The 288,358-nt window shown below is 48.1% G+C and overlaps 2 protein-coding genes and 1 pseudogene across 4 annotated transcripts; 1 reads left to right on the top strand and 2 right to left on the bottom strand.

Annotated features, from left to right (window-relative positions):
• The first annotated feature begins 27,334 nt into the window (after nt 1-27,334).
• On the top strand, nt 27,335-27,938 carry LOC118889932 (annotated as a pseudogene).
• A 74,202-nt stretch (nt 27,939-102,140) lies between these two features.
• ESRRB (estrogen related receptor beta) lies at nt 102,141-278,204 on the bottom strand. 3 transcript variants are annotated; one of them, XM_036845171.1, is made up of 7 exons: nt 278,086-278,204; nt 156,725-157,134; nt 138,358-138,474; nt 121,265-121,375; nt 120,263-120,424; nt 111,846-112,047; nt 102,141-105,877 (listed from the first exon to the last, which is right to left on the bottom strand). In XM_036845171.1, coding segments are annotated over exons 1-7 (1,506 nt in total). In that variant the 5' UTR covers nt 278,088-278,204; the 3' UTR covers nt 102,141-105,375. The 3 variants fall into 3 exon arrangements, with proteins under 3 accessions (XP_036701066.1, XP_036701065.1, XP_036701067.1); XM_036845170.1 differs by lacking the exon at nt 278,086-278,204 and adding an exon at nt 211,922-211,978; XM_036845172.1 differs by lacking the exon at nt 278,086-278,204 and adding an exon at nt 211,922-211,978 and having other exon boundaries at nt 105,542-105,877; nt 111,778-112,047.
• Nucleotides 278,205-285,615: 7,411 nt separating this feature from the next.
• Nucleotides 285,616-286,530, bottom strand: LOC118891259 (ferritin heavy chain). Its single transcript, XM_036845004.1, has one exon. The coding sequence runs from the start codon at nt 286,333-286,335 to the stop codon at nt 285,784-285,786; it is 552 nt and encodes a 183-aa protein (XP_036700899.1). The 5' UTR covers nt 286,336-286,530; the 3' UTR covers nt 285,616-285,783.
• Nucleotides 286,531-288,358: the final 1,828 nt, after the last annotated feature.

Raw genomic sequence — 288,358 nt, 5'->3', positions numbered from 1 at the left:
GGCTTTTGAGAACTTCATATTTACAGTAACCAGGGTGTACATATTCCTTGTGAATTAATAGCTGTATGTGGCTAGAGACTTCCATACAGGACAGTGTGGAATTCTAGCCCTTCTCTCTTCTACAGCTGTGCTGTCCAATACAGTAGCCACTTGGTACATGTTGCTATTTAAATTTAAATCTAAATTAATTAAAATTAAAGTTAAAAATTCAGTTTTTCATTTACACTAGCCACATTAGAAATGCTCAATAGCCACATGTGGTTAGTGGCTGCCATACTGGACAACACAGATAGGAATATTTTCATCACCACTGAAAACTCTGTTGGGTAATGTTGTCCTAGAGGGAATTACTCCTCTCTCATTCACAATCCACACGCTTTGGTGGAATTGGTTCTTTCCACAGCTCCACGGATGAGCGTGTGACCTACAACTCGCCAATCGTGGTATTACATGTGACTCAAGTCATAATCAGAACAAGGGTTGGGACTTTTGCTTAAATGACCATCAAAAGACATTCATTCTTCTACCGATATAAAGCTGGGTGTGGAGCAGTTTAGGCTGGAACTGTTGGCAGCCATTTTGTTCTCATGTAGAACCAGAGAATGAAGGCAGCAGAGAGGGAAGCAGAGCTAAAAAAAAAACGGGGGCTTCCGTGGTGGCACAGTGGTTGAGAGTCTGCCTGCCAATGCAGGGGACACGGGTTCGAGCCCTGGTCTGGGAAGATCCCACATGCTGCGGAGCAGCTGGGCCCGTGCACCACAATTACTGAGCCTGCGCATCTGGAGCTTGTTCTCCGCAACAAGAGAGGCCGCGATAGTGAGAGGGCCGCGCACCGCGATGAAGAGTGGCCCCGCTTGCCGCAACTAGAGAAAGCCCTCGCACAGAAACGAAGACCCAACACAGCCAAAAATAAATAAATAATTTAAAAAAAAAAAAACGGGTCTTATGATACTTTTTGAATCTTTAGACAGAAGTTGCACTTGAAGAGAGAGTTTTCATTTTAGCGAGCCAAAAAATTCCCTTTTTTTTCCTACTTGCAGCAAAAGGACAGTGATTAAATACACAGAATGACCATTGTAAGTCACTTCCTCTCTACCCCTCAGTTTCCCCATCTGTAAAATAAAGAGGTTGAAATAATTAGTTCAGTTTAATTCTTCAGACATATATTGCACATGTATTGCCAGGTGTTTGTGCTTAGTACAGAATGATAATTTAGACCCAGCCCTTCCGGCGAGGGTATTAACCTAACTGTAATACACTCTGAGGATGGCTTATTATTGATATAGACAAAGTGCTCTGGGGCCACGAAGGATGTGCTTGACTTGGCCTTGGAGAAGACTTCATTGTGGAGGTAACGTGAAGCTTGAAAAATGAGGAGGGTTTTTCCTTGCAGAAAATGTGGAAGAGGACATTTTAGTTAAAAAACGAATATGAGCAAAATTCCAAATTAAGAAAGCTCATATTGTGTTTGGAAAAGAGTAGTTCATTCTGCCTAGAGCTTAAAATATAAGAGGGGAACGGATGGGCTACAGACTAGGAGAGGTTGGTGGGACCGATTACCATAGCTTTGAAAGCCATTCTGGGTTTTTGAGGCTTTCTCCTGCAGGAGAACCGGAAGCAGGAGGCTATGGTGATCAGCCTTGCGTTTGGTGAGATCACACTTGTGAGCAAGAAGGACAGATTGCTGATGGGGAGAGACGGGAGGTGGAGGGACCACTCGGGAAGTTATCGCAGTTGTGGAGGTGAAAAATGAGGAGACTTAACCATGCATTCAGGACTAATTTGCAAAGTGTTATGTGCTGGATATATTGAACTGGCATAGGGTAGGTGCTCAAAAAATGTTTGTGGAATGACCATTGCTGAGTGATGAGAAGCGTGTTGTGGGAGAGGATGGATTGATCATCTGAGGGTTATGAGTTGGGTGATGGGTGAAAGAGGGTAAAGAAGGGAGTTGGTGGAGGTGTCAAAGCCTAAAGAGCAGCCAAATTAAGACACCAGTGACTTTTACAAGAGCGATTGTAGTAGAGTGGCCGGATTGGAAACTGAATTGCAGTGCATTGAGTAGTGAAGACAGCAAACGTAATGTCTTCTTAAAGGAGATTAGGGGGCTGAGAAAAAAGAGAGAGAAAGCAGTAGCTGGGAGTGAGAAAAATGGAACAATGGACCTGTCGGTTGTCTTCCAAGCTTCTGTTCCCCCACTTCTTGCTTCCTGAGAGAACCCCAACTTTGTTAAGGCTTCCATCCTACCCCCATGCAACCTTTTTGACTCAGAGTCCCTGGGATGGATACTGATTAATCTAAGCCAATCACGGTAATCTCATTCCTTTCTGCCATTGATAGGCTCAAGAACATAAGCTTAAGTCCATCAGTGCAGGCATTCCCTTGGCCACTGTTATTTATTGTCCAGGGATGGGCACTTGACTTTGTGGTCCAATCAAACTGATCAAGGAATGGCCATGCCTGCTACCAGCAACCATATAACCACCTTGAGAGAAGCCAGTCTGAGGACAGAGAGCTGAACTTTGATCTTAATGATACCTGGAGACTGTCCTACATGCAGACTTCTCATTAATGTGAGATAATACATTTTATGATTGTTTCAACCATTTTAGTTGAGTTTTCTATAATGGTGCTGAAAGCATCAATGATGGATATCACTGGACTTTATTTTATTTTAGGGTTGGCAGAAACTCAGCATAAAGGGAGAAATTTCAGAGAAAAGAAAGAAATTAAAGACCCAAAACAGAGAAAGGAGAATTAATGGGTCAAATTCCCAGGAGAAGTGGGAATGGTTGTGCTCAGGACTATTGGTGGAAGAGGTGGCTTGGAAAGAAATAAGCAAACTTCTGCCTTATGTTACAGAAGGGAAAGAGGTATGAGACTATGAGCAAATTGGGAGGTACAGGCGAGTTGACAGAAGGATCTATAAGGACCCTTAGAACTTTACTGTCTGCAACTGCTTCCCCTCTAGTCAAGGAGGTGAGTGGCATCATTTGATAAAATCAAGCACACCTGGTGGTATGTGCAGAGAAGAGAGGAATCACCTCCCCTTGGAGTAATCAGAGAGGCATCTCCATAGGGCAGGAGGACTCTGAGTCAATGCGTGTGGAGTTGGTGTAGAGGCCAGAGGGGTAGAGTGTTGGTTCTGTACTTTCATTTCTATTATCTCAGTTAAATGCCACATCCCTGAGAAATGTACTGAAGGGACAAGGAGAGACCAGTTTGGCTGCAGCAGGGAGTTCAAGATGGAGAAAGTCAGGTTGGGATCAGATCCTAGAGGACCTTGTGTGCCAGGCTGGGATTATTAACTTTAGTGGGCTTTGATCAGTGTTTTTCACACTTGAGTGAATAAAAAACTTCTTGCTACTACCTAGTTTTGACTTAAAACTTATTATTAATATAATAGTACCTAAATATATACAGACATAAAACTAGGTGTACACGCCTTATGCGTATGTCTTTTATATGAATCATGAAAGTAAACCCAATTTACAAATTAACTACAAAAGGGCATAAAACCAATAAAATTCCACATTAAGTTAGTGGACTAGATAATGATGTTTGCTGAAACTAAATTGCTGCTCACAAGGCAAATATGAAATTGACTGTTACTGAGAGTGATGTGCTGATAAATTGGCTTCCACAAGAAAAGAAAGCCTGTTTCATGGTGTTTGCTGATTTCCATGGTGTAAATATTCTTACTTTGGCTGCCATCATAATCATTGTGTTTAACAACCGGCTCGCAAAATACCTGAAAATTTAACAATTGGCTCTTGTGAGCCACAACAGGCTGGTTCCAGCACACCATTGCTCTCTAGGTTCTTTTGAACTCACATGCCTATTTTTCTTTTTGTGCTGTAATAACTCAGTTGCTCCATCCCTTTCCTATTCTAATTCCTACAAACAACATGTTTGTTCAGGCCCAGTGAAGTAACACAATTTGATCTTTACTTAGATGAATGTATCATTTACATATTAAATTAGTCATTATTCTTTTTTCTTCAACCCAAGACAAAATGCAAGTATTCCTCACAATCCAAATCTATTCAGTTTCAAAATCCATAGAGTGAGATTTTATATAGTAAGTGATGCTGAATTATCCAAAGCTATTTGGTTTCTGAGTTTTGGATTACAAATACCAAGAGTTCAGATAGCAGAGGATATTAACCCCATTCTTAAAATTTTGGACTTTATTCAATTCCTGAGTTCAAGTGGCAAGTATTTGTATAGCAAAGGATACCTGTACTTTTTGGCACCAAAAAATTGTTGATTAATATAAACATGAGTACTAAACTATCATGACGGTATTTACTTATATAAGGTGGGCTTCTGGATGATCCAGGATATGCTTACATTAATTTTTAGATAATCATGGAAGTTAAAGCACAAATTTAAGAATTTGTGTTTGGTGGGAATGCTTGTAGCTGCAGGTAATCAAAAACCAAAAGTGGCTTAAACCTTGGATATTTATTGCTTACTTATTAAGAAGTCCTAATGTAGACAGACTTCAGATTGGTCTGCAATCTCCAAATGACACCAGACATCTGGGTTCTTCTGCCTTTACCATCCAAGACTGTTGGCTTTTTAGCCTGATGTGTATTGCATCAAGGTCATAAAATAGATGCTGTGGTCATTCACATCAAAGATAAGCAGGAAGAGGCAGCTCCAGACCCATCTACCTCTGATGAAGAAAGTTAGTTTCTCTAAGATCCCTCTAGCAGTTCACCCACCTCAACAGCCAAAACTTCATCACATGGCCACCTCTAGCTACCAGAGAAATTGGGAAATACAGTGCCTGGCTTTCCAGACTCTATAGTGGAAGGCAGCAAGGGGATCATAGGGGAGGTATGGGAATGATTGTTGCATGCCAGTGAAGACAATCTCAGTGAAATTTGTAGGACCTTTATTTGTATGTCTGTGGAATACTCAGCACCCGGGGACCCAAGCTTGGGAATTTGTACCAGGCAACTACTCACAGTTCCAGTCACTGGTGTTTTGGGGGCATTTGTACAGGACATAGAGAAGATGCTCTGGGGGAGGGGATGACCAGGGAAGGGGACACACACACACACACACACACACACACACACACACACACACACAGCCTCTGCCTTTGAAGGACTTAGCTGGGGCGTTACTAACACATCACTGTGTGGGGCTAAAGGTTTTAGGGGTGTCTGGATTCTTTATGGAAAACTTCCTTGTCTTGTGTGTAGTTTTCTGTCTTTGAATCATGAGGATCGACCACTGAAGATAGCACAGAAGAGGTTCCAGGGGCTCAGTTTCACTGGAATAAGAAATTCCGATGATGAGCCCAAATCATCTGTCAGATGTCAGATGTCCCACGTTGGAGAGCCAGCTGGAGGCCACAGAGCCGCAGACCTGTGGTAGACTCTCTTGAGGCATGGGGATGGCCGGGAGATAAAGGAGCTTTGGGGGCGCTGTGGGTACCCTGGTCCCTTGCACTTAGGGGCAATGGAAGTTCCATTGGCCTGAGAGTTAGGAGACCCTGGTTCTAGAAGAAGTCCCAGATGAGTCCTTTCCCCTTATTGGATCTGAGTGACCTTGCACAGGGGCTGACGCGCAATTGGTGCTCAGTAATGCTGGCACAAGCTCACTGATCTGTAAACTCACACCTGTAATGCTCATCTCCTAGATTTTTGGTAGAATGCTATATATGGAAATAAGTTTAGAATTTAAAAGCACTATAGAATCTCAAGGTATTTTCACAGTTATAACAGGGGAAGAAGGAAGGAAAGAACTTGTCCTGGGCGGGCGGGGTCTTCTGTGGGCCTGGCACCATGCCAGACATTGTCACATAGCCTCTCTCTGAATTCTTACGGCAGTAATCCCAGCTCAGGAATATTATTCCTATCCTTGTAGCTGGGTTCGCTGGGCCTCAGACAGGTAAAGTAACTCTCCCCAAGTCTCATACCCTATGAGAGGCAGAGCTGGGGTTTTGGAAATTCTGACTAAGAGCCTGGCCTCAGGAGAGGATAGAGGATAGAGGAGGATAGAGGATAGAGGATAGAGATTTCAGGGAGAGTTAACATCAAGAAGGGATACCAAGAACTCAGAAGCTGGGGGAGGCTAAGCAGGAGCTGGATAGGCCCCAGAAAAGTGTGGGGACTGGTTATAATAAACTGAGATGGGTGCAAACACTGAACATGTTCCCCCAGAGCAATTTCTCCAAGCCTCCGCCCCTGTCCTCCGCCTTCCCCTCCCCGCAGCCCGAGGCTGGACTGGACTGGACAGAGCCAGCCGTCATCTCACTGCCCGCCTCACCTCTGGACTCCCCACTCCCCCCCGGCCCTCTGATGGCTCCTCTTGCTTTTACTTCTCCTGCCAAGTTCTGTCATTTAAACCCCCCTAATTTAATAGGTTTGTCTCATTACTTTGATTAATCATATTAACTCATGTTAATTAAGAGAGAGATTTAAGCAATGACAGTGGTTAATGGAATCAGCCCGTGTTCTTCTCTGCCTTTTGTTGGGGCCACTGACAGGCATGGGGGGAAGAAGAGGGAAAAATGGGAAACGGCACATCAGCAGGACCAAGCCCGGGATGAGCCAGTGAGTCTGCAAAGTGGGAGGGGAGAGAAAGGTATCGAGGAGACGATCAGTTACCAATTGGAGTTTCCTGTTAATTGAATGTCTGATTTTATTAATGATTTTATTAATGTCTGAATTTATAAAAGTCCTTAAGAAAAGAAAAGAATTTAGTCAGTTCAGCAGTTAACTGTGAAAATTAATGCCGAGGATATAAGTTAACATGGCCATTTTATTTGTCTCCCTTTTTTCCCTAGTTGTGGAGATGAAATTGGGCGCATCACCTCAGAGGTCTTTTCCATCTCTGGGTTCTTTATTTGATGCTGAAGAAGCAGGCGGCTGGGCCCACAGCCTCAACCTGACTCTATTAGGAACAATAAACACACGTACTGTGTTCCAGGCTCTGTGCTGAACAGCTTAAATGCAGCTTTTCATTGAATTCTGTAACAATATGCCGAGGTCCCCTTTTCCAGTGGAGGAAGCTGAGTCAGAGATGCTGTGTCACTCGTCCAAGGTTTCAGAGTTTGTGAGCCTCGGATCTGGGTGAAAGCTTTGGGGTCAGGGGCCGCTTCTGTCTCATCACGATGACTTCAGGTCTTGGGAGGAGCTGTGACATCCTGGCACAGGCCCTGTTGGAAAGGACCTTATCTGGAGAACTTGGAAGGGGGTCGAGGCAGGTGCAGGTGCAGGGCTTCGCCTCAGCTGACAAGTACTTTTCTCCCTGTCTTCCAAGTTGTCCCGGGGCCAAGAAGGGTTGGTGTTATGGATTGAAGTGTGCCCCCCAGGAAGATATGTTGAAATCCCAAACCCCCAGAACCTGTAAATGAGACTTCATTTCTTCATATTCTGTTGGTCACATCTATTGTGGATAGACTATGGTAAGCAGAAGGTAATGTGACAAGAATAAAAGATAATTAAACTGTTTGTATTTGCAATCTTTCCTATTTTCTTTATTTCCCAAGAAGGAATTATTCTTTCTGTAAACAATCAGTTATCTTTTAAATAAATAAAACTAGATAAAACAGAGTTCTATGTTTACCTAAATATTTACCACCTCCAGCAATCTTCTTTTTTTCCACGTAGTTCTGAGTTTTCATCTGATATCTGATATCATTTTCCTTTGGTCTGTACAAATTCATTTGACTTTTCTTGCAGTATAGATCAGTGTTTATTTGGGTGAAAAAGTATTTTTTTCTTCATTTTTGAAGGATATTTTCACTGAATATAGAATTTAAATTACAGATTGACAATTTTTTTTTCAACATTTTAAATATGTCATACCATTGCCTTCTGACTTTTAGTGTTTCTGACAAGAAGTCTATAGTCAGTCTTGTCTCTATACCCCTGTGTGTAATAGATCTTTTTTGTCTGACTACTTTTAAGATTTTCTCTTTATAGCTGATTTTCAGAAATTTGCTTACAGGTGTCCTAGTGTGCTATTTATTGTGTTTCTCCTGCTTGGGGCTTACTGAGTGTTATAGGCTGAATGCCTTTGTCTCCCCTGAATTCATATGTTGAAGCCCTAACCCCCAATATGATAGTATTAGGGAGTGGGGTCTTTGGGAAAGAATTAAGTTTAGATGAGGTCATGAGGCTGGAGCCCCAGTGATGGAATTAGCACCCTTGTAAGAGGAGGAAAAGACACCAGATCTTCTCTTTCCATACACACACAACAAGGAAAGGCTATATGAACACACAGCAAGAAGGCAGCTGTCTTCAAACCAGGAAGAGGGCCCTCACCAAGAATTGAGGCTGCCAGCATCTTGATTTTGGACTTTTCAGCCTCCAGAACTGTGAGAAATAAAGTTCATTGTTTAAGCCACCCAGTCTATGATATTCTGTTGTAGTGGCCTAAGCTGACTAAGACATTGAGCTTCTTGGATTAGTGGATGTATAATTTCCATCAAATTTGGAGAAATTTTGACCCCTGTTTCTTCAAATACATTTTCTCCCTCTTCCCACTTTTGGGATTTCAATTGCATACATTTTGACTGCAAATGATATTTTCCCACAGGTCACTAAGGCTCTGTGTGTGTGTATATATATAACTTTATTCTTTCTGTGCTTCAGTGAATATAGTTTCTACTCCTATATCTTTAAATCTTTAATTCTTTAATTGCTATATTTTATACTCTTTTTTTCTTCTGAAGTATCTAATCTGCTATACAGGCCACCCAATGGATTTTTAATTTCAAATATATGTTTAGTTCTAGAGGTTCCATTTAGTTCATTTTTATATCTTCCATTTCTCTCTCCATTATTCATGTTTTCTTTTTAAATATTTGAGGATATTTATAATAGCTATTTTAAAGTCTTTTAAAACCCATCATCTCTTCATTTCTGTGTCTGTTTCTATTGGCTTTTTTCTTTTTCTTGGTTATGGGTCACATTCTTGCTTCTTTGAATGCCTAGTAATTTCTGAATGGCTACTGGACGTTTTGGATGTTACATGGTTTAGTGTCTGGATTTTATTGTCTTCCTTTAAAGAGAAGAGAAGTTTGTATTGGTAGATTTTTAAGTTACTTGTGGATCAACTTGTTTTTTCTAGACTTGTTTTTAAGCTTTGTTAGGACGGGTCTAAAGTAGCCGTTATTCTATTAGCTATATTTTTAAGCTATTACCCTTCTGGGGTCTTTATCGAATGTCCCTGATATTAATAGGACACCTCCCTGCCCTTTGTGATCAACAGTCTCAAGGAAGACCCTAAGATATCTGGAGCTCTTTCTCTGTATAGCTCCTTTATCTTTGGTACTCTGCCCTTCAAATTCCAACCACTTCAACCTTCTTCAACTCCAACCTCAGTTTTCTCATTTCAACAAGATTGTTGTTCTCTGCTTGGGTTTTCCCTCTTTGAACTGTGGTCTGGAAAATACCTCCAGGCAGAAAAGTAGAGTGGTTGTTTCCTTCCTTGGTCCTGTGATACCTGTTATCTGAAGTCTGAAATCAGCCATTTCATATATTTTTTAAGTTTTTTTAGCAGTTTTTAGCAGGAGGACAACTTCATCGTGGTCATTAAGGTCACTGAGCCTGCCTCTTCCACATCTGTAAAATGGGAATAGTGATCTCAGACAGTTGTTGTGAAGCTTAGAAAACCTCTCTACAAAAATTCACCATATGAATCCTCCTTATTTAACCTCCTGACTTCCTAAAGCTATCCAAGGTCAGCCTACATCTTCTCCAGCCTCCACCTCTTGAGGGACTGGAAGTGAGAGACTGGCAATGTGGCAGAAATCACTGTAGTTTTCACAAGGACCTGTGAAGGCCCCTAGCTTGAGGATATAATGCAGAAATGTCTCTCCAACTTCTTCAGGGCCCACACTACTTTATTTGACAAGAGACTATATGCCCCATTTGTCTACTTTATCATATTTTCAGTGACGGCTAAAGGAGCTTAGAAAGAGAGATGGGAAGAAAGGCACTGAGTCCCATGAAGTGCCATGTTATCAGCCATTTCAGAAACAGAAGTGTAGGTACTCTCATTTCATAGTCCTTGCTACTTCAGAGGATTAGTCTATCTGGAAGGCCCTTCTGGATCACTGGCAGCCCCCAAGACAGTATTTGAGAATGACTGCTCTATAGGATATATTCAGGGGCACAGATCCAGAGTATTCCTTCCATCATAGAGCCTGACCCCAAGAAAGCTTAGAAAATGCACATTGAATTATTTTCTACATCTCTCCCAAAGGTCCCACCCTTGTGGTGTAATTCTTGCCTACTTTATCTTAAAGATGACAGTGTTCTAAAACTTTTCCCTCAAATTATAGCCTTTTATAGATAGTATGGAAACTTCTCCGCATCTGGGGGAGGCAGGGGGAACCAGCATCAACACATGGTGAAGAGCATATGAACAGATGGGACAGAGAAAAGGAGCTGATAGAGTTTCCAGTGACTTCAGTAGCGTCCACCAAGTTACAATATGTGACTAGGTGTCACAGTCTGGTTTAATAGGTAGAAATATGAACCCAGAGGAGAGCTGAAGACCTTTCAGCCCCAAGTGGTCATGTTGTCCTGCTCATGATGTTCTCCACTTTTCCTTCACAGTACTTCTCAGTTGTAATTGTAGCAGGATGGTGGTCTCTGCCTCTTTTACCCTCTTCATCCCTGCCCATCCTCATCTGTCAGGATTAGTAAGAGAAAGGCTTTTCTGTCTTACAGCTGCTTCACACTGAAGACTCTAAAAGGTGAATTCATCTCCTTCTGTAAGGATGCACTTTAGCCCCTGGGGAAGGAGCCAGGGATTCTGACGGCAGGGGGCAGGGGGGGGCGGGGGCGGGGGAGGCGGGGGAGGGCGGGGAGTGTTGAGGTGGGGTGGGTAAGAGAAGAGAACAAAGACACAAGCTAGGAATAAGAGACTCCAAGGTATCCGTCTAGGGCAGAGTTTGCATGGGAGGAAAGGCAAGCTAATGCAGAAAGTGAAGACATGTTTTGCAGCATCCTCTGGGTCCCCTGTATGTTTGGGTTTGGCTAAATCAGTAGTTCTCTGCCCTAACTACACATTAAATTCACCTGGATGGCTTTTATGAAATACTGATGCCCCTGTCCCCAGCTCCAGATATTCTGATCTATTGGTCTAAGGTGGACCTTTGGCATCAATAATTTATAAATCACCCCGGGTGATTCTAAGAGTAGCCACTGCTAAAAACCACTGCACTAAATAGTAATATGGTTTTCTTTTTGTCACTGTGGGTTCTGAAAATCAGCCACAACTGAACCAAGTGGCAAAATAGGGGTTCATGAGTGGAGCAGAGTGACTTGCAAATCAAGAATGAGCAAAAAGAAGCCATCTTTATGGTTGGTCCTCCCTGAAGAACCCAATACTCTTGGGTTTGCATTCTTGCCCAAGAGCTTATCATGAGGGGTCCAGGGCTGAAGTCTCAGCGTTTTTATTTGTCAGCTGTGTAGGCCAGTCAAGTCACTTAATCTCTCTAAACTGTACTTTTAGCATCACACAGAGGATCATTGCAATTTTCTAGCCCAGTAGGTAAGAGTGTGTGTGTGGATCCTGGAGTCAGGTTGTTTTACCACCTACAAACTATGTAACTGATCACATCCCTTAAGCCGTCTGAGACTAGGTCTTCTCATCTATAAAATGGGGATAATAAAACTCAAAGCGTGGTCATGAGGGTTAAGTAGATTCCTACATGTAAATCACTTAGAATAATAACTGGTACATTGCAAGAGTTAGCCAGCCAGTCCTAATTCCCCTGATTCCTGCTAGAATTGCCTGGGTACTTCTCCCTTCCTCCATGCTCCAGGATGCTCGGATAAAGAGCATTTCCTTTCTCTGGGCTACAATCTTTTATTTGCCCAATTGTTCAAATAGGCACTAAATATATATTTATAAACAAAAATTTATGGATATGGAAATATTTGCTCAGTTGGTCTTGGAAGGTCACATATGCTCAGAATATCTTTGCCTCGATAGTGAAGGTGGTAAATTAATAGCCTGCAAGCTGAGGCATGACGCTGCCGATCCTGTAGGTGTTTTGTAAGTGTTCACCCCCCAATAAATGTACCTTTCACTTCCTTTTCTCATGTATGTGAAGCTGGAGAGGGTTCCAGTAGGGAACAAAAGCAGGAGTTACTTAAAAGATACAAAGGAGGTGCTCTAGGAGCTCTGATGAATCCTGCATTATAAAGGATGAGGACAGAGGGGTAGAGAAGGGCGTTGTCATGGGGTCAGCTGCACTTGCCTTCCCTGCAACTTCCTCCATTCTTCTCTAACAACTCCCTGATTTTCCTCTGGGAAACCACCCCACCCCACCCCAGCTCCAGTGGAAGGAGATGTGAATGAATTACCACTGGTCATCAGCCGACCTACCAACCACAGATGGGCATGTGACTCAGTTTCTTCCAAGAGACTCATTTTTGTTTGTTTGATTTGGTTTGTAGCAACCTCTAAAAAAACGAACCTCTTTTGGCTTGTGTTCTGAATGTTATCTCCACTAACCCTCACAGCGATTTCGTCATGCATGATTATTCGCATTATACAGATTGTTAGTGTGAAGTTTTTATGCCTTTGAGCGCGGCTTTTGTATAAAGGAAATAGTTATTTAGGGTTTTACACATTAATGTGCAATAAACTAAAATTATACGTTAAAAGCCCCAATTCTTCCATACGTGTTTTCCCATTGCTTTTATTGTGATTTAAAAAAATACATAACATGAAATTTACCCTCTTAACCATTTTAAAGAGTACAGTTTATTAGTATTAAGTATATTCACATTGTTGTAAAACAGACCTCCAGACTTTTTTCATCTTGCAAATCTGAAACTTTGTACTCATTAAACGACTCCCCTTTCCCACCTCCTCCCAGCCCCCCCCACCCCGGTAACCACCCATCTATTTTCTGCTTCTGTAAATTTGACTGCTATAGGTACCTCATATAAGAGGAATCACACAATTTTTGTCTTTTTGTGACTGGCCTACTTCACTTACCATCATGTCCTCAAGGTTCATCCATGTTGTAACGTGTGACAAGATTTTTTCCGCAGGCTTTTAAGATCAGCTTACACATTTTATTATTCTATTTGTAAGTCATTTTACAAATCTTGTTATTCTTATTTTAGCAACCATTTTAAGGGGCTCTTGAATTCTATTTTACCCCATTTCAAAACCTAGTTTGTTAAATACTTCTGAGTACTTAAAAGTGCATTTGTAAATGTAATACGTTTTATTTCCTTCTTAAGTACTTCCATTCCTCACTTAACAAACAAAACCTTCCCAAGTACTCAAAAAATCCAAAAATCTATGAAATTAAACTAATAAAATGAATATAGTTCCTCTTAAATATTCCAACACTTAAAAATGTAAAATATTATATTTTTCACAATGTAAAATCCCAAGTCTTAAATCAATTATGTAATCACACATTTTAAATTGGAGTAGAAAGTTGTCACTCTAAAGGCAAAAATCCCTTAAATTTTGCAAATAGATAGGATATTAAATTTTTGAAGATTCCCTAATGCAAATATATTAAAATATAATTTTCATTTCCTTAAACGTTTCCCTACTTAACTACAAATTTTCCTGGAGTTGAACAAGGTGTGTCCCTTGGAAAGCAGTGACATCCCGTTAGCTGAGGTTATTGATGATTGAGATTTCGCCAGGATTCTACCTGGATTCCGATCCATGCCCCTTTTGGGATGCACTAAATCTTATTTAGGGTTGATATAATGTCAATGCCACCACAACTCTAAGGGGGTAGTGGTGAAGTCCACTACCCATATATCCACATTACACGCATTCCAGAAAGCCAGCAACTCCCAATTAGGTGGTAGAGAGTGCATCTTCCTTTTTTTCCCCCCTTTGTCTCTCAATTTTGTATATGTTTTCTTTTCTAAGTAAGAACTTAATGAAATTCTGCATAATTTTTATATCCTTCCTATCTCTTTCATGTATACAGCTCATGTGTATTAATATAATATCCTATTGAATGTTGAGTATTTTGGATATCTCATTTGGTTTCCTCTGCTTTGCAGTTACATTATGTGATGCTGTTTTACTGGCACAGATAAGGAAACTGAGGCCCAGAAAGCTTAGCTGGCCTCCTCTAGGTTTCACTATGAATCAGGCATATGGCCAAGATTTGGTCTGTGTTTTAACATGCCAGTGGTCTCTCTACTCCTCATTGCAAATGACATAAGTTAGGCACTTACAGGTCAGGATAGAGAGTTTATATAACTCCTTTTAAAATAACTACTCCATCAGTCAATCAACAAATATTTATTGAGCTTGTGCTCTGAGACAGGCTCCTACCACCGTGGAGCTCATAGCCTGGAGGAAACCCACCTCGGCTGTTGGCAAAGAACAGGGAAAGGCACTCTGGGGAGTCGTAGTGAGGAGACATAACTCACTCAAAGGGGCCAAGAGGCTTCCCAGAGTGGACCTGAAGAAGGATAAAAATTCACTAAGCTGAGGTGTGTGGTCAAAAGCATGGCTGGAATGGGGCTGGGGGGAGGTCTGTGGAAGCTTTGTTCTCAACGACACTTTTCAAGTTTTTAGGAAATATATTGATATGACAGTTAAGATCATGAAAAAGAAAGGTCAGAAGAAAGAGTGTGAAAACCTGTGTCTTACAGAGAGAAGCTAGTCAAATGGTGAGTGCTTTTTAACGTGCTCATTCACCTGCTAAGACGGCAGGGTCCTGTTCCTGTCAACTCCACCTTCAGGTTGACCTTCCCAGATGTTAAAATGCTCAGTGCCGTCTCCTGCCTCAGGTTGGCAGGTGGAGAGAGACTTCCCTACAAAGGAAGAGCACCATGGACATCTCTCCCTCCCTTCCTTTCTTTCTCCTTCTCCTCTCTTCGGCATCACTTTTCTTGAGCTTCTACTAAGTGCCAGGCACTGTGCTAGGGGCTGGGTTACAACGATGAGCAAAAACACAAGTGGTCCTTATCCACCAAGAGCCCATGGCCAGGCCTCGATGAGATGGTTATTAAAATCCCTCTACAAAAGATCTCGGTGCAAGGGTTTTTTTGTTGGTTTTGTTGCTTTCTTGTGTACTCTTCTCGTGAACTTAAATACACATAAAACTCAAACTCACCTCCTCCATCAAATATAATTCTTTGACCTAAATATTCCTTTAAGAAGTTTCTTCTTACAAAGTTTCCATGTATTCTACCTTCAGATTTTAAGGCCTCATTCGTCAGATAGATAAACACACACACGAGAGCATGCATGTGTATTAAAGAGGCCACTGCATGGAAAATAGATGAGGAAGAAACGTCAAGAGAGCCTTATCAATCGGAGTATCTTATTATCTTTAGAGAGAATCCCAACCCCTGACTGCAAGCAGATAAGGGAGAGGAGAAGCAATGATAAAAGAGGAATCGTAATATTTTACTCTGTATAAGGCCAGGTGGTGAGTTGTATATCTACAATAGTTTCTGGGGTGGAATTCCTATATTCCATTTAGATGTCCTGACACGTGTGGACACGTGTGTACCCAGCGGTGTGTGCGGCTGTCCCTGGTCCCCGGTGAGTGTGTTGCCTGTCCTATCGGCACACAGCCCTGCTGTGCATGTGGATAGCATCCACTATCTTCTGAGCCCATCCATATGCATGTGTGTCTATATCCCAGCAGTGGTCGGCATCATTCATTTCCAAAACCAGCATGCATTCATTTTCATAACTTTTTGTTCCATTACAATATTAATGGGACTATCAATGGGAAAGGACAAGAGAAGCATTTTTAATGTTTATCTGACAGTTGCAAATTTCACTTGAGGTTGTTTACTGGGATCTGATTGTTGGCAGAGAGGAGCAGGAGAGGCGGCAAGATTAATGGGATCACAGGAAGAGGAGATGTATTTATGGGCCTTCTGAACGCCATCTAAGAGTAATAAAAAGTCCTGCCGCACCCTTCCCAAGTGAGACTTAAGAAGTTTTAAGCGCTGAGAAATGAGGGATTGTTTAATTAACTTCCATCTAATCCAGGTGGCCTGTTCAAAGTGAATCATGTTGCATTTATGTCTCCGTCTATTAAAAACTAGATGGCCCTCTCCCATCCCCCACCTCTCATCCCTCTCTTTCTGCCTCCACCCCCGGCCCCCCTCTGGCCTTGGATTGCTGTCACTCTGGCTTGCCATATTTTTTCCCTCTTTCTTAAACTCCTATGCAATCTCAAAGGGAGAGAGGGTCTGGCAGGGCCTTTGGCCAGAAGGACAGGAGAAAAGGAGAGGAGGATTCCAGAGGTTTCTAGGGAAGGGAGGTGATGCTCGGCCTTGGGCTGGAGAGAGGGGCTTCATGCTTACCCCCATAGCTTTTCTCTCTGCTTCTGGCTGCTTGAGTCTGAAGCAACATGGCAATGGCCCCCGAGATACCCCAAGAACCTTGTGAAAGGTTTGTCCTTTGTGGGACAAAAGGATTGAGATGCATGGGATGTCCCATTCCCGAGCCTTCCAGGAAGAGATCTGGCTGTGGGAAGAGACCTTCCAGGAACAGACCCCAGGGACACTGGTTTCTCCCAGGCCTGGCTGAGCTCTCCTTCCTCCAGGGTCCTCTGTGGGATTGCCAGCTGAAATACAGAAATCCAGTTAAATGTGGATTTCAGGTAAACAACGAATAGTTTTTTAATATAAGTATATCCCAAATATCTCATGGTCTATACTTACACTTTAAAAAAAGTGTTTGTTGTTTATCTGAAATTCAAATTTAACAGGTATCCTACATTTATTTATTTATTTATTTATTTATTTATTTATGGCTGTGTTGGGTCTTCGTTTCTGTGCGAGGGCTTCCTCTAGTTGTGGCAAGCGGGGGCCACTCTTCATCGCGGTGCGCGGGCCTCTCATTATCGCGGCCTCTCTTGTTGCGGAGCACAGGCTCCAGACGCACAGGCTCAGTAATTGTGGCTCACGGGCCTAGTTGCTCCGCGGCATGTGGGATCTTCCAGACCAGGGCTCGAACCCGTGTCCCCTGCATTGGCAGGCAGATTCTCAACCACTGCACCACCAGGGAAGCCCCCTACATTTTTATTTGTTAAACTTTGGTGACTGTACCAGGGAGAGAAGCCCCACCCCTTGTAGGTGTTATGATCCCAGATTCTGGCACTGCGTTGCCTACATTCAGAAATGAATATGCTAGTTATTTTGTCTCTCTCTGACCTGTTTTTCATCTATTAAAGGGGGACAACCACCACCTATTTCTAGGCATATGATAAGGATTAAATTAAATTAGTGTGCCAAATTCTTAGAACAGGGGTGAGATATTTTGTTTCTGGGAAGGGCCAGATAGTACATATTTTAGGCTTTGCAGCCCAGATGATCTCTAGCGCAGCTACTCAACTCTGCCAATGTAGTGGAAGAGCAGCTGTGACTCTACGTAAATACACAAGTGTGACCTGTGTTTCGCTAAAGGTTACAGAAACAGATGGTGGGCCCCATTTGCCCAGGTCTGAGTTTGCTGAACCATGACCTTGAACAGTGCCAGCATAGTGGAAGTGCTTCTAAGTGCTAACCATTGTTATTACGCATAGTTACCCGTCTCCAGGCCAGGGCTGCTAAGCAGTGTGAATTGACTGTCACCAAAAAGCTCTCCTTGCCTCTTACTTGCCTGCTTATGGATGCCTGAAATCCTGGTGAGACATTCCATCTTTTGGTCTAAATAGCTCTGGAAGAAGTCACTCTTTAGGTTTCACCCTTTAGTTCAAGGGCTCATGCCAGCACTAACCAGCATTTAGAGAACACAGACTCTGCCAGCCCTGGGTGCCATTCTCTGTCATTCACCCTCACACTCTTCCATAGAGGAAAGCGCTATTATTGCAGGCACACCTCTTTTTATTGCTCTTCACTTTACTGCACTTTGCAGATACTGTGTTTTTTCCAAGTTGAAGATTTGTGCCAGCCCTTCATCCAGCAAGTCTATCGGCACCATTTTTCCAACAGCATTTGCTCACTTCTGTCTCTGTGTCACATTTTGGTAATTCTCCACAATATTTCAAATGGTTTCATTATTATTATATTTGTTATGGTGATCTGGGATCAGTGATCTTTGGTGCTACTCCCATGATCCTCTGAAGGCTCAGATGATGGTCATTTTTTAGCAATAAAGTGTTTCCTTTTTTTTTTTTAACATCTTTATTGGAGTATAATTGCTTTACAATGTTGTGTTAGTTTCTGCTTTATAACAAAGTGAATCAGCTATACGTATACATATATCCCCATATCCCCTCCTTCTTGCGTCTCCCTCGCACCCTCCCTATCCCACCCCTCTAGGTGGTCACAAAGCACGGAGCTGATCTCCCTGTGCTATGCAGCTGTTTCCCACTAGCTATCTATTTTACATTTGGTAGTGTATATATGTCAGTGCTACTCTCCCAATTAAAGTGTTTTCTAATGAAGGTACGTACATTGTTTTTTAGACACAATGCTATTGCACACTTAAGAGACTACAGTATAGTGTAAACATAACTTTTATGTACATGTACAGGGAAACCAAAAAATTCATGTGACTCCCTTTATTGCAGTATTCATTTTATTGTGGTGGTCAGAAACCGAACCCACAGCATCTCTGAGGAGTGCTGTATGTGCATCTTATAAAAAGCAAGCTGGAGTTTGGGGCTGTGAGTAACTCATCCTGGCCACACAGCCAGTCAGGACCAAAGTGGGCATTGGATCAAGGCCTCTGGCTCCTGCCCACTGTTCCTGGGCTGGGACAGAGCATGTCAGGGCCTGGCAGGGCTCGAAGCCCCTCAGTTTACCAATGTGGAGATTAACGATCATCACGTCCCAGTCAGGATGAAATGGTTCGGGAAGACAAACCTGAGGTCGGCAGGAAGGGATGAGAGAGATGGAGCCAGAGGAGGAGAATGGGCTTAGAAAAATTGGAAGAAAGTGTTCAAAGAAGTCAGTTTTTCCCAGAGCAGTGCTACTACCCAGCCTCTGTTCCCCAGTCAGGTGCACCCAGGGCAATTTTTTTTTTTAAATAAATTTATTTTATTTATTTATTTTTGGTTGTGTTGGGTCTTCGTTGATGTGCGCGGGCTTTCTCTAGTTGCGGCGAGGAGGGGCTACTCTTCGTTGTGCTGCACAGGCTTCTCATTGTGGTGGCTTCTCTTGTTGTGGAGCACCGGCTCTAGGCACATGGGTTTCAGTAGTTATGGCACGTGAGCTCAGTAGTTGTGGCTCGCGGGCTCTAGAGTGCAGGCTCAGTAGCTGTGGCACACGGACTTAGTTGCTCCGTGGCATGTGGGATCTTCCCGGACCAGGGCTTGAACCCATGTCCCCTGCATTGGCAGGCGGATTCTTAACCACTGAGTCACCAGGGAAGCCCTCAAAGTTAGCCCACGCACTGCAACAGAGTAGCCCCCGCTTGCCACAACTAGAGAAAGCCCACACGCAGCAACGAAGACCCAACACAGCCAAAAATTTTTTAAAAAAGGTAATTAGAATATCTTCTCAGGAGATCCCAACAAGAACAGAGGGGTTGAGGGACCACAGGTTCTGAAATCAGACCAAAAGTTCACAACCGGCTCCACCTGTAACCACACTGTGTGCTTCAATAGCCTCCGCTGTGAAATGGTCATAAGAATAGCACTGAACTCTCAGGCCGTTGCCAGGGTGATGTGTGCAAGGGGCTCAGCCCAGTGTCAAAGAGTAAACTCTCAGTATACGTTAGCCATTATCAGGATTTCACTCCTTCAATATCTATTTGTTGAGCACAGACCACCTGCCAGGCTTCGGGCCGTGTGTATGGGGTGCACATACACAGGTTCTATCCTGGAGGGGTCCTCTTTGTGTGGCTCTCAAGTCGGCCCCCTTCCCCCATCCCCGCCACGCCAGCTGCCCCTGCTGGCCCCTGTTGCAACTTCCATGATTCCATCCTTCCCTATTCAGCTCTATCCTGTCCACGACAGAAGGAATCATCTTCCTCAAGACTCAGCCCCCTCTCTCGAAATACTCCTTTGGTGACTAGTGGATCAACACTCCTGGAATCAAAGGCCTGTTCAGGAAAGTGAGAGACCCCCCCCCCCACCGTCAGGGAGGTTCCTGTTTACTAAACACTGTACCATCCCTGCCTTGGCAAACCTTCTTCATACCCTAATGGCAGCAAGGAGACTCACACCCCACTTTCCCTACAGATTTCCTACATCTGTGGTACTTCACAGACCTCTCTTGAGAATTTCATCCCTCCATATCCCCTCAAACTCTGCCACCATCAATTATCTCTTCTTTGCCCAGATGCTGGCGTCAAGGTCAGGGTTCTAGTCTTGGTCAATATCCATCTCTGATGAAAACATGGGGGCATGTTGACTTTCTCCTTACATTTCTGTGCATTCAAAGTCATGCAAATAGGTATGCAATTAGGTTGAGAATCGAACTCCTAGCCTAGGTGTAAACAAATGATTTGCTAAATATGTATTGGGGTATTTAGCCCCAAATATGTAGGATCAAAATGTCTAAAGTAGGAAGGGACATTAATGGTAGCCCTTGTCCACTGTGTTCACTTGACACATGAGGAAACTGAGGCCCAGAGAAGTACGAATATTGTCTATAGTGCCTGTAGTCATCATCCGGGGACTTTTTCCAACTTCCAGACCATCAGCGCAGGTACACATCTCCACCTCCACCCCCACCCCCGCTCCCACACATAAGCAGAGCGCGATGTTTGTCACTCCTTGGTGTTTACTTTAATGGCTATTTTGACTGGGCACTTGATCTGCCTCATGATTAGATGATAATATGCACTGGGGTGGGGTTTGGCCATCAACTCTCCCTGGGCACCTAGTCCAGGGGTTTTCAGAAGGTGGCTGCTTGTTGACTGACTGATGCAGAGAGGGTCTCAAAAGGCCTGCAGATCATGGGCCATTTCCAACCCCCAGAGCCCTGTCTCTCAGCTGGAAATTGGCCACAGTGTCCACTCAGTGTTTGATATGGGTCCATTAAGCTATTTCAATAAGCTAAGGGGTGGATGTTTCCTATGGGAAAAAATGGTCACACTGGGCCACTTTCTTAGATAAACTTTGGGACAAGGAATAACGTTTATATAGTTGCAGATGTGGGGCACCACGGAGAACCAACAGTTCTTCTCCATTTTATATAAGGGACTTGAGCGTTCTAGGGTTTGGTATCCACAGGGGTCCTGGAACCAATCACCTGTGGATACCGAGGGGCAACTGTAATATGAGGTTTTGCATGTGATTTTCCTTTTGTTTTCATTACAAATTTTTTAAATGAAATATATCTTATATATAAAGTAATAATAATAAAATGAACACCCATCTACCCACCTTAAGAAATAGAATAACTGTTATCTTTGAAACCCCCATGTGTGTATGAAATTCCCAACGCCATCTGAGCACTCCCACCCTTAGTCCATTCCGGCTGCTATAACAAAATACCACACACTGGGTGACTTATAAATAACAGAAATTTGTTTCTCACCATTCTGAAGGCTGGGAAGTCCAAGATCAAGGTGCTGGCAGATTCGGTGTCTGATGAGGACCTGTTTCCTGGTTTGTAGACAGCCATCTTTTCACTGTGTCCTCACACGGTGGAAGGAGCAAGGCATTTCTCTGGGCTCCCTTTTATAAGGACACTAATCCCATTCACAAGGGCTCTGCCCTCATGCCCTAATCATCTTCTGAAAGCCCCCATCACTTTTCAGGTTAGAATTTCAACATAGGGATTTTGAGGGGAAACCAACATTCAGTCCATAGCATGCATCTCGTGGAAGTTTGTGTTAATCATTCCTTGCCTTTATTTACAATTTTACCACATTTGTAAGCATCCCTGAACAATGTATTATTTAGTTGGCATGTTTTTGAGCTTTATACCAATAGAACTATATTCTATGTATTCTGCAATTTGCAGTTTTCAGTCAACATTATGCTTTTGAATTTCAACCATGTTGATGTATGGCTATTTTTAGTTTCACAGTTGTGTGGTTTTCCATTTTATGATTATGCCAACATTTATTTACCCATGTTGCTGTCAATGAACATTTGGATTGTTTCCAATTTTTACTATTATGGTCAATGTTGTTGTGAAGATTCTCATTATGTGCATCTCTGGGGCGCATGTGCAAGTTTATTTACCAGATGTACTGAGAGTTGAATGCTGGATGGTAGAGTTCAGCCTTAGTAAATATCACTGAATGGCTTTTCCAAAGTGGTTGTACCAATTTACACACCCAGTACCATCAACATCCTCATAACACTTGTTGTCAGACTTAAGTTTTGGCCAATTTAATGAGTGTAAAATGGTATCTTGTTATGGTTGTAATTTGCATTTTGTGGATTATGAATGATTTTTTTCTCTTATGCTTATAGAACATTTCTTCTTTCCTTTAATGTGTGTTTCCTTTTCATATCCTTTGCCAGATTATTTCTTGGGTTGTTGTTTCCTATTGAGTCCTATGCCTTCTTTATGTATCCTAGATATTAATCCTCTATTAGTGACCTGTGTCACAAATATCTTCTAGTTTGTGGCTTGTCTTTTCATTCTCATTATGGCATATTTTGGTGAACAAAAGATCTTGATTTTAATGTAGGCAAATCTAACAATCATTTCCTTTATGATTTTTACTCCTGTGTCTTAAGAAATCATTCCCTCCATCGGGGGCATACAGATATTCTCTTATTTCCTCTATTTGCTTCTTGCAGGAAGATGCCCCGAGGCTCCCACCAGCGGGTTCTCTCCCATCTCATGCTGAACGCACCTCCTTCACAGCTCTTTCCCTTCTCTGTTGCAGTGAGCAGTTTATTTACATTCATCCCACTGGGCCAGGAGCAGGGACCTTCTTTCACCAAGTTCCAGTTTTGCAGCTCTTCCAATGCCTGGCACACAGCTGTCTCTCTTCTCTATGGCTTCTTCATTTCTTGCCTTCTTAGCTCCTGTTTTGTCTTTGCCTCTGCAGCACTGGGTTCTCGGCCATACCTGCACACCTTGCCAAGCCCCTACTCCAGGCTTTCTGATTTAATCATTCTGGGTGGGGCCCTGGCATTCATGTTTTTAAAAAGCTCTCCAGGTGATTTTATGTGCTGTCAGGGCCAAGAATCACTGCTCTGCAGTTTGTGAAGAAGGCAGCCTCCAGCATCTGCCCTCTGTGAAGCAGACCCACTTCTCACCCTTCTCTGGCTTCTGACCTCAGCCCCAATCCCAAATAACAAGCCAGGAAGGAATGCTGGAATACTGCACTGCAGGCCCTGGAAGTCCCCAGAAGGTGGTCTGCCAAGAGCCCACCCTGTCTCCAGCCCCTCAAGGCCACCATATTAGTGGTTTCAGTTGCTGCTGATGGGAAAAGAATGAATGGGGGGGTGTGAGGAGGTTTGGAAGGGGCGAGAGGATATACGTACCATCTGCGAGAAAGGCAGAGGGAAAGAGGGAGAAGCAAAAGAAACACATTTTGGAAAGCGCCAAAGTTTTGACAGGAATCTGCCTCCTTCCCCCCACCCTTTCCCATCTGTTTTGGAGAAATGTAAATGTGCCTGTGTTCCCAGGTGACTGGCCTGCGGGTTGCCTCTTTGGAATTCTATGAACTGGCCATCTGTCGTCCTGTAATAAATGATAGCTATAAAAGAAAGTGATTATGGTGCCGATAGGGGGAGAGGCATTTGTTTATATTCTTATAATATGTATCAGATTGAATAGAAATTATCACTTAAAATTGACAAATGGAGAGCAGGGTTCCTTGGAGAGGGAGTCAGGGACACAGCAGCAGTGACGGGACCATGGGCAAACTTTATTTGACCAAGTGTCAGGGACCAGCTCAGCCCCAGAGGCTCCCAGAATCACCAGGTCCCTGAGGGTTGGGACCCAGAGTTCAAATTTTTCTGGACGTCTTGGGTGTGCATTTGGCGGATGTGACTTGGCCGGTGCACATGAGGGTCATCCGTCCCCACCTGCTAGGGAAGGAGGAGGGGTGTGTCTTTGAAACCAGCACAAAGCTAGAGTTGCTTCCCCTGTGTCTGTGGGGGCTACTTGACCTTGTGACTCCTATGTATGCCCCCCAATGACTACCCCCTATTTGATTTTCTCCTTCCAGCCAAGATTTTCCAGTCTCAGGAGTGAAGCCTGCCAGCTGGGTCTCTAATCTTCTGACTTAGGCTTTCTCTTCCACCCATCCTTGTCCCCCAGCGTGCCTTGTTTTCTGTCCTTCCAGAGCAGCATGCTTCCTCAAAGGTCCCTGGGGGGCTTACTTCCCTAGTGTGTGGCTCCGCATTTCTGGTGCAGCCCAGAGCCGCCTAAGGAGTGGCCAGGGCTCGCGTCTTCCAGACAGAAGCAAAAGGCTTGAGCAGCTCAGCTGCATCCTCATCTCCTCCCGCTCACACACTTTGGCTAAAACCTCCAGTATCTTCGGCTCTTAAAAGCACTATTTTTTTCCAGGTCCTAAGTTAATAAAATTTGATGTTTATAGAATGTCAACCACTTTTTCATACCCTACAGGTTAGGCAAGGAAGGTTTTATTTCCCTCCATCTTCCAGTTGGGATAACTGAGCATCAAAGAAGAAGTTACAGCACCAAGGTGACATATTAGGGAGGGCAGAATGACCCACTATTCTTTCCTTGCAATGGCTTTTTACTCCCGATTAAGACCTTTAAGGTAATCAGATATCTTATTATGGTTTTCAAATGCTCTTCACATTCTTCCCTCTTTTTTGATAATTTGACTATATTTATATACATTTATATAAACATAAAATTACATTTGTATATTAAGCATATGTTTCTATATATTAAATATATTTACATTTTTAATGCTCATCTCCAGCCTTAGTCAATATTACTCCAATCATTTTTATTGTCTTAGTTCATTTTTAGTAAAGTCCTTAGGAGGGGTTCATGGGGATTTCTTGGATGTTCAAAAGTTTGTCTGCAGTCTTTATACTTGACTATCAGTTTGTCTGGATAGAACATCCTTCACTCACTTTTACTTTCCTGGCATAGCTTTAATATATTGATCTATTAAAAAAAATTTTTTGGCACAAAGTATTGTTGTTGGAAATTCTGATGACAATTTGATTTTCTTTCCCTTATAAGTGACTTGGCCTTTTGGGGGGCATTGGACTGCAGTCCTTTTCCTTTGCTCTTGTCTAAGGGAGCTGTGCATTCCTGAACTGTTAAGAAGGGGATATGGGAAAGACAGCTTTTCTAGCTTTCTGCTCAAGACCTTGCTCTTTGGTTGTTTTCTTGAAATGAAAAAAAGATGACCTCTTTCTTTCTGAGACCTCTGCTTCCCTCCCTGACTTTTATCTCCAGTGCTGTCCAGTAGAACTCTCTATGATGATGGAAATGTTCTATGTCTGCACTGTCCTATACAGTAACCATAAAATGGAAGGCACCAGCCACAGGTGGCTGTAAGAATTAGGAACGTGATGGAACCCTTGTACATGGTTGGTGGGAATGGAAATTGGTGCAGTCACTGTGGAAAACAGTGTGGAGGTTTCTCAAAAAAATAAAAATGGAAGTACCACACAACCCTTTAATTCCACTCCTGGGTATATATCCAAACCAAAACCAAAACCAAAAACGTGAATTCAAAAAGATACATGCACCCCAACGTTCGTAGCAGCATTATTTACAGTTGCCAAGATATGGAAACAACCTGTGTCCATCAACAGATGAATGGATAAAAAAGATGTGGTTGATCTATATATGCACAATGGAATACTACTCAGCCATAAAAAAGAACAAAATTATGCCATTTGCAGGAATGTGGATGGACTTGAGGGCATTATGCTAAGTGAAATAAGTCAGACAGGAAAAAGACAAATACTGTATGGTATCACTTATATGTGGAATCTAAAAATACAACAAACTAGTGAATACAACAAAGAAGAAGCAGACTCACAGATATAGAGAAAAAACTAGTGGTGGGGGAGGGGCAATATAGGGTGGAGGAGGGGTTGGTACAAACTATTGGGTGTAAAATAGCCTCAAGAATGTAGGGTACAACACGGAGAACATAGCCAACATTTTATAATAACTATAAATAGGAAGTAACCTTTAAAAATTGTATAAAAATTTTAAAAAATTAATTAAAAATAAATAAAAAATAAACAAAAGAATTTGAAACATGACAAATGCAACAAAAGAACTAAATATTTAATTTTAGTTAGCTTAAATGTCAAAAGTCATATATATGGATAGTGGCTTCCATCTTGAGCCACGCAGAATTCTAGACTTTATCTCTCTTTTGCCCCTGCTGTCCCAGTCCTCCTCAGTTTGAAGACTCCAAGTCCCTCCTCTGTGTGCAGTTCCGTCCTGAAAAGGAACCCTCATTTGTGAGTTTCAACAGTTGTCAGGTCTAGACTGCTCCAGGGCACCCACCCCTGCTATTCAGGGCCTGCTGAGACCCCTCCCAGCATCACTGCTCGTTTCACGTTGGCCTGTCACGCTTTCAGGCCAGCACCTGCTGGTGGTTCGAAGGGTCTCTAGCTGCTGCAGCCATCGGAAGCCACTTGTCTTGTCTCGGCTCCCGCTGGCACAGTTGCTGATACTACACAGGCCTATTGCTACCGGGTGCTCGTCCTTGCCCACTCATATTTGGGTGTTCATGGGATTTCTCCTTACCAATTTTGTTGTAGAGGTTGCCTATGGATTTTTTGGTTTTCCATCCTGGTTCCTCCATCTATTTCCCCAGGAGAGCTCATGAAAATTCAAACCTAGCCTGACCTTGGTGCCATGGTTCTGTTTTTATTTTGAAGACCTTGCCCGTGTGTGTATCTCAGAAATACAGCCGTTCTTGTGGATTTTCTGGTGCTTAAGTCCCAGCAAGAAAAGCTGCATGTACAGGCATACCTCGCTTTATTGCGCTTTGTATGCAGACACTGTGTTTTTTGTTTTTTAAACAAATTGAAGGTTTGTGGCAACCCTGTGTTGAGCAACTCCATAGGCACCATCATTTTTTTCCAACAGTATTTGCTCACTTCACGTCTTTGTGTCACATTTTGGTGATTCTCACAATATTTCAAACTGTTTCATCATTATTATATTATATCTGGGATCAGTGATCACTGACGTTACTACTGCAAAAAAAAATTACGACTTGCTGAAGGCTCGGAGGATAGCTAGCATATTTTAGCAATAAAGTCTTTTTAAATTAAGGTATGTACCTTAGTGCGGCCGGGCACCGGTAGGGGGGTGGTGGGCGGAGCTGCAGACGGCAAGGTTCACTGCGGGGGTCGGAGGGAGCGGGGAGGAGAGCAGGGCCATCGGGGCCTCGCTAGGGCCGCAGCGGCAGCGGTTGGGCGCCCCCCGCCCCGGCCGGCGGCCGGAGAGCGCAGAAAGGGGGCCGGAAGGGACCCGCCCCCGGCCGGCAGCAGCCTTGAACCTGCCCCGCCCACATCATCCGCCTGGTGTACAAGGAGGCACGACACTGACAGCTGACCCACCTGATGGCATCAAGGTCTCTCCCAACGAGGAGGGCCTCACTGACCCGCAGGTCACCATCGAGGGCCCTGAGGGGACCCCATACGCCGGAGACCTATTCCTCATGAAACTCCTGCTGGGGAAGGACTTCCCTGCCTCCCCACCCAAGGGCTACTTCCTGACCAAGATCTTCCACCCAAACGTGGGCGCCAGCGGTGAGATCTGCGTCAACGTGCTCAGGAGGGGCTGGACAGCTGAGCTGGGCACCTGGCACGTGCTGCTGACCATCACGTGCCTGCTGACCACCCCTAACCCCGCGTCTGCCCTCAAGGAGGAGGCGGGCGGCGCACGTGCCTGCTCACAGAGATCCCCGGGGCGCAGGCGGGCCCAGCAGCGGGAGGGCCCGGGCCGGCCGGTCCCTGGCCAGCGGGGCTGCGGCCTCCACTGCCGACCCCATGGCCCCTGGGCGCCCGGGAGGGGCCGACGGGCCCATGGCCAAGAAGCATGGGTGAGCATGATAAGAAGCTGGCAGACAAGAAAAAGACGGACCAGAAGCGGGCGCTGCAGCGGCTGTAGTGGGCTCTCCTCCCTCCCTCCCCCACCCACTCCCCACCTGACCCCAACTCTGTCTCTAAGTTATTTAAATTATGGCTGGGGTGGGAGAGGGCACGGGGGCACTGGGACCTGGATTTGTTTTTCTAAATAAAGTTGGAAAAGCAGCAAAAAAAAAAAAAAAATTTAAGGTATGTACATTGCTTTTTAGACATAATGCTATTGCACGCTTACTAGAACTATAGTATAGTGGAAACATAACTTTTATATGCACCGGGAAACCGAAAAAGCCATCTGACTCACTTTATTGCTATGTTTGCTTTATCGCGGTGGTCCGGAACTGAACCCGCAGTGTCTCCGAGGTATGCCTGGTGAAGTGCTTGGTATTCAGGAAGCACTTAAAAAGTAGGTGTTAGATGAATGAAGGCTCTCAACAACTTTGGGTCAACTTCAGACCCTTGAGGAGATCCTAATAGTGTAGCAGAAATTCTGGGACCCTGAGCCAAAGTGGCAGAAATGGACCTCTTGTTTAATGATACTTTAGTAGCCAGGACTGGGTGGCATCCATGACTTTGAAGCAAGGCAAAGGGGCTGACTCTAGCTAGCTCTGTGCTGCCCTTGCGCCTCCGGGATGCAGATCAACAAGCAGCAGAGCAAGCTGGATCAGAGACCCCCAGCAAAAGAAGGGAGGCAGTGAATTTAGAATTGAGCACCAGAGGAATCGAGAGATATGACTTAGAGTGAACTATTTATTATGTGCACGGCCCCGCAAAGGAATTGTGGACAGAAAAAGTGAATGGCTAAACGAATGAATGAGAGACCCGGGAAGCCTTTCTTGGTGAGGAGACAAACCTTGAATGGGCTGGATGTGGCTCTAGCCACCCTGGTACTGCAGTTCTCAGAATGCTCTCCTGTGTGAAAGTAGCTTCAGGGGACTCTTCCAGGCATTGACTCCTCCATCCCCGAAATCCCATACCTCCGAGGAAGTTTGGCCTATAGCTTCATCCTGAGCCTACTTGGTTTTGATCTCTACTTGGCGTTCTCTGCGGAGGTGGACCATCTCTGTTTTGCCCTAGTATGGGAGGTTCCCAGTTCCGTGGGGGTGGGGTTCCCCCTCCTCCCTTAGCCCTGGGGCTCCACCCCGCTTCTAAGCCAAGATTCCACGAGAGAATCAGATACTTTTCCCACATTTGCAAACACGCTTGACTCAGTGTCAACTAAGAAATTCACTGATGAGAAAGCACGCTCATGTATAGAGACCTGCAGAACGCACGTGGAAGCCAGGGACCCACAATGTCTTGGCGTACACTCACAGGGAGCCCGGAGCACCGGCTTCCAGAGGTCATCACTGCTGCCCTCCACCCAGCGCTGGCCTCTCCTTGCCCCTTGGCCTCAGGCCCCAGTGGGGAACCTCAGTGCTACCGTCTTTCTAATCTGGTGTCCTTCTTTCAAACAAACACATCAACGCACACAGCTTCTCCTCAGCACACCCTCGCAGGTGTCTGAGCGGGGGACACCCTTTTGGGGCCTCTCCTGGCCCCTTGGCCTTCTCTTCTCATTCATTTCAAAGAGCTGAGATTGGGGAAGTGGTGCAGGAAGCAGCCCACCCCTACCCCCCTGGGAAGATAGAGCCCTTCCTTATTTCCTGCAAGAACTGGCCACCATCCAACCCAAGGACCAGGACATGAGGAGCCAAGAACCCCCGATCTCACGTGGGGCTGCACCAGCAATGTGGTACACACTGTATCCCAAGGATCGTGAGACATTCCAGGCATGGAACACCCGCTGGACACGGACTCATAGGAGAACTGCAGAGGTTTAGGGATGAGAATTCTCCTAGGGCCCTCCTTCAACCCCATCCCAGCACAACAGTGGCCTTTTGAGACTTTATGAGGGTTAGAGTGTGTGTCATCCTCAGAAGCATGAAGTGAGCCGTGCAGATGGGTAACATCAGTGGCTGCCCGTATGACCTCAGGTTGCTAAACAGTCCTGTTTCTGGTGGTCTTCTGGGGGCTTCCCTCCCTTCCTGACAATGGGATGTTGATGTCTAGGAGCTTGTGCTCTGCACTGGTTTCTAGAAAGCCTTTTTTCTCATTGCTTTGGTGAAGACAATAATAAGACAATCACTCCCTGACTTGGACTCACAGACACTCTAGTCCAAGGGACAGGTCGTGGGAACTCTGAGGTTATTTGAAATCCCCCAGACATGTCCCCAGCCACACCCACCTTCCACAAATCACCAATTTTGGATTTATCAGTTTAAATTTCTCTAACTCTTCTAGAATCTATTTAACTTTTCAATGTGTATCAGCTTGGATTTGTTGGGTAGCAATTAACAGAAACCTGAAGCTACAGTAGTTTAAACAAGTTAAGGGTTTGTTTTTCTCTCAGGCAAAGGGCTTATGGAGACAGGAGGTCCAGCCCCTCGATGTGGTCAGTGTCTCTGGCCCCTTTAACTTTATCTCAAGGGGACCTCAGGGCTGCAGAATGGCTGCTGCAGCTCAGGTCATCATACCCACCTTCCTGGCATGAAGAAGGGGGGAAAGGATGAGCTTGCCAGAAGAGTCAGTCCCTTTTAAAGAGATTTCCTGGAAGACCTGCACAATGACCTCCTCTAACATCTCATGGGGTATCCTAACTGTGAGGGAAGCTGGGAAATGTAGCTTTTTAGCTGGGCACGTTGCCATCCTCAACAACATAAGGATTTTGTTAGTAACGAAGTATCTAACGACAGCCAAACTTGTTGAGCACTTATTTGATGCTGGTTCTGAGCACACTACATACATCACTGAACACCCATAACAAACCTATTAGATGGAAACTATTATTACCCTTGATTTCCATAAGAGGAAACTGAGGCATAAGGATTTAAGTAATTTTCTCAAACGGCAGAGCCAGGATTTGGATCCAAGCCATCTGGCTCTAGAGTCACAGCCCTTAACCTCCAGGCAATGCCATACCTCAAGGACGCAGGGGAGGCAGCCCAGTTCCACCAGGGACGGCAGCTGTCACCACAGATCATAGAGAACGCGCCGAGGGCATTTGATCAGGGTGATCCCGAGGGCCACTGTGGGGCCACCAAGCTCCTCCCCGACTCAGGTGATTTACACCTGGGCCCTTTCGTCCCCAGAGCCTCCCTCTCCACCTCCACGTCCACAGCCTGTGGCCTGGTGAAAAGCTTGGCCTTTGGGGTCAGAGAGGCCAAATGCAAAGCCATTCTTTGAGACCCGAGGAAGTTTCCCCACCTCTGAGGAGCTGCCCCCCACCCCTCGCCCGTATCTGGTGCCCAGCCTCATTAATTCCTGGTCCCCTCTCCTGTCCCCTCCTGTCCTTCCTTGTCTTTCTGTCTATTGTTCTGTCTTCACCTCTTTTTCAGTTCCCCCTCTCTGTTTTTCTCAAGCAACATCCCTTAATTCTTTCTTTAAAATAAAAGAAACGATCTTTCAACCAGGGCTTAGTGTTTTATAACACGCTGTGCTGCTCCCCGCCTTCCCCACCTGGCTCCTCCCTCCTTCCCTCCCCGCATTCCCCACCCAACCCCATGGGTGCTGCTTCCCCCAGCCCCCCACCTGGCACACAGCCACCCCCTGAGCTCACCCGGGAGCCCGCCCACCAAGCCAGGGCCATAAACATAATGGAGCTGGCCTGGCCCCCTCCCCCGGGCTTGCCCTGCTGTTAGTCACTGTCGCCAACAGGCCCGGGGTCCCCAGCTCCCTTCACGGTGCTTGGGAGGAGAGAGCCTGGAGTGAAGGGGACTTTTTGATTTTCCTCCGAGGGCCTTTGCCTTCCTGTTCCTGCTGAAATCTCTCCTGCCCTGCTCTGGGTCCCCTGGCAGCTTGAAAGAGGTTTTGGCCCGATGGGTCTCTCTCCTTCACTCAGCAAACACTAATTAATTAACAAGAATAATCGATAGTACCAATAAAGAACTTGCAAGGGGTGGAGACAGCATTTTGGGAATGGAGGGCTGCACATTCTGTGATGGGTGGGCTGGGGCCCCAGGGCTGGGTCTCCTGTCTTCCCCCTGCATCTCCTGTGGCCCCCCGAGGCTGTGATTTCTGGGTAAAAGTAACTTGCTCTGCTACCTAACAAATCTACACAGCTTATCTCATTCATCCTCAGAGCAACTCCGCTTCACTGATGAAGAAGTGACCGAGTTTAAACAGCAGTGAGAGCCACACTCCTACCACAAGGCTCCCCTGATTTGTGCAGACAATCTGCTTGTTAAGACAGGATCATGAAGAAGAGTAGTGGCCACGAGCCCCCTGCAGGACCCTGCCCAGTCCCAGGTCTGTCATGCAAAGCTGTGTGTGGACTTGTGTGGCAGACATCACAGCACGGCTACCCAAAGCCATTTCAAAGCCCCCTCTGTTTCACCTGCCTCTCTCCATACAGGATACAAAGTCACATACTTTCCCAGTGTCTTTTGCTGCTAGAAATGGCCATGTAATTCGGGTCCCATCAGTACATGCAAAAAGGAGTTTGTGGAAAGCTCCAGGAAAGGTTTGTTGCCTTGGATGAAAGGGGAAGGCCTTTCTGCCTATTCTCTTCCTTCCTGCTTGGCATAGTGGTATGAGGATATAATGTTGGGGGCTGAGGCAGCTGTTTTGTGAGCATGAGGTGGCGAGCTTAAGAACCAAAGCCAACATATGGAAGGCTATAAAGAGCCTGAGTCATAGAGCAGTGCCCCCAAGCCTCAACTTCCACTTCCAGACATATTATTATGGGAGGAAAATAAAGCTCTATTTATTTACATTTTGACTATAGGCAGAATAAATTCTTCCACCCCCAAAGATGTTCATGTCTTCTTCCCCAGAACCTGTGAAAATAGTAGGTTATATGGCAACAAGGAGTAAAGGTAGCAGATAGAGTTAAGGTTGCTAATTAGCTGACTTTAAAATAGAGAGGTTACGGTCCAGTGGTTAAGACGCCGAGCTTCCACAGCGGGGGGCGCAGATTCGATCCTTGGTTAGGGAATTAAGATCCCACATGCTGCACCATGAGACGTGGCCAAAATTAAAAAAAAAATTAATAAAATAGGGAGATTATCCTGGATTATCCGGGTGGACCCAGCATAATCGTATCAGTCAGGATTCTTCAGAGAAACAGAACTATATAGGAAATATATATATGGAATTGGCTCACAGGGTGGTGAGGGCAGGCAAGTTTGAAATGTATAGAGCAGGCCAGCAGGCTGGAGATTCAGGGAAGAGGGGGTGTTGCAGTCTTGAGTCAGACATCTGCAGGATGGAAACCCAGGCAGGGTTCCATGTTGCAGACTTGAGGCAGAATTGCTTCTTTTGGGGAGATATCTCCGTCTTTGCCTTTAAGGTCTTCAACTGATTGGATGAGGCCCACCCACATTATGGAGAGTAATTTGCTCCACTCAAAGTCTGCTGATTTAAATGTTAATCACATCTAAAAAATATTTTCACAGCAGTGTCGGCACTGGCGTTTGACCAAAGAAATGGGCTGGCCAAGCTGACACAGAAAATTAACCATCACAGTGATCACATAGTTCCTTAAATTATGGAAGAGAGAAGCAGAAGAGTGAGTGTCAGAGTGATTCCATGTGATAAAGACTTGACTGGTTATTGCTGGCTTTGAAGATGGGAGGGGGCCATGAGCTCTTCTAAGGAATGTGCCGAGGAATGTCGGCAGCCTCTAGAAGCTGGAAAGGTCAAGAAAATGTATTCTCCTCTAGAACATGGCCTTGCTGACATCTTGATTTTAGCCTGATAAGGCCCCTTTGGGTCTTCTGACCTCCAGAACTGTGAGATGACCAACATGTGTTGTTTTAAGCCACTAAGCTTGTGGTAGTTTGTTGTAGCAATAACAGGAAATGAGCACAGTCACTATCAGGTTTCTTCCAGGTCCTTGCTGGTCTCTGCAGCAGGGCAGAGCATGGGGATCCCACACTCTCTTCCTTCCATCGTAACCTATTGGGGCTACTTTTCATCCCTTGAGATGGACTTCCGTTTTCCCACCTCTGGGCCTTGCTGGCTGTCCCTTCCTCACCCGCCATGGGAGGCAGCCCTCTCCTCCCCTCTCCCATTTCTGCTTTTGGAAATCCCATCCATCCTTCAAAGCCCAAGTCCCCTCCCGTCCTGACCATACGTAGAGGCTTCCTGGACAATCCGACCCATCTTCCTTTGAACAACTCAGGCTGCTGTATCCACAGGTGATGATCTAAATGTTTGAGAACCAGGGCACTGGAGGGTCGGGATGTGCCCCAGCTGTAAGTGATCATAAGGCTCAGTGGGGCTCCCCAGCTGAAGAGCAACCCTTGGAGGCCACTCAACTGGCACTTGGCATTGGCTGCCTGGAATGGCAGGTATTTTTAAATTTTTTATCTTTCTGCTGTTCATGGTGACTAAATTGTAAGCTTGTTTGAATTTCTCACAGCACCTAGCCTAGTGCCTTTATCATGTGTATCTATTAGGAACACTTTTAGATGCAAATAACAGAAAAAACGATTATCAGTGTTTTCAACAAACAGAGGGTTATTTTTTTCTCCCAGAACAAAGAGTCTGAGAGTAGATGATTCTGGGGATGGTTCACGGGCTCAACAGCATCAGGACCAGCATCTCTGCATGTCTCTTGGCTTTCCCCTCATGTTCAAAAAGCAGAAGACAAGGAACAGTGACACCAGGCATAACCGTCCTTTCAATCTTGCTCCCCCCTTAAATCTTATTGGCCACGTGGTGTCACATGACCATCCTCAGCTGCAAAGGAGGCTCTGAATCTAAGTATTCCCTTTTTTAGCCTGAGATGGAGGCAGGCTAGGAGAGAGGGGCTTGGGATGGACGTTGTATTAGACAGTGAACCACCAGTGTCCACCGCACGGTACCTCAATGAATGAATGAATAAATGAATGAATGAATCTAAGAGAGGGTTTTCACCTGGACAAGTCTGTGCTGGAAAGGAATGCAGGGATCTGGTTTTCAGAGCCCCGTGTGGTCACTACCTCATCAGAGGTCAGGCCTGATGAGACTCTGCTCCCAACTTTCCCTCAGGCTCACCTTCCCTCCCTCCTCCACTAGGGCCCCTTGCAGGCTCCCCTCAATCGTGGAACCACAGTACAGCTCTTCACAGCCAGAAGAGGCCGGCAGGGGTCCATCCCGTCTGCCGGTCCCTGCCCCCATCCTGTCCATACAAGATTGATAATGAAACCAATACCTTTCACCAGCGTAATTTTCATATTTAATGAGCGTGACTCAAAAACTATTACATTAATTAGTCAAATCCCACAAACTGTTAATGGTGCACGCGGTAATTAATATCGTATTCAATTAAAAAATGACCTGTTTCAGGGGCCTCTCCCAGGTTAGAGGTGTGGGGACCTAGGAGTGTCTGCAGACGGGTTGGCAGAAGCCCTGTGGTTGCTGCTGCTCTTTCTTTCCCTTTTTCTTTTCCCCGCGCTTCGTGGAGAGAGAGAAGGTGCCCGGAGAGCGCGGTCCTTCCAGCGCGGCTGCCCTGGCAGCCTCTGGCTTCCGCTCTGCTCGGCTGCTCTCCCCCTCGCCCCTTCCGCCTCTGCCAAGCCGACAGCCTACTTGCTGTGATTTATGGGAGGGCCTGACACAGGGCTCACAGACTGGAAAATTTCCAGTTTACACAAGAATTCCCTGAAAAATGAGCTTGGTTAATTTATTTCTTTCATTAACGAGTTTGAACTGTGAGATAATCTTTCTGAGCAGCACCCCCATGCCCACCCTGCATTGTTCACACACCCTGACGAGCTGCGCCCTCGTCTGCCTCTCCTCCCGTCTAGGCAGGGCCCGGGAGGGCTGAGGGGGGGTCTCTGCCCGTTGGCCCATCTGCTGGGACTGGCGGCCTGTGGCCAGTTGGGGATCCCCTTGTCTCCCACCCTGTTAGTAACCAGGATTGAAACTGGGGCTAAATCAACAAGACCCCTTGGCTTCATGTTTGCCCAATGCACTTACAGAGGGTACAGCACCCTGCTTAGGCCCCGGGTGGTTGAGAGGAGTTTAAGTCAAAGTGCTTCTCAACCAGGAACTTAAGACCAAAGCGTGGAGATGGGAGCTATATGCAGCACACAACCGGAGGGCAAGGCCTGAGAGCCGGCCCGCCCCTCACCTGTGTGGGCTGGAACGAGAGCGTACAGGGCTCTCCCACTTCTCCTCCCCAAGGACACCCCAGCCGGCACCCCAAGCTTTGACCCTGTGCCACACAGCTGCCTCTTGACCATCCATCAGGCATGGGGTGAGCACGTTGGAAGCTTGACCCACCTCCTAAGGGTGGACCCAGGAGAGAGGCCCACATAGATGCTGGAAGCCATTTAGGGCCAAGTGGACGGGGAATATGCAGAATATGGTCTACAAAGGGGCACAAGCTTGGCTCCAGACTCCTTGTCCCATGGGAGGAGCACAGCTGGAGAAGAGTGACTGTAGGAGGACAGGGACCCCATTGCCTGGGTGTAAGGGCAGATCTCGTGAGATTATGGTGGAAACAGAATTTAAAACCAGAGGAGGACAGGTTGAAGCCAGGAAGAGACAGCATAGTTTGTGGGTGGAGAAGCTGGGCTTTGAAGCAGGACTGCCTGGTTGGAATACTGACTCTACCACTTTCTGGCTGTGCAACTACTGGCACGTTATTTAACCTCTCTGGTCTAAGTGTCTTGGTTTTAGGATGGGGATGAAAATTGTTTCCTCATAGGACTTTTGAGAGTCAGATAACCTATGAATGCACAGAGCCCACTCTCTGACACGTAGTAAGGATTCAATTAGTGGAAGTGATTATTATTATATTAATGGAAGCACTGTTAGGAGACTTAATGACAGTGCTTTGGAAACATCCAGCCTTATGGTTGATATTGCAGACTCTGGAGGCAGCTGCCTCCTCCGCTTACTTGCTATAGGATTGTGGGAAAACCACATGACCTTCCTGTGCTTGCTTTCCTCTTTTGCAAAACAGAGATTATAAAAACCGCCTCATAGGACATCATGTGCATTAAGTGGAACAAAGTATGTTAAGACTTTAGCATATGGTAAGCACTTTGACAAGCTTAGCTGTTATCTGCTAAGAGTCTGTTACCCGTCTAAATATTTGGGATTCATCATTACCATCGCCCTCCTAACAGTGCTATGGGATGGGTGTGGAAATGTGCACGAATCCCCAGGGATCTTGTTAGGTGACTTTCTGACTCAGCAGATCTGAGGTGAAGTCTGAGATTCTTCATCTCTGTCCAACTCCCAGGTGATACTGATGCTGCTGGTCCACGGACCACACTTTGAGTAGCAGGGTGTTATGTTACCTACACAACTGATGCGGAAATGGAATTTCAAAAAGGTCATACTTCATGTGCATGACTAAGACTAAATGACAGAACTAGGGTTTAAACAAAGGCCCTTGGACTCTAGAGGATCCCAAAAAACCTGTTTGAGATCTGAAAATTATCAATAAATAAGAACTTGATGGCGTTCTAAGTACTAACCATGCTTGGCCTGTCTCAGCTGTTTGTGGCACAGTGGAGGTCCCAGACCTCAGAGAGCTCCCCGAACCCAGCTCCCTGGATACATGTCTGTCTGAGTCCTGGGAACAGTAGGCTAACATATAATTAGTGCTACACACTTTTAGGTGCATTATCTCCTGTATCCTGTCTGCTTATTCTCTCTTTGCCGCAGTTGCCACCTCTGTAAAATGGGCATAATAACAGTTCTTTTGTCCTAGGATTGTGGGAGGAGACATGAGTTCTTTCAAGCAAAGCACTGAGAACAGGGCTCCCCATGAGGGACATTGTGGCACAGAGGTTAAGCACATGGCCTCTGGAACTGGAGGGTCTGGGTCCAAATGCTGGCTATGCCATTAGCTAGCTGTGTGACTTCTGGCAACTGAAGTTCATTACTGTGTGTCTTAGTTCCCCCATCTGTAAAAGGGGAATGATGATAGTTGGTGTGAGGATTCAATCTCTTAGAATAGTTTTTGTTTCATATGAAATGCTCGTTAAGTCATTATTATCATGCATCTTCATACAAAACCTATGACATAGTTACTATTGTCTTGCCTGTGTTTCTGATGTGGAAACTGAGGCTCAGAAACTTAATTTCTTGCCCGAGGTCATGCAGTAGACAGCAGATGTGGATGTGAAAGCAAGCCTTCTGACTCTAAGTCTGCCCTCACCTCCCCCCGCCAAAACAGTTTTTACTCCAAATCTCCTTGGGCAATTGGGTGCACACGCCAGCACTGTTGGGGGGTGGGGGGATGCTAAGAGGAATTCTTCCCCCTCCATGCAGCAGAGAGGGCCCCGGCACGCGGGAGTCCCCAGGGCACAGTGTGTCAGCCGTGCCCACGACAGGAGGGGGCCTGTGGTGTAGGATGTGGCGGCAGTAGCTGTGGTGGGAGCTCCTGGTGTTGGAAGGGTGCCGGGTTCTTTGGGAGGCCTGGACGATGCCCACCGCCTACGCCAGCCTCTGTAAGGGTAGGTTCGGGCAAAGGCAGCAATATTGGTGTCTGTGCCCACGTAGCCCCCTTGCAGAAGCCACAGAGGCAATGGTGGTGAGGGTGAGTGCTCTCAGGGGTGCCTGGGCGGCACCCAGCTGTGGAAGCAGAAGGGTTTTGCCACCTGCTGGCCAGAGGGCTTGGTAATGAGACCACAGGACACGTCTGTTAGGAACTCCCAGAAAACACCTGGATGGCCTTTGGCTGATAAGGGGTGTGGAGGAGAGCCGGAGACGTACTCTCATTGCTGTTGATGCTACTGCATTTTCATCTCCAGATCCTGGCGATGGGAGGGAGTGGGTCTTTGAACACCCCAGTGAGCTGTGAATTCCTAGAGAACAGGAACCATACTTAATCATTTCTGTGTTCCCTGTAGGAAGTTATACCACCCTGTCTTACAATGAATGTGACTCCCCTGTTTGTTGAATAAATTAATCTAAACCAGTGTAGGAAAGTGCTATGGACTGAATGTTTGTGTTCCCCCATCCCCATTCGTATGTTGAAGCCCTCATCCCCAGTGCAATGGTATTAAAAGGTGGGGCCTTTGGAAGGTAATTAGGTTTAGAAGAGGTCATGAGGCTGGAGTTCCCATGATGGGATTAGTACCCATATAAGAAGAGGAAGGGACCAGAGCTGTCTCTCTGACATGTGAGGACACAGCAAAAAGGCAGTCTACAAGCCAGGAAGGGGGCCCTCATCAGAACCCGGACTGGCATCCTCATCTTGGACTTCCACCCTTCAGAACCATGAGAGATAAGTAACTGTCGTTTAAGCCACCCAGTCTATGGTATTTGTTCTAGCAGCCTGAGCTGACTAAGGCAGAGAGGGAGAAGCAAAGGGCTAAAATTCTCTTGCACAAAAATGGCTAATACCCAAGCAGGCATATTGATGAGGTACCCAGCAGTGCAAGGGGACAGGGATGGTTAGGGAGCTGTGGATGGCATTAACCTTATCAATTCTTCAACCCCATCCCTCTCTTCTGCCAAATGTTCAGTGCCTCTTTTACCACTGTAAATGCAATCCACAAATAATATAACCTATATAAATGCATATTTTAAGAATAATAAGTTCTAAGTGTAGAACAAGGAAGAAATCCAATAAAAGTAGTTTATTTAAGAAAACAATGTGACTTTAAGCATAATATATAGGAAAAAATATAAATAATTTATAACAAAACCATTTGTATTTTAATCTATTAATGATCAGGCACAATGACACTAGATGACACAAAGGAAGAGTCAGTTGGAGAAATCTGAGTAAGGTGTATAGTCTAGTTAATTGTATCGTGCCAATCAATTTCCTGAATTTGCTGCTGAACTATAGTTAGGTAAAATGTTTCCATTGGGGAAAGCTGGGTGATCAGTATCCGGCACCTCTCTGTACTATCTTTGGAGCTTCTTGTGAGTCTGTAATGGTTTCAAAATATGAGCTAAGAGTTTTACAGAGGAGTTGGAACCTTGCACCTATTTGTAGATTCACTGTGAATTCGGAAGTATAGACCAATACGTGCTACCAAATGAGTGAAATACTATGAGTGGTGTCCCCACTTTGTGATTTCATTTTCTGAAATAGTGAACAATTCATGGCAAGTCCTGAACAAAACAGAGTCCAATTTCACCTTGATTTACAAGAGTTGAATTGCTGGAAAGTTTGGTAATGTTAAAACTTTGCAAAAGATTGCTTTGTGTTTACATGTTAAAAAAAGTGTCAGGTCCAGACTCAGGTCATTCAAATCAGGTTTTTCAATTACATGAATGTCCAGTAGAGTTTTTAAAATTCACATGAGGTAGGAGACGATCTTTGCTGTGCAGGATTATCCTGTGTGCTTTTGGATGCCAGTCTCCCTGGACACACCCACTAAATGTCAGTTGGGAAGCCCAATTATTGGAATAGCCAACCCCTCCCCCTCGCACACTAAGAGCCATTCTCATGAACTGGGTTCCTAACCTCTAGGCAGGGGTTATTGTCTTGAATTTGGGCCTGTAATGCCAAGCTTCCCTTATTCCTTCCACTCCAAGGAAATGGCTCAAATCCCCACTCCCCGCATATCTTTCCTCAACTCTGTATTCCTTTAACTGGTCCATGTCAACATCACCCTTATGAACGAGCCTTCTGAAGCCAGGGCCAGGAGCCGAATTCCTGGATACAGCTGATCCTCCTGAGAAAGGAGTCATCCTCCCGGCTTGGTGCAGAGGGAGAGATGAGACCTAGCCACAACCCCAAAGACCTTCCCTGTCGTGCAGCCCAGCCCCACGCTTGAGACCAGGGTCTGCACCACATCCTGCTCTTCAGGTAGCTCTCTGGAATTTGGAATTTGAGTAGGAGTTCCTACCATCATAATATACCCTCAAAGAATGAACTGCTCAATCAGCCTTCATATTTTCTTACTAATAAGAGGAAAATATGGAAATGGGAGACAGATGTGACCCTTGGCAAAACTGATCTCAGGGACTTCCCTGGCAGTCCAGGGGTTAAGACTCAGTGCTTCCACCGCAGGGGGCTGGGTTCGATCCCTGGTCTGGGAACTAAGATCCCACATGCCATGCACTGCGACCAAAAAGGAAAAGAAAACAAAAAACAGCAACAAAAAACTGATCTCAGACAGAATAAAAAATGCCTCAAACAGATAAAAAGTCTGAGCAAGTCACTTAACTTTTCTGAGTCTTCATGTCCTCAACTTATGTAAGGATCATGTGAAACTGTTTATATGAGAGAGATCTGTAAACTGTAAAAAGTTATATTAATATGATAAATTGCTATCACTGTTGTTATTTGAGCCAGTCCAACGATCCATTTAAATATGCCAATGAATAAAAGAAGAATGGGTGGGAATCCTGAGTTATAGGGGCACAGAATATACATATTCTTCAAATCCATCGTCTAGACCAGGGGTTGAGAAATTGTGGCCCGTAGGAAAATCCAACCCCCAGCCTGCTTTTGTAAATAAAGTTTTATTGGAACAGAGCCACATTCATTTGGTTACATACTGTTTCAGGCTGTTTTTGCACTACAACAGCAGAGCTGAGTTGCTGTGACAGAGAGCAGATGGCCTGCAAAGCCTAAAATATTTACTATCTGGTCCTCTACAGAAAAAGTTTGCTGACCCCAGGTCTATACAGTCGACAGAAAGGTCTGTCTAAAGGGTACAACCATGTCCCTACCCACCCTTTCAGTGGTTCCTGACGGTGATGGAGTAAACATTTTAACCTGGAAGGCAAGACACTCCAGAGCCTGTCTTCAGCCCACAGCCAGCCTCACTCTTCTGTTCCAAACTGCATGCTTTAAAAAATAAGCTTCTTTCTTGCATTTCCCTTGCTCAGGGCTGTTTCTCCCCCCCTTGCCTTTGCCAAGGGCGCAGGCTGGCTCGGGATGGTTCTGGCAGGCTGAGGCCTGAATGCCTTTCCCAGCTAACACTCAGACCCCTGGAGGCCTACGCCCCCCTGTCCTTGACACACGTGTTCAGCGTGTTCCTCTCAGCCTGGGAAGGGCCTGAAGGAGTAGCATCACTCAGGAACTTGGCTCTGGGGTGTGTAAAGCCTCAGCTCCATGCCTGTCACCCAGGAAGTAGCAATGGAGAGCCACTCTTATCTTATATCACTGCCTTTGGGCCAAGGCTCAGAATGCTCCAACTTTCATGGGGCCATGAGAATTCAAGGGGAGAAGACTCCCTCCCCCACTGTCTACCTGCTGCTGCATCCTCTCTGCCCTCTCTGGAAGATGGCAGGGACTTTTCTAAGGCAGGTAACACTGTAATTTCAAGTGCTGTGTAATGGCTCTTCAGTTACACAGACAGTTAATAGATTTTCTGAGAAAGAGGTTGAGTCCACGGTCATTCTAGACCTCCTACAGACTGGAGTGTAATTGCTGCTAATAGACAAAGAGGTAATTACTGTGTAACCTGCCTTCTGGTTTCAAAGCAAACAATCAACAGGTGATGTGCTCTTGGAGGGATCTGAAGAGCATTACTGTTGTGCCCGATTGTGCCCGAGTCTCTGCCCTGCTTGAAAAGACCCAGTGATCCAATCAGTTATAGGACCACTGACTCTCTGGCTGGGAAGGGACACGGAGGTCCTATGGTAAGCAGAATAGTGGCCCCCAAAAGTGTCCACATCCTAATCCCATGAACCTGGGAATACAGTACATTACATGGCAAAAGGGAAGTAAGGCCACTGATGGAATGAAGTAAGGCTGACTTAACACAAGTCAGCCAACTTTAAAATAGAAGGGTTATCCTGGATTATCTGGATGGGCCCAATATAATCACTAGGGTCCTTAACTGTGGAAGAGGGAGGCAGAAGGGGAGGTCAGAGTGATGTGATGGGAGAAGGACTCAACCCACTGTTGCTGGCTTCGAAGATGGAGGAAGGGGCCCACAAGTCAAGGAATGCAGGTGGCCCCTAGAAGTTGGAAGAGGCAAGGCAACAGATTCTCTCCGGAGCCTCCAGAAAGGAACACAGCCCTGCTGACATTTGGATTTTAGTCTACTGAGATTCATGTTAGATTTCTAACCTATAGAACTGTAAAATAATACATCTGTGTTGTTTTAAGCCACTAAGTTTGTGGCAATTTGTTATAGCAGCCGTGGAGAACTAATGCGAGACCCTCATTTATTCCAGCTTTTTACTTGATATAGAAACCCCTCTGTAGCAAACCTGATTTATGGTCATCAGCCTCGGCTCAAGGACTTCCTGTAAGCAGGAGCTCACTCCTTAAGTCATAGCCCATCAGATACTGGTCAGCTCTCATTGTTGGAAAGGGCTTCCTCTTGGGCTCAAAATCTGTCTCTCTGCAAACACCCTCCCTTGTTCTCCACTTGTCTCGGCTGACAGAGTGTTCCATTCCTACCCTCACCTCTGTCCATAGTGATTGATTTAGGATGGAACATGACTTAAGCCAGAAAAACTGGAACCAATGAGACCCAATTCTTGGACTTTGGTGGGAGGACACCATTAAGAAAGAGGCACTCTTCTCATGGGAGACCCAGGAATCCAAAATTTACACAAGCACCCCAGCTTGCATGTATTGTATTGCATGTTCCACTGGTCACACTTGGAGAAACACGGCATGGGTGTTTTCTGTCTGGACTCTCATATCTGACCCCACAAGTGTGGACTCAACACCAATCCCGAAGGGGGCTTTTATGCAGGATCTTATGAAGGCAATAGAAGGAGTGTTTCAGAAGACTAGAATCTACATGAGAATAAACTGTGGGTAGTTTTGTTAAACATAAAAATAAATGGTTTAGGGCTTCCCTGGTGGCGCAGTGGTTGAGAATCTGCCTGCCAATGCAGGGGACATGGGTTCGAGCCCTGGTCTGGGAAGATCCCACATGCTGCGGAGCAACTAGGCCCGTGAGCCACAACTACTGAGCCTGCGCGTCTGGAGTCTGTGCTCCGCAACAAGAGAGGCCACGATAGTGAGAGGCCTGCGCATCGCGATGAAGAGTGGCCCCCGCTTGCCGCAACTAGAGAAAGCCCTAGCACAGAAACGAAGACCCAACATAGCAATCAATCAATCAATCAATCTTTAAAGAAAAACAAAAACAAAAAAAGACACATGCCTTTCCATCACTGTACCTCTATGTTATGGGTCAAATCCTGTCCCCTAAAAAGATACGTTGGAGTCCTAAACCCTGCACCTGGGAATGTGACTTTTTTTTTTGCAGATGTAATCAAGTTGAGATGAGGTCATTAGGGTGGGACCTAACTCCAATATGACTGGTGCTCCTAGAGGGAAATTTGGACACAGATACAGAGAGACGGCCATGTGAAGAGGGTGGCAGAAATTAGAATTAGGTTGCCACAAGCCAAGGACCGTCTGGGGCTTCCGGAAACTGGGAGAGGCAAGGAAGTATCCTCCCCTGGGCCCTTCAGAGGGAGCCTGGCCCTGCCAACATCTTGCTTGCAGACTTCTGGCCTCCAGAACGATGAGAGAAGACATTTCCATTGTTTTAAGCCACCTAGTTTGTGATACTTTGTTACAGCAGCTCTGGTACACTGGCACACTCTTCCACGCTACACATCCCTAAAGAGAGAGAGGACAGACATAATTGGAAAAGCTCTCCACATATGTGAGGATTTTTAATTGCTTCACAGAATTGTTGAGGATCAGGAAGTTTACCAGTGAAAGAAAGAGGTTTGGAAAGTGTTAAGCACCAATCCCATAGATTATTATGAGATAATTATTACATTATTGTAAAAGCAGAACCAATTCTGATTGTCTGGTCCTTCTTCTCCCTTCCACGCTCATCTGATAATTTCTTAACCACTTACATTCCTCTTTCTGTCAGTTCCCATCTCCCTTCTTCCACTACACCCTGCAAACATGAAGAAGCGACATCCCTGACAACCCAGTTAGGGACACGGGGTGGGTTAACCCAGCTCTGAGGAGGCGCGCTGCACACAGTTAACTTACCACCGGGGCTTGGGAACCCCTGTCTCCCTCCTGGTGTGTGTGTGCACTCATGTGTGCCCCCGGAGCATAGGGAGAGAATCCAGTGATATTTCACACAAATGAGAAATGTTATTCTGCAGATTAAAGCCTCGCGAGCCTGGTTTTGTCTTATTTATGCTTTTCCATTTCCCTCTGCGCTGACATGGGTGCCCACGCCAGGGAGCACCGAAGGACGTAATTGGCGTGGTGAAGGATTGTTGAGCGGCCCGGACGCTCCCTCACAGGGCTACCCCCCTTCCCTCCCCCATCTGTCACCATCTAATGTGACAAAGTTTTTATCGGGCATTGAGGCACAGGAGATTAAAAGTAAATACTGCAATCAGGAGGCAGCTGGGGAGAAAATGCAGCGCATTTCACAGTAAGCTGCACGGCTCGTCAGGGTAGCCTTGTGGCTCCCTGAGGCAAGGGTGATGGGGGAGGGAGAACTCCAGGTGGGGGGCTGGGGAGAAACATGGGCCCAGGCAGCTACACTTCCACACTTGGTCAGTAATAATAAAATGATAGCAGTCACCATGTATCAAGTGCCTACTATGTGCCAGGCTTTTGGACCAGGTTCATTTGGGTACATTTTCTGATTTAATCTTCACAATGATCATGGAAATTTGGAAGAGGCTCCTCCTTTAAAAGAATCAAAAGGCCAGAGAAGTTAAGGAACACACCCAAGGTCACTCTGCTGGTGAGTGGCCCAGGATTCCCTCTCTCCTCCCACCCCTTCTTTCATGAATAAATAGTGGAGGCTGGGTTTGCAAGATAAATTATCACAGGGGAGATTTTGTTTTGTTGCATCTTCATTACTATTTTGCACTAAACCACAAGTTTCCACCACTAATTAACTGATTCAATCATGTATTTGTTCATTTAGAATCTAAGCTCTATGTTCTGTCTTTTGTTTTTTTTTTTTTTATACTTGGTATCTCCAGCACTTAGAACATTGCCTGGCATATAGTAAGTGTTCAATAAATATTTGCTGGATGCTTGAATGAACGAGTGAATGAATGAATATTGGTCCAGTACCTCCTATGCCCTAGTTACTAAAGTGTGGTTCCTAGACAACCAGCAGCATCTGCATTCCCTGGGAGCTTGTCAGGAATGCAGAATCTCAGGCACCACCCTGATCTGCTGAATTAGAATCTGCATTTTAACAATCTCCTCAGGTGGTTCGTGGGTTTTCTGAAGTTTGAGAGACATTGGCATATACTAAGATCCTTGTCTTGATGACCTAGGCTTTCCGGCTTCATCATCTTTTGTGAAAGGGATTGAACTTCACGCTTACTTCTGTGACAGTGCTTTATTCCATGCATCATTAAATCTCACTGTTAAATCACTACCATTAGATGGTCTTTCAGGGTGGTTCCAAATCAGCCATGGTTGGACATCTGCAAATCCCTTCTCCCTTTGTCTCCCTGGCCCTTGCCTTTTTCTCCTTCTGCCCTCCCTACAAGTCCCAGCCTTGTAATCCTGGACAATAGTGGATCCCTGAAATCTTCTTAACGGGCACCACCCTTAGCCATAGTGCTCTCTCCTGAAGAGTTGATCCCCTCTCATGGGGAGAAACAGAGGGGGCGAAGAAGAAAGAGAATTCCATCCTGCCGAACTTTGAGCCAAATAAACCTTGACTGGTAGTGGTCCATTGGAAGATGTGGTTCATTTCCATTTTACAGTTAGAGAAATTGAGGCCCAGGAGGGAGGAAAAGCTCCAGGAAGACTGATGACACCAAAGACTGAGTCGTATAGGGTCCTTGATAGGAAGATACAGCACTGGGCCAGATAATGCCTACCTGCTACAGAAGCAGTTTCCCTCGAGGAGCCTCTGTGTTGTCCTTCCCTTCCTGCTTCAGATCCGTGGGCTCCACTGCCTTGGGGGCAAACATGCTCGGCTGTGACAGTCTTATGCTCCATCCTCTAACATTGCCAGTCTCTAGCTGCCAGCCTTCAGATACTCTAGGATTTAGAGTCACAAAGCCTGAAGTCAGTTACTCAGTAGCATCCATTATCACATTACCACAAATAATTTTATCAGGTACTATAAATTTAAATGTGTTTTTCACATTTTTTTATATTTCCAAAATCAGAGTGTAACTTACAGTAGATAAGTACATTTGATAGATTGCTTTATTTAAAAAAACTTTTATTGAATTGATGGTGTGTGTTACAATTGATGGCATTTTAGAATTGAGGGAATATGGTATTAAAGCTCTAGTAGAATGGGACACAGCGCAGGTACATTTAATGATAAGGAGCTTAGGAAATGTGGAAATGAGGATAAATTAATAATCACTGAATAACTATAATTAATACTACTTACTGTTTTATGCCAATTATACATTTTCTTCTCTAATTCTTAAATAAGCCCACAGGAAGATAATGCGAGTTTAATCATTTTAAACATATGTATATTGTGGTCTCCACCCTGTGGTCTTTTCCTTTAATAACAGTTTTACTGAGATATAATTCACATGCTATAAAATTCACCCTTTTAAAGAGTACAGTTCAGTGGATATTAGTATATTCCCAGAGTTGTGCCTATAGTCTTTTTATCTGAATTTCTTGAGGATCTGATTTTAGCTGTTCTGTCTGCTAACTTTCAGTCATGGTGGATTATTTCCCCAGGTGCTTTGTAATTTTGGATTGAGAGCTCATTTTCAGGTAGGCTTTATGTGCGGAAATACTCTGTTGATTGGTTAGAGGATGTATCCCTCTAGAGGGGGACCTGACCCATGGGGTCCAGCGAGAAAATTGGTGGCTTCCCCGCCTGGGCCTCAGCGTCCTACCCAAGAGGTGGGGCAGCCTGCCACACATGGTTATTGAAGGAGACCCGAAGACCATGAAGCCTTGTTCAGATGTCTGTGTGTTCGCATTGTCATCAGCAGGACTAATGCTGCTCCCAAACTAGAGTAGAAGCTCCCTGAGGGCAGGTGTTTATCTTGTTCACCACTGCTCCTCCTGCATCTAGATCAGTGCCAGCTATGGTGAGTGCTCAACAACTAGCTGTTAGAGGAATTGGTCATTCCCTGGGGATTAGGATATGGACATCTTTGGGGTGCCATTGTTCACTCTCCCACAGAAAAGCTCTTATAAATAATCTTTTCAACTTTCTTAACATAAAAAAGAAACAGAGGTCCAAAGAGGCCTCCTGGCATGCAGCCTCATGCTCTTTCCATTCTACCTATCACCTCCACCTGCTTACATGCTCGAGGTAGACTAGAAAATGGGTAACTAGAGTTCATTTGTGGAGCTATCCTGAAAGAGGAGAGATGTGAGTGGAGCCTGAAATGAAAGGAAGGACAAGGCTTGCTGGGTGCAGAGCTCTAGCAAGAGGAGCAGTTGGGAAATGTCAATAAACTCAGGAGTTTCTAATAGTCCTGAATCTGGGTACCTAAGCCAACGATGGAAGGAGTGATGGTTCTGTTCAATTTATAAGCATTTATTGAGTTCCGATGGTGTACTGGGTGTTGTGCCGAGCTCAGCCACAAGAGGAATAAGACCTACCACTCATCTAGAGAAGAGACACCTGGAAGGGGGTATTATATGATGGAAAATAGGCACAAGCTTTGGAATAGGACTGGCCTGAGTTTGAATCCAGTTCTACTTACAGGAATTTTAGGAATTAATTGACATGAATTCCCTACATTACATGGTGAGCATTAAAAACTATGCTTTAATTTTTCCCTAGTCCTGGAACCAGCACCTAATTGTGTGACTTTGAAACTGACAGGCTTCCTGAGTCTCAGTTGCTTATCTTTGTAATAAGGATAATATTGCCTATTTTGGAGACTAAAGGAATGCTTGCTAAGCACTTTTATGCTCAGCTCTGTCCATGTTTGCAAGGGCCCAGCAGGAGGCTGTAGGCAGCCAGAGGCAAGTGGGGACTGGGGTGCTCCCCAGCCCTACCTGGATGCCTCAAGGGTGAAGAGGAGGATCTGCTGTGTGTAACATGTTTATAGCCCTGGACCCGAGTTGGGAAGTTCTGCCTTAGAAGGTTGTCAGGAGGGCTAATGATATGATCCATGGCAGTGCTTCTCAACCACTGCACTACTGATATTTTAAGCTAGATCATTCTTTGTTGTGGGTATCGTTCTGTACTTTGTAACATGTTCATCAGTGTCTAAGGCCTCTACCCAGTAGATGGCAACTCCCAGTTGTGAAACCAGAAATGTTTCCAGACATTGCCAAATGTCCTCTGAGGGATAAAATAGTCCTTGGTTGAGATCTATGGGAAAGAATTCTGTAAGCCTAAATGTGTAAGATATCATTCCTTTTTTTTCCAGTGAAAGTCATTTTTTTAGGACACACTTTATTATTTTTTTGAAGTATCGTTAATTTACAATGTTTTGTTAGTCTTAAGTGTACAGCAAAGTGATTCAGTGATACATATATACATATATATTCTTTTTCAGATTCTTTTCCATTGTAGGTTATTATAAGATATTGAGTATAGTTCCCTGTGCTATACAGTAGGACCTTGTTGTTTACCTATTTTATATATAGTGATGTGTATATGTTAATCCCAAACTCCTAATTTATCTACCGACCCCAGGCCCCACCCCATTATCCCCTTTGGTAATCATAAGTTTGCTTTCTACGTCTGTGAGTCTATTCCTGTTTTGTAAATAAGTTCATTTGTATCATTTTTTTAGATTCCACATATAAGTGATGTATGATATTTGTCATTGTCTGACTTACTTCACTTAATATGATAATCTCTAGGTCCATGCACGTTGCTGCAAATGACATGATTTCGTTCTTTCTTATGGCTGAGTAATATTCCATTGGATATATTGTATACCACATAAGATATCATTCTTGTAATGGTTTATTATCATTTTACTGCCACACGCTGAGTATATGCTACCTTGGAGGCAGCGTATGTTCCTTTTAACTAGGGCCCTATGGAGAGAATCTGAGATCAAGGTTAAATGGAATTTGGAGAAAGCCTCAGCAAGCAAGTGAGGAAAGTGCTATTTATCAGCTGGACAGCACTTTGTGGGCGGTAAGCAGTGCCTGCCTCGCTGCCTCAGCCGCTGCAGACTGGCTGGAAGAGGCAAGAGACCCAGCTCCAGTCTCAGCTCCTCCACCACCTGCTGGGTGACCCAGGCAGGTCCCTTTCCTCTTTAGGTCTCTGTTTCCACACTAGATGGACTCTGAGGTCCCTCAACATGTCCGTCAGTTCTGACCATCAAAATGGCCATGGATGGGGGAGGGAGAGCCTCCAGCAGGAACTGGGAAGGCGGCCCACATCTGTAGCAGTTGGGAACCGGGCAGGATTTTGAGCCAAGGCAGTGGGTCCACCTGGATAAAGAGTCACCAAAGCTAATTAAAGGTCAACTGTGGCCCCATACACCATGGGCAGAAGACACGGCCTTTCCAGGCTTGGTGATGAAAAATGCTACTTAAAACCAAAAGAGAGCACTGTTTCTGCTTCCCAAGGAGGAAAGAATAACTCAAATGAGTACAGAAATAAATCTCTCTACTGCTTTCTTCCTCTAGCTGACACGTGTAGAGAAAGAGAAGAGAAAGACAGAAAGGTCCAAAGACCTGCCATGTTTCCTGTTGCTGAAGACAAGTCCTGCAGTAAATTGTCTTTGCAGAGCAGGGCAGTGAGCTTTGGAGGGTCAGGTGAACCCAGGGGAGAGGAAAACACGGGGACTAGATTGTTCTGCATAATGAAGTGAGGAAGTTGACTTTCTAGGAGAAGGTGGAGGAAAGACATTGGGGAAAAGAGCATCTCAGTGTCTTAAGGTCACAGGTCACTGATGTGACCAAATAAAAACTCCTCCAAACTTTCAATAATGTTTGCTACACACACAAATGTCTTGTGTCCATGATGGATTTCATCTGTTTCTTGCAAGGGTGGGTATTAAAGAATGGAGTTGTATGGAACAAGGTCAGCCCAAGTGTATTAGATTCCTAAGGCTGCTGTGGGAAAACATCACAAACTGGGTGGCTTAGAACAACAGAAATGTATTCTCTCACGGTTCTGGAGGCTAGAAGTCTGAAATCAAGGTGTCAGCGGGGTCGTGTTCTTTCCAAAGGCACTAGGGAAGAATCTTCCCGTGCTGCTTCTTCATTTCTGTTGGCTGCCGGCAACCCTGGGTGTCCCTTGGTTGGTAGATGCATCACTCCAATCTGCTTCCATCATTGTATGGCTTTTCTTCTCTGTGTGTCTGTGTGTCTGTGTGTCCTCTCCTCTTCTTATAAGGATACCAGTCATACTGGATCTAGGGTACCCCTAATCTAGTATGACTTCATTTTAATTAATTACATATGGAGAGACCCTATTTCCAAATAAGATCACGTTCTGAGGTTCCAGGTGGATATGCATTTTGGGAGACATTGCTCAACCCAGTACACCAAGTGAGAGGCACTATGATCCGTAAACGGGATCCTGGAGAAAGCAGAAGGGCCCAAATCTCTGCTTCCCCCACCCCCACCCTTACACCTGCATCACATACCTGCAGGGTGTGGCCTTTACCTGTGCAGTGGACTCTGGATCAAGCGAGGCAGACCCAGAGCTCTGTTCAAGTGGCTGCTGCACATAGTTAGTGGCTCATGGTGACTGACCTCCACGACCTTCCATCCAAGGGTCCTACTGGCCCTCGGCAAAACATCCTCTTATTCTGGGTGTGTATTAATAGTGAGGATTTGTTGTTTGTGGCCTCTGCCCTTGGCTTCCATTCCCCTTCTTTTAGTAAACAGCACTCAGATTCACTTTTGGGGACCCATCTCCCTTACTCTCAGGCTATACAGGGCCCTGTCCAAGACTTCAGAGCCCGGTCAATCAGCATATTAAATACCCCTGGTCCCAAAGGTTGGTTCAGGATGGGCACATTTTCCAAATCAATGCAATTAGAGTGATTCCCAGAACTTGTACAGGAAGGGAGAATTCTTTCTTCTAGTTTTGAACCCACAAGGCTATGGACTGGACCTCTGGCAGCCATTTTGCCATTGTGAGGTCAGGACTTCTCCAAGAATGGAACTAATATAGAAAAAGTGGAGTCAAGAGACGAGCAGAGAGAAATTGGGTTCTGATGGTATCAATAGCCCCCAGATCAAGCTGTGCCTGAAGCTCTACTACTGGCCTTTTTAGTTATCTGAGCCATTAGATCCACCACCACCTCTCCCCTTTGCTTAAGTCATGAGTTTGGGTCATATTTTCTATCGCTAGTAAAGGAAGGATATTAATTGCAATTCATCTAGAATGGGTCTATCAGGGACTTCCCTGGCGGTCCAGTGGTTGAGACTTCGCCTTCCAATGCAGGGGGTGCAGGTTCAATTCCTGGTCAGGGAGCTAAGGTCCCACATGCCTCGGGGCCAAAAAACCAAAACATAAAAACAACAGAAGCAGTATTGTAACAAATTCACTAAAGACTTAAAAAAAAAAAAATGGTCCACATCAAAAAAAAAAAAAAAAATAGAATGGATCTATCAGACTCCTTGTCTGGGTTTTATAATTTATCTAGTTTTGGAAAATGTTTCTTTTTATTTGTCTTTGGAACCATGCAGATTCAGAAGTGGATGGCACACTCCCAGAGTGTCATTGCAGCACCCTGGCAGAGTAGACAGTCTCAAGAGCCTTCGTAGAAGTGCAAGCCCATCTGCATCATGCCTCCATCAGCAGAGATTTTTCTGAGTGCCCATCTTGTGTTCACCTGGGGAGTGGCTTAGATTAAGGTGGTGGCAGTGGAGATAGAACAGGTGGCATCGGGAGGGAAAAATCCATAGAACTTGGTGTTGATTGGCCATCAGTGATGGGGGAAAGGAGGTGTCCAGACTGGATCCTAGGCTTCTAGCTTGAGAAATGGAATGACTGCCACACTCTGAATGGGGAACACTAAAGGTGACCAGTGTCTGAGGAGGAGGGGCGATGATGAATTGGTTTCATCCTTGTTTAGTGTACCGTGCCCTCACAACTTCCACGTGGAGATGGCAGATAGGGAGCTGGACACACAGCACTGAGACTTGGAGGAGAGGCCAGACTAGAGTTATCTGAGTGGGGGTCGCTTGCCTACTGGGGCAGCTGAAGCTATGGGTGCAGGGGATTGGCTGAAGGAGATGATATAGGGTAAGAAATAGAGGCCACTGGATGGAGCCTTGAGGAGTACCAGCAGGGGGAGGCGCTCACAACCAGAGCACCCTCTACCTCCTCCACTGGGCGCCAGAGCTCACCTCGAAGCCGCTGAGTCCTGACCCCTGAACTTGACTTCCTGGTCTTGTTCATTAGAAATAAGCTCCTTAAAGAAAGGGACTGGGTCTGCCTTGCGCACCACTGAGAAAAAAGACTACTGGTGTGGCCCACATTTCCTCTGCACTCACCTCCCCTCTGCACTAATAATCTCCCCTCTGTACTCACCCCTCCTTTCTGCACTCAGCTGTCCCCTCTGCACTCACCCCTCTCCCCTGCACCCCCTCTGCACTCGCCCTGTATGTACTCACCCTGGAGGTACTCACTGCAAGTACCTGTGACTCTGAGGATTTGCTTGGCAGGGAAGCTTGCTTGGTCTACTCAAGGGTTAGACTGGGAGTACCAGGGAGCTAAGGTCCCTGGGGGCACCCCTCAGCCCTCGCTTTTGATCACTGGGAGCTGAGGGTAAACATGGGGCTCCTGGAACAGCTGTGCACACTCTCTCCAATTCCAGTCACCCAGTGGTGACTTGCTCATTGCTGCTCTCAAATCCCTTCCCTTCCCTTCCTAGTTTCACTCCCCACTCCCCGACGGGGCTTCCTGGGATCGTATCCCCAAAACCCCTCTTGCTCACATCTTATCTCAGGCTCTGCTTGGAGGGTGGGGAGGGGGCTGGATCCAACCTAGGACAACCACTGAGTGCCCAGGACGGTGCCTGGCTCACAGCCAAATAGGGACTTTTTGAAGGAATCCATGAATTCACGCATCTGCGCTCCCTGCCACGAAGAGGCCGCCAATGAACTTTGGTTGGAGTGAGAACCATTGATCCCGTCGCTCATCCACCCCAACCGCTACCACGTGCCCGTGCACACACACTCAGAGTCTCTGCCGTGGTCACCGCCGGCCCCTCCCCCTGGTCAGAGGAAGCCAGCTAGGAGCCCAGGTCCCCGTGGCCCACTGGGGAGCCTTGGCACCGGACACAGCAGCAGGGGCGGTGCCGTGGAGCAGGGCCCTTGTGTTCTTGGCAGTGGCCTTGGGTCCACCCACAGTGTCCCCTGGTCATAGGGGCTTCATCCTCATCCAGAGGCTCCTAAAATATGGGCAGCCCAGTGGTCTCTGTGCTAATGAACTGGGGCTAATCGGCTGTGTGTGTGTGTGTGTGTCTGTGTGTGTGTGTGTGTGTGTGTTTAGCTTCCATGAGTGTACGTGTACCTATGTTTTTTTGCTTCCATGTGTATTTGTGTGTGCACGGCGGCTTCTGTCGTTATGCCCCTAATGGAAATACTGCCACGGATCGCAACTCTCAATTAGCTCCCGGGGAGATCGCTGTGACAGCCAGTTACAGAACAGCAAGGCCTAAAGGAATGAATTAATTTGTAGTACACGGCAGTTAGAATCACCGTGTTAGCCACAGACTCAACAGCCAGAGACCCTGAATAGAGGAGCTGAGACCACTGGTCACCAGCGGGGACCCTGGAGGCGCCTCCCCTGTGGGCGTGACCTGGGAAGGAGACCAGAGGAACGTCGGGGACCTTTGCTGAGCTCAGGGCTATGCAGCCTATCAACCACTCTAGGGCTGTACCACCCACCCGCGGGGGCAGAGGGCTCTGGCTGGCACACAGCCAGACCAGAGGCGCAGGGTGCCAGGAGCTGCTAGAGGGGGGTGAAGCCTGTTCTCTTTCCCTGCAAACAGGACCTTCTATTGTCTCGTTTTGGCTAGAGTGGAGTCAGGACTCTTCAAGGATGGAGTCTTTGGTCAGCGGGGGGAAGCCCTAGGGCACATGGAAAGGACAGAAACCTCCCTCTCCCCTCCCCAAGTATCACTTAGGATTCTTTCTTTCTTTTTTTATTTTTAATTGAGGTGACATTCATATAACATACAATTGACCATTTTAAAATGTACACTCCAGCGGCATGTAGTGCATTCACAATGTTGTGCAACTACTACCTCATTCCAGCTACGAAACGTTCATCACCCCAGAAGGACATCTTATCCTTTAAGTAATCACTCCCCATTCTCCCCTTCCCCCAGCCCCTGGCAGCCACAAATTTACTTTCTGATTCCATAGATTTGCTTATTCTGGATATTTCATATAAAAGGAATCATATAATACATGACCTTTTATATCTGTCAGTGTGTCAGAGCTATGGGAGAAGACACACACACACACACACACACACGCCCCTGAAACACTTATCTTTATTATGTGTGATGCACTCTGCCATCCTCTATTTTATTCCTTTTCATTAAAAAAAAAAAAAAGTGTGGATCAACCACCCCTGAATTGATTTTATGGTCCACACATGGATTGTGACCCACAGTTTGGAAAGCACTAGTGAATCCAAAGCAGAGCTTCAGGGACCCCAAGGGCTTGTCCTAGCTAAGCAGGGCACATTCCCTCTTCTAGGCCCTGAAGGCCTCCAAAGTTTCTTTAAAGCCACCTCACTATGCATTTATCTATAAGCTAAGTTGTCTGTCCAGCCTGTCTGAACTTAAGGAACCAAGCTCAATATGATCTTCCCTGCTTGTGTGCACAGATGCTCATGGCCATGTGGTCTGAAGCAAATAACTTCAGGCTCCACGGGAAGCCTTGGGGTTTGGTATTTGTGATGTTTTTTCTGATGTGTCAACTTCGCTAGGCTATAGTCCCAAGTTAATCCATAGAACACTAATCTAGGCTTTGCTGTGACGATATTGTGTAGACGTGATTAAACTCCATAATCAGTTGACTTTAAAAGAGATTAGCCTTGGGAATTCCCTGGTGGTCCACTGGTTAAGACTCCACGCTTCCACTGCAGGGGGCATGGGTTAGATCCCTGGTTGGGAAACTAAGATTCCACATGCCATGTGGTGTGGCAAGAAAAAAAAAAAAGGAGAGAGAGAGAGGGAGAGAGAGAGATTAGCCTTGAAAATCTGGATGGGTCTGGTTTTTGTTTTTTGTTTTTTAAGTTCTCTCAGACTATTTATGTTCTTATTTATTATCCACGTTATTTTCATTTTCAACTTGTTGTATTTACTTTTTTTTTTTAATTAAAGATTCAACAACATACACAGGCACATTTATATGAAAAGTAAACTACAGACCATCATACGGGAAGCATAGACACTAAAGGATTAGCAAAAGTTTTGTCCAGAGAACCAGGTGAAGAGGCAGTCTAGACCAGGAGTCAGCAAGCTACAGCTTTATCCTGCTCTTTGTAAATAAAGTTTTATTGGAACACAGCCACACCATCGGTTTACCTATCATCTATGGCTGTTTTGCCCTACTCCAAAGAGTGGGGTAGTCGCAACAGAGACTCCGTGGCTCACACAGCCTAAGATATTTAATATCTGGATTTTTACAGAGAAGTTTGCCAATGCACAGTTTAGATGAACAAATGCTGAGAACCCAAACCAATGAACTTACTGAAATAGACGAGAAACTCGATGCCTGCTAATTCAGGCTCCCACACAAGACTACTTAGAATGGCCTTGCTTCTTCCATGGGGGTTAGCTTGTGAAGTCAACATGTAAAGGAAAAATCACATACAGTCAAACTTATCCTGGAAGGTCCCCTGAAAGTTATGTCAGAGATTGATCTATTTCTCACTAAGTCCAGCGCAGTCAGTTTACCAGCATCTACAAACCCGTGATGAGCATTTCAACATTCATACATGTAAGGTGCAAGGAACTGCTATAGGCAGCATCACCAGCCCTGAGACCTGTGGGCTCAAACCTGCAGTGTAGTCAGCTGCAATTCTGAAACCAAATCACATATGTGCTGGCAATGTTTACAGGAAATAAATGATTAAAAACCCTAGACTAGCATTCCCCAGAAGCTCTCTCATTTGGAAAATTGCAAAAGGAAGTTGAAGAGAAGTGGGAAATGTTTTGCCAACATGAAAACTAGAAAAAAAACCCTCTTAAACATGTGTTGAAAGAGACTATATTTTGTATCTATATCCATGTCAATTACCTCAATTATTAGTGAGTGCAATAAACACCATCTAACTATGAGTGATTAAAAAACTGAATTGAAAAAACATTCCAAATATCTTTGAAATGCTATGATGTGGTTAATGCAAAAATGAGATACTATTTCATACCCATTGGATTGGCGAAACATAAATTGGATTACACTAAGTGATGACCAAGGTATGGGGAGCTGAGAATGCTTACACATTGCTGGTGGGAGTAAAGTTAATAAACCCACCTCGAAGAGCGATGTGGGAGTGACAAGTAAAGGTGAGATGTGTACACCTAACCACCTAGCAATTCAGCGTCTGGTTAGATACCCTAAAGCAGCAATTCTCAAAGTATAACCCCAGACCTCTAGGGATCTTTGAGCTGCTGCCAGGGGATCTGCAAGGTCAAAACTTTTTTCAGAATAATATTAAGATGTTATTTGTCTCTTTTGCTGTGTTAACATTTGCACTGATGATATAAAAGCCATGGTGGATGAGACTGCAGATACCTTAGCATGAATCAATGCAGTGGCCCCAAACTACACCAGCTATCATTGCATTCTGCACTGCCACGCACTTGGTAGGGGGAAAACAGTTTCACTAAAGAATGTTCTGCTTAGAGCAGTGAAAATTTTAATTTTAAAAAATCTTGACCCCAGAGTCCTTGTCTTTTTAAAATTCTGTGTGATGAAATGGGAATTGCACATAAAAGCCCTTCTGCTGAATACTTGAGTACAGTTGTCTGGAGGAAAAACACACCTGAAACTATCTTGAGTCAAAAGATGAGCTAGCCAGTTTTTTCATGGAATGCTATTTTTCCTTTAAAGAACAACTCACAAACTACAGTTATTTGGGGAATCCCCTGGCGGTCCAGTGGTTTAGGACTCAGTGCTTTCACTGCTCAGGGCCTGGGTTCAATCCCTTGTTGGGGAACTAAGACCCTGCAAGCTGCGTGGCGTGGCCCAAAAAAACAAAAACAAAAACAAAAACAAACAAACTATGTTTATTCAGGCTTGGCTATTTGGCAGATATTTTCTCAGAAATAAAGTGAGCTTCTCACATTAAGGATAAATTTTTGAACTTTTAAATTTATTGCCAATGACAAAATTTGAACTTTTAAATTTTAGGAAACTTATGTCTGTCACCATGAGCCTGACAGCTTCCCACACATAAAGACTTTTGTGATAAGATCAGAGGTGATATTAATGGATTCTTGCTATTGTATGATGAAGTGTGTCAACATCTGGAAGATCTACAGGACTTGGTGAACCAATATTTTCCAAATGATCAACGTATTATGCTACAAAAATCATGAGTAAAAGATCTACTCAGAGTACAAGATAGATCATTGCCTTTTAATGTACAAAAAGTTAACTGATAATGGTTTCAGATTTCACATTGCAACTGATCTTAAGAAATGAGGCTTGTTGAGTTTCGGTGTATTTTCAAACAATATCCACAATTATCTGAAAAGGCTACTAAATTACTCCTCCTTTTTCTATAACTATGTATCTACGTGAGGCCAAATTTCCTTTATAGACTTCAACCAAAACCATATGGTACAACAGATATTAGATTTGTAAAAAATGAAAAACAGTGCTACTCATCTTACTATATTTATTTTGAAAAACATTATTTCCCATAAAAATATGTTATCTATATTAACATGCAATGGTTTACTATTATTTTAAATTAATTAATGAGTACCTATTTTTTTAATTCTCAGTTTTAATTTCTAAACTGGTAGCTCTGATACTTATTAATAGATATAGCACTCTTACACAAAAGCTCTTAGGGTCCTCAATAATTGTTAAGACTATAAAGGACTCCTGAGATCGGGAAGTTTGAGAAGTGCTCCCTTAGAAATGAAACTCCCACAAATACAAAAGGAAATCTGTATAAGGAAGTTCATGTGTTGCTGTCAGAAATAGCAGAAAAATTGGAAAGAAACTGAATGTCCTTCAGTTGGAAAATAGATAAATTGTAGTTTAGTGATTTAATGTCATATTAGTTAGCAGTTGAAATCAATGAATTAATGAAATCAATGAATCCATATATATATAAAAATATGAAAAAAATCCATGTATTTATAAACATGAAAAAATCACAAGGTTTAAAAAGCAAGTTGCAAGAGACTATCGAAACAATATGATACTATTTGTAATTTTTAATTGTAAGACAAAATTGTTTATGGAGGCATATGTATAGTAAAGATAGTAAAAACATGCTTAGGGGGCTTCCCTGGTGGCGCAGTGGTTGAGAGTCTGCCTGCCGGTGCAAGGGACACGGGTTCGAGCCCTGGTCTGGGAGGATCCCACATGCCACGGAGCAACTAGGCCCGTGAGCCACAATAACTGAGCCTGCGCCTCTGGAGCTTGTGCTCCGCAACAGGAGAGGCCGCGATAGTGAGAGGCCTGCGCACCGTGATGAAGAGTGGCCCCCACTTGCTGCAGCTAGAGAAAGCCCTCGCACAGAAACGAAGACCCAGCACAGCCATAAATAAATAAATTAAAAAAAAAAAAAAAAAAAAAAAAAAACGCTTAGGGATGATTTACATCACCTTCAATATACTGATTTTTTTGAGTACAAGTAGGAGAGAAAAGGTAAGAGAGCAAGGTTTATACTCTATCTATAACATTACAACATTTCTTAAAAACTAAAAGTTCTAAAGCAAATAAGTTAACATTAGGTACATAAGAATTTGTATTGTTTTCTATAATATTCTGTATGTTTCAAATATATCATAATTGAAAACAAAATATTTTTCTTCATTTCAATAAATGATTTATTTCCAAATAGAAATATAGAAATTTTTTTGTTGTTCAGTAAGTGTGCTTCTCCTCACTCCCACTAAATCTCTGTTGAATGTGTGCTTGAAGATTATCAGCATAACCTGTGTTAATTCTAACTCCGCCTGGGGAGCCCTCACGCTTTTGTCTGGCCTTGTGCATGGGTATAGGGAGAATTTTCACTTTCTCTGTATTGTTTTAACTTTTTACTACAGTAATGTTTTATCAGGAAAAAATTAAATACATTTCCATTGTGAAATAGCACAAAATTATGTCCTTCTGTTTTCACATTTTAAATAATATTGAGACCATGCTCTTTACCTCACTTTGAAGTGATTTACAGTGATCAGTGTAAACTGATTTTTCTCATTTAACCTTTAATCATTTTCTATGTATTTTCATTGCTGCCTAATATTCCATCTTACAAAGTGCCATAGATTTTGAAAAAAATCACTCTGATTTTTAGTCACTTTGGCTGCTTCCAGCTTTTTGCCATTATAAACTATGTTGTGATGCATCCCCTTATACGTAATCTCTTTTTACTTTTGATTAGGAAGGAGCTCAGAACATGCCATTCCAAAATATGCCTCTCTGGCATATTGACTATTTTGAGTTAAAGGCACTTGAAAAACAGGGAATATAAGAAAAATCTTGACCTTCCTTCTTTTTCTTAAAAGCAGGAGATGAAACTCCCATATGAAAGATGTTCTCCCTCTACCAAGGAAAGTAACATTCTTATCACCGAGGACAAAAAGTTGAGACCAAGAAAATTCTATACAAACAGACCCTGTTAAAATAATTCTTCTCTTCGTTCAACCTAATATAAAAAAGCAAGGAGGTTTTGCCATTTCTTTGGGTCTTCCTTCCTTATGAAGGCTCCCGAGTCACATAAAATGTTTATTAAGTAACATTGTATTCTTTTCTCTGTTGATCTGTCTTATGTCAATTTAATTCTCATGCTCAGGCAAAAGAACCCTAGAGAGTAAGGTAAAAGTTTGCCTCTCCAATGATTTTCTGAAATCTTAGCTGTGTCACTTCTCTTTGGCAGAGAATTTAGCCTTTCTGAGCCCCAGGCAGAACTGGAATGATTCCTAACCAGGGAAGATTTTGTCCCTTGGGGGACATTTGGCAATGTCTGGAGACATTTTGGGGTTGTCATATCTGGAGGAGGGAGAGGTTGCTACAGGCACCTAGCGGGAAGAGGTCAGGGATGCTGCTGAACATCCTACCCTACACAAGACAACCCCCGGAACAGAGGATTATCCGACCCCAAACGTCAATAGCACCGCGACTGAGAAACCCTGGAATAGAATGATCACTAGTGTCCCTTCCGGCCCTGAAAATCACTGGGGGCTTCTGGAGAGCCTCACTGGCTAGGGCTGGAGAAAGTGTTGTCTCACTTTGAAGCCCTCGAGGGGGATGCGTCAGTCAGAGCACAGGAGGTGTTTACAAGCTGCGGAGAGTCCTCCAATCCCTGGAGGCGATTGTTTAACGTTTACGCCCCGCCCTAGAGATTTCAGGGTGTGGCCCAAGGATCTGTGCCTTTAACAAGTGCCCCACGTGAGTCTAGTTACGGGTGGGTGGTTCCCACCCGCCAGACTATCAGAATCTCCCAGGGGCTTTCTAAGCAAGGTTGGGGTGGAGTCCAGGAATCTGGGTGGTTTGTTGTTTGTTTGAAACTCCAAAAAGGATTCTAAGGAAATCATCTTGGAAGTTTACATCTTCAGCTTTGCGGAATATCTGTGGGAGTTACCTGTGCACACATTCTTTCATCATTTATTCATATTCAAGGATTAAAGAGATGCTTAGACACAGGGTCTGCCTTGACTCAGGATTAGTAGGGAAGGACCCATTAGCAACTCATTAGCAATTCAACTGCCTGCGACCAAGGCAGGAACAAAATTCTTGGAGAGCTCAGAGGAGTGAGGGACCCACTGTGCCTGAGGGCTTCATGGAGGAGGCAGACTTTTGCAGTGGGTCTTCTTAGAGGATGAGAAGGAAACTATAGGGAGGAAACCGCACCCTCGACCATAGGAACAGTTAGTTGAAGGAGGCCCCTTGGCACAAGAGGCAACAGGAACAAAATGAGAATGAGAGGGAATGTGCCCCCTCTGGACTTAGCATTCGACACAGCTGCATTTTTTTTTTTTTTAAAGGAACATTTATTTATTTATTTTTGGCTGCGTTGGGTCTTTGTTGCTGTGCGCCGGCTTTCTCTAGTTCTGGAGAGCGGGGGCTAGTCTTCGTTGTGGTACGCGGGCTTCTCATTGCGGTGGCTTCTCTTGTTGCGGAGCACGGGCTCTAGGCTCGCGGGCTTCAGTAGTTGTGGCACGTGGGCTCAGTAGTTGTGGCGCGTGGGCTCTAGAGTGCAGGCTCAGTAGTTGTGGCGCACGGGCTTAGTTGCTCCGCGGCACTTAGGATTTTCCTGGACCAGGGCTCGAACCCTTGTCCCCTGCGTTGGCAGGCGTATTCTTAACCACTGCGCCACCAGGGAAGTCCCACAGCTGCATTTTTAAGCAAATCGGAAACTGGGCAATACGAACAATATGAGTTAAGTTTCGCTTGTCCAAAATTTGAAATAATGCAGCTTTTAACTTTATGTCTATAGGAAAATTAGTCTTGAATTCTGTGAGTTTGAAATTAGGAGAGGTTTTCCAGGAATGCATCTCTCCTTAAAAACTGGCCTGCCTGGAATTGAGCACCTGCTGCGTGCCAGGACCTGTGCTCGGAGCTCCAGAGAGGCGGAGGCCCAGCCCCCACCTTGAGGAGCTCACGGCCAGGTGCCCATGCCCTCCCCACCCCGTGACAACCTTTGATCTGAGTCAGGCCAGTGGAGGGCCACAAGGAAGGGAAGGGCCAGGAGCCCAGCCAAGGGGTAGGCTGGGCTCAGGCGGGAAGGGCGGCGGATTGTCTGGGGAACCACAGCGGCATTTCAAGGAGGATCCCCAGGGCAGAGAACAGGCACTGGGCAGAAGAGTTGGAGTGACCGTGGGCTGGAAGCCTCCCCTTCCCACCACACAGACACCACTGCTCTTCTCTGAGCTTGACTCTTGGTCGCTTAATTCATCAGTAAATATTTTCTGAGCACCTACTCTCTGTCAGGCGCTGTTCTATGCACCAGGGACATATCAGTGAACAAAACAGGCCAAAGTTCCTGTCCTCGTGGAGTTTACATTCTTGTAAGAGGAGACAGATTGTTACAAGTCCAAGCTCGCTCTGCTCGCCCCACGCCAGGCCAATAAATCAATAAATCGGAGACGAGGTGCTGAGGCAAGGAATACGACTTCATTCGGAAAGCCTGCAGACCGAGAAGATGGCAGACTAAAGTCTTAAAATAACCATCTTATCGGGGCTTGGATGCCAGTTTCTTTTATAGCACAGAGAGGGGAAGGAGATGAGGAAGTAAAGTAAACAGGCCATAAGTTTTGCAAATATCCTCTGGAATGGCCAGCCTTGGGGAGGGGATGTGTTAATTTCTTCTTTCTTATAGCCATCCACAGGTGGACCGGGTGGGGATGTTTGCCTGAACAAAGGCACTTTGGTTTAACATTCAGGCAGAGGGGCAGGGTTCCCCCGAGGCAGGCCATTGTGTATAGACAGTATCCTTTTAGAGAACAAAAGGAGCGGAAAGCAAAGGTTAAAGTAAAAGAAACAGATCCAACATGTAGTCAGATTTGTCTTCTTGCTACAAGATCATAAGCAAAATAAACACAATTTACAAAGCGTGGCGGAAGGTTGTTAGCGCACTGGAGGAGAGTGCAGACGGGCACGATGAATGCTGGATAGGGGTGTCTGTGGGCACACTTAGGCACACATTTTAAAAGACTGTCAGGGAAGGCCTCACTGAGGATACGACGTTTGAGCGTTTCCTTTGAATCTCACGTAACGGTCTCAAGTCTCATGTACACGTGTACGTTGGCAGGAGGGAGCATCTTGCCAGCAAGGTTATGCACCCCTCTAAGGGGCAGAAACCCCCTCGCTTGTCTCTAACCTTGTCCACGGGGCCAAGCGTAGAGCTGGCCCCTCGTGGGTATTCAAAACTACTTTTTGGATAAACGAATGAAAAAGAAATGAATAAATAAATAAAAAATAGGATGAAAGGGAAAAGAGTTCCGCCATCCTGCCAGCTAGTCCAGATGTTACAGAATCTTCGCTGCCCTGGCCCAGCCGGAGACCCCCCCACCTCATCTGGGGGGAGAAAAGGCTGAGGCTTGGGAAGGGGAAAGCCCAGGGTGGGGTGGGGAAGGGTCGGCAGGGTGGGGAGGGTGAGGAGGGATGGGGTGGAGTGAGGTGGAGGGGGCGGAGGGGAGACAGAAGAGCCAGAAGAACAGGAGTCGAGAAAACACAAGATCAATAAGAGCAGCAGGAGGTGACAGCAGCCGGCCAGGGAGTGCTCCTCCCTTGATTAGAATTCATGAACTCTCCTCTTACATTAAGTCTTTATATGACACCTGGCCTTTAATGCAAAGCTGGCTGCGAGCATTAAAAATTAAAAGCTGAAGGTAGGCTACATCCATCTCTGATAGCGCAGCTCCCCTCCTATCTGAGGTCTGCACAAAGCTATTACACATTGATAAATTATTTGGGGTAATAGCCAAGATATTACATTGTTTCTGAGTGAAGGTAAAATCTCTCCCTGACACGGGCATTTATCAGGAGCGCCTTTCATCCTATTTATTATGGGCCAGGTGAGCAGGAGCTACAGCTGGCTGGGGTGTGGGCTGGGTTCCCTTCCCTTCCCCCCGCCTCCCCTCCCTCTCTCTCTGCCACTCCCTTGATGGGGCATTGATGAGCTTGTGCCAAGTTAATTATTAACTTAAAGATCTGCAGTTCACCTTAAAAGAGGCAGGGGCTCCTGGGGAAGAGGGAAGTTTGGTTACTGAACAATCACAGCATGGGTCCGTGACCCCACCTTGGTCCCGCCTGGCAAACCTGAGCCCATCTCAACCTGCTCACCGTCACCTGGGAGGAAATCCACAGAGCTAGTGCCCGGCTCCATCTTGCCCACCCCCACCCCTCCCCCACCCCATTCCGCCAGCTGGCAGCCAATCAGAGTTGCTGAATGATTGTTCTGCCAAGGGATGAGGGCTCGGAGGTCTTCACCCCGAAGCCCCCTCCCCAAAACACACACACCGAAGGTTCATCCTGAGTCTAGGCTGGAAGCCCCACCTCCTGCTGTGGAGTTCCCAAACTGGTAATAACTGCTCCTCCTGCCCTTCCCTCTCCTTTTCCAACCTCCACACCCTCACCCCAAACTCCTCAATAGTGTCCTCTGTGTTGACAGTTGAGAAGACAGCCTTTGGAAGCTGGGTTTGACGGTGGGCAAGTCATTTAAACGCTCTGAGTCTCGATTTCCTCGACTGGAGTAGGAACAAAATCATCACCATCATCATCACCATCATCCAACCTCTCGGGGTCGCTGTTACAAAGGGTCACATCAGGACTGGCTTGGCATCTATGTGCGGGTGTGAATTGACACGCGACCCTGGAGAGGAACAGCTGCAAATGTGGGCCATCTGGTTTGGGGCACTTGGGGACCGTCTATCCACAAACCCTTTTGGAAGAAGCATCCCCTCCAGAGTGTCTTCTCGTTTCCAGGCACTGTGCTAATCGCTGACTCGACAATAATGAACAGAACGGCCCCTTTGCTGCTTGCTCTCCAGTAGCTCACAGCTAATGGAATTGGCTAACTGTCCCCGGAGGGGAGAAGCAAGTGCTCTGGACGGTTTTTGTCTCCAAGGGTAGGTTAGCTCACTGGCTTTCCAACCCTGGATCTGAGTCAGCTCCAACTCCTATCAAGTGCTTGGCACATAATCAGCACTCAGTAACCATCTGTGGAATGGATGAATGGAGGACTGAAGTGAATTTTGAGTCCCAGGTGGACAAGTGTGAACTTGCTGAGTCTCACTGGGCCCGAGGGGTGCAATCAGCTCTGCTTTCTAGTAATCAAAGGCAGCCAGCTCAGCTCAGGGGAACCGCCCATTTTCAAGCCCCAGCCAGGTGAGATGACCTCCAGCAAAAAGGAAAGTGACCTTTGTTGCTGGATAGAAACTGGGTACTCAAGTCCCCACTGCTGCTGAAGGAGCCAGATGACTGGCTTCTTTCTGGAATTTCTGCCTAATGACCAGACATGCAGGGACCCCACCAACCAGCTGGAGGAGAAGGGGGAGGTCACCACAGGGCACGTACTCCCTCTGAGCCCAGCTTTCCACTGAGTCCGGGGGGTGGCCCGGTGTGCGGCACTGGTGGGGGCTGGAGGAGGCCTGGGATGAGGTATGTTGTCGCAGTCATGCTCTACAAGCCCAGCCAGCAACTCTCCGGGCTCCATCTCTCTAGCCAGCCCTCTTGGACTCAGGTGGGACCATCTAACTGCTTCTCAGGTTTGGCGTCAGCCCTGCTTGCTGTCTTTCCAGTTTCCTGATTCCATTCTCTGCCAGCCAGGACCTACCCCACCCTGCCCTGCACCCAACCTTGCTTCCCAAAGCCCAGGAAGGACCCCTTGGCCTGGATGATGGATGAACTTGGGCATCTCCCAGAGTGTCGGACCTGTCTGGCTACGCTGAGGATTCAGTCGTCAGGCTGAACCAGCTCCTTTCTGATGGATGTTTTCTTATAGGGGAAGCAAGAGTGATTCTCAGCCGCTATTGGGGGCTGTTTCCTCCTCCCTCTGTGCGATTCTGATATCCCTGCTGGCTGAATTGAGAGTCGCCGCTGTCTGAGAGTGGGTCTTATTCAACAAGTGTGATGAAGCAGAATAAAGACAGAGGTGCTGCTCTAAAAAGTTGACTGTGTAAACCAAAATGAAAGGGAAAGCCTTCCAAGATTAGCTCAATGACAGCGTGATAGTAAGTCATCATCATTATTATCATCATCATATTAGCAGCTAACACTGAGAGTTCACTGAGTGCCAGGTGCTGTGATCAGTACTTTGTATTCAGTCTCTCATTTAATCCTCATAAAACCCCAGGAAGTCGGTTTTACAGAGGCTCAGAGAGATCAACATTGAGGGGCAGAAATGGGGTTTGACCCTGAGCCTGACTCTAGACCACATGCTCTTAACCATTACACTGGAAAGGACCTTCATGACTAGCTGTTCCATCTCTTTATTTCTACATGAGGAAACTTCATTTCTTTATTCCCCAAAGAGGGAAATCCATTGCCTAGAATCAGTGGCAGAGCTGGGACTGTATGCTAAGTGTCCTAATTCCAAATCCAAAGCTTTCCTCTACTGTGCCACACTGGTCTCCTCTGCTATCCCATGTCCCTCCAAGGCCGAGGGAAATCATCAAGGCAGGGAGGGAACCCAGAGCCAGGAGAGCTGGAGTCTGGATATGAGCAAACATTGCCAAACAAACCAACAGGCATAGACTTGAGCTCCAGGGAGCTCCAGGAAGCTGGATTTAAAGATGGAAGCCAGAGTCAGGAGCCAAAAGGCAACTGGAGGTAGGGAGTGTGCAGGTACCTGAGGGCCCAGGTGGTGCAGAAGTCAAGAAATCAGAGAAGACAGTGGCTGTGAGGCCCCGGTGCTGACGGCACTTTGGAACAGAAGCCGGCAGAACCAGGGGTCTGCTGAGAAAGGAAAGATCCCGACAGACTTGAGATAGAACCACCAAAGGAAGGCCAGAAAGGTGCCAGCAGCAGGTAAAGGCAGAGACCGAGGGGACAGTGAGGCCCAGTGTGAGAAGGAGGAGGGTGTCTAGTTACTAACAGGAGAGAAAATAGAGGCAGCCACGTCTGAGGGCTGGGTGGCAGTGACAAGAAGCGCAGAGCTGGGCCACTGCCTTGCATAGCCTGCTTGGGCGTGGCAGCAACCTGACCTGGGGCCACATGCGGGGGCTTCGAGAACTTCTTGGTTAGAGTTGATAGTTGCGGAAGGAAAACGATGTCAAGAGCACTTTAGAAATTTTTTCCGAGCATCAGATAAATATTTTCCCTTTGTTATTTTCACAAGCAACTGCTATAAATATTTAACTGGTATGAATCACTTTTTTGTCAGACTGGCTTTTTTCTCCAGTGGAAATTTGTGTTGAGGCTGGACCACATGGGAGGCTAAATCTTTAAGGCTTGTATATTTATTCAAGAAAAAAAAAAGTTTAAAAAATAAAAACATGTTACTGGTATACCTATACCTGTTCCTAGAACTGCTTCTTTTCTGCACAATATCAATTTTAAACTGATTTTTAAAAAATAAATGTATTTATTTTAATTTATTTTTATTTTTAGCCGCGTTGGGTCTTCGTTGCTGTGCGCGGGCTTTCTCTGGTTGCGGTGAGCAGGGGCTACTCTTTGTTGTGGTGCATGGGCTTCTCATTGCAGTGGCTTCTCTTATTGCGGAGCAGAGGCTCTAGGCACATGGGCTTCAGTAGTTGTGGCACGCAGGTTCAGTAATTGTGGCATGCGGGCTTAGTTGCTCTGTGGCATGTGGGATCTTCCCGGACCAGGGCTCGAACCCGTGTCCCCTGCATTGGCAGGCGGATTCTTAACCACTGTGCCACCAGGGAAGCCCCTAAACTGATTTTTTAAAATCCTGGCGAGGAAGGGTACATGGTATAGGACATTGTTTGTCTTGATTTATCTCTCATGAGGCTTGCCAGGATCCTCAAAAGACTTTCCATCTCCAAAAGGAGTGCTCCAGCCAGGTGGGAAGTGTGCTCGGGACTTCACACTTTTAAGGACAGTAGACGGGCCAGGAGAGAGACTTCCCACATCAGATAGCAGAGGAATCGCCATCATTCAAGATGCACAAGCAGGCCAGCCTTGCATCTGAGGTCTTTGCTAATTCTGCACATTCCTAATCTCTGTAATATTTCAAGCGGCTGGGTTTTAGACTTGACTATTTAGAGTTAATATTGCTATGGGGGTGGGGTGGGGGTAAGGAGGAGGGGTGACGGGTTTCTACAAACCCAGTGCCTCTGCACCCAGAACCTGGTAAGGGGGCAGTGGTCAGAGGGAAACAGAGGGAGAGAAAGATATCAAGTGTAGTAATCAGAATGAAAAATGGAGCCACGGTTACTTTAAACAAGAGCTAATTCATCACAAGAACGAGTGGATAAGTAGCTGAGTTTCAGGCGTTCAGTAAGTTCCCCGTTCTGCTCCAAAAATTATTCCACCCCTGTCTGCATGCTCCCATAAATCATCCCTTCTTCACATCAGCTCCGATTACCAATTACTCCTGCCTGTAACATGCTTTCCTTGCCCAACACCATCTGATGGGGCCTTGCCATTTAATTTTACAAATGCCTTTTTTCCCCCACTTTTCCTTTCTTCTTTCTCCTCCAGTCTCTCCCCTCCCCACCCCCATTCTCTTGCTCTCTTCCTCTCTCTCTGTCATCTCTTACTTGCACAAAGCCCCTCCCCAAACCCCAAACCCCTGCCAACCTGGCCCTCTGCAGTGGTCCCTTGGGAAGGCGAGGGAAAAGCCGCCTCAGGTAGCACTGGCACTGGGAAAGCCTGCGGAAGGTGTGAGAAGGATGCAGGTCTCAGCCCTCTGGAAACTGCCCCATAGGAGACCATCCTTAGCCTGCTTCCTGGTCTTCAGACCTGGGTGGAGCTTGAGTCTAGGGTTCTGACCACCTGTTGGAAAGGGTTATGGATTGTCCCTAAGAGGAGAGCTTTACACTCCCCTGGCACCTGGCATGATGACAATGGTCGCTGTAAATATTTATCATGCTGTTTATGGGCTGCTGGCGGTGTTTGATGCACAGAGGTAGAGTCTCTCTGCAGGGCGCTAAAAATCCCTTTAGAAGCAGTCCTGCCTCCCAACTTCACTTCTGCACCTGACATAGAATCACCCAAAGCTGCGTTTCCCAAACTGTAATCATTGTTGTATCACTTTCACAATTTTTGTCGTATTGCAGTACCACATGTGCCATAGTTTCTTAAAATCCACTTTAAATTGACTTCAAAACTTAACTTTACCCTAAGCAAAAATTCACGAACTTATGTGCTTGAAGTGACAGTTATATTTTTCCCAATACTGTGAAAATGAATGCTTAGCTACTACAACCAACGAACTTAACTTTATACCAAGCAGCACCATGGCACACACACATACTACACGTTGGTTGAAGCATCACTCCCTCCTGGACACTCAGATTATGTGGTGTGATGGCTGACATGGGCCCAAAACACAGAAGTCAGAGAAGTTAGTACCTCCACAAGCTTCTCTACCCATTCCAACCCCACCTCCAGAGACTGAATTGGGAGGTCTAGGGTATCACCCAGGCCCAGAAATCTGGACTTGGACAAGTACCCCTGGTAGCCTCTGACTCTGCTTTGAGAAATACTGGTCTAGCCAGTGCTTCAAACCTAATCTGCTTTGAGACCTTAGGAGAATCACTCATTTCCCCACCTCCTAATTGCTTAAACTGGGAGAACCCTAACTGTTCTTCCTACCTCACGGAGGTCAGAGAGGTCCAAACTCGATGAGCTAAGTAGGGGATGGATTGTGAAAGGTGCCCAGCTCTGTTCGGGTGGGTCTGGGAGTCACGGCATGTGTCCTCCAGCAGCTGCACAGGGACAGGGATCCAGCCCCACCGCCCAAGGGCTTTTGCATACTGACCTAGCATCAGCTCTTCACCATCTGTTTTGATTAGATTTGAAAACTACAGATTCCAGCAGTTTTGAGAACCCCAAAGGGGATTCCAAGCCAGTTTCATGTTGGTCATTTAAATTAAATTGTGCATGGTGTACGGAGATACAAAAAGTCATGCAGAAGCCCCAGGTGGAGACTAAGGTGCTGCAAGCAAAGCATCTAGGGAGCAACATTTAAGGAGGCGCTGACTCTCAGGGGCTGACCATGCACTTGCACAACCCTGAGAGTCGGGGCCTCCTTAAATGCTGTGGTGTCTTGCCTCCCCACCCCGGCACCCCCCCACCCACCCCCCCATCCCCGCAAGGCCTGGGTCTGTAGAAGCTGCAGGGTGGCTGGATCTAAATCTTTACAAGACAGGGTAGAGTCAAGAGTACTTGAACAGCCAAGGGGAAAGGCTCTATGCCAGGTGTACCCACACGTGTCATATCCTCTTGTCTCACAGGAGCCCACAATGGAGACATCATTAATTTCACTTTACACCTGAGGAACTCAAGGCTTAGTGAGGTTGAAGACCCCGCCCAGTAAAAAGAAAGAAAGGAGGGAACTGGTAGATCTGGAATTTGAACTCAGGATTCCCTATGTTCTATTCTCTTCACTATTGACTTTCCTGTTCTTGCCCGATGTTAGTTAGAATTGATTCCATCTCACAGATGAGTCCAGTGAGACCCAGACTCCTTGTATTTTCTATGCATTTAATAATTTATTGCTTTTAAATCACTCATTGCTCCGCAGAACTTTAGATCATTCATATTCATTTAGATGTCACATCCATCCACCATCAAACATGACTGAGTGGCCATCCAGTGAGACACAGCAGAGAATTGCAAGACTTCTTTTGGGGGATCTGAGAAGCCAGTGGGGAGACAAAATTAGCTAGTGGTAAGGAATGAGACCAAGGTAAGTAAAGAAGGGTGACAGACTTATACCAGAAAACTTTGTCTAAAGACGATTGTCAAAACGTCACAGAATTGGGTCCTGAGTTTCCTTGGTAAACATAGCAGCTGTTGTTAACCAATAGAAGTGCCCCGGCTAATCGGATGAGAGAAAGGTTCCCTACACTAAACTGTAAGCATAATTCGTTGCTGAGAATCTTTACCTAAGGGGCACTGACAGCGGCAAAGCCAAGAATAATCATATAGGAGTTATAGCAGTAATAATGAGAGCTACCATTTATTGAATAGGCACTTTCAAATGTTACTTAATCTAAGCCTTACAACTCTACCGGAAGCAAGTATCATTATAGCCCTGTTTTCAGAGTGGGAAACTGAGCCGTTAGCAGCTTGGCCACAATCCCACAGTCAGAAGTGGCAGATCTGATTGAGAGCAGGTCTTTCCAAAGTGGCCTGTCTCCCTCGGCTGTGACCAAAGCTGCTGGTCACAGGATGAAAATCACCTCTTACTATTGAAGGGATATATTAAATAAGTGACACAGACATTCAAGTTAATTAACTCTTCTGCCCTCTGCCCTTTCATTTCATAATCAATCCTATTTATCTGAGGCCGAATTTCCTCATGTCTCCTATTTTATTAAAGTCCTCTCTTCCTGCATGTACAGGATCTGTATGGAGCTCCGGGGGGAGGGCACTCATGAGGGAGGGGTGACACAGAAGGGAGATGCACAGTGTTTTGGGCACCCAGGAGTATCTGCATGATTGGGTGAGACTTGAGTGAGGCCAACTAGAGCATCGGTTCTCAAAGTGTGGTCCAGCAGGGGCAGCGCCTGGGAACTCATTAGATATGTAATCTTTGGGCCCCATTCCAGAACTACTGAAAATCTGGGATGGACCCAGAAATTTGAGGTTTAACAAGTCCTCCAGGTGATTCTGATTTACTCCAGAGCTTGAGAGCACTAGTGTGAGAGAGTTTTTCAGCTGTTGGCATTGCCTGGAAAGCTTTCAGAAATAACAAGACCTGGGTCCCAACCCAGAGATTCTGATTGACTGGGTCTGGGATATGGTCTGAGCATCAGGATTCTTTTAAATTCCCCAGGTGAGGGGCTTCCCTGGTGGTGCAGTGGTTGAGAATCTGCCGCTAATACAGGGGATACGGGTTCGAGCGCTGGTCTGGGAAGATCCCACATGCCGCGGAGCAGCTAGGCCCGGGAGCCACAACTACTGAGCCAGCGCGTCTGGAGTCTGTGCTCCGCAACAAGAGAGGCCGCGATAGTGAAGAGGCCCGCGCACCACGATGAAGAGTGGCCCCCGCTTGCCGCAACTAGAGGAAGCCCTCGCACAGAAACGAAGACCCAACACAGCCAAAAATAAAAAATATAAATTCCCCAGCTGATTCTAGAGTGCAGCCAAGGTTGAGAAGCCCTGGTTTAGAGGGTCAGTGGACTCAAGACTGCACCCCAGCTTGGTGCCCCTGAAGGATAGGGTGGATGGGCTCCCATGGGCTCAAGAGTTCAAAGTTGTCTCTTTGTCCTGGAATTCTCCTCAGCTAGAAGGCTTAGAACTAAGGCTTCGGGAGCTGGGAGGTAGGTAGCGTGCTATCAAGAAAAGAACCTGGAATTGGAAACAAGGTCATAGTATTCAGCTCTGTAACCACCCCCTCTTCAACCTGGCTGAATGCTAGAAACAGAAGTTGCTTAGAAAAGAATGAATTAGATGAGACTATCTGGATGGAAAAGAGCCTCTCCCAAAAAGCATAGTTAGTGTTTACTAAGTACTTACTATGTGCCAGGACCTAGCCTACTTGCACTGTCTCACTGAGTCCCACCATGAGGTTTTAGAGTAGGTTCCACTGTCCTCCTTTGATTGATGAGGAAACTAGACACAAGGAATTCAAGTTACATCCTGTAACCTAGAAGTGGTGGAGGCAGAATTTGAACCAGACCCCGTGCCTGTACCCAGGCGTCTACCTGCCACTCAGGTACAAACTCCAGACCTGTCCGGTCAGGGACAAAGAAATATTAGCAAGAAAGGTGATCCTTTCCTGAATGACTGGGAGGTGAGTGAAATTAATCAGGGCCCTTAAGTGACTGAGAAATGAACCACCTATTAAAATCTGTCTTTAATAAGAAAAATAAAGTTAGGAAATGGGTGCAATTAGTAAGTCACAATAAAAAACAGGTAAAGGGTCACTTAGAAAAATTAAATCTAGGAAGATGCATAAATCAGAGCACACAAACTAAAAGGTCTGGCCAGAATTAGCTAATGAACTTAAGGAACTCTTGACATCTACTTTCAAAAAGAGAGTGAACCATGGGAGATGGTGTAGAGAGGAAGAACATGGAACTGGGCTTGAAAAACAGGAAGAAAACCGATTCCAGCAATTCCCCGCCCCCCAGGGAAGCCATAAGTTCCGTTTGTAGGCAAGCCATAGAACAAATTTTATGATTAAAAATTTACGATAAATTTTATGAGTAGAAAATCCAGTAAGCAGCTGGAGGGCAACAGAGGCCTGAGCCATAAACTGTGCTGGCAGGTTTACGCAGAAGTCATGCCGGGAAACCATAACACTTTTTTTATTCTAACTAATTTGTAATATTAGTGGGAAGAGGGTCCACTGAAGATTTAGTGCTTTTTGATTTTTAGAAAAGCTTTTGATTCAGTGTCTCATGAAATCTGACTGGCAAAATTAATTTAAATTGGCACGGACAGGGAACATCTCTGGGATGGGGCTAGGCTGAAAGGCTGCAAACAAAGGTGTGATGAATGGGAGCCACAAACAGGAGGGGCGAGGGGCCAGGACCACGCTGCTGCTGGCGGAGGTGAGCTGAGCAGAAGTAGGTGCCTGATTACATTGATGGTCTCAATGAAGGAGAAGTTAATGGCTGACCAATTAAAGCTGCGTGTATAATTCAGCCAGAGTGACACAAACAGGGGAAGGTGGGAAACCCAAGTGACATGAAAAGGACAGAATTATCCCCAGGAAACAGTGTGTGCTGTGCAGCAGATGCCCAAGACCTGAAGAACCAAGGTCCACCTACCAGGAGAAATCTGAGTCCAGATGAATGTCTAGCAAGATCCCCAAGGGATGGGGACACACACAGGTGGTTGAAGCTGGAAGGGATGCAAGTAATAGAAAAACCTGCCTTGAACAACAAAGAAACTTATCTCACATGTAGGAAGTAGTGAGGTAGGGTTAGCTTCAGGCACAGAGTGATCAGGGCTCTGGCTTGGTTTCTTTGCCATTTGTTGGCTCTGCCCTCTCCCACATGTTAGTGTTGTCCTCAGGCTGGCTGTCCTCAAGATTGGAAAATGGCTGGGATGGGGTGAATGGTGGCCCCCCAAAAGATATGTCCATGCCCCAGAACCTGTGAATATGACCTTATTTGGAAAAGGGTCTTTTCAGATGTAATTAAATTAAGGATCTTGGGATGAGATTATCCTGGATTGGCCTACTGAGTCCTAAATCCAATGACAAGTATCCTTATAACAGACAGAAGAGGACTTAGGCACAGAGGAGAAGGCCACGTGAAGACAGAGGCACAGACTGAATTATACAGCCACAAGCCAAGGAACGCCTGGAGCCACCAGAAGCTGGAAGAGGCAAGGAGGATTCTCCCCTAGAGCCTTCCAATCCTGCCAGTGCCTTGATTTTGGACTTCTGGCCCCTGAACTGTAAGAGAATACATTTCTTTTTTTTTTTTTAAGCCACCGGTTTGTGGTCATTTGTTACAGAAGTCTCAGGAAATGAACGCAAATGCAATGCCCGCTAGGGAGCTGCGTGGCTTTGTTCTCGAACAGGCTAGCTTTGTGTGGCTGTCTGGTGAGACTGAAGAAGTTCTTTTCCCGTGATCCCCAAGCAAGCCTCTCCCCACATCTCACTGGCTGACATTAGCCCAGCCTTGTCCCTGAATCAGTCACGGGCAAGGGGCTGAGACCATGTTGCATGGCTTCCACTCACCAGCTGGGTGGAATGGACGACACCCAGTGACTTCCTTCAAGATGATGGAGCCTCGCAGCCAGCGTCTCCTGTGAGGGTGACGTGGAGCAGAGACTATCATTCACCGTGATGAACATGCGATGTGCGTGAGAAAGAACCCTTTCCTATGAACCCACATGTCACCGAGATCTGGGGGCTATTTGTTACTGAGGCCAACCTGACTAACACAGAGGGGAAGATCATTGATGTTACCTGGAAGAACTGGCAGAATTTTGACAGGAAGATATGAGAGACAGTCCAGGCAGGCAGAACTGCACGAGCAAGAGATGAGGGGCCAGTGTATTCAGGGAAAGATGGATGAGGAAACAAGTGCTAGAAAGGAAGAATAGGGCCCAGTCAGGGAGGGACAAAGGCTCCCAGTACAGAATTTGTATGTGAAAAGGAGGGAATACTGGGGTGACAAGATAAATTTAGGAAGCTGTTGCCAAAATCCAAAGGTGCTAAGGACCTGACCCAAAGAGGGGTGGTGAAAATAACAATAGTAGTAGCAATATTGTAGTAACAGCAGTAATAGTTACCACTTATTAAAGCCTCGTTATGTTCGGGGCATGGTGCTAAGTGCTTTATCTTCATACCCTAATGGAAAGGAGGGTTAGGGTTGAGGTGGAGGTAGCCAATGCAGATCCGACACAGGTTAGCCCGAAACTAGCCAGGCCCAGTGCCCTGGGCTGCAGCACCTCCACTTTGGCTCCGTAGAGCTCCCACCGCAAGGCCTGCAGACAAGGAGAGTTGCCCTGTTCTCTAGGCTGGGGACACACTGGGGAGGAGACAGACAGGTCCAGGGGGGCAGCAAGCCCAGGGCCACAGGATCCCAATCCAGGGAGGTGAGCCCTCTCTTGTCTTGATCAGAGAGATGCACTGTCGAGAGGTGACGAGGAAGAGTTTGCTTCTCTCTCCAGGGGGCTGCTAAGCTGTCGCGGTTTCTGTGCACTCGGCCACCTTGGAAGCAGCAGACCCAGTGAGACAGCACAAGAAACTCCCGGTGTCCTTTGAAGAGCATCACCTCCGCTGGGGTCATGAGAGGCACAACGCTGTAAGCAAACTAAGGGTTTTATCAGCTCATGTCATGGAAAGGTCCACGGGTAGGTGTGCTTTCTTGCGGAGCTGGGACCTGGGTGCTTTCATCCCTCCCACCTTCTCTCAGCCTTCTTGGCCTTGGTCTTTCTCTACTTGGTGATGAGGCTGACTCTGGTAGCCGCAGGTCTTCCTGGTCTTTGTGGCCAGTGACCCCAGTGAAAAAGGCTGTCCCCTTTTCCATACACTATCAGCAAGAGTCACAGGGATGACCCTAGCCCCTGCCTTGAGTCGGCTCCACCTGAAATGCATGAACGAAGGATGGTGAAAAAGTGGAGTCTTTGGCTGGGTTCCCCCAAAGACCCTGAGACAAGGGTCTGAGTGCAAGTGTTTTAATTGGGAGGTGGTCCCAGAAAGCATCATTAGGGGCATGGAAAAGGGAGACAGGGAAGGGAAGAAACAATAGAAGTGCATTAACAGGCAGGTTACATTATGGGCAACTGGGACTCAGCTCCACCGAGGCCCTTGGGAGACTGTGTGGAAGCAGATTTGAAGTTGTCACACCCGAGGGCTGAGGAAGTGGGGCATTTACCCACCACTGCACAATTTATCTTTGGTTGAGGATTGCTCCTGGGGACATTAACGCCCCAGCACGTCTTACCTGCTCCATGCGCGTGGGCTGAGCATGCTTCTGTGGACAGAGAGCCCTCTGGCAAGCGCTCACGGTGAGAAGTCACCAGTGTGTTTGGGAAAATTGGTACTCTGTTGCAATTGGTCCCCAAGGGGAAGTAAGAAGCTATTACCAAAAACAGAGGATGGGGATGCAGGGCAGGCATAAAGAGCAGATATCCACTGTAGCCAAGCTCCTGACAGAATGTACTCTGACAAGGCAGGGAAGCTGATTTATGACACTCTACCCCACCCCCCAAATTTGTGCATGTTTCTGGACAGAACATCTATAGATTTCATCAGACTCTCAAAGAAGGTCTGGTCTTAATTCCAGAAATATTAGGAACCATTTCTCTAAGGGATAACCTGATAAAACTGAAAGTATCACCACTCCCAAAGGATTCATACTAATAAAGAATGATGATAGATCCAAACAAGTACATCACTAATGGTAGAATTTCAGACTCCGCAAAGTTGTTTACAGTGGAGAGATTCTAGGTGAGGTCCTTAGCATTGATACCCCACAGGAGGTCATCCTCTATGGCTAATTAGATATAAGGTGATAGGACCACAGCTAATAACAATCATCACTAACCTTGTTTAGCTCTTTTAATAATCTCTGAGGCAGAAGGAATAAGTATTATCCCACACAGAAAATTGAGGCTCAAAGAGGTCACACAGCAGAGCAAGACTCTAACCTGGCTCATCTAACTCCAGCTGATTCCCCCCTTGCTGTCCCACAGGTGACAAAGGTCACTGGCAGGAAAGTGTTTGCTCATGGGGCGTTCTGCTCCAACTCAGAGCACATTCCTTTAAGACTCTTCCCTGTGGTCCTAAGCCTTCCCCCAAATCCAGACTCCACATGGGGGCTGAGTCAGAATGGGACGAAAGCATGGGGCCCCCTGGAGCCAAGTGTAGAAGAAAACTCAAAAGAACACCATATAATAATAATGGCAACCCACATTAGACTAGGAAGACAGGAGAACAAAGGTCTCAGAGTCTCTAAAAGCATCCAATTATTGATTTTGCAGTCACTTGATTGATCATTTTTGCCCTGTCTGCGCCCTCTTATATATGCACAAAGCAAAGTTCCCACGTGTTCCAGAAAGCAGTATCTTTCTTGGTAACTGCTGCACCCTCTGGGCACTCGTGCCAGCAAATTGTGCCCCACCCTAAACCATACCATTCAAAGAGCTCAAATCAACTCTCCAATGTTGGTATTCACAGTACAGACACACCTCAGCTAGAGAAAAATAACTTACAACACTCGTGTACGCCCAGGAGGGTTGGCTGGTGTCCGGTGCGCCTTTGTGTGTTATAGCAGAGGTCCAGAACGCTTGGCTCTGAAGCAAGACTATCTGAGTATGGATCCTCGCTCTGGTGCGTCTAAGATTTGTGATCTTGGGCAAGATTCTCAACTTCTCTTGGGCTTTTGTTTCCTTATTTGTAAAAGGCGGATAATAACAACACATACCTCTTAGATTGTTTGGAGGATTAATTGAAAAAATATATATATAGTGCTTATATTTTTAAATTTTTATTTTAGAGATTTTTAAAAAATTAATTTTATTTTATTTTTTGGTTGTGTTGAGTCTTCTTGCTGTGCACGGGCTTTCTCTAGTTGTGGTGAGTAGGGGCTACTCTTCATTGCGGTGCACGGGCTTCTCATTGCAGTGGCTTCTCTTATTGCGGAGCATGGGCTCTAGGCGCACGGGCTTCAGTAGTTGTGGCACAAGGGCTTAGTTGCTCCGTGACATGTGGGATCTTCCCAGACCAGGGCTCGAACCCGTGTCCCCTGCATTGGCAGGCGGATTCTTAACCTCTGCACCACCAGGGAAGTCCTTATATAGTGCTTATATAGTGTGTATGTGTGTGTGTGTGTATATATATATATATAGTGCTTAAAACTGGCACATGGAAGTAGTCAACAAATGTTAGCTATTTGGATTATTGATAAGTGAGTGAGGATGTGAGAGGTATCTAGCTCTGGAATAGAGCTGCTATTTGCAGGAGGGGTGTTCTGTGAGGGTCCCTTACAACTTCTAAGGTGTTCTTATTCTTGCACCATCAACATTAGGTGAGCTGCCTGTAAGAAACATCACCTCTGTTTTCCTGCCCAGCTGTGGCTAAGAGGCACCAGGCTGTGGAGTGGATGTCTTGCATAGAGAAGCTTTAGATTTGCTTGAATTTCACTACTAAAAGGAAAGAGGGCAGGCAGCCTCCCTTAGTTCAGCTGGGGATATTAGACAAAAGACAATGGCCAGCTACTCCCCCACCTCCGAGAACTTGTAGAGAGGAAACTGCCCTGACATGAGGATAGACGTAGGTTAGCTATTGGATCAGGCATATTTCGAGGTCTCCTTCCTGAAAGTCTTGAAGGTGAGCATTGGCTGCCTGTCTGCAATGGGGACAGCCAGTTTTATTGCCAGGATCACTGCCCTTCCTAACTCTACTCACCCCCCTGAATTTTTTTTTTTTTTTTGGCTGTCCCTCGAGGCTTATGGGATCTTAGTTCCCTGACCAGGGATTGAACTCAGGCCCTCGGCAGTGAGAGCACGGAGTCCTAACCACTGGACCTCCAGGGAATTCCCACCCCCCCTGAAACTTGCTTGGCCGATTTTTTTCCAGGGCAGAAGAATCTCACTATTTTATTTGATCTTCACAATAGTCCTCATGAGATAGGTATAATTTTATCTCTATTCTAGAGTTAAAGAAACAGAAACACAGAGAGGTTAAGTAACTTGCCCAAGGTCACACAGCTATGAAGTAGAAAAGTCAGGTTTCAAACCCAGGTCTCTGAATCCCATTCCAGAACTCATGCTCTGAACTACTGCCTGCAGTTGCCAAGGAGAAGAATGTCTGTAACTCCTTTCAGTGCAGCCATCAGTGATCTGCCCTAAGCAATTAGGACATGAGCTGCCTCATTTAGATCCCTAACTCTTGGCTGCTCTGGTTCTGCCCTTGTGTGTTGCAAAGATGTATAACACCCTCAGAAGAAAGGGGGCTCCAAGGTTCCTGCATTTTGTTAATGGGAGAAGAGATCAAAGAGTTTCTCCCCAAAGTTCCCAGTTGGATGACCCAGAGATGGTGGCAATGCCATGGAGGGGAGAATCAAATTCAGAGAGGGGAAGCCAGAGGCAAAAAAAGCAAACTTCCCACAAATTCTCAGTTCGCCAAAGACTGGCTCTGCCTGGCACTTTCCTTCCCAGGCACCCCTTCTGGCCTCCCCAGCCCCCAGCCCCTGATCAGGATGCAGCATCACAGTGGGCTGTTTTTAATCCTTGCTAGATCTCTTTTATTTTTTTCCCCCTTTGCCAGGCTTCCTGGGCTGTAATTTTTCCCTCTGTGTCATCCATCACAGACACAACGTCGCTTGTGCAAATTAAAATGCACCTCAGAATAATAAAAAAGGGGCCTTCTTTCCCCCCTCCTTTTCTTTCCCAGCAGCAACTCCTCAACACAAAACATTTGTCTCTGGGCGAGAGCCCGAGCATTAACCCTGCACGTGCCATCACCAGGCCCATATAGTCCCAGCAGCCTTGTGTAACCAGTGATCAGGGCCAGGGGACGGCTGGAGAACCGAAGAGCCTGGTTCCCACCACTTCACTGTGTGCTGACTGTGTGCCAGGCACTGTTCACACATTGCCTCTTTAGTCCTTACTATAACCCGATAGGGCAGGAACTAAGCTGTCTTCATTTTACAAATGCAGAAACTGAGGGGGGTGTTTAGCGACTTGCCTAGTTAGTTGGAGCCAGAGCTGGTATTTGAACTCTGTCTGACTCCAAAGTCCATATTGTACTCTTGTTACTCAAAGCGTGGTCCATGGACTGGTAACACCACAGACATCACTTGAGAGCTTGTTAGAAATGCAGAATCTTGGGTCCTATTCCAGACCTACTGAATAAGAATCTGCATTTTAATAAGATGCCCTGATGATTCACACGCACATTAAAATTTAAGAAGTGCTGCTCCAAACTATTTTGCTATCCTTGCTCTCACCTGCTCCCCACTCCCACAGCTTTGATGTCCCCGCCTTGCCCTGCCAAGAAAAGGCCATTTCTAGGGATGCGCCAGGAGCTCCAGTGGACTCAGCTCAAGCATCTCCTCCTCCATGAAGCCAGGCCCCAGGAGAATTTGACCTGATCTCTTTACCTGGGCCTATTTCCATCACAGCAAGTGTAACAGGTATTGTACTTACTTACCTGTGTGCTCGCTTCAACTCTCCAGGCTGAGCTCCTAGAGGCTGGAGTTGTGCCTTAGTTTGTTCTGTCCCTGTAGTGCCAGCACAGTGCCTGGCAGCTAACCAAAAGGTTGACAATGAGCCTTGATGTGCTTCTATCTTTTTTTTTTTTTTAATTAAAAAAAATTTTTTTTTTGGCCGCGCCAAGTGGCAGGCAGAATCTTAGTTCACCAAGCAGGGAGCGAACCCCTGGCCCCTTCAGTGGAAGCGTGAGGTCTTAACCACTGGACACCAGGGAGGTCCAATGTGCCTGTATCCTAATGCTCCCAAACACACTGACACAGGCACACACACACCCATATACACTCACTGTTTTTTCTAATTTTAAAAGTCATGCAGTAGGACTTCTGCTTCTAGGAAGCTGGAATAGACATACTTTCCCCTATTACTTCCACTAAGTAAAACTAGAAACCCTGGACATTACATATAAAACAACCAGTAAAAGGCTCTGAAAGGTGAAGAGAAGATGGTAGACCAGGTAGGGATGTTGAGGCCCAAGGAACAACATGCTGGTGCATTCTCTGTGTTTTCTTTTTGCCTCATAACCCCCCAAATTGAAGCTGAAGAAGCTCGCAACATGAAACACCAATAAGCACAGATTTTTAAAAGCCCGAACAAAAGCCTGCTCTCCCCATCCAAAGGATCATGAAAGGCAAGACAGAAAACTTTTAGACGATAACTACTCTAGCCAAATACCACAGAAAAAACTGAGGCCACATCCCCTCCCAGCAGCAAAGGCCAAGTGCGAAGCCTAGGTTTCCACCCTTGCCAGGTTATGATGAGGTAACCTACCCCTCAGGGTAGTGTCGGAGAAGGCCATGTAGGGAGCTGGGAATTTTACCCCCATCAGTTGGTAATGAGGCCACTCCCTCACTCTGTGGTGTCAGTGGAGGCCACATGGAGAGCAGTAACGAGGCACTCCTCCTCCTCCCAGCCAGGGAGGTGTCAGTGGATGCCTGGTGAGGAGCCAGAGCTCCCACCCCCGACCCAGGAGTAATAAGAAGCACTGTCTTCTACCCTCACCTAGCAGTACAAGGCTGCACCCCCTCACCCCCTGCTGTAGTGTAGTCAAAAAAAAAGTAGCTAAAAGAGAAGGCTTAAATAAGATCCAGAGTTTCATAATATAATACCAAATTTTAATGAAAAATTATCATACCAAGGTTCAGGAAGATCTCAAACTGAAAAGAAAAAGACAATCAATAGATGTCAATGTCAAGATGACAGAGATGTTAGAATTAGATGACAAAGATTTTAAAGCAGCTATCATTAAAAGGTTTCAATAAGTAACAAACATGCTTGGAATAAATGAAAGAAAAAAGTCTCAGAAAAGTAATAGAAAATATAAATTTAAAAAAAGTGGAAATTTTAGAACTGAAAAGTACAATAAGCAAAATTAAAAAAAAAAAAGACAAAACTCAATGGATGGGCTCAGTAGCAGAGTGGAGAGGGCAGAGGAAAGAATCAGTAAACTTGAAAATAGAACAACAATAGACTTTAAAAATGAACAGTCACAGGAATCTTTGGAATATAATAAAAGATCTAACATTTGTGTCATCAGAGTTCTAGAAGGAGAGAAGGAAGGTGTGGTTGAAAAGTACTCAATGAAATAATGCTGGACACTCCCCAAATTTGACAAGAGACATAAACCTACAGGTTCAAAAGTTAAGCAAATCACAAACAGGATGAACCTAAAGAAATCCACACCAACACACATGATAGTCAAACTTTTGAAAACTAACTACAAAGAAAAAATCTTGAAAGCAACAAGAGAAATGACACCTTACTTATAGGTGAAAAATAATTTAAATAGCAGCAGGTTTCTCATTAGAAACCATGGGGCCAGAAGGAGGTGGCACAACAGTTTTCAAGTGCTCAAAGAAAAGCACCATCAACCAAGAATCCTATAACCAGAAAAAATATCTTTCAGGAATAAAGGAGGAAATCAAGACATTCCCAGAAGAAGGAAAACTGAGATAAGTCATTGCCATTAGAGCTAACCTTGAAAGAATAAGGGAATTTATTTAAACAGAAAGAATAAAAGAAGGAACTTTGAAACACAAGGAAGAAACAGAGAATACAGTAAGCAGAAATTCGGGTAAATACAACAGACTTTCCTTCTCCTCTTAGTTTTTCTAAATTACATTTGACAGTTGAAGCAAAAATTATAACACAGTCTGATGTGACTCTAAATGTGTGTAGAAGAAATATTTAAGAAAATTATATGATAGAGGAGGGTAAAGGAATATAAAGGGGAGTAAAATTTCTACGATTCATTTGAACTGATAAAATGATGATACCAGTAGATTGTGATTTGTACATATAATGTAATCTCTAGAGCAACCATTAACAAAGCAATACAAAGAGATATACTCAAAAAATAGATGAATAAATTGAAATTCTAAAAAATGTTCAAGGAACCCAGAGGAAGTCAGGAAAAAGAAAATAGAGAAACAAAACACAGAGAGAACACAAAGAAAAAAACCTCTAGCATATCTATAATTACATTAAATATAAATGACTGAAAGATACTACTTAAAAGAGAGTGGGGACTTCCCTGTCGTCCAGTGGTTAAGAATCTGCCTGCTAATGCAGGGGACACGGGTTCAGTCCCTGGTCTGGGAAGATCCCACATGCTGCGGAGCAACTAAGCCTGTGTGCCACAACTACTGAGCCCACCCTATAGAGCCCGCGAGCCACAATTACTTAGCCCGTGCACCTCAACTACTGAGCCTGTGCACCACAACTACTGAAGTCTGTGCACTCTAGAGCACACGTACCGCAACCACTGAAGCCCACGCGCTCTAGGGCCTGCAGGCCACAACTACTGAGCCTGAGTGCTGCAACTACTGATGCCCATGTGCCTAGAGCCTGCGCTCTGCAACAAGAGAATCCACCACAATGAGAAGCCCGTGCACCGCAATGAAGAGTAGCCCCTGCTCACCGCAACTATAGAAAGCCCACGCATAGTAACGAAGACCCAGCTCAGCCAAAAATAAATAAATAAATAAATAAAATTTTTAAAAAATAAAAAAGTAAAAGAGAGTGGATAAAATAACATGACCCAACTGTCTTAGCTCAAGCTACTATAACAAAATATCATAAACTTGGTGACCTAAACAACAGAAGTTTATTTCTCACAGTTTTGGAGGCTGGCCGTCCAAGATCAGGGTGCCAGCATGGTTGGGTTGCCTCTTCTGGGTTGCAGACATCTGACTTCTTTTATCCTCAAAAGGCAGAGAGAGCTAGCTAGCTCTCTGGCCTCTTCTTACATAGGCCCTAATCTTATTCATGACCTCATTACCTCACAAAAGCCCCACCTCCAGATATCATCACATTGGAATAGGGTTTTGACATATAAATTTGGAGGGGGGGACCCAAACATTCAGTCCATGACACCAACTATATGCCATCTACAAGAAATTCACTTTATATGTAACAATATAGGTAGGTTGAAAGTAAAAGGATGGAAAAGATATGTCTTGCAGATACAAATCTGGAGAAAAGAGAAATGTCTATATCGATATCGGACAAAATAAATTTCAGAGCAAAGAAAACTATTGGCGACAAAGAAGTACTTTACATAATGATAAAAGTGTCAATTCACCAAGAACACCTAGCAATCCTAAAGGTGTATGCAACAAACAACAGAGCTGCAAAATATTGATAAAAATGCAAAAGTTGATAAAACTGGAAGGAGAAATAGGGAAATCCATAATTAATGTTGGAGACTTCAATACCCCTCTCCTAATAATTGATAGAACTAAACAGAAAACCAGCAAGAGTATAGAAAAATTTGACAACACCATAAACCAATAGAATCTAATCCACTCCACTCCACAAAGCAGAATACACATTCTTTTCAAGTGCCCATGGAACATATATCAAGACAGATCATATTTTGGGCCATAAACTAAATCTCAACAAATTGAAAAGAGTTGGAATCATTCAGGGTGGTTTATCTGACCAAAATGGAATCAAACTAGAAATCAATAACAGAAATATAATAGAAAAATCTCCAACTATTTGGAAAAAAAACATTACAATTCCATGCAATTCCATGTAATCCATAGGTCAAAGAGGAAAGTCTAAAGGGAAATTTAAAAAAAATCAAACTGAATGAAAATGAAAGTGGTTAAAACTTGCGGTTTTGTAGCTAAAGCCATGTTGAGAAGGAAATTTATAGCATTAAATGCTTATACCAGAAAAGAGGAAGAGTCTTAAATCAATAATCTAAGCTCCCACCTCAAGATCTTAGAAAAATAAGATCAAAATAAATGCAAAGCAAGCAGAAGGAAGGAAATAAGAAAGATGAGACCCAAAATCAGTGAAATTAAAAACAGGAAAAAAATTTAAATCAATGGAAAAAAGAGCTGGTTCTTCGAAAATATCAGTAAAATTGACAAACCTCTAGCAAGACTGACAAAGAAAAAAAAGAGAAAATGCAAATTACCAATATCAGAAATGAAACAAGGGATATCACTATAGACGCTGCAAATATTTTTTTTTAAGTAAAAGGATACTACAAACAATTCTACACATTAATTTGACAACTTAGATGAAATGAACTCATTCCTCAAAAAACACCAACTACCACAGCTCACCCAATATGAAATAGGTAATTTGAATAATCCTATACTTTTGAAGAAATTGCATTTGTAATTTAAAAACTCCCAAATTAGAAACTCCTGGCCCAGATAGCGTCACTGGAGTATTCTACCAAATGTTTAAAGAAGAACTAACACCAGTTCTACAGTAATCAAAACTGTGTGGAATTTGGCAGATGGATAGACACATGGATCAATAGAACATAATTTATACAAAACAGAAACAGACCTCCCATCAACATGCCTACCCTTAATTCTCCTTTGTTATATAACCTAACCCCCCAGGAATTAGGACATGGACATCTTTGGGATGCCGTTATTCTGCCTACCACAAATATATCTAAAGAAATAAGTTTGAAGTAAGAGCAAGGAGTATGAGAATATAAAGAACAACTTAAATAGTTGGAAATAAAACAAAAGGAACTTGTAGAAGTGGGAACATAATAATTAAACTTAGAATCTCAATGAAAGGATCAAACAAAAAATTAGACACAACTGAAGAGAAAAATACTAATAATATGAAAGATAGATTTAAACATTTTCCAGAATTTAGTTCAAAGAGACAAAGACATGTAAAATATGAAAGAGATGTTAAAGAGGCATGGAGGGTGGAGTGAGAAGATCTAAGATACGCCTGTTTTGAGTCCCAAAAGGAGAGAAGCAGAATGAAGAGCCAATGCTTGATGAGATAATGCCTGAGGATTTCCCAGAGTTGTTGAAAGACATCCTCACATCCTGGATGTCCAATAAACTCTAAGTATAATAAATTAAAAGACATTAATTCCAAATACATAAGAGTAAAATTGCAAAACATCAAAGAAAAAGAGATTTAAAAAATAGCCAGAGAGGGCTTCCCTGGTGGCGCAGTGGTTAAGAATCCACCTGCCAATGCAGGGGACATGGGTTCGAGCCCTGGTCCGGGAAGATCCCACATGCCGCGGAGCAACTAAGCCCGTGTGCCACAACTACTGAGCCTGCGTGCCACAACTGCTGAAGCCCGAGTGCCTAGAGCCCGTGCTGCTCAACAAGAGAAGCCATCACAATGAGAAGCCCACGCACTGCAACGAAGAGTAGCCCCCACTCGCCACAACTAGAGAAAGCCTGTGCACAGCAACAAAGACCCAACGCAGCCAAAAAAAAAAAAAAATAGCCAGAGAGAAAAGACAGATCACTTAAAAAGGAACCACAACTGGGTGATGGCTCACTTATCAATAGCACTAATGGAAACTAGAAGACAGTGATGATATTATCTTCAAAATGTCAACCTAAGATCTATACCCAATGAAACTATCTTTTAAAAACTAAACTTAAGTAATACATTTCGTATGAATAAAGACTCAGTTTACCTCCAATTAATATTTTATTAAGTACCTACTATGTGCTAGGCACTCTGTGTGAGCCATCTGTCTGATGAGGTAAGCATGATAATTCCCATTTTAAGTATAGAAAAACTGAGGCTCAGAGAGGCTAAGAGACTTTCCCAGGTCCTTCTGATTCCAGAGTCCATGTTCTTTACCCCACACCAAGGAAGTGCATCTTAGATTGACAGTGGACTTTCCAGGATCATTCTGTTTCCAGGCTGGATACAGGATGGACATTTTGAAGACAGGAAGCCACCTATTTGAGGAAGTGGAGCTTCAGACTCCCAGATCTCAAAGAGTTTACCACTTTCATCCAGCAAATCTGGGTAAGTCTGTGCAAACAAGTGATCAGGGCTTGGGTGGAAGAACTTTCTACACGTGGTGGTTGTGTGTGTGTGTGTGTGTGTGTGTGTGTGTGTGTGATGCTGCGGGAGGAGGGCTCTGGGAAGAGCAGTTCAGCTCCATTCTCCTCCCTTTTCTCTCCTCTGCTTTGTCCTCCCATACCCATCTTGCAGGTCCAATGTTCCCCAGGTTGGACAGTCCTCATGATAGTTATAATATCATTTACCCTTGGTTGCCATGAAAACTAAGTGAGCAAATGTCCAGGAGAGCAACTCCCAATGTGTACACCCCATCAACGTTACTCTCCTCCTCTCTGTCCTGTCCCCATCCCCATCAGCAACATTTGATGCCATGTTCTGTAACTGGCACTGAGAATCCAGTGACAAAAATGCCAGAATGGGATGAGCATCATCATTACCCAGCCAACATCTTCCCAGTCTCCAGGGGAAAGAATAAAGTCAAGCAAAAATTCATAAAGAAGCAAATATGTAGCTTTTCTGTGGGAGGAGAGGAAAAGGAGATGGGGGAAGAAAGGGGAAGGGAAGTGGAAATCACCATTATTCTTAATCATTACCTGGGGCATTAGAATAATATGATTATGCATTGGCATTCTAATTAGGCTTAACGGGTATGAGAGAAGGCCTGGAACATACATGGTTTTATATGGTGTACATACCCCCCTGCCAGGGAAGCACAGGACCTCACATCAGGACCCCAGGACTCAGACGCTAGAACAAGATGGTGCCCAACCATAACTCCCTACATGTGTGGTTGATGGCATTGGTGTCTGGGGAACCATGATACCAATGTGTTCAAGAACAGACAGCCCAGGATTTCCCTGGTGGTCCAGTGGGTAAGACTCCACGCTCCCAATGCAAGGGGCCCAGGTTCCATCCCTGGTCGGGGAACTAGATCCCGAATGCCGCAACTAAGAAGTCCACACGCTACAACTAAAAGATAACGCACGCTGCAGTGAAGATCCCACATGCTGCAACTAAGACCTGGCACAGCCAAAATAAATAAATATTAAAAAAAAAGAACAGGGTGGGGACTAGCAGAGGGACATTTTGTGAGCTGTGAGTGGTATGGACACTGGCTGGTAGGTGGCATGGGTGTGATATTGTGTGAGTTGTGACCTCCTCCCCCCTCAGGGTGTGTATACCTACCTATAAAGGGTGTCTCAGGGTACATATGAGTTAGGAGTGGGACGAGGGTCAGATTTAGAGGGTAAACACACTGTGAGTTTTAAGGATCCCCAAATAACTGGCTATATAGAGGACAGGGAGGAAAACTACCCAGCTCCCCCTTTGCTGTCTGAGGGTGGGCTGGTCTGTCTTCATGGCGGTGAACTCACTATGGACTTCACAGTTCTTGAGGCCATGTCTCCCAAGTGGCCATTCAGCTGGGTTCCTGGTTAATGGTATGATGGCTTTCCTTCCTTCCTCCTTTCCTTCCTTTCTCCCTCCCTTCCCTCCCCCCTTCCTTCCTTCCTTCTTGTTTCTGGATGAGAGGGGGCTGGTTAGGCAAAGGTCAGCATGAGCAGTGAACTAGACCAGAATGAAGATAGAAGGATAGAATATACTTCAGATTAAGTCCTTTGGGCCCCAGGGTCTACATGGGTGTGTTAGTTGTGATAGGTAGTGCTGGTTAAACAAAAAAAATCAGAAACTTACTGTAACAAAGGCTTATTCTCATTTATCCCACATATTAATCACAGGTCAGCAGGGGGCTCTACTTGGCGTTGTAGGCACTCTAGGATTCCGACTGAGGGAGAAGCCACCATCTGGATCATTGCAGGTTTTCAGAGCAGATGGAGGGAGAGCTCTGGCATTAAATGCTTCAGCCTAAAAGTGACTCTTGGAATTCTGCTTATAACTCATTAACCAGAATAATCACATGGTCCCCACCATGTGGGGGGCTACAGGGGGGCCAGGGAGTGCAATCCTACTGTGTGCTGAGCAGGTGGGAAGTTAGAACTACTTGGTGGATAGCGCTAATGAGTTTAAGAGGCTCCATGGTTCCAAGCCCCTTTGTCATGAGCTTTCCCAGGACTGTGGCCATCAGCTACTCAGTTGTCAAATATTTGCTGAGGGCCTATTCTCAGTCCATCATTGGGCTGGGTTCTGGAGATATAAAAGTGAATAAGCTGGGCTTCCCTGGTGGCACAGTGGTTAAGAATCCACCTGTCAATGCAGGGGACACGGGTTTGAGCCCTGGTCTGGGAAGATCCCACATGCTGCGGAGCAACTAAGCCCGTGCGCTACAACTACTGAGCCTGCGCTCTAGAGCCTGTGAGCCACAACTACTGAGACCGTGTGCCACAACTACTGAACCCCACGTGCCTACAGTCCGTGCTCCGCAACAAGAGAAGCCACTGCAGTGAGAAACCTGCGCACTGCAACGAAGAGTAGCCCCTGCTCGCCGCAACTAGAGAAAGCCGGCACACAGCAACAAAGACCTAACGCAGCCAAAAATAAATAAATTAAATAAATAAGTTTTTTTAAAAAGGTGAATAAGCCATGGATCCTGCCTTCAAAGACTTTGGGATTTATGAGGCATGTGGACAAACGAACAACTGGGACTCATTATTGTAAGTACTAGGATAAGTAAGGGCAGGTGCTGTGGGAACATGAAACCCAAATTGAAAAGTCTGGGCTGGCTTCTTGAAGGAGGTGAAGTTTCAGTGGATCCTGAGGATTGAGGAGGAGTGAGGCAGAAGAAGAAAGGGAAGGGCATTTCAAGCAGAGGGAGTGGTATGTGCAAAGGCCCAGACGCATGGTGCTTTCAGGGAAAACTACAATATGGCTGGTGAGTGGGGTAGGGAATGCAATTGGTAAGAGATAATGTTGGAGAGGTAGACAGAGGCCAGGTCACGAAAGGCCTTGTCTACCATTCTAAAGACTGTGAGTTCAACCTCTGAGCAGCAGGAAGCCATCAGGGGGTAGAGCTGCATTTTGGAAACAATCCATTGGCTGTTGGGTGAAAAAAATGGCTTAGATGTGGTAAGACTGGAGACAGGGACAGTAGTCAGGAGATAGCAACAAACAATATTTCAGGTGAGAAATATTGGTGGCCTGACCCGGGCAGTAGCAATGGGGATGGATGGCAGTAGACAGAATGGGTGGTTTTAAGCTACTTAGCGAGTGGTTGGGATTGGTTGACCAGTTGGACAGGATAAGCGTGTTGTGAAAAAGGGCTAGAATTTGTGTCATGCTTTGTTTCTGTGCAAGTCTACTCTGTGTTGTCTGCTTTAATTGTCTTCTAGAGCAGGGCAGGGCATAAAACTATTATTCAATCTGTCAGTACTTCCTATTTGCTGGCTGTGCGCTAGACACAGAGGAGTCAATGTGAACGAAGCCTAGCCCGTGCCTAGAGGAGCTCACAGACTCAAGATAGGTTCCTCACCCAGCCACGCAGAGGCGGAGGCGTTGGCTGGAGGTGGTGAGGGGGCGGGGCAGGAAGTGGGGGGAGGCTCAGAGCTTCTCTTACACAAGTGCTGCCCAACTTCAGTTACTCCAGCTCCACCTTCGCAAAGGTCACCAAATTCATATCCCACTTATACTGTTACATACTTAATATTTTTATTCAAACGAACTCACTTTTTAGCCTTACGTACCTACTTTAGCTTCTTCCTAAGCAAAATATCTGTAGAACATATTTGGATAGGTTAGTAATATTTTCTCTAATACACATTAAAATAAAATAAAGCAAAACAAAATTTAAAAATAAAAAAAAATTTTTTTTTTTGGCCGCACCATGCGGCATGTAGGATCTTTGTTCCCTGACCAGGGATTGAACCCGTGTTCCCTGCATTGGAAGTGCAGAGTCTTAACCACTGGACAGCCAGGGAAGTCCCAATAAAAATTTTTTAAATGTCCAAACACCATGAGAAAATGTTTCATAATCACACTTTGAGAAACACTGTCCTATAGGGAAGAACTAGAAAGTCCAAACTAGAGTTCCTTTTCAGGTCTGCTCCCAAGGTGGCCAGGTGACCTCCCTTCATCATTCTTATACTCAAATTCATTTAGCAAAGATGAAGTCCCTGACCTCCACTCTTGCTCAAGATCTTTTCTTTCCAGCTACCTAAGGTTTCAGACATTCAACAGCACACTTGTTAAGGGCATCTTGTAAGACCAGCTCTATAAGCCCATGGAGGGCACTCAGTGCCTCCTTCCTTGTTGACTTGTTAAATGCTATTGGGCAGTGTTGGGTCAGGAGCAGTTGCTGAGGTTATGTGAACTGCTGACTTACCTGGCCTGACCTGTTGGAAGCATCATTTAGGTCACAGGTGCACCCATGTCTGGGCTCAGGCATAGAGGAATACCCTTGGTGGGAAGTGCCAAAAGACACTGGCATATATGGCATTCTCTCAGGGAGCCTCAGAGTTTTCTCAGAATTCTCCAAGGGATCCCCAGTTGCTGAACCGGCACCCTTTTCTCTCAGGAGCAGACAGTAAAGCTTAGCAAGATTACTCCCTGTTTCTCTATTAAAAGTCTCCCCAGCCGAGAGGCAGCTTTATTGACAATTCAATCTGTGCCATCTCCAGTCACTTTCTGATCCTGGATTCAGGATTCTAACAATTTATCATCAAGGTCACTGATTATAAGCACCAGACATTGACCCTGGAGAAAAAGGGATTTTATTGGAGCAACACTGGAGAGTTTGAAAAACTGAGGAGATGGACAATCTGACCTCTGGCAGGGCAGGAACCTGGGCAGCTGGGTAGCTGGACCCACAGTAGGTCCCTTGGGGGGCTGCCGACACGTGACCCTGTCCCAGAGTCTGATTGGCTGAGCTTGGATCCTGGCCCCACCCCTTGTTGGGGAGGGTAGTATGGTTGACAGCCTGGCCAGGACTATGTGGAAAGGGAATGGTGAAGTGGGGTGCTGTTATCATAAAGACAGAAATGGGTTGAGAAAACCACAGATGCCCATTGCTGAGTTGCACAAGGAATAACAGAATAAGAAAATAAGAAGGTAACTTGAGGTTCATTTACTCAACCCAACAAGTTAGGGATTAGGAAATCAAGACTCAGAGAGGTTAAATAACTTTTCCATGGCAAAGCCAGACCCCGAATCCAGGCAGGTTTCCTGACTGTCAGAGCACGGCTTCTTCCACTTCACACCCTACTGTGGACAAAGGAAGAAAACAGTTAAGTCTCTGGGGTCTTCTCATCACCCCCAGCAGGTGTGTTTCAGTTTGCTTATTCTGGGAGCATCTTTACTTTAATATTTTATTGCTCCATAAAAGAGGGTGGGACAAATGCCCTGCAACACGCATGGAAGCCAACCCCATCTGGTTGACCCCAGGCAAGGAAAGGACCAGTAGGGTCACATGAGACCACTACTGCCCAGGAAGGGGACATTGAAGAGGACAGCTGGCTCAGGTTGACTTCCTTCCCTCTCACCAACCCCAGGATACACATCTCCCTGCAGTTTCAGAAGACACCCCAAGGAAGATGAATTGGGTTGTTGACTGTGAGCAGAAGGGGACTGAGAGTCTGTGCCTCTTCCAAAAGCAAGGCTCTGCCAGGTGCCCGCATCTTGGAATGTGTTGGCTTCATTGCTCTGACAGCATGAAAGATGTTTGGTTTTGTTCCCAGCACTGTTATCATTTATCATCCTCTTATGAAAGCTGGCACCCTCTGCCTGTTCCCCCTTCCTTCCCTCTCTCTCCCCACCCCCATCTCCAATCCAACCTCCTCATTCTGCCACTGAGGGGAGCCCTCTCACATTTACCCCAGAGGAAATTCTCTCACATTTGTTCCCAGAAGTGTCCCAAGAGACACCCCAATTGAATTCAACTCATAAATATGTACTGAGTGGTTCCTCTGGGCAAAGTAATGTGCTTGGGGCTTTGGGTGGTAAAACATAAGACAAGTCCCTGACTTCAAGGACCTTGCATTCAGGCAAGGAAATAACATGATGTCCCAGGCAGCAGAACACAGACCTGTGCAGAGGGTGAAGGGGAAGAACCACATGTTTAGAAAGTCTGGGAAAGGCAGTACTGACTGTCTTTCAAAGAGCAGAGGCTATTGGGTGGAAGATGGCAGAAGACAGAAGACATGCATGAAGAGTGAATCAGGAGGGAAACAATGAAGACATCAATAGCTTCAGAACAGAACAGCTAAGAACACAAAAAAAGAGATGAAAGTCACAGCTGGAAGAGGAGCTATCAAGTTTGAGCTAGTTTGAAGGTGAAAGAGGAAGAGCCAGTGGAATGGGCAAGGTTGAAAGTACAAGACAGAGGAAATAATTGATGAAGCAAAGGCCCCAAAGGGGCTGGGGGGAGGGCTGGCTGTGGAGGGAAGTCAGAACAGATTTCAAGAACAAAGGAAAGGAAGAAATTGGTGTGTGACCATGGGAGGAAACTTGGTGATAAAAGGAAGTGTGTTGCCTCCATCTTCTTAGTGAATCAGGAGGTGAGGTCACCTGCTAAAGGATGAGATTGGCTTGGGATCTTAAGAATACTGGAAGTCAGAATATCCACTGAAAATAAAAATAAAAATATAAATATAAAATAAAAATTCTGGGCAATGAAAGAGTTGGCTAACATTAAGCCCCCCTGCTGAGATTCAGTCTCACCCCAGGGCCTTTGCACATGCTGTTTTCACTATTTAGAATATACTTCCACTCACTCTGCACAGTTAACATTGTCTCATCTTTCAGAGCTTGGCTTTAATGTCATCTCTTCAGAGTGACCCTCCCCAATAATCCCACCTAAAGTAGCTTTCCTCCCCATCCCATAATTCTCCATCTCAGATTCCTTATTCCTTTCTATCCGTCACACTTATAATTACTTTATTAGCTGCTGCTTCTTCTTTTTAAAAAATCTGTCTAACCCAAGTAGCATGGAAGCCCCAGCGAAGCAGAGACCACAATTGTCTTTTTTACTGCTGGATCCTAAGTGTCTACCCATGTGTCAGACACATAGCATGAACTCAACAAACAGTTGTTGAGTAGAGGAATGAATATTGAAGACAGTGTGTTTGGAGTGGAGTTCACAGCAAAGCTGAGCGGTTTTCCCCAGGGTTGAGGACCACGGGCAGAGGCTAAGACAGGGTTGGGAATGCAGGACATTTATGGGTGGGGGTAAGTGGGGGGAACCTGTGAAAGATAAAGGGAAGGAAGTAAAGTTGTTGCATGTGGCCTGGAAGGCAGAACCGGGATGGGCTGGGATGCGTAGAAATGACAAGAAGGCAGAGGTGGGCTCAACCCATGACTTAGTGATTAGATATGTGCAGAAATGGAATGGATCGTCCAGGCTGTAGGGTTGCCAGATTTAACAAGTAAAAATACAGGGCACCCAGTTAAATTTGAATTTCAGGTAAACGACAAAAATCTCATGCGATATTTTGGGCATGCTTATACTAGAAAATTATTCCTTATTTGTCTGAAATTCAAATTTAACTGAGCATCTAGGATTTTACCTGGTAATCCTACCAGGCTAAGTTTTTGTCACTGAAGTTATACAAGCCGAGTCTGGAACACCACAGTGAAGACCAGGTATGGTGATTGGCTGAGATATCAGATGATGGGCTTGAGTTTAAGAGCCCCACCCCACCCCTAACCAGGTCTTCAATTTCCCCAGTTTTCCCGGGGCAGAGTGTTCAGACAAGGGGCATCCTCCCCGCTCACCCATAAGGTTTTAGTTCACTGTCCCTGAGCCTGTCAGCTCCTTGTTTAGAGCTCTGTCCTTCTATCACCTGCAGCAGCATCCCACGACCGCATCCCCATCCAAGAGCAGCTAGCCTGGGGCGGGGGTTGGGTGGTGTGCGCAGGTGGCGAAGCTCATCCCTACTGCTGGGGATCCACCGACACCCCAACCCCATGCCCAGGGCTGGGCTCCCTCCCCCCACCCTCTTGTCCAGCCCCTCTCCTGGGTGGCGAGCTGTCACCCACCCCTGTGCTGCTCCCGCGGCCTGCCGTCACCACACGCACTCGATCAGGGGATCCGAGTGACTTACAGGGGCTCCTCTTCCCCAGGGTCTGTATTTGCATAGGGTGATGGATGCTAAGATGTCATCTCAACACATCTGCACTTTGCATTTTAAACAAAGCAATTTCCAGAGGAAGCTGGGGCAGCTTTGTCTCCTTCCAGGCACACTGCCTCTGAGTCAAATTCCCTCTCTCTCTTTTTCTGTTGGCCAGCTTTTCACATCTATCTCAGGCCCCTCTCCTCTGCTGGCCTCCTACTCACTCCCCACACCCACCCCACCCTCATGGTAGTGATCCCAGTGTGGAGCAGGGGGTTACATGTGCCGTAGGATGAAGAGGACGTAGGACCTGGCCAGGGACAGGCAGGGATCACCCATCCCCTCCTCTGTGCTGGACACTTGTACCCTCTCCCCATGTCCACTCTGCAGGAGACCTGTGACTAAGAAAGTGACCTTAGGCAGAACCAGCCACCTACCAGACATGGTTTGAGGGACACAAAATACCTGCCCCAGGCATCCCTGTCCACCTCCACCTCCCAGGGTACCCTACGATCCTCTGTGTTTTATCTGGGGACAGAAGATCCCTTCTATCTAAGCTCTGACCTCTGATAGCATATAACTGAGGCTTTTCCTCTTAATGAGTCTACACCTTTCATCCAGGGACCTTTAGGATGATGACAGAAATGTCATCACAATATTGGCCCATGAGGCAAGGCTGAAATTTTTCAAAGACAAGTGGGAAAGAATAAGGTATGGAGTTCCTGGAATTTCGTCCCCAGTAATGTGGTCTGAAGGCCAGCAGCGTCACCCCAGCTACCTACCAGGGGCATGACTTTGGGTAAAGTCACTTAACTGGCACAGCAAGACCCCCTCCAGAGGCCCCTTTGCGATCGTGCACATGAGCTACATGGCACTGAAGAAGGCTCCCTATCCAGCTGGAGATATTGTGAGCTGACCTGGATGGGCAGCAAGCTGGCCCTGGCAGGGGTGGGAGCAGACATCTGTGGCTCGGGGTGGCTCCTGTGAGGGCATGTGGCCCCCTGCTGTGGGAGGAGATCCGGGAAAGGAACGGACACTTGCTGAGTGCCTACTATGTGCCTGGCCCTTAAATAAGTAGTCTGAAATATGGTGTGGTGGTTAAGAGAGGAGATTTTAATTGAACTCATACAGATCAGGATTCAAATTTGAGCTCTGTGACCTTATGCAAGTTGGTTAACCTTTCTGAGCTTTAGTCACCCATCAAATGAAGACAGCAGCATTCGTGTCAAGCACTCATCATGAGGAACGAATGGGATAATACGTGTAAAGTGCCTGGGATGTAGCTGGGGTCCCACGAATATGTAACTTGTTAGCATCTTTACAGGGTATGGTAAGCTCCATTGTGCAGATGGAAAGGGAGGTGCCTGGCCTTGGCCACACTGCCAGTGAGGGTAGAGCAGGGACTTCTGAGCCTAGGCCAGTCTGAACCCAAAACTTGTGCTTCATGACCATAGCCAGTCCATGGAGGACAGAAATCTTGACCCACTATCTCTAGGTGGGAGAGAAGGATCTGACTATGTCCCTTCCCTGTTTAAAACTCTGCCAGGCTTTCCCATTTGTTCTGGGGTAGAGAGCAACGTCCTCAACAAGGCTGACCAATGCTTATGCAGTCTGGTCCCTCTGATTTCCAGCCTTCTCTCCTCTTCCACCCCTTTGCCACCGACCAACCAATCAAATGGTCTTCTTCCAGTTTCTTGAGCAAGCCCGGAGCACATCATCCTCTGTGTGTGTGTGTGTCTCTCGTCTCTCTATTCTGGAAATTCTCTCCCCAAGGCTCACCTGGCTTCCTCCTCTCCTACAGGTCTCAGCCTCCACCTGCTCCCAAAGGATGGTTACTTGCACAAACCCCACTCCCCCAAAGACCAGGTTGGTTGCCCTGTCACACATGCCCATATGTTGCTGAAAATCTCCCGGATAAGATGCCCTCATAAACCACTAGTTCGCCGTCGATCTTCTCTGCTAAATGAGGAGCCCTCGCCGTACGCCCAGATCTAGCCCCGTGCCAGGCGATGAATGAGTGAGTAAAGAGAGCAGGCCAAAGTGACTAGAATTAGCAAGGAAAAAGAGGGCTGACTGAGAGGAGACAGCACATCCTGGATCGGAAAAGGTTTGCCTTTCTGGGTGTTTCCCTAAAACAGCTGCCAGCCTTTGAGCCTGGAGGTGGGTTCCTGGATGGGCACGTCCTGGTTCTGTGGGACTACAGTCTGCACGGCAGAGCCTCGGGGCAGGTAAGGGGCAGCTCTCTGGGATTCCAGGTAGCATCTGTTCCTTTGGGGGCGAAGTGAATTTGCATCAGAGGCGAAATAAAATGTATGAGGTGGTGAGGTTTTCAGTCTTCTTCCACTGCCCCCACCCCACGCCCTCTGCTCAAGAAGAGATTTTGCTTCCTGGATCAGCTTCTAGCTCCTCTTTAGCTTGTGCAGAAAAGTGGAAAGAAGCTGGAGAGGCTGAGCTGATCTAGGTAGCAAAGAGCTGAATCAGGGATAGGACAGCTGAGAAGGGGCGCCCAGAAGACTGAGTTAGGGGGAGCTGGGACAGTATGGAGATGCACAAGAGAGATTTCCAGGAGCAGGTGCTGCCTGGGAGAGAGAGATGAAAAAAGAGGTTCCTGATGAAGCTTTGCTGTACATTGATTATTTAACATCCCACTGGTGGTGTTAAGGGTATGCTAAGGGTAAGACTACAGTCACTTTTAGTTATTTTGTGGTTGCTGGACTGTTGTTTCTTTGGAAGGGACCAGCTGGGCATTGAATGTGGTATTGGGGCTTTACCTGGAACATGTATTTAACGAGGGGCCTTGAAAATGGGGTCTAGTGCAGTCTGTGTGGCTCATGGGTTGCTCCGGAGTCTTCTCTCCTTTATGCCAGCCCCTGTCCCAGCCTTGCTCCAAGCTTGACTGTAGGGCTTGTCATGTGCGTCTGTGGGAGGAAGTGACGGGAGGCTCTGGTGGTCCCTCTTCTCTGCAGGGGAGGTGGGGAGACTCTTCAGTACCCAACTGAGAGCCACAGTGCCCTCACTTTGACTTGAAAGAGCTGCCAATGGGATCTGTGCACAGATGGGCTGGGCATTTGGTCTGAGAACGGGGGGATGACTGCAGAAGTGAGACCAACTTCCTGGAAAAAGTAAGTTGGAAAAAAAAGTCTCCTGTAGAGAAGAAGGTTTGGCATCTGACCATCAGACACGGGATTTTGAAAGGCTAAGCCCCAGGTTCCCTGCCCATCCCAGGCCAGCTAGGGAAATGATCAGAAAAAACCCACAGATGGAGCTGAACATGTAGGGACAGTCATGGGAGGGCCACTTGAGGCCAAGAGGAGGAGGTGGAGGCACCTTCATTCTCAGCACCTTAAACAGGGAACATAGGGTTTGCCAGCAAGGCTCTCCACTTCTTCCAGACAGGAAGCCACAGGTGTGATCTTGCTTCCCCAAACCAAAAGTTAACATGTAAAAGGAAACCAGATCGGCCTGACTGCAGAGACTGCAGGACCGGACCCCTCTCTCCTTGCACCGCTAGGTTGAGTCTAAGTAGGAATCGTTCACATAGAGCGTGGGACGTCTGCCCCCGACAGATGTGTCGGGGTCAGAGCAAGACCAGGTGAGACAGAGGCGGCATCTAGTGGTGGGAAGAGCTTGGTAAGGTGAGTTGACACCCCCAAATTCTGTTCCCTGGAACCCAGAGTGGGGGGTTTCCTTGATAATGCCCAGAATGTGTGTAAATCAGGGTTTTTCAACCTCAGTGCTGTTGACATTTGAGGTCAGACTATCCCTTGTTGTGGGGCCTGGCCTCCACCCACTAGATGCCAATAGCGCCCCCGATGTGACAGCAAAAGATGTCTCCAGACATTGCCAGTGTACCCCTGGGGACAAAGTCGTCCCCATTTGAGAACTTCTGGTCTAAATCAAGTCAAGCAGCTGTTCATGCCTCAGTCCAGCACCCTGCATTGTTTTTGAGAATCAAGGGTGAGGTTAGAGTTTAGGCTCATTTCTCACAACTGTCAAACAGGGATATAAAACGATAGTTGCTAAGCCCCTTCTGTTCCAAAAATCTGTGTTTCTAAGATGAATTCTACTTTACTGCCTTAGAGAGCAACGGCCGCTGTTGGCTGGATGTGAGAAGGAATTCACAGCCGCTGAAGATGGTCAGTGCTAACATCTGCTCTCTGGGGATGCTCTCTCATTCCCTGTTCCCCATTTAGCAGGCCCCACACCTGCTCTCTTCTTGGTGTCTCCTCTGGACTTTCAATAGCTTCTCAGACGTAACACAGTTGATTCCCCCCTCGCTCCCAGAGCCTTCTCTGAGTCTTCCCACCTCAGTGGATGACAACCCTAGACTAGTTGTTGGGGCCAAAATCTTTGAAATCCCATATGTCTCCTTTTCCCCTCACATTCCACATCCAATCTATCAGCAAATCCTGGTGGCTTCGAAACTGATCCAGGACTCAAGCACTTCTTAACCCCTGCTCTTCCCTGACCCCGGTCTAACCCACTGTCACCTTACCTGTGGTCTCCTAATTGGTCTTCCTGCTTCCATCCTTGTCCTTCTATGGCCTGTTATTATTAACACATCAGCCAAAGGCTCCCATTGAGACATGAGATCATAGGACTCCTTTATTCAAAATCTTCCACTTAAAGTGAAAGCCACACTTACTGTGGCCTCAAGCCCCCTTGTGATTTGCCCACTCTCTCTCGCGTTGCCAATTCCACTTCAGCCACACTTGTTCCCTTGATGTTCACTGAACGCACCAGGCATACTCCTACCTCAGGGACTTTGTAGGGCCTGATCCCTCTACTTGAAGAATTTTTCCTCCAGACACCCACATGACCCTCACTTTTTCAACTTACTGTTCAATGAAACATTCTCATTGAGGCTGCTCTGACCACTCCTTTAAAAATTGTTTTTTTAATTAATTAATTTATTTGGCTGCGCCAGGTCTTAGCTGTGGCATGTGGAATCTTTAGTTGCAGCATGCTGGATCTAGTTCCCTGACCAGGGATTGAACCCGGGCCCCCTGCATTGGGAGCATGGAGTCTTAACCACTAGACCACCAGGGAAGTCCCTCCTTTTAAAATTATATCCCAACCCCCCATTCTTGATCCCCCGTATCCTGCTTTTTTCCCCTCATGGAACTTATCACATTCTAACAAACTATATAATCTGGTTATTATTGTGCTCATAGTCTCTCTCTTTCTCCCACTAGACTGTGTGCTCCATGAAGATAGAGACTATGCTTGTTCTCTTTACTGATATAGTCTCTCTGCCCAACAGTGCCTGGCACAGGGCAGACCCTCAGTAAATATTTGTTGAATGAATGATTGACCCTCAGTTGTGTTTTTTCCCCTTTCTTTGAAGCTTCAATTCTTTTGCTAACACGAAGGGGGGAATTTTGGAGAACGAATGAAGAGAGATAAAGAAATGGATGAGGGTTAAGTCTTTGAAAAAATGAGCTATTAGCTAGTCTGATCACAATTATCTAGATAAATCGAAGACATAGTACAGAAAATCCTAAAATAGGTAGTCCAATAAAAATTTCTATTTTGATTGCATTATATGATGCTCTGGTTGACTCTTTCCTAATTATTTTTTCTTAAGGTAGTAGCATGAATACCAGCTGTGTGTTTGTGTACACACATGTACACATGCACCAGATGCAGGTGAATTGGGAATTTACCTAAAATAATCCACAGACCAGGTACTTTCATTCCCACAAACACTTTATGTATTAAATGCACAAGACTTGCTAGGTATTGAGTTCAAAGACTGCCATGTGGATCTTCTCTTCCAAGAGCTTCAGGAAACTTACAAAGAGCCCACTGAAAGTTGACCAGATCTTGAGTTGTCTAGGTGTGTGGGTTCTGTGGGCATCATGACTGGTTGGTCACCTCCTAGACTTTCAACCTAACCCTTTTTGTGTAGCAGCTAGACTGATGTGTGGGACTGGTCCCACCCCAAGGTGGTCACAGTGGTCCATTAAGGGATAGGCACAAAAGCCATTGGGATTTAGAATGAAGCTCTCAGATATTTTCCATGGTTGTAAGAAGAGATTTTTTTCTCTCTCCCCATGATGCTAAATAAAAATCTGGCAGCCTTCTTGCTACTATGAAAGAGGCTAGTTTGAGAACAAAGCATACAGACAGAAGAGGGCAGAACTGAGAGAATCACAGATGTAGAGCCAGAGCCCTACTGACTTTGTGAACTTCTGGATCAAACCCTGCCTGAAGCCTGCTCCACTTTTAGACTTCACATATATCCAAGGCAATAAGCCCAGTAAGCCTTATAAGCTGTGGTGTCTTTAACTTGCAACAAAAAAAAATCCTGATATAGTCCTCTCGATTTCTTTCAGGCCCTCCCTTCTGCCTCTCACAGGTCCTTAGTGTGTCCTGGTACAACACGTGAGCTTTCTGCACTGTCTGCGTCATGTGCATGCATACACAGATGCATTTCAAAATCCTAAGGCAATGAAATGTTTTTGGTTCACATATACCTGATGCTCCATTTCTCTGACATTAATGAAAATAATAAAGGGCCTCACCATTAATATTAAAAGTCTGAAAAGAAGTAGAAGTCGTTCTCAGACCTGTATCACACTGCTCAAGTTACGTTCCTGAGTTTTGCTGCTGAATACACATTTTAATGCTCACTTGAATCCCCAGAGGACCCTGAGGCTGAGCTGGTCCTCGATGGTCTCTTCTAGTGTCAGATTGAAACCTGAGGGCAGTGCTGTCCAGGGGACAGCCAGCCAGCAAAGATAATGTGTGAAGAAACTCTCCAATAGGCCGTTCCTTATTTATTAGATTCCAGATACATGGGACCAGGATGGAAGCATCCTAGGGTGTTTGGGAGAACACATACAGAGGTGGAAGTACGTACAGGTGGGTGATGCAATGAGGGACCGCCATTTTAAAAAATATATACATCTTAAGAAGCCATTCCAGCCATATTATCATTATTAGAAAATAAAACAATCTCCACATAGTGCTTTTCTTTGGTGCTCTTCCATGGGCATGGGCCCCTCTGTCTTCTGGTCACAAGTTTGTCACTACTTCCCCTCGCCACAACCCCCCTCCACCTTCGCCAACTGCGCAGGGGGAGGGGAGAGTCTGGAGGGAAGGGAGGCCCCTGACACAGAGGTGGGTGCAGATTCTGGCTCCTCTAAGGCCCTGCCATGGCCTCCCACCCAACATCCTACTCTGGTCTTCCTACTCGTTTCTTAACTTGTGCCCTGGGAAATCACTGAAGTTTCCTCTATGCCCAAACTGGGAGCCACCATCAAGGTTCACATGAGACAAAACCAGTCTAGAATCTTTAGAAAGGGTGAGGACATGGGGACCAAACAAAACCCAGCCAATACCACCTTCTCCACGGTTGGATTTTTTTCATTTTATTTCTTGGTTCATTTCAATGACCTGTATCATGAGAGTACAACTGAGAAGGGCTATTTCCTCTTTACAGATTTTCCAGGAACAGCGGATTTGTGGGTAAACTTCAGTTTTGTTCTGTTTGGGGGGATGGGGTGTCCTAAACTCTCCTTGCTCCACCGTCTTCCACTAAGTCAGGGCCCCCCCTCTTCCCAGGGAGGTCCCAAAGCTGGCTAGACTTCCAACTAAGAAGTTGGCTCCTAAACTTTTTCTCTGAATGCCAATGGATCCATCAAGTACACACCAGGGCCTTTCCCATGGGACAGAATTCTCATCATTACTGATACATTTCCTGTTGCCATTGGAGTTTTTTAAGTGTAAAAGCAGCAGCAGCAGCAGAATCCATCTCATTAGCACCAAGCCATCAGGACCACCGCCCCCTCTTTGCTTTAAAGGGGCTCGGATGCCGGGACACTTGCAGATGTACGCGATCCGGCGAGGCAAAGCCGCCCTGTGTACAGAACACCCACCCACCGCAAACCAGTTGCCGCACTGTTAGCCAGAGATGCTTTTTCTAGAAAAGATCGACTACAAAGGCCAGTTGTGCACAAGCCCCTGCCGCAGCTCACAGCTTGGGTCCTCACGCTTGAGCAATGACACTACAGAGAACAGGGTGATGAGGTACGACCCTCTGTCCCACCTCCTCGAGCACACAGCACAGTGAGGGGCTAGGGGAGGCTCCCACAGAGCAGACCCCAAGTTCTCGCACCATGCCATCTCCCTAGTCCAGACTTCATGGCATGGCCTCCAGTGGCTAAGTTAGGCCTGGGTTTTACCCCTGGTCCCTTAGAGGCACCTGTGCATCTGTCCGCCCAGGTTGGAGACTGCACAGAGAGCTAGGGCTGAAGCATCCCGGATCATTCCAATGCTGACTGACAAGTGACTGGCCGTCCCCACAGGCAAAAGGGGGGGGGGCACACTTTGCTGGTCTGTGAAGTCTCTTGGAACCCCTGACATTTTCTATGTGAAGGTATCTGAGAGCAGCTGCTAGGATCTAGCCAACCCTCCTGCCTAGGGTGACCTCAGCACGTCCCAGCAAAAGTTCATAAGGAGCGGCGTCTGGGGATGGAGAGGTGGAACCAGCAGTAGCTGCTTCCCTTGGAAAGCTGCGAGGTTGTGGAGGAGGGCACCTGGCCTCCTGGTCCTAGTGACGGGTGGGTGGGATCTGCCTGCCTCTCCAAGTGATGAGAGGTCGGGTTAGAATGTGTGTGGATTCCCCAGGGATGTGCCCCAGGGGGGTGCTCTTATCCCTGCTTTAGAAGGCAGCTGATTGGAAGAGCTTCTCCATGATGCTCAAACCCTTCATCCTCGGGAGATCCTCTGAGCGTCCTCCGCCAACCCCGTGAGCACCGGACGGCATGTTCAAGGCTGTCCCCGACCTCCCACAAGTGGGTGAGAACAAACTTTCACAGCCACTCGCAGAAATGGGTGACCAACTGTCCCCATTTGGGCAGGACTGAGGGGTTTCCTGCGAAATGGACTTTCAGTGCCAGAACCGGTCCTGGGCGAACTGGGGTGGCTGTCACCTTACACAGCAGCCTGGAGGACTGGTGGGGGGCCGGAGTGGTTGTCCTGCCAGAAAGCTGGTCTTCTAAGTGCACCCAGGGAGCTACGCTACACCTCCTCAGTCCAAGGATGGCAGGAGCAACCCCTCCTGTGGCGCTGACTCACCCAGCCCTTGGAAAGCAGGGGAGGGGGCTTCGGTGTCCGCTGCCCCTGGATACCAGGAAAGATCAGGCAGGTTGGGGACCTCCACCGAGCCTCTGTCTTCAGGGTTCCCCCGCCTGCTCATCTCTGCTTCTGGGCCTTTCTGTGCTCCGCAAAGACTGGTTTGGGCCTCTCCCTATCCTGACCCGGTCCTCCCAGGGCTGCCAGAATCAAGTGCCCAGGGTGGCCTCAGACGGGGTCAGGCCCCTGCATATCCCTCACTTCCCAAGGCCTACCTGCTCTGGACCCGCCCCCGGGGAGTGGGAGAAGCCAGAAGAAGGGGGAGCGCTGGGGTCTTGCCTGGGCCCTGCTCTTCTCGGAGTCAGCACCATTCCCACCTACGAGCCCTGAAGTCTTGGCTGGCTGAACCCACTGTGGGAGTGAGCTCTGAGGTAGGGCAGGAAGTAGCAGCAGGGCTCCTGGGGGAGAGAGGGGGAGGACAGGCCCTGGGGCCGCGGTGTCAGGCAGGCGGGGACGTACCAGGGGGTGGGGTAACCAGGAAAACGCCTGAGTTCTGGCGGCTACTCTCCTGATGGTGAGCTGGGCCTGGGAGCCTAGAGGAAGGATGGAGGGAGGGAGCCGTCTGGACTGTGGAAGGCGTAGGGCCTCTTGAGGGACCCCACAGAACCCCAGAGTATGCAGCAACCTTGGAAGAAAGTAACTGCCCTCTGGGAAAGGGAAACCTCCAGAAGGTACCCCACTTGAGTATGCCAGAGTCCTGGGCGCTAAGCACTGCCCACCCAGGCCATGGACAGAGGACAGGGGGGTCGGGCATGGGGTTAGGAAATGTGTTATGTTAGTGCTGCCTCTTGGTGATTTGGCAGGGAGAGGGGGCACTTCCTCGGTGGTCTCCAGCCTCAGGGGAGTCAGCTCTGGCCCAGGCCTCAGCGTTGCCCGTGGCGGAGGAAAAACATACCAAAGAAAAAGCCAGTTACAGATGAGCCCCGCGCCCTGCCCTCCCGTCCCCGTTCCCTACCCCACAGCACCCAGGACTCCGCACACAGCCAGGAGGCGAGGAGCCCCTTCCTCTGGGACTGCTCGTGGCCATGATACAGGACTTGAATGTTGAGGCTGGTGGCTGTGGAGGTCTCCCCGCTGGTTTGTCTGTCCTTGGGTGGGAGTCGGTCCTTGTGCCAGGCCATCAGACCTTGGCCTCCAGCATCTCCAGGAAGAGTTTGTGCATGGGCACCTTGCCTTGCAGTTTGATGCTGTAGAAGTGCTGCACGGCCTTGGCAGCTGTCTGCCGAAGCAGGGGCAGCGTCAGCAGCAACTTGCCCGTCCTCCGCGGCTCCTCGTGGCGCTGGCTCAGCTCGTAGTCCTGCAGCGCCTCGTGCAGCAGGTCCTGCAGCTTCTGGACCGCCTCCAGATCCTCGATGTACATGGAATCTGTGGGCACAAGGCAGAGCATCAGCGGGCGTGGCCGGAGAGCACTGCCCTGGGCATGGGGGCCACCCCGGGGTCCTTGATCTCTGCTTTGGAGCCTTCCAAATCCTTGCTTTACAGAGAGAGAAACCCAGGCTCAGAGAGGTTAAGTTGCCGGTCTGAAGTCACAGAGGCCAATGACAGACCTGTGGTTCACACCCAAGGAGAGATCTATATCCATGGAGGACTTTTCTTGAGAACCCACCAAGAGGTGGCAGTGGAGACCCTGAAGGGCTTAAACACGAGCAGACCTGTCATTGTCCTGGAGGTGCCAAGTGGACTCTGGACCCAAACTGGTGGAACTGTAATCTTGCGTCCCTCACCTGCTAGCTCTGTGACTTTAGGCAATTTATTTAATTTCTCTGTGCCTCACTGTCCTAATTTTTTTTTTTATAAATTTTTATTTATTTATTTATGGCTGTGTTGGGTCTTTCATTTCTGTGCAAGGGCTTTCTCTAGTTGTGGCAAGTGGGGGCCACTCCTCATCGCAGTGCGTGGGCCTTTCACTATCGCGGCCTCTCCTGTTGCGGAGCACAGGCTCCAGATGTGCAGGCTCAGCAATTGTGGCTCACGGGCCCAGTTGCCCCGCGGCATGTGGGATCTTCCCAGCCCAGGGCTCGAACCCGTGTCCCCTGCATTGGCAGGCAGATTCTCAACCACTACGCCACCAGGGAAGCCCCTGTCCTAATTTTTGAAAAGAGATAATAGCCATACCTACCTCAAGAGGTTAAATGAGTTAATATAGATCAAGGGCTTAAAACAGTACTTGTCACAGAATAAGTGCCCAGCTAGTGGTGTCATCACCACCACCACCACCATCATCATTAACACCATCACCATCATCATCTTATCACCATCATCATCACCTTCATCATCATCATGATCTTCATCGCCATCGCCACCCTCATAACCATCATGACCGTGATGATCATCATCATGATTATTATTGTTACTGCTGCCACTAGGCACCAGCTCAAGTCTTCAGTGCATTCACTAACCTTATAAAATAGCTGTTACAGTTACATACACAGATAAAGGGGCTGAGCTCTGTGTCTGGGTGCCCTGTGGTGGGGGATATGGGGGGACTAAGATAGCATGGCTGGACACATGGGGCACAGTGACGGAAGATGCTCTTGGGAGTTCTATAGAATCCTGGGGAGGGCTTTGGACTCAGGCCATGAACTTCAAATGAAATTTACCTAAACCCCAGAGGGGCAGGGAGGTGCCTGCTGACAGCTGGGTCTGAGCAGAAGCAAAGTAGAACCCACTTCATGGCCTTGGGGCAAATAACCAGCCCTCTTCTGATGTGCTTTAAAGATATCGAGCCACCACCCTGAACTGCAGCCCCCAGGGCCTGCCAAAGGTGGGAGGGTAAGGGTGCATGTGAATCAAGGGAACTTGAAGCTCTGGGTGGGTTGTCAAGGAAGACTGGGAAAATTTCCTGAATTCTTCAAAAAAAGCAGGGCAATTCCTTTGCATGCTGGGTTGGTTTAGATACCAGACTCCCAAGGGCAGTTGTACCAACTGGCTAACCCCAGTAATTCCCTCTGACATTTTGGATCCATACTCAGCCCATGCCTCCAAGGGTCCTGTCTCTTTTTCTTAGGAGAATAGCAGTAGAATGAGGTGGATAAGACTCTGGAGTCTCAGATGCTGTGTGACTTTGGCCAAGTTACTTAGGCTCTCTGAGATTGTTTCCTGTCTGTGAAATGGAGCAAATGAGAGTGCCTACCTCACAGGGTAGTGGTGAGGGTTAAATGAACTAGCACGTCATCAGGCACTAATAAATGTTGTTACTATCATTACTGTGAAAACTCAGACTGCAGGAGACTGCTCTTGCAGGGCCGGCCCCATACCTAAGACTCCTCCACATTTTTCTGCTCCTTGTTACCAAGGCGGTGAGGACTCTTCCTTTGCCAGCTGGGGATGAAGCGTGGCTCCATTCCTACACTCTTGGCTGATTCCAGAGCGTGCAGCCAAGATGCACTGGTCCCTGGAAGGCTGGGACCTGGCCATCCAGATTCCTTGCCTCCTGCCAGTTTCCTCTCCCCACCACCCCACACTCCCCAAGGAGGCCAAAATTGGCAGCTGCCTTCGACCAAAAATGAAATAAAATAACATTGGAAGATTAATTCCTTTGCAATCCATCAGCGAGTCTGTATCGATGGCATTGATAAACTGTTAATTACAAAATCAATGGCTATGAATTTTTTCTGCTGTCAGGGAGCCTTGGGGAGGCCGGGAGGTGGGGTGAAAGACATCCAGCAGGCTCCGAGGGGGCGTGGTTTGGGGCCATAGCCTCTGACCCGCTACCGCCCACTCAGCCTCAGCAGTGGCACCCATGGTGGCCCTCGGGGCTGCCACCAGCACCACTCCAGTGATCTCCTAGCCCCTGTCTCTCCTCCAGCTAACACACTGTCTGCCTGGGTGACTTTCCTACCTCGCTGCTGGGGACAGGTCGCTCCTCCACAACCTTTCACGGCTGCCTCTACTGACCCTATTCCACCCCACTCCCTTCAGAGTCCTGGAGCCTCTGCTCTGACACCAACAGCTCTTCTAGCCTAACCTCCAAACAGGCCTGTTCTTTCTGTTTCCTGCCTGCATCTGATCGCTCCACGACGCAGCCAAGGCCTGAGGCATCACAAACTCCTCTTTTTCCACTTGGAGCTCTTGAACCTGCACAGAGCTGCAGGATGGCCTGGTAAATGCCACTGGGGCAAGAAGTCCAGGTTCCCGGCACTTTGTCTCTCATGGCAAAGCACCTACTCAGGCAAAGCTTGATGCTAGCGGCAGCTCCTGCCGGGCTCCGTCGGTCCCCAGGTGTTTTGTATTTGTATGTGTGTATGTCTGTGGGTGCGCGTGTGCATGCGTGCATGTCTGTATGTACTGAGATCTAAGGCCAGAGCAGCTGGCAGAGCTAAAGAGTCCTCTGAAAGCTTGGCGTTGAGGAGTGGGTGGAGGCGACAGCTGAGTGGCCTCCCACCTCCTCACGTTCCTCTCCTGGCCTGGGCAAGCGTGAGCTCCGGGTCTTGTGAGAAGTGGTCGGGAGAGTCCAACATCCAGGAGGTGCCCTCCAGGGTCTGGGCAGCCTTGCTGCATCTCGCTGTGCTTGCCCTGTGTCCTCTGATTTCACTGGTTCCCTCTCCTCCTCGGCCCACCCAAACCCCCAGCCCCTCTACAACCACTTAAGACAATGCTTCCCTTTGAATAGGAGAGCGCAGGGAATTGTGAGGGTGTGAAACTATTCTGCCTGATATGTGATGATGGAGATTTGTCGTTGTGCATTTGTCAAAACTCATAGAACCGGACAACACAAAGAGTAAGCTCTGAAGGCAACTGTGGACTTTTGTTAGTAATAATGTATCAGTATTGGCTCATTGGGCTTCCCTGCTGGCGCAGTGGTTAAGAATCCTCCTGCCAATGCAGGGGACACGGGTTCGAGCCCTGGTCCGGGAAGATCCCACACGCCGCGGAGCAACTAAGCCCATGCGCCACAACTACTGAAGCCCGCGCGCCTAGAGCCCGTTCTCTGCAACAAGAGAAGCCACTGCAGTGAGAAGCCCGCGCGTCACAACAAAGAGTAGTCTCCACTTGCTGCAACTAGAGAAAGCCAGCGCGCAGCAACGAAGACCCAACGCAGCCAAAAATAAATAAACAAATAAACAAATAAATAAATAAACAAACGAAACTAAAAAAAAAAGCCATCAGATTAAAAAAAAATTGGCTCATTAATTGCAACAAATTACCACACTAACGCAAGATGTTAATAATAGGGGGAATTGTGTACAGGGGCTGGGGAATGAAGGTGGGATGGTGTATGGAACTCTATATACTATCTGCTCAGTTACTCTGTCAATCTGAAACTGTACTAAAACCAAACCAACAGCATTAGCATTCTCTAACAGACTACATTACAATTTTGGAATCAAGGTGTGTGTAAATGGTCTCTACAGAAGTATGTAAAATGTTTAACTCTTATTTTGCATTAGTTTTTTAATAAAAGGGACTTGAACTAAAAAAAAAAAAAAAAAAGCTTCCTTCTGTCTATTAGGTCACATTCCCTGGAAGCAGAGCCTGAGATGGGGGTTCGGGCGCATGGGATTTGTAGCGAGTGTGCTTTCAGGAGAAAGGAAGGTGGGGAGGCGGGATAGGGCGAGGGTGGGGCAAGCACGGTAAGGATGCAGCCTGGCTTGCGCCTGATTCCACTCCAGGAGTCCAGCCTTTGGTTCCCCTGTGTGGGTCGGCTTTTGGCTGAAGGTGCGAAGGGGGTGGGGGGGTTGGTTGTGTAACCCTCCAAGCAAGGCAGGTGAGGGTAGGTCTCTGGCGAAGGGGGCAGTTGTGCGCTATCAGCAGCAAAATTCAGCAGCTGGAGCACGGATGCACTAACCCAGTAAAGGGGATCTGAGTGGGGCAGTGACAGCATCCCCTGTATTCTCTGTGAAGCCATTTGTTAGGGGACCAACTGTCTCAGTTTTACAGAGATTGAGGTTTCCCAGGACATGGAACTTTCAGTAAAAGTGTGACAGCATTAAGCAAACTGGCTGGTTACCCTATTTGTACTGTCTCCATCTGGAACCAGCTCTCCCTCTTCCATACACTGATAACACTTGTTTTCTCTAATATTAATAATAATGATAATAATGAATATTTATTGAACATTTCCTCTAGGCCAGGCACTGGGCTAAGCGCTTTATCTTCAATCATTTAAAAAAGTGCTTGGAGGAGGGATGGGGATGTCTCCACTTTACACACAGGACAGAGCTACGGAAGGTTGCCAACTTGCCCAAGGTCACACTGCTACTAAGTATCAGAGCTAGAATTTGAACTTGGGTCCAATTTGAACTTGACTGAGATTTGAGCAATTGACTACTGCATGCGCCCAGCAGCAGAATTATGTGTCTGCGTGCCTGACACTCTCTTTTTAGGATAGGGACCCTGCCTTTCTCCTCTTCTGCAATCCCCACCACAACCCCTGCACCTGGCCTGGTACCTGCAGAGTGTGGACACAGGTTACATTCAAGCTCACTCACCTGAGTTACCAATGCCCGGCCCCTCTCCCCAGACAGTCTAGCTAGAAGTTGGTGGGCGCTAAAAGAAATGGAGTGAAGCCTCCTTTTTAATGCCAGGAAAGTTTTCTCTCTTGGGCCTGAGCAATTTGAGTGGGAGATTCAAGGAGTGTGTATAAGCTTGGAGTTGATTTTGGAATCAGAGGACCTTGGTTTGGGTCCTAGCTCTGACACTCTTTAACTGTGTGACCCTGGGCAATTTGCTTCCCCTTTCCAAGCCCCAGTTTCCCCATTTGTAAAATGGGGTTAAAATAATAACTTTGCTCATAGGGTTGATTGTAAGATGAAATCAGTTCACGGCTAATTGATTTAACAGACTGAGTACTTATTATACGCCAGGCATATTATAAGCATAATTATATATAAATAAATCCCTTCCATAGTCTTCTGGGGTGGAGTCTTCTGGACTGTTTGTTGCTCCCATTTTACTGATGAAGAAACTGAGGCACAGAGTGAAGTGAGGCACAGACTTGCCCAAGTGGCAGGAGCAGGATTTGACTCTTAGCAACCTGCCTCTGAAATCTGTGCCCTTAACCCTGTGCTGATCTTCATGGCAAGGGCCCAGCAGAATGCCCTGCAAATCAAGGCCTTAGGAAATACTCAACCAATGCCAGCCTTCATCACCATCTCTTCAACTCCAGGCCACCCCTTGCACAATCTTTGGGTGACAAGAAGCTCTGGCGTCTTCACACCATTCCTGCCCCTTACAGAGGTCCTGCTCACAGGCCCCAGAGCTGTGCTCCCCAGGCCCAGAAGACCTCTTGGAGCTCCCCCTGAACGTCCCACACCCGCCCGTACCTGAGTTGGCCAGGGCCAGGGCCTTGAGCGTCACAAACTCCTCCTTCTCCACCTTGAGCTTCTTGTACCTGCGCACCAGCTGTAGGATGGCCCGGTAGAGCTCCAGCAGTCCCGCGAGGCGGGAGTGCTCCTCGTCCATGATGTAGTCCTCAGCATACACCAGCTTGTCGTCGTAGGGCAGCGAGCGGTACACGATGCCCAGGATGAGGATCTCCATCCAGGCACTCTGCAGCAGGCTCATCTGGTCCCCCAGAGAGAGGTTGGAGAAGCCTGCAGGAAGAGGGGACAAGCAGGGCAGCAGAGGTCAGGTGGGCAGGCCAGGGGCCTCCCTGGGGCTGGTGGGGAACCTCTGGATCCTGCCCCTCCCTTTTACCTGCTGGTCTCATTGTCCTTCCCTTGGTGAATGAGTCAGACATGGAATTCATGGAAAAGACTTAACAAAACAAGAGCTCAGTCAATGTTGACAGTTGTTATTATCATTATTATCGTTAGTTCTATGGTATTTTTCGAATGTGCAGAGAGGCTTTTTGATTAATTAAATGCATTTGTAATTTAAGGAGTTATTGAATTCATAATAGAATCAGGAGGTGGCAGTATAGGGTGCCCTCCACTCAGAGGAGTTTCCATATCCCCCTCTCTGCTCAGTGCAGGGGAGGCTTTAGTGCTTTAGAGTGACGCCTGACCTCAATGCAGAGTCTCAGCTGTGCCGAGACCCAGGGGCCCAACCAGGAAGGAGGAGGAATCAGCTGTTCCCGGCCAGTGACCACAGCCCAGGGCTGCTAAGAGCTGAAGAGCGCCCAGGGTCAGGGGGCACTTTCTCACAGGCAGCCTGTCCTCCCAGAGGTCAGACCCCCGCTGGCCTGGCCATCACTCTCCACCTAACAATGACCCGAGCAGTCCTGTATTCTGTGAGCTTGGATCATGGGCGTTTCCCCCTCCCTACTAGCAAGGAGGCTGAGTTCAGAGTGAAAGAAGGATGGGGGCAGGGGCGGCTCCAGAATTATGACACTGTCTTGTTCAGTGTGCTCTGGAGATTGCCTGGGCTTGAATCCCGACTCTGCGTTTACTACCTGTAGGCTGACCTTGTAAGAGCTGTGCTACTTCCCCAAACCTCAGCTTCCTCATCTATGAAATGGGTGTAACAGTAGTGCCTGCTTCAGAGAGTCACTGTGAGGTCTAAATGAGACCATGATTACAAAACATACATTTACTGAGCTCTTACTATTATTATTAATGATGAGAAGAAAGTCTTCATCTGCAAAATGAGAATGACACACTGGAACTGTATTATATATGCACTTAACTCAGGTAAAGTCAATTAATATCTTGATTTAAGAGAAAGAAAAAAAAAAGGAAGGAAGGAAGGGAGCAGTGAGGGAAGCAGGGAGGGGGGAGGAGAGTTGATTTTCAAATATCTTGGTCACTAAACACAAGGCAGTAACTTCAACCAGAAACTCAGTGATGGGTTCCAAGACGGACCACACCAGATGTACCAAAAAGGAAAGGTATCCACAAAGCCATTGCACTATGCACCTGTCATGGACAACTGAAATTAAGGGAGCCCCACGGGTAATTTTGCTTATGTAGGACTCTTTACTTGCTGACCTAGAACCTAACCCCACTTAGATGCAGTGTTCTGACTCGGGGTGCGGTGAGGATGGAAAGAGATGGCCGTGGGAAGCACCTAACACCTCTCCCTGCACACAGATGGTGCTCAGTACACCTGAACGAGGAAGGTAGTGATGGCTGTAGCTGTTACTATTACTGTTGTTGCTGTTGTTAGCATGCTAGTGACGTGATTCTTCTCCCCTGCCCCCAGACTGGAAGCCCGGGGCGGTCCCGAGCCTCTGGATTGGCCAATCCCTCTGGGTTTTCTTGGAGTCTATTCCACCCTCATCTGCTGTCCTCTGTCTCTAAAAGCCACTGTCCCTCCCTGTTTTCCAACCAGTGCAACAACCAGTGTCCAACTGTAAGGGGCATCCAGGGGAGGAAGCCCCCCTTCGCTCAGCAGGTACCCCTTTCCCGGTAAACACCCTTTTTAGTCTGACTATCACAGTTCGCAGGCCGATCTGCACAACCCGGACCTGGGATCACCACCCGGCTGCTGGCATCCCCGGGTGATCGCCCGCAGAGCTGGAGCGATTACACTGCCGACACGGGGTGAGCGGGGATTGATGCGCCTTCTCGGGGGAGAGGCTGTGGCACAGAGGGGTCAGGTGCTCGTGTGTTGTCGTCCGGATCCCAGAGTGGGAGCGGGTGAGCAGCTGCCCGTGGTGGTGGGGAGAGCCGGGTGGTAATGAAAGATAGATAGAAATGGACATCCAATTTCCCTTATCGGGCCTCTGAGCAGGAGAGGCCTGGGGCGACATTAATTAACAGATACCAATCAGCCTGCACGGGGGGTGTGTGTACGTAGGGACGTGTGGGACTGCACTGGGGGTGCGGGTCTGAAGGCAGACAGACTGGGAGGGAAGATGTAGGAGGTGGACGGGGCAAAATTAATAGACAATTGAATTGGAAGGTGGCAGAGAGGGAGGGTGAGGTAGGAGCTAGGCTTCTGGAAACGAAAGACAAAAGATTCACGAGAGGCTCACGGCTAGAAGAACATAAGCAGCACGCTCTGCCCCCTCGTTCACGCCCCACATACTTTCTGAGCACCTACTAAGTGCCAGGCCCCGTGCTAGGCACCAGGGACAGAATGGCCAGCTGGAACCAGAGCCGATCCCTGCCTTCAAGAGCTCAGTCAAGAGGGAAAGCCACACCCCAAGTTACCGCGTGTCCCCAGGAGGTTACAGCTGTAAGAAGAGCTCCAGTGAGATGAAGGGCTGAGAACATGCAACGGGGGAATTTGGCCCAAATGAGAGAGTCCGGGGGACTCTGCAGAAGAGGAGACTTTGCAGCTGAGCTCTGAAGGGCGAGGTGGAGCCCTGAAGGGGTGTGTCTGCTCAGACCGCTGTCACTCCTGTGCCCCGGGCTCCCGGGAGCACGGGCACCAAGCCTCTCACCTTCCGAGCCCCACTGCCAAGCGCCCAGCCTGGTACAAAGGGGCCCCACAAACATTCCTGGCACAGAGGCAAGAATGGACAGATGCCACCGGGCCTCGACTCCTGGGTGACGAGAAGATGGGCCAGAAGAATATGGTTGGACCCTCTTAGTCCTCTAGACATGAGTCCGGATTTAGCTGCCTTGGCTTATCATGCCTGAGTCAGAGACAGGCCTACAGGGCAGGTCGGTGGCAGGCGGTGGGGTGGAGGGGGGGATGGAGCACCTTGGGGATGTGGGACCACCACCTGAGGGTGTCCTGAGGCCTGTGTGCACACCCCCTGCTAGGCTGGTTTGAGGAGTGACTCAGCCCCTGACTCTTCTCTTCTTCCTTGAGCTTCTTCAGAAGGAGCCAGAAATAGCTTTGAAAATCCAGGTGCACACCCCAAAGTGCTGCACAGCGGATAGAGGCTGCTTCGTTTTGTGCAAGGTCAGGGGGGAAATATTGGATATTTTCTAATATTTGAAATAGCTCAAATATTTTCTAATGTTTGACAAAAGAAACACAAGAAGGAAAAATGAGAAATAAAAATTATCTCTAGGAGAAAGGAGGGGGAGGGGATGGGGATGGAGGTGAGAGTTCTGCCTACGCGTTTTTGTCTAGTTCTGGCTTTTGAACCTGTCCGTGTTGAAGAAGTGACATTAAATCAAGCATAACATAAAAGCCATTCTCCCTTCAACCTAGCAATCTCACTGCTAGGAATTTCTCCTAGAAAGAAAAGTATGCATAAACATACAAAGATAAACGTGAAAAGGTTGTTTGTTAGATCTGTTTGTAACGACCCAAAGCAGGCAACAACCTAAATGTAACCAATGTACTATATGTACTTACTATATAAATGTAATAAAATGTAATTATTAGCTAGATGAATGAAACAGTAGAAGCCACTAGAGAGAATAAGGAAGAACCATGAATGTGGATGTAGAAAGATACTCATTGCCCAAGAAAGATGTTAACTATTAAGGGCACAGACGCCAGAGGCAGCCCGTCTGTTGGAATCCTAGCTCTGCTGACCACTGGCTGTGACCCTGGGCATGTTTTCTGTGCCCCAGTTTCCTCATCTGTAAAATGGGAATAATAATAGTACTTACCTCATTGGGTTGTTTGGATTAAATGAGCTAACGTGTGGACCGCTTAGAACACGGCTTAGCATATAGTAAACGCTACTATTTCATATAACTAAATGAAAAAAGCAGAGTGTAAAGCAGTGTTATAGTATGAATGATGGCAGGGAGGGGACACACACACAGTGGCTATACACCTACACAAATTCCCAGAATGATGCTTAAGAAAGATGCGTATTTGGAACACATCACTTCCACCCCTCTGCCACATCTTTACTGGAAGCACATATTCTTTCTTTTATTAAACCCAAACAAAGGAGCTGATGCACTCCTCCCTGCCCTTCAGCAATGCACCCTTCACTTCTGCGTTCCTGTGCTGGGCTGGGTCTCCTCCATCAGGTGATCAGCAATTCTGGGGCAGAGGGGCTGCTGGGAGAGGCTACATGTGGCCCGTGCCCCTGGGGCTCTCCCAGCTGGCTGCCCACTCCCACCTCTCCCACCTTGAGCTCTGCTGCCCCCAGAAAGTTGCTTTATCTGCACCAACTGATCTAATAACATTCAGGCTCTTTCCAAGCCCCCATCCCCCAGTGATTTGACAGCATGAGCTTCTAGAATTTAAAAAAAAAAAAAAAAAAAGAGCACATAATTTGTGGCAAGTGGAGTTCATAATCTGTTAATTTATTATCGTTTCTGTCGACCTGGAGGGCCATTAGCAGAGGTAATAAAGGGAGATGTAATTATAGGATCTGAGGCCACTCCAGACACAGCTGCTGTCACTCGGCAGCCCATATTTCATCGGCCGCTGGTGTTCTTCTCTCCCCAGTGTGAGCCAGACGGTGGCTTCCTGGTAGCAGGGTCTCTGAGGGGCCCTCCGCTAGGAGGCCTCCTGGGGGGGGTTCCCCTGCAGAGGCCGTGCACATGTCAGCCTGGGCTGGGCAGGGCCAGCCGGAGGAGGCTGTCCTGGCTGGGGCACCCTCGGGGCTGCCTGGGCTGGAAGGATAACACCTAATAACATCTGCAGGCTGCAATTCATCAAGTGATGCCCACCGCCTGTGAATGTTCGCTGCCTCTGGTTCTAATCTCTCGCTCATGGGGAAAAGAGGTGGACACTCTAAAGACTTGGGCTTGTTCTCTGGGCAGCCCAATAGTTGGAAAATTCAACGCAAGGGAAAAGCCTATGTTGGGGTGGGCAACTTCAGACTGACTCAAACCAAAGAGCGGCTGCTGTTCCGGGGGAACCACAAGCAGCCCCAGCTTTCCCACGGAACTCACCCTTGCAAAAGTGTCCTGTGTGTTCAGTAATATGGGGAAAAGGGAGGGGAGTGCTGGGAATGAGTTCGCACTCAAATGAGCCTTCCTTCCGGCTAAGCTGGCCACTCAGTGCCTGCGTGAATATGTCCGCTTCTGTGCACAGCACTGAATGTCCCCCTGGACTTTTCCTCCATGGCCATTTGCCCATCAATCCTGAAGGCCTAACTCCTGTTCTACTCTCTCCCCCGAAGCCCGTGGCATCCCTCCTGCCTCTGCACTCCATCTTGTGGTTCTTCCTGCTGCATTCTAACTAAGCATCTGCCTTCTCACATGTGAGATACAGGAGGTGGGAAATGGGTGGGTAGAGAGAAAACAAGATTGGCCATGGGGGGATAACTGTTGAAGCAGGGTAATGGGGAGGTTCATCATACTCTTTGGTCTACCTTTGTTTGAAATTTTCCATGAAAAACTTTTTTGGTTTTTTTTTTTTAATTATCTAACTTATTCCCAAATGAGACCCTTAGGGCAGCAATTAATCTAATTCTTTAGACGGGCCACAGCTCCTAGCAAGAGAGCTTACATACAGTTAATGCTCAATAAATGCATGCAAAAGCAAGTAGGAAGCACCCTCTGTGTGCCAGGCTCTGGATTAGATGATACTGAGGCATGAAATGTGGTATCCTGCGCTTAATTCAGGGCAGTGGCTTGGGCTCCTCTCCAGAGCTCTAACCTGAGCCGTCTTAAGAAGCCACTCCTTCTGTCTGTCCAGGGACCAAGATGGACAGTTGCTGACACAAGTCCCAGGGTGGGGCCCTGGCTTGTATCCTCCCTACTCAACCTGCCCTCTTTCTCATTTTCTTTCTCATTCTCTTACCAGGTCTTCAGATAAATTTTCCATCTAATCTGAGATGGGATTAAGTCAATTAGTTTAACTATATCAGGCACTTGATTATGTCATCACCCTTAATATGAGGTTTACATGCAGTAGCAGGAGACCCTATTAATTAATTTTACCTTAAACACTAGAAGGTCAGCCCCAAATAATTCAGCATGCAAATGTATGCAAAATAGGCAAATTAGCATTTGAGACAGACAAATGAGCCTCTATGTTTATTTTATTTTTTAAGCAAAAAGAATTCAGCTTTGGACAAGGAGAAATGATGATGTGAAAGGAGGCTTTTAATACTATTAGCAATGACAACGACCATGGTCACAGCCTCCGCCATTTATCAGGTTCCAGCTCTGTGTGGGGCCTGGGCTAAGCGAACCAGTTCCTCCCAGCAACCCAGTGAGGGAGGCTCTACTACTCACAGGTGGGGACCCTGACGCACAGAAAGACGAAGCATCTCGCACAGAGCCAGTAAGGACAGAGCTGGGATGAGAGGCCAGGTCTGCCTGAATCCAAAGTCTGTGCCCTCAGCAACCATTCTGCTCTGCCCACTGCCCTCTTGGTTGGGCACAGACGGGAGGTGGAGCTGGGAGGTGAGAAGGAAAATGGGTGCAAGGGAGGCACTGCCTCCTGGTTCTACTCTACCCCTGGGGGTTACTGTGGGCACAGAGGTGGTAGAAGAAGCAGGCAGTGACCCACGGGCCCGCCAGGAGCCACTCCTGAGCCGCGGCTGCGATGCAGTACCTGCTCAGCCTGGAAGAGGAGTGTATGATGGGAAGGGGGTGTGTGCAGGGGGAGCTGTGCCTAACTTGGCCCTGGGTTAGTGGAGCAATCCAGGCTGAGGTGTCTTAAGCAGTGGCCTGACCCCACATTGGTGCTGAATCAGCGCAGGGCAGATTCAAAAACTACTGAGTGTGTAATCCCAAGACGCTGAGCTCCTTAGTAAGGGCGCTCCAGCCCAGATCCCCAGGGAGCCCACCCGTGAGTCAGGGAGTCCCTGTGGAAGGAATTCTAGGCTTCCTGCCAGCTAAGTGACACCAGCAACCCCTCTGAGCCGTTGTCCGCAGGAAGGCTCCTTCCTGTAAGCTGCGCCCATAACATCTTATATAAGGACTTTCCGACTTGCCCCAATCAACTGTGGTCCTTGGCATCTAAAGTTTCGGACACCTTTGCTACATAACCATGCATGCTGTACTCATCTTTCAGAGCCGGTGGCAAACACAGAAAGGATCTACAGACAGGAAGATAAACTGTCCCACATTACAAAGCTAGGAAGAATCTGAGTCCATGGTAGGTCACTGCCAGAGAAGAACAGGATGTCTCCCCGACACTGTGAGCCAAGCTGTTAGAACCGCAAAGGAATAAACTGCACAGACTTTAGAAAGCTCCCCAAGAAGGGTGTAATGCAGAATATGTGGGTATCGGAGTCTACAAAAACAAATTAAAAATCAGCTCCCTCCCTTTATCCAGAATGAAAAAGACTGAAAGAGGGGTTTGGGGCCACATGCAATGAAGAGAAGTCCGGACCACCCAAAACACGTTCGTAACATGTACTTTTCATGCCAGAAATGATCTTAAAGTCATAGAATCCAAACTAAGAGACAGGCCTCCCTTAAGATCAGGCAAATGGCAAGAGCGAGCACGCAGCTGATGTCAGGATGTGCCAAAGCATCATACACACGCTCGCATTTCATCCCCACGTCAAAGCCCATGAAGGAGGTACTGCTGGTATTTCCTGTTTGCAGAGAGGTCCGGCGACCTGCCTTGGGTTACACAGCTAGCAAGTTGCAGATCCAGAACCTGAATCCCAATCTGATTCCAAAGCGCATGTTCTTAACCATTCCACTTCACCTGCCTCTAATAGGAAACAAGAGAGTCAATCCCTCTTCTGTGTTGTTTTCCAGTATATTTCCAATAAGATTTAGGATAAAACCCTGTTCTTTGTTTGGCCTTTAAGGATTCAAAGAACTTGCTCTGATTATTACCTATTGTAGAAGCAATCGTACCCCTGCATAATCCGTTCTGAAGAGCCCCCAGCAGTTCAGGAACAACACTGGACCTTCCAAACAACTGCTCACCTCCAATCCCACAAAGAGAGAAAGGAGGCCAGAGAAAAGTAGTCTTGCCAAGATTCCACAGGGCTCCTGGGTCATGGGCTCCCATGCATAAGAACCAGAGCCACGGGGAGCGCGGCTGTGAGTCTCTGACTACACCCTCCCCCAGTCCTATGGGACTCACCTGGGATGTGCTTGGCCCAGCCAATAATGACCACGAGCTCCCTGTCTGCCAGATCACAGAGAGTGGTCAGAGCCTTGATGTCGCCCTCTGGCATGCCAGGCGGTGGCATGGCGTAGAGTTTGTCCGGCTCAGCCACCAGCAGGTAGGAGACGATTTTAGTCACTGCAACAACAAAAGGGAGAATGTAAATGCCTGGGAAAAGAGGAAAGGGGCCACGGTGGAATCTGAGATGGCTCAGGAAGAAAAGTCGGGTTCCGAGGAGCCCCAGGAAGCTCAAGCATGGCTAAAAACCCTCCTCCATTCCTCCCTCCCTCCCTTCCTTTCCTCCCTCCCTCTTTCTTTCTCTTTCTCGCTCTCTTTCTCTCTCTCTCTTTCTTTCTTTCCTTCTATTTTATTGATGATAGTTGATTTACGATGTGTTAATTTCTGCTGTACAGCAAAGTGACTCAGTTATACATATATACATTCTTTTTTATATTCTTTTCCATTATGGTTTATCCCAGAACATTGACTATAGTTCCCTGTGCTCTACCGTAGGACCTTGTTGTCCATCCATTCTATATGTAATAGTTTGTTTGCATCTGCTAACTCCAAACTCCCAGTCCATCCCTTCCCTACCATCCCCCTCCCTTTCTGACTCCACAGAGCTGCTGGCAATGATGATTTGGGCTCTTGGGAAATATCCCAACAAGGGAAGTTGCCTGGTGAATTCTCTTTGAGAGGAACGTGATTTGAGTGGGAGGTGAGGGGACATGTTCTAGATGCTGGGCCCATGCCTTCTTAGGATCATGCTGCATTTGGAGCTACATTCTGTGAATGCCATAGAAAGGTCTTCTGAATGAAGCCTGAAGTACCCGATACCAATGCCAGACACTGATGCCCCTCCTCGTGACCCTCAGTGCCCCATAACCCAGCAGTGTGAAGATGGCATTTCCCCAAGGGGACGCCAGATGTTCCAGGAACAGATGCTGGCAAGAGGGGCAGGGAATGCCCTGCACTCACATGGCTTTTTAGCAGGAGGAGAAATCTGTAAGCTCAGGTACGGGCTGCTCTCTGAGTCCAGCCGTCGCTTGTATTTCTGGCGGCCTCCACGCACTCGGTCAAGGCGCACACCTTTTGGGGAGGAAAGGGAGAAGGTCTCAGAGTTGTTCAGCATCACCAGGGGTGTTAGCGCTGACTTTGGAATTTCAGCAATGGCTAAATCTTCAGGGCTACGCCCCGATTGATGGCTTTTTTTACAGCTGCCACGTGGCCAGCCTCAGGCCAGGTGGTTGGACAATCCTAAAATAATTGTCTTCACAGTAATGGCCCATCCCGGTTGCCCTAGGCCTGGCCCTGCCTCTCTGGAGTCAACATCCTCCTGAAATCCATCCCAAGCAACCTTCAGCTCTTGAGTCTTTCTGTCTCCAAAAGACAAAGCACAACAAACACGCTCTTCCAATGGCTGGGGAAAGAAAACACGTCGTTTTAGATCTGCTGTGAATCCAGGCTGGACTGAGTTAGCTTACCAAGAGAGGAAAGGAATCCCTGCCACGGGCGGCCCCTCCAAAGAGCTATAACAAAGATCTGCACACTTCTCACATAAGAAGCATCTAGATGGGCACTCGTTACAAATGTCAATTTCTGGATCCCTCCCTCAGAGATTCCAGGATTCAGTTCTGTCTGTCTATACAAACGCCCCACGGGATGAGGATGCTGGCTGTCCTGGCCACACCAGGAACACCAGTGCCCGGAAGGCTCTCAACAGCAGGTACAAAAGCAGCTGTGGCCATTCCACACTGACATCCATTTCCAGGAGTGAGGCCCTATCCTAGGGAGACAGACCCCTTATTGTCACTGGGTCCACACCACCTTCAAGAGTCCTGCCCACCCACAGCTCCTGCTGTCTGGACAGAGCTGTTGGTACCATTTGACAACCCCACCAGCAGGCAGGGCGGACAGGACCTCCAGGGGGCTCCTCACCCAAGGGCACACAAACCTGTGTGTGGCCACCAACCTATGTGACCTGACATGAAAAGATGGATGGGACCCGTCGACTGAGCTCCAAGTGAGAACACACACAGAAAGCAGAGCGGCTCTCCTTTCCTTACCATGAAATGGACCTTGACTAAAACACATAAGAAGTCAGAGACAGAGCCAGAGTCCCCAGAGGGAGCAAGCTCGGTGGCTTCAACTCCTCCTCCTTTCCCCAAAGGTCAACAGCATCATGGGCACAGAGCCCGTCAGGTGATCTTCGGAGCCCTGTCTTTCCCCGGCACTTCCTCCTGCCGGTCCTACCTTCTTCCATCTTCCTAGCCCACGGGGGAGCTCGGAGGGCCGGGAGGATGCTGTAAGCACACCCAGCCAGGCTGCCTGAGGGGACTGCCTTTTGGGGGCCAGTCAATGCTCGGCATTTCATCAGCAGTGTCCTTTTTACCCCACAGCCTGGCACTTTTGTATTGGATGCTGAACATGGCTGTAGTGAACTTTTTTCCCCAGGAAAGGGTCTACCCAGCATCCCACCCCTGCTTCCTATTTCAAGGCAATTCCCCTGTTGTGAGTCATCTCACTGGGGAGGGTAGCAGTAGTGCTCTCAGCCGCAGAGGTGTGGGCAGCCCTGGGCCAGACTCTCCTGATTACTGCATCTCCCGTGCCTGGGCTCTCCGGGGCTTCCCTTGGTCCTTGTCTGGCTAAGTGTGGTCCTTGAGCCTCCTGACGGGCTTGCGATGAACTCCCCTTCTGCTTCGAGGGTCAGAATGGGTTGCAACTGACCACCTCTGTAGTGGGTTCTCTGGGACAAGACACTGAGATAAGGACATGAATGTAGGCAGTTTATTTTGGAGGCGTTCTCAGGAAGAAAGTCAATAATGACCACAGCTTCCTAGCGGATGTGGCTGTATAATCCACTTCCATCAGTACCTCGGACCTTGAAGGGGCAGCCGAATCCCATCCAGCACAAGACCAAACACATGTGCTGATGGGACTCTGGCTCACCCCTCCCGGCCCCTTCTGTGAGGGTAGAAGGAGCAGGCACATAAGGGCAGGAAGGAGGACAGTTCCTCCCTTTGGGGAAAAGGTTTTTGGGGAGAAGTTCCCTGTTTGGAAGAGTTTTCTTGACCCCATCCTGTGACACAGCCACAAAGCAGCTCAGCCCTGCCTACTACACCCGAGGCGAGTCAAACCCTCCACCAAGCTTCTCCCCCTGGAAAGCTGGCAAGACCAAGAGTGAAAATACCAAGCGTCAGGCATAAAGGACCGTGAGGACCCCAGTTTCCTGAGCACCTACTATGTGCCAGGGTCTGACTTGGAGTCCAAGATGAGCTCCTTCCCCACTTCACTGACCTTGTCTGCTAGATGCCAGTCTCATGAGCTTCCCCCTCCCACCCAGGCTGCCTGATCCCAGACAGATGTCAGCAGGAGAGTGAACTGCTCCACAAAAGTAAAAAGAGGCGCCCATCCCTCAGCAAAGCGAGAAGATGGGCAGATGCCACCTCTGTCGCGGCCTCCCTGTGGAATACTCTCTGTCCTGATACAGGGCGTGGCTCTCCGTGGGTGTTCAAGAAAGTCTTGACACATACAGGAATGGATATGCCTCCACCCAGGCTGGGTGCTTCTTCCTGGGCTCCAATAACACACTGGGCTTCCCCTAACGACTAGGTGCCCCTTACAGCCAGAGGCTGCTCACCATCCTACTCCAGGGACTGTGTGGGACCCAATGTGCCACGTGGGTGCTTAGAAAATCTGAGCTGTTACTCTGACCATCACTGCCATCATTATTATTGCTCTTCCCCTGTGCTGCATACAACCCTCTGATCAAAGTCACATTGATAGTGATAATGAGAACAGCCTAACTTATGGAGGACTTTCTGTATGTGTTGCCCTATTTAAGCCACAGCATATAAAGCAGGTGCTATTGTCCCCATTTTACAAATAAGAAAAACTGAGGCTCACAGAGATTTAGCAATTTGCCCAATAAATGAGCCAATATCCAAGCTCTTTGCCATTCCAGGGTATGACTTCCCAGGGCACAGCAGGTATAAACTCTCTAAATTTTCTCCACCAGATCTTTATAGCAAAATGGTCAATAGCAAACTTTCATTGGGTTATTTGTATGGAAATATGTTAATATAAATGTTTCAGACATTACATGAAATTTCTAAAAATCTTATATGTTCTGGTATAATGTTATAAGTCATAATCCTAGTTATTACTTTAAAATGTATATCTCAGAAATAACTAATTTTCTTGTCAACTGCATTATTATGAACTTTCATCAAAACTTTAACTGTGGTCATTTTTAAGTCTTTTGTCATTTACAGACAGTTCTGGGTGTACTCTGATGCTTTTGCAAATATGTTCCTATAAAAGGGTTTCATCTTCAAGAAATTCATGGAAAAGACTCTGACAAGTACAGGTTTCTGGTAACTGACTGTACTGCTGAACTGAATGAATAAGCATTTTCAGAACTCTAATGAAAAACTGATGAACTCATAAAAGTGCTAACAAAAGATCAAGATGAAAAAAAAAATTTAATTACATGGGACTGAGTGAACTGATGACGATGAGTATAATTTTTGTGACTTTCTGTCTGAATTAAAAAAAAAAAATCCCACAAGGACTCAGAGGCAAAGAATATACAAATCAATTTTCACTGCAAAGTAAAGGAGCTGTTACATTGGAGGATTACTGGACTGAATGTCAATATTATGACATAGTATGAGTGTGTTTCATGTTTGGTAATTGCAATCATTGTTGCTTTTGTTGTGGTCATCCATGTACAATGCTTGGTGTCAGTCTATTTATCTCTTGTAAAAATAAAATATAGTGTGTGTGTGTGGAAAAAAAAAATGGTCAATAGCTCCAACCAATAAGTGTATCAATTAACAGGTTATTCTGTTTTAAAAAAAAAAAAGAAGCCTGTTGTATTTGATTATGCACAAATTGATGCCTGGTATGAGGTGTGTTTGTTCTCCTTGCTTCCTGTCTTCTTCCCAAGTCCTACTCTGAGCACAAACCCAAGTCACTCAAGCCCACGGGATCCAGTGATCAAGGTCCCTTATGAGTTGCGTGGCCTTAGCCAAGCTGGTCTAGGGCCCAGGTCTGCCCCATTTTCTGAGTTCTCCCTTTCCCCCTACACTGCCCCACAGTCAGGGTTTATGAAAGACCATTTAGGGTAGAGGGGTCCTGGGGCATAGACCCAGGCTGGGGTTGGGCAGATGGGCCCCCATCTAAGTGACCTACCCATACCATCAAAGGTACCCTTGAAGGCCCAGTTCAACTATTATCTCTACCGGGAAACCTTTCCAGACTCCCCTGGCAGAGCTGGCCACGCCATTCTTGGGCTCCCTTTGTTCTTTCTCTATACAGCAACCGAGGTCAAAACAACTCTTCACTGTCATACACTATGTGCCCATCTCCCTGGTGGACGGTGGGCAACTCCTGGACAGGACTTCCATTTATCGTTGCAGCCCAAGCTCAGCACACAGCCTGCCGTCAGTACTCAAGTGTCTGAGTAAAATGACGTGCCCAGTTAAAATGAAGCTCTTCAGAGTTAAGAAACGAAAGAATATCAGGGTCTGATCCTTGCCCCAGCTTCCATTTGTCTCTCCAGCCTCCAGAAATTCACTCTCTCAAGGCAGCCTGTTCCTCATGAAACTTTCTCCTTGTACTGAGCTAAATTCTTTCTCCAGATCACTCCTTACCCTGCATCCCATCCAACAAGACCACCTCCCTTCCATAAGACAACCCTTTATGGACTTGAACATCCTTGGGCATCCACCTTCTATGCTCAAGTACCCTTTATGTTCTACATTTGTACAGTGTTTTAGGCCAGCCTCCTCCTCGCCTTCCACACATTTGTCTGTACTGATGCGACCTGATGTGAGAAAGGTCAGCCCCTCAAGGGCAGAGACAGTGGACAGAGGTCTGAATTCCTTTGCACTCCGCCTAAACAGACATTGGTCTATGTTTATACTTATTATCTGCCAATGTGTGTTTTTTGGGGGACTTCCCTGGTGGCACAGTGGTTAAGAATCCGCCTGCCAATGCAGGGGACACAGGTTCGAGCCCTGGTCCGGGAAGATCCCACATGCCACGGAACAACCAAACCCCTGCGCCACAACTACTGAGCCTCTGCTCTAGAGCCTATGAGCCACAACTACTGAGCCTGCGTGCCACAACTACTGAAGCCCGTGTGCCTAGAGCCCGTGGTCCACAACAAGAGAAGCCACCGCAATGAGAAGCCCGCACACTGAGCAAAGAGTAGCCCCCGCTTGTTGCAACTAGAGAAAGCCGTGCGCAGCAACGAAGACCCTAAGCAGCCAAAAATAAATAAATAAAATAAATAAATTTATCAAAAAAAAAAAAAGAAGCAGCCCCTCCCCAAGAGGTAATACAGCAAGATGTTGTATCATGAATCCTTTAGAAGTGGATCACCAAATACTAACAGTTGGATCTGGCAGACATTATTAGTTTCCTACCCAATTTCATTCCATTCCCCCTCTTCCATGCTAACAGAGACTGGATTTTCTTCATAGGCACATAGGGCTTTCTTCATAGAGAGCCCTAGCCAGTCCCAGCATTCCTGTTCCCCACTTTCCCAATTTCCCTGGTAACCAAGGCTGGTCATATGACCTGGTTCTGGCCAATGGGATATAAGGTGAAGTCCATGGTGGGGGCTTCTGGGAATCGTTTTGCTTTTCTGATAAAAGAGACAGACAGAGTTGGTGCAGCTCTTTTTGCCTTTCTTCTGCCCTGACCTGGAAGATGAAGCCTAGAGCTGTGGCAACCACCTTGTAACAATGAGGCAGCCATGTGAGGACACCAAAGAACACCAGAGAAGAAAGGCAGAGCCTGAGCCCTTGATGCTGTGGCTGAGAAGCCTGTGCAATTGCCCACTTCTGGTCTTCTGCTTAGGTGGGGCAATCAATCTCATTTATCGATGCTTAAGCCACTAGCAGTCAAGTCCTCTGTAACTTGCAGCAGAAAGCAATTTTCGCTGATAAAACGGGCAATTACTTTTTAAATTAGGATGCTTAAGTCTTACAAACAGCAAATGGAAAAAAATAAAGGCGGGGACTTGAACCTGAAATAAGAGTTGCCTTATTGTTTGTGTTCTTATATTAGTGAAATATCTAAAAAAGTAGGCTCAGGGAGCATATTAAAATACTAATTAACTTACAATTGTTGTCCAGGATTATTAGATTATATCATCTTATTGATACTTTCTGAATTTAAAAAAGCATCAATAAAAAAAAAAAAAGCATCAATAATATTCTCATGTAAAGTATACCAGAGCTCCAAACACTATAATAAATACTTATCCTTTGTTTTAACTACAGTTCAACACTGTTTCATCTTTTAGCATGTGCAGGCCAAAATTTAAGTATTCATAAGTGTGTCATGAATACGTAGTGAGTGCTCAATAAATGTTAGCCAATATAATTATTATTAAAAATATCAATACTTCACCCTTGAAACTGTTCTGTATCTTGACTGTATCAAAGCAAATATTCTGGCTGTGATATTGTACTATAGTTTAGCAAGATGTTACCGTGGGGAGTAACTGGGTAAAGGGTACATGAGATCTCTCTCTATTATTTCTTACAACTGCATATGAATCTACAATTATATCAAAATTTAAAAGGTTAATTAAAAATTTGTTTAACTACTTGTGGAAATGTAACCCAGCGATTCCACTCCTAGGTCTATACTCAAAAGAATTGAAATCAGGACCTCAAACAGATACTCATCTGCAAATGTTCATGGTGGTATTATTCACAATAGCCAAAAGGTAGAAGCAACCCAAGTATCCTTTCTTTTTTTTTCAAAGGTCCTTTTTAAATTTAAACATTTTTTTTTAATTTTAAGTTTTTTTTGGCTGAGCTGTGTGGCTTGTGGGATCTTAGTTCCCCAACCAGGGATCGAACCCAGGCCCTGGCAGTGAAAGTGCTGAGTCCTAACCACTGGACTGCCAGGGAATTCCCCAACCTAAGTATCCATCGACACACAATGTGTGGAATTATACATACAATGGAATATTATTCAGTCATGAAAAAAAGAATGAAGTTCTGATACATGCTATGGCATGGATGAACCTTGAAAACATTATGCTAAATGAAATAAGCCAGACACAAAAGGAGAGATGTTGTAGGATTTCATTTATAAGAAATAACTCGAATAGACAGAAAGTAGATTGGAGGATCCAGGGGCTGGGGGTAGGGTAGAAAGGGGAGTTATAGTATAGTTTCTATTTGGGATGATGAAGAAGTGTTGGAAACAGGTAGTGGTGATGGTTGCAAAACACTGAACGTGCTTAATGCCACTGAATTGTATGTATACTTAAAAATGATTTTTAGGGAATTCCTTGGCAGTCCAGTGGTTAGGACTCAGCACTTTCACTGCCGTGGCCCAGGTTCAATCCCTGGTTGGGGAACTAGGATCCCACAGTCACACAGCTCGGCCGGAAAAAAAGAAAAGGTTTCTAAAAGGTAAATTTTGTTGAATATGTTTTGCCACAATTAAAAAAACAATGTAATATACCTAAAACCAGTGAATTGTACAGTTTAAATGGGTGAATTATATCTCAATAAAGCTATTAAAAGATTTTTAAAAATACTTCACTTTTCTCTGATTAGTGGAATTAAGTAACATAAAATGTATGAAACATAGTGATGTGCTCAGTACACAGTAGGCCCTCAACAGTAATCTCTTTCCTTTCATCTGCCTATGAAAGTGGTAGTGTCTGCCTTGAACTGCTAGCTTTCTTCATGGGAAGAGAGAGAAGCACACCCCCTTAGTTATAACTACCGTAGGTCAGATGTGTTAAACAAAACTCTCAAGAAACAAAGGTTCAGAGAGGTTGAATATTGTGCCCAGGGGCACACAGCGCCAACACAGGTACTCTCTTGAACATGCTCGGCTGCAGCCATATAGTCCCCAACCCCCAGCAATCTCATCACTAAGCTGGTGCCCCTGTATCTGCAGTGTCCAATCCCACTTCCCAGCTCAGGGCACAGGAAAGAGCAAAGAAGCTGCTGGGCTGCTCTGGGGAAGAAACTGCCTGCGGGGAGGGGAGTGGGGCTCCCCCAAGCCTCTGCCCCATCTACTGACCTATCCACACTGCAGGCACATCAGAGCAGCCAGGGCCTGCGGCTGCCGCGTCCTGAATCAGATGTCCACTTGCTGACTTGATAAGATCAGGCTTCTGACTTTTTTCTTAATGGAAGTAAAATAATTCCTGCTTCCCTCCAACTCCCCCCCTTTCTCCTCGGTCGCCCTCCCTAAGCTGGACGAGATCCCAGCCTTTCAGAAGTAAAAATAGCAGAGTGTGCAGGGGCGGCAGCAGCGGGGGGCAGTTTTAAGTTTCTTTCTTTCATCCCAGTCACTAAAAATAACCGGTTAAAGTTCAGAAAAGCATGGCCCTGCACCTGGCCCCCAGCCTGTCCCAGGCGCTGCCCCGTCACATTTCTCTTCCCACAGGAAAGGCTCAGACAAGGCAGAGAGGGAGAGGTTCTGAGCCTGTGTCCTTCTCCTGCCTCCTCTGCAGAGCTGCTATCCTGACACTGCAAAGCTGTCATGGTCAAGACTCTTCTCTTCCCCTTACCTAGAAACCTGCCCCCCACACACACACACCCAATTTAATGTCCTTGGTTTATTAAGGATGTGTGCAATGCTTTACAGTTTACAAAGCTATTTCCATATGTCATTTGATCTGTGTAACAAAATTGAGGGAGGGAGAACACATGATGATTATTATTATTCCCATGTGAAAACTGAGGCTCAGAAAGGTCAGGTGACTTTCTCAGGGTCACACAGCCAGGAAAGGTCTGAGGGAGGATCTGAACCTTTATCTCTAAGTCCTATCTCCTTTGCCCTGAACTTGAGACCACCTACCCTGTATGATTGTCAGAATGCCCTGAAAGCCTTTGAACTACACAGACCTTAAGGACTTAACCACTTCGAGGTTCTAAGTCAATAGGGGAGATGTACAGGAATGGATAATTTTGCAATGCTCCTCTAATGATTCTGACTACCTACCAGGTCTGGGGAGCATGCACTAAACCTATTTTATGCAGTACTTTTGTCTAACCAGCGTTCCTTCCAGGAGACTTAGGTGTTGACTCTCTACCTATAAGTTCTACCAAACTATAGCTGACCCATCTCCAGAAAGAGGAACAAACCACACAAAAGGTGATAGGAGTACTCTGGGCTCCTGAGGGCCCAGGGGCTGTGGGTCACGTGGACACGCTGATGGACACCCCAGCCCAGCAGAATGCCCTGCCTAAACACTCATCTGCACCCCCTGCACGATCTGAGCTCCCTTCAGCCACCTGTCTGGCAGGACGTCCTGGGTGACAGGTGAGCTCACCTTGCTGCCTCCGACAGGACAGCTATCTTGGGCTGCCTCTTACCCTGGTGCCATATCATAATGGTGAAGAGTGCCTCACTCCTGACTCACTATAAGCCGAGAGAGCCTTGCGGGTGGATAAACACACATGCCAACTAATATTCCAGGGCTTGTGCCAGCTGCTCCAGGATGGGTAAGATGGTACTGGGTGATGAGACCCTGGCCTTCTGCTTATTAAGGAAGTGTCCGCTCTCCTGCTGCTCTCTCCTCTGGATCCTTCTCACCCAGGGCACTGTGTCCCCAAGGACATTTCAGTAGGGCTGTGCTATCCTTGCATTCCCAGCTGCCAAAAATTCTCTAAAACTGAGCACCTAACCAGGAAAGACTATTTCAGCTCAGCCTCCCTTTCCATTCCCTTCCTCTTTTTCCCACTTTGAGGAAGGGCTATAGGCTTTGCTGCTGGCCAAGGCATCTCAATGAGTTGGATTGGGCTTCTTAGAAGGAATTCTTGTAAAACCAAGGAGACTAGATTCCACCCAGCTCTGTTATTTACTAGCTGCATGGCCTTGGGCAAATCACTTAAACTCAGTTGCACTAGATCAGTCATGGCAAAAAGCTGTCAGCTGTGCCACCACCCTCCATTTCCTAGTCTGTGGCAGACATTGCTAATCAGTCACAGCACTCTTGCCTACTGATCCCAGGCACTGCCTAAGAAGCCTTTCAATCATCCATTCTAGGCAGCTGCTCCCCACCCTACAGTTGACAGTCCAGCTAAAAGCAATTTGCCATCCTGGAGCCAGCCCATTGTACTCAAAAGTCAAGTCCAGCAGGATCCAAGACCAACATGGGTAAGGCAGATTAGGAAAGCATCTTTACAGTAGCAGGTTAAGTAAGTAAGTAAGTAAGTAAATAAATAAATAAATAAATAAAATATGTATATTTTAATGACACAGAAGTGCAAACCTTAAAGGAAAAGACTGATACACTCAATTTATTAAAATTACTAACTTCTGTTCATCAAAGGATGCCATAAAGAGAAGAAAGCTACAAATGAGATTTTAACAACACCAGCTACTGAAAAAATGACTCATAAAAATGACCAGAATATATAAAGATTTCTACATAAAGTAGAAAATTTGGGAAAAGGCTCAGACAAGTACCTCACAGAATACAACTCTGTTTACTCCTTTACATACTGTCTGTGGCCACTTTCACATTACAACAGCAGATTTAAATAGTGAAGACAGAGACCTTTTGGCCCACAAAGCCTAAAATATGTATCTGGCTGACTCCTGTAATACAGAAATGAAAATAAATGAATTATAGCACCATGCAGCAAGAAGCATTCATCTCAGAAATACTGATTAAAATAATTAAGATGCAGAAGAATATGTATAGTATAATTTCATTGAAAACTGAAAACATGATATGATTTGAGATACAAATATATGATAAAACCATAAAGAAAGGCAAGGGAAAATAATGTGAAATCAGGATAATAGTTGCCCCTGAAAGTAATGAATGCAGGCTCAGGCACAGAGGGAATCTCAAAAGTAAGGGTAAAATTTCTTTTTCTTAGACTGGGTGGAAGGTATCAATATTCTTCCTACTTCCTACTTCACATATGTTTTTGGCAAATGACAATGCCTGTCCTTTAAAATATGTTATTCTTTTCCCATCCCAACATAGTTTTAGCTGGACACATGGCATCCCAGCTAAAGACTACAATTCCCAGACATCCTCGCAAAGACGTGTGGCCGAGTGACTAGATGGGCTGTGAATGGAAGGAAATTGTACCACTCTGGGTCCTGCCCTTCGAGGGATAGGACATAGGCTTTTCTTCCTTTTCTTCCTTTTGGCTGTCTGGGAGATGGGTCCACAAGTGGAAACCACTTGCTAAGGATGGCAAAGCCGCCAACCAGTCCTGGATCACCTTAGACCTATTGGACTGTTATATGAGAGATGAGAGAGAATTAAAGTTCTATCTTGCTTAAGTTTGAATTTTTTGCTTTGAGGGAGGAAGGGAGTCTCTTTGTACAGAAGTTTAGCCTTACCTTAACTAATATAACATACTATAAATATTTTTCTGGATCTACTTGATGCTTACTTTAAAAAAATATATATTTTATTTATTTATTTAGTTTGGCTGCGCTGGGTCTTAGTTGTGGCACGCAGAATCTCTTAGTTGCAGCATGCGGGCACTTAGTTGTGGCACGCATGTGGGATCTAGTTCTCCAACCAGGGATTGAACCTGGGCCCCCTGCATTGGGAGCACGAAGTCCCACCGACTGGACCACCAGGGAAGTCCCTCGATGCTTACTTTTTAAGGAAGTGTTTTGTTTGTTTTCATTTTTATTTTTTAAAGTGGATAGATATATAGTAAGTGCTGTCAACCCTTCAGGAAAGTTTTGTTGAGAAAGGGAGCAGGGTAAGGTAGCAGCAGCTGAACAGAGATAAAGTTTGGATCAAAATACATTTGTGGGTTTTTTAAATTAAATTCTGTTTGGGTGCTGATGAAAATGATCCAGCAGTGAGGAAGGGTTTGATGGGGTTGGAAGCAGACATGATACTATAGGAGTGAAGTCCCTAATAAAGAGGAATGCAATTCAGGGCAGAGGTGGGGAGACTGGCTTTTGATAGGAACAGAAATACCTCTAACAAGAGTGAAGACATAAAACAAGTAGGTAGGTTTGTGGATTCAACAGCAGGAGGTTTAGAAATTCCCCACTTGACTGTTTCTATTTTCTCAAGCAAATATGAAGCAAGGTCATCAGCCAAGGAGCAGGGAAAGAGGCTACAGGGGATTCAAAACTGCCTTCTGAAACACAGAAGAAACCAGTGATGTAACATGATGCAGAATATCTTAAATCAGTGACTAACATTTTACTCTGTGGTACAACTCTAGGAGCTTTCCCTGGTGAATCGGGAGCAAGATGAAACAGCAACTAACTACTATCATTCCCATTTTACAGAGAAGGAAAGGGAGGCTTAAAGAAGTTAGTAAATCACCCAAGGAGCTGATAAATGGTGCCACTGGGGTTTTACCGGCTCTGTATGACCACTGAACCTGTTATCCAATGTCTGACAAGCCAGAAGCCCTGAATGAACAGTAATAAGGGCTCAGCACAGACAAGACCATCTCCTGTGACTTCATTCAATTAACACTCCCCCAACCAGAGGTCATCAAGTCATCGTGCCTGAGTGGCCCAAGGCGTGAGGCCACACGGGAAGATCTTGTGAGGCGTCAGATGTGTGTGCGTGAGCATGTGTGTGTGTGTAGGGTGGAAAGTGGTTCGGGGGATACAAACAGCCATCAGAGTTCTTGGGCTCTAGTTCAAAACTATTCTTTGAAGTGCTCAAGAGTTGTTTTGTTTCAGAACACTAATGTATTTTGGAAAAGAAAAAGAATTTTTAAAGGCAAGTCATCTCTCATCCTCTTTCTTCATTCACAGGGCCAGAAAAGTGGTATTTCTGGCATGGGCTAGAGGCGGGATACTCTATAAATACAGAGCCATTAAATCCCATGCAGCGGGTACCCGATCAGGGCCTCCTTTTAATTTCCTGACATGAGCTGGCCACTAACCCAATTACCCAGCATCCCCAGGGGAGCCCTCCGCCTTCCCAACAAGCACAAAGAGACTGAGAGCGGATTGCATGGATGTCAGCCCGGCTTTCACTGAAATCAAATTTCTTTTAGAAAACACTCGGGGAAAGGCAGACCAGGGGCTGAGGGGAGGAGGAAATGAAGCGGGCCCGGGAGGCTGGTGGCCTGAGGGAGGTAAAGTGAGGTGAGCAGGAGAAGTTTGCAGGCACAGTCTGTGCGGGAAGATTTGCAGAATTCCCAGATGTACGGGTGACCCCTGTGAAATGCAGCAAATGGTTTTCCAGGTCCTCCTGGCTTAGAGGCCGTCAGGCCACACCCTCACCTATCCGGGGAGAGCTTCTCCATGGTCCTCCCAATGGACCCTCTCATCCTCATTTTAGACCCCAGACGGGGTCAGCCTAAGGCGATGCCACCTCTAAGACTCCCACCAGCCAATCCAGGAGGAAAATCAAGGCAGATGGACACTAATATGCCCCGCCTCACACAATGGGCGCAAACGAGAGTATCTTTGAATCCATTACTACTTTAACACGCCCAGGAAGCTGACATTTTAAAGCCGTCCCACAGCAGATCTTACCAAGGAGTTGTCCCATCTGGTCCTCACCTTGACCTAGTGACAGAGAGCAGGTTTCAACACCCCTGCTCCACAGGTGAAGAAATGGAGGCCCAGGCGCGTAAGTGAGAAATAATAGACACAGCAAGGATACCTAAGAGCCAGGAGGGGACACAGGCACTGACTCCTAGCCCAGAGCAGATTTTGTGTTCAGTTTCTTATGAAGAGAATCATCACTCTTTTCTCTGAAAATACAGATTTTCATACACGGGATTTGCTTGAAGCAAGACAGACCCTTGGACATCACCTGTGTTCCACAGCCAATGCTTCCAGAACTGACAGCAGCCTCGAGGCAGAGGCTGAGCCAAAGAAAGCCCCACTTCTGACCTTTTCCCTGGCAGTTGCTGGGACCCCCAAATCACGTGGCAATCTCTCAGGTTATTTTACTTAAGAAAGGAAAGACCGAATAAGGCATCCAGAGCTGCTGGACAGAAGAGGCAAACAGAGTTCTGATGTGTAGGTGAGATGCGGAGGAGGCGGAGGCTGGCCTTCCATTCTCCCCTTCTCCATCCCCCTCCCCCAGAAGACCCAGGACCCCAGCCCCTGGCTCCCCGATGTCGAGGAGCCTTGAAGATGGGGTGGGGGGCACCTCGGGAAGGCTGGGATCTGCATTTCAGAGTCAGGTCAGAGTCTGAGGGAGACAGAGGGAGGCTGGGCGCCTGCACATGATGGAGGGAGGGGGGGACGGGCACCTAAACAAAAGCAGGAGCCAGGGCAGCTGCCTGGCAGGGACACAGGCTTCTCAAGGAGGCACGCTCCTCTTAAGGGGCCAGTCCCCGTGGAGCTTCAGATCCCAGGATCTTGCCAAGGCTCTGCACTGCGGTGAAGAGCTAAACGAAGGCGCTTGGAGCCTTTGTATCATCTTCCCCTGTCAGCAGCGGGGGCAGGGCAGAGCCGGGGAGGGGAGCCTTCTGGTGACTGCCCTTCTCATGGGGCAGAGCTCCTGGGGGACCTGGGGCTGGGCCCCCGGGAAGTTCAGCTCAGCACACCTGCCCGGCTCCCGCCACCAGCCTCAGATGCCCACCATGCGTGTGCTCCCCACCTGAGGCTCTCGTTCCCCCAGCAGCTCACACCATCATCCTGGGACACACAGCATCCATCTCACTCCTTTTAAGTAGCTGGCGGGGTGCCTGGCCTGCTGTTGCCGATGGATTGCGCCCCTGGCGACCTGCTTCCCTGCCTCTGTGGATCCCCTCATCATTCTGCCTTTCTGGGGCGCCGCTGGGAAGCACCCCTATTCTCTTCCCAGCACTGGGTAGTCCCTCAAGAGACCCTGTTCAAAGGTTGCAAGGTGGTCCAGGGATTTCAAGTGGCGGTCTCCACTTTTTCCTTATCTCTCCCTCCTTGCTCATAATCCTGGGGGGAGGGCGAGGTGGCCTGGGATTGGAAGGCTCCCCACCCCTGACCTGGGCCATGGGGAGCAAACACAGCAGGGCAGGGAGAAGCTCCAGGCTCCAGGCTCTGGGACCAGCTCCCGTCAAACCAGCATGAGTCCCTGCAGGACTCAATTTTGTCTCCCTTCAAATTCAGGAGTATATCGATAGCAATCAGCTTCTTCTGTTCCAAGCTCCTCAGACGCTGTGAAGTAAGCCAAGAAAGGCTACACGCTCCAACCAGGAAAGGCTGTTGGACAGCTGGTCCCTGCCTGAGTCAGGGCCCTCACACCTGGCTTCCCAGAACATCCTTACAAACTTAAGAGCAGAGTCTCTCCAAGGCTGACAAAGCCTTGGGTTGGTTCCCAGCAGCATGCAGAGGGGGAAGTCAGGAGACCAGCGCTGAGGCACGCTTCTGAGGGCCTCTGTGCCTCAGTTTCCTCATCTGTGAACCCCAGGGTGCTCTGGAAGAGCAGAAAGAACCTGGTACAGAAGACAGAGGACCTGGTTCAGCCACTAGCTGGGGTCACACCCTGCACAGGCGTAGACCAAAACTGGGGAGAATCAAAATGAACAGACACAGTCTTTCAGCAGGTCCAGCGCAGCCTGCTTCTAATCTAGAAAGAGAGCTCTTTCTTCAGTTGATCCCCCGGTGGAGCAGCTGGCATGTGAATAAGGGCTGAGTGGCTCCTCCATCTCAAAAGGGTTGCATGAAACAACTAGTAAGAAACGCAGTTTAAAGGTCGATGTGCCATGTTGACACAGGGGTGGTGGAGGAACTGGGCTGAGCTGAGGTGAAGGGGGAGCCCGGAATGGAAAACAGAGGGAGTCCCCGATTTCCACATCACAACAACGTCCAAGTCGTCCTACTAACAAAGCACCTTAAATTCGGGCCCTCTTCCCAGAGGGCACCTGGAAGCCAGGATGGGAGGAGGGCCTCGGGCTCTTAAAGGCCGGGCTGGGCTCCAGAAGCCCCTCCCAGTGAGGGCCTGCATTCCAGTCCCGCCCCTTCCTCTTCTCTCCCAGCCCCTCTGGATCAGATAATCTGATCATCAGCACACACCTCTTTTCCTGACTCCTCTCATTTCTGGAAGGATCCCAGGGCCCAGAATCATAAAAGCTGATCTGTAGAAATTGCCACTGGCTCCCCCTGAAAGCAGGGGAAGGGGAGAAACACACACACACACACACACACTACCTATCTCCAGAAATGGCACTAAACGAGGTTCATCTGCCTGAGCAGATCAACAGGGAAGGTGGTGCAGGAGACCGAGAGCCGTGCTGTCCTAATAATGAGAGCCACAGGTCACTTAAAATTCTCTAGTAGCCACACTAAAGAAGGTAAAAAGAAGTTGTGACATCAATGTCAGAATATGTTTTGTTTAATCCAATATGCCCAGAATATCATCATCTCAACATGTAATCATATAAAAAATTATTACTACAATATTTTATGCTCCTTTTTATCATCCTAGTAAGTCTTCAAAATCTGGTGTGTATTTTACACTTAGAAGACGTGGCTCACGCTGCCGTGTTGGATGGCAGGGCTCTAGAGGAGAAAGAGAGGCAAAAGGCAGAGAAAGGAAAGGGAAGAGAGAGGATGGGGGTGGGGGCAGGGAACAGGAGGAGGAAAACACTGGCCAGGTGACAGCCATGTCCTGTGCACCTGCTGGAAAACAGAGGTTGACCTTGGCAGGTGAAGGGTACGTGACGTGTCATTCTGGGCCTTAATGTCTCTGCCCTCTGCATGCCCACACTCCATGGGCCACCGAGAGGCAATAAAGCATCCCAAGCCTTCCTTCCCAGGGTGGAGAGGGTTCTTGGCCCCGACGAGGGCCTTCCCCAGAGCGCCAAGCCAGCTGTTCTAAGGCCCAAGTGGGGTCATGATTCCCCAAAGGATCTTTAATGGAGAACTTCCAACTCCTGCTGCCCAACAGCCTCCCGAGAGCGTGGAGAGCTTTAGCTGCACACTTGCCTGCAGGGTGTGTGAGACAGGCAGCCCGGGGGGCAGGGCCTTCACCCGGGCTACAGGGGGAGACCTGTTCTCGTGCGCCGCTCAGGGAGAAAGTCCTGAGCTTGCTGGCATTTTCCGGGGGTCTGAGACTTCCCGTGGGGAGAAGAGCTTGCCCAGGACCCAGGCTTCGGTTCCGCCTTGCATGGCCAAGCGGGGCCTCTTACCTTCCTTCAGCATCCCCACTTTGAGGCATTTCATGAAGCGACAGGCCTGGCAGGACTTGCGCCTCCGTTTCGTGATCTCACACTCGTTGGTGGCCGGGCAGCTGTACTCAATGTTCCCTGTAAGCAGACACAGAAGGGTTGCCAGGTGCTGCCCCCACCTGCCAGCCACAGGCTGGATGGGGATTCACCGACCAAGTCACTACTCTCCAGCCCCGAGGTTCCCACAGGGCAGTGGTTCTCCAAGTAGGAGGCGCTCCGAGACACGTGTCAGGGTGTTTCCTACTCTCTTAAATACAGAGATCCCAGTGCCAGAGGTCAGGTCGGCCAGGCAGCCACAGCTCTGAAGAATGGTCACCCACAGTTTTGAAGCCACCACTGAACTGGGACATCAAAACTCACTGAGCTGACATTTTATCCCAAGCAGAGAAATTTTATCCCACTGCTGACCAAAATGTCAGTGTGGCCCACCGGCCCTATGCCCTCCAGCCTGGGCCCCAACTCATGGGAAAAACCTCTTGGCAGCTCTGAGCCCGCAGGGACCAGCACCTGCATCCCACATCTCACGGCAGAGGCCCAGGTCACCCAGCTTGGCTGACCTTGAGAAAATCACTTTCCTCTCACTGAGTTGCAGTTTCCTCATCTGCAAAATAGTGTGATATCTGCTAAATGAAGGATTAAGCAAGATCATGTATGTAAGATTGCTTTAAAAATTGTAAAGCACGATTTGACGTGAGCTGGTGATTTTATAAGCACAGTTCATTGCTGCAGAGGGAAATTGTGATTAATTTTCCATGTCACCCCTTAACTGGGTGATAATAATGGCTTCCATGAACCTGACCCCATGCTCCTAGTAGGCTGTGAGCACCACGAAGGCAAGAGGTGTGCTGTTCATCACGTCATCTCTATTGCACTGAGATCAACCCCTGCTGCACAGAAGGCGTGCAAGACCAGCCTGCTGAATAAAAAATCTACCGAATCCTCATAGCAATTCCATGAAGTAGGTACTGATACCATCCCCATTTTACAGATGGGAAACCTGAGGTTTCCAGAGTGGTTCTGTGCAATGTAACTATATGAGTCTTATTCAGGATGAGCTGATCTTCGAATCCTCTGGGGAGGCCATTGTCCCTTTTCAGTGCCTCTTCCTGGGAGGGCTGACAGCATGGTCGGGAGAGGCTGCAGCTGCCTTTCTAACGTAGGGGCGCAGCATCTGTCCTGAGTGCTCTTACGTGTCTTCACTCATGTCACAAATGTGCACTGTGCAGCTATAACAAGCCTGGAGGCCAAAGGAAAGGCAATGGGAGGGGGAAAGGGACTGGAATTGTTGGAGGTGGGCGGAGAGACAGGCAATAGAAAGATACAAGTGCAGGACAGCGGATCACCCTGCTGTTTTGGATTTTATCATGTCTCCTCGGCCCCCGTCCCAGTCAGTGCAGTCTGCTTGAGTCTGTGGTTTTCAGAGAACAGACTCTGAACTAGTGCAAACCTTTCATCCTAACACCCATCCAGCTGCCACCTTCTCAGGGAGCAGGGACAAGTGATGCCCAGCAAGCTGCTTGCCCAGATTCCCCTTCCGGGCCCAGCTCACCCAACAAGGACACAGCCTGGCACAGAGCAGCCTCCAAAAGGCCACTCCCAGCCCTGCACCGTGCTAGAAAGGGCAGCTCCAGGCCTGCCTGTGCCCAGACCACCCCCCACCCCCGCCACATAACCCATCCACTTTAGCAGCAATAACAGCCACCTTCATTGTGCACCTGCTATGAGCGTGACCTGTCTCAGCTCCCTCCATCCTCACGACAACCCTCTGGGACCCACCAGTGCCCCATTTTACAGACCAAGAAACTGAGAGTCAGGGAGCTGAAGTGAGTTACCCAAGGCCACACAGGGCCCCTGTGCCACCCCTGCACCCCACAAGAAGCTTGGGGACTTCAGACAGGCCCGTATGCTAACCCAGCTACTGAGGTGGTCTAGAGGAAGGGGAGAGGGGCTGTCCTCAGGTGTCCCTGCCTCAGCCTCCCCAGGTAGCATTTGGATTTTCTGAGAACAAGCATGAACCAGGTTCCACCACTGACAAAAGTGTTTCGAAGTACAGAAATTATTGAGCCCCAATTACAAGATGCCTAATTACACTGAGTACTCACAACGTCCCAGTGAGGATTCCATCCTCATTTTGTACAGGTGAGAAAACTGAGGCTCACAGAGGTCGATCTGGCTGGAGCACCTTACAGATCTCTCTCTCTCTCTCTCTCTCAAGTCCAGCCGGCACCATCTTTCTGTGGGGAGGGGGGCCAGAAGTCATCCTCTGTGCTGGAGGATGGGAGGTAAGAGGAAGTGGGAGGCATAAAGATTCCGCGTGCCCCTCCCTTCTGTTACCTGACCCTAACCATTCCTTAGGTCACTCTCTTGTGTGACTTCTTGGGAAATAATTTCAATATTCACATAAGCATGGTAAAATTAAAAAGAGAAACAGGGGAGGGATAAATTAGGAGCTTGGAATGTACGAATAAACACTATTATATATAAAATAGATAAACAACGAGGACCTACGTATAGCACAGGGAACTATATTCAATACCCTGTAATAACCTATTATAGAAAAGAATCTGAAAAAGAATAGATATATATGTATAACTGAATCACTTTGCTGTACACCAGATTGTAAAGAGAGAGAGAGAGAGCGCGTGGGAGAAAGAAACAGAAAGGAGGAAATCCCATACATAAGCTAGTTCATCCAGGTCTATCCCGGCTTAGAAGGTTCTGTAGAATTTGGCCCCGGCCTCCACCCCACTCCCCTCCTCTCTCTCCAGCCTCACCTTCCCCATTGCTCTGCATAACTATCAGTTCCTGGAACTCAGTGACCTCCTAGGTTCCCAGGCCTTTGCTGCTTAGGACAAGGCCACTCTGCTCCCTCCGCCTCCTCGCCTGGCCTGCCCACACCTCCTGGTCCCCCTTGGGAAGGTGCTCCTTCTCTCCATCACCCAGTCGCCACTGTGTGTCTCCTCCTTCCAGACCAGCTTTTCTCCGTAGTCCCAGTGCCTGGCACACAGTAGGTGCTCAATACACACTGAGAGCTAACACTGACGAGGGCTTGTTATAAAGCAGCTGCGGTTCTACTTTTCTTATGTTGAATCTTTAATTTTCCCAACAACACTGGAGGTAAACATCTTCCTCTCCATCTTACAGATGAGAAAGGTGAGCTGAGTCCAGGACGAGGCAGAGCAAGGACTTGAAACCAGGGGGTCTGGCTCTGCTCTGCTCCCCTGGGCGGTGAGTTTACAGGGCCTGGGGCATGGGGACTCGGGCCGCCTTGGGATGCCACTGGCAGGTGGCTAACTCTTCACGTTCACTGGTCTCAGCCCCCAGCCAGCCTGTCAATCCCTTGAAGGACAGATCCTAGGTTGTCACTCCAGCAAGGGGTCCATAAGTAACTGTTGATTTGGCACTGCTGCTCTCCCAGAACAAGAGACTGAGCATTAACAAGAACCTAGGGATGTTCTTGACTCTGTTGGGTGTGGCTGTGTGTGTGTGTGTGAGAGAGAGGGAGAGAGATCTAATTTTATTTATTTATTTTTGTTCCTTTCAATTTGTTTTATGGCCCCAGCGGCTGGCTGCCAGCAAAGCCAGGCTGGTGGCCTTGCCTTGTAATTTCTGTAAGTGCCTCCTTGATAAAGTGATGAGATTAATTCATCAGAATTCCTGTGGTCTCTGGAGGGCAGTCTAGGAGAGCACAGGAGCAGAGAGGGGTGTGTATACACACACACACACACACACACACACACACACACACACACACACTCTCACTCACCAGGGGCTGAGGGGTGGCAGGGTTGGGGATGGGCTCTCACAGGACAAGGACACAGCCAACATCTAGCATAAATCCAGAGTTCTAACCTGGGAGTGTGCCCAGTATAGACATATGCAGACTCTACCTCAGGTAAATCACCCAACTTCTCTGGGCCCCAGCTTCCTCATCTGTAAAATGGGCACAATATGTTCCCAACTATACAGTCCTGCGGATTCAGCACATAAAGGGCTTAGTGAAGTGCATGCACTGGGTCAAAGTGAACATGCTTATTTTTACATCCATCAGGGCTACCAGGGTACATACAGCCAGAAGACCCCAGGGTAAGTCCTTTCTAGGTGTCAGACCTGAGGCCAGCCACCCATTCTGCCATTTAAGAACATTACGACCAGGCCTCCCATAGACAGACCTCAGAGCTGATGCTGCCTGTGGGAGGGAGGGAGTCAGGAATGATCTGGATTTCAGTGTGACTTCAAGGCAGAGGGGAAATGCCCACCATCAACTCTCTTCAATCCTGTGCCCCAGGAGAAGGAAAGCCCAGGGGCATCCCCATCAGCTGTCTTGAAACAGCTGCAGGAAAGTGGGCAGTCCCCTCCCTGGGGCTCAGGGACGGGGGCTGCAGAGCTTAGATAAACAGCTCTTGAGGAATTTATGGGCTCAGAGGCTGCTGGCCAACATCAGAGACTGAATGGCCACCATTTTTAGCTCTGGAGTGATAGGGCTGGGCTGGGCGTCACTTGGTTCCACTCCCTTATTTATCTCACTCCTGGAGGACAGAGACTATCCCTTTCACCTCCACACGGTCCACTGTCCTCAGCGCTCCACCCTTCCCTCCTCCTTACCCGCCAGCTGATGATCTCATTCATGCCACTGGCTTCAGCTTACTAATTGGCAAGGACGGGCAGCAAGAGGCACTATCTGTGCTTCAAACCCTTATATCCATCTGCCTGCTGGATACTTCCACCTGGAATTCCCTTGGGTTCTTCATACTTCCTCCACTTGAACCCATCCCCACCCAGACTTTCTCTTACTGTGTTCCTTGTCTCAGCAAAGCCATCACTAAGCCACCTGCCACCTGGGTCAGAAACTGAGGTAGCGGGGACTTCCCTGGTGGCCCAGTGGTTACGAATCCACCTGCCAATGCAGGGGATACGGGTTCGAGCCCTGGTCCGGGAAGATCCCACATGCCGGGGAGCAACTAAGCCCATGCGCCACTGAGCCTGCACTCTAGAGCCCATGAGCCACAACTACTGAGCCCACGTGCCTAGAGCCCATGCTCTGCAACAAGGGAAGCCACCTCAATGAGAAGCCCACGCACCGCAACGAAGAGTAGCCCCCGCTCGCCACAACTATAGAAAGCCCACGTGCAGCAACGAAAGACCCAATGCAGCCAAAAATAAGTAAATTATTAAAAAAAAAAAAAAGAAAAGAAACTGAGGTGGCATCGTAGATTCATCCCTCTCCTTTACTTCTAAGGTCCTTTTCATCCCACTTGCCTGATATTTCCCGCCTCCTTCCCCTCCTGCCACAGCTAGTTCCCACGCCCGTCATCTCTTGCCTCTCCTCTAATGCACTTGCTTCCTCTTGTCACCATTGCCCTTTCCAATCAGTCTACCCTCCACACCGCCCCTGGAGAGACATTAATAACTCCTGTGCAAAATGCCTCGATGGACCTCTGGTTCATCAACCACTTATGTCTGCATGCCTTCCCAGGAGCCCACTAAAGGGCAGTAAGGGAGTGAGAACAGTCACAGAAGAATGAAGGAAGTCGAAATCAAAGTAACCAGAGGGGATTCCAGATAAGAAATAAGCCCTTGTATCGCAGAACCTCAAAAAGCCTCAGGTGTTGAAGACACAGTAGAAGATGGAGTGAGGTATGGGATTAAAAATGGGAATTTGCTGGAAGTCTGTATTTAAGGAGTACTTAGTTGCCACTCCAGGTAGCCACCAAGGATCTCCCCACAGCCTGCGCAAGAGAAGCCAACTTAATCTCTGGAGAGTATAAGCAAGTGAATCGGGACTCAGGGATGCCAGGCTTAGCTGAGGGCAGAAGGCTAGCTGAAGTTTCCGAATACTGCATACCAAAGAGTGAGACCGCCCAGCCCCACTCCCCATGCCCACTCCCAAAATTCTAGCAGGCAGACATCTACTCCACACCCTCACTCCCACCCTCCACTCCTCACTCCCCTAACCTGAAGATGGGAATTTATGGCAATCTTCTCTGGAAAAACAAATGGCATCAGAGAAAAGACCAGCAGATAATAGGGGCAGGACAGGAATAAAGACACAGATGTAGAGAATGGACTTGAGGACACGGGGGAGGGGGAAGGGTAAGCTGGGACAAAGTGATAGAGTGGCATGGACATATATACACTACCAAATGTAAAATAGATAGCTAGTGGGAAGCAGCCGCATAGCACAGGGAGATCAGCTCGGTGCTTTGTAACCACCTAGAGGGCTGGGATAGGGAGGATGGGAGGGAGATGCAAGAGGGAGGAGATATGGGGATGTATGTATATGTATAGCTGATTCACTTTGTTATAAAGCAGAAACTAACACACCATTGTAAAGCAATTATACTCCAATAAAGATGTTAAAAAAAAAAAAAGGAAAGCTCCTTCTATGCTTTTTATCCCTGTTTGCATTTAAGACAGCCAAGGATTATCACTACATCTATGAAAAGCTTCAATATAAAAACTAACCAAAATAAACAGGGGGAAAATTATGTGGGAAGAAACCAGGACAAAGCAAGAAGGAGAAATAAACCTCCACAAGTAATACTCAGGATACTGTTGACTTGAGAAGATAAAAATACTGCATTCATGAAACAAGAACAGCATGCAATAAAAAGAAAGTATAAAATGGAGCTCACAGAAATTAAAAATACAAAAAAATTCCAAAGAATCATCTAAGCAGCTACTCTAAAATAGAACAAAAAATCAAAGAGATGGACAATAAGCCAGAAAAGAGGTAAGAATTAGAAGATTGGTCCTGGAAACTCAATATCCAACCCTTAGGAGTTTTTGAAAGAGAAAACAGTGGAGAGGAAATTATCACCAAGGGAGAAAGGGAAGGCGAGAAGAAGGGGAGGGATGAAAATGTCTAAGACCAGAAGAATATGAGTTTCCAGATCAGAAGGCCTGCTGAGAGTCCAGAAGAATGAATGAAAAAAGACCTGGACAGTATTATAGCGGTAGAGAACAAATCAGTGGCTGCCAGGGTCAGGGAGGGAAGAGAGAGGGAGGTGGTGTGGCTGTAAAAGGGTAGCACCAGGAACCCTGTGTAATGGAACTGTTCTGTATCTTGACTGTGGTGGTGCTCACAGGAATTTGCAGTGATAAAACTGCATAGAACTTAACACACACACACACACACACACACACACACAGATGAGAGTGTACAACTAGTAAAATCTGAGTAAGGCTGATGGATATCAATGCCAATTTCCTGGTTGTGGTATCTTGCTATATATAGTTATGTTATATAGCCCATATGCGTTATGTCATATAGCTACATAATATAGTTATGTATGCTACATTGTTATGTGAAATGTTACCACTGAAGGAAGCTGGGTGAAATGTATGGGATCTATGTACATGGAATCTCTCTGTAATATTTCTTATAACTGCATGGGAATCTATAATTACCTCAAAACAAAAATATAATAATAATAATAATATAGGGCCCTCCCTGGTGGTTCAGTGGTTAAGAATCTGCCTGCCAATGCAGGGGACACAGTTCGAGCCCTGGTCCAGGAAGATCCCACATGCTGCGGAGCAACTAAGCCCATGTGCCACAACTACTGAAGCCTGTGCACTCTAGGGCCTGTGCTCTGCAACAAGAGAAGCCACCACAATGAGAAGCCCACACACTGCAATAACGAGTAGCCCCCACTCGCTGCAACTAGAGAAAGCTCACGCGCAGCAACGAAGACCCAATACAGCCAAAAATAAATAAAATAAATAAATTTTAAAAAAATGTATCTGAAGGTACTAAAAAATAATAATAATAATATAAAGACCTACACACACAACATAGATTTTTTATCATGGAAGACAAAAAAAAGATCCTAAAAACTTTCAGCAAGAGTGTTAAAAACAAGTCAAATACAAAGGATCAAGAATAAGATTGGCCACCATATCTCAAACCATAAGGGAAAAAACCCTCTCTGTGCACACACAAATACACAAAGCTAGTGCACAGACTCACCACTCTTTTTTTCTTCTTAGCACTCATCACCTGACTTGTTTATTTAGCTTGTTTATTATCTGCTTTGTTCACTGCTGTTTTCCAACACCTAGAACCATGTCTGGGAAAGAGTGAGGCCTCAATATACATTTTCTAAGTGAATGAATCAAACTTCTTGACAGCAGCACTAGAAGCTAGAAGACAAAGCAGCAATGGTGTCCAAATTCTGGGGAGAAATTATTTTCAACTAGCATCTAATGTATGGGTTGAAGGATTGAGTAAAGACATTTCCACACATCCAAGATGTCAACAGTTTTACCTCTCCTGTGCCCTTCTAGCATGAGCTTCTCCCCCACGCCCCACCCCAAAAGGGAAGGACCAAAAAGAGGAAGAGGACAGAGGATTCTACCAGGAGAAAAGTCAAGGGGACATCCAGGAGGAACTGGCAATAGACAAAGAGATTTAACCAAAAATTGTGATATAACCATATTCAGACAATGGGAAGATGGGAAATGTATGTGTATTGGGATGGTTTGTATAATGGGAACTAACTCTTCATCTTCCATAACAGGAAGTCAAGAAATAATGTAAAATTGCTGTCAGTAAGTACAGCTGTAAAATCATAGTAGTAATTAAGAAGACAAAGGGCTAGAAGAAAGATTTTCTTAAATGGCTAACTCTAGATCACGGAGGGAAAGGGAGAGAATGGGTAGGGTCAGGGACTCTTATTTTTTATTATAAGAGTTATACTTTGGGTCTTTTTAAGCTATGTGCATACATTATTTTGATAAAAGTTAAAAATTAATTTAAAATTAATTTGCTCATTGTGTAAAGATGAAATCTAACCTCCAGGGAAAAGCACATCTGGCCCTTTATGATCTGGTCACCTCTGACCAGTCCACTGTAATCTCCCTCCACCTAGGCCCCCAGTTTGTAGACTCCAGAAAACCACATGGAGCCTCTGGGCCCTCTCATACCTCCCTCTAGCTGAAACCCCTCCTGGCAAACTCTTCCACATCCTTGGAGCCTCAGCGCGCATGTGGCCTTTTCAGTGACACCCTCTTCCCTTCTGTCCCAGGTAGGTTTACATGCCCTGCCTGTTTGCCCCCATAGGCCTCATCCATCACCCCGCCTGCCACACACATACACACACTGAAAGCAACGAGCTTAACGTTTCATAATCAGGATTTTACATGCTGTCCTCCCTTCTGAACTGCGCGCTTACTGGGGATAGAGATTGTTAGGTCTTTCATTTCTGTATCTCAAGTACAGTGTCTGCCCCCTGAAGCACCCGTTGATCAAGGCAAATAAATTGAAAGCAAGAGTGCCCACCCAGAGAAACCTAGAATTCAACAATGACCTTCCAGTTGTCAAATGCAATCCCCTCCCTTGGGCCTTCCCCATCCTGGTCCTTCCTGAAGCAGCAGACACCTGTCACACCTCTTAAAACCCACTGTTAGATTTCATCTCCCTTCTCTCCAGGGACTCTTGTAATGTCTCTGATCGCTTCTATATTTATTGCATAGAATCTAAGATGCTTTTGATGGTAAGATTGCACCATTATTTTATATACCACCAAGAAAGAGAGGAAAAACATCTGCCAATCAAAGTATGGCTGTGTTTCCTTGCCACTAGCATTTTCTTTTTTTTTTTTTTCTTATTAAAAGAGCTCTTTGAGACTTATTGATAGATACAGATTTGATCATACAGCATTCTTGTGCATACATGAAAGGGAAAACATAAGAAAAATAAATTGAAGATATTGCTAAAACTTCTCAGAGTGTGACTCTTCTGAATCCCTTTTGATCAAAGTCATTGTTTTCGTGTTTTTCCACAGAATGGTCCTCTCTGCTAACAAAGGAGCTGACGACGCTGTGCTTCTTGAGTGTCCCTTGTTCTCGTAGGGGTTTCCTTCCAGGTCACTGGCCCCTTTCTGCACGTTTTAATGTGCTTGTGAGGGCAGTGACAACCACATACATCCGTCACCTAGCAGACAGTAATCGGCCCAATTCAGAGATGTTACGTGGGGGAAATGTGCATCTTAGAACTGATAAAATATGGTATTTCTCAGTCTCCTTTCAAGGCTCTGACCCCTTCCTTTCACCAGGGTCCCTCTTCCTGGCGCCTTATCCCTTTACCCCCTCCTTCAGAGCAGCTTTCCCTAGAACAAGCTCTCCCAGAGGGCCTGTTAAATCAGAGCCTCAGATTCTGCAGGCCTGAAATCTGCATTTCTAACCAGCCCCCTAGTGAAGCCTGTGCTGAGGTCTGGGGACCATACTTTGAGAACCCCTGCCCTAGAGGACCTCATTAGATCCAAAACCCCACTCGGATTTTACTCTTGGGGTCTAGCCCTGCATTTCCAGCTGCCCAGGTTAAGGCCTGTGAACTGATCAAACTCAACATGCCTCAGACTTCATCCATTATCCCAACCTCTCCTCCCTGCCCACCCCCCTTCCACCAGCAAAATTATTCTTTCTAGGTTTCTCCCCCGCCAATGCCCTGACCATCCTCTAGTAGCCTAAATTAGAAATCTAAGAGCCAGTCTCACAATCCAGTCACTATTTTTTTATACTGAAATCACTTTCAAAATCCTAACCTCTCCTTTTAACCCTTCTGCTACTGTTGGGGTTTGGATGCTTCTAAGTGGATGGTTAACTAGATCTCTGAACTGGACTGGTAAAATCGCCACCTAGTCTGCCTGCCCCGAGACTCTCCCATTTCCAGCCCATCTTCCCTATCATTGCCAGAATTATCTTGCTAAAAGGAGATGTGATTAATTCCCTGCTCAAAAATCTTCAATGGCTTCTCGTTGCCAAGTATAAATAACAAATAACAAATCCTATTTATCTAATGGTTATCATATGCCAGGCACTAAGCTAGACACTCTGCATGCATGTCTCATTTAATTTCTGCAAGAATATCCTAGGAGCAGGAACTATTTATTAGCCCCATTAGTCCCCTTTTATTGACAAGGAAATTAAGGACCAGAGAAACGAAGTAACTTGCCCAACTTGACACAACTACGAAATTGTCAAGTTGGGATTCTAAGCCAGGTGAAGCAGCTCAAGCAGAAATATTACTCTATACTTTTCCTTAACAGGGCTTGTGAAAACCTTTGACATCCGGTCCCAGCTTCTGTTCCAGCCCCTCACCTACCACTGGTCCCCTCTTCCCGAGCAGAGCACACTCAACTCCTATGGGCCTCTTCCTGCTGTTCTTTCTACCAAGAATGTTCACTTTCCACTCCAGCTTAAATGTCCCTTCCTCTGGGAAGCCCTCCCTGCTCTGTCTGGCTGTGTCTCACCTGACTTTCACCCTGGCTGTGCCTCTGAAAAGAGGAACGGTGATTTGTTCTTCCTCTCATTGCCTCAGTGCCCGGCAGACAGCAATGTTTTGTAGGTTTAATTGACTCTTTTTATGCTTTTGTACAGATGAGGAAACTGAGGCCAGAGGGTCCTAGGCCCTGCTCAAGGTCAGCTGGCTGGCGAGTGGCAGGGCTGGGACAGCACCCCACTCCGGGCTCCCACTTACTCCTGGCTTATCTCTGCACCCTGTCATGGTCTCTGTCCCCTGGGATCCCAGGCCTCATTCACCAGGACAAAAGGCCTGGAGGTGGTCCAAGGCAGGATAACCCATCAATCATCCCCCTGCCCCTCTCCTTGGGGAGTTGCCTTCCAAGCCTGCATCGGGGCCCCATGTGAACAGAGGAAGCCTGGTGCCAGAGCCTCTTTCTTGCTTATTCCTCCTCATCTTAAGGAGCTACTCAAGGGGCCTCACGGTGACCTGCAAAGTTGGCCACTTGCCCTGGGAACATAGGAAGGGGGACAGTGTGGTTTTACCCTCCGCACAGCCCCTCATGGCCACACAGCATGCGTTGTCAACGGCTTCCTTTCCACCTAGAAGAAAATCCAAGTGCTGCACTCACCGCAGCCTGAGATTTCGTCAGCCTCTCAGCCCCGTCTCCTTCCACTTGGCCTTTACTCACTCATAACAGCCACACTGGCCCTCCTTCTAGTCCTGAAACAGATCCGCTGTTTCCCCTGCCTGGAACGCCTGAGCTTCCCCTTACCTTGAAAGTCGCCTTCTTAGCACGGCCTTACCTAATCCTCAGACTAAATTAGACCCCCTCTCTCTAATGAGAGCCACCTTTGCTCTCATCACTGGTTTTTCTCTTTCACAGCACTCACCTGGGTCTGTCATTATGCCTCTTTATTTGTTATCGTATATACTGTCTGCCTTACCCCCGAGAATACAAGGCCACAGAGTAGGGCCCATTGTTCTGTCTTCAGCTCCCAGCACAATGGTTGGGACTCAGTAAAGTATTACCAAAGAACTGAACAAGTGCTTCATAAGCTCAGATGTAAGGCAGGAGTTTTCCCCCAACACTGTCCTTTAGAAAAGAGGCAGTGGGCTTCCCTGGTGGCGCAGTTAAGAATCTGCCTGCCAATGCAGGGGACATGGGTTCGAGCCCTGGTCTGGGAAGATCCCACATGCCGTGGAGCAACTAAACCTGTGAGCCACAACTACTGAGCCTGTGCTCTAGAGCCCGTGAGCCACAACTACTGAAGCCTGTGCATCTAGAGCCCGTGCTCCGCAACAAGAGAAGCCACCGCAATGAGAAGCCCGCGCACCGCAACGAAGAGTAGCCCCGCTCACCACAACTAGAGAAAGTTCGCGCGCAGCAACGAAACCAAAAATGAATGAATGAATTAATTAATTTTTAAAAAAAGAAAGAAGAGGAAGTTGCTTAATATCTGCGTCTTTGTGGAGTCTCTTATCAGAGGTGCTGTGTCAGTCACTTCATATTGAACAACTGCCTTTCGGGGAGACTCAGTGCCCTGGGAACACCCCAATCAAGTCTCGTCACCAGACTGAATCAGTAACAAAGGCAGAAAGAAATTTAACACAAATTTAGTTATTGCTGGGAATATGAACCATAATTAACAAACACTGAGAGTCAAAAGCAGTATAGTACCTGATATGTTGTGGAAACCATGACTATAAATTGACCCAACTATATAAAATAGGTAAACAACAAAGATCTACTGTGTAGCACAGGGAACTATACTCAGTATCTTGTAATAACCTATAAAGAAAAAGAATCTGAAAAAGAATATATATATATACACACCCACACACATATATATGTGTAACTGAATCACTTTGCTGTACACTTGAAACTAACACAACACTGTAAATTAATCATACTTCAATTAAAAAATACTGACACAACTAAAAAAGAACTATCCTAATGGTCTAGGAAATGTACTTAGGGCTCAAAATAAAAATCTGACGGACAACAGCACATACATGCTCATAAAATCTCCCATAACCAAGATGGAAGTGAAGGTGGTGTGCTCTGAAACGCTGCACCAAATGACGCGGAAAGTGGCCCTAGAGAAGGCAAAGACACTTTCATCAAAGAGTCATGTGAAACATTTGATAAACCTTGCCTTCCAAAATGTAAGAAAAAGTTTTTCAAAAAATAATACATGGTCTTACATAATATGACAGAAAATATGCAAGTTTAACAAAAGGGCATATTGTTGCGTTTTTTGTTTTGTTTTTGGCCACGCAGCTTGCAGGATTTTAGTTCCCCAAACAGGGATCAAACCCATGCCCCCTGCAGTGGCAGCACAGAGTCTTAACCACTGGACCAACAGGGAAGTCCCAGAAGGGACTTTCTTTTAAGACTGGAGATACTAACAGTATTTAAATGCTGATGGAAAGGAGCCCATAGGGAGTGAGATGATGAAAGAGAGGAGATAATGGGCAGGAAGGTCTCTGGGAAGTGGTGAGGAGGTGGATTCCAAGCCTGAGAAGAGCTGAGCCTGGGGTGGGAGCCCCCTCTCCCAGCACGAGTGGGTAGCAGTGAAGATCTGTGCCATCAGTGAAGGAGACATGCTGCCGAGAGTGGGTAGGTCTGGTGGCAACAAGCTGAGGGAGTTCCCATCTGAGGGCCTCCACTTTCTCCATGGAACAGGAGGCAGGGTGGTTGCTGAGAGAGGGTCAGAGTTTGGGGGTATAGCTTGGCAAAGATCCCCCAGGTGGCTCCCCGAAAGGTCCCCTCATCACCGCAGTACTCATGACAAAGGTTTTCGTTACTGTGGGTCAGCGTCACAGTCAGGAAGCTGGCACTTAGCCCTGTGATCCAGAAGCCTGACCGTGCCAGCCACAGAAAAGGGCCCCATCTCTCAGGGGCTGACTCACATTGCCCAAATTCAGGGACCACATGTAGAAGCCCAGGATGCCTGCACACTCAAGTACGATAAGAAATTGATCTACCCAGCCAGCATTCTGCCTAACCAGCAAGTTGGCTCCAAGCAGAAGACCAACAGGGTACCCAGATTATAATCAGAAAGATGTTAATCAAAGCCACTGAATGTTTAATCACAATAGGCTGTCCCAGGCTGACTCCCTTTACCTAGGGCTGGGCCTTTGCCAAAGTCAGCTTTCTTTTTCTGTGCCTCCAGGGCTGATCCATCCTCTTTTTTTCCCATAGATACGCTAGTAAATTCAATCAGGTTGAGGGTTAGTTCCTTTGCCATGGAGCCTTTCTGTCCCTTCAGGACTGTGCCTTTTTGTCTATCTCCGAGCTCATCTACTCTGGGTGAGTGTCATAAGCCCCAGCACTGACAGCATACAATTGGGCAAAGTGTAATGAACACTTAACATGCATTACTAGGCATTGATTATAAGCCCCATGGGGGCTGGTGGGCTGCATCTACCTTGTTCAATGCTGAAGTGCAAGGGCGGGGGTGGGGGCGGTGGTATACAAGTTTTTACTGTAAAAAGCCAGAAAAGTGTAAATGCTTTCTGCGTTGTGGCCAGAAGGTCTCTGACAACTACTCCACCAAAGCACCAAAACAGACAATATGTAAACAAATAGGTGTGGCCGTTCTAATACAACTTGATTTACAAAAGCAGGAAGCCGCGGGCAAACTGTACTTTGCCCACCACTCCCATCCCCTTCCCCCCATCCACACAGCGCTAGCCCCCAGCACAGACAAGCACACAGTGAGTGCTCAATAAATATTTGTAGGCAAGGAATGGCGGTCTGAGGGCTTTCTCCTTAAGTCTATCGTGACTTCTTTGTTTCCATAAATTTCTTCCCATGTTGACGCAACCACCGAATTGAGCAGATAGAAGGGATCTAAGGAGGGAAGGGGGGTTGTGAGCTAGCATGATTTTCAGAGCTGTCCAGGCGTTTACTTTGCGAATGGATCATTCTGTGACTAAAGGCCTTTTTAAAAATGGCCTAAATATCCTCCTTAATTGGGGAGGTGCTTAGGAGACTGCCCTGGCTGGGCTAAGGCTATGCCTGCAGCCTCGTGTGCTCTAAGCCTTAGATTCCAGCTTCTTGAGGGCAGGTACCCTGTCTCTTCCTCTCCCTGAAGCACCTTACTCAGGGCAGGGACTAAATTAATGCTCTCTTGGTTCTAAGCTGACTCTGGGGTTGTCCAATTGTAGGTCATTTGTTTCCTCTTTATATTTTCCCCATTTTTCCAAATTTCCTACAACTATTATGCTCAGAAACAACAAAATCAAAATCTTTGTTAGAACAAAACCAAAGAATTGATAAAATAACCAGAGCAATCTGTCAGCCTTAGAGTTCACTTGTCCCTGTTTCAGATAGAAACCTTTCTGGTTGAGTAACTCTTCTTGTGACAAAGAAGAGAGACAGAGTAGTTCAGTTCTGATCGCAATAAAGGCTGCTGTTTGTCTTTGGACTTCTAGGAAGAGATCTTTATCCTTTACGTGGTAGCAAATAACTAAGACTATTTACAGATCCTTCCTCTGGGCTCTTTATTTATTTATTAAAAAAATTTTTTTTGGCTGTGTTGGATCTTTGTTGCTGTGTGCAGGCTTTCTCTAGCTGCGGCAAGCGGGGGCTACTCTTGGTTGCGGTGCACGGGTGTCTCATTGTGGTGGCTTCTCTTGTTGTGGAGCACGGGCTCTAGGCACGCGGGCTTCAGTAGTTGTGGCATGTTGGCTCAGTAGTTGTGGCTCACGGGCTCTAGAGTGTAGGCTCAGTAGCTGTGGCGCACGGGCTTAGTTGCTCCATGGCATGTGGGATCTTCCCAGACCAGGGCTCGAACCCATGTGCCCTGCATTGGCAGGCGGATTCTTAACCACTGCGCCACCAGGGAAGTCCCTTCCTGGGGGCTCTTGACTTGCAGAGGATGTTGTCAGCACCCAGGCCACTGTTGAGGGTGTAGTAAGGTTCCTGAGTCTATACCAGGCTCTGCTTTCAGAAAATTTAATCCAGAACTCGCCAGCACATTTAAGAATATGGACAGAAGAAAATGTAATTGTCTCTTAAAAAGCAATTTTTCAGAAACCGCCCTCCAAGAGTCTAAAATAGTGGCAATCTTACCAAGCTTACTTCCCAATTTGGAAAGAAAAACAGTGTTATTTCAGTAGCTTAAATTGGTTTAAACATCTCATGTTTATTTGTCAAATATCCAATGATACTGATTGGATATTGGACTGGAGGTTTTCAACCCTGGTTGAGGCAGGATATTGAGAATTAATGACATTAATTCTAGAGCTTTTGACATCTAGAGATTCCAGGGCCTCCTCCCAGACTGGGGAATGGAAGCTGGCAGGGACCAGGATGCATCCATTCACTGTGCTGAAGGCTAGCACGGTGCCTGATACAAAAGCGCTCAATCAATATTTGCTGAGAGAAGTTGGTATCATGACTCCTTTGGGGAAAGGTATAGGGAACTGGGGCCTAGGGTTTTAGGAAAACTTACTTTTTACTGTTTTATTCCTTTGTACTGTTTGAATTTTCACCATGTTTGTATTTTTTTAAAGGGTTCACTTAATGAATAAATTTATCTATAACTAAAATAGCTAAAATAGTTTAAATCCTGTTAAGTCAAAATAGTGATTGTACTGTTTCATTTAAATGTATGTTAATTACAAAGGCCTGCTCTGGAAGATAAAACAAATTTTGTCTGTTGTCTTAATAATATGTCCTAAGTGATATTGTGAAAGTGAAAATAATAATTGCAAACATTTATTTAGCGCTTACTAAGTGCCAGGCAATAGTATGAGTGCTTTATAGCTATTAATGCCCTTAAGCCTGTTTTAACAGCTCTATGTGAGGTAGGCATGACATCATCGCACCTTACCCAAGAGCAAACTGAAGCAGAGAGAGAAACTGAGGCAGGCCCCAAAGGCATTGAGCTGTAAGGTAAGGGATGGAGCTGTGTGACCCAGGAGCCCGCCTGGCGGTTGGCCAGGACACCACACCATCTCAACTAATACACAGAACTAGAAACATAGCCAATCCTAGTGCCCTCAATTAGTTTAATAAATAACTCGTCACAAGAAATTTAAACAAATATTCGTTGAATGAACAGGCCAAGAATCATCCCAGGGAAGCTCAGCCTGCCTCTTCCAAAAGTGAAATAGGGGAGTGGCAGAAGGGAGGACACCCTCGGACCGCCAGGCAGGACAGGGACAGGATTGGCACCCCTGGGTTTTCTCCAGTCTGGTCTGTAGTTTCTGCCCCCAGGGGTCGGCATCTGCTCATCTCAGTGACCTCCACAAGCAGGGCTTTTGGTCTGTCCTAGCGTCAGGCTGGCACTTAGTAGGAGCTCACAGATACTCGACGGGAGGGAACGCACGAAGCAAGTGCTCCACCCATGACCTACTGTAGAAAGAATCTTGGCTAGCGTGCCCAGCCATTCCTCTGCGCTGGACCCTGTGCCATGACCTTCATAACAGCCCTGTGAGGGTGGACCCATTGGTATCCCCAGTTTGCGCAGGACTGACTTCATCAGAGTGAGTACCCACTGAGAGAGAGAGCCAGCTCATGGCCATCGGAACGTGACTCAGCTGATATGCACATGCCCTCAAAGAGCGGCCCCACGGGGATGGGACAGGATGAGTAGTCAGGGAGAGATTTCCCTTGCTCTGCGGCCCTGACTGTTTCACGATGAAGAAAATAGTCACATTCTACTTGTGCAATTAAAAAAGATAAAAACAAAAGGAGGGACCCATTACAGTTCAAGAGGCATGGAGTTGCAGGGCAAATAGGGCTTTTTCTCCAAAAATCAGCTTTTTAGGGACACACATTTGACAGCGTTCCCCATCCTAGCAAGAGAGACACCCGTGCTAAGGCATTTGTGCAGATTTTCTCTGGGTCTTCTGGGGCGCCCTATGGGGGTGCATGCCATTTCAACAAAAGCCTGGGACTCAGAACCCTTGTCCAGAATCCCAAAATGAGAAAACCTGGGAGACAGAGAAGGGAGCCTCCAGAACCTCGGCTCCAGTGGCGCCCAGACCCAAGCTGGCAGCTCGCGAGAATCACCCGGTTCCCTGCCGGACCCGCACCCCGCCTGGGCCCACGCTGCTGCCACGCACCTTGGATGGTCCTCTTGAAGAAAGCCTTGCAGGCCTCGCAGGAGGCCACGCCGTAGTGGTAGCCGGAGGCGATGTCCCCGCACACGAGGCACAGGCGCTTGGGGATGGCGTTGAGCATGTACTCGCACTTGATGGCCGAGTCCTCCATGATGCCGCTGGCACAGTCCTCGTAGCCCTTGCGGCATGGGGTGCCTCCCAGCCCGGCGCCCGCGAACATGGGCGGCGAGTCCAGACCGTTGGCGTGGGCGCCCAGGGCCAGGCCGAAGCCGCCGCTGGCGTCGGACGAGCCGCTGGGGCTGTGGTGGCTGAGGGCATCGATGCCCGAGGACGGGCTGGACGGCTCGGTCTTGATGAAGGAGCCGCAGCTGGAGACCAGGTGCCGGTCGTCTGCGGACATTCTGTTCAGCAGCCTGGGGACACAGAGCGCAGGAGTCAGCTCGGAGAGGGTGCGGTGGGTGTGACGCTGTCCCCAGGAATTAGCTTTGGGCTCCCGGGCACCGGGTGGGCGGGGTGGCTGGGAGGGGCCCTACGTTAAGGCATTGGTGAGATAAAATGCTGGCTGAGAAGGTCAATTGGGCTGAAAAACGGCACAGCCCAGAGCAAGTTTCTGGCATTACCCACCAGAACCTTCTGAGTCCTCAAAACAAAAACTACATTTTGATCGATCAATAAACTTCAGATGAGGCCCCCCAGTCCTTTGCAAATTGCTGGTCTGAGGGTGACAAAAGTGGTAATAATTCAGCCAAAATATTTGGCCAAACTTCCGGCACAACAATAATACATTTGAAAGTCCAGGGGTGCCAGCTTCTGGACCAGACACCCTCAGTACAATGACCTGATGACCCACTTCACCCGATCCCCCGGGACAGCAGGTAAGCCCAAGCTTGGAGCTTCCCCCAAATGCCACCATTGCTGAGATTGGGACCAGAGATGCCAAGTCACCTGGCCAGGGCAAGAGGCAGCGCTTGTGGCCAAGGCATCCGCCAAATTGGCTGCCCTCTGGGTTTTGCCTCTGGCCCAAGGCACATCTGGTGGGTGGCTCCCAGGCCCCCTCTTTCATTCCTCTTCATAGCCCCGATCAGGCTGGCCTCCCCCTCAAGAGACTGTGCCTCCAGACCTATTAGAGAATGGACTTGAGGATATGGGGAGGGGGTGGGGTGAGATGGGACAGGGTAAGAGAGTGTCATGGACATATATACACTACCAATTGTAAAATAGATAGCTAGTGGGAAGCAGCCGCATAGCACAGGGAGATCAGCTCGGTGCTTTGTGACCACCTAGAGGGGTGGGATGGGGAGGGTGGGAGGGAGGGAGATGCAAGAGGGAAGAGAAATGGGAACCTATTGTATATGTATAACTGATTCACTTTGTTATAAAGCAGAAGCTAACACACTATTGTAAGGCAATTATACTTCAATAAAGATGTCTAAAGAAAAAAAAAAAAAAAAAAAAAAGAGACTGTGCCTCAATCATGCAGCATGAGGAGGCCTTCCAACCCCAACTCCGCGCATCCCCCAAATGTTTCTTAACCTTAAACTTCAACCTCTAAGGCCCCTGCCTCACTGTAGAGTCAAGGGAGCATTAACAGTGAGGCAGGATCATGAGGAAGGGTCATAAGACATTTCCCATAACGAAAACCCCTCCTCCCAGAACCATGCTGAGAGGGTAAGAAGGCAGGCAAAGTGCGACCCTCACACATCCCAACTCCCAGGATGAGGGGAGGGGCTTCTCTCCAGCGTGAGCAAGAAGAGTGAAGGGCCAGGAAATGCATTCAGAAAAGCCCAGCTGCAGTCCATACTCAAGAGCTCTGGGCCAGCCAGGCCCTGGAGTCGGGACGCTGGGTCAGGGTTCATCTGTCCATATCCTGGCCTGGCTGGGTGGAGGTAAAGAGGAGGCCAAAGCGGATGCCTAAGGGGCAGGTGAAAGTTAAGAAGGAAGGGTCCTGCACGGGTTCGATCCCTGGTCCGGGAAGATCCCACATGCCGCGGAGCAACTAAGCCCGTGCACCACAAATACTGAGCCTGTGTGCCACAACTACTGAAGCCCGCGCGCCTAGAGCCCATGCTCCGCAACAAGAGAAGCCACTGCAATGAGAAGCCCGCACACGGCAACAAAGAGTAGCCCCCGCTCGCCACAACTAGAGAAAGCCCGTGTGCAGCAACGAAGACCCAACACAACCAAAAATAAATAAATAAAATTGATTCTTTTAAAAAAAAAAAAAAGAGAGGCAAGTGTCCTGGAGAACGAAAAGGGCTGGAGAGGGTGGCAATACAGCCCCATTCATCGAAAGATGGCCCCAGTGGGGTGGGAGGGAGTGTCCCAGTGCTGGAGGGCCCAATGGGGAAGCAGCCACAGTCCAACAATGCTCAGAGGTAGCCCCTGTTTTCTGAGCAGATCACTGGGGAAAGGATTATTCACCATGTGGGGAAAGGCCTGTCTTATCACACCCACAAAGCCCACCCTCCCAACGAAACCTTGGCCACACACTTGCCCCACCAAAAGCAATCTTATGATGGGGAGGGGCCTCCACTGTCCCTGGTCCCACCAGTGATTTCATAGTCAATACCCCTCCCAGGGCACTGACCCATCCATCTACACTTGAACATGTCCGGAGGCAGGGAACACATTGCCCCGCAGACAGTTCTAATCAGAAGCTGGGAGCTGCTTCTGATAAAAAGATAAAAGATACCTATAAGGGTCCTACTGTCAAGAAGTTTATTATCTACTGGAATGTAGTGTTTGAAGATAGAGGCTCCCAGGTCTGTTCTGTTCTAAACTGAATATTCCTGAGTCTTCTGAAACACCTCTCCTACTAGCCCCAAGTGTCCCTTACATTGGCAGAGGGTACCACACTGAAAGTCTCCTCTGGTTTTTTTTTTTTTTTTTTTTTTTTTTTTTTACATCTCTGGCTGGTGCCCTGTCATGTCCCCAGGCTCCACGAGGCTACCTGCCACCCCTCCATCCACCTGAGGCTCCCTGGTGTGTTCTCAGGAAACGCCATTGGCCTGAGAAACACAAATGCACCTGTGGGTTAACTCCCCACACTGCCCTTGTGCTGGGCCTGCAGGCAGAGCGGACCAGGTGCTCTTACATTTGTAATCCCCTCCTACTGCTGCTTTAGGCTCTCCAGTGCCCAGGAACATCCCAGGCCCACCGTGACAAAGAAAGGCAGCTCCCAGACCCAAGCCCCCCATCCCACTCCTCTCCCAGGCTTGTGAGCACCCCAGAGATTTCAGGAGATACACTTGATATAAGCAGTAATTATAGCAGCTGCTATTTAGTGAGCATGTGTTATACGCCACCCGCTTCAGATCTGTCCCTTGGACGGATGAGAAGCTTGTGCCCTGAGGGATGGAGCTGGGGAGCCCTACAGCCATGCCCAGTGGACAGCAGGCCACAGTTTCCCCAGCTGTCTTCCCCAGACTCACGGCTCAGCCAGCCCTGAAGGACACTCAGGGCAGGCAGTGGTTTCATACCCTAAGCCACAGGTCTCCCCTCCTGCCTCTCCCCTTATTGGTTCAAAGCCTTCTTTAGTGGGCTGTGCGGCCAAGACGCACCCTGTCCAGGCTGCTGACCCCAGGCCCTGGTCAGAGACTCTAGGACTGAGAAGGAAGCAAACTTGACCCTGGCCTCAGAGTTGGCACAGAAATCTAGCTACTGGTTTAGTGCCTGAGCCCCAGCTGAGAAGGGTCTGATGATTTCATTCCTGCAGGCGTCTCACTTCTGTGACCATTATTTTGGCCCTACTAGAATGTCTTTTCCAGGGTGAGACAACAGGTACTTCGGGCACCTACCATGTGCCAAGTGCTGGCCAGACAGCAGGACGTGACCAGCGCAGCCCATGATGTCAAGAAGCTCATCCTCTCACCGGAAGGACAGACACGAAAGAAACACATGTGTGTAGAGCACCAGCAAGGCAGGGGCTGGGGGTGTGGAACAGGACACGGACAGGGCCCCCTCTGCCCCCCGGCCATGCCCCTTTGGTCTGGCTTCAATCATTCACTCATTCATTCATATTTGCCTTCATTTTCCCTCCAGGAAACCTGCCCCCTCCTTCCACCCATCCTTGACCTCCTGGACATTGTTCCTTTATTCGAAAGCAAAATTTAAAGGAAGGACAGAGGGAAAGAAGTCCAAGAAGAGGGCAGAGAAGAAGTGGCCAGAGGAGCTGGACGAGAGGAGAGAGAGTCGTGGACATGCAGGGAGGAGAGCCATCGAGAGGGAGGTGGCGGCACGTCACGTGCAGCCGCACAGTCAGGGGAAGTCAGGAGTGCAGTGTCCCCTGCAGCGAACAGTCAGGATGTGGCTGGTGAGAGCAGTGTCACGCATGGGGGGATGGGAGCCACAGGGCCGGGTCTGCAGGAGGCACTGAACAGCAGACAGTCCTTTCAGGGAGTTTGGCCACGTCTGGCCGAGCCGGGCAGAGGAGGGAGTAGGGGTGGCGGCCTCCTTGCTCACCTGTAGGCAGCGCCATCCACTTGAACTTAGGGGCGGTGGCTGCAGAGAAGGAATGTTTTTGTTGTTATTGTCCGTAATTTATCAGCTTCTTTGATGAGGAGGGGGTGTGTCAAGAATGTAAGGAATTTAAGAGATTTAAAAATTACTTTCCAGTTTGCCCTGGGCAATCGTGATCCCACCTACTGACCCCGTATAATTACCCATCGCTCCCCATTGCTCCCCAGAGGAGGCAATGAATTCTATGGTGACTCCATGTTACATGCTAATGGTAAAGAGCAAATCAAGATGGAAAGATTGCAATTACAAAAGATTTTTCTCAAATTCCAGTCCAATCTTCATCAGAGTCAGCCAACGTGCTGGTTGAACAGGTAGCTTCCTGGACCCAACCTCACCCCAGTCATATTTTGGACATTCAGCCCTGCAGGAGGGGCCCAGAAATCTGCATTTAAAAAAAAATTTTTTTTTTAAATTTATTTATTTTAGGCTGTGTTGGGTCTTCGTTGCTGCGCGCGGGCTTCTCATTGCGGTGGCTTCTCTTGTTGAGGAGCACGGGCTCTAGGCATGTGGGCTTCAGTAGTTGTGGCTCATGGGCTCTAGAGCGCAGACTCAGTAGTTGTGGCGCACGGGCTTAGTTGTTCCGCGGCATGTGGGATCTTCCCGGACCAGGGCTCGAACCCGTGTCCCCTGCATTGGCAGGCGGATTCTTAACCACTGCGCCACCAGGGAAGCCCCTGCATTTTTGGTTTTGCTTATTGCTTTGCTTTCAGCACCCCAGCTGTGAATCTTAGGGGAGTCAAGTTTGAACCCTACAGGAATAACACATGCAGTCAGGGGACCTGGTGGGAGTTTGCAAGGTATCTGGATGCCCTGGAAGGGAAGAGAAACGAGCCAAAGCAGTAAGAGGGGGAGGGAGGGCTGGCTGTGCAGAGGGGAAGTTTGGAGGTGGCCTCCCTCGCCCCCCACGTGGCCTCTCCTCACTCTGTGAAATGGGAGGTGAGGTCAGGAGATCTAGCAAAAGGAAGAAAGTTTGCAACAGCAACTGTGGGAGGAGGAGAGAACACAGGTCAGGGGCGTAAAGCTTTACCAGGCCCCTTAACTCACTCTGCAGGGGCAGCAGCACAGGGGAGCTTCGATCTGCGCTTCTCAACCCCGGCACTGCTGACACTTGGGGGCAGTAACTCTTCACTGTGGGCCACCCTGTGCGCTGCAGGACGTGTAGCAGCATCCCTGCCCTTTACCCACTAGAAGCCAGTGGCACCCCCAGCCCCAGATATGACAACCGAAACCTTCTCCAGACACTGCCAGATGCTCCCCGGGGGGCAAAATCACCCCCAGTTGAGAACCACTGACTTGGACGTTGGCGGGAAAGGAGTGGGCACAGGGCCCGGGAGCTGAAGGGTGGCCACATGGTGTAGTTTGGGGCTAGAGTGATGTCACAAAGAGTGGAATTGGGAGAAAACGGAGCGCCCAAGAGAATGCGGGTTTCCAGGCGGTGGAGGCTGAGGTAGAGCAGGAGGAAGGAGCAGGACGGCTGGGAGGATGGGAGATCGGGTCAGGGAAGATCTCAGAGGTGGAGCCTGGATGCCGAGGCCCAGGAGGATGTGGCCACGGGGTAGGTGGCTAGGATGGGGAGCAGGAAGAGCACAGCCTAGGGATGAAGGGGAGGTGGCTAGCACTTGCGCTCTGGGGAGGAGAGGGTCATGTCGAGTCCATCATCTGTGGTTGGCTGGGTCCCAGTTCCCAACTGGTCGATGACTATTGACTTTACGGGAGGGGACCGCTGCCCCATCTGAGCCGCCTTTGAAAGAGCAGTAGTCAGTGGTCGAAGCCCCTCGAGGCATCATTTTCCCTCTGATCCATCTCGTAACAGGAGCACAGCCAGAGCTGCCCTGGCCTCAATGTCACCACCATCTGATTAATGTGGGACCCCTCCCCCACCTAGGCCTGCCCCTCTTAGCGTCCAGTGTGGGACCCTTACCCCAGAGCGGCCTGACCTCCAGGGATGCCTGAGCTTACTGGGGGCTCTCTGCCTCTGCTGGACATCACCTTGCTGGACAGTGAAGTGGGCTGAAGGTTTTCCGAATACAACAGAATCTTGGAAGTTCTGAAGGAAACCCAAACTCTTCAGCTATTTAGCCACGGACCTCTAGAGGAAGAGAAACTCCAGGATATCAGCAAGAGACAGTCATAAATCTTCAGGTTGGAACAACTATACTCCAATAAAAAATGTTTTTTAAATAAAAAAGAAATAAAAATAAATAACATTTTTAAAAAATGAAAAATAAAATAAAAATTTGAGCTGGAATCCCAGGGATCTACCCCCCTCAAGGCTACCTACTGGTGGGCAGGCAGCAGAAGAGAAGCTTCTGGAGGAACAGAGGCTCCTGGAGGGAAGAGGGATGTGATGGCCTGATTAGCTTAGGGCCTGGCTTGTTGTCCTCTACTGAGTAGAATCTACCCTACCACATGCCAGAATCCGGATCACATGCAGAGGGGCTGCCCTCACAGCCGCCTTTTGGCTCTGTGCTGGGGTTGCCCCTGTAACAGCAGAAACAAGCCACTGAGTCACTTAACGGTTAAGAGCCATCACTCTGACGTCAGATGAGCCAGTTCACAGTAGCTGCTGACTTTGCGTTAAACAGGTCACCCTCTCTGGGCCTCAGGGTCCTCATCTGTAAAATGGGCTCCACCACAGCACCTCCTTCCTAGGGTTGTTCTGGGCGAGCAGGGGTTAATGCAGGCAAAACGTTTAGAACGTGCTAGGGCCCAGCAAGCTCTCAGGGGACAGTGGCTGCTGTTGTGATTCTCCCAGGAAGCCCCTTCGAGAAAATCCAGCAGCTGGCGGCGGCCTGTGGTTAAACCCAGCAAAGCTCTTCCCTCAGCCAAGTCCCCAGCTCTAGAACTGAGGATAGTTCCACAAGGAACTTGCCATTTACCAGGAGAGAAAGTAGCAGGTTAGGTGAATTAAGAGGATAAATAAGCCTGAAATGGGAATCCACTCTACAGAAGAAAAATGGTTTCCGTACACCTGAGAAACTCTTATGTACATTTCCATGATTAATTTGCTAACCAGGGGCCACTGAGCTCTTCATTAAAGCAGACCCTCAGACCCTCCAGCAAGGCTTTATTTGTTATGAATCAGCCCCTCAGGCACCTGAAAGTAACACAGCTAAACTTCCTTTAAAACTATTATTAGATAATTCCCAATGGGCCTTTAATGGAGGTATAGGATGGGGAGGACCATGTGGCTAAATTGACAAGGTCCCAGTATTCCTGTTGGGACATGGATCCATGGGTACTTATTACACGGGAGGGAGGGAAGAGAGGAGGGAAGGAGGAAGGGAAGGGAGGGGGAAGGAAGGAGTGGGAATGGGAAGCCAGTGATGAAAAGTATTATGAACCAAGGATTATAATTAGTCCAATTCCATGCATCTGAGTCTATTCGTTATATATTTTTTCCTTAAACTCAGATATTTCTTTAATTCAAATTGACCTTCCCTCGGAGTAGTCTGAATCACCTTTGTAATAAACAGTGTTTTTATCACTCCTTGTGAAATCCTGCAATGCGTATCTTTCATCAGTGGATCTATTTTTCTGGACAGACAGAAGCACAGAGGGAGTCGGTGAATCTTAAGTGCTCAGAGATTCTCCTGCCTGGCCTGGTGACTTTCAGATGAGGAGCTGAAGGCCCTAGAAGTCGTGACTCACTCAGAGACACTAACTAGAGAGCCAGGCTGGCTGGAGGCTGGCTGGGGGCTGGCTGGGGGTGTAGAGACACAGTGGGTAGGTGACCTGCACAGGGGAGCAGGCTGACACGGCCCACATGCTACCCTCCATCACCGCGTCACTACCGCAGCACCGGTCCTTTGCTGGTTCGATTTTGTCTGGTCTCCTCAGGAATACTTTCCTCATACTTTCTTTCCCTCCCCTCAGGGGACCCTCTGGGACTTAAGACTACAAAATGACCTGATAGCAAACTGGCTTCAGTGAGAGCCTGCCTCCCCCTGTACGCCAGAACTCAGGCAAAAATCTGTAATTAAGCATCTTGTCGTTAGAAAGATTAGTCAAAACCAGGTTGATCCCAGACAACTGATTGAAATCTCGTTCCACACAAATTACGGCACGGAAAATAATGATGGGTAATTAGTGCCTTTCAATCGGGGCTTTTTATCCATGATGTCCCAGGCTGCATCCATCATCATGAGAAGTGAGAGGCTTCGCCAAAGCAGGAGGAGACCACTGGAAGCGGAGTGGCTGCCCCGGGACAGCTGGGTCCCCCGGCAAAGCTCCGGCCCACAGTGGACAGCCGCTGCTGGCTCATTCTGTGCTGTGTGTGGATTAGAAAGAGGGGCCCCCTCTGGGGAGACCAATTCGAAATTTCAGCCCTCTCCTCAGTCCTCTCAAGGGAGTGTCCTCGTGCAGGAGCCAAAGGTACTTGATGGCTCTTACTTGAGCCCATATGGCCAACTCTAGCCTCTGGCACCACAAAGGGGTGTGTCTGGAGGAAGGACAGCTCACAATTTCAGAAGATGCCCCCAAACACACCTCTAGTGATCTTCCTTTCAATAGCTCTTGGAGATCTGACATCTGTGAATTTATCTTAACTCTTCTTGAACCTGTTTTATTTTTACCCCATATCAAGCAGTGATACAGCATAAACATCCCACCTACTGTCACTGAACAAATTCGGCAGTTTCCAGATGGCATTTAATCCTGGAGGAGCCGAGATGCTGGGCCGTAGAGCTGAGTGGTTGGAGCTGGACTGCCTGAGTCCGAATTCCAGTTCTGTCTCTTACAAGTTATTTAACCTTTCTGAGCCTCAGTTTCCTCATCTGTACAATAGGGATGATAATAATTATCGTATTCATCTTATAGGGTGGTCTTGAGGGTTAGCGAGTTAATACAGAAAAGAGCTTAGAACTGTGCCTGGCAAAAGTGCTCAATAAATACATGTTAGCAGTTGTTACTAGCACCTTTTTTGGTAATGAGGAGATGGCTTCCGTTCAGTCTCTAAAAAGTTCATTCCCACAGCAAGCAAGACTGTCTTGCTCCCTCTCTCCTTCCCACATTCATCCATCCGTGCATCCATCCATCCACCATTTAATCATGCATTTGTGTGCCTCTCTGCATGCTGGAACTTCCAGTGAGGAAGTCCCTTTTCAGACAAAGGGGTTCCTTATTCAGGCACTACTAGAACCAACTATTAGAACTAACTAGCCTCTCTTCTAGGAGCTGACAACCGACTCCAGCCTCCTTTCTCTCTTATTCCTGTGTGCACGCCAAGCTCCCACGGGAATCACCACATTCGCATGTATCTCCACCTGCTACCCAGCAGAGTCACCCAGGGCTGTGCAACTGACCCAGGCTGGGCAGTGAGTCTCTCCCATGAGACCTTGGTGTCACGGCTGCCTCTCCAGGGACAGAGGCTGTAAGACGGACAGCTCAAGTGTGAGCGAGGTCATACTTCACACCAACGTGCAGCGAGAAAGAAGAATATGGAAGCTGGCAGCAGAGAAGGGAGCCAGCCAGGGGCAGGGGCCCAGGAGCCTTAGTTGGCAGCTGCTCGGCAGCGCGGCAGCACCTCTGCTCAGGTGAGCGACAAGGCCTGATTCCCTGGTGTGGCAGCTCACACAAGGGGGTTCTGACAGCTAACCAACTCACACACCGCCTCATTCGTTCATCCACTCGCTCCTTCCCTCCCTCATTCATTCCATTACTATTCCTTGAGTAGCCACGGTGTGCCAGATACCGTTCTAGCCCTGGGGATGGTTGGTGCCCAAGGTGGACATGTTCCTGTCCTCAAGGAGCAACAACACCATATTTCACTGACTCTAAACTACACCCTTTTTTCACATTTTAACATCTTGGCAATCAGAATGCATCTTGAGTGGATGGCTTGCCATAGTTTAATTTAATTAGTGGTTCCAAAAATAATGGTGTCTATGATGTCATAGATTCAATGAAATATGATAATAAGTAGAGCTGAGACTGCCACGAGGTCATCAAAAGCAGTTTCATGTTCTTTCTAGACCCAGGAAGACCACATTTCCCAGTCTCCCTTGCAGTTAGCTGTGCGCATCAACTGGGTCCTGACCAATGGAATGTGGGCAAAAGGATGTAAGGCACTCCTCCCTCTGGCCCATAAATATCTCCCATGGCACTCCCCGTCCCCACTTCCTTCCTCTCTCTGTCCTCCCCCATCTGAAGGCCACACAAGATCCAGGCAGAGGCTCCAGAAGGGGACTCCAAGGCCCTGAGGGATGGCAGAGCCACAAGTTGGAAGGAGCCTGGGCCCATGAAAAACCTCATGAAAGGTGATCTGCCAAGTACCTTCACTAAAATGTTATGTGAGCAAGATGTAACTTGTCATGCTAAGCCACTGAAAAACTGAGGTTGTATGTAACAATAGCTAGTGTGACCCACCCTAACTAATACAATAAGTAAACAACCAAATAGTATAAATTCAGTTAGTGATGAGCGCTATGAAGAAAGAGCAGGGCCGGGGACAGATGGCAGAATGGAGGAGTGTCCAGACACAGTGGCCAGAGAAGGCTTCTCTGAAGGGGTGACATTTAAGCAGAAGCCCAAGGAAAAACAGATTAGGAAGCATGAAGGGAGAGCTCCGTGTTGAAGGAATAGCAGAGAGACAGGGAGAGGTAGGCGGGCAGGGCCCTCTCCCAGCCAGGGGCACTCGGACCAGGCCAGGACCTCAAAGGGCTCCTGGTCTGTCCCATGGCTGCCTGGCTTTGCTAAAGACCCCAGTGATAAGGAGATCACTAGTTCAGGCAGCAGCTGTTTCCATCTTTGGACAACTTAGATTTTTTTATAAATTTATTTATTTATTTATTTATTTTTGGCTGCGTTGGGTCTTCGTTGCTGTGCTCGTTGCTGTGCACGGGCTTTCTCTAGTTGTGGTGAGTGGGGGCTACTCTTCGTTGTGGTGCACGGGCTTCTCATTTTTGTGGCTTCTCTTGTTGCGGAGCACGGGCTCTAGGCGCGCAGGCTTCAGTAGTTGTGGCACGTGGGCTCAGTAGTTGTGGCTCGCGGGCTCTAGAGCTCAGGCTCAGTAGTTGTGGCGCACGGGCTTAGTTGCTCTGCGGCATGTGGGATCTTCCCAGGCCAGGGCTCGAACCTGTGTCCCTTGCATTGGCAGGCAGATTCTTAACCACTGCGCCACCAGGGAAGCCCTTAGATTTTTTTTTTTAAGTTCTTTGTCAAGAGCCAAAATAGTTCTTCTTTCTGGAGCTTTCAGTTATAGCTTATACAGCTCTCTCCCTCAGGACCTACAGAACAAGTCTAACCCCCCACTTCCATCTGACAGCCCTCTGGATTGCCGAAGGCAGCTTCCTGCTCCCTGCTGAGCCCGGTCCTCACCAGGAACACATCTCTTGGACCTAGAATCACTCCTCCACGCATTTTGCCCTCCTTTGAGAATAATCCATCTGCTCTGGTTACTCCTCACAGAAAGGAACATCAGAATACAGCACAGCCTTCCAGGTGAGTTCTGGCCAGTGCAGAGCAGTTCTGACACCCCTCTCATCCTAGATACTATACTTCTGGTTTGTTTTTTTTTCCTCTAAAGCTAAGTTTGTTTTTAAAAAAAAAAAATTTTTTTTTTTGATACTATACTTCTGTTGATGCAACCCTAGATGGAATCAGCATTTAAGGCCCTTGGCTCACACTGCTGACTTCCACTCTGCTCCTTATGCGATCACACACCTGAGTCTCTTTTGTGCGTGCTGTTCCTGGGTGTCGCTGCCCCCTTCTTATGTGCGTTCCTGCAGGGCAGTGTGCAGACCCAGTGAGAGGGACCACACTTCCATATGCCACCTGGTCACAGCAGTGGCCCTTTCCATGTGGCCTTATGCACAGCAGGGATGACACAGGAAGCTTGGGGCTCCCAGAATCCATTTCTCTTCCTGACCCAGTTTTTCAGCCTTTGTGCCAATGGGCAGCCTGGGCAGATGACAAAGACACATCTTAACTCGGGTGAACAGGTGGGGACCTGACACTGCAGCCAACTGGGAACCTGCTTCTGAGCTCCATAATGGTGACGACAGAGGGCTCGCTCTGCGCTGGGCACGGAACTGTACGCACGAGGTCAGCGATCCCTTTCAACAACCTGTCGTCATTTTGCAGATGAAGAAACGGAGGCCAGAGGGGCTAAATATCTTGGCAGGGGTCTCACTGCCAGAAAGTGCTGGAGTGAGTTACAAAGCAAAGGGGAGTAAGTCACAGCACTCCTCCGCTCCAAACAGCCAGGGACTTCCCATCACACTCCCAGGAAAGCAGGAGTCCTTTCCACAGCTGCCCACTCCCCCATGGGGTCACTCCGGGCCGGCCACACCGGCCTCCTGGCTGTTTCTGGACTAGACCGCATGCTTCCACCTCGGGGCCTCTGCCCCCCGCACAGGAGGGCAGAGGCTGCCTCTGCTATCTTCTCTGTTGCTCTCCACTGTCTAGGGCGCTACCGGGCACAACAGATGCTCAGAAAATATTTGTTGAGTGAACAAATGAAGCAGGAGGTCTGAGATTTGGGTGGGATACGAGTCCCCAAGGCCTGCCTCCCCTCAGGCTGTGACAGTCACAGGCCTGAGCCACAAGATAGGGCCAGAGTCAGGGCAAGGGAGTCAGCCAGCACCTCAAGAGCAGAGACCCAGCCAACAGTCCCACTGAAACTTGCCCCCAGTTCCCATCAAATTCCACTAATCCTGGCGGAAAAGACTTTGCTTATGATGTATGGATTTTTCTTACTTTTATTTATTTATTTTTTTAAGCACCCAAATGCATGTAATGTGTTTGGAAGTAACTTAGAGAAGCTAGCATCTCAGACCCACTTATCAAGAAATCTAGTTTTGAAATGTTAAAGAAGATACTTTAACACAAAAAGCAATGTAATTAATGAAAACCTGTGGGAAGTGAGGTTGGAAAAAGCTTGCCTTGACTTCAGAGCCAGGACCCCGACTCTGTATAAGTGAAAAAAAGCCACTGCTGCTCCCTGCCCTCTAGAGGGGACAGAACCAGGCCCAGGCACAAGGGTTCTGGGCCCAGATCACCTGGGTTCGAATCCTGGCTTTGTCACCCACAGGCTGTACTCTCCATGCCTCAGTTCCTTCATCTGCAAAATGGGTAATATAAAGATACCTACCTCAGAGAAGTGTTCTGAGGATTAAATGACACAATGAATGGGAAGCACTGACACCAGCGCCTGCACATAGTAAGTGCTCAATAAACGTGAGCTGTTACTATGATTCCTCAGGTCTCTGGGATGCAGGTCCTTCCAGCCATGGCAGGTATGGTCTGACAATTTGGCTCTCAGTCGTCTCCTCTATAAACTGGATATAAGAAGAAAATGAGGAAAGGGGGAAGCAGTGGTGGGTCACTCCCAGGCTCCTTGGCTCTCCTTAATCTAGACCTTTGGGAGTGAGGGGCTGGATTCACCAGGCTTGCCCTTGGAAATGCTGTCACTTATCACGCGGACTTCTCCAGATGGGGCATTTTGACTATTGATCTGATAAATAAACAGCCTGCTGGCTCGATCAAAATGTTATTTTGCATTCCAATTACTGCTCACTAATGCAACCTTCATCCCGCCAAGATGCTGCTGGCAATGACACCAGCCCTGCCACTGGCTTGAGAGGTGGAGCCACCCCCTGCCAGTACTAAGCAAGGATTAGGGCCCTTCTCCCTGGGAAGTCACAGCCTGGGTGGGGAAGACAGCTGCTCCAGGAAGGGGAGACAGGAGGATGACAGGAAATTGTCCTTTTCCTTCATGAGGGGAGCACTGGAGGGGCAGGGGCTGCTGTCATTCCGGCCAGGAAAGGCCCTTGGGGCTGCAGGTATGCCAGACTGGGATACCCCTAGGGACCTCAGGGTCAGGCCTCAGTGCCTCCACTGCTTTGTTGAGTGGCCTTGGACAAGTCACTATACTCCCTGCATCTCAGGTACTGCACTGGTAAACTGGATCCAAGAAAAACCACCCTACTTTCCTGGGTGGTTGTAAAGACTCAGTAAGAAAATAGACGTGGAAGCCCTTTAAAGGAAAAAAAAAATTAATGCTGCTGTATTATTTAACACAGTAATTATACTAAATTTCCTATCTTGTTTAGCAGGCATTTACTATGTACGAAGTGTTTTGCGCGTACAAGCTTATTTAATCCTCCCAATAATTCTGGATTTTTAGTCCTGCTTTACAGATGGGAAAATCTATGGGGGCACCGATGGTGGGCCTCACGGGCCACACAGCTTCTATGGTTCATTGAAGGTTGAATGTTAACCCAACCTGACACACACGGTGAGGGGTTCAGCCACTCTGCCCAACCTGCCCCCTTCCAAAGATCAAGGACTGTCTCTGGAGAAGTGTGATGACTCCAAACAGTTACTTTTTCCCTTTCTTGGCCAGTCTGGTCTTTAAAGGTGGCAGAAGAGGAACTCTTTCCTCCTCCTAGTGGGTCTGGCTGGGAAGAGGGGCAGAGGCTACTGACAGCCAGAAAGCAGACAGCAGGTGTCATAGACCCAATGTGTATGTCCTCAGCCCAACATTCATATGTGGAAAACTAACCCCCATTGTGATGGTATTAAGGGGGCCTATGGGAGGTGACTGGGTCATAAGGGAGGAGCCCTCATAAGTGGGATCAGTGCCCCTATAAAAGAGACCACAGAGAGCTCCCTCCCCTCCCCCCTGCACCATGTGAGGACACAGGGAAAAGACAGCTCTCTATGAACCAGGAAGCGGCCCCTCACCAGACACCGAATCTGCCAGCACCTTGATCTGGGACTTGCCAGCCTCCAGAGCTGTAAGACATAAATTTCTGTTGTTCATAAGCCACCCAGTCTACGGTATTTTGTTATTGAATCACAAACGGACTAAGACAGCAGGCCTGAGCAGAAACTCTTCTCTGGATCACCCAGGTATGGTGACCCATGTCCCAAGGCCAACCACCAGGGCCAAGAGGAGGAGGGAGCAGGCGAACACTCAGCCTGCTCCGTGAGACACTAAGCTTTTCAGAGATCTGCAAACCTGGGCACACCTCGGTGACGGGGGACACGCAGAGGAGACATCACTTAGAACCAGAAGAATTGCCAGGGCCACGTCATCCTTGTGCAGAGCTACGAGGGGGTGGGGGCAGCCTGTGAGCCCCGAATGTAGAAAGTTCAAAGAGGATGGAATGGAAACCTCAGATATCAAGGGAATGGCAGCCACAGGCCCCAGAGGTCCTTTTAGAAAGGTCTGCCCACCCCTCCACCCTCTGTGTGCCTTGGTGGAATAGAGGGTAAATTTTGGCTGTCAGGCTTAAATGCCAAAATTGCTTTGTTCTTTGTCCTCGTAGTGTGCGTACACACACACACACACACACATGCCCTCCAGCTCCCTTTTCAAGGGTGGAATTGCCATTTTGTAGTTTACATTTCAGGTTTTTAAAGAAATAATAAACAGCACAAGGGTCTTCTGAGCTCTTATTATGCCAGGTAGAAAGAGCCCAGTGACTAATAAGGCTTCTGCCCCAGCTCCAAGGCTGTGTGTTCTTGAGACAGTCACTTGCCCTGTCTGATCTCAGTCACTCCATTGCCCTTTCTGCAAAATGGAGACAGCCTAGCCATCTGCAGGAGAGGCCTGAAGACACATGATACAGGAGGTAGCACAGTGGGCCCTCTTGGGGGGAAGCTGGAGCCACTGGTCCCAAGATTTCCCCAGGAAGCAGGCCCCAGTCACAAGCTTTTGGCTCATCCTAGTTTCACAGGTAATTCAAGGGTTAAAAATGAAATCACTTAAAGAAAAAAGAAAACCCCACATTACAAAATGAAAACACTCCCTGTACTACAAGGCCTGGGATCAATATGACAGGTATAGACTGGGAATCCACAGCTCTCCAGTCTCTTGCCCTGATGTGTCCAACTAGCCAAATGCCAGTCCAGCTGCCCCACATGACAGACCCCCCCCTTCCAGCCCCAGATCAGCAGAGCAGGGCTTCTGCACCCACATCCACCCCAGAACTGTCTGCCCCACCCACAGGCCAGCTCAGGCCAGGCTAACACTGGGAGGAGCGCCAAATTTGGGCTCTCGCAGTCCAAGTTCAAGTCTCAGCTCTGCCCCTTCCTTCCTCCATGACCTCCGGCAGTTTCTTAACGGTCTCTGAGCCTCAGTTTCTTCACCTCTAAAACAGGGCTAGGGACTTCCCTGGTGGCACAGTGGTTAAGAATCCGCCAGCCAATGCAGGGGACATGGGTTCGAGCCCTGGTCTGGGAAGATCCCACATGCCGGGGAGCAACTAAGCCCGTGCGCCACAACTACTGAGCCTGTGCTCTAGAGCCCGCGAGCCACAATTACTGAAGCCCGCGCGCCTAGAGCCCGCGCTCCGCAACAAGAGAAGCCACCGCAATGAGAAGCCTGCGTACCGCAAGGAAGACCCAACACAGACAAATAAATAAATAATTAATTTTAAAAATAAATAAATAAAATAAAACAGGGCTAATCCATGTTGCTACCTCATGGAGTTACTGTGGGGATCAAGTTAGGATCTTATTTTCAAAAGCTTTGCAAAGTGTCAGCTTCCTACAAAGTTGTCACACCCTCCCCGCCATCCTCCTCGCTCTGGCATTTCACAACCCTGGCTCCTGGTGAGGAAGTGAACAAGGTCTTCAGGGCAATCAGTCCCAGCAGGTGTCCACCGAAATGAAAACGAAAATGAAACCTGAATTTCTGAGCACTTAAGCAACCATCCAGTGAACCTTCACCAGGTCCCAGTGGGGGGCACCTCACGCCCACTGTAAGGCGGGAGGAACTGAGGATAGAAGGGTTCCTCAGTCAATGTCGCCTCGTGGGTCGGGGGCACAGCCAGGATTTGAACCCAGGCCCTTCCAACTCCTGCATTCCGAGCTTGACCTCAACATTTCACAGCCTCTCAACATCACGATTTCAGATGGAAATAGAAAGTTTAAAAATGCAAAAGCAAAATACCTAGCCAGCAAGCTTCAAAGCTGTCAAGGTCATGAAAACTAAGAAAAGTCAGAGAAGCTGTCACAGACCAGAGGATATTAAGGAGACATGACAACTGGATGCAGGGTCGGGGTGGTGAACTGGGTCCTGGAAGAGAAAAGGGACAGCAGTGGGAAATAAATGAAATCTGAACAAAGTTCAGCGTTTAGTTAATAGTAGTGTCCCAATGTCATTTTCATCATTGTGACAAACGTACCATGATAACGTTGTAAGAAGTTAGTGACAGGGAAAGCTGGACAGGGGTATACAGGAACTGTCTACACTATCTTTGCAATTTTTCTGCAAAAGCAAAACTATTCTAATAAAAAGTTTTTTAAAAAACTGGAAAAAAAATGGGGACTTCCCTGGTGGCACAGTGGTTAAGAATCCGCCTGCCAATGCAGGGGACACGGGTTCGAGCCCTGGTCAGGGAAGATCCCACATGCTACGGAGCAACTAAGCCCGTGTGCCACAGCTACTGAGCCCACGCACCACAACTGCTGAAGCCCGCATGCCTAGAGCCCGTGCTCCGCAACAAGAGAAGCCACCGCAATGAGAAGTCTGCGTACTGCCATGAAGGGTAGCCCCCGCTCGCCGCAACTAGAGAAAGCCTGCGCACAGCAACCAAGACCCAACACAGCCAAAAATAAATAAATAAATTTTTTTAAAAACTGGAAAAAATGTAAAAGCTCCAACTTTGCCTTTTGAAGAGAAGGTGAAGAGCCACGCGTGCTGACTGCCCTTAGGTGGCATCTACCTTCCCATCGCCCACTGCTCCTTCAGGGCCACAGGCCTCCGGACAAGTCTTACTCTTCCTTGGCTCTGCTCCTTTGCACTCACACACCCGCTGGCTGCAATGCCTTCCCCTCTCTCCATCACAAGTCACAGCCTGGCCGTACTGGTCTAGTCACACAAATGATCAAACACCAAACCAGTCACCTCAATGCCTACTGCTTTAGACTAAGAAAGTTCACCAGAAGCCAAAAGCCATATGCTTGAAATGCAACGTGTAGTGTTCACTTCAAACACACATGCGTGCACACACACACACACACAATGCACACACACTGCCCCACTGGAAACAACCTCAGTGTTGGTAAATGATGTCACATCCACTGGGTTGACTTTTGAAACAACAGGAATTGGAAGACAGTGGCAAAACCTGTTGGGACTAAAACCCAGCCCCTACCAAGGTCTACAAAGCCCTGCATGCCCTAGCCCTGGCTGCCTTTCCAACTTCACCTTCCACCCTTCTCCCCACGTTGCAGCCATCCTGGCCTCCTTTCTCGTCCCCAAACACGCCAAGGGCATCACCACCTCAGGGCCTTTGCACTGGAGAGATGTATACATTCCCAACATAAAAAGGGTATGCGTGGAAGATAATGTACAAAAAATGAAAAGAGAAGTGATATTTGGGGAAATTAGCTGAACATTTTTAAACCCTTTCTCAAACTATTGAACATTGTACATAATAGAAAACTATATAAAGAGGACATGCTTTCATATCGTTCGCACCTCATTTACTTGCTGTGTGGCTTTAGGCAAGCCATTTAGCCCCGCCAAGCTTCAAGTGTCCCGTCTGTAAAATTGCTATTGCATTCCCCTAGTCACAGGCTTGCTGTGGGGATTACAGAGGAAATGAGAAGAAAGGGCTTAAGCACAGTACTTGGCACAGAGGGGTGACCTCCATAAAGGTCACTGCCCCCCATCACAGTCTGTTTTGTTTTGCTTTGCACTGAGGTCACCCCCTCTACAGCTTTCCAGAGTTAGGGACTCCCCTCAAAACCCTGTTGAACTTAGAACACAGGTAAGTTATAAATGCTGGAATCTGCTGCTTGTCAGGCTATCCCCACCCCAGCTCCTGGAAGGCAGGGCCCTGGTCTCACTCACATCTGGATGCCACAACATCTGGCTGAGTGCTGGGCACAGGGTCTCAGTGATGCTGAATGAATGAATGATTCACAGACCAAGGCGGGGGCGGGGGCGGGGATGGTGGTACTTAGATGTAGAGTTTTTATAGAATTTTTGGGCAGGAAGGGATCAGAAGGCTCACTGAGTTCAATCCCCTTTTTACAGAGGAAGAAACTCAGGCTCAGAGAGGGTAAGGAACTCACCGCAGGTCACTCAGCCAGGCAGGGTCAGGTGCCTGGCTCCCAGCCCAGCAAGCCATGCCACTGCATCCCTAGGGCAGGAGCCCTGGACCCCAACAATCAGCCCAGGTCCTCTCTGGGCAAAGGTACAGGCTGGGGGAGGAGAGGGTTACAGAGTATCTCCTTCCAATCAGTGATTGTGCTAATCAATCAACTCAATTAAATCTCGAAGCCTTTAAAAAAGTAATAAACAAAAACAGCAGCAGAAAGTAATGACTAATAATCAAGTAAAATTGGATTACTTCCGTGCTGACTGGTTGTGGTGGGGAGGGAAGTGAGAAAGTTCACGGGAGCGAGGGGAGAGAGAGAAATGGCAAGCTCAGCAACTTGGGGGCGTGGGAGGGGGTGAGGGTGGGCTGGGAGGATCCGCGGGGGCAGGGTTCCAGAGCCCTTCAGGATGAAATCCACCGCCCAACACAGAACAATGTCCAGGCCCTGTTCTAAGTTCAGCACTTACTTCATCTGAGCAGCAACCCTAAGAGGTCAGAACTATTACAATCCCACATGAAGGGTGGGGAACCTGAGAGGCAAAGTAATTTGGTCACAGAGCTGGTGTAGTGCCAGGATTACTTTCGACTCCCATGGTCTAACACCAGGGTTTGGTTCTTAAGGACATGCTGTACGCTTCCTGGGGGATGTGGGTGCCTGGGGATGAAGCACATTTACCTCACACAAAAAAAATTTCATTTACTACAAGTTTACTGAGTCAAACACAAGGACCCTGCCCCTAATCTCAGCAGCTCATAGCAGCTACAAACAAGTGAATGCTGACAGTGAAGTGTCCAATAGTGTTCTGATAGAGTCACACATGCCTATGCACAGGGACTCCTGAAGCAGAGAGGAAGGGTGTCTAACTTTCCTCAGGGGAAAGGGGTCAGGGAAGCCTTCCTGGAGGCGGTGTCCTCTAGGCTGTCTTGAAGGACAAGTAAGGTGTTAGCCAGGCCAATAAGGAAAGCGGGTGTGGAATGGCCTCTAGGCAACGGGACCACCACGTGCAAGTCACAGATGGGAAACAGCAGTATACATCGAAGAATCGGAATCTGGAATGTCTAGGACAGGGACAAATGAGGGCACGACAGGAGATCTGGATGGAGAGGTGGGCAGGGGCTCGTTCCAGAAAATCCCTGGGGGCTACATTAGGGCGTTTGGACCTCTGAGCTTTTGCGGGGCGGCTGCGGGGCTCTGGAGCATCTGCTGGGCTGGTGCATCACACCCACAGCGTGCGAGGCGGGTCTGTCCCCCCTGCTGCGGTTCGAGCTGGGCGCCTTAGCTGTGCAGCGCAGCGCAGCCCTGACACAGCGGTTTGCGGTCCTCCTGGCGGCACCTCGGGGCAGCCGCTTCTCACTTCCGTCAAGGAAACTGAGGCTCCATGAGGTAAAATGACCGTCACGCAGCAGGCGTAGAACGAAGACCTTCTGCCTCACAGTCCTGTCCCCTTTTTTCTTCCATCCCCTTTCTTTGCAGTACAAATGCATTAGCAAAGCCAGCTATTTAAAGGAACCCCGCAGCTAATCCTTGTGTAAGCAGAAAATCTTTAAGCAAAGCTAATAATCGCCCCTTAATCCAGCTGTTACATAATTCTGGGTTTTACACTTCAGCATCAGGGCTGAGGTCTTCTGGTCCCTACAAAATCTTGCATGTGGGGAGCGGGAGCCTAGCCCTTTACCCCACGCACTCCCCAGTCCCCCCAAACAGCTTGGACTGCCATTGACTCCCTGTTCTCATTCTCCCCTAGAGAAATGAGATTCAGAATGGAGATAAAAGAGAACCAAGATCTTGATTTAAAGCTGGTAAAGGGAAGGGGAAAAAATGAAAAATCACATTTATTGAGCGTTTCTTGTATGCCTATCATTACACTAAATTTTTTTTAAAAGCTCTATTATGTAAACAGAATTATAATTTAAATAATATTAGCTATTAAGTAATAGTAAATAACAGTATAATAATATAAGAACAGTACTATTCTTATATTTTGGTTGGGGTAACTTGTACAGAGTAGATGAGTAATATATGAAAGGTTACCTAGCTAGTATTACTAATAATTGCTAATATTTATTGAGACATTACCATGGGCCAGGTGCCATGCCATCATACCATTCAGACCTCCCAAGAACCTTATGAGGTTGGCACCATTACCATCTGTAATAAGTTGGGTGCTGACCCTAGGTTCTGAAGCCACACTTATTTTACAGCACACACTGCCACTTGCACACATTTCTTCCCTCCTCCACACACACACAAGTGCCTGGTAGGGAAGGGGACAGAAGGAGGCCGCCCACAATATCCTGATAAAACAGACAAGGATTCACTCAAGGCCATCTCATGAGGGCTGTCGAATTGAAGGAGTCTCCCACCAAGATGCCCTTGCAAGTTTCCATCCTGTTTTGAAGATTCTTGAGTAAAAGTGGACAAAATGACAGCACATGAGTGGACTCAAGAAAAGAGTTGGAGAAATAAAAATCCAAGGGTTTAGCTTTAAGCAGTCCCCTCTGTTTTCAGGACTGGCACATGATTCCATGAAAAGACCCCAGAATTTAAAGCCAGACCATTGACAATTTGGATCCTGGCCCTACCACTCACCAACTGGCATTTTACCAATCTGAGCCTCAATTTCTCCATCTGGGAAATGAAACACCCAGGCTCCCTTGCAGGTTTGTTGGAGGCATTAAGAAAGCTCTGTATGCCCATGGAAAATCTGAGAAAACATACAAGATTCATAGAAAACTTGGTAACAGTGGTTACTTTGGGAAGGCTGTCTGTGGAACCAAGGATTATGGGAGAAAGAATAACTTACCAGTCATTGCCTATACTCTCAAACTCTTTGACTTTTTTGGTTATACATGTGAATATTACTTTAAAAAAAATTTGTAAAATGAAAAAAAGATACATATAGGGGCTTAATAAATTGGCAAGCAAAGCAAGTCCCTTTAAAAGTTTGCTTCATTCTCCTGGACGGGCTAAAACCATCAAAAATGCACATCCTTGGCAATCTTGGGTACAGCTACACCCAGGACCTGCGCAGAAAGCACCTCTTTCATTTCCTCAGCCTTCCCACCATCTCCCTGCCTCATCTCCCCCAAACCCTCTCCCCAAAGGAGCCCCCTCAGCTTGTTTGGCTAATGTATTCGCAAACCAAATTAGGGGCCCTGGCTCCCAGGGAGGTCCCCAAGCCAGTTGCTAGATGCAGGGAATTAGATACCATCTAGTGCTCAAATCCGATTAGGTCCCCCCCACTCCCACCCCACATGCAAAAGCCCACTTTCTAATCAATTTTACAAAGGGCCCTCTGCAGATATACACTAATGGTATTGAGCTGAGATCTTTAAACCAAGTCTGCAAGAAGTCTGCAGAGATAAAATGTACACACTGTATGAAGGAGGAGGCCTGTCGCCACAGTGTCCTGCCCCTCAAAGAGAGGGGCAGGGGTGCAGGGGGATTGTCTGCTGCAGACAAAGGCCATCCCTGCTCTAGGGATACCAGCCTCAACTCTCTTTCTCCTCCCAGACTGAACCCTCACCCCAACTCCTTCCGCTTAAGGTTCCTTTTCACTTAACCTTTACACACTAGAGGCCCAACAAGTGATCCAGAGACTGGTATGTTATTCCCCCTCTCCTAATTCTTGGTCCCCTAACAACCTCCCCACAGTAACCCCTGCTACGAAGTTTTTTTGTGAATCTTGTATCTTTCCAAAGATTTTCCATGTGCATTCATGCGTAGCTTTCTTAATCCCTCCAGGAAACCTGCAAGAGAAGCCTGGGTATCCCATTTTACAGATGGAGAATCGAGGCTCAGATTGATTAAGTACCAACTGGTGAGTGGTTTAACACCTGGCTCTACCACTTACTACCTGCATGGCCTGGAGCATTAACTTAACCTCTCTGGGCCTCGCATTATGCAACAGTATAATGGGAGTGATAGCAATCTCCAAGGGTTAAAGAGATTGCTATCACTCCCATTATACAGTGGCATTGCCTGAGGGTTAAGAGCATGTGTAAGAACATTGCCTGGTTGGGACTCAGTGTTTAATAAAAGTTAGCTCTTACTTCTTTCCTCTACACTGTCACTCACACCAAATTTCTTGGCACTCCCCAAATATTTTATGACTCTCACACCTTTGTCTGGAATGCCTTTTCCCTTTTCCTTAGTGAAGAAGCCTTCCCTTGTGCCATTCTCACTCCCTCCTCAATGTTCCCCTGCACCTCTCTCTTCAACAGAGATTTAGTGGGTGTCTGCTGAGTGTAGCACTGTGCATTCAATGGCCACCTGCTGCTCTGTAAGTGCTTGTGCCTTGGGGCATCATTTATTGGTTAAGTTCCTTGAGGACAGGGACTGTCTTATTCATCTTGGTGTCCTCACAGAAGGTGCCTAATACATTTTTGTGGAATGAACAAAAGAATGAATCAGTGGGGATTCCTTGGTGGCGCAGTGGTTAAGAATCCGCCGGCCAATGCAGGGGACACGGGTTCGAGCCCTGGTCTGGGAAGATCCCACATGTCGCAGAGCAGCTAAGCCCATGCGCCACAACTACTGAGCCTGCACTCTAGAGCCCGCGCGCCACAACTACTGAAGCCCGTGTGCCTAGAGCCCGGGCTTCGCAACAAGAGAAGCCACCGCAATGAGAAGCCCGCGCACCACAACGAAGAGTAGCCCCCACTTGCCGCAACTAGAGAAAGCCCATGCACGGTAACAAAGACACAATGCAGCCAAAAATAAAAATAAATAAAATAAATAAATTTATAAGAATGAATCAATGAGTGAGGCCAGAGTTCTGGCAACTGCCACCTGCACTCTTTTTGGGCCAAGGCCTGATGGCCCCTCAAACCGGACTCATGACTCAGGGGTCCCAAGTCTGCTCTGCAGATGTGAGTAACTGTGGCCAGATACCCTGTCCTCGAAGATTACTGGTGCTTTTGTGACCTGCGCACCGTGTGCTGCCTGGTGTCTCTCAGAGGGCTGGGCAGCCAGGACCCACAGTCCAGTGTCAATAGTCACCCAGCCAGGGGCTGCAGCAGAGGAATTCACGGGCCCTTTGCATAAGCAGATCAGGCTGGGAGGATCTGTCCTGCTTCAGAGAAGCAGCCAATCAGCTGCCTCCACCCACACTGGGCTCATTAGCTTTGGGCTGTTCAGCTTCCAATGCCAGCACTTCTGTGCCCCGTGCCAAGGTCATCAGGCAGTAACCGGCTACCTCTGACCCCCTGGGGGCACCCAGGCCTGCTCCTCCAAGACAGTTCAGCCCCTATCAATGCTCAGCAGTAAAGGCTTCAGGCTGAGTGTGAATCAGGCCCAGTGGCCTGGCTGGCCTCGCAGGACCTGGTGTGCGCCCTGAGCTGCCTGTGTGGTTGGCAGCTCCCAAATCCTCTGGTCTAAAAAGAAGAAGTAGGGGGCTTCCCTGGTGGCGCAGTGGTTGAGAATCTGCCTGCTAATGCAGGGGACACAGGTTAGAGCCCTGGTCTGGGAAGATCCCACATGCCGTGGAGCAGCTGGGCCCGTGAGCCACAACTACTGAGCCTGCGTGTCTGGAGCCTCTGCTCCGCAACAAGAGAGGCCGCGATAGTGGGAGGCCCGCGCACCGCGATGAAGAGTGGCCCCCACTCGCCACAACTAGAGAAAACCCACACACAGAAATGAAGACCCAACACAGCCAAAAATAAATAAATAAATAAAGTGTAAAATTAAAAGAAAAAAAAAAAGAATTAGTAGAAATATACCAATTAACGTCAAAGGATTTTAAATAAATAAATAAAAAGAAGAAGTAGGAAAACTAGAACTCCAGCACCCAGGGGTACCAAGCCAGAGTCACGGTTCTCAGTGCAGGCTCCTGGGCCCTTCAGAGGGGAAGCCCCCACTCCCACCTGCCACCAACTTTGGAACCATGGGCTCTGGGGTCACACTGCATTCCAGCTTGAGACAGCCCAGGGGCTCTGGGTTCTTGTCTTGATCTGCAAATGAAGCGAAAGTTACAACTAGTGCTCGTCGAGGGCTTCTCTCAGTGTGGTCTGGTGACCAGCAGCATCAGTATCACCCAGAAGGTTTGTTCAATTCAGATGCCAGGGCTCTGCCCCAGACCCACGGAATCAGAATCTTTGGGCGTGAGGCTTCAACCGGCACTTTAACACGTTCTCCAAGTGACTGTTACCAACATGGAAGTTTGAAAACTGCTGTCCTGCGAGCCACCTAGTGAACACCTGGAAAGCCCTCTGCGAACAGAAAATGTGCTCTGACTCCTGGGGCCCCTGGCACATTAGTTTATCATTTGAAGAGTGCATCTCTTCTCACCTGATTCTCCTAACAGCCACTGGAGGCAGGCAGACAAAGATCATTCATTCGCTCATTTATGGAGCCAACAAGTATTTACCATGCGGAGTTACTAGGTGCCAGACACGGTCCAAGGAGCTAGAGACGCTGCCATGAACAAAGCACAGTCCCACGCAGGAAAAGGGTCCAGACAGACCACACGCAAGTAAATAAACTAATGCACGACAGTGGACACTCCCTACTCCCTTGTCCTGATTTATTTGTCTTCATAGTATTAATGGTTTCTTAACACTGCATCATATATTGGAGAAGGATGAGGTACCATTTTAACTAAGATGACATTTGAGTAGGGTCTTGACTGAAGAGAGGGAGGGACTTAAATGGCTGTCTGGAAGGCTGGAGGAGAAGCACCCCAGGCAACAGAACAAGGCTTCAATGCCTTTTACAGATGAGATCAACTACCAATCAGAGAAGACTCCAGAACACAACCCTGACTCTTAGCCCTAGCTCCACCCCAGGTGGCTCTCAGAGACCCTGGGCTTCTCCAGCCATCACCTTCCCTTTCTCCACCTCCCCCTCCTGCCCCTTCCCTACCCTGTAACTCCCAAGGGTGGAACAGGGTCGGTTTGTCCACTCAGCTCTATATACACAGAGCCTCTGGCCTGTGAATTTTTTCAAAGACCTTCATATGTTTGAAATATGCAAAATATTATTAATCCCCAAATATGAAAAGGAAAAAATGCAAAATCAAAAAATTTTTAATGTTTAATTAAATGTCCACAAAGCATAACATGATGTCAACTTGCCTCGTTAATGATTTATTCATAAACATTTCATCACATCTGAAAATAATCGGTAGGTTAGATTTTTTTTTTTTAGTAAGAATATCTGAGTTGGCTTAATGATTTCCAAGAAATCAGAGCCTATTGTAAATTCAATGAGTTATTTGCATCCCTGAAATTCCAAACGTTTTTCAACCTTTCCAAGTAATTTTTACAATAAAAATTATATTAATGAGGCATTTAATATGGATGCTTTGGTATGGATTTGTGAAGATCTTAAACAGCCTTGGCTGGGAGCGTGCAAGGCTCTGTGCTAAGCTGTGAGAGCAGCAGCAGGGGCAATGGCTCCAAACCAGGCTCAGTGCCCAGTGCCCCAGGATCAGGGCTCCCGGAGCTTGGGCAGAAAGTGGCAATGCAGCCCAAGGGCCAGTGCTGTAGACAGAATGAAGGGCCTGCCCAGCAAGAGGTAGTCTGTGAGGCAGGGCACAGCCATTCTGTCCCACTCTAACTATGCCCAGGCGTAGCAGAGCCAACCTCTGCCTCTGCAGGGGTCCATCCATCACAGGAGAAGGGTCTGGCTTCCTGGGTAGCTGCTCTCCCAGGCAGGTAGTGAGCACAGGGTAGAATAAGATGCAAGCACAGGAGAGAGGAAATCAGAGTGGGAGGAGTCGCTGCCGAGGTCCCACAGTGACATGTCAAAGGCGGAGGGAAGGCTTGGCAGAGAAGAAGAGCTAAATTAACCTTGGTTTACCAACCTGACCAAAGCAGGCCCTTGGAGATTCTGGGCTTTGTCCATTTCCCTCTCCCCTCTGGGATCTGTTCGCTGAAGTTCACAGATGCCTCACCCCCAGTTTCACTAGGAAAAACTGCCAGGAACACTCTACCCTCTTCTGATCATGCCCATAAACTCAGCATCCAAGCTCCCAAACCACCTCAAAAGAAAACTTAAGGCAGTTCATCCCACCCTCTGGGCACTGAGCCGTCTTCAAAAAAGTATTAATATTCAAAAAAATATTAGTCTGATTACTACTACACTCATTTATCATCTCTGGGTTAGTGACCAACTTGGCCAACAAACCGGCTCATATGCTTGGTTCCAAATGACTTTTGTCTCTTAGAAAAAAAGGTAAAAATCGTCATTAAGGATATTCAAGGGGCTGGGCTGAAGCCAGAGGTGACTCTGAGCACCGGGGATCTGGAGGGGAAACTGAGCAAGAGGGAGGGGGAGGAGGAGTAGGGGAAGGGCAGGGGAGATGAGGGGGAGGGGAAGGGAGAACTGGAGGGAAAGGAAGGGAAGGAGGGGGAGGGGAGGGGGGAAAAGGAGGGGGAAGGGAGGGAGGGGACAGAGAAAGGAGGGGGAGTGGGGGGGAGGAGAGGGGAGGAGGAGGTGGGGGAGAGAAGGAGGGAGAGGGAGGGGGAACAGAAGAGAGGAGAAGGGGAGGGTGAGAGGGAAGGGTAGAGGGAGGGGAAGAAGGGAGAACTGGAGGGGAAGGGGGAAGGGGAGGGAGAAGGAGGGGAAGGGGAGGAGGAGGAAGGGAGGGAGAGGGTTGGGGGGAGAGAGAAGGGAAGAAGGGAAGATAGGAGAGGGGAGGGAGAGGGGTGGGGGAGGGGAAAGGAGAGGGGGAGGGGAAGAAGGCTGAAAGAGCTAACTGAAGTTTCCTGAAGGGCTCTGTTGAAGGGGTGCAGTTCCCATGAAGGTGTAAATTTCAGGACAATTTACTGAAAGATTATACCTAGTGGTCTGTCCATTCATCCATTCATTCATTCATAATATTTATTGGGTACTTCAGTGTTCTGGACACTCTCTGGCAGTGAAAATAAGGTCTGTGACCTCAGGCAGCTTTTATTCTCTTGGGAGGGACAGATGATTAACAAGGATATAATACAATATAATACATAATTATAATTGAAATAATTTAAAAGTACTGTGTGATGCAGGAACACATTTGTGTGTGGTGTGTACACACGTATGCAGACACACTCCTGTGGGCACCTCTGTGGCAGGAGCCAGCCCCTCCCTGATGGGCACCGACTGCTGAAGACAGACACGGTCACACACGCATGCACACACACCGCTCCCCCTCTGTGGAACAGCCTTGTGCAAAATAGGATGCAGCTGCCTTGCTCACTTAGCAGATAGGCAGACAGCACGCCAGATATTTGGGAGCACCCAGCTTGTCCAAGCCAGGCCAATAATTGGACCAGAAGTCCTGCTCGCAATTAGCAGGACCTTGCTGCCTGTTACTACCTCAGCCCACTGGCGCTCTCAGGGATCATCTCCAAGGGCACCAGGCCATTCCTGCACCAAGTGAAACACACAGCTGAGCAGGGTCTGTCTGTCACCAGCAAGGGGGACCGTGGGCCAGGACATTCTAAGCTGATGTTCTTCTGCCTTTCCCTCTGGAACATGAGCACATTTTACAAACACAATCTCTCTTCCCTAACTGGCATTACCTTCCTCCCCTTCCCTAATCTCTCCAATTTTCTTCTTTGACATCAATAGACCGATTTCAAACTACATGCCTGTGAGAACTTTGCTTCCTTTTTCCTAAAGGTTTCCCAGTCACACATTGCAAATCAGGGTAGCATGGTGGTAAAGGCCATGGTTCTGGAGCACATGTGCTCCAGAACCCATGTTCAAATACTGACTTCCCATTTGCTAGAAAATCATGGAAACTCTGTGCCTATTTCTCTCCTTTTTTTTTTGTCTGCGCCACGTGGCATACAGGATCTTAGTTCTCCAATCAGGGATTGAACCCGTGCCCCCTGCAGTGGAAGCGCGGAGCCCTAACCACTGGACTGCCAGGGAATTCCCACCGTGCCTATTTCTTTACCTGTAAAATGAGATACCAGTCCCTAACTCAAAGGGTGGTTGGAACAATTAAATGAGATCATGCATATAAATAAAGCACTTAGCACCAAGCCAGCACTGAGTAAGTACCTAAGAAAAGCCACCTAATTAAGAACTCTCAGAAAGTTCTCTCCTAAATCCTTTTACTTTTGGATGCAGTTTGACCATGATAGTGCATGAAATCTTCTACATGCACAATAGCCCCAATCATAGACAGGCTACCTTTGTGCCAGCACAGCATGGGGGAGAGCAGGGAAGAGAAGCCTAAGAAGCCAAAATCAAATATTTGCAGGGATGCAGTTATGGCAGAGGAAGTTCTGAGGACCAGTGATGTCTCAACTAATGTCTCCAGGGCAGTGTTTCCCACTGCCTGGTCCATAGAATCTAGTTACATGAGATTTTAACAGGTATCTTGTCTGTTCCCCACACCACCTCTACAAAAAAAAAAAAAAGAAAGAAAAAAATCATTGTCAAATAAATAAGCAAAACACTTGGGCGAACAAGGCAAATAGGTTTTTTTACTGCAGAACTTCTCAGAACCTTTAATATACTAACACACACTGGAAGGTGTAAGACACAACTATAGTATACAGAGTATCCCAAGTTCATCTGACCACGTGATGGTTAATTTTATGTGTCAACTTGACTGGACAACAAGGTGCTCAGATATTTGGTCAAACATTTTTCTGGCTGTTTCTGTGAGGGTGTTTCTGCATGAGATTAACATTTAAATCAGTAGACTGAGTAAAGCAGACTGTCCTCCCTTATGTGGGTGGGCCTCGCCCAATCAGTTGAAGGTCTGCATAGAACAAAAAGGCCCTCTCCCAAGTACGAGAGAACTCTTCCTGCCTGACTGCCTTCAAACTGAGACATCAGCTTTTGCCTGCCTTTAAACTCAAACTGAAACAGCAGCTCTTCCTGGGTGTCCAGTCTGTCGGCCTTTGGACTGGAACTACACCATCAGCTCTCCTGGTTCTCAGGCCTTTGGACTTGCTGACTGACCCGCAGATCCTGGGATTTGTCAGCGTCTGTAATTGCATGAGCCAATTCCTTAAAATCTCTTTATATACACATATATATATATATGTGTGTGTGTGTGTATGTGTATCTATATGTGTGATACACACACACACACACACCTTCCCTATTTGTTCTGATTCTCTGGAGAACCCTGACTAACACAGACACAGAAACCTTTATTTCCCCGAGAGCATCTTGCAGTCCCTAAGTTCCACGAATGCTTCAAGGAGTGCTGTAGCTGAGGGTCAGAATCGAAGAGGGCTGTAGGATCTGCTCCCACCCACTGCCCAGAAAGTGGAGCCACCCCCAACCTAAATCCTGGGGCGCTCTCTGAAGTAATGTGTCACTGTGGTCCCTATTCATCATGGCCCTTTAATCTGAAGTCTTCCAGGCTGGAAAGGCTGGAGTGGGGATTAAGAAGACATGCTCTTTCATGGATGACAATTCCCAGTCTGTTTCAGATTTTCCTTTACTGTTCCCTTCTCCTTTGACACAAGGAGTTGCTTGCTCTTCTCCTCTCGATCCTCCCACGTGAATATCTGGGGCTGTGCTGACCTCAACAGTGGCCTGGCCCTGAACTGCCATTACCACAAAGGGTAACAGGAGCCTTTCTTCTCAGACACGCAGCTGCTGACGCCTCGCAGGAGGCCAGAACTTCGGGCGGAATCCAGGGAGGGTGAAGACAGGGTTCTCAGCAGCACTTGGCCAAAGCCGAGAAGAAATCTCCTCTCTCTGTGACTTCTAGTCAGCTGCCCTTTGAACAGCACAAAGAGCAGAGCTCCAAGGGGGAAGAAGATTCCTGGGTGGACGGAGCCCCATCTCGTGGGAGCCTTTCCTTGAAAAACATCGGGTGGGAGCACTTGTTTCCCGTGTCTGCACTTGCTGCCCCAGGTTCCCTGCAGAGTCCATGGTCCAACTTGAGGACAGCTGGTGTCTGGGTTCTGTGTTCTAGGCCAGTGGTTCCCCATCTTTCAGTCTCACAGAATGAACCTCACTCTACCCCACTACCACCAAATCTGGGAATCAATACAAGGTTGACTATTCTGTCGAGTAAGAGTGTTAATGAAAAAAAAAAAAAAAAAAGAACCTAGTATGACCATCATTTCATAAAAGAAGAGACATTTAAAAATAAAAAAGAAAAAAAGAAAAGCCATTTTAGCACCCCAAATGAGGAAAGCAATAATCTCACAATAAAGGACAATCTTGCCCTTGAAGTGAATGCTTTTGGGAGGTTCGTGGTGCCGCTCATACTTTCCCATTTTGTTCTGATCTCTAACGGTCTTCAGACCAGCATTTGAGGTCCACCTGCCACTATTCAGGGTTCTCTGCCCCCATACTCTGCCTTTCTCCCCAGGTTATGTTCTTGGCTTGCTATTTTCTTATTCAAAACTTCCGAATTTCTACGTTTCCCAGAACGGTTTCTCTGGAAGTTTTCCCAGAAGCAAAATGCCAGGGGATGGCAGTACAAGAAAAGGGGAATTAAGTGCCCACTTTTAGGGCTCCCACTGCCAGGCTAATTCTCAAGAGCAAATGATGAACTGGGGGTCGAGAGGGGCTGAGTGTCCTTCTTTCCTTTCGCCTCCCGCTAGACTCTCCAAAGCTCCGGCTCATTTGGCCTTCCTGGCCGAAGCAGCGTGGGTTCTGCTGGGTAATTTGCAGGTTTGGCTGGTAAAACGAGAAAGTTATAGGCATCTTGCTGGGCCGTTACTTATTCTGCACGGAGCAGGGACTGAGACTGACCCGTGGCTGCCACAATTACCCAAGTTCCCCTGGGTGCCTGCATGTCCACCCCCCTCCCCAAGTCTGCTCTGCCAACGGGGGCAGCTCGTCAGGAGCAACGGGGTGTGACTGTGAAGTCAGGAGACCAATTGTGACCAGCCGATATTTATACACCTGGAGAGTGCTGTCCCCTTCCACGTGGTCACCTTGGGCATCTCTTCCCAGTTCCCAGCGATGCTGTCTTTGGTCAAAGCCTTTTTTTTTTTTTTTTTTTTTTTTTTTTTTTTCAAAGCCTTTTTAAACTCCTCTTGGGAACTGCCTTGAGAGCTAGATTACCTGAGAGAGAGTCACATCCTCACTTTTCCTTGTAATCAAGAATCGCTTTGTCACCCAGCTAATTCCTACACTTGCCTCCAAATGACCTTGCCTACATTAAAAATGAAATCACCCCCATAGGAAGAAGACTCACCACCAGAGGGCATATTCAGAGAAGATGATGCAGACTGTGAGGGCCCACCAAGGAGGAGTGAGGGATGGAGGCACTGCTAGACTGAGCCTCCCAGGCAGTCGAATCTCACCGTTGTTGGAGACTTGATTTCACCTAACCCTCACATGTACCCAATGAGCTGGGGTGATATTATCCACATTATACAGATGAGAAAATGGAGGCTCAGAGGCTGACTAGTTAAGATGACAGATCTACCAAAGGGGCTAAGCTAGGGCCTCAGACTCCACCACAGGGAGCTTCCTGTTGGACTGGCCAAAGCATTCCACCTGTTTAAATCAGGATGCGAGTACTGATTTAAAAACAAGCAAAAAAAACCCAGCCAGCCAACACATCATCCAGTCTCCTCCCCTTGCACACAGCCCTGTGACCATTTCCTTCCAAATGATCAGCATCTACTGTTTGGACCCCTCTGCAAAGAGAACAGACAGGAGACAGGGGACAAGGAGGGGCCTGGTGGTAACTTTGGTCCCCAACTTCTGACTTCAACAAGACACTCTGGGGCCTCAGGGTCTTGATCTGGAAAAGGAGGATTAGAATAATCCCTCACTCACCTATGCAGCTGCATCTCTTCTGTTTCCCCATATATCCCCTCAACAAAAGAGCAGAGACTGATCTCTATAATATGCAGGATGGCGGTGGAGAGACTGAGTTAGGAATCAGGTAGATCCTGATCTGATCTGAATCTGACTCCACTGTCCACTAGCTGATCAACCACGCAGCCAATCTGGGCATCAGTTTCAGTGTTCGTGCGGCGAAGCACAGAAGAGCTTCTGCTCCACTGGGTTATTGCAAGGATTGGATGAGCATGTGTATCTGGGGCCTGGGAGGGTTGACCCTGAATGAGATGCCCGACGCTAAGCACCCCCTACCCCAGGTGAATGCCCTCATGTGCCAAGTGTGGTGCCCAGAGAGTCCTCTTCTCGGACCCCCTCCCCTGTAGCCCTGCCCTCCTCCCAGCCATTAGACCTGCCACGGCAGTAAGCAGCAAAGCAGAGACCACCCAGTTTCTTGACTGCCTTTAAACTCTGATAGCGTAAACAGTGACAAAAAGGAGAACCAAACAATTTCCAACAGGGAGCAAAGAATACAGAGGGAGCCATTTGTCATCCACAAGTGTGTCCAGCAGAGTGGACTCGGAGGTGGATCTGGGTTCAAATCCTGGCTTTGCCTTTTATTAGCTCTGTGACTTTGGGGAGGCTACTCAACCTCTCCGAGCCCCGGCCTTTCATCTGTCAAATGAGAAAAATATATGTGCCTACCTTGCAGTACTGTTGAGATTCGAAGATGAAAAGTAGGTGAAAGCATGCAGTGCTCTGCCTGGCACATAGTAAACACATAGATATGTGTTAGCTATTAGGGTCATTGAACCAACTTTCCAATAAGTGCAAGGTAGCTCAGGAGGCGCTGCCCCATGCTGGAAAGATCAGAAGTAAAAAAGTGAGATGCTGTCCAATGTGGCCCCGTGCAGGTCCACCGTCTGCTCCCGACCGATATGAAACGAAGGGGTTTTTTCTAAAGAGCAAAGTGTACAACAGCAAGCTCAATCCAAACAGGTCCCCTTTCCACTTACATGCCCCTAGTGATGGAGAACTCACTGCTCAGAAGATAGTCCAACTTTGAGTACCAAACATCCAGGTTAATCAAAGACCCTCTCCTTTGGGACTTGCCTGGTGGTGCAGTGGTTAAGAGTCTGCTTGCCAATGCAGGGGACACGAGTTCGATCCCTGGTCCGGGAAAATCCCTCATGCCGTGGAGCAACTAAGCCTGTGCGCCACAACTACTGAGCCTGCGCTCTAGAGCGCACAGGCCCTAGAGCCCGAGTGTGGCAACTACTGAGCCTACGTGATGCAACTACTGAAGCCCGTGCGCCCTGGAGCCCGTGCTCCACAACAAGAGAAGCCACCGCAATGAGAAGCCCGTGCACCACAACGAAGAGTAGCCCCAGCTTGCTGCAACTAGAGAAAGCCCACGCGCAGCAACGGAGACCCAATGCAGCCAAAAAAAAAAAGACCCTCTCCTTTGCACAAAATTACTTTACCCCAAATAACTCTATTTTGGAATTACTCTAAAGCCAGCAACCTCTGCCTTCCTAAAGCAAATACGGATCTGAGACTAAAGCCGATATTCCCAGGGCCAAGGTCAAACTCTACACATTTGCTGACACCCCAGATTGGGTACCTGGCACTTTGGCTATTTTGTGTGGGAAGAGTCAGACTGCAGGGAAGGAAGCACAGAGCTGGTAGCACCAGGAAGTTCTGGTGCCTGGCCTGGCCCTGTGGGACTGGCCTGCCTGGTGCCGTGAGTAGGGTCTTGCCCTCTCTGCGGTCCTGGGTCTCCCTGTGCGAGCCCCCTCCTGAGGCACCCACAGGACGGGAGGCCCCAGGCCCCGCAGGCAGCCTCTGGAGGCTGCATCTACCTGTGACCTTGAACCAGAAGGCCCCGCCAAAGGAATAACAATGAGAAATGTCACCAGACACAGCTCTATTTGATGTGTCCCCGACTTGGGGAATTCGTGTCAGAAGACACACAGAAAAGCCAGATGGTATGTTCCAGGGTCATGGTCCACCACAGAGAGAAGCCCAGGGCCCCTTTCATGTCCTTTCCCAAGTCCGTCTGTGCCAGGGCGGCGGGGGTGGGAGGCGGAGGAGACACAAGATTAATGGCTTCCGAGGCAGGGGGGGAGCCGCCCACTCATCCAGCCAAGATCCTCCAGCGACTCCCCCGGCCTGGCTCTGCCAGGCGTGAAGCGGAGAAAGACTGTGGTGAGGAGGCCAACCCTTGCCAACCGGAAGAGCCCGGCTGCCTCATCCGCTGTCAGCCCCACGCCTGCGAGCCCAGCCTGCGGGCGGACCTGCGCCCAGGTTCGTCTCTGCGGCTGCTGCGGGCAGAGGTACCCACCCCTGCGTGGTGAGCCGTGCACTGCAGGGGCCAAGGGGAAGCAGGGGGGGCAGGGAGCCGGGCTAGGACAGAACCCCGTTTCTGGAAGTCTGTCTGTCCAGAGCACTGGCTTCCAAGCTTGTAGAGGACCCTTTTTTATTCCGATGTTTTTCTTGGGAGCATTTGCTAATGTGCTTGCTTAAGTCGGTTTCCTTAACTTTTAAATTACAATTGTTTTCATATAGAACCCATTCTCACATATGACCAAAAGGGTAAGGTCAAAAGAAAAATCTTTCCCAATTCCAGGATTCCCAAGCAGACTCCCCAGAGGTAACTCAAATGACAGCTTTTTGTGTCTCCTTCCAAAAATTCCCAAAGCATATGCCCAGCATTTGGAACTTAAAAAGCCATAAATGTAATTTTACTATATATTCTGCTCAGCCATCTGCTTTTTCACTTAACTCTATGCTGTCTGTATTTCTGCATCAGTCCATATGGACTTAGGGGGGCTTTTTAGTACCAAAACATTTCCTGATTCCCCTGTATCATAATCTTGGTATCTTTATTCTTCATCAGTTGGAAAAATACATAATAAATTCACAATTCAGTCATACTTTAAAATGAATTTGAATGTTTCCTTTCAATGACCACAGAATGTTTATAGAGAATGCTTGGGGCATAATGGACTTTGTGAGGTCCTGTGTGAACATTTTACAAGTATTATTGTATTAAAGCTTATCGCAACCCTTAAGGGAAGGCTTATTATTTCTTTTTTCTTTTAGCCGCACCGCGTGGCATGTGGGATCTTAGTTCCCTGACCAGGGATCGAACCTGTGCCCCCTGCAGTGGAAGCGCAGAGTCTTAACCACTAGACTGCCAGGGAAGTCCCAAGAAGGGTTATTATTTCTATTTTCAGATGAGGCCAGCATGGCACAGGGAGGTTAGGTGACTCTCTCAAGGCTGCACAGCAAGGGGAGCCAGAGTTACCAGGTGAATTCAGACCAGTCTGACATCAAAGTTTCCGCCCTCTCCAGCGCATCACGCAGGGGTGGTCTATTCCTGCATGTCCGCGAGTGTGAGTCAGGAGTCAGGAAAGGGTTCCCTCTCCTTCCTCCAAGGGGCCCTTCTCTAGCCTTGCCAGCCCAGCCGGGTGCGTTTATGTACACGGGAGTATTACAGACCCTGACGCTGACCTTGGATCAGGGATGGCCAGTTAGGTGCTGACCTTGGACATGGGCTGCAGCAGCTTGGATGCTGCCTGAAAGTGCCCACAGGGTTGGCAGGAGGGCAATGTGTTCCTTTTTGGTGCCAGCCATGGGGTGAGGCACCAGGAAGGCCAGCGTGAGCCAGACAGAGCACGTGGTCCTTACTGTCACATGGCTCAAATCTCCCACCTTCTCCTCCACCTGGGGAGATCCTTGCTGTCTCCACCTTGGTCACCAAGAGCAGAGCCCAGTCTAAGAGATGCCTTGGGAGGGAAACGTGAAGGAGCCCACGGGCGTGCATCGGGGACGGATGGCAGGGGAACCACGAGGAGGGGGAGGCCTCCTTGCCCAGGACCACCAGCTCATCTCTCTCCCTGCCAGTTTCCAACTATTGAAACTCTCTCAATTCTTCGATGTTTTAAAAAGATTGCAATTGTTCATGTCAGTCTGTCCAGCACCCCCATGATTCTCTGTCTGGCTCCTGCCGTCCTGTTGCCTGACCCGGCCCGGCTAGGGTGGGCGCACAGGGTAACAGTGGAAGAGAGAGATGGTGACGAGCACTGCTCAGCCCTGAGGCTCACAGCTCAGGTCCTGGAGGCCCTGCCTGAAGCTGAGGGCAAAGAGGATTTACATCCAGAAAGACAGGCAGTGCACGACCAGGCGCGGGGTGGGGCCGGGGCTGGATTCTGCACACGAGCTGCAGGACTGTAGACAAGACCCTCATCCGCTCAGGGCCTCAGTTTTCCCATCTGTCAAATGAGGCCTGAGGCACCTATGAGCCTCCTGGGTCTTCCCCAGCCCCCAGGTTCTGCCTTCTCCCTCTGGGAAGTAGGGAGTCCCACACACCACCCATGTATGGCGCTCAGGGGCTCCCAGGGCTGAGTCTTTAGAACAGAAGGTCCGGAAAGAGAGGACGGAAAAGATGCGAGTGTCCACAGGAAGCGCTTTGCACGGTGCTTCACTCATCGTAGGCGTTCAGCAGATGTTAGTGATGATGAGTGTGGCCATGAGCAGCAAGAAGAGAAAAACACAGTGAAACAAGCCTAGGATGACAGAGGCAGGACTACAGGGCTGGGAGGCAAGTATGATGGAGAAACAGAATAGAGCTGCAGACGCGGAGAGAAAGTGGTTTAGCCTCGAGTGGCTGGGTCTCCCAGTCATGGGCACCGTCTCTGGCCTCACCTGCGTGGCCGGGAGTTGTGACTACTGAATAAACCAGAATCCAGTGACCCCCCCAGAAGACTGCGGCTATGGTGTCCCTTGCCCGAGTCCCCACCTCTACACCCCTCGGTCCTCCTGCGCGCCCGTGGAGAGGCCTCTGATTCAGATCCTGCAGGTATCTGCTGCACACGGCCACTGGCTGCCGGCTGCGCCCCTGCTCGGCAACACTGTAGACCCACCGGCCCGTGAGCAGTGGCCCACACCGGCCACACCCACGAGGACGACCTGGCACTGCCAGCACACCTGCCTCCCGTCCTGACCTCTGCACTCCCTGTGGGCCTGGCTTGGCTGCCAGGGGTCCCTATTTTCTGGGACTGCTCTGATCTCAGGTTACTTTAACCTCTGCCATAAAGGTATTTCACGCAATATCTAGATGTCACAACATGTAACATTTTTTAGATAAATATATTTACAGACCAAAAAAAAAAGATCCATTGCGGACCACTGTAACTGTATTTTTCACTATTACCGCGGGAAAGTGCCTGGCAGAGTAAAGACTTAGGAGGTTGCAGGGGTGCAGGAGGGGTGAGCAAGGCTGACAGCCATGGGCACACGTGCGGGCGTCTGGTTGGGCCAAGCCGGGGCCCTTCCCAAGGCGATGAGAGCCTTTTTGCTGAGGGGTGCCTGTCCCCAGGGAGGGCAGGGTGGGTCCCCTGCTGTTGTCCCAAGTCAATCCTGGGACTGCTCTGTTGGTTGGGGTGAAGCTGCGGGGACGGGGAGGCTGGATATACAGGAGAGAGAAAACCTCAAACCCAAACCCAGGCCTGCTGAACACTGGCCACAGCACAGACAAGCCAAAGCAGGCTTCCTCTCCACTGTGCCCCAAAGGCTCCACGCAGGACACTGGCCTCTGGCACATCCCCTCCCCCACAGACCTGCATGGAGGCCCTTGGAGGCACCAGCCACAGGCCTGAGTTCCAACTCAAGCAGGCTGACTGCTCTCAGCAGCTCCAAGGCAGCTGACCTGGAAGCAGCGAGGGGGTGGTACTTCATTCCTCCTCTTCCCTTTTTGGCGAGAAGAGGCACTTCCCTCAGCCCAGCAGACATCCACAGGCACCAACATCCACACTTCCAGATGCCCTGACCCTCTGCTCAGGTGCCCCGGGCGGCTCAAGAGCCACATGCCCTTCTCAGGGGCTCTGCTCCCCCTTCCTGAGCCCAGGGGCAGCTCGGGATCACGTTACCGTGACAGGGGAAATGTCAAGAGGGTTGGTCTGGAGTGCTGCACTATTTCAGGCAGGCTTGGATTTGCAGCCTGGATCTTTAAAGTGGACCCACTTGTCACCTTGGGCAAGTCACTCAATCCCTCTGGACCTCCAGTTCCTCTTCCCATAAAGGGGGATAGGACCCCTTACTCTACTGAGGTGTTACTGTAAATGTAAAGAGATCATGCCTGCGAGCACCCGATCAAACACTAACACAGCAGTTCCCTTCCCTTTCAAGTTACTAAGCTCCAGCGCTCCCCGAAATCTACTCATCGAGGCCCTTGGAGCCCAGGGACCATGTGACACTCTCCCTCCAACATGCCCTGCCAGCCAGGGCCCTCGCCTGCCCACACCCACACACCACCCGGCCCCTTGAGTCTGGGAACAGAGGGGCCCAATGTGTTGGGCAGCAACAGAACAGGGCCTGGGTGACCCTTCCTGGTCTTGCCTACGGAGAGCTGTGGGGACCCACTAAGAACTGCAGTTAAACAAAACAGAAAGCCTTCTGAAGACCTTATCAGGCTCTAAATTCAGGCTGCAAGGATGGTGCTGGGCAGACAGAAACACAGCGGCCTTTAGAGAACCACGGCATATGTTAGTTAGGGGGGTTGTGCCCAGTGTGTGTCAGAGCCTGAGACTCCTCAGCCCCTCTAGGCCCTGAACTTGAATACTCACCACCTCTCCTCCCTGCCATGTGTATCTTGGGGTGAATTAGAAAAACTAGGTTCAGACCTCACCCACCCCCTCAACCAGGAACTCTTTCTTGGTCAGTGAACAACCTGTACAACTGTACAGGTGGCTCATCAGCGCTCAACTCAGTGCACAAATTTTCTCAAAATGTATCTAAGCTTTCACCTCATATTTACTGAAGGCTCCTCCATGCCTGGCCCTGTGCTGCAGATTCACAAATAAACTGGATCCAGGCCTTTAAGGGGCTCAGGGTGATGGTGCAACACTCATGGAGATGTGGGAAAGAGGGTTTAATTCTCAAGGCTGCCTCTTCCTTGACAAGGCCATTTCCAAGGGCATTTCTCTACAGAACAGGGATTCAGAGAACGAAGTGAGCCCCCAGCGATGAGATGCACCCCTGGCCTGGAAAGCTGTGCAGATCTAGCTGTTACCCATGTCTGCAGGCTTGCAGTCCTCTCAATACTGAAAGCGGGCTGGGCTGGCCTGGGGCCTGTGTGTGACTGAGTCACTGAGCTGGACCTCCTGATGCCAAAGGTCTGAGCCAGAAGCAATTTCCAGGGAACTGTCAGTGCAGAGACCTCCTCTGGGGCCAGAGGCGACTGGGGCCCGAGAAGCCAGCCGAGGAAGAGTCCAGGAGATCCTAGCGCACTCTGGCCTCTCCTGGGCCTCTGCCGTGCTGAGAGCTGTGGATTTTCCTGCAGCTTCCCCAGCAACTGCAGCACGGCCCATGCAACCCCAGCTCAAGCTGATTACAGCATGTGTGCTAACTTGGGGATGGTCTGGAATATTCCTTCAACTCCCAAACCAGAGGAGCCCTTGCCTCCGCAGGCGTGGCTGCACTGCCCAGCATTTCCTGGGAGAGGCTCTGCCCCCTCGTGTGACCTAAGGGACCCACTGCAGCCACTGCACAGCCTCCCTTCACCCTGGCGCTTGGCTATTTTTGCATCTGCTCTGTTTCTCTCCTGACTTCACCTGTGCCCACCTCACCTGCTCAGCCACACTGGTGGCTGCTGTGGTCCCAGGTCCTCTCTTGGCCCGGAGGCTTGAGTGGGCCTCTCCACAGGGCCCTTTCCGCCTGGAAGATTAGTGCTTTCTGCTTCCTGCTTTTGGCTACCACAGTTAAACCCCATGGGCAAGGGTCCAGCAGGGAAAAGCAATAACCTTACACTCTAAGGATAAAACTCACATTCTGCTATCTGGGAAGGTCATTAGTTTTGATAGAATTTCAATAGGGACATGCCTGGAACCGTGAGGAAGAAACACTAAAAAGAGCCAAAATTTCTTGAGCACCTATTGTGTACCAGTCTCTGCTTTAAGTACCTTATATTGATCAATTTTTAATCTTTACAGAAATGAAGGTCGTCACTGATAATGAGGAATCTGAGGCACAGAGAGATTAAGTAACTTATCCGGGGTCACAGAGCTGGGATGTCAAACAGCCAGGCAGTGGTGTGACGGTAAATGTTTAAGAACCGGATGGAAGAAGGGGACTGATTTGCCTGTTTCCATGGTGTACATACTCCCATCGTGGCCAGCTTCAAGCTACCAATGTGACATCACTGATGCCGTGTTACTGTGGAGAGATGGGCAGTAACAATCCGTCATACAGTATTCCTACCATGCAGACATACTAGATGCAAATTTAGTTCAAGAACATAAAGGTAATAAAATATTAGAAGTAGTGAGTTTTGAGTATTTATTACCTTTGTTTTTTTTTGTTTGTTTTTGTAAAAACAATTATTTTCTACTTAGCTTTTTAAAAAAATTTATTTATTTTATTTATTTTTATTTTTGGCTGCGTTGGGTCTTTGCTGCTGCCTGCGGGCTTTTCTCTAGTTGCGGCGAGCAGGGGCCACTCTCCGTCACGGTGCATGGGCTTCTCACTGTGGTGGCCTCTCCCGTTTTGGAGCACGGGCTCTAGGGTGCGCGGGGTTCAGCAGCTGCGGCACGCGGTCTCAGCAGTTGTGGCTCACGGGCTCAGCCGCTCCGCGTCATGTGGGATCCTCCCGGAACAGGGCCCAAAACCGTGTCCCCTGAACTGGCAGGTGGATTCCCAATCACTGCACCACAAGGGAAGCCCTACCTTTGTTTTTAAGACTACGTATTTACTAGTAAGTTTATATAATTTCATTTTTAATGATGATTGTGTTTAACAATCAGCTACAAAATTCCTGAAAATTTAATGGTCGGTTCCCCTGAGCCAGTTTGAGCTGGTTCCAGCACACCACTGGGGCCAGGATTTAGACTCAGTCATTCTGGAGCCAGCGCTTTCCCTCCTAACCATTACATTATATTGCCCCCAAGAAGGGCACGGAGGCCACCTAGCCAGCCAGATCTGCCCTCATCGATCAACAGGGCAATAGATGCTGCAGAGCCAGGCCCCTCCTGGTCACTGTTTCCATGGCCTTCTACCTCCCTCTTATGCCTCCAGAATTCCCCTTTACCCATATCTGATCTCCCTAGGTTAGCCCCACTAACATGCATTAAGCACCTACTGCATACCAGGTGCTGTTCTAGGCGGTGGGGACAGAGATGAGCTTGTACTCTAGGGGCTCATGAAGTAGTGGGAAAAGATAAGCATATATTCAAATCCAACAGGTTACAACCCGGTCAGGGGCATGGGCCAGACTGTAGCTGCAAAAAGAGAGAGATTACTTCCCCCTGGGAGGCGTCAGGGATGGCTTCACTCAGAGGGGGACACATGAGCAGGGTTTTAAAGGATAAATAGAGGGGACTTCCCTGGTGGTCCAGTGGTTATGATTCTGCACTTCCACTGCAGGGGGCTCGGGTTCGATCCCTGGTCAGGGAACTAAGATCCTGCATGCTGCGTGGTGCGGCCAAAAAAATAAATAAATAAAATAAATAAATAAAAATTTCAAAAAGTTGAATAAAACTTACAAAATTAAAGTTAAAAAATAAATAAATACAGGATAAATAGAAGTTTGCCAGGCAGACTGGGGGTTGCGGGTATATAATAGCACAAATAGGAAAGAATAGATCTGAGGTGTATATTTAGATAGACACTCCATACCCTAGCTGGGGGTCCCTGCATCAAGGGAGGCCAAGACAAGGGAGACACGGGGAGAAGCAGTTTGGAGGGTGATGCAGCAATTCTCTTTTGCACGTGCTGGCGTGAGGTCCAGCCAGGAGCCCAAGCTGGACACCAGCGTCCAACCCTGAGATTCAGACTTGGGAGTTGTTGGAGAGCGGGTGATGAGAAAACAAGGGGAGGGCATGAGATGGGAGAAAATTACAGCTTCAACATATGTTGATGACAGACTCAGAGGGAGGCACGAAGGGGGTGCCCCTGGAGGTTGGCCATGGGCTCTTGGAGGATGAAGTCAGGAAGACTAAAAGTTCCTTTCTCCAGCCTTCCCCTCTGCCCATGATACAGGCTAAGGGGGGAACAGGGCCCAACCCACCGTGGCCATTCTCCCTTCTGCTTTTTTAGGAACAAGACATGAGGCCCAATTTTCCCCTTCTACCTCCACCCCAAACTTTACCTATGTGTTCGACCCACACAGCTAAGAAGGGGTGGTGTAAAAGCTGGAGTTAGAAAGCTAGAATTCTAGACTCAGCGAGTGACATACAACACATACAGCACTGGCGGGAGTGCAGGCACACAGCCAGATTGCTCCTGAGCAAATCCCAGCTTTGTCAGCTGTGTGACCTTGGGCAAGTGACCTAGCATCTCTGTGCCTTAGTTTCCTTACCTGTGAAATGGGGATAGTAATTGGACCTAGTTCCTATTTTCTTATTAACCCCAATAGGGTTATTGTGAGAAAGTAGTGAGTTAATACATGAAACGTTCTTAGGACAAAGCCCGGCACCCAGTAAGTGCTCGATAAATGTTAACGACTGTTATTATTCTTAGTATTACAATTGTCCACCTCTGACCCTGCAGTTTATTTTCAGCTCTCTTGTCTTCCCCAAAATTTTTCTTCCAGCAAACCCTAAAATGATCCCCAGGGAGTTAGGCGTCTTGGAGAAGACAGTCTGGACACAAGTGTCAATTGGGCTCTGAAAATAGCACTGGCTGCGGTGCTCTGCACGCCTGGAGGGTTTTCCTCAAGCTGAGTGAGGCCTGAGCACTGCTCAGCCTGTCGGGAGGTCAGGGCAAGCCACGGAGGCAGAGGGTCCTGCGTGTGTATGTGTGCGTGGGGGGAGGGCATTGGCATACCACACTAGGAGGCAACTGCAGTGCTAAAAAGCATGGAGCATGGCTCCGAAAGGCGATTCCAAAACCAGAGCTACTTTCTGAAGCCGGAATCCTAACCCTAACCCACTCCTCCAGGATCCTGCGTTGCTGCAGGCTCACCTGCTGGGATCCTCCACATTCCTTCCCACCCTCAGAAGGCTCTGTTAGTGGGAGTCGCCCACGAGGTGCAGTGCCACTGATGGCCTGCAGGGGGCTCTAGAGCTCTTCCATTTCCCATATTCTGGGCTGCGAGGGTACCACGCTTAAAACAATGGGTTGTGTTTACCGGTCTGAGCAACTATGCTGCTCTGGGAGGTGAATGAAGAGAAGCTGGGATTCGATGGTCCCTCGCTGGTGTGCCCCAGTTCATCCATGCCCCCAACTGACTGTATCTGGTTCAGCCCCTTGTTCTTCCTACTCCACCACCTAACACTGATTTGGGCCGTTTCCCTTACAGCCCCCTAGGGGATGCCTCCAAAGGGTCAGCCTCTTGTCCTTGTGTGGGAAGGCAGGGAGAGGCCGCTGCTTTGGCCTCCAAGGTGCAGCAAGGGTAGCTTCCAATTGCTGGGGTGTCAGGTTCTAACAATCCAGCCCCTCAACCTGCTTGTCAGGGAAACATCATGCAGAGGCAGGTTCCCGAAAAGACTCTGCTTACCCTGTTTCTCCCTAAGGCAAAATTCAGTAGCTCTGGGTGCTACGCTAGGAGACCTCATTCGGCAGATCTGTTTACCTGATTGCAACTCTATCAATATATCTGGACGACAGAAATGACTTGTATGCACTAACTTCTAAGGACATGGCCAACCTAACAAGTTAATATTGGCAAAAAGTTAAAGATAGTCATTTAAAAAACAATTTGAAGAAACTACACATAATCGTTCTTTGGGGCTTTGTCAAAAGTAGAAAAGATAAGGGAAATGTGTTTTTTAATCAGACCAATTTAAGAAAAACACCCATGATAGGGTTGCCAGATTTAGCAAATATCACATGGGACATACTTATACTAAAAAATTATTTGTTGCTTATCTAAAATCCAAATGTAACTGAGTGTCCTGTATTTTATTGGGCAACTCTACCCATGGTCCAAGGATATAGGGATTCATTCAGAGGAAATTTCCTATTCATCACCTCGGCCCCAAATCGTAATTCCCTCTGTAATCCCCTTGTGTTACATATGGAAACCCAAGCCACATTGATCGCATTAAACAAAGTAATCAGTTCAAGCACCCCAATCTCACTGCTGAGGAGGAAGGACTTTCATTGTGAGGTTATATCAAAGGAATGAAAAGTAACTTCCAATAAGATAATATCAAAATATTAATAAGAACATCAAACATTTAATGTACACCCACTATGTGCCTGACACTTGTGAACTACCTCTGTTTAATCTTCACAATAACCCTGGAAGGAAGATAGTATTCTGGAAACTAAAAAGAGTATCTACAAGTTTAATTTCTCAACTTCTTGCAAAGGCATGTAAATTTCTAGTCAATTACTTCCCAGGGAAAGAAAGGGGAGGGAAATCGAGAGTCAGACTCCATTCCATCAACAAACTGGCTTATTCATAATGCAATGCCGGGTCTGTTGCTCTTTGGTTTTGTGCCACTTACACAGGAAACTGTCTTAATTTCAATGAATGATCACTGACTTGCGGTATGGGATCGTGGGAGAGAACTGGGTGGGAAACCCGTAACAATCTTCAGTAAGTTGGCCTTACAACTGAGGAAGACGTGTTACACTTCGGGATAATAAACAGCTCATTTGCTGTGAATAAAGGCACGCTCAAGCCACCCCGAACACTCGGTGACAATGACACGCAGATTCCAAATGTTCTCTGTAAGAAAAAACACCCTTTCTCCTAATCCTTCTTAACTCAACAAGACTGATTGGTTTTTATTATTCATGAATTAATTTTTTACTCCGGGTCCAACAAGGGAATTGAAGCTATAACGTTTCTCACCAATTGAGGGGGGAAAAAGCAGATCTCAGCCTCAGCAACACAGCCAGATCCTTGCTGGGATTCCTTGTGGGGTAGGATGTTTTGTTTGTTAAATCAGATAATAATCAATTAATAACCCCAAAATTTAGGTTGTTGGGTATTTTGGGGGGAAAAATTGAGCAAGAACATGAGTGAGAATATTGAAGTAGATAAAAAATACAGTCGTGGGACCTTGGTATGTTAGGTGGCTCCTGTTATGTTAGGCTGGTATATTAGGCTGGTATATTAGGCTGTCTCCTATTTCCAAGTCACACATACAAAAAAAGGGGGGGTGGTGGTGAGAGAGGAAATAACAAAGGCAGCACCAATTTCAAAAGTAATGCACAGATGAGCAGTTTGCAGGTGAGCAGGTCCAGGCCTGGGTATCGGCATGAAAAGTCACAAGAGGGGTCTCAGGGATCCAGAGGGGGCGGCTCCCTGGTGCCCTCCCTCTAATTTCTGCCTCCAGAGAACAGGTTGAGGTACCCAGGAACAGGGACGGCAGCCCTGGGAGACGCTGAATGGCCAAGAAGGCGATCAAGGGTGGTGAGGTGACTTTGCCTCTCTCTTCACCCAGCTCTTTTCCCAGCTATTCACATGTGCCAAGTCATAACCCCCCTTGTCCTCTGTGTGCCTTTGGTCTGCAAACTTCTCCTGAGATTGCAGCCAGAGGAACCAAGCAACGTTGGGGGCGTGGAGAGGCAGAGCCTGGCGTGGACCTCAGGTGCTTGTGACAGGAGGGTCAGACCCGACACAGTGTCCTTTACAAGAAACATTTCTCCCTTCCCAGTTCAAAGGCAACACACCTAGCATTTCTGAGGGGGACTGTGTGGCTAGACTGGTGAACAGACTTCACCAGTCTGTTCAAATTTCAGACACCAGGCATCTTTTGCTCTTGGATGAATTTAGACATGCAAACCTGAAGCCTGTGCAAGTTATGTTTGCAGAAAAACATTTATGTTCAGAGGCAAGACACAGCAACCCTCATCCAGTTACTACGAGGAAACTGGTTATGAGAATTGCTTTGCGCTTTTGGGGAAGAAAAAGCTGCACGCTGTTATTACTGTTATAATTATTACAACCATCACATTCTTGCTGTTATTTCTGTGAAAGCGGTGTTCTTTCTGCCAAAGCTTGTTAGCCTGACTGCTTAGGTAGACAATGTCAACACACCCAAGGGACAAATGACAAAGAGTGAGGCTAAAAGGAAAAGGATAAATACTGCACTCTGCATGCGTGCTGAAGAGATGTCTCACCATCAAAAGGGAATGTTTTCTGCCGATCGATTAGGAAGGCAAAAACAAAAGCATACACTAGCTCATTCACTCAGCAACACCAGGATCCCAAACTAGAGCTCAAAGTGCTAGGAAGTGAGATAAGAGAGCAGAGAGACGGAAAAATTGGCTTCAAATAAAGTTTGGTGCATCCTGACACCCTCTCACCCGCACCTCCTCAGGTAACAGACAGCCAACCTGGAACGTGAGGTTTTTACCCTCTTTGGTGTCCCCACCAAATGCGAGCAGGCCATTGACAGTGGGTCAAGGCCTTGATGGCTGAATCGGAACGAGTGGCCCATAGTAGCCAGTCTGCTTTGGGACTTCTCTCGACTAATCGCGCTCAGCAGCTCAGAATGGCTCCAACACACCCTCACACTCAGACACACACACATGCACACACACTCAGGTAGACACACACACAGACGCACACACCCTACACTCCTTCCTCCAAAACATATAAAACCAAAGAGGGATGAAAGGACAAAGGCAAACTAGAACAAGTTGGGATGAAAATAGAGGGGAAAAAATAAGTGAAGACAAAGGAAAATGTTAAATTGTAAGACATGAGAGAATTTCATCTGAAACATCACCCTTCGCATTCTCCACCCTCCCCCAGAGCATTTTCCTTACGACTGTATTTCCTTGTTCTTTGCCCTCCGGAAACCAAGAACACACGAAAAGACCAGCGATGCTCAAAAACCTTTTGCCGGGTGTCTGTTTGAACTTACAACCCAGGTGAAAATACCGAAAGCATAAATCTAAGTAAATATAATACTTTAAGAATTTTATAACAATAAGAAGAAAAAAACTAAATTTATGAATTCAAGTTAATTCAAGCAATTAAAAAAAATAAAGAGCCAAGTTAAAATAACACTTAGCATTTGGGGTTTTGAAACTCATGGCTTCCTAGATAGAAAAGCTTGACTCTAATTGGGCACTTCACATCTGTGCAATTTTAATGTAGTGTTTCAGTAAACACGGATGGTCAGGCGTGTGAGGCTGACTGCTGCTGTAATTGGCAGGAGAGGATTCTGATACAGTTTTAAATGAAAATTGATCACATTTGAAACAAGAAGATAAAAACAAAACCTTGTTGGAGTTTGTTTAACTGCCTTTTGACCTCTGGATGAAATGACATTGAGAAACAAAATAACATTATCCAGAAAACCATTCCCAGAAAAGGCTCAATCCCGGGGACACTGAATGACAATATTGAATAGAATATTTTAAAGTCCTAAGGAACAGAGGACAGAAATTTAAAGAGAGAGAGAGGGAGAGAGAGGGGGGAAGGGAGAGAGAGAGAGGAAAAGAAGGGGAAAAAAACTTCTTTGGGACTACGATGTGTATAGGTTAAAAAGCATGGCAAAATGAAGATGAAAAAAATTATGTCTGTAACCCCCAGGAAAACTTTTGCTTGGGGCTTATTTTAACCCAAGCACACACAACTCTGAATTTAAGACAACTTGCCAATAGATTTTTCCCCCATCTTGTCCAATTCCATACTGAACGTCCCATGGGCAGATTAAAACCACTCTGATTTTCCTTGATTTAAGAACACATTTGACCTTTTTAGCGATAGACTGTCAATGGCCATATCCAGGGAGAGAAGGGTTAGTCGGGGACCTGGGGCAGAACTCCCAAGGCTCCTTTGAGCGTGGCCATCTGTTCCGCTGGAGAAGGGCAGTACGGCCTGTTCACCCTCTCTGGGGTCTGCCAGCCCTACCCAGGCCCAGAAAACTCAAGAAAGCCTCTAAAGAAAGACTGAACTCCTCTGGCCGCAGGGACAGCCAGCCCTTGGGTCTCTCCGTGCTCCCTCTCACACCACGGAAAAACCTCAAGGCTCAGCAGCCCCTCACGGGAATGTGGCCACAGCCTGACCTCAGTCTAGGCAAGGGGTAAAAGCACCCCGGCAGGGTGGCCGGGGCTGTGTTTAAATAGCAGAGCCCGTCGCCCCTGTGACGCCCATCTGAAAGGGGAGCCCCACCATAGCACGCTCTCACGCCCGTACACACACACACACTCTCCTAGGAACAGATGCGGCTCTTGATGCTTCGGGGTTCAGAGATATCCTCTGTATCAAGGGTGTTGACGGCAACAAGAAAGGGCTTGACACTCCCTTGAGCCAATGCTTATAACTAAAGGTGCTATTAAAAATCCTTTCTGTTCTAATCCTGATCGGTACAGAAAGGCCCTCTAGGTGGGCAGAGACCAGTACACTCACAGGAGGGGCTGGGGCTGGGGACCAGGCGGCTCCAAGTTTCCCACTCGTCTGGTTTGTCAGTGTTTTTTGTTGGACGCTTGCTTGGGGGTCTCTGCTCCCAGGGACAAATTGAGCCCACGCTGTCCTCTGGCGTGCCTCCCCCTGCCACATCCGGAGTGGGGGCAGCCCCGCAGAACCTGGGAGCCAGCAGGCATTCACTCCCCTCTGCCCGCTGAGCGCCAGGAGCACTCCTCCAAAGTCACAGGATGCCCCCTCCAGAGCCCTGCTTTCCCCAACAAGGCGCCCAGAGCCACAGACCAGCACGCACCCAAAGTCTTCCGGTGACCTCCTTCCAGCGTGGCCCAGGAAGTGCACGAGGAAATGCCCCAGGGCAGCCTGCCACGCAGGGTCACACTGTCACTAGTGGTAAGGGTTACATGCCCAGTGGCCTAGGGAAAAACTACGCCCTCAACGACTGACCTCTCCCAGGCATTGCCCTGACAACCTCTCCGAGGAAGGGGTCTGGCCCTGCCACCCCTCCCCCGGGACAGTCCTGCCATTATCAGTGAAAGGTCAGCGGCCTCACCAGAGGCGGGGTGACGGGGTGGGGGGGCAGGCTGGCCCGGGGAGGGTTAATCTGCCGGCCAGCCAGCACAGGGGTCACTGTGATGTGCAGAGAAGTTGAGCATCCCAGTGCCCCCAGAGCTGGTCTGCTAATTACATTTGCAATTATAAACACCGCAACCTCCCTGCGCAGGGACCTGGCCATACCAGCCGGGATGTGATCCTGCCGCAGGCCACCCCAGCCACGCGGGACACCGGGGCCAGCAGAAGCCTATGGGCCCCTCCTCCGAGGAATGACCATGCATGTGACCCTTCCCCGGAGGTCTGAGGCTGATGGGACTGAGAGAGGGGACGCTCACCAGAGATGAAACCCAGTCAGGGGTCACCAGCACTTACAGCGCTAAAAAGACCTTTGATTTATCCCTAGAAATTAGCAAATGGCCTCAAGGGCAGGAGGTGGGCTCACATTTGTCTGGTTCCAGCATCCCCAAGTTGAGCCCTTCCAGGATTCCTGGCATGGTCTGTGGACCCTCTACTAGCAGCCCCCTCCTGGGCCCACACACCCTCTGGGAACCATGGCCACTGCGGAGGACATCAGAGGGTCAGCCCTCAAGCCATGCTGGGGTCCCCCATGGGATCATTCAGCCAAAAGCCACCCGATCCCAAGACAGAAGCTCCCAGCAGAGCTGTGAGGAGTCCTGACTAATTCTGGGCAGACCTCCTGGTCAAGCTGGAAGAGACTGGGAGGGCCTTGCTTGCAGAGAGAAAAGGGACAGAGCCAGATGATGGCTGGTAGATGTGGAAAGGCACCAGCCTGGGGTGTTCAGGGTGTGGGCTGGACTTTACTTTGAAGGAGTGGATTACTGTCTAAGTATCTGCTATTCCTTCCCCTTAAATTAGAACCACGAATAATCTTAATCATATTGAGGAAACCACTTAAAGCATCTGGGAAGACAAGTTCTAGGGAACAGCACTGCAGAACCGTGTCAGAAGCATCCCGCCTCTTATCTAACTGTTCGGCTGTCTTCCGAACTGAACTTGATTTCCTTTTGAATCCTGTTCTTTCACACAGCCAGCTCCATCGCCCACCCGCCAGGCAAACACGCCCGCAATGTCTCTCTCACAACCCACCCCTCTTTTTTGGGGCTGCCAGACTTGTACAGAGCTTCCCAGTTCCAACTGCTCAAAAGAAACTAGGCATTTTGCAGAGCACTGAGGAAGGTGGCAAACTTTCAATGAGTATAGATTATCTTAAATAAAAACCATTTGGCAAAATGTCCCATTATCAGGAATACGGATCAAGCACACAGGACAAAGTCACAAAGGCCCCCTGGGCTAGGGCCGGGGGGGGTGGGGGTCACTCTGAGAAGGCAGCGTTGTGACATGAAATCTCTATCACAGCCACTTCCCTCACAGAGCTTTCCCCGAAAGTCCCCTCTGTCCCTCCTCTCTCAGACTAAATGGAATAGGTATTGATTACTTAAAATCAATAGAATGAAAAGGATCTTGTTTGGTGGGTCAGTTTGTTTCTTCATATATATTTTTTTAAGAAACATATTTTTATATGTCCCAATTATTGGTAAAATCGAGGACTGTTTGTAAAATGGAGTTGGGGAAATAAGCTCCGAGAGGAAATTTCCAGTTGATGTCAAGACCTCACTGAGCTGGAAAGGGCCTTACCAGGGACTGGGGCCCTCTGCGTTGACCCACTGTTTCTTCCTAGTTTATCACCCTCAGGCCTGGACGAGACCACCCTCTTCCATGGCAGTCCACACCTCCAGAAGTGTGGCAGGCACATAAAAGTTTATTTCCTAGAGCCCCTCCCTCAGAAAACCAAGACTAATGTCCTCACTCTGATTTATTTTTACATGTACCATTAAAAATTAATTTCCCCCTTTGTTTTTCTCTGGGTCACTGATTCTGAATTACCATGTGGCATTTTTCCTACGTGTGAACCCACATATTTTACCTTCAGGACAGTTTGTTCTCTGTTTCTTTAACATCAGCAAAGTGGTCATCGGACGCTGGGTGACGCAGCGCCCCCTGCTCCCTGGATTTTATGCCGAGGGTCTCCATCAGGTCCGTCCCCGACGCATTTGTATACAAGCCCACACAGGCCAGCACACTCACTCCCACTCTGGCTGATTATATATGTACATAAAATATTGATTAGAACTGGTAATGGAGTCACCTACAGGATTGGCTACAGGAAAATGAAAATGAAGGAGAGAAAGGTATGAAGGTCTGGGTATATCTCTGTGTGTGTGTGTGTGTGTGTGTGTGTTAATTTCTCACCTGGAAAGTGAAAATAACACTAAAGCACTAAAAAAATGCTCTCTGTATATCAGCAGGTGAGAAAGAAGTATGGGGAGTTCTTTCTCGCTGGACTGTGGTCCCTGCACCCTTGGGTTTTTTCCAGTCCAGGGATATCAGCTAAGCCAAATAGGTAGAAACCGTGTGTACAGAGCACTCGAACCCACTCTTGTATATGCTCCCCAAGAAACATCGGCACCGTAATGATGGATTCATTCTACGGTCCTTCCAACAAACCAAAGAATGCAGTCCTCGGTCTTGTTACTTTGCTACCAGTGGCTCTAAAGCTGCTTGTGAAGCACCGGGGCTGAGGTCAGAAAGATGCCTCCCCCCAAATCAGCCTCTGACCTCCACAAGCTCGTCCTTGGAAATTTTGGACCCCTGTAACTACAGCAGAGGTAAACCCGCGCCAGGAGGCACACACCTGTATATGGGGCCGGCTCACTAATGTTTCGGCTGCTGCCCAGCAGGTCCTGGGCTCTGAGAAACAGTATCTCACAGGGATGCTTAGCTCCTCCGTAGAAAAAGCAGGCATGTTTCTGGCTTTTCCTCTGCCCCATGGAATGAGAAGCTAATTCCTTGCAAAGAAACCAAGAAGGCTAGGGAGTCCAAACCACTCTCAGGCTTACTTTATAACTGATTTCCACTTCAAACCCTTCCCAGACACCCAGGACCTCAGCTCCCTCTCTCCCCTTTGCCGCTTCCCCGACATTCCTTCTTTGCCCATATTTCTCCTCAAACTCAAGCCAGGGTTGCCGTCAACTCGATGAATTACCCAGCTGCTAAATCCCCCATCTCTCCTTGCTTTCTTGGTCAACATAATCAAAAGATGTACTTCCCCATAGGAAATTTCATATTTATTGACTGTGACTTGAGCCAGGGACAAATACATAGATATTTCAAGCTCAACTAAAGAAGGCACCTCTGGAGAGAGTGACCTAAATAATTTAAATATCCAATATTTGTCGTACTTGGTAGTTTTACGTGAGGAAATGCCCCACAAACATCATACATTGTTCACAGCTTCGCCCACGCAGGAGGTTCCTTTGGGGGCTCCCACTCCCTTACGGAAGGAGTACCACCGTGTGAAACCACCCCCCACTCCACCCCCGCCAGCCACGCAAGCTGGGATCAGTGTAACCTTTAAAGAGAATGAAAAGCCACTTTTCAAACTGATGGAAATCTGAATCCATTATAATTAAAGATTCCCCTCATCTCCCAACGCAATCGCCTTCTTCTGACACTCTGTCTAAATTCTGGCGGCACCTAAAGGACCCTCTGCCGAGGGAAATCCCAAAACTACAAGCAAAAAGGTCAGCGTGGAGGCTGGACAGTCCGGTCACCCCCAGGAGATGCTGCTGTGAAGTTGCCTCCTCTCTCACGCGTGGTCCACCTGGGGTGGAGGTATTCTGTGCAGCGAGGGGGACGTAATCACACTTCCTGGGACCCCACGTTATCCAGAGTATTGTTTTAGGGATGTCGCGGTTCTTGGGAGGAAGGGGTGGTACAAAAATGAAAGGATGGCGGAACGAGAACTGACTTTGGTAGTTCTGTTTGCTTCAGAAAAAAAAGAGGAGGAAGAAGAGGAAGAAGTTAAACAGTTCCGCGAGAACAGAACCTAGAGTTTTCATTGTATTATTGTTTGAAGCCTTCCGAGGGTCCACTCTGCACGCGCCCACACCCCGACGCCGGGACACCAGCCCGGAGCGCGGCGACACGCGTAGCGCCCGCGGTGAGACCAGGGCGGGTACCCGGGCAGGTGGGACGACGACCGCGGAGGGCCCTGGGTGGGAAACCGCGGGTGGCCGGGGCAGAACCCCGGGGAGCCCAGGCTGGCCGCGCGGGGCAGCCTCCCACCGTTCAGGGAATCAGTTCTCCGCTTCCTCACTCTGCGCGCTCGGCACGCTGCCCAAGCTCGGGGACCCGCGGTTACTGCGAGTCGCTTCCTGCAGACCCCGCCGTCACCCAAGCGCACGCCGCTCAGACCACCCCGGGTTCCAGGGAGGCGAGCGCTAAGCCGCCCCGGGGCACGGAAATCACGCCAGTCTGTTTCGCAGCGCGCAGCCTCTCCTAAAGCCGCGAACCAACTTTGCCTCCGCCGCTGCGCCGAGCCGACTGTCCCCACTCCCAGCGGGATGTGGGCTCCCCTCGCAGGGCGTGCGGGGCGCAGTCTGCCCGGGCCGCGCCGCCCGCACCCCTGGGGTGGCTTGAGTCCACCGCGCCGCGTGCGCGCCCTCGGGGCGCCCCACTGGGACTGCGGGGCGAGACGGCGCTGGCCGCCCACAGTTTCCAAACCTGCGCTGCACGTTCGATTTCGTCCCCTTGCCAGGATCGTTTTTGGTCCCCAGTATGGAAATAAACATTAAAGTCAAAGGGCTCGCAGGGAGGCTTTCCAGGATGGGACAGGGCATCCTTGCGACATCCCGCACCTGTTCTAGGCTTGCCTCCCCAGCCCACAGAAACTCAAATATTTTCTCCCCGCGGGGAAGATCTGAGAGAAAGAGTGAATGAGAAAGCTCCGCTCTTACCTAAAAGTGAGGGTTTGTAAAAGGGGGTGAGGGAAAAGTTAGAGTCGGGTTTATCCCCAGAAGGAAACCCAGGAAGTGGGTGGTTTTCCCCTTCCAACCTCCCCCAAGTGCCCCCGGGGTCCCTGCCACTTCAAGAATGCCTAGAAGAAGAACTGCGACACCCAGGACAGAGACAGCCAGACAGAAGGACAGACACAGACGGAGAAGCAGAGGACCTACTGGTTGTGGTAGCCGAGGGGGTCCGGGATGCAGAGTTCTGACACGTCCATCAGTCCCCTTTTAGCATTCCCAGTTGGTAGAGAAAGGCGGCGGGGAAATCACGCGGAAGAGCGAGTGAAGGGCACCGGCGAGGTGCGAGTCCGGGCAGGGACACGGTGAGCGGGAGAAGGTAGAGTGGGAGGAAGCACCGTGGTGGGGCGAGAGGGAGGCAGAGAGCTTTGCGCGCCCAGCCCAGCGCTCCCACTGATGCACACACTCCGAGCGGGCAGAGGGGATGGGAAGCCGTGGAGGAGGCTCGGGCACCAGAGACTTGGAGCCCACTAACCCTACTGTAGCTTTAAGGCTGGGAGACTGATGTATGGTTTGGCTCCTATTGGCTATCTCTCAGGGGCTGGACTTAAAGTGACAGAATCGAGCTGGGGTGGGGGGAGGGGGGTGAGCCAGAGAGACTTCAATGGAATCAGACGCTCGCGCGAGGTCCCCACCTCCTGAGGAGTAGCAGGATTGTGCTGTAGAGCCGCAAGGCCTGTCCTCTCGCCATTAAAGAAAAAAAAAAAAAAAAATGTCCAACTGGCTGGTGGGTTTGGGGGGTTGAAAGATATGCCCCTTGTATATCTTCTCACCCCCCATCCTATCTTTTAACTGGCAGGTTTAGCAAACTCACCTCTCAGCCTTTTGGAAGGGGTCTGTTTTACAAATTAAAAATGAGTCACATTTCTCCTCCCTCATATCAAGGAGAAGAGGCCAGCGCCTTAGAAATTCATAGCCTCAAACCCGGTGTTTGGTGCACAGAAGTGCAAAGGGTCAGGCCAGCAGGTGAGGCCCAGCAAGAGAGAACAGGATAGAAACTGATTCCCTTCCCAGCTTTCATCACCTGGGCCAGTGGGTTCTGTAAGGCTCTCATATGGCGAGACGCAGGGCGCACTTCTATAAGACGCTCTCTAGATGTATAAAATGATGCTCACTGGCAACTCTCAGAAACGTACCCGGGACACAGACACGAGCAAATAAATTCCTGTCTGCTTAGAAAAACACAGTTGTGGTTAAAACAACCAACTTACCTGCCACATCCACTTCGAGGCACAAGTAGACACTTCAACATACGCACCTGAATCCCCAGCTACAAACACACCTGCAATCCCCGTCTGCTTCTCCCTCCATGAACCTGAATGTTATGGGCTGCCACTGTACCAAAGCCAGCTTTAAGTCGAGCCCCAATCCTTCTTCTGGGGCTTGTCATCTTTTGAGATGTGCCAGCCACAGGGATAATCAATTTGATGATTCAAATGAGTGTGGGGAGAGGATAGGTATAGAATTATTTAAAGAGGGGGAAAAAGCCCTCAGGAGAGACCACCACCTTATTCTCCTATATTCTACAAAAGACAATGAGCAGTAGGGGGGAAAACTTCATTTTATCACCAAAATAATGTCTAAATGGAGTGTAACTTCAGGCAGTGTCCAAGCACTTCAGGAATAAAAGCAGGAGGGTTGTGAGCAACCCCAGGAGGGGCTGGCCACTCAGGAGGGGCTGGGGAATGGGCAGCAAGACAGCAGATGATACTTGACTTGGATAAATGGAAGCTTGTGCAGGCTGGGAAACAAAGCTGAGGTTTTTCCTATGTGCTGAAGTGGAGGAACGCATGGGATTCTCCAGGCTCGGGGCGCTGGCAGATATCTCACAGAGAGACGGATGAAGATGTCGACTCTGTCAGCAGAACCCCTGGCAGCCCGGATTGTTTTAATCACATAGGTACTTGGTTACATTGGAGACGGAAAGAGAGGTGCAGAGACACAACCACCATCTCTTGCCAAGCCCTCAGTGACTGGTTTCTCTGCATCCTTTCTGGCCCCTGGAAATCCACTCTCCAAGCCACAGCAGCCAGGGAGTGCACTGTAAAATGCACACCCAAAGTCTCCTTTGCAATTTGTTGCAATCAGGAAAAACGCCCCCATCCTTCCCTGTGGTCTACAAGGCAAGCCCCAGATGACAGGCTCCTGTGTGTCTCCCCACCTCTCCTCAGCCCATGCCGTGTCCCCCTCAGGCTCTGCCCCTGCCACCTAGAACGCCCCACCTTCCAGATCACGCCAGAACCTTCTGCTATTTGCCTTGCTTCAGGTAATTTATTAGTTTGCAATTATACGTGTATTGGTGTGAATAATACCCCCTACCCCGACACACACACACTAGATTGTAAGCTCCATAAGGGCAGGGACCTTGTCTGTTTTTGCTCACTGGAGAATCCCCGGTGCTTACCGGTGCCTAGCACACAGCAGTTGCTTGATAAAGACTTTGTTGAATGAAATGTTAGACCACAGCAGTTTGGGGGGTGGGAGTGGGCAAAGCCTGCTGAGGGGACAGGCTGCCTACCCTGGAGGGGCTTAGTGCCTGACAGGTTGTATGAGATCGGTTGGCTCCTTGCTTTGGGTGGGTGCACCTTTTTTTAAACTGGAGACAGAGCACACTCGATGGAGCATGAAAAGAAAGACAACTTCACAGCCCGGAGCAGTGGGTGCAAAGCCACTGGGGGCAAATGAGGGAAAACAGGAAGTCTGTGTTGGCTCAAAACACACACACACTACTATATATTATATAAAGTAGACAATTAATAAGAATACGTACAGCACAGGCAACTCTACTCAGTAATGACCTATACGGGAATAGAATCTAAAAAAGAGTGGATATATGTATATGTATAACTGATTCACTTTGTTGTACAGCAGAAACTAACACAACACTGTAACTCAGCTATACTCTAATAAAAATTAATTTAAAAAAAAAGCTAGGCTAATGCCCGCACAACTACTGTCTGCATCCAAGGCACAGGGATGCAGGAACTGAGGGCCTCACCCCTGGGCACAAGCTGATTGTCCTCCAGGGCGAGAATGAGGTCCCTAAGATCTGGTCCTCTTCTGACCGTCTTCCTCCGCGGTGTCTGTCCAGTCCCTTTGCACATGGCCCTGGGGCAGAGTTCTTCCTCCTTTCCCTCCCTGGCAGGTGTGAGGCTGTGGACTCCACTGCAGGGGAGAAGAGGACCCACCAGCGGAGACATCCTGGGGGCCTGATTCAGCCTGGCAGACCCAGGCTTCTCCTGTGGTTTTCCAGGCAAACATGGCCAGGACACACACTATTCGTGGTACCAGCTTTTCTCCCTCTCTGTCCTCAGCCAGCTCAGGGGGGATGGATTTCCTTTCCAAAGCTAGAGTGGGTTCCACGCCTGTAGCTGGAGAAGCCGTAGTGTGGGAGCGTGCAGAGGACTCTGGGATCTGGTCCTGACCACTCCGCGTGGCCTTGCCGCCGTCATCTCTTCTCCAGAAAATAAAGGTGGTGCTGGGGGTAGAATGGGGTGGGCAAGGCTCTTGTGCTCCCTCAAGCTTGAAATTCATTCAGCCAATCATCATCTCAATCTTCCACTGCTCCCCTGGAGCAGGTGCTATTTGTAATCCACCCCAGCAAAAAGCTCTAAGCCACCCCTTCACTCTCCCGTGTCCCAGTACTGGCACCCCGAGGTGGGCAAGTCAGCCCAAAGGGAAAGGAACAAAATGTATTAGACACAGTAATTGTGGAGGGTAGAAGGGGACAGCAGCTGACTTTTTCTTGTGACAAATTCCTTTAAATAGATATTTATTACATTCACAGGACCTTACAGCTGGGGAGTGGGGGCAGGGAGGGTTCAGGGAATCATTTAGAACCATCATCAGACTTTATAAATAAGGAAACACATTTCTAAAAATCTTATATTTGTGTTTGTATGGAAATATGTTAATATAAATGTTTCAGACATTACATGAAATTTCTAAAAATCTTAAAAATAAAGAAAGAAAGAAAGAAAGAAAGAAAGAAACACGTAAATGGCCCTGTGTGGTGAAGGGACCTCCCCAAGGTCACACGGCGAACAACTGGCAAAGCATGGATTTCTACTTATTCAACTCCTAACTCTCTGTACACAAGTCTCTTCGCTTTCCCTCCTCCCTCCTTGCCCAAGTTCAAGCTCTTTCCTAAGCAGTATGAAGCCAAACCAGAACCATGCCCTTGGCAACAACACTCCACACACACATCACCTGGGAGATGGTGGGGACCCAGCCTTCTGTGTCCACACCCTTCCCCAAGTGGTCTCCTTGGGGTGGGGTCCGGGAGGCGGATAAGTAGGAAAACATACCCAGACACAGCTCAGAGTGTTCTGTCCCCCAGATCTATGTTCCTCTGGGTACAAAAAGCACCAAGTATCTCACGAATAGCCGAACCCAGGTCCACACTAGCCACCCACTCTTCCCCATCCCAGTCTGGCTAAGTCCTTAGAACGGTCTGTCCGAATGCCTGCACCTGGATCCCGAGGGCCACTCGAGCTGTCTTGCCATGATCTATGCGGCTGACCCCAGCGCAGCACCCCTTGCCACAAGTGTGGTGAAGATCGCCACCTTGCACTGGTCTTGGTGTGTATGTCCCTGTCTCGAGTCGCCTCCCCGCCCCTGACACTTCTCATTTCTGCACATGCAAGGCAGCAGCAAGCAGTGTCTCCCGGGTTCTTGAATCCCCTCCCTGGACGGGCTACTTCTGGCTCAACAACGAGGAGGCTTTTCTCATCTTTCAAGCCAGGCAACCTAGCAGGAGGACCTAATGGCTTCATCACTAAAAGACAAGAGCAACGAGAATTTCTGGCAATCCCACCACGTGCTCCCTAAGCACGGTGAATGCGGGACACTAATTGTTTGGTTACGGCGTCCCTGTCCCTCAACCTTATCCATGTTCCCCGAACCAAGTTTCCGGGTGAGAATGATGCCTTGAGAAACACAAGGTGTATAGTTAATTCTTACCACCAGCCCAGGAAGGAGAGGATGCCTCCGTGAAACTGTCTGAATCACAATCCAAGCCTGTTTCTGTTCCACCCCAGGGTAAGCGCTGGGGGAGGTGAGTCGGGGAAGCACAACCATTGACGGTCCATGAGGACTAAGGTGGGCCCAGCCCGGACAGTGAGCCTAACTTGGACATCTCTGGATACGGTGCTGATCGGGCCAGGGCTCCATGGACTCCTGGCCGGAGAAAATGTCCCAACCACACGCCCCTGTGGGCCCACTGTCTTCTCAGTGCTTGAATTTGGGGTGTGGAGTTATATCCCCGAGTGCTGGTCAGCAGACTGGCAGCCCCCTGGCTGGCACGCGTCCCAAGAATCATAATGAACTGATAACGCTAATACAATGCGAGTTTGTGCTCCCATAATAGTCTCCTGCTGACAGATAAATGCTGCGGAAACATGATGGCTTTTCCTGAAGCTGTAATGGGCCATTATTGGGGCAAGAAGGCTCGCGTCCTATTAGTACTGCCGCCATGACCCCAAAGATAAAATGTGAAGGGGATGACGTCTTGAGTGGATAAAGGCTTGGGTTCCCTCCCACCACCACTATCAGCCGTTTCATTATCTGAAATCCTTACCAGGGGTCTTGGAATAACTTCCAGATATTTCAAAGCTCTATTTTTTTCTTTTTTCCTGAGCCTCAAGATCCCATTCTCACCAACACAGCTGAATGGCGTGTTGAAGGTCTCTGCTGGCCAAAAAGATTCCTTGCCCTGTGCAAGATGGGGGCTGCAGTGAGCAGGCAAGCTGTGGGGTCAGGAGGGTGAGACATGTCTCCCCATAGAAACAAAGATCGTTGTCCTTCCTCACCTCCAGGAGAATAAGAACACATCATGACTCTAAGAGCTTCGTCACCTGCCAAATTCTGGGGGAAAGAAAGATGAGCTAGAGGACGTGTACAAAGAGAGGAAGAGAGGCAGAGAAGGAGGAGGGGGAGGATGCGGGGAGGGGGGAGGGGGAGAAGAATACGCCTTGATAGTACCTGCTACCTAAGAGGCATTAAACAACTAGCTATTGACTGAATGAATGATCTGTCTAATGAAATATTTTCCATTACAGTGGATTGTGGGTTTTTTCGTAACTAATAACAAAGAGATTTGACCTTATTTTCATCTGTCACATATTAATTTATCATCTAATTTCTTGTGACTTTTGCATCAATTTAAGCATAAAACATAGTCGTTTTCAAATACCAAGCAGGCAATTTGTTTCTAGGGCCTCATCATTGGTAGAAGGCAAACTTTTTCTTTGATGATAGTTTTAACTGCCAAAATCTCACGGTCAACACTAGCCACAGAAAGAGAGAAGAATTTGCTTTGCAAACTCACAGATTATGCCTCCTAGTTTATTTCTCTTCTCAGGGATAATTGTCTTAAAGAAATCATTAAATACATGAAACTTTGGGAAAATTAATTCTAAACTACCACACACATGTAAAGTGTTGTCATTTACTGGGAACAAAGAAACATGTAGGCTGAGCCTGCGTCCCTAGCATTAATGACATAAAAGTCAACCCTGGAAACACTGAACTGTGTTTTCATTTCCTAATGGCTCAGTTAAGGTAAAACTTCTTATTTCATTATTTTTCAGAATAAAATGCATTTTATTTTTGTTCTAGTAAAATGTTTTATGGAGAGGGAAAAATAGCAAATGCTTTTAGGTTTTAGGAAAAATCAAACATAAGTGTTTTATAAACTGTCAAGTGCTCTAGCTATGTAAAACATGATTAAGATGATAGCTTTCGGCTGTGTTTTTACATGAGAAAAGTGCTGGCCAACTGTTAGCTTCCCAAATGTATATTGTAATGAAACCAGTTCCATCGGGGAAGTCCCCACTGCTCTGAATGATGTAATTATGAATGGGTCAGTACCAATTCCAGATGAAGTCTCCAGCCTTGTAGCAGGGCCACCTCTAACAGCTTTATTCTTCGTAAACAATTAGGAACAAGCTTCACTAGAGCTCCTGACTTAGAAGGGTTTGCCTTTCCAAGAAGGACAAGGCAAGGCAGGAAGGGGAAACTGCAGGAGGACCAAAGAGAGTTTACAGAAATGGGTAAAGGGCAGTCAACGATACAAGATTTAATATGGATAAACACGGGTAATACACTTGTCAGCAATGACCCTAGAATGAGCCAGACTATAGGAGAGCTGGTGGAAGAGCAGCGATGCAGAGAGACATCTGGGGTCAGGACAGATAGCACATTAAGCATGGGCCTCCAGCGCAGTGGCATGATAAACACTGCTTTGGGGTAATTCTACAAAACCCAGCCGAGCAAAGAACAGCCATAATTCCTCTCTACTCTCCCTTACTAAAGGCACTGATGGAATTTTATGCTCAGCCCTGAGGGACTTGCTTCGAAAGCAGACTGGAAGGGTGATGAGGAAAGGACTGGAAGAGTGGTGGAGAAGGTGTCAAGGCCTCCTGAAGGGTGTCTGAGCCCCACAAGGAGAGGGACAAATGTGGGACAAGGTGGGATGGGTTGCCCCTGCACACTGAAGGACATTACCTGGGTCCAGAGCCCGAGCCACACGTGCACACTGTAGGTGTCATTGCAGGTTCCCTCAACTGTCTCCATTTTTCTCTCTCTTGCTCAGCACCCACTCAGGCTGAGTCTCACCTCCACGTCCGGTGCATGAGGTTTGGTTTACTGAGGGGCCAGACGATGCACCCCAGAAGCTCAGGAGGGTAGCTCCCTGAATTCTTCCCTTTTTTTCTGCCCTCTGTGCACTGTTTCATGGTGTGATTTCTCTTTATAAACCTTCCAGAAGAGACATGCACCCCAAGCAACCTGCTAGGTCTCTTTGAGGCCAGATGAGACGTGGTGGCCAGCACAGTACACATCATGTCATATTGCTTGGCATTTGTCCTCCCCCCGACCTCCCCTTTTCATCACCTTCCATGCCCTGGCCTTGCACCTCTCCAATGAAGTATCAGCATTTCAAAGTTGGCCTCAGGCTCTGTTTTCTAGGGGACCAAGGCTAGGATAAAGACTGAATCAGCAAATGGCTCAGGGCCACTGACTTTCTCTCAGTTCACACTGTTTTATTGTTTACTATGCCTTCCTTGTTTGGGGAGGAGGAGCATGAGTGCAGTGATTGATGGGTTATGTGGGTGGTCACTGCACTAGTAACAGCCTCACTGGCTCACAAATGCCCACGTGGACCCTGCCCCATCCATCCCCCCACTCATCCACTCAGACACCCTGGTTCTGGTTCAGTTGCCAAGACGTTCAGGTCCATGGTATCATCCGAAGCCAAGCATCAGAACCCCCTGGCCCCATGTTTCTTCTCCACTCCACTCTCTTCCTTCTCCTCCATACCACGGGAGGCCCAGTACATACTGTGCTCTCCCTTCTCCCTGGTTTTCTCCCTACTGAGCTGTGCCACTTCCTTGGGTGACCGTCTTTCCCCACATGCACACCCACTCAATGATAACTCTATGCTGGTTTTGGCTTCAAGCACCAGGAGAGTCCAGTGGCTTCAGGGATAGGAGTCTATGATCTCACACGGCAAAGACTCCGGGGGCAGGTGGTTTCATCTTTTTGGTGGGCCGTCCTTAGCATATTGGCTGTCGCCTTCGCCTTGTTCCCCCAGGGATGAAGGCTGCTTCTTGGGGCCTCAGCACCACTTCCTCACCCAGTGTGTCCAAAGCCAGGAAGGGGATATATGCATACGTGTGTTTATGTTGGGAGAAATGTCACCCCTTATGTCTCTAGTTTGTTTTTCAGTGTTTGTTTGTTTGGATTTGATTTGATTCCGGAGGAAAATCTTTCCCAGGAGTTCCCCATTCCCACTCCAGCAGACTTATCCTCACATCTTCTTGGCCAGAATCCAGAAACATACTGACCCCAAACCAATCAGTGTCAGAGGAGAAATGGATTGCCATGATTGGTTTAAAATATGTTTACTCCCTGAAGCTGGGGGAGAGGCTCACTTTTCCTGAGGACATTAACCTTCAGTGACAAACAAGATGGACTTCTGTTAGAGGAGGAAGTAGGAATGGCTGTTGGGCGAGCACCAAACAGTGCCTGCCACACCTGGGCCCTACCTTCGGCAGGGCTGTGGCGATAGGCCACCAAAGGGATGTAAGCAAGAAGAGGTTCATCGTCTGTAGGGATGTAAAAACAATAATAAAACTGACTCTAAGTCAGGCTACTTTATTTTCTCATCTTGCTCCAGAAAGTCGAAACAATGTCAGTGATAAAATACCCCTCCCCAAGAAAACCTCTTGTTGGTCTAAGTTCTAAACAACTGCTGCAGTTGCTGTTGAGCTTTAGTAATATACGTAAGCTTCAAATTAGCATGTTCTTATTACCTGTTCTTTAATAAAAATCGCATTCCACCTGGAGGTTATGAAGTCAGCCGAACACACACAAACTTAGCTCCCCTTAGCTCCCTGGGTGTTTCAAGAGTCCATACTTTACCTGCCATCTAGCAGCCATCAGACTGCAGCCACTCCCTACGGTGAGCCCTGAGGAAACTCAGGATGTGAAAACACAGGATACTGGCCCCAGATGGCTGAGGTGCATATCAAACGGATGATTTCAGTGAGCTCAGACTCTTGCATCTTCCCATGAATAGAAAAGCGCTAAATTTCTTAACTTGGGATATCTGGTTTTCTTTAATTAACAATAACCTTTTGGGGCTTCCCTGGTGGCACAGTGGTTGAGAATCTGCCTGCCAATGTAGGGGACACGGGTTCGAGCCCTGGTCTGGGAAGATCCCACATGCCGCGGAGCAACTAGGCCCGTGAGCCACAACTGCTGAGCCTGCGCGTCTGGAGCCTGTGCTCCGCAACAAGAGAGGCCGCGATAGTGAGAGGCCTGTGCACCGCGATGAAGAGTGGCCCCCACTTGCCACAACTAGAGAAAGCCCTCGCACAGAAATGAAGACCCAACACAGCCATAAAAATAAAATAAATAAATAAATAATGTAAAAACAAACAAACAAAAAACAATAACCTTTTGAAGGTCAGACTACCTGCCCTTTTGTTGCAAAACTTCTATATAACCTGACGCCCCCCCTGGCCTCCACAGAGCAGTTTTCTCAGGGTTACTCGAGATGCTGCCTCCCAGGCTTGAAGTCCTAAAAATTCCTGCCAAATAAAACGTAACTCTCAAAAAAAAAAAAAAGTCCGTTCTTAAAATGCAGAATTGTTCAAGCTCACTTATGGCCCGTTTGTGTCTTGGTCACTGTGGTACTTACTAAACATATCCCTGTGTTCAAACGGTAGGTTCAAAGTAAACAATGATAGCACGGTGTCCTAGAGACAGAGAAAGAGCTCAGCTTACTTCAATCTTGTTATTCTATGTGAAATTTTTATTTGCATTTAAAATTTAAAACAGTGAAACAGAGCAGAACTGTGAGATGGGATATTTGTAAGCTCAAATATTAGTTCCTACAGGACAAATTTTACTGGATTTGAATAATATCTTTAACATTGAAATTTGTTCACGGTTTTAAAGTGTTTATTTTTAAATTAATCAACAATCAGGAAAATAAGGATTACTATTAATCATTACATGATTATTACTCAGTATAAGTTTGTTGTAGAGGAGGGTGGATCCAGGCGTCAAATATTCAGGGTCTGTCCACCATCCCTCCTCTTGCCCAGCTGTTCTGTCTCTTCCTACCCCCAGCTGGACTGGCAATCCTGAGAAACAGAGAAAGACAACTGACCGCATTTCCCTAGGATATTTTTAAGGGAATTCATCTCCAAACAGGTCAGCAGTAACCATCCCTGAGCCCAGAAACTGTCCAGACAGCCCCTCAGCGTCTTCATCTTGTCTCCATCTACTCCATCTTCCTCCAGTTGAATAATTCTGCCTGTTATCTAATACCAGCAATAGAGACAGAAACTCTATTTCTTATTCATGATATGATCGATTCCCTGTTTTGGTGCATCACGAATATTGTAGCATTTTCATTGTCTCCTCTTTTTTCATTGTTCATTGAAGAATGCCAACTCCAGTACGACTCTTCAGAGTCAATGATGGGGGTGGAGGGGGGTGATAGGGAAGTACCATTTACTAAGCACCCACTCTGTGCTGGGCACTCAGCACTGTTCTGCCAGTTAGCCCTAACTCAAGGTAATCAAGCCTACTTTACATCTGAGGTGGGTGTCAGCAATCTCATTTTAGCTACTGAGGAGGAAATTGTAGCTCTAAGGGTATGTGGCTCAAAGCCAGAAGATAATCTGAGATTTGAACCCAATTCTAGCTCATCCCCAAACCTGTGTTCTCTGTCCATTCCACCATGTCACCTTGAGAGAGTCCACACCAGCTCTGCCTCCCATGGCTAAAGAAGAGGATTCTGTGGGCAGGCCTGGGAACCCAGGGCCAATGGCTGGATGGGAAAATGTGTGCTTAGGTCCAGTCAACCAATTTATAAAAGTACTTTAGGGACATAGCCCCTGGGAAGCCAATATGGGTCAGACCTACTTCCACCGTACATGTATTTAGCAAGACATGTTCATCCATAATAGAGAAGGTCTTTCAAATCAGAAGGAGGTGTGTGCTCAGCGCTGAGGGGAGAAAATGGGAGAAAGAATATAACACTGGGGAGGAAACCAACTGACTTTATGGAATGATGCCAAAGGGTGAATTTTAACTTTCTATGACTTGGAAAAGATGAAGGGCAGCCGGAAGAAGACAGAGGGGGTGGTGAAAAGGAAGACGATCTACTGCCAAGGAAAATTTCCCCATTAGGGCCAATTTGCTTGGTTGGAGCAGGTTCAAATGCGCAGCAATTCTGAAACAACCTGGATGCACGCGAATGGTTTCTGCAAACACCCGAGAAATTAGGAGGCCCCCTCTGGAGGTAGAATAAATTCCCTAATAAAACAAGGAGGGCTCCTTACCCCATATTCCTTCCCTTCCAGTCTGAAAGGCCACCTTGAGACCGAATAGGTGGTTTTATTTTCCTGTTTCTTCCAACATCCACCGATGCACATTTCCTTTTGTTCCTAGTTCCCAGTCACTCCACAAGGGAGACTCACTTCTTGCCCCATTATCAAAGGATAGGCCAGAGGATGGGTCTTTACATAGATTTAGTGCCTGAGCAACTCTCCCTTGCCAGCCGGTAAGTGGGTTCACAGGAGAGAGACTCGCCCATAAGCAGGAATGATATTGCCTATGGGATTGCAAAAGCATCCTTTTAAAGCAGTGGTTTTCAAACTTTTAAAAAGACCCCCAAAAAGTCTTTCTTCAGATGGAACTGTACGTAGAACTCTGTTATATAAAGCAGCAAAAAAGTAGCTGTTCTGTTTGGTAAGTCGTTTCCAGTCTAGGTCCTTCACCAACACCTCCAAGAAGTCCATGAACCATATCTATGGAACCTCTAAGCCCCACTGGAGCATGCTTTGACAATCAAAACAGTATCTCTAAAATCAGTGTTCTCTAAACAGCATCGAATCAATCAATCAACCAGTAAATAAATAAATAAAATAAGAAGCGTCGCTACTACAAATCAGACCCATGCCTAGAACAGCAGCCCCTTTGGAGACTCCGGGGCCATGTTAGAGGAGGCCTTGGTTGAAAGGTAGCAACCTGCCTAAACACCCTTGCTTTTTGTATCGATGTCCTTTGCCACTCAGGATGAGACCAGCCCCATTTAGGTGGCTGGCCTTGCAGCATATGTGAGCGAGGACCAAACTCATCATCATGGGTAGTATAGCTGGGTGATTCTCAAACAGTGTCATGATGTACAGGTGGATTTCAAATCGGGTATGGTATGAAGTCAGTTACTAGGAATGTTAATATTGGTAAAGTACCCAAATTTGCAAGCACAATATTCTTTCTCATTTAGTACTTAGTACTATTAAATGGTATTTAATAATATCACTTTCATTCACTTGCATGGGATGTGCTCTTTTTGAGTGGGAGCAAAAGGGGTGAATCAAGATACAGTTAATGCTTTGTGAATTACAAGGAACACTCTGATGCTGTTGGGAGACAGTGTCCAGGTCAAAGTCTCCTGCCGTCTGTGTCTGGGGGAAGCAGTTAAGAGGCACCAGTAAAGGGTCTATCTTTGGAGTCTGGCAGACCTGAGCTCAAACCCTCACTCTGCCCTTCATTAGCTCCATGATCCTGGGACAGCATGTAACCTCCTTGTCCGTGTTTCCTCAGTCTTTAAACTGGTTTGTTGCGTGGTAGTGTGGGTAGAGCTCTTTGCACAGTAGCTGGCACAGAATCTGTGTTCAACAGACACTGGCTCCACTCTCACAGTGATCTTCTCCTGCATAACACATCCACTGTCCACATTACATTCAGCCCTCCGGAGAAGAGGACCACTGAAGCTAAGGTTAGCCAGTGGCTAAACTTACTCACTGAGACAGCCCATACGAGTCCTGTTGACGGCTTCTCTCTCTGCTCTATTGCTGCCCCAGATCCCACAGGGTCTGAAGATGGCAGGACCTGGAGCCGCATCTTCCCAGCTGTGATGGGAGCATAGCTCTTCCTAGCCTGGCCACCCTCTGCCCACCTCACCATGAGCTTCCCAACCATGTAACCCAAGTGTTGAATGCCTGGTCCATCGTGGTAAGCTGCAGACTCTCATGCAATATCAGGGTCAAGGCCACACAGTTAGGACTACCCATTAGAGATGCCCTTGGGTCTGCTTTGAGTCTTTGTTGTGATTCAAACATGGAATTTCATGCTGACCTAACATGCCACTGGGATCTGAGTCTTTCAACAAGGGTAAAAGGAATTGCCATTCCTGTAGCCTCTGAGGCTTACTCCATTCTTGGAAATCCTCCTACACACCTGTTGATAGCACCAGGTGTTGCCCAGGCAACCCTCAGAAATGTATATATTACTCCCATCTCTTAATCTTGGAGGAAGAGTCATCAATATGTAAAAATCCAAATACTGGCTATTTCTTCTCTAAAGGACCTTTTGGAGGTAATGAAGAGACAAGGATTATTTAGTGTCCCACGGCTGGACTCACTGCACCTCACTGTGTGGCAGAGAAGAAGCTGACTACTTTGAGGTCCCCCTCACACCCCAGCCTCCCACCTCAAGGGGACTCTCAATGCAGCCACCTTGAATGGCCTCAGATAGCAGCCCAGGCAGAGAAGTGTGTGAGCCCCTGATCCTACCTGTCTGGCCCTGTGTAGCCAAGTCATCTGGGATATGTTGGGACCATCTCCAATGAAGGATGGTCTCAGTGTAATGAAAACATGGGAATAGCTTCTCAAATGTGTCCTTTCATGATACCATGACCAACAATGTGAGAGAGACTGCAGGAGGGCCAGGTAGCAGCCCCTCCAAGTAGGGTGGAAGCTGTGTGTGTGTGTGTGTGTGTGTGTGTGTGTGTGTGTGTGTGTGTGTGTGTGTGTGTGTGTGTGTGCGTGAGAGAGAGAGAGAGAGAGATGCCTTGCCATCTCAAAGCCCCTCCTGGACACTGTCTCGTGGCTCTTGTTAGCTCATGATCAGAGGCAGAACAGTACCTTCCATCTGGTGAGGGGGAAATAAATAAAGTCAATCCCCCCTCTGGGTGACACTCCTGGGTCCCTTCCCGGTGTGGGGGTGGGTGGATTGTGGAATGAACAGATATTAAAGATGAATAGCATGTCCTTACAGTTCAGGATGGAACAACCCAGAAAGGCAGGCAGGTGCTATCAGATCTGAGATCAGGGAGACAGAGCAATAGTGAATCTTGATCATCTATTAAGTCTTGTTATACAAAATGCCAGCCAACACAACAGAGCTTCATGATAAAGCAGTCTGCAAAGCAGTAGACTTGGTGAGGTGCCTCAACTCATAGAACGCTGTACACTAAAGAGAAAGGGAGAGACTTCCCCGGTGGTGCAGTGGTTAAGAATCCGCCTGCCAATGCAGGGGACATGGGTTCCATCCCTGGCTCAGGAGATCACGTGCCGCGGAGCAACTAAGCCCGTGCGCTACAACTATGGAGCCTGCGCTCTAGAGCCCACGAACCACAACTACTGAAGCCCGCGTGCCTAGAGCCGGTGCTCCGCAACAAGAGAAGCCACCGCAATGAGAAGCCCACACACCACAACGAAGAGTAGCCCCCCTTCGCCGCAACTAGAGAAAGCCCATGCATAGCAACGGAGACCCAACGCAGCCAATCAATCAATCAATCAATAAATAAATTTTTTAAGAAAAGAGAGAAAGGGAGACCTTCAGCCCCCTCCCCATGCCTGCAAGTGAGAAGGCCAGGGTCTGCTGCAGAGACCCAGGTGTCTTGGGTCCATGGGGAGGCAGCAGGGAGCAGGGGTGAAGAACAAGCACCTACGGGGGGAAACCTGGGTACCAACAAGAGCCCTACAGAGTCACGCAACCATCGGGAGTGGCTGCACAGGGCGGGCTCACCCCCCTCACACACCAGGCTGCATCCAGAGCAGAGCAACGTGACGGTGCGACAGGGGTGCCAGTAGGGCCCTCTCAGCCCGCCACGCTCACCCAGAGGAGGGAGGAAGAGCAGCTTCTGGAAGGGCTCTCCACCAGGAGGCCTCAAAGCACTTCAGCAGCACCTTCAGGCCACTAAAACTAGACCCCTGGCCGCCTGACCTTAGCCACTCCTTTTTTCTTTTTCTATTATGTCCCTTGTAGAAAAGGCAGAAAATAAGGAGAGGTGGAGTCCTGGTAGCCCTGGTGGACCCAGACACCCCTGAGGACAGGATCTGCAGATAAGTGAGCCTTTGGGGCTTCTGCTTCTCTGAGTTGCATTTCTTTCATCCCCAAATCCCAGCACATCCAGCCCATGGTGCCTTGCTTCCTGGATCTTTCCCTGCACAATGTATCCTCCTCCTCCCGCCTTCTCAGGCCAGCCTTCCCCAGAGCCTACCTCTTCCACCACCCCTTCCTATGAAACCCATCCCTTCCCTGATCTGCCCATGCGGGCCGCCTGGCATCCCTCCTCCCTGGCCACCGCTGCAGGTGGTTCCGAGGGGGAGTGACTGAGTGCCCACTGGCTCTGCCCGCACATGGCCACACGCTCTGCACCTGGGCCTCCATCCACACATGCATGTATACGCCGCGGCTTTGGGCTGGCCATGGCGACAATGACTGTACTGACCTCGGAGGGTGGTTCTGAGGATGCACTGAGACAAAGAACATAAAGCTCTCGGCATAGTGCCTGGCCTAGGGTAATTGCTCAGTAAAAAATGTAACAGTAAAAATAACAGTAAAATAACAGTAAAAAAAACAGTAAAAATAACAGTAAAAAATGTTTACTGCTTTTTCACCCCCTAAAAAGGCACTCATTTGAGTTTAAAGATACAATGCCAGGCGTTCTAATTTGTATGTTCCCCATTCTTGAATGATTTTGACTCTATGTCCCTTTCACACCAATACCAGCCTTGGCTAGAATTTTTGGAAGGCATCTGTAAGGCCCGTCAAAATCAATTCCTTCCGCACAGAGCAGAGCACTACATGACCAGAGGCACTGACATCTTTTGGGGTGGTAGAATCATGATCATCAAGACCTAACACTAGCTTTGGTTTTGCAAAAGGAAGACTACGTCTTGACATTCAAGCCTACGTCTTACAACCCTCAGAATGGGAGAAAATATTTGCAAACGAATCAATGGACAAAGGATTAATCTCCAAAATACATAAACAGCTCATGCAGCTCAATATTAAAAAAACCAAACAACCCAATCAAAAAATGCGCAGAAGACCTAAGTAGACATTTCTCCAAAGAAGACATACAGATGGCCAAGAGGCACATGAAAAGCTGCTCAGCATCACTAATTATTAGAGAAATGCTAATCAAAACTACAATGAGATATCACCTCATACCGGTTAGAAAGGGCATCATCAGAAAATCTACAAACAACAAATGCTGGAGAGGGTGTGGAGAAAAGGGAACCCTCTTGCACTGTTGGTGGCAATGTAAATTGATACAGCCACTATGGAGAACAGTATGGAGGTCCCTTAGAAAACTAAAAATAGAATTACCAGGTGACCCAGCAATCCCATTACTGGGCATATACCCAGAGAACACCATAATTCAAAAAGACACAGGCACCCCAATGTTCACTGCAGCACTATTTACAATAGCCAGGTCATGGAAGCAACCTAAATGCCCATCCACAGACGAAGGGATAAAGAAGATGTGGTACATATATACAATGGAATATTACTCAGCCATAAAAAGGAACGAAGTAGGGTCATTTGTAGAGATGTGGATGGATGAAGAGACTGTCATGCAGAGTGAAGTAAGTCAGAAAGAGAAAAATATCGTATATTAACGCATATATATGGAATCTAGAAAAATGGTACAGATGAACCGGTTTGCAAGACAGAAATAGAGACACAGATGTAGAGAACAAACGTACTGACACCAAGGGGGAAAGTGGGGGGGTGATGGTGGTGATGTGATGAATTGGGAGATTGGGATTGACATGTATACACTAATATGTATAAAATAGATAACTAATAAGAACGTGCTGTATAAAAAAAATTAAATTAAATAAAATTTTTTTTAAAAAGACTATGTCTTAGCCCTCCCCTGCCACTAAGCTTGGGATTCCAGATGGTTATTTTAGGGCAGTGATTCTCAAAGTGGGTTCCACAAACCAGCAGCATAACCTGGAAACTTGTTAGAAATGCAAATTCTCGGACCCCACCCCAGACCTAGGTGGACCTAACAATCTATGTTTTCACAAGCAGTCAAGCCATCCAGAAGGTTCAGATGCATGCTCTGGTTTGGAAACCACGAAACTGAGGTTTCACAGAGATTAGGCACTATAAGTTCTTAAGCCTATCTTCTTTTTTTTTTTAATTTTTGAATTTTATTTTATTTACTTTTTTATACATAGGTTCTTATTAGTCATCAATTTTATACACATCAGTGTATACATGTCAATCCCAATCTCCCAATTCATCACACCACCCCACGGCTTTCCCCCCTCAGTGTCCATATGTTTGTTCTCTACATCTGTGTCTCAACTTCTGCCCTGCAAACCAGTTCATCTGTACCGTTTTTCTAGGTTCCACATACATGCGTTAATATACGATATTTGTTTTTCTCTTTCTGACTTACTTCACTCTGTATGACAGTCTCTAGATCCATCCACGTCTCAACAAATGACTCAATTTCGTTCCTTTTTATGGCTGAGTAATATTCCATTGTATATATGTACCACATCTTCTTTACCCATTCCTCTGCTGATGGGCATGTAGGTCGTTAAGCCTATCTTCTTGTTGCCCAGCTTCAAACAATCCCAGAGGAAAGGACTTTTAAAAACAGTCATTCCTTAAGAAACTAAAAATAGTGCTACCACATGATCCAGCAATCCCACTCCTGGGCATATATCCAGAGAAAAACATGGTTCGAAAGGATACATGGACCGCAATGTTCACTGCAGTGTTGTTTACAATAGCCAAGACATGGAAGCAACCTTAATGTCCGTCAACAGATGAATGGATAAAGAAGATGTGAGATATATATATATATATAATGGAATATTATTCAGCCACTAAAAAGAATGAAATAATGCCATTTGCAGCAACATGGATGGAATGGACCTGGAGATTATCATACTAAGTGAAGTAAGTCAGACAGAGAAAGACAAATATCATATGATATCACTTATATGCAGAATCTAAAACAAATGATACAAATGAACTTCTTATTTACAAAATAGAAAGACTCACAGACTTACAGAACAAATTTATGGTTACCGGGGGCGGGGGGGAGGTGTGGGAGGGGAGGGATGGATTGGGAGTTTGGGATTGACATGTACACACTGCCGTATTTAAAATAGGTAACCAACGAAGACCTACTGTGTATAGCACAGGGAACTCTGCTGAATACTCTGTAATAACCTAAATAGGAAAAGAATTTGAAAAAGAATAGATATATGTATATGAGTAAATGAATCACTTTGCTGTACACAAGAAACTAACACACATTGTTAATCAACTATACTCCAAAATAAAAAAAAAAATTTTTTTTAAGTCATTACTAATTTTTAATAAGAGGGCCTTTTAGGGAAAAAAGAAAACCCTTACTAACTGTGTAGGCTACAGTTTAGAGTGTATCCAATAAAACATGAGGTAGTCAACATTTCTGTTTTTAAAATCTCATTTTTTTCTTTTATTTTTCAACTTTTCATTGAAGTAACATACATACAGAAATGTTCACATATCCCAAGTGTACAGTTCACGGAATGTTCATAAAATGAACACATCTATGTACCCAGCACCTAGATCGAGACATTCATTGAACGCTGCTGGCACCCCAAATGTCCCCCTTCCAATCACTACCCCTGCCTCGTTCATTTCTTTCTTTTTCTTTTTAATTGTAGGAGTACTTCAAGCAAGGAAAATTATTTTAAAGGAAGTTACCACCCTAATCACTTCACTTACACCGAAATTATTACGGTTTTGCTCCTTCCCTTCTGCACATACATTTTATGTAGTTTTGTATTTTATGTAGTTACAATGTATTGTACACATGTTCCCAGTTGTTACATACTCTTCATAAGCATCGTTTAAAAGGATCTCACATGATACCATCACATCAAAGTCTCCATTTATTTCACCATTCTCCCATATTTAGGTGGTTTCTAATTTTTCACTTCTGTAATGAACCCATTTAGGCCTCATGTTTCCTTCTTCTTCTCTGGAATGATTTCCTTAGAATCAGCTCTCAGAAGTGAAATTACTGAGTCAAAGGCCCTGAATGTTTCACTAGGGCTCTTTATTATTTGTACTGTTTTTTAAATGAAACTCCATTTCATTTTGGGTAATACTTTTGCACATTTCTGAGCTCCTCCCAGCATCTTACATTTCTGGATAGAGATGCTTCTCTCCCATCCTCCTGTGAACTCAGAAAAATACTTTTGGTAACCTTGGAGAGGAGTGGTGAGTGCTAGTAAATTACCGCCCGCCGTGCCCCGCCCCCCCACAATTAGAGGCTCTGCAGCTGGGCAGGGACACCAGGCAGGAGCCCGGACAACCCTCCCCCGGGGTGCATGTGGGGAGGAGGGGGGTTTCAAGGATAGCGGCAGCCTTCCCTGGGGATCCCCACAGGAAGCTTTTAGTGGCCATCAGAGGTCCAAGAAAAGCCCTTTCCTCTCCTCAGGAGAGACAGAAATCATGGTGGAGGCGGTACAGTGAGGCAGCATAAGGTTGGACAAAAGCATAAGGCCGAGTTAAACCCACAGAGAGTGTCCAGACACCCAGAGCGATCGCAGGGCTGTGCGGGGGCGGGGCGGGGGGGATGGGGCGGGGCAGGAGTGTTACATATTCATGAGCTGCTTATTCTCATCCCCTGGGGACTCTCCACTTCCCCTTGAGAGCTGGGCAGCGCCAGGAGGCTACAATGAGTCTCAAGGGAGCTTAGAGCTGGGAGGTCTGAGCAGAGAGCACTCACCTGGGGCCATGAGACACGGGCAGGCCCTGGTACCAGGCCATGAGCCAAAAAGGTGGGCTGGCACTAGAAGAAATCAGGCTGCGGGGTTTAAATTAAAATGTTCATTCTGTCATCCCGGAGACAGTATAACAGTGGTAGAGAGCACAGTTTCCAGAGGTAGATTCTCTTAGTTTCCTTATCTGTAACATGTGAGAAACATAGTGCCCAGCTCACAGGGTTATTGTGAGGATGAAATGAATTAATATGAGGAAACACTCAGACACATCCCATAAACCTACCCTGTCCACACCATGGGAGCCTATGCTTTGGCTTAAAGACACAGCCAGTGGAGAAGGGTAAGACGTGCCTGCCATGCCCTTCGCGCCATCACTCACGAACCCAGCGAGAAATCCAAGCCCCATCCCCGTCTCCCCCCACCCATTCATTCATTAGGCCATTTCTGGTGGAGGCGGGATGGGGCTCTGGAGCAGGTCAACTCAATGACAGTCACACTGGCAACTTCCACCTTGAGCTCCACAGTGCTCCAGCTGGATGCTGGGGCGACAACCGAGACCCAACCTCCACTTTGCTGGGGCCACGGAGTCCCCAGCCCTTCCCTTCTAGTCCCCAAGGTTGCAAAGAAGACTACAAAGGAGAAGGCATCTGAACCTCTGAACACCAGCCACCAGGGCCCAAGATGGAAGGTGCTACTCACCCCCAGTCAGAGCAGGAAGCCGGGGGCTTATGCAGCTTGATTTGACAGGGAAGATGGGAAACTGACATTGCATGTTTGCCTCCTGTGTGCTGGGCCCTGTGCTAGGTACTCTGACGTACCCAGCCTCACACATATGGATATATTATCCCCATTTTACAGAGGAGGAAACTGAGGCTCAGATAAGTTAAGCAACTTGCCTTCTCTTAAGCATCTACTAGTTCTCAGAATTGTGCTGGCCACTGAAGGGAGGCAAACAGGACAGAGGACCTGATTCTTCTCTCTAAGAAGCGTCCACTAGCACAGGAGAAACAGGACTGGCCCAGAAATCCCTAACAGGATCCACATGGACACAAACTCAGTGCTCAGTGACATGGCTCAGTGGAGTGCGATGGGGGTGGAGCAGAGGAAACAAACAATAATGTGGCCAAGAGAGACATGGCGAGGCTTGGACTTGGGGAAAGGGGAGTGAGGCAAGCACTGCAGTCATTAAGCAGGGAGTGAGTGAGTGAGACACACCAGGGCCCAGCAGGCAAACACCCAGCATCCCAGCCCCCAGCTGCCCTGGGTTCTCAACTCCTCCAGACCCTACTTGGGTCCCCACTGCCTTGGTCACATGGCCCCTGCTTCAGCCTGCACAGAAGTCTACATGGAAAGGAGACATGCCAGGGAGGAGGATGGACCCAAAGGATGAGATCTTTCAAGGGGAGACCCTGGAGAATAAGACGAGTGCTAATTTTAAATTCTCTCTTCCCTGGCCTAGGCAGATAAAGCCCGGGACCTCCCCACACGAACACCTCCACTCTCCATCAGGCCCTCACCTTTTCCTTGTCTCTCACTCGACTCTGGCCTGAGAAGCTGAGCACAGAACAAGGGACTATGTAAGAACTTCTCCTGTTCGGTTCACTCTGTGCAGTTGGCTGAATCCCTTACCCTCTCAGCATTTCCATCTCTGAAATGGGACTAATGTACGTTTCCTCCCCACTTCAGAGGCAATGGTGAGATGTGTCCCTGGGAGAAGGCAGCTGCTATTTGAGCCTCGCTTCATCTAATGAGCACCTGCTGTGTGCCTGGCGCTGACAGAGCAAAGACAAACAGCAAATAGTCCCAGCTGTCAGCAGCTCCAGAGCTCAGTAGCAGAGGCAAACAAGTAACACAGGTGACAGGCATATGGAGAGATAGGGCTGGGAGTGGGGGTCCAGGGGACCCACAGAGAGGCAGGGAAGAACTCACAGGAGAGTTTGCCAAGTGGGCATCCTGGAGATGAGGAGGGGAATTCTAGATAGAGAGGTCGGGGCATACATATACAAGGGTAGGGGTAAAGCACCACAACACAGAATTCATCAGGGGCTCAGTAGGACCGGTTGGTGGTGACATCAGCTTGGAGCCAGACTGCCAGGATCCAAATCCTTGTTCTGTTTGATCTTCCACAAATCACTAACCTCTCTGAGCCTCAGTTTCCTCCTAGGTGCTACTGTCCCTCTAGGTCCAACTCTTTTCAGTATAAAAGGAGTTATGCACATAAAGCACTTAGAACCCCGCCTGGCACGGGCTTAGTGCCAAATAACATTAGAGATGATGACAATGAAATCCTGAGGCTGGAATGCCAAAATAGGTCCACATAACAGACAGGGCAGGAACTCTAATCCCTTAGTCTTAGGGGCTGGAGATGGCTGGATATTCCAAGATATATGGGGTGAATCCCCAAAGGGGCAAATTTGTAGCTATCAGGCCCTTTTAGCTGTCCAGTCAGTTTCAACATCATACTAAGGAAAAAAGTAGTGGGATGGGGGAGTGTAAAAGAGCCCCTCAGCTCTGCTCTCTGGATGAGGAGGGTGTCCTCTGTCCGCCCCCTCTGCGCTCTCCAGGCCGGTTCGGCTCCTGGACTCTCCAGAACATCTGCAAGTGCGCGAAAGAGGCCGCAGAGAGACATAGCTTTTCCTACAGACCCCCAACAGGGACGAAAGCCATGGTCAAGGGCATCTCAGAACAGGAAGCGTCAGAGCCTTGAACGTGCCCACAGATGACTCTCAGCGCGGCCGCCGAGCGCCACCAGAGGGCGCACTGGATCTCATAGTGCGCGGAGCTGCCGGGCGCGAGTGGGCGCTGGCGCGGGTGGGCAGGTGCATGCCCTGCGCGCGCTGGGGGCGAGGGAAAGCAGAAAGACAGCCCGTGTCCCCAGAAGGCAGCCCGGAACTCGAGGGTCAGGTTTTGCAAGGATCTAGCCGCGAGCAATCAGGGCAGAGGACTTACAAAAATGATACTAATACTACTAACTGTACATACTTCTCACTGTGTGCCACACTCACTGCAATTCAATCCTCACTAGAACTCCAGGAGATAGATGCTATTACCTCCCCACTTTAGAGTTGGAGAGACTGAGTCTCAGCACAGCTGGCAAAGGCCAAAGCTGGGATTTGAACCTCCAGGGGCAGCCACAGACAGAGCCTGTGCCCTAACGGGTCACTCTATCATACTATCTCCCTAGCAATCCATTCTCCTCCTTCCACCTGAGGGTTAATCACTTTCTCACCAGCAGGTCACTGGTTAAAGCAGCTCAACCCTTCCCTGCGGAAAAGAAGTGTGTAGCTACATTTCCACTCAGCAGGTTGGCATCACTCCAGCTGTAAAACTCAAAGACCACACCATGGCCTCCAACAGATTCTGATTTAATTAGCATTTATTGAACACTTACTATGTGCCAGGAACCAAATTAATGCCTTTACATCGGTTCCATACAATACTCCCAATAATGTGTGAATTGTGTGTCCTCATTCTTATTTCCATTTTACATGTGAGTCAGGGAGGTAAGTGACTTTCGTGGGGTCACACAGGTAAAACCTGACAGCCTCTGGAGCTCCCACCACCATATTCATTCATTCATTCATTCAGAAAACATTTATTGAGCACCTACTTTGTGCCAGGCACTGTTTAGGTGCTGGGGACTCAATAGTCAACAGGACAGATAAAAACTCTTTCTTTCTTGGAGCTGACATTCCTCATCAGCTATAGGAGTCCCCAGTGACATTAACTTAGTTCTTGTTTCTAGATGCCTTATGAGAAGAGTCCTTGTGGACTGAACAGAAAGGCAATCAAACTTTTTGCATAGGGTGCCATATATGAGATAATATTCCTGACCTTCACCTGGAAGGAAGGGCATGGATGGTTATTATGGGTAGAATGGTGTCCCCAAAAATGATATATGAAAGTCTAACCCCCAGTATCGTGACTGTGACCTCATTTGGAAATATGGCCTTTGCAGATGTAATCAACTTAAGATGAGGTCATAGTGGAGTAGGATGGGCCCTCATCCAATATGACTCGTGTCCCTATAAGGAGAGAAGAGACAGTCAGACACACACATTCACACACATGATGGGGCAACGCCATGTGACGGAGGGGCACAGGCTGAAGCGCTAGAGCTATAGACCAGGGAACTCTAAGGATTGTAGGCCATCGCCAGAAGCTGGGAAGAGGCAAGGAATACTCTCCCCTCTATGTTTCAGAGAGAGCATGGCCCTGCGGAGACCTTGATTTCAGACTTCTAGCTTCCGGAACTGTGAGACAATAAAATTCTGCTGTTTTAAGCCACCCAGTGTGTGGTACGTTGTTACTGCCCTAGGAAACTACTATAATGGTATTAACTTTTTTCTTCCCATTAATGGGGATAAACCTGGCTTATCCACCCCCTGTTTGCCTCACTCCACCCTCACAACTATCAGGGTCAAGGTATTCCTGGTATAGAGCTCACTGGCCGCGATGGCATCAATCCCAAGCCTGTGGTCGCAGCATTGCTGTCCTCTACCTGTCTGAACTAGCCCATGGCTCCCACCAGGATGGCAAAGGTGCCTCCAGCTGGCAGATAGCAGGGCAGATAGCAGGCAGGTGTGCCTGGGAGCCCGCACCTCATCTGCCAGCCCCAGCTCTGCCAGCCTCACTCAGCATCGCCAAAGTCCCGCGTTACTGCTGAACTGCTCGTTGATTCCTGGAGAGGGGAGGGGCAGAGGGAGAGGCAGCGTCATGCCAGTCCATCCAGCTGTGTCCAGGTGGCCCACGACAGTGGCAGACAGAGGGCACGAGCCTCCTGGGGAGTCACACATGGCCCAGACCCTCTCACTCAGCAGCTGCCCTACAAAGTGCCTTCAGACAGCCATCATTGTGCCTGGTTCACCTGAGAGCTCCAGGTTTTGGGAGGCAGAATATTGACTCTCTTGGCTTAGAATATTCTGGTTTGGAAATGCACAAAGTGCCAGATCTGAAAACCACGAGGGACCCAGTCCCTCACTGTGAAGTTGCCGATACATATGGACCTAGTGGCTTCTGCTATCCTGGGAGGTTGGGGCCCCGGCAACGCTCACTCTGAATCTCCCTACAGCCCTGCAGCTCACCGTAACCCTTCTGGGCAGACAGGTTTTCAGATACAGCTCCAGGAGACAGCTAACTTCGCAGGGCGGGGCTGGTCCAGCACAGTGCCTTCCTCAATCAATGGAAGCGAGGCACGTGGCCCGCCCTGCCCACAGCCCCATCTGGCTTGAGGGAGGACATGCTTGAGGGAGGAGTAGAGGGTCCCTCTGAATTGTCCCACCCAGCTTACATGGGAAGGAAAGGAGCAGAGATTCCATTTACGTGTCCCGCCTGGGACTGGGGACAGCTCTTGGCTGGAACCTCCCCTGGGGTGGATATTTCAGAAATCAGAGCAGGTTCGTGGGTGGCAGCGAGGGTAAGGAGGCAGATAAGAAACCTCCACATCATTTGCTAAGAGAACACGTCTTCCCCATGAACAGGTGCCCGAGGAATGGGGTGAGGAAGGAAGGATGGTGTAGAGGAAGAATGGTACTGCTCTCACCAAGCTTGCCACTTCTCATTAGGCCTACCCTGTTGCATGGATTTGCCCCCTCTCTCCCTCCCTCCTTCCCTTCTTTCCTCCCTCCCTCCCTTCCTTCCTTCTCTGTTCACTTAACAAACCTTTAATGAGTTCTACTCTGAACCAGGTATTGTTCTAGGTGCTAAGGGACCCAGCAGTGAGAAAACATCCTGCCTTTGTGGAATTTACATTCTAGAGGATGCATCTCTCTCTTTGCCTCTTAACAACTCATTTCTTTCATTCTTCTCTTACAACCTACCCAGCTATTGGCAGCCAAGATAAACCCCAACTGGAGAGCCTAAACCTCATTCATTCATTCAAAGCTGTCAATTAAGTGTCTACAATGTGCGGGTACCATTCTAGGCCCTGGACATCTTGGGCATCTGTCATGAGGCCACACCTCTGTGGGTGAATAGTAGTCGAAGAGAATTACCCCTCCCCGCCAGACCAGTCCATCTCTCTGGGCACAGAGAACGCGCAGGGAATTCTTGATTATTTGTGAATATTGTGTACAGAATCCAAAGGACAGTGGAAACCGCCAATATTAAGCCAAACTGTTGAGCTAGTTTGGAGAGCCAAGGAGGCCTCCATCGCCCCCTCATTCATCTCCCCGCCTAGACTTGGATCACCCCCATTGTGACCATGGCCCCCTTGCACCCTTTGGAGCCCAGCAGACCACAGCCGAAAGCCCAGCCGCACTGGGCCCCATGCCTGCTGGGAGTCATCTCCTGCCGCAGCAGACCCCTCTGGCAGCCCCCGCCAGCCCTCCCGCTTTAATTAACTCCGCCCGGATGCGCTGACTCACTCGTGGGCTCCGTGACCCGCCTGGTCGCAGAGGACACCTCCTCAGACACAATTACATTTGAGGATGAAGCGTTTCCTCTGGGCACAGAACAAGCTTTTGCGGGGGAGCGGGGAGGGGGCCTATTTGGAGATGACTCACCAAACAGGCCTTGAGGTGAGGGTGCATCTCACTCAAACATTATCTGCCAGGCCGACCTTATTACTCCATGGAAGTTTCTCTTCTCAGGGGAAGGAAGGAATGTGTCTACCTTCCCAGACAAAAGGGGCCTAATACACATGTTGACGGGGTCACATCCAGGCCCCAGCCAAAGCACCTATGCTTAGAATTCCCGAAGCTCCAGGTGGCAACTAACAGCTCTGCAATTGATCACCCGTATTTATTTAATACACTCTATGTGCCTGGGAAGACACAAAAGACATGGAATATGATCCTTTATCCTAGACTTGGGGGAAGCATCAAGGACTCCAAGCTCCGTAACGTCCCTGTGAGACAGATATTCTTAGTCCCATTTTATGGATCAGGAAATCAAGGCTCGGAGAGACCAAGTGACCTGCTTTCTCAGGAACCGCACTGCCTTTAAAAATGAAGTTAGGGCTTCTCTGGTGGCGCAGTGGTTGAGAATCTGCCTGCCAATGCAGGGGTCACGGGTTCGAGCCCTGGTCTGGGAAGATCCCACATGCCGCGGAGCAACTGGGTCCATGAGCCACAACTACTGAGCCTGCGCATCTGGAGCTTGCGCTCTGCAACAAGAGAGGCCGCCACAGTGAGAGACCTGCGCACCGCGATGAAGAGTGGCCCCCGCTCGCCGCAACTAGAGAAAGCCCTCGCACAGAAACGAAGACCCAACACAGCCAAAAATAAATAAATAAATAAATAAAAATGAAGTTAGCTAAAAATGATTCTGGGGTCTAGCACAGGTGACTGGGGACCAGCCCAGAAAAAATGGAAGCCTTAGTCCCCTTTCCTGACTTGCGTTTTGAAGACACAGGGAGAGAAAAGTGAGAAATCAGCCTGTGGGGATGTGATAGGACAGTGTTCTTCTGGGAGGAGTCCTGTTGTCTTCCAAGTCCAGCCCCTTGCAAGTCTCTGGGGGCCAGCAAGTCAGACCCTACCCGGGGGCCAGTCCAGCCCTCCACTCAGGACAGGGAGGAGGGGTCGGAGAAGGTCACTGGTGTTTTCTTTGCTGGGAGCCAGCATCTCTGTTTAAATTGAAGCAGAGGGGACTTCCCTGGTGGCACAGTGGTTAAGAATTCACCTGCCAATGCAGGGGACACAGGTTCGAGCCCTGGTCCGGGAAGATTCCACATGCCGCAGAGCAACTAAGCCCGTGCGCCACAACTACTGAGCCCGTGCACCACAACTACTGAGGCTGCGCTCTACAGCCTGTGCTCCGCAACAAGAGAAGTTGCTGCAATGAGAAGTCCGCGCACCGCAGCAAAGAGTAGCTCCCGCTCGCCGCAACTAGAGAAAAATCCCACGCGCAGCAACCAAGACCAAATGCAGCCAGAAAGAAAGAAAGAAAGAAAAATTGAAGCAGAGAAATTTGCATTTTAATGGTGATTTTTCCAGGTATGTGCCACCTTGAAGTGGCTGTTATTAAGGATATCGGACAAGAAAGATCCAATGGGAAATGTGGCACATATTTAGTTTAAAAAGTACCCAGACGCTTTTCTTATGAAGCTGGTAGGGACATATCCATCCATCCATCCAACCACCCAGGTACTTTCTGCCGAGTTTTCAGGTGTAGGGAGATCAGTGAACTAGACACAGATAGTGCATAATCTCCGAAGCTCACAGTCTGATGCACATGCTATAAGTTGTATAGATACTCTGTACAGAAAAGCAAAAATCTAATAAGCTCCACCCTTGACCCCCCACTAGCCTTGAGCAACAAGATCAGGGTTTAAGCTCCACAGGAGGAGAAACGTCCATCTGAACAGCCCCTGCACGGGCAGGAGAGGGGAAGGAAGGGGTCGCTGCTTTGGCAATTGAGTGGGTGGTGACTCAGCGGGGCAAAGAGGCTCCTTCTGAACTGTTTGCTTGGAGGCCTTGACTTCAAAGTGGGCCTAACGGAGATACCCTGGCACTTAGGGCCAGATGGAGCTGGCTTTGAGTCCTGGCTCCGTCATTTAATAGCTATGCAACTTTGGACAAATTACTTAGCCCCTCTGAGGCTTGAGTTCTTTATATGCAAAATGGAGCCATACCCACCTAGAAGAGCTGCTGGGCAGATCAGTGAGCTAGCTCAGTATCTGTGATATGCCTGCAGTAGCATTAAGCATCCATAGTAATAGCTAATAGCATCTATCCTGCTACTGTGCCAAGTGCTTCACATGAATTCTTATTTAGTTACCCCTCTCCCTACCCACCCCACTCTCCTCTCTTTCTTCCTCTCTCTCTCTTCCTCTCTCTCTCTCTTTCTCTCTCTCACACACAGACACACACATTCATGAATGAGTGCTATTATTACTTCATTTTACAGATGAGGAAACTAGGACTCAGGGAACATGTAACCAGGGCAGGGTTGCATAGGTAGCAAGGGACCTCACTGGGCTTTAAGCCCCATCTCTCTGGCCCCAGGGCCCAGGCACAAAATTAATCTTTTCTCACTGCCTGCACGCACAGGCGTAGACGGACTGCAGGCTAGTCTAGAGGCTGGGCCCCTCCCTAAGTCCACAGAGAATAAGCCCAAGTTGGATGAGAAAAAATAAAGTCTGAACGAAACCATCTCCTTCCAGAGCAAGGCTGCTGCCCAGGCGACCAGGCCTCTAGCTTGTTCCAAAGGGAACGGGGCAGGGCGGGGGGGGGGGGGCAGGCAAGAGGAGAAAGGCTCCCTCCTGCTACCTCCCTAGTCGAGGGGGCTGGAGACCCAGCACAGGCCGGCTCTGTGGGCAGTGGTGCACCAGCACGGGCCTGTGAGCGTGTGTTGAGGGCGATGATATTCATAGCCGCTGGCCAGTGGTAAATAAGACAGTGGGGCCTGATTCATGAGGTCTGACAGGAAATCTATAGCGTGTAGTGTCTGTAATCCGCATGCTACGACGTGGCAAAATGAAAGAACAACGGTCCAATTACGGAATCCCGGTTGATCCCGGGCACATTCCTCAGACCGTGCAGGGCCTGGCTCAGCCTGGTGGGGGACAGCCTGTAGGAGCGGCCGGGCAGACGCCCCCAGGGCCTGGCCACGTGGACCCCAGGCCCCAGAGGCAGCAGAGCCGGCCGCCTGGGACATGGGAAGGGCTGGCCTGGTGGCCAGCTTTCCCTGCCAGCTCACCGAGCACCTAGCGCCCTGGCCTCTTGAGGCCTGGCCCCAGAGGAGTCCCTCTGGCAGACAAAAAGTTCCTATCCTCTCCACCTCCTGGTTTAGAACCCAGGAGACCCAGTGTTTTGTCCTGGCTGGTGGAGTCATTTCAGGGTCTGGCCTTTGAGGTACTGAGAAAGGCCGGGTTCTAGGGGCTCAGCGGCTCTGTTAACTTTCCCCTTAGGCCACATAGCAGTTCCCTACCAGGTGTGACAGTTATCCATGTAGCGGGTTTCCTTCATCTTTCGGGCAGGATCTGCAGCTATTCCATCATTTTAGCCCCGAAAACGGCCCTGACAGTGTACTGACTACTGTACCACTAAAATGCACGTCCACCTGTGAATGTGACCTTATTTAGAAATAAGGTCCCTGCAGATGTCATCAAGTTAAGGGGAGGTCATGCTAGATTAGGGTGGGCCCTAATGTCCTCATAAGAAGAGGGAAATTTGGACACGGAAACAGACACACAGAGAAGACCATGTCGGAGAGAGGCAGAGATGGGAGTAACGCATCTAGAAGCCAAGAACTCCAAGGATTCTGGCAACCACCAGAAGCTAGGAGAGAGACATGGAACAGATCCTTCCTTAGAGCCTGCGGAGGGAGCATGGCCCTGCCAGACACCTTGATTTTGGACTTCGAGCCTCCAGAATTGTGAGAGAATAAATGTCTGTTGCTTTAAGTCACCCAGTTTGTGGTACTTTGTTACAGCAGCCCTAGGACACAAACACAGATAGTATCCTGCACACAGTAAATACCTAAGGAGACGCATGTGTGCAGAGCACCTGCAAGGTCTAAATTCAAATCTTGGCTCCACCACTTCACTGAGCCTCCCTGATCCTACTCAAGTCACACTGCAATGCCTTCCCTACATGGCAGCCAGAGCAAGTGTTTAAAAGCGTAGCTCTAATGGTAACAGAGCAGGTTTTGAGCACATCACATGTGCCATGCACTGTTCTAGCCCTTTACAAGCAAGAGTTACATTGATTTCATCCTCACAACAGCCCTCTGAGGTAGGTATCGTTACTAATCCCATTTTATAGGTGAGGAAACTGAGCCCAGAGAAGTTATGAAACATATCCAAAGTAACACAGCTAATTAGTACAGGCATTGAAATCCAGGCAGCCTAATTCCAAGACTGCATGCTATCACCAACCACATTTGCTGTCACCCCATTAAAAATCACACAATGACTTCACATCACACCTAGAATAAGATAAAAACTCCTTACCATGACTGACAAGGTTTTGCCTGATCTCTCTCTGACCTAACCTACCTCTCCAAACTCCCTGGTACATGGTACTCCCTGGTACATGGTTAAATTCTTTACTATTCCTCCTATTATGAAATGGAGTCTGATTCCTGTCCCCTTGAGTTTGGGCTGGCCCCAGTGGCTAGCTTAGTCAATAAAATGGGGTAAAAGTGATGACGCATGATTTCTAAAGCCAGATCAGAAGCAGCCAGTCAGCTTGGAATATTTGCTCTTGGAACCCAAGCACCATGCTGTGAGGAAGCCCAAGCAGCAGAGGCTCATGTGGGGAGGGCTTGAGGCCCCCAGCTGACAGTCTAGCCAGTAGCCAGCACCACTTGCTAGATACATGGGTGAGCCATCCACTCTAGCTCCGGCCCAGTTTGATGTACACAGATCAGCCACAAACCATTCTCCCCATGCCTTGCCCACGTTTCAGGTTTGTGAGCAAAATTAATGATTTTTATTGATTTAAAACGCTAAGTTTTGGGAGGGGTTGGTGACACAGGACTCGGATCCAGATAGTCTGGCTTCAGATTCCATGCTCTCAAGCTGCATCACACCATCTCTCCCGTCCTTAAAACCACTCCAGGAGTTCACACTGTGCTTACAATAAACCACCAGCTCCTAACCATGACCTACGAGGCCCTGTGGGTCCATCTGTCCAACTTCTTCTTGGACCACCCTCTGCCTCACTGTGCTCCACACATTTCTGTTCTCAGAACCCCAGGCCTTTGCACGTGCTGTCCCCTCTACCTGGGCTGCTCTTGGCATGACTGGGTCATTCTCACACTTTCTGCTAATGTCCAGAAGTCCTGAGTTGCCTTCTTTGCATACCCTGGGATCCAGACGATCTCTCCGTCTCTCCAGCCACTATCTCCCCACCACCCTGTTTAATTCCTTCCTCACCGATTATTCCACTTCGCAGGGATCTCACTCTATGTTTACTCAGTCACTTCCCACCTCCCCACTAGAACACAAGTCCCTCAAGAGTAGAAATTTGGGGGACTTCCCTGGTGGCACAGTGGTTAAGAATCTGCCTGCCAATGCAGGAGACACGGGTTCAAGCCCTGGTCAGGGAATATCCCACATGCCGCGGAGCAGCTAAGCCCATGTGCCACAACTACTGAGCCCACATGCCACAACTACTGAAGCCGATGCGCCTAGAGCCCGCGCACCACAACGAAGAGTAGCCCCTGCTCACCACACTAGAGGAAGCCCGTGTGCAGCAATGAAGACCCAACGCAGCCAAAAATTAAAATAATAATAAATAAATAAATTTATAAAAGAAAAAAGAAGAGTAGAAACTTGGCTGTCAAGTTTGCTGCTGTGATCCCAGGACCTGGCACCATGCCTGGCATGGAGTAGGTGCTTGACAAGTATTTTCTTGATGGATGAATGAATGAATGAATGAATGAAGAATCCAGGCAGTTACTATTTATAGAATTCTTACTCTGAGCCAGAAAATATGCTAAGTAACAGCCGTCCAACAACTCTGTGGCATGAATGTTACTCTTCCCATTTTACAGATGAGAAAATCAAAGCTCAGGTGGACTGAATTCAAACCAGAACTCTTTGGTCCCATAGCCCATGCTCCTAAGCACCTGTTTCCTTATCTGGATTAATGGGGAGGATCCTATCACCTACCTCTCAGGGTAGCCGGTGACTGGGGAAGAAAGCGGGTGGAGGTATGTGTAACGTGTTATGTGTCGGGTGAAGGGATGCCTTTTCTGTGATCGGCAGTGTTTTCCTGGTCTTGGAAAGGCCTGGAGCTCGGTGGGCTTTGCTTGCAGGCCTGCTTAGGGCTCTTGCCAAGTTTTCCCCGACCCCCCACCTTTGCTCACCACGTTCCTTCTTCCCTGCTAGGATGCCACCTCTTCTGAAAGATGTGTGATCTGCAGAGGCAGAGGGGCCCGCTCCTCCCCATGAATGCCCATTCTGCCGTCCAGTGAGCCCTCTGCTGTTCTCCGGTGGGTCCGTGTGTTAGCTCCTCCCCCGCACATACGTCCTGATGTCTCTAAGGTGAGGCTGAGCCTTGCCCTTCTGTTCACCCTCGTGGCCACCTCCGCCACCTGTCCTCCCATGTCCCAACCAGCCTGGCATTCTGGAACTCCACCCCGGGGTCCCCGTCAGCCCACGCCCAGCGTCAACCAGGCCGATGGCCTCACGGGGCGCTCTCAGGGGCCATGAACTCTGGCCCCTGAGAGCATCACCTTCTACGCCATTCTCCAACAGACCTGGGGCTGTCCGTTTAGGGAAAGGTGAGTCTTGGTTTGTTAAAAGCACCTCACAAGAATTATCACCTAGGGACATTCTCAGATTATCCCCGAGCCTGTGGTGCCCGGTCTCATTCAGTTTTGAATGTTCTCACTTGCCTGTCTGAGTAGTTTAAAGAAGATCAACTTGACCACCAGAACTAGGTTCAAATTCTGGCTCTGAGAGACAGTGGGTGAGTTTATTCACCTCTCTGAGCAGGGATTAAGATCTCCGTCTAGAAAGGCTGTTTTGATCAATTAAATGCTTTGTAAAGAGCTAGCATTGAGCCTCTGTTCCCCACTCTACCCTGGGAACCCTGTGGCCTGTACCTTCCTGGGACTTGGCCTGAGACCCCAGAGGCCGGAAGCATTTGAAAGCTTTAAAGCCAAGTCTCTTGAGAGAGAAGCACTGGCCGCTGGGGTCTGGGAACAAGGTTCCAATGGTGTCAGGAGAGCTGGGAGGCCTTGTGGGACAGGAGGCCGCAGGGAGTGACCACAGGAACTGGTTACTGGAGGCCTGGCCAAAGGGGTGTGAACTTGAGGTATCTGTGAAAGAGGTCCGAATGTGGTATGAGGGTAGGGGCCATCAGGACAGGAGGCCCCCAGCCTGAGAACCAGTGAACGAAGAGCTGGGACGACGTCTAGACAAGTGAGCACCACGCAGCCCTCTCTTCTGAGAAACGGCAGGTCTCAGCAGGCACCAGGCACGTGCGGATTAGAGCGGGCTCGGGCAACCTCAATCTCAATTAACCCACCAAGCAGCTACCTGGGTGCAGGGCTGGGCCCAGTCTGGGTACTTCATGTGCCAACCTCCCAGCCCTGGAGGGAGGGGTGATTACACCATTCTCATGAGGAAACTGAGGCTTGGAAATAATAAACAATTAAATACACTCATAAGAGTGCAAGCATTCCAATCCAGGTCCCCGACCCTACGTGTGTTCCTCCCGTCACGTCTGAGCCAGCGGAGCTCACCCGCGGCAGAGTTCGCCAGTCTGCTGCTCTGTACCTCATTTCCACCCCCAGCTCCACCGTCCCTGATGATTTTCAAAACTGCTGAGCAACAAGACTCACCCTGGAATGGCAGGAGGCTTTGTCTTTAGCCTTTGATGATGTCAGCTGTCCCCACTCCCTAAATAAAGCTGCTCACCAGATGGATGGGAAGGTCGGAAAGGCAGGCCAGGAGCGAAACACATACATACCTGTACACATTTCAGTTCACGGCCACAGCAATCCCACGAGTGGTGGGACTATCCCCAGTGGGTGCAGTGACGGCAACTGAGCCCAGAGAGGATAAGCTACTTGTCTGAGGTCACAGAAACAGATGGATATGAAGCCAAGTAGCCAAGCCATAGGATTCAAACTTAGAACTTCCTTGCTCTTTCTACTGTGTCATTAAAAACACGGAGCAAAAGTGGAATTCAGAGCTATAGGAAAGAAAGAAGCCAATATCAGGAGTTCAGGGGTTGGAGATGGGGATCCTTACATCTGTCCATCTCCTGGCCTGGCCATTCCCCACGCCCCATCCCTGCAATCACTCTGAGGGCTGTTATCTGAGGCCACATCCGCTGCCCCTGGGTATCAGGGCCAGAGCGATTCCCTCCAGGTTGCTTGGAAAGGACGCTCTCCTTGGGTGCACGGCTGCTCACCAGGCCCTGCTGTCCTTTCCCTGCCTCCTGGGCTCCCCACCCTACCCCCGACTTGTTATCTGTCAGTACACGGTAATTAGAGATGTGGCATGCTTGATAAAGATTGCCGCCTGCCCCAAGATGGAACTGCCCTCTCGGACGTGTCTAATTAAAGTCCTGATTGATAAGATGAAGAAATCCCACCCGGATGGATGTGTGCCGGCCTCTCCCCTCCTCTGTGCACTCAGCCTCCTCATTATGGTGGCGAGGGAGAGAGATATAAAGGACCCCAGGAAATGCTCCTACAAACCAATCAATATGTCCTTTTGTGCGACGTGATGGGGCATGCGGCATGGCCTTTTGAACCGTTCCTGGGGTCGCGGAGACAGCTGTGCAGCTGGAAGAGCCCTCGTTGCCTCGGGCTGGCCAGGCCAGGGGGCTGTTCCTCCGCTCCAGCCTGGGTCTGCTCAGGGGATGCCGGGCCAAGGCGCCAGCCAGCCTGGCCCAGTTCTCCCACTCAGCCCGCCTTCTCCATACAGCGAACCATAGAATTCCTTGCAAAGAGCACACACATGTCCACACATGTCCACACAGCTGGATGCCACACATCCTGAAGCAGCCTCAAGCTGGGTGGGCATGAACATGTACACTTGAGGTGGAGCCCAGAAGCCACATGGGCCCCCCATGAGGTGCAAGTGGAAGGGGGAGAGAAGATGTTAATGATGATGTCCGTCATCTGCGAGCACTCACCACCTGCCAGGCACATTGCCCAGCGCGTTTGTTATCTCACTTCATCCTCACAACAAATCCTGTCAGGCGGGTGCTGTTATTATTCCCAATTTAGAGGTAGGGAAACTGAGGCATAGGGAAGTTAGGTTACTTGCCCAGGGTCACAGAGTTGCAAGCTGCAACCTGACGCCACAGTTCATGCTGGCTGACACCCGTGATGCTACCGAGTGGAAATGAGCAACAGTTCCCAGTAGATTGTACCATCCTTGGACACACGTATGTTATTTTAAAGAATTTTTAAGAGCCTAGAAATATACGTAATAAATTCATGATACTTGTCACTGGGGAGGGAGTGTGGGGAATAAGGGAACCGGAGGATGGGCACAAAGGAGTCTCTAACTTACCTGAAATGTGAATTCTGTTGTTGTATATGTTTCCTGTTTTAACAACATATTATCAATCGTCGATTTTGGGTGGTAGATACATACTGTTTTCTGTACTGTTTTCTTAAAAACACTTTTTTTTTTTTTTCTTTCTTTTTTTTTTTTTTTTTTTTTTTTTTTTTTAAAAACCCTATTCCCCAAAGGAAAACAAAATGGTCTATACTCTTCTCTCCCAAAGTAGGGGAGAATACATGTGTTCTTATAAATACACTGCAATGTCCTTCCCAGCCCTGCCAAGGACAGGCAGTGGGGGGCTGAGACGCGCCCTCTTGTCTGTGAGAACACGCAGGTACCTGCGAGGGGCCACCACGCTTGAGTAATAGGTGACTGCGGTCAGGTGTGCCAATAGCTCAGCCCGGCTCTCCTGTGAGGCAGGGCTGGTGCCAAGGTGCCAGGGGGGCAGAGGGGCTGAGCCGCAGGCCGGGCATCCAGCAGTGCCCTCCTCCAGCAGCCAGGGTTCTCTGTTCCTGCCCACCCTAGGCCGGAGCTTCATGGGATGACACAGTGCTGTACCAGCTAATAAATAGAAGTAATTTGATTAGCTTTCTCTAACTGGTGATAAGATCCTGACAAACCCTTTTTAATGCGTTTCTGGAGCAGGATGAAATTGTTTCATTCGGAGAGTAGGGCCCCCGGGAGTCGCCCTGAAGCTCCTTTAGTGAGAGGTAAAAATATGCCAATCATTAATGAGGGGAGAATTACTGGAGACTTTAATACAATCAGAAAGAGGAGCCCTCAGGCAGCTTGGGAATAAAACCTGCCCTTAAATCTGAGAGAGGCGGCTGGAGGCGGGAGGAAGGAGGGGCAACACAGGAAGCAGAAGCCTCAGGCTCCACTGGGCGGAACAGCCTCAGCCCTGTGGCTCGCTCCCCACAGGGCACATGCCACATCAGGGCCTCCTACCCCCGGGCAAGCAGGAGACACAGGACGGGGTGGTAAGTAATGAGGCTGTGTCCACTGAGTGTCCCCTGGGTACAGTCCCCTCAAAACAACGACCAGGAGCTCCTAAGTTCCTAGCAAAGTCTTTGACTGACTGAGGCCTCCTTCCTAGCGCAGCTGTGGGAACAGGAGCTTGGAAGAGTCCTTTCCCGGAGTGAAGAGAAAGATCGTTTCCATTGTAAAGAATTCCAGGTGATGGAGCTTCGGCCAGACAAAAGGTCAAGCACCTGCCCCCACCTCAACACCCTCCCCATCACCCATTCCCTAGAAAGTTCTATGGATTCCGCCCACAGTACCATGGAGGGTGAGAGGAGGACAAGGGGGTGAAAGTGGACCAGTCTTTTTCTAGAACTCCCTTGGTCAAGAAGCAGGGGTTGGAAGCACAGAAACATCTACCACTGTGTACCTTTTCTACCTGCCAGTGGTTTTCACAGACCCTCTCGTATGTCTTGAGCCAATCATTAATGGGCAGCTCAGGGAGACTGGCTCCATGGTGAACGTCCTCTCCTCCCACCCACTGGACAGGCAGCCTCAGGGCCACTGCAAGTGATTTCTGTCTCTCATTGACACCTTCAGTCAATGGCATCAGAGGGTGTCCATTCATCCTCTGAGGTTCACTCTCTCACGGCATCTCTTTCCATGCTTCTCATTTGCTCCACACCAGCTACCAGCCTCCTTGCTGTGCCTTGAACACACTGGGCACGTTTCTACCTCAGGACCTTTGCACTTGCTGTGTGTTCCCTATTCCTGACACTCTCTTCTCTGGACTTTTGCAGGGCACCCTCCCTCACCTCCTTCAGTTCTCTGCTCAACTGTAGTAAGGGCTCTCTGGCTCCCTTGTTTTCCTATTTCTCCATATACTCACCTATTTAATATACTAAATGCATTTTTTATCTTAGGTTTGGTTCTGTTTTGTTTTAATCTGCTCCCTCTCACCCCGCAACACACATGAATGTAAGATCCACGAGGGCAAGGACTTTCGTCTGTCTTGTTCACTACTGTATCCCCACACCCAGGACAGGCTAGCACATGTGTTGGGATGCATGAAGAGTGAGGAGGGTCCTTGGGGCAGACTCCCTACTCCCACTCCTGCCCTGGCCACATGGGGAGAAGCATGGGCTGCTGCTGACTGGCACCCCAGGGGGAAGACAATGGAAAGGAGGGGGGAGGCGCCGGCTATGAAGTGGGGTCATAGGGCGAGGAGGGCAGAGAGCAGTGGGCCCAAGAGCCCAGGAATAAGGGTCGATGGAGTTCAAAGGTTGCTGAGAGGCAGGTACAGGCTCAAGGGGTCAGGGGCTGCTCATCAGCTTTTCTGCCCCCTCCATCTGAGACCAGCTGTCCGCCACCCGGTCTACTAACGCCTGTAAAACAATGCTCAGGAAGTCAGCCCAGGGCTGAGGCTAGCCTGGGCCAGGAGGCCCATTCAGTCAAGACTTGGTCTTAAGCCCTTGGACCAGTCCCTTCCCGTCCCTGGTCCTTGGTTCCTTTGGCTGAAACATGAGAGAGGTGCAGAAGAGGACCTCTGAGGACTCCCAACAGGGCCTTCCGTGATTCCTGGAGGGTGTGGTGCGCAGCCTAGAAGTAGCTAGCAATGGCTGTCAACTAAAAGGCAGCAAGTTTCTGCAAATGGGTTGAAAAGGTCTTTCTGACCTATTTTATACATGGTAGTAGGCAGCTGCAGGGTGACACAGTATGGTTTAGAGCACAGACTCGGGTCAGGCTGCCTGGGTTTCGTTCCCAGCTCTGCTCTTTACTTGCTGTGCAACCTCAGACAAGTGACTTAACCTCTCTGTGCCTGACGTTCCTCTTTGGTAAAATGGGTTGAATAATAGTACCCATTCCATGTAGTCGTTGTAAAGATTAAATAGGATGGTATTACCTGTATTGGCAAAGTGGTTAGCACCTGACACATAACAAGCACCTAATAAACGTTGGTGGTTGCTATTATTAATTTATCACACCTGAGATCAGAGTTAGCTGAATCAGGACAGGGACTTCCTGGCAGGAAGTAGGTAAAGGCCCAACTTGGGAACCAGCCTCGTAACTATAAAGCAAGGGGGAAGAAAGTGACACAGTCTGAGAATTAGGCAACTTAGAACCAACCAGCCAGCAAGCATTTACTGAGCACCTGCTGTGTACAAGACACAAGGGCAGACACAAAAAGAAGCATGGGACACCTGTTGGTTTGTTTCATCTTCTCCACCAAACTGTAAACTCTGTGAAGGTGGAGAAATGGCTGTTTTCTCCACCGCTGTAGCTGCAGCACCCAGCACAGTGCCTGGCGCAGATAGGTCCTTCATAAATGCTGGTGGAATCAATAGCATGTACACATTAAAGCATACTGGCTGCTGGTCCCTACAGCTTCTTTTATGCCTCCCACTTCAGCACTTCCCTTACAGTGAAAAGGTTTAGGGGCTGACCATTTGCCTTCCCCACTAGACGGAGCGAGCATGCACAGCGCCTGGTGCATACTGGGTGCTCGGAGGTTGGGAGGATGGACAGAAGGACAGTCAGAGGGCAGCAGAAGTGCCAAGGGGATGGTGCAGACTTGGGTAATGTGATTGGAAAGGAGACCAGGAGCTGGTTGATGGTGACTGTCATTGTGGCCCGGCAGCCAGGGAAGGCTCATGGAGGAGATGGGATGCAAGTGGGACTCTCAAGAATACCAAGAAGGACGAGGGAGAGCATTCCAGACTGACTCAGTGCAAAGCTAGTCACCAAACAGGATGGGCCAGGACCCAGCAGCCGGCAGAAGGCGATCCAACAGGGAACTAAGGTGCAGCTTCCTTCAGAGAAGGGCCAGCCAATCATCACGGTGAGGTCAGCCCAGAAGACCCGCTCCGTGTAACCAACCCCAAGCCTGACAGAGGCTCAGAGACAGAAGAACGACTCCAGGCCTTGGAGGACGGGCAGGTCAAATTCTCTGCAACCTCCATACCCACACGGCCCCTCACCACCCCCATGGTTCCTTGTCCCTGCCGTGGATCGGCCGGAACCCTCAGGGAGATGGTCAAGTCTCTGCTACCCCCAGCTTCTGCCAGCCCTAGCCGATGCGCACCCAGTGTTTCTGGTTCCCCTAAGCCAGTAGCCCCCTTTTGGAAGAAAGTCATAGCCCAGAGAGAATGGCTTGCAGCGCACGGCACAGCCAGAGACTGGCGCCACAGCTAGACCCTCTCTGAAGTCGGGGAACGGTTCTGGCACCAGAATGGGGAATGTCTTGTGGGCTGGGAAGCCAGCTCCCCCAACCCCCTAAGCAGACCCTTCAGGGGGGCCAGCCAGCAGGGGCTGCCTTGCTGCAAATGACTCCCTTTGTCATTCTGTTTTGTTATGATTAAAAATGCATGTCTCAGGCGAGGCCCTGGAGTGGAACCCGGTTGAAAATTGAATCATTAATATTCCCCCTCCAGCTGACGCCCCGGTGCTTCCCAGACGGCTGTGAGTGGGAAGCATGCAACAGTTTCAGAGTCAGAGCAAGACGGGGAAGACTGAGGGATACACCAGGCCTCCCACCCGGGGCTCCCACCCCAGCCCTTGAGACAGGAACAGGTGTCAGGCAAAGTCTCAGCCCCTAGAATTTTCTCTCGGGTTTCTCAGGCTCTGCTCACGGAGCTGTAAAGGAAACCAAGCTCTTCGTGGTGTCTTGATGGTGTCCACCCTGCTGGCCTCCTCTGCGGCCCCTCAGCACCCCGCCCGGCCACCAGCCTTTCCACTCTTCCTTCTGCTCTTTGTTTTCTGCCTTGAGTGAGTTCTCTTCCTTCAGAGATTTATTATTCTCAGTTTTCTAATTCTTCTTATTAATAGCTAGCATCTAATAGCACTTTCTACCGGCCAGGCACTATTTTAGGTCTTTATGTTTATGAGCTTAATTCTCATAACAACTCCAAGGATAACAACTCCAAGGGATAGGTCCATTACTACCCCATTTTGCAGAAAAAGAAACCAAAGCACAGAGGGGTTTAGCAACTTGCCCAAGGTCACACAGCTAGCAAGCGGCTCCAGACTTTGTACTCTTAACCTCTGGACTTGTGCTGTCAAATACAGCAGCCACTAGCCACACGTGGCTATTGAGCACTTGAAATGCAGTTGTTAGTCTGAATTGAAAAGTGCTGTGAGTGTAAAACAGACACAAGAGTTCGAAGATTTAGTACAAGAAAAAGAATGTAAAATATCTCAGTAATAATTTTTACATTGATTACATGTTGAAGTGATATTTTGATATATTGAGTTAAATAAAATATATAATTAATTTTACTTGTCTATTTTGACTTTTTAAAAATGTGGCTACTAGAAAAATTTAAATTACCCAAATGGCTTCCATTTGTGGCTTGCATTATATTTCCACTGGATAGCACTGCTCTAGCCCACACAGATCCTAATTTAGCTCTCTCCCAGTTACTCAGGCTGAAGCTTAAATGTCACCTCCTCAGAGTAGCTGTCTCCATCCCCAGAGAGAGGCTGCCCCAACCATCCTCTTATTTACTTGTGTAACACTGGATTCTCCCACTATGCACAAAATAGATGCTTCATGAATATTTGTTGAAAGAATGATCTGTAAATTGGCGGGGGCAGGGGGTATAGGCAAGACTGGCTTTTTGATTTTTCTGACTCTTAAGCTAGTTTGAGAGGCAGGGACCAAAGCCACAGTGCCCCAAGGCAATGACCATCGAGGGACTTCCCGTGCTCCCAATGCAAGGGGCCTGGGTTCAATCCCTGGTCGGGGAACTAGATCCCACATGCATGCCACAACTAAGAAGTCTGCACGCCGCAACTAAAGATCCCACACGCCGCAGTGAAGATCCCACATGCCCCAACTAAGACCTGGCACAGCCATAAATAAATAAATATTAAAAAAAAAAAAAAGGCAATGACCATTATTGAGAGGTCTGGGGGCTGGGCACCAGGCCTCCTAAACTCTGTTCCGTGGGCCAGACCAAGTCCAGGACCAGGGAGACTCCCCAGTCAGCACAGCCAGGGAGGCACCCCTCACTCCCTGTCCCCCAGGCTCTAGGAACCACCATAGCGCCTCCCCATCAGCACCACAGAGACAGGGGCAGGGCTGAGAGGGAACAAGGCTGGGCCTCCGTCTCCAGGTCAATGTGGAGATCTCCCAGTTAGGCCCTGGACAAGAGGACAGGGTGCTGCCCAGCACAACAGCGCCCCTTCCGCCCCCGTCCCACCTCTCACCCCCTCCCATCATCCTTCAACCTGAGACCTTGGAGGGTCCCAGTACAGCCTCGCCTGTCCTGCTTCACAAGCAAGGAAAAAAACTGGGTGAAAGCAGGGGCGTGAAGGTCCCTCCCCAGCCCCTCACATGTCCCCCTCTCCACCCCCATGTCTTTTTTTTTTTCATTGAGCTATAGTTGATTTACAATATTAAACAAGTTTCAGGTGTACAACATAGTGATTCACAATTTTTAAAGATGATACTCCACTTATAGTTATTATGAAGTATCGGCTATCTTCCCTGTGCTGTAATATATATCCTTGTGGCTTATTTATTTTATACTTAGTAGTTTGTACCTCTTAATCCCACCCCTATGTCTTTAAGTGCAGGCACTAGACAGCTGGAGCCCTCACCACAGCCAGCTCTGTGCTATGAACCTCACAGGTATTAACTCACATGAGATAGGGACTCTTTCATCCCAAGTTGACGGATGAGGAAACTGAGGCACACAAAGGTGTATAGCTGATGGAGCCAGGATGTGACCTCAGGTCTTCTGATTCTAGAGCCCACGATCCTATCCACTGGGTGGCCACCACAGGGCACTAAAGCCAGGGGAAACGTTCAGCTCAGAGGCAGGCTGTGAGGAGTCAGGCAAGGGCTGGTCCATTTCTAAGGTCCCCTGACAAGTTCCACCTGGCGGATTTGAGATTGCAGCTGCAGGGGAGAGGAAGGAGTCTGGGAAAGCCTATCCCTCTCCCTTTGGCCCCCTGGAGGTCCCTGTTCGGGTCCAGGCCATTTCCCTTGAGTTCCAAGCTGAGGGTTTACCCTAACACCTCTCCTCCAGGGTAGGGCAAGGCCATCCACAGGCTCTCTAGCAGGGCTGCTGTGCTGTTGATTTGGGGGCACAAGAGATGAAGACTGAGCCCTCCATGGGCCGGCCTCCCCCTCCATTCCCAGAATTGCCCTTGAGTCCTCAGCACTCCCCCTCACCCATCCCCCCTCCCACAAGACCTGACTCCTTTCACCCCCAGTCCCAGGATTCACCCTGTGCCTTTGCCCATGCTGTTTCCCCCACTGGACTCACCCTCCCTTCCTGCCTCTCTACCTGTATTTGGTTTCAGATGGAAGCTCAGCTGGAATTCTGAATCCCTCACAAAGCCACCTGACTACCCAGCCCACGGCTGCCAGGGAGGGGCTCTCCAAACTTTTATTCCCAGGCCCTGCTCACTGTGGGAGAAATGGGTCAGGGAGAGTGCGCCAGACAGAGCAAGGGGACAACCCGACCTGGGGTCACCTCAGCCTCATTTTAGGGGTGCACTCAGCCACCTCTGTGGCCCCTGCAGACTTGGAAGGGTCTTTGAGTTGTCACCCATACCGTTCTGCCAACAAAAGTATAAGGCAGCTCTTTGGGACATTCTAACTGGCGACCCTCTGCCACTGTGTCCAGGCTGGATGACAGTCAAGGTCCAAGAGTTCAGCCCTTGGGAAGACAGAGGTCTGGCTCCAGGGACGCCACCACACAGCCTCAGCCCCTCAGGCCCCAGAGGTAATGGAGCGTGTGCTTCCCCGAGCCCAGAGCCTCTTCAGAATCCAGGGCCCCTCCCTGCGCCGTGGAAAGTCTGGATGCCTTGCCACTTGGTGGCTGCTGCCCTGCCGGGGGCTGACAAACCGTGTCACTCACCCGCCGTGGGAAGCGGGTGCCCAGCCAGTCGGGGAGACGGGAGCGAGCAGGTGCATCGTTCATTCGCTCCTCTGTTCCCCACCCCTTTGCCCCAGACCCTCACCCCGCCCCACCTTCAGCCACACTCAGTCCCCTCCCCCCTTACCCTTCCTCCCTCCCCCACCCCACCTCCCCAAGGACAAGCAAAGTTATTACAATAATGAATTAGCCAACCCGCTTACTGCCGCCACTGGCGAAGACAATTATCCCCCCGCACATCCCTAGCCGCTGCTGGCTCCCTCGTAAAGACAGGCTTTTGGGGCCGCTTTGTGCTTTGATTGGAAATGAAGAGATTGCTAATTAGGGAACACCTGCTGGGACCCGGGCTGGCTGGAACAACGGCAGGACCGGGGCGGACGGAGCGGCCATTTAAGGCAGGGCTGTGTCCGCGTGCCCAAGGGGTAGGGGGAGGCAAGAGGGAGCAGGAGGGCCAGCGCCGCATGCGCACCCCAGTGATTTAATCCGACTCCCCGTCACTCCCACCTCGAAGCCGTAAACAAAACCCAGACATCTTATGGAGCTTTTCACCTTTTAAAGGATGCTAATTTGTTTATGCGTGGCTGTAGTTCCGCCTGTGTTTGCACAGGTCAGCGCCTGGCTTGGGCTGAGCCGTGTCTGAGATGCGCACATCTGTTTCCAGCTGCGCCAGCTACTGTGGAGGGGCACACAGCCTCCAGCTCCCTGCAGAGGGACTGGGATGGGGAATTGGCACACAGGGGTGACCTGCTGGCACCGGCACTGCCTGGTGGCGGTGACAGTCAGGGACATGAGGTCAAAGGGAAATTAAACCTGAAATTGACTTGATTATTTATTCTTCAGCTGGGAACCACCTCCTTCTCCTCACTCTTTCCTGGGCCCTGGGAAAACAAGCTTATCGGTGGCCCCTTTCCCAGAATGAAAATCCAATTTTACACTGGAGTTAGTGGGGCATGGTGGCCAAACAAGTACGCAATTGCTTTTGCCTGAGTACCGTAATACCCCGGCGACGAGCCCCCGACTCACTCTCCCAGCCGTGGCCCAGGCTGAGCCGGCAGCTCCCTTCACAACCGGACCTTTCACTCATCGCTCCCTCTCTGAACTGGATTCACGAAAGTGTTTTGAGCAGCTATTGTGTGCACTGAGGATTACACACACACACACACACACACACACACACACACACACACATCTCTTTAGGACATTCTTTTGAATATTTGCAACACAGTTTCAAGAGATCTCAGCTCTGGCAGGAAGACACTTCACTCTAACTCCAGGGAGAGTGTAGAAGGGGGCGCAGGGTCCATGGTGCACCAGGGCCAGAGAGGTGACTTCTACCAGAGGGGGCGTGAGGGAGGGCTTCTCGGAGAAGGGGATAAACAGTCGTAAGTGTGCCTGTGTGACCTGGGACACAGGAGTGCAACTCAGCCTAGCCTGTGTTCAGGAAAACAGAGTGTTTCAGCAGAGCTAGCGACTGGGACTCAAGGGCAGTGAAGGGCAGGAGGGAGGTGGAGGTGAGGGCGGAGCCCAGGGGATGTGCTGGGGGCTAAGTGGGGCCTGGGCCACGGAGGAACATAGGATTTGTACACACCCAGGCTATTTAGGCTGCCTGCTGCTCCTGTGCCTGGATCGGGGGGACCATCCAGAGTCATCCAGAAGATGGTGGTCCTGGACCCTGACTCGGGGGGGTTTCAGTGGCCTTCCATCCAGCACACCTCACTGCTGGGCCAACTCTTGATGCTTCCTCACTCGCCTCTACCTTCTACGATTTTGATTTCTAAAACACGAGTACATTTGCCCACAGAATGGAGCATTTGCTAAAATGCATGAAAAGTCTCCCAGCAACCCTGCAGTTCACTCCAGGAGGTGAGGACCCTCACAGAGTCCTGTATTGGCCTGAGCACTAGACTGAGAGTACTCTGACCACTGGCCTCAGTTTTTCCACCTACAGAATGGGGAAGTATTCATTACTTGTTTGGGGTCTCCTACAGCTTTGATATTCCATAATTCCACTAAGCATTGCACAGTGTTGAAATGCAGTGCAGGAATGGCTGTTAAAAGTATAAGTGTTGGGCTTCCCTGGTGGCACAGTGGTTGAGAATCTGCCTGCCAATGCAGGGGACACAGGTTCGAGCCCTGGTCTGGGAAGATCCCACATGCCACGGAGCAACTGGGCCCGTGAGCCACAATTACTGAGCCTGCGCATCTGGAGCCTGTGCTCCGCAACAAGAGAGGCCACGATAGTGAGAGGCCCGCGCACTGCGATGAAGAGTGGCCCCCGCTTGCCGCAACTAGAGAAACCCCTCGCACAGAAACGAAGACCCAACACAGCCATATATAAATAAATAAATAAATAAAATTTAAAAAAAAAAGTATGAGTGTTACCAGAAATAAATCCTTGCAAATATGGTCAAATGACTTTCTATGAGGTTGTCAACACCATGCAATAGGGAAACAGTCTTTTCAACAAATGGTGCTGAGAAAACTGGATATCCACATGCAAAAGAATGAAGTTGGGCCCTTACCTGACACCATACATAAAAATTCACTCGGGGCTTCCCTGGTGGCGCAGTGGTTGAGAATCTGCCTGCCAATGCAGGCCACACGGGTTCGAGCCCTGGTCTGGGAAGATCCCACATGCCACGGAGCAACTGGGCCCGTGAGCCACAACTACTGAGCCTGCGCGTCTGGAGCATGTGCTCCGCAACAAGAGAGGCCACGACAGTGAGAGGCCCGCGCACCGCGATGAAGAGTGGCCCCCGCTTGCCGCAACTGGAGAAAGCCCTCACACAGAAACGAAGACCCAACACAGACATAAATAAAATAAATAAATAAATAAATTTAAAATGACACCTTATTACTTGTAATAAATATCAGAATTTCTTTAAAAAAAAAAAATTCACTCAAAGACCTAAATGTAAGCCCTAAAACTATAAAACTCTTAGACGAAAACATAGGGCAAACTAGATGTGGCAATGATTTCTTGAATATGACACCAAAGGCACAGGCAGCAAGAGAAAAAAAGAGACAAATTAGAATTTATAAAAATTAAAAACTTCCATACATCAAAGGACACCATCAACGGAGTGAAAAGGCAACCTACAGAATGGGAGAAAACATCTGCAAATCATATATCTGATAAGGGATTAATATCCAGAATATATACAGAACTCCTAAAACTCAGCAACAAAAAGCCCCAAACAACCCAACTGAAAAATGGGCAAAGGACTTGAATAGATATTTCTCCAAAGAAGATATACAAATGGCCAATAAGCATGTGAAAAGATGCTCAACATCACGAATAATTAGGGAAATGCAAATCAAAACCACAATGAGATCCCACCTCACATCCATTAGGATGGCTACTGTCAAAAAAAAAAAAAAAAAAAAACCAGAAAAAGTCAAGTGTTGACGAGGAGGTAGAGAAATTAGACCCTTGTGGACTGTTGGTGGGAATGTAATATAATTCAGCCACTGTGGAAAACAGTATGGCAGTTCCTCAAAGCATTAATAATAGAATTACCATATGATCCAGCAATTCAATTTCTGAAGAATTGAAAGCAGAGTCTCAAAGAGTTATTTGTACATCCTTGTTCGCAGCAGCATTATTTACAATAGCTAAGACGTAGAAGCTCTCTAAGCATCCGTTGGCAGATGAAGAGATAAACAAATGGTGGTATGTACATACAATGAAATACAATTCAGCCTTAAAAAAGAAGGAAATTCTAATGCATTCTACAACGTGGATGAACCTTGAGAACATAATACTATGTGAAATAAGCCAGTCACAAAAAGACAAATACTGTATGATTACACTTATATGAGGTAATTGAAGCCATCGAAGTCATGGAGACAGAAAGTAGAACTATGATTGCCAGGGGCTGGGGGAAAGCGGGGGTAGGAATTTATTGTTTAATGGCTACAGAGTTTCAGTTTTACAAGATGAGAAGAGATCTGGAGATGGATGGTGGTGATAGTTGCACAAAAATATGAATGAACTTATCACTTAAAAATGGTTAAGATGGTAAATTTTATGTTATGTGTATTTTACAATTAAAAAAAAGCTGGCAAACAAAGCAAGAAAGCTGCAACACAACTAACAACCGCTTAATTTAAAAAAATTTTTAAGTTTTTGAATATATAATATATACTTGTGGTTCAAATATTAAAATGTATATAAAAGTATGTGGGGAAAAAAGAAAAAGCAAGCACACATGTTAGAGAGAGGCCAGCCTCAAATCGCTGTGCTGCCATTCAGCAGCCGTGTGGCCTAGGACAAATGGTTTAACTCCTCTGGACCTCATCTTTCTCATCTGTACAATGGGGGAAATTATAGCACCTACTTCCTAGGGTTGCTGTGTGTGAGAAGGAACAACAGGACTAGAGCACCAAGCGTGGTGTGTGCTTGCTCAGTAATGGGGCTCCCTCCCCCTCCTCCTCCCTTTCCTCCTCCTCCTTCTCCTCCCCTCCCCCAATCATCATCACAAGCTGTATATTTTCCATGGAGTCAGGTTAGAAAAAAACCCATCCCTAGATTAGTGTCAATATCCTTTCAGTACAATTTATCAAGTATCTCTGCTTTCAGAGCCATCTGCACGATTTTCCCCTTTGACTCATGTGAGAATGGATATTTTTTAAGGAGTTTCCAGACCTGTCAGAGAGAAAAGGAGAAGCTGGTAAAGACCCACACTGACCTGGGGTCTATGCCCCTGGTGGGACAGGCAGCCACGGATGCGAGAGGGCCTCTTGGTTGAGGATTCTTTGCCAACTGCTGGCACAGGCCGGGCAATGCGAGCCTCTGGTATTGAAGGACAGTGGGCCCTCTGCCTGGCAGCCAGGATGGGCCCCAGAGAGACACAGAAACACAAGTCCCCGATGGGCTGAAGGCACAGCTGCGAGGTCACCCGGCCCGGGCTCCCCCAGCCCAGGCAACTGCCAAAAGCTGGGGCTAGGGTCCCGGAGACCGGGCTGGTGCTGGGCCCGGGCACGGTGGCTCCAGCAGATGGTGGCCTGTGCACCCCAGAGTCCTCCCTCCACCCAGGGAAGCAAACGTGCCAGGTGCTCGGAAAAGCTGCTGGTAGGAAGGTGCTTTCTTTCCCCACTCTGTGCATGGCACAGCCAGGGACAAAAGCTGTGTGGCCTTTTAAATGTGTCATGGGGTCCTAAAAGTCGAGGAGGAGTGATGAATCGTGTGGAAACGTCTTGCAAAGCAAACCTCATTCCTACCCTCTTCCCACGTCTATGATCAAATTCTTGAGTCAGCAGAATTTCAGATTAGACTAACATTGTTACCATCAGAACTGCCCCTACCCTGGGGGCTTTGTGTCCATGAAAACCCTATGGTACTCATTGTCCGTGAACTTTAGCCACTGAGCCGTGAGGAGGACAGAGCTCCTGAGCCCAGCCGCAAGCCCGTGCTTCCTCCTGCCTCACCTCACTTAACCCTCACGCCAACCCCATGAGACTGGGTTTGATCACCCCCTTTGCACATGTGAGAAAACTCAGTGCAAAGAGGCACATTAACTTGCCTGAAACCATGAACTGAAGACACGGCAGAGCCAGACTTGGAACCCAGATTTGCCCTAAGTCCAGTGCTGGCACCGGGCCACCAGGTAGGCTCCTTCAGCATGGGGACATTTTGTGGGCGGCATCCTGAGTGGGTACGTAGGAAGGGTGGAGCAGGGAATTCCCTGGAGGTCCAGTGGTTAGGACTTGGCACTTTCACTGCCAAGGGCCCAGGTTCAATCCCTGGTCGGGGAACTAAGACCCCCGCAAGCTGTGTGGCCAAAAGGGCTGAGCTGCTGGCACACAGAATGAACGCCTGTATCCATGAGCGCGGCCGTGAACATCTGTGGGCTCTGGGTGCACAGACACCTTGTGGGAATCAGCGATGGGTGCTGGACATGCGGAATGGGGGTACTTTACTGGGCTTTATATCACTAGGGCGGCTCCGGGGAGGAGACATCTTAAAATATCACAGAGAAGATGTGGTTTGGCATAGGGCTCCGGGGGAGGGTGCACAATGGGTGTGCATGACGGCAGGTGGATGAGAGGAGGGGATTGAGGAGGGCAGAGGAGCTCAAGAGGGAGAAGCATCAAGCCCTTGGGGACTGGGATGAACTGGGCAACCTGGAGTCGCTGGGCCGGCATACCCTCAGGGGCCTGACCACAGTGTTCCCAGAATTGGGTACCCAAGCCCTCCTGGTTTAGGGATGGGGTAACACGGACTAAAGAGGGAACCAGGCTTGATTTGAAACTCATCTTTACCATTCATAGGTCTGCAGTGCTCTCAGGTAGGCTGATGTGAGAGCCTCTGTTCCTTCAGCGGTAAATTGGAAATAACAAGTCCTTCAGGGTTTGCTGTGGCCATCAGATGCAGTAACACACAAAGACCCTGGCTGCGTACTCTAAGCATGGCCCTTCAGCACTCATGGTTTCCTCCCGCAGCTACTTGCTTTCCTTACACACATCCCTTGGCCTTTCCCCTGAGGCAGCTAGATGAGTTACGACCAAGTACAAGTACGCAGGTGATCCCTCCCTCCTCGCAACTCCACCCGCCCCCCAACTAATTTCAAACTCAAACTCAAAAAAAAAATCCAAGAACTCATCTTTCGGTATTTTCTCCACACAGAGCCAGGCACGTGGCCATTTATAATACAATAAGTCCCCTACATACGAACCTTCAAGTTTCGAAATTTCAAAGATGCGAATGTGCGTTCGCGTGTCCAATCACATAAGTTAGTTCACGTGTCTGGTGTATATTGTCATGTGTGTGCATCTTCTAAAAGTGGTTGTGCTTTTGTGTACTTTACAGTACTGTGTAGAGTACAGTAGTACAGTATCTTTATTTCAAGTCCAGGATGTCCGGAAGTAAGCGTAAAAGCAGCGGTGATGTAGCTGGTACTACTGTACTTTTCAAGGTACTATACTGTAAGATTAAAAATGTTTTCTTTATTTTCTGTGTGTGTTTGTTTTTATGTATTATTTGTGTGAAAAGTATTAGAAACCTATTACTACAGTACTATATAGCCGATTGTGTTAGTTGGGTACCTAGGCTAACTTTGTTGGACTTATGAACAAATTGGACTTACGAACACGCTCTCGGACCAGAACTTGTTCGTACGTACGGGACTTACCATAAAGTGCTGCTTGGTAACAGGTAATGTCTACCTACCCCATCCTTGCCTTTGGCTCAAGGCAAATCAAAGGCCAAAAGTTTCTCCTGTAGGGAGACTCTTAATTCCACCGAAGGGACCTAGAGGGAAGCCATCCTCTGTGGAAGAGGAAGAGGCTATTTCTCACTCTGTTTCCGGCTCCCACAGAGTGAAAGCATGAGGTGGTGAGTGATTCTCTCTTCCTCTGCCTTTGGTGAGCACAACCAGCGGAGAGAGAGGTGGGACGCAGCTCCAGGCACTGGCATCTTCAGAGTCCTTGTCTTTGTACCTGCCATCTTCAACACCCAGGTGCTTTATAATGGCTCTTTCCTGGGCTGAGGTTCGCGAGTGATGGAAGCCCACCGTCAAATTCCACGTGGAGGTGGAGAGACAGAGGCCCACACTCGGACAGTCTGTCTGTAGCAGATGCTGTTGTGGCTCTGCTCAGATCCCTTTGCCCCCCACACCCCCGGTACACCCGTCTCCAGATGCTAAGGGCTGCAGCCTTCCCCTGAGAATCGCCCTTGACCACTGGGAGCCCCCTTGGTCCAGAAGGGTCTGGGAGGTTGCTGCCTCACCTCGGGGCAGTTCCCAACCAATGCCTGATTGACATGGAGGTGCACCTGGCCAGTATGCTTGCCTCAAGGTGGGACAACTCTGTGGTATAACTCATGCTCCAGAGTGCCCCGTGGGATCAGGCTGAAGCTAGACCTCAGCTGAATCCACGCACTTACTCAGCTCCCTCCCCTCCCCTCTCTCTCTTTCCTCACTCCCCTACAGGTGTCTCCAGACAGCACTCCCTCAATACATCTCTCGCCCAGAATTTCCATTTCAGGCTCTGCTTCTAGGGACACTGACCAAAGACACTCTCCTCCCCACCTCTCAGGAGTCTTCCCCAAACTGCCAAGGTGATGGTGGAACCCCAAGCAAGGCCAATGACAAAACATCGAAGCAGAGACACTTGCACACCCATCAGATGAAGAGGCAACAACTAAGCAACAGAGTCACCCACCCTGGGGAAAATGCTGGCCTTGGATCTGCAAAGGCCCCAGAAGTAGGAGAGAATACTACTGGTCTCCTCTGGGTCACTGTTATCTGGGGAAGCAGAGCCTGGGTTAAGGCTACGACTCAGGAAACCAACAGATCCTGCAGTTCACACTGATACCCTGTCCCACGCAGCTGAGGACCCAGTGGGCTCCACCAAGAGCAACAACAGTCGCATCAAACAAGCTGCCCCCACCCCCGCCCGCCGAGCACACACAGAAGAACTTTCATATTCTCCCTACAAAAAGAGAGATGGAGGATCAGAGACCCTAAGAACCTCAGACAAGGCAGGAAACAAAGTCTCCAAGGCAAGCGAGTAGTTCAGAGACAGAAAAGTTCTCCGCTGACTGTCTAAGCAACTTCAGTGATCTCACATAGGTTCTCAATGTGACACCGTGGCTTGGGGACAAGGGGGAAACATGAAACATTGGAAATCGTAGCAGTGACTGTCAAACATCCATTTGCATTTCATTGCAAAGGCCAGACAAGTGAGCACCATCGCCCCCTACCCACTGTATTCAGGAGGCAGATTGTAGGCTGTGAGGGCCTCTTAAGGTCAGAATGGCCATCATCAAAAAATCTAGAAACAATAAATGCTGGAGAGGGTGTGGAGAAAAGGGAACCCTCTTGCACTGTTGGTGGGAATGTAAATTGATACAGCCACTATGGAGAACAGTATGGAGGTTCCTTAAGAAACTACAAATAGAACTACCATACGACCCAGCAATCCCACTACTGGGCGTATACCCTGAGAAAACCATAATTCAAAAAGAGTCATGTACCAAAATGTTCATTGCAGCTCTATTTACAATAGTCAGGACATGGAAGCAACCTAAGTGTCCATCAACAGATGAATGGATAAAGAAGATGTGGCACATATATACAATGGAATATTATTCAGCCATCAAAAGAAACGAAATTGAGTTATTTGTAGTGAGGGGGATGGACCTAGAGTCTGTCGTACAGAGTGAAGTAAGTCAGAAAGAGAAAAACAAATACCGTATGCTAACACATATATATGGAATCTAAGGAAAAAAAAAAAAGGTCATGAAGAACTTAGAGGTAAGACGGGAATAAAGACACAGACTTACTAGAGCATGGACTTGAGGTTATGGGGAGGGGGAAGGGTAAGCTGTGACAAAGTGAGAGAGTGGCATGGACATATATACACTACCAAACGTAAAATAGATAGCTAGTGGGAAGCAGCCGCATAGCACAGGGAGATCAGATAGGTGGGTTGTGACCACCTAGAGGGGTGGGATAGGGAGGGTGGGAGGGAGGGAGATGCAAGAGGGAAGAGATATGGGAACATATGTATATGTATAACTGATTCACTTTGTTATAAAGCAGAAACTAACACACCATTGTAAAGCAATTATACTCCAATAAAGATGTTAAAAAAAAAACAAAACAAGAGAAAAGGAAGCCAGAGAAAAGGCGGAAACCTGATGAACCTGTACCCACGGAAGGTCACGGACAGGGAGATGATAAACTCTTTGTCCCAAACAGTGAGCGCATGCTGGACTCCATCTAAGGTGGGAGATATTATAACTCTGCTCTGCAATGTGATTAGCATCCCGAGAGCCAAGGTGGGCGGATCAAGAGGAGCTAAAGATCACAGGAGACTAGGCAGCAAGTCCAGCCATCCAAGGCTGTGGCATTGGCATTGGCATTGGCGAGAGCCCCTCCTCCCTCACCTCACTCCCTCAAAAAAAAAAAAAAAAAAAGTGTGGTGGATTATGGTTGGTGTAGCTCACACAAGAGGGAAGGACACACAACATGCTACAGGAAGTCAGGATGATATTGATGGCGGGAGAGGGGTGCAGCACCAGTGTCAGGTTTACAAAGTAGATGTAGCTCTCAGAAGACAAAGTCAAGACAAATGATGTGTGGTTAGAGGAAGGTGGGGGAAAAGACAAAACAGGAAACATAAAGGGAATGAAAACACTGTCTATGGGCTAATTGGAGGGAGGATATAAAGGCAGAAGTGGGACAGGTGATGGGGGAGCAGGCAAGGAACAGTCAGAATAAAGCAGGAGGAACAGGAACGTGCTTTCTGAAAGAGGAAGCCCGCATCATGGGAGCTTTTAAAGTCTACCCATTTTAGCCACAGGTTAGGTCCACATGTTACTAATATGGTTCCCAGTTCCTCTGGAGAGGTTTAAAAAATTGATATAGGGGAAAGACTGTTGGTAGTGGCAAAGGAGAGCTAAGGGTGATTAACAGAGGACTCCCTTGATGGAAGCATCTGTGTTGTACTATTTCCAAGGACGCAGGGACTTGGGGAAGAAAAACTAGATTTGTAGGATCTCTTGACAAGTCTGTTAAAGGGCACATCTGACACTTTTCAAGAAAATAAATAAAAACACTAAAACTTTGCAAATGTTGGACCAAGTTCAATGTTGATGTAAATGATACCAAAGGGTAATGGTGTGGTTTTCACTGGTTGTCTGCTTGCACTTAGCCCTGCAGTATATTGTGGAGGGTGATGTCAGACCATACAGCTTACTACCTGGGTGACCTTAAGCAAGGTCCTCAGTGCCTCTGACTCCTCTTCTGTAAAATGGGAATAATAATAATACTTACATCTTTCAGTCGGTACAGGGGCCAAGTAAGATAAACTATGTAAAGTTTCCAGCATATAATGGGCCCTTGATAAATGCCTCTTTTCTTCTCCCATACTCTGAAGAGTACTTGCAGAGGTGGGACACATGAAAAAGCCAAGAAACAAAGCAAGCAGTAAGCAACAATGTAAGGAAACGGTAAAGAAATGTCTCAAGGAAATGTCATGCTTAGGTTCCAGGTAATGGTATTGTTAATGTGCGGAGAGAAGGAAAAAAAAAGTGGAATCCTTCACAATATGGCGCAAAAGAGTGATGCTGAAGATTTTTTTAAGGCTTTAAATTCGTAATGTGGTTCATCTGCAATGGGAAAACTGCTGGTTAAAGAAAATATGAGTTTTAGGGGATAGACAACAAAGCATGTCCCCAGGCTCAGTATAGAAATGACAGTGACCCAAGACCACCTGAACTGTGAAAGTCCAATTGTCAGAACCGTCCTCCTGGGATATTTTGGTGGAGGACTCGGAAAGGACTGAGATCAAGGGTCCAACTTATAAAGGAATCACTTTATAAGTTTTATGAAACAGCAAAGACAGAAGTGAAAGGGGCACCAGGGATCAATAGGAGTAGAGTTGGGGACTTATGGGAGAATATTTTAGAAATAAGTTAGACAGAGTAAAAGAATTGTCACACAGAGATTAGTGATAAAATTAAGGCCATTTAGTAAAAAAATAAGAAAAAACATTTTATAAGGAAGCACATAGGGACCCAGAAAATGGATAAGGGATATTTTGTGCTCTGAGGTCTCTTTATTTAGCAAGTCTCCAAATGTAATATTTTTAAATTAATAGAGTATGACGGAGAGAGGGAAAAAAGAACAGAAACAGACAGCAGAATGGTCATACAAAGAAGTAGGTATGGCAGTTGGGAAATCATGTCATTCCTAAACGGTGTTTTCAGAGGGTTGGTTTTAGGCAGCTCGATTTACATGTTGCTAAAAGATTTTCCAGTTCACACCATGGAGGCACGAACCACCACCCCTGACCAATGAGGGAGGACACAGAGGGTGGAAATTCAAGCCATTAAGAACCATCAGCCAGGCCTGTGGCATTTCTGGAAACAGACAAGTTGATACTGGGTTAGGCAGTTGGCATTTACTTGTGTCAGTTCTTTCATTAGTACCTTCAAAGGCAAGTTGGGTGCCTGTCATGTCCAGGCACTGTGCTGGGTAATGGGACCACCAGTCCCTGCCCATGGAGCTTTAATTCTGGAGGGGAAACCACCACACAAACAGCTGTGGTTCAAGATGATCACTGTTTAGGTGGGGCACTGGGGAGGTTCAGAGCTGCACCCAGAGGAGCACTTGGAAGTTATCTAGTCCACCAATTCCTCTTACACGTAAAGAAACAGAGGCAGAGAGAAATCAAGTGGCTTGTACAAAGTCATCAGACAGTGGCAGAGCTAGGCGCAGTATGGGCACCTGGAAACGAATCTAAAGCCTCACTCAGTATACTGCCACACAAACCAGTTTTATTTCCGTAAGCAGTTTGGTGGCCTCCACAACAGTGTCCAACTGCATCACTAGAGTGTCATATTTCAAAGTAATATATCAGATATTTTTAGCAAATAGATTCTACAGGTTTCATTATAATGCATCCACCGGCCTTCCCTCTGCCCCATTCCCCACCTTCAATGATCAGGCAAATTCATCCCCCTCCCCCAAAATGGCGAAGCACAGCATCTTTGCATGTTTTAAAACTTTAAATAAATGCTACAATCCTATCTCTAGAATTTTTCCGAATGCCTTTCCTTTATCAGTGCTGCTGACTCTTCAAATCCACCAAGACTGCTCATTTGATTAATGGTTGGTTCTGCTTTGAAGCATCTATCCCTAAGGGCAGAGATCTGCGTGAAGATTCTGCATGAGAAAGATGCCACCACACTACTTCTGTTGCCCAAGAGTAAACCTTGACCTTGCAGGGACTAATATCCGTCTCATGACCTTTTTTCCATGTGGTGCGTGGTTTCCACTGACTTCCAAAGGAGCAGCAGCAGATGGGCATCTGAAGGCAGAATTAACTCAAGAGTCATTACATGAGGGTGTTCTCAACTGAGTGCCCTAGAGTAAACAGTGATTACATGTTCCTTCAAGATTGCTCTCAGCCTGAGATGGGGAAAGAAGAGAGTCCGGGATGACTGACCACAATACCCTTAACGTGAACATGTGTGCACAAACACACAGGCTGGTCCCAAGTCTGAATCTGGAATTTTCCCCTAAGAACGTGATGTTGGTTCTACAGGTCCCTTGAAATATACAAATCGGGCTCCCTTGGAGACATCAGAAGTTGCTCTTACCTATTCCCATTTTTCTTTCCTTGCTAAGCACTCCCTATATATGCACCATCAAATATATGGAAAATAAGCAATCCCCACTCAGTTACGTTGTACAGGAGGAGGAATTCGCCCTGTGCAGAAAACACACTCTAGTGACTTCACTGCACTCATGGACACACAAGACAACCCATCTAAACCGTTTCCAACCTCACACCTGGACTTCAGCAGCCATGTACGCTAGGCCATGGAGAACAGATTTCCATGACAGATGACAGGCTTGGCCAGATCACCCCAAAGCCCAGGCAGGCACTGGGAGAATGCCCCCTTGGTTATTGGATATGGAACTGCAGGGAATTGCAGAGGACCAGGTATGTCTTTAAATCACCTCTAGAGTAGCACCATCTGCTGCATTTGTAAGCTACCCAGGGGGGCTTTGGGAGGAATGTAGGGAAACTTTGAAAGTTTCCTGCCTCTTGGCCGTTTTGGCATGGGACCCTAGAAAATGATGACAACAGCCAAGATGTCATCATCTTCAACAATGGCTTTCCGAATTTGTTATCTAGCAGGTACTGTTCAAGGGCCTTTACGTGGGTCTCCTTTAAATTCACAACAACTCCGTGAGGGAGGTGCTCTTACCATGCCCATTATACAGATGAGGAAACCGAGCGTGGAGTGGAGAGGGTGGGAAACCTGTCCAAGGTCACAGCTAGTACAAGAGGACATGGGTCCAGCAGCGTGGTTCTAACGCTCGTTTTGTCACCACCCAACCACTGCACGGAGTCACCGTGCAGGAGAATAAGTTAGTCTAAAATAGGTAAGCACGTCCCTTTCTTAAGGAACGTTTGCCCTCTGATTCTTATTTTAGCTTCACGCCAATCTCATGAGACACTCAGAGCAGGTTTCAGCCCCTTTTGCTGGTGAAGAAATGAACGTAGGGCGAGGTTAAGGACTTGCTGAGGTCACCCTGTTTGGTAACTCTCTTCCCAAATCCCAACTGTGCTCCCACCTAAGGGTTTGAGCAAACCCTGAGGAGCAGCAGGTGCCCTGCCGCTGGGGCTTCTCCAGACACCTAGAGGCCCGGATGCAACTTCTGGGGCGGATTGTGAGGGAGGAGTATTAGGACCACAGAGGTATAAAACCATGGTTGCCACCAACTGAAAACAAAATTTTAAATGCAGAGTTTATACAATATTTGTTTTTGAAAAAGAAGGCCTGACCAGTTTTCCACTCATCGCCCAGGTGTACTTACAGACAGAGGGAGGTGAGGATACAAAACAGGCTGAAGAAGATGATAGATAATAGGGACTGACTGAGTTGGTAAAGGCACAGAGCCCCCCAAAGCCAAGTCTGGGCCCAAGGTTTTGCATTAAAGGGACACAGGCGGGGGCTTCCCTGGTGGTGCAGTGGTTAAGAATCTGCCTGTCAATGCAGGGGACACGGGTTCGAGCCCTGGTCCGGGAAGATCCCACATGCCGCGGAGCAAATAAGCCCGTGAGCCACAACTACTGAGCCCGTGCACCACAACTACTGAAGCCCGCGTGCCTAGAGCCCGTGCTCTGCAACAAGAGAAGCCACCGCTTGCCGCAACTAGAGAAAGCCCGCACACAGCAACAAAGACCCAACGCAGCCAAAATAAATAAATAAAATAAATAATAAAAAATAAAAAAATAAAAAAGAAGGGACACAGGCGGTCTGAGGTGCCGTTATTTGTTATGTCAGGAGTACCATGAACCAGGTCCACCACGAACAGTTCTAAAATGTAAACTTTTAGAGCTGGAGGGCCTAAGAGATCTCGTCCAATCCCTCATGTTATGATGCAGGGAACTGAGGCCCTGAGAGACTGTGCACCTCAATTATCACTGATCTGGGAGTGAACTGGACTGAACCCGCCTGGCACCTGCCTCTGCCCGGGGTACCCGGCTGGCCCTCCATCCACTAGAGCCACAGATAGAAGCAGCCTCAACAGTGGGCTTCCCTCCAGTTGACTTCGGTCTTTAATTTTTTTTTTTTTGGCCGCACCTCGCGGTTTATAGGATCTTAGTTCCCCAACCAAGGATCGAACCTGGGTGCCTGGCAGTGGAAGCGTGGAATCCTAACCACTGGACCGCCAGGGAGTTCCCAGTTTTTAACTTTTTATTTCAGAATAATTCTAACGTCACAGGGAGTCGAAAAGAAAATGGCCAGGGAGATTCTGTGCACAATTCATCCTGCCCCTCCAGCTGACTCGTACCCACACAGAGTTCTAATATAACTGCAGATACACGTGGGGTGATAGGTCTCTTCCTAAGACTGATTTAGGAGCAAACAATCCATAACATTGCTTTCTCAGATCTTATCCTACCCTCCTCACTGCTGTGAGCCCTAACACACACACACACACACACACACACACAGTCTAATCAGCAATAATTTCACTCCTGAATATTGCTAGAAAGATCACTAAGCCAAGCTAATCAATTGTCTCAGCCAGCGACCAGTCCCCAAGAGATGCCTAGATTTTTCACTGCTCTCATTTAACCCTCTGCAGCCTGAGCTTTTCTCCCCTGACTTCCCAAAGAGCAGAAATGCTGTTCTGGGAAGAATCCAGTGCCTAAGATGATGTTCCCAAGTTGCCACCTTTCAAAAGCCTTGTCTGTGCTAATGGAAGCAGACACTCTGGAGCACTTCAGAAGGAGGGTCTCCCTCTCATGTGCACCAACCGGGACCAGCGTGATTAAAGCAAAGGAGGAGGATGCGGACCCCACAGTGAGAACAGCCAGAGGAAGCAGGTACAGCCCGGAAAGGGGAGAGGGGAGGGCGTGACAGATGAGGGAAAGCATCACAGGAGAGGTACCAGTTTAGCAACTAAATTTGACATCAACTTAGACAAAGCTTCCTTACTGAACAGCATAAAATTCCGGGGAAGGTTTGACCACATGTGCATAAAAGACACACCTCATTCTTTTTTTTTTTTCCTGGATGGAGGAATGTGAAGACAGGAGGGACAGAGAAGGGTAGGGGCAAAGACCATGGTCCACGGGTCACGAGCTGATGTAGTCAAGGCAGCTGGACATTCATAACTTCAAGTCACTGCCCCCTCCCTACAATTAACAGGTTGGGAGTGCCCCCTTGAGAGGAGAGACTCCATACAATTCACTTCGCGTGCAGTTATTGAACACATACTGTATGCCAGGCATTGCGCTTGGCAGTGGGGCATCCAAAGCTGAATAGCAAGGAGGCAAAAGGGAGGCTGTGACAATTCAAGTGTTTAGTAGTGTCATCTCCAGCTCTAGGAGGGAGAGCAGAGAGGAGGCGGGGAGAGGAACATGGGGCGTTTTGTAAGTTTGGGTGGCGCTGCATACATCCGCCGATCCCCTGATCAGTGGGGGAAGAAAAGGAGGAGGTTCACTGCCTTGCTGCACAGACTCTCTACAAAGACACACAGGGAGGGTCAAGGACATCGGCACTGCGGGCAGCCCAGGAGAGCACGCCTCTGGCAGGAACTCTGGTGACACCCACATGGCTCTTGGATTCATTGGTCAAGTGACCCTGTAGAGAGAGAGGACTAGCTGGCACCTGCTGCCTTGAAAACACAGCCCAGTGGGCCTCACAGCCAGGACTGGCCTGGCCTACTGTGAGGGTAGAGCCTGAACTGCCATCTGAGAATGTAGGGCAGAGAGGGGTGCAGGATGACTCAGAGACCCAAGAACAAAGCTGTTCGTTGGAATGTGAGTGAGGCCAAGAGAGTTCACCAAGCTCTGTCTCTGCAGAGCAGAAAAGAGTCAAGCCTTCTTCCCCTGACTTAGGATTGCTGCCTGAAGCCCGCTCACATCCTCTGCTCTCCCAGAGTGGTTTAAAGCCCCAAGTTCCTTTTAGGTTGGGGGGAGGATGCTCCCAGTATGCCTTGAACTCTGATTTCCATTTGGAATCGCCCATTGGAGGACGAAGCTGGAAGTCTTGCTGACACAGGACTCTGCTCACCCGAATTCAGGGAAAATAGGCTGTTATGTACTGAATGTTTGTGTCCCCACCCAAATTCGTGTGTTGCAGCCCTAATCCCCCATGTGATGGTATTTGGAGGTGGGGTCTTTGGGAGGTAATTAGGTTTAGATGAGGTCATGAGGGTGGAGCCCCCATGATGGGATTAATGTCCTTTTAAGAAGAGGAAGAAACCAGAGCTCTCACTCTCTCCTCCATGTGAGGACACAAGGAGAAGATGGCCTACAAAGAGTAGGATCCTCACTGCAACCCGACCACGCTGGTACCCTGATCTTGGACCAGCCTCCAGAACTGTGAGAAAATTAATTTCTGTTGCTTAAGCCACCAGTCTGTGGGAATTTGTCATGGCAGTCCAAGCTGACTAGGATATAGCCCCTTAGTGGGAGGCATAGGGACCTGTTTTTAGTGGTGTGACATGATGTGTGCAGAAGCGACTGCTCTGTGCTGAGCAAATAAAAGGGCTAAGACTTATTAATAGGGCAAAGGGCTAACACTTCACATGCATTTCATCTCCCCGACAACCCTATGAGGTAGGTTCTATATATACCCCCATTTAACAGATGAGAAAATCGAGACCTTAAGAGATTAAGAGCTCAAGTCTCACAGCTGAGAAAAGGTGATGCTGGAACTTGAACTCTGGCTGTCTAACTCAGAGTGTACGCTCTTAACCACAGCTCCGTGCCGTCCGCAGGAGACACTTGTCAGGGCAGGAGGACAGGAATGTGCAACGATGAGCTAGGCTTACAAAGGGGAATGTCACGTAGCCCCTGCAGTTGGGGGTTCCTGGTACAGTGAGGGAGACCCATGGGAGCAATCGCCCCATAGGGGTGAATGAGATGATGGAGGGACATCACCTGGGGCCCCAAGAAGAGGAAGATGCCAACCAGGTAAGGAAGGCAGAAAAGCTGGTGTAGACAAGTTACAAACGCCACCCTGACTCGAGAAAGGGCAAATGCAAGAGGCCTCACGGCCACTGAGCATGAAGCACTAAGAGAAAGAACAGTGCCCAGGTTGGAGGGGAACAAAAGGCCAGAGGACCCTGTGGACAGAAAGGTGGCTTCCAGAGCCTCTGCTGACTGACCTTGTGGTGCAGGAAAAAAGACCCAAGCGAAAGGACTAGAAACTGCTCACTTGGCTGGTGGAGAAAAAAGGCCAAGTGTGCACAGAGCAGTCAGAATCCTCCTGTATAAGGGATTCCTGCCCTTTTTCCTGAAGCTGGGGAAGGAAACTGCACTCTGGGGGAGCCAGGGCACGTTTTGGCAGCCATATGGCTCTGACTTTCCCCTCTCCTCTATCGTACGCTTGTGCAGAACTTTAGACTCCTGACCTCAGCTTGGCCTTGACTTTGCTTGACCTTGGTCAAGTTGCTCCATGCCTTCTCTGGCTGGAGATGGGTGTTCTCCACCTGCTTTCTCCTGGGCACAGCCATCCAGATGGGCTTTGAGGTCCTGGTGTGCAGAGAGCGAAGCCAAGGGACCGAGGGACCCAGACCGATGACATAGCAAAGGGGGAGCTTGTGGGGATGTGAATTTGCTCTGGAAGGGGAAGCCAACCCTCAGCATTTCAGAGGCAAGGCGGAAGTGGGGGAGACTTCTGCCCGCCAGCTTCACCAGGCAGCTGGGGGAACTCTCCCGCTGCTGGTAAATTGAGCCATTCTCCTGTCTCCATGAGCTCACCTCCGGACTGGAGGAGAATTGATTGGGGGAGTTGAAGGCACACAGGCCCTCCAGGCCCTTGGTGAACCCAGGATCCGTGTCTCTTAAGGGGGACTTTTTTTCGGCGCTTCTGTCACAGTTTCCATCTTCAGTTGTGAAATGATTCCCCTTTCTCCCCTCCACCTTCCACTTTGCCCAAGTTGTACAGCAGCCTGAAAGTGCTGATGGCTTAACCGGTTTAATTTTTTCCCCCAGCAGCCCTGAGGGGTTTTAACTCTTTCCTCCTGCAGAAACCCTGCTTTTGGAGTTGAATGTTTAAACTCTCACTGGGAGACTCATAAATATTCGGAGTCACTCTCTCCCTCTCTGTTTGATTAGGAAATGAGCCTTTAACTCAATGTAATCCCCAAGCCATTAACAAAAAAGCCCTCAACAGCTCCACTATTAGAATTTCACTCTTAGCCCGCTGAGGATTGAATTAGATTAACATAACTACCCACAATCTGAGTTTATTTTCTATGCCAGATAGAAATGTGTTTTTCAGGAAGGCGAGAAGGGGGAGGAAAGGAAGGGGGGGGGAGAGAGCGACAGCGCGCAGGAAGATAATGAAATGTAAAAGTAGAGATAAGAAAAAGATGGACAGATACACTGTAGAGGTGAAGTGATGGGGAGAAAGAGTTGTACGTGGTCTGTGGCTGAAAAATCCTGCCAGCTGCCATTTTTTTATTTGTGGGATATTTGGAGAGACCTCAGCTCTGGAAGATTGTTTGAATGAGGGGAGCACGTTCCAGGTATTTGCGATTCCTTCTTCCTTGAGATTGATGGTCCTGTACCTGAGCCTGCTGCCTCCAGAGCACCTGCTCATTGGCCCCACTGCCCCCAATTTGGGAGGAGGTCAGGGCTGGGTTTCCACAAGCTCAAGGGAGGAGGGGGAACACATAAAACGACAGCATGTACACAGGCAACTGCAACTTTACGTCAAAGAAATAAACAAAGATGAGGATGGAATGGGTGAGATTTTACAGACCTGAAGTCACAGACAGCCCTGTGACCAATTGCATGTAAGCAATCAGTTTGGGAAAAAGATGAGATTGACGACAGCTTGGTCCACATAAAATGAATCGTTATTGAAGCAGAAACTAAGTAATCAGAGGCTGCCTTATGCAAATACATTGAAGTTTCCCCCAACTGCATCGCTATAAATAAGTCCAAAGGGGAAAAGCCACATCCTGAACTTGAGGATGAAAGCCAGGCCTTCCATTACACTGCCAAACAAGCCCCCATCCCACCTAAAAGCAGCCACAGGTTGCCAAAGGAAGGAGCAGTTCTTGTCTAAATATGCCAACAAATATTCTTCCCTCTCAACTGTTAACGCTAATGAGAACATAGGACTTGCTCAGAAATTCGGGACTCTCTCCCAGTGCATTTAATCGCCGGCCAGCAGGCTCCAGGGTGCATGTTGAGAAGGGTAGGGAACAATTTGCTCTTGTATGAAAAGGTTTTAAAAATGCCACACTTTTCCTAAAAAGCCATTGAGATCAGAAAGTCCTAACAGTTCAATTTTGCCAACAGCTGACTGCTGAGATTTCTGAATGTAAGGTCTCAATCGTTTGATTCACTTGAGCTTTAATTAATGATCACCCACCAAATCCCACTTCAGTATTATTGTGGGAAACCTTTACAGGATATGTTTATTAAAGCAGAGTCCTTGGAATAGAGAAAATAATGCTATGTATATAATATGCTCAATTCCTGTTTTTTTTTTTCCCTCTCAATTTCTGGGACTTTATTTTCCCTACTAGGTTTGAAATAGTGACATTTCCCCCGATTTTACACCAAACTCCTTATTCTAATTTCTCTACCAATGAATATAGTGAACATGTGAAGTGTACTTTCTAATCTCTTATTCCTTCCTGATCCCCATTCTGTCCTCCAAAATAATGAATGAATGGATTAAAGGCATTAATAACCTGAAGTAAATCTGGTAAAAATAAAGAACCAAGAGAAGGAAAGTGAAAGTTTCATAAAGGTCAAAATAAAAATGAGACCAAATTGCCTCTCTAAATATATGTGTGTGTCCATATTATTTAACTTTCATCGTTAGATTTGCTGCTAAAACAATTTTGTTTTTAATCAAAAGCAATCCAGACATATCTGCTTTGTTTAATGCTTTTAAATTGTTGGGAAGATTGATTTGTTAGGATACTGTTTTCCCAAACAAGTCAAGAAGTAGTGCTTAGCAATATAGTATATGGTAAGCATTGTTTTAGTAAATAGAAACTCAGGGATTATTCGACTCGTAAAAACAGATGCATTTTAAAAGTTGTATATCATATACCTTAAACATCATCACATTCTTTTTCAAAATTTAGTAAATTAAATTTTACTAAATTTATTATTTAGTAAATAGTACTATTATTTCTTCGTAAATAATATATAGCAAATCTCCCCAAGTGTAGCATTTTTAGTTAACACTGTGCATTTTCCAGAAACTAAAGTCCCAAATGTTCCACAGGAAGCTGGTGGCATGTTAGCTGTGTGGACCAGTGGACAACACCTGGGGACAGCCATCTCTGGGAGCCACCAGTGTGCTCACAGAGCCTGTGCTCTGAGTGTCTGAAACAAGCATGGCTTTGACAAGGATCGTGATACTAAGTTTCTTCCTTCGGGAAGGATGCAGAGCAAGGGCTCCTTGGCACTCCACACCTGGCTTCTGTCCTTTCAGACGTTCTTCCTCCCCACCCGCCCCCCACCCAAGTTCCCCTTTCAGGATGAAGAAAACACACCAAATCAGTGAGCCAACGAAAGCCCGGAAGGCCAGACAAATTGTCAGCTCTCATTCCTACTTCTCAAAGCAAACTTGCCCTGTGCAGCAAGAAAAAAAAAAAAAAAAAAAAAAAAGTCATTTTCCTTTAAGGCGCTATAGAAAAGCTGGCCATTGGGACTGTCAAGACTCCCCCTGAACCTGGAAGCTCTCGGGCTCAGCCCGAACCTGCCGGCAGCCCTCCATCATCACCTGTCCTGTGTGAAATGGGTCTTCCCTCTGGAACCTTCCCAGCTCACCCAGTGCTGGAGTTGCCAGCAAATAAAAGTTTTCAGGCTGGGAGACGTAACCACCCCACTGAGTCGCATGTAAACTTTCCCTTGCCCTTTTGATTCACTAACTTTTTCCCAGTGAAAACACATAAAAATAAAAGAGAACGTACTGATTCCAAATGAGTTTGTATAACTGTCCCACCAGCCATTCCTGGTCCCTCTGACCTTCCCAGGACAGTCTGTGACAGGCAACATTTTCCTCTGGGCCACCCAGAGATGCTCAATGGTGCCGAAACCCAGGATGAAAGAGCAGGCATGCGGAGATATTTTTATCCATTAAAAAGAGAGAGGGAGAGAGAAGGAGAGAAGGGGGGGTGTGTGGGAAAAAGGACAGGAAGGCCCAGGGCAGAGTCTGGGGCAGAGGGGAGGGAGAAGTCCGGTACTTACATGCTTGGGGCTGGGGAGGGGACAGGGCTGGCAGGGAAGGGTCTCCCCCTCAGCTGTTTCCAGTCGCTGATGGCTTGTCGCTCAGCTCCTCCGGCACCAGCTGACAGTCCCCTGTCTGTGTCTCTTTGTGACTAAGGACACAGTACTCCCAACCTATAAATAGATCCCGACTCCGTGATTGATATAACAGGCAGCTGACAAAAAAAAAAAAAAAAAAAAAAAAAAATCCCACAACCATAACCAGGTCTTAAACAAAACACCAAAAGGCTCTAGACTTTCAACTCCACAGAGCTCCACGCAGACTACACAGATGGGCACTGGAAAGGGGGGGGGGAAGAAAAATATACAATAAAGGGCAGGAGGAGACGGTGGGGCGGGGAGGACAAAAAAAGAGAGAAAGTGTGGAAGACAGTTACTTCTCTGGTGGTGGAGCAGTCACTTGGTGTCACCGGAGAGCCAAGGAGTGATGGTCGGCAGAGACAGCAAGGGGGGAACAGGCAGGAGGTCCTGACCCCGTGAAGGAGAGGCCCCGCCCCACATCCCTGAGCCCCTGGCCCGGTCAGGGCTGGAGTCAAAGTCCTGACTTGGGAGCATTCGTCAGCACAAGTGCTTTCCACGAAAGTTTCCATGCCTCCTGCCAGATCAGGAGGAAGGGAGGGAACAGACAGAGCTTTCCTAGCCCAGAGGCCAGGCAGGCTTCTTGGGGGACACGCAGGAGGCTCCTGGAGCCGGGAAGGGTGGGGGGAGGATTTGCAGGTGAGGGGTTGGGACAGGCGTCACCTGTGCCTGGTGAGGCAGGGCCCAGTGGGCCCACTCGCAGCACGTAATGGGTTTTTAAAAGGACAGGGGGTGACATTCCAGACAGAAGAATTGCCCAAGGTTGAAAGGCCATGGGGGCATTGCTGTCTCTGCTTCTTCTAGAAAGATTTCCTAGGAGACTGAATTGTCCGAAAAAGTTTCTTCTTGGGGAAATGAGCCCCAGTCTTTGGGATACTGAGGAGTCTCTAAGAAACACTGGTTGCCCCAGTTTCTGCAAAGGTGGGGCAGCCTCCCCAGGGTGGTCCAGCTCATCTCTGAAAGCTGAGCCACGGGGCAAAGTTTCCAGAAAGCAGGAGAGTTGTGGAGAAACGACAGAAGTGTGAACTGTCCCACAAGTAACCAGGTGGGCTCTTGATCACCCCAGGGACTCCCATCCTGCCATCTGGAGACCACGTGCTTTGACCACACAAGGGTCCTCTACCTTTGATGATCTGGTTACCTGTACGCACTGATTTAGGTGGAATTTCAGGTGAGGCTCCCCGCTTCAAGAAGAGTGATGGATAGGCCCAGCCCCTTGCTGGTGGTAAGGGACAGGCACTTTATCATCCTTAGAACTTCCCCATCTCCAACTTTTAAAAAAATGAAGTGGAATTTCCTCTTCACGTTAGATCTAATTCTTTACTCTCCAGGTTAACAGAAACTCTGAGGCTAAGGGTACCCAGGCTGTTGAAGTCAAAGCCCATTTAATATGCAGGACCTCAAACATTTCCACAAATAACCTGCCATTGGAATATAAGCTCTCAGAGGGGAAAGACATGTGTTCGTCTTATTCACCATTGCATCTCCAGTGCTACCATGATACCTGACACATAGGAAGACTTTCCTGGGTGTGGACTGACTGACTAACTGATTGAATGAATGAATGAACGAATGAGTGAATGAGTGATGCCTAAGATACCCACCATTTGAGTTACGCGTTTGGACTAAGACATCCTCTCTAGAAGAATGTCTGTATTATGAGAGAGCCCCTAGGAAGGCAGAGAGTTAGGAGTAGGACTTTAGGCAGATATTGTCTGACTGACACACCATTTATTCATAGTTTCATCTGAGAACTTCTGTGCTCTGGGTTCCTGGCCAGTGTGGCCACCAAGCACTTCCCTCTAATCATGCCTGAGCACTCACGGGCTTCTCCGGGGAGCATAGTTGCTAGGAAGTCCGATGACCCTGCTGAGAGGCAAGGTTGTAGACCAATTCCCATGCTGATGACTGGGGCTATTGGCCACTTGGACCCACATTCACTGCCAGGCTCCTTCTCAGGGGAAAACTTTTGTCTTCCGATGCAGACCAAAGACTTATCTGCTTTCTATTCAAATTTTTCAGCTGCGCCCATTCGGACTCTTGCTAACCCTTCCCTGACTTCTGGCAGAAATCATGCGTGAGTCTTTCTCTGTGGCTGCAGCCTCTCCCAGAGCCTCCCCGGCCTCCAGCACCACGCCTTGTCTGTAGTAGGCGCTCAGTGAATGCACTGAACCAAGCCACGCCTCCTAAAAGGCATCCTCCTTAGAAAGCTCCTGTGGGACTTGGGTTTTGGCTTTTTACCTCCAGGCTGATCTCTGAATTATTCCCAGGGATTCAGCTCTCCCAGCTGAATGAAGCAAGCCTTGGTGTCTGCTCCCGCTAAGCGGCCCTGGGCGGGGTGGGGGGTGGGGCATCTGATAACCATCCGGCATCCCTCTGATCACGCAGGGCTCCCTTGAAATGCTGGTCACCGTCATGGGAGACCATAGGCCTTTGCCTTCAGGAGGCTCTAAAGCTTCTCTAGCTTCAAGAGCCAGGCGCCCTGGGCAGATGCACATGCAGACAACCCCCCAGCAGTTAAAACACGGACTCTGGATCGGGGCTCCCAGGGTTGGAATCTTGCCTCTTCCACTTAGTATTGGGAAACTGGTGAAATCCTTTAAGTTCTCTGTGCTTCAGTTTCCCATCTGTAATGTGGAAATTCTAAGTGTCTACTTCTTCAGATTGTCACTTGGACAAAATGACTCAATGCAAGGAGATGCCTAGAACAGTGACAGGCACGTGAGAATCCTCCATACATGTTTCAGGGAGCGTTACCAGCCCCCACGCACACCTCTGCCTACCTTTGCCACATTACTCAGCGTGCTCTGGCTCTTCTCCCACAGCTAGAGGCGGTAGCAGTGGCAGGGCAAGCGCCTGACCACAAGAAGGGCTCTGCCTGCAGAGCCTGGCCAGAGGTCAGAGGTCAGGAAGAGAAAACTGTGTGGGGACTTGGGGGCTTTAGTGTGTGAGCTTATGGGTGGGTGAGGCGAAGAACAGGAGCGCCCAGAAGACCCTGACCCCCTTACCACCCAAAGGGCCAGGTTCATAACCTGCTCGCCCCTCCGTCCACCACCCCCTCCCTTTTCCCAAGAGATTCTCTGCCCACCTTGAGTATTCTGAGCGTCCTGGTATCTCAGGATCCTGGAAGACTTGAGGATCCCACCTCCAGCTACTATCCAGCAGCTGACCAGAGCATGGCTTTGAAAAAAGTGACCAAAGTATCACTGAAACCCCAATTACTGAACCTATTATTCCCTGAGATTATGAGCTCTCCTTCCTCCTTCAAAGGTGATTTCAACTCTGGGACTTCTTGAGTTTTCTGTACTAACCTTTCTTTTTTTAGCATGCAATATATACTTTGTCTTAATATTTAAAATTCACATGACGCAAAATTCATTGTTTTACCCATTTTACAGTGCACAGTTCAGTGGCATTTAATATATTCACAATGTTGTGCAACCATCCCCACTATCTGGATCCAGAACATTTTCATCACCCCCAAAGGAGACACTGTACCCTTTTGTAGCAGCCACTTCCTATTTCTCCCTCCCTCCACCCCCTGGCAACCACGAATCTGCTTTCTGTCTGAATGGATTTGTCTACTGTGGACAAATCCTGTAAATGAACTCACGTAATGTGTGGCCTCCTCCTAACCTCTTGCGCCCACATGTCTGTCCTATAGAAACAGGAGCCTGACCCTTTTGCAGCACCTCTTGTTTCATGTGGTCCACCGGCCTCCACCTGTGGGCCTCCACCCTGGTCTTGGCCCCTGTGTCTTCGGGTGAGCCTCCTGGCCTAAAGATTTGACAGTTCTCTGTGAGCACCCACGATGTGCCAGCTCCCTCACATGGGTTCCCCAGTGACATCCTCACACAAACCTAAGGGGAGAATTATTATTTCCCTGTGTTCGTTTCCTAGGGCTGCCATAACAAAGTACCCCAAACCAGTTTGTTTACAACAAGAGAAATTGATTGTCCCACATTCTTAGAAGCTAGAAGTCCAAGATCAAGATGTTGGCAGGATTGGTTCCTTCTGAGGGAATGCAGGAGAATCTGTCTCAGGCCTCTCTCCTAGTTTTTGGTGGTTTGCTAGGAAACTTTGGCATCCCCTTGGCTTGTAGAAGCATCACCGCAACCTCTGCTTTCTTGTTCATATGGCGTTCACCCTGTGCATGTGTCTGTTTTGGGGTCCAAATTTCCTCTTTTCATAAGGACACAGTCATATTGGACTGGGCCCACCCTAATGATCTCACCTGAACTAGATCATCTGCAAAGACCCTATTTCCAAATAAGGTCATGTTCACAGGTTTTGAGGGTTAGGACTTGAACATCATTTGGGGGAAGACAATTCAACATTGCCTTGTACAGAGGAAGCAGCTGAAAGTTCAGGAGGGCTTGCATTCAGTATGAGACACAGCTGAGTGGGTGTTACCACGGGAAAGACACCCACTCAGAGGGAGGTGAAGCCTTGACAGCCCGTCTTAGTGCCGTAGGCGGCCAGGCTCCTGCTCTGGCTTGGTGCCACCGGACTCCGTAAGGCTTGCCCCAACGTCATTAGTCCTGGCACATCAAGGTGACTTTATGCTGTTTACAAGGGCCACTGAAGGTACAATCATCCCTGCTCTCACCGGCTTATCAACTCATTTACCTTTCAGAGTTCCCTCACAGACTGCCATGGGGAGGGGTGGGCAGGGACCTGCCGCAGCCCAGGAAGGGCCTGCCTTCATTTGATCTGGAAAGAAAAATCTATCTTCTCAGGAATAGACCTAAATACAACACATCGGTGCAGCTGGGTCATTAATCATCTCCTGCTGGGACACAGGAGACCAGGGAGCTGCCATCGTGGGCACTGGCGTTCCACACAAGGGCCAGGCGGAGCTGGGACACTGCTGGCTTTTCCCTCTGGGGGGCATTCCACAGGGATGTGGGCTGGGGATGTCTTGCATGGGAGGAGGAGGTGTGAGGGGCAGTTGATCCCCTCCTAGACGGTCAGCCATGAAAGGAGGTGCCCCCACTGAAGCAAATACCCACCCCCCTCAGTGGACGCAGAACCTCTTGACCAGGAGCCCCATTTGCCTGGGAACTGCCAGGCCCAGCCTTTTGATGCGGGCCTGCAACCCTCTTGGGGGGTCCTACACTCTTAGAGGAAGGGGAGGTACCAGAACAGGGATGGGGGAATAACAGGAGACCTAACAAGGGGCCACGTCAACAAATCAAAAGCCCCCAGGCCCAGCCCCCTCTCCCAATTTCTCCCATTCCTTTACCCCAAGTGACCCTGCCCTGCTGCTCACCCAGGCTACATGGTGTCCCATCAATAAGCTCTCCCTGTGGGGTGCATTCCCCGCTCTACCGCCTTCCCTCTCTCTCTCCCCTAATTTCTATTCATTCTTCATGAGTGTGACGTCCTGCCTGCCCACTCCCTGCCCACCGGGGTCTGACCTGCTGGTCTCCCCACCGCCAACAGTACATGTCCTTCCAGCCACCCACCGCATCCCACTTTGCCCTGAGTCGTGTACTGTCTTCTCTTGTGTATTTGCCTCGTGCTACAGCAAAGCAGTGATATTGGAAATAAGGCACCATGCCCTGAGCACCTGCTGTGTGCTAGGGTCTGTGTAAAGCTCTACATTGCCTTATTTAATCCTTATGACTACCCTATCGGGCAGGGATACTTTCCCCCATTCATCATCCAGGAAAGTGGCAGTCAGAGAATGAAGTGAGATCACCCAGTGGGAGTCAGGATTTGAACCCACATCTGCCTAACTGGAAAGGCTGTGCTCCTAGCCACTGTTGAACCATCTCTGCCATGGATTCCCGCTTGCATGGCTCTCTACATTCCATGGGATAAAATCCAAGTCCTTTGTCTGGATCTAATCTATAGTGAATAATTCTGCTCTGTGTATTATATTCCTGGTTACATCTCTCACTGTGTCCTGCCATGTGGAGCTTTTTCCTCTACAACATTGCATTCTCTTTCATACCTCTGCCCGGAACATAGCACGCAACCTTCAAAACCCAGCTCCAATGTTACCTCCTCTGGAAGCCCTTCCCAACTTCAGCCACTCCTTCCTCTGTACTCCTACAGGATTGTGTGGCACACTCAGCTACAGCACTTATCACCTGGTACTGTTAATATTTGCTCACACATTGGTCTCCATTCCTGGGATGCGGCTGCTAGAGGATGAGGACTTGCTTTTTGTATGTTTATTTCATCCTCTGTCCCACTACCAACCAATGCCTATCACAGGTCCTGGCATCTAGTAGGTAACCAATAAATGTTTATTGACTGACTGAATGAAAACTGATGAATTATGAAATATAGAGTAAGAAGGTGAAGGGTGAGGTCAGAGATCGATGTAGGATGAGTGAGAAATGGTCCACAGGGCTGCTGGTGGAGTAGGTGGTGCACTGCACAATTCCAGGAGGCACCGTTCATGTGAGGGTCCACATGAACTTCCTAGGATCATGCAGATCACTACCTTTGCAGCTATACGCAGCAGCCCCAGAAAAAGAACAGACTTAGGAAGGCATAGACCCTTTTCCAGGGAAAAAATAACCAGCCAGTTAATGTGAGTTGGGAGAGGTTTTGGGAAAAGGGAACATAGATGAGAATTCTAGAAGAGGAGCTTGAGGGAGCTTGGCAGACATGATTGGTTGGCTACCTTACAGTCTTCTCCCACTGCGTTTCCTGGCTGGCTGGACCCGTCACACACTGTAGAGGCTGAAAATGCCATCTGGTTTTCCCAGCCTTCCTTACAGCTAGAGGCTGCCTTATGTCCCAGTTAGACAATGAGACTTAAGGAAGAGTCTCTTTGGCGAGAAGGGACATTTGCAAGAGAGAGAGAGAGAGAGAGAGAGATGGGAAATGTTGCAGAGGCCATCTTGCCACCATGAAGAAAGAAGCTTGAAGGAGAAAAGCCAATATGCAGAGGATGGCAGAGCACAAGAGGGGAAAGGGCATCGGTCCTTGAGGGCATCGGTCACGTGCTGAACCAAAATCGACCCTGGAATCATGTACTTCTTGTTATAGGAGATAATGCGTGTTTTAATCACTTAAATCCCTATTAGTTTTTTTTTCCATTACTTACATCCCCAAGCGTTCTAAGTGATGTATTGGTGTGTGTAGGGGGCGGGGAGAGTTCATGCTAAATATGGCAATGCAAGTTGGGAGCCAGTTAATTAATGTAAACGGGATGTAAATGAGCAGAAAAATCCTGAGACCTCATAAATTAAGAATCCCTAAACACAAACATTAGTCAGTATCAATAGTGTGAATTTGATTTCGTATTTTTGGTTATTCCATTTGTCTCTGATTTGTGTATGATAAGTTGGTACTGTCTCCCCTTAGCTGTAATCCAAGCCCCAACCTTCACCTTCCCCAAAATGGTTAGTCTTTGGGCCAGAAAAAAAAACCTTGCATACTTTTTTTTTTTTTTTTTTTTTGGGGTACCAAATTACTTTATTTGAAGGAATGATACTAAGGAAAGGACTTGTAGATGTTTTGGTACAACTTACAGAAAAGGTAAAGGTAACCCAAACATGCATGCACTGCCTTGGTGACCAGGGAAGTCACTCCTGTGGCTACAGGAAGCCAACCTAAGGCTTAGCTTTCATTATCACTATTTCCCAGGGTGTGCTTGTCAAAGAGATAATGTGCCATGCCAGATTCGGGGGCCCCCATCGTGCGCAAATTGGTTACGTGGTCACCCAATTCTTTAATGGATTTCACCTGCTCATTCAGGTAATGAGTCTCAATGAAGTCACACAAATGGGGGTCATTTTTCTCAGTGGCCAATTTGTGCAGTTCCAGTAGTGACTGATTCACACTTTTTTCCAAGTGTAGCGCACATTCCATTGCATTCAGCCCATTCTCCCAGTCATCACGGTCTGGTTTCTTGATATCCTGCAGGAAGATTCGGCCACCCCGCTGGTTCTGCAGCTTCATCAGTTTCTCAGCATGTTCCCTCTCCTCATGAGATTGGTGAAGAAAGTATTTGGCAAAGTTCTTCAATGCCACATCATCGCGGTCAAAATAGTACGACATGGACAGGTAGACGTAGGAGGCGTAGAGCTCCAGGTTGATCTGGCGATTGATGGCGGCCTCCGAGTCCTGGTGGTAGTTCTGGCGCACCTGAGAAGGGGACGCGGTCGTCATGGCGGGCGGCTGAGGTGAGGCGGTGGCTGCGCGGCGCTGTAACGGCGGCGGGGACCTTGGGGCGGTCGGAGGGCGTTGTCAGGTGGTGGCGAGGGCTGGCTCTGAGCAGCCTGCCGGAGCGGGGGACGAGCGCCGGGTTCCGTCCAAGCACTGTTGAAGCAGGAAACCGCGGCAACTCTCCGCGAGGACTGTCAACCTTGCATACTTTTTATTGCAATTTACAAAATGCTATTCATGTAGTTAGGCCATAATAACCCCCAGGCAGACGGGACAGGGGTGAGGAAACAGCCAAGGGACAAGGGGTAGCAATGAAGATCACCCTCTTTCTCTATATCAGTTGGGCCTTGTGAATGAGTTTCTTGAAGAACTCCTTTTGCACCTGAGCACTTATTATGTGTCCTGTTCTGAGTACTTTACATATGTTAGCTTATCTGATCCTCACAGCAACCCTATGAAGTGGAGATACCATTCTCATCCCCATTTTACAGGTGAGGAAACTGAGGCAGAGGGAGGCCCTATAACATTCCCACCTTGAAAGAGGCATGGCTGGGACATGAAACAAGTTAGTCCCACTCCAGACCTACACTTCCCCCACAACCTGCTCAATGATGGGGGCAACTCTTTCCTGGAAAGAAAACAAAGCCATTCTGTGTTTATGAATCTGTGTCCCTCCAGGAAGAACCTAGAGTTTGGGGAGGAGCTAAGCATCCCTCTGTCTTGGTTGGTCTTTATATAAGCGTCCTGCCATCCTCCTGCTGGCTCACTCCAAGATCTAGAGAAACTTGGGTTTCCCTCCCAGCACTTGACACCCAAGGGGTAGGTATGAGGGGTGGGGTTACCACTGCCACCACAAGGACTACCAAAGCTTACTTAATAAATAACCTGGAACTCCATAATCTTTCCCCGTAGATTGCTTGGTATTTGCCTACAGTAGACTCAGAAGTAATTAAATTACCATGCCACAAGCCTACAAGTCTCAGGAAAAGGCCTAAGCTAAAGTAAAGCTTTACTAATTCAGACAAATGGAAGGAGGGAGGTGGGGAAAACCAGGAGGAACTGTGGCTTTCCTTTTAAAAGAAACACATTTTTTACATTTCTAGTACTTATAGTAAATCACACTAAACATTAACAGCAGCCAAATGGGGTTCTTGCTGAGTTTGCATGAATGAATAAATAAAACTAACTTTAATTAGCATATTCCTTATATGCAAATATCTTCTATTAATACTCTTTTGAGAGCTTGTTGCTTGAAGGTTAAACATTCATTCATTCATCCAACAGGCATCATGGAGAAACATTACTGAGAATCTACAATGTGCTACTATGTACTCTGTGCTAGAAGCCAAGGATAAAGAGTTGAATGAGATTCAGACGATGCCTTGGAAGATTCTATATATGCAAACAAATAAACTATGATACAGTATGCTAGGATTTATTAGAAATACATAAGCAATGTACTGAGCAACCACAATCCATAGAACACCTGACTCTCCTTAAGAGGAGGTAAAAGAAGTCTTCCCTGGGAAGGTGTTATTTGAGCTGGGTTTTGAAGCATGAATAAGAGTCTGCCAGGAAAAGAAAAGGAAACAGGCTTGGGTGGCCACACGACAAGGGTCAGAGGATCATTCAGGGACCCAGTGATGATGCTTCAAGGTGGCTACTTGTCATTCATATGAGCTACCGCTCACGTGTCACAAACTGTGAACTGTTGGAGTAGAACTTTTCAATTAGAGATGATTTAATGCAGAAAGCTTCTTTAATACAGAAAAGTGCAAAAGGTAATAAATACCTATGTACTCACCACCAAAAGGAAGAAATGTTAACCTTATGTCGTTAGCTGCACATTTTTTTTTTTTTAGGAAACAAAATTTTATATCATTAAGACATTGACACTGCTCATCAGGTGTTCTGTTACCTCTTCCAATGGCCCCTTCCCTGACTGTCCTCTACAGAGCAGACCTGTCTCCTCTCCTCTCTGTCTGGGGCCTCTGCTTATTTCCTTTAGAGCATCTCCCAAAGTTAG

Source organism: Balaenoptera musculus, chromosome 2 (assembly GCF_009873245.2).
Source record: "Balaenoptera musculus isolate JJ_BM4_2016_0621 chromosome 2, mBalMus1.pri.v3, whole genome shotgun sequence".
Taxonomy (NCBI): domain Eukaryota; kingdom Metazoa; phylum Chordata; class Mammalia; order Artiodactyla; family Balaenopteridae; genus Balaenoptera; species Balaenoptera musculus.
The sequence above is the reverse complement of the archived record's forward strand: the minus strand, read 5'-3'. Positions and strand labels throughout refer to the sequence as shown.

Coding starts and splice junctions, on each gene's coding strand:
- ESRRB (XM_036845170.1), bottom strand. CDS start 211,971: ATGGACGTGTCAGAACTCTGCATCCCGGACCCCCTCGGCTACCACAAC. Junction 157,135..211,921: donor CCCCTCGGCTACCACAACCA/GTAGGTCCTCTG, acceptor CTGTGTCCCCAG/GCTGCTGAACAGAATGTCCG. Junction 112,048..120,262: donor CTGGGCCAAGCACATCCCAG/GTGAGTCCCATA, acceptor CTCTTCCTGCAG/GCTTCTCCAACCTCTCTCTG.
- LOC118891259 (XM_036845004.1), bottom strand. CDS start 286,335: ATGACGACCGCGTCCCCTTCTCAGGTGCGCCAGAACTACCACCAGGAC.